This window comes from Dipteris shenzhenensis, chromosome 15 (assembly GCF_047967505.1).
Source record: "Dipteris shenzhenensis isolate YYH24624 ecotype China chromosome 15, Dip_SZ_1.0, whole genome shotgun sequence".
NCBI classification, from domain to species: domain Eukaryota; kingdom Viridiplantae; phylum Streptophyta; class Polypodiopsida; order Gleicheniales; family Dipteridaceae; genus Dipteris; species Dipteris shenzhenensis.
The window spans coordinates 5,233,282-5,517,651 of record NC_141610.1 but is presented as its reverse complement, the minus strand read 5'-3'; the positions used below and the strand labels follow the sequence as shown (position 1 = coordinate 5,517,651).

The 284,370-nt window shown below is 43.5% G+C and overlaps 2 protein-coding genes across 2 annotated transcripts; one reads left to right on the top strand and one right to left on the bottom strand.

Annotated features, from left to right (window-relative positions):
* Positions 1-45,140: 45,140 nt before the first annotated feature.
* LOC147893244 (polyamine oxidase 2-like) lies at positions 45,141-49,126 on the bottom strand. The gene is made up of 10 exons (XM_087385589.1): positions 48,321-49,126; positions 47,864-47,973; positions 47,688-47,776; positions 47,460-47,573; positions 47,086-47,173; positions 46,866-46,951; positions 46,651-46,753; positions 46,451-46,548; positions 45,902-46,331; positions 45,141-45,747 (listed from the first exon to the last, which is right to left on the bottom strand). The coding sequence occupies exons 1-10, from the start codon at positions 48,361-48,363 to the stop codon at positions 45,436-45,438; spliced, it is 1,473 nt and encodes a 490-aa protein (XP_087241715.1). The 5' UTR covers positions 48,364-49,126; the 3' UTR covers positions 45,141-45,435.
* Positions 49,127-101,732: 52,606 nt separating this feature from the next.
* On the top strand, positions 101,733-262,075 carry LOC147893243 (FAD/NAD(P)-binding oxidoreductase family protein). The gene is made up of 17 exons (XM_087385847.1): positions 101,733-101,866; positions 120,853-121,053; positions 121,246-121,407; positions 132,221-132,400; positions 189,655-189,712; positions 189,865-189,915; positions 204,660-204,742; positions 204,904-204,991; positions 220,394-220,444; positions 220,674-220,748; positions 220,959-221,027; positions 221,495-221,610; positions 242,961-243,073; positions 243,526-243,605; positions 258,530-258,650; positions 258,804-258,870; positions 261,509-262,075. Exons 1-17 carry the CDS (start codon positions 101,763-101,765, stop codon positions 261,645-261,647), a joined length of 1,758 nt encoding a protein of 585 aa, XP_087241973.1. The 5' UTR covers positions 101,733-101,762; the 3' UTR covers positions 261,648-262,075.
* The last annotated feature ends 22,295 nt before the right edge of the window (positions 262,076-284,370 follow it).

Below are 284,370 nucleotides of genomic sequence, written 5' to 3'. Positions count from 1 at the left end.
CTAGCTATCTACAAATTAGCTAGTTGTAAACTAGCTACCCACAAACTACATGTTGCATAGTAATTATAGGTGCATACTAGCTATCTTCAAACTAGCTAATTGCAAACTAGCTATCCATCTTACTTCATAGTATAGTTAGCTCGCTGCAACGTTGCTATCTATGAGCTAACTAGCTATTTGCAAATTGGCTAGCTGGAACCTAAGAGCTACAAATTACGTAGTTATAAACCAGGTATCTGGAAACAGGATGGGTGCAAACTATATTATTGCTTAGTAGTTACCTAACTGCAAAATAGATATCTGATCATTGACCAACTATGAACTAGCTAATGTGTACAAACTAGGTACGCTCATAATATGTTGCTAGCTATCTAACTACATATTTGTTAGTTATACACTAGATGGAGGGTTTTAGCAATTTTTATTTTTAGCTTGTTTAATTTACTCAATCACTAATGATGATATTATACTACATGCAACTTGACGGTTGAGCTATTCCTTTATTTTTCGATTATACACCTGAAGGTAAAAATGCAACCTCTATCTTTTGAGCACTTAAAGCCCTTTTTTATAAGTAAGCTCAAAGATAGATATAAATGTTGCATTCAACATGTTCAAATGTCATTTTGGGAGATTCAGTTCATCAAATGTGCCTTCAAAGCTTAGGTTTCATGCTCACTTATGCTCGTGCATTAGTGAAGATGGCAGATTTAATTGTTGTGCTATAGAAGTTTCAAATAAGAGTGTTACATCAATTTGGGAAGGTGTTCTATGTAGTAAGCCTGTGGAAAACACATACCACACTTTGAGTTTTTTGAATGGAGAGTGTCATAGTTATGGGAAATAAAAAATGCACTGGTGCCCCCGCAAGATGGCTAAAACTGTACAAACTACATGGGTGAAGGTATTCAAGGATGTTCAAGTTGGCCTTGAGCTAATGGGAAGAACAAGTAGAGGAAGGTTCTTATAATCAAGGACATGAGCTACAACACCTTATTGACCTTACTTAAGACTAACTGTTAGAAATTCATATGGCACATTCGTTTGCAAATGGTAGGCAGAACAATTCAAGCATTAAATGCTTATGTTCCCAAACGATGTTGTTGTATCTATAGTAGATTTTGCAAAGAAGTATACATTCCAAGAGAAAAATGAGATACAATCCATGGATTAGCATCATAATCAAGTCACAATATTTGTCCTTATTACAAACATTCATGTGGAAAAGTCTATCCATTTCTAAATCTCAAATCATAGGAACATGACAAGCTTTTTGTTTAGCACTATTCTATGCTACATCATGGCTAGTTGTGCAAGAGCAAGGATGTCATTACAACAACACTAGGTTTGGTCTGATGGTGTGGCATCACAATCTAAACTGGAAAAGCCACCATTTTACTTTGTGGCAAGGTGTGGAGGAATGACATGCATGAAGATGACATGGATGTTTTCTAGGTCTAGACATGGGAAAAGTGAGCATGATGGGGTGGGTGTTGTTCTAAAATGGGGATTGATACATGAGCAACTTAAGCTAGATGGAGCAACATGTTGTAAATGTTTTGAAGTTTATCAAAGCTAACAAGCAACCTACAAATCTAAAGAAAGGGACATAACAAGATTGTTTTGGGAGATCAAAGAAGGCAATATTCATAGATCTAAAAATTGGGATTCCAAAGCTGTCACTAGGTTTCTCTCTTGTTTAATGTCTATGGGTACTTTGATAGCACATTTCTTCAATCAAGAAAGCTATCATGCTATTGTGTTGCTTGTATGGAGAAGGTGCGAGGAACAAAGCACATGGTGCCAGGTGAAGTATCATATTCTTGTTTTCAGGAACCACCACCAGATTATAATGGAGCATGCGATGAACATTTCAAAACATCTAGAATGAATTGCATATGAGAGCATCATGACACTCTAAGTGATGCAATTTGCATTAGCGATAATTTTGCGGTCAATGCTAAGGCTGGCAATGATGATGGTGTGGACTTCTACATTATTACGTGTAGTGTAAGAAAGGAGCTGTAAGAAAGGAGCTCGAGGGGAAACAAAGGATGTATGGGTTAAATCTTATTGTAGCAAACTCTTATGTATGGGTAAATGTTATTTGAGGGGCAACAAAGGATGCATCGATAAATCTTATTTTAGCAAACTCTTATGTGGTGAAAGGATTGTTCTACAAAGAAACCAATGGCTTGTGTTATGGCCTCCTTGTTCATCCACCAGAAATTGTGATGTACTTGCTTTTGGTGCTAACCATAAAATTTCCCATATAAATAATGTCGATCAAGTCACTCCCTTAAAAAATTATTTACTACTGGTTGTTACCCATATTGTTTATATGTTTATTATTTTTCTCATTTATTATTTACAAGATGTTATATGAATGGGTCTTCTTTAAAAGACAATTGAAATGCCATGGCTACATAGAACAAGATTGTTTTTTTGCTTATTCGTTATTCATTGAATGCTATATGGATGAGTCTTCATCTAAAGGTAATTAAAATACAATGATTGTGTACAATGGCATTATTGGAATTGGCATTATTGGCATTTGTGTTATTGGAATATTTGAGACTCATTTCATCTTGTTGTCTAATGAGCACTTCCAGCCTAATTGTCACTTAAATATATGATGAATGAAGACAAATAAGCTTTGGATAGACAGTCCCACATCGTCACTTTTTGACAAATAAGTGTATGATCTATCATGTATATTTCCTATTATTTCTTTTTTACACCTATTTCTTTTTGAACTGATGGTCTTAGATAATTTCTTTTTGATACACAATTGCTTTTTGCCTCAAATGATTTTTATTTGAGTCCCAGCTATGATGTGATTTTTGTTTATCATCTATTACAAATCATTTCAACTAGAGCCACGACAATCAAAGATAACAATCTGGACCACAACAAACTTTGTAAGAAGGTAGATCCCATTTCAAAAACTATTGCAACAAGTTTCTTTTGGTGATCTAAGGTCGCTTGCTTCTCCAGTTTTGCACACAAACTTCATCAACATCATGCTTGTATCGTCAACATCTCCTTCAACATTATCTTTAAAAACAGTGACAAAAGCATTTTTCCATGTCACTATAGAAGCAACACTACTTGTGTTGATTGAAAGCCCTCCTAGTTGTGGTCTAGCTTGTAATTCTGGAGTAGTTGAAAGAAATCCTTGAACCAAATTCTCTACTTCTTTCAACTCAGGTTAAACCTGTTGTGGTTGGTGATCTTCTTTGGGCGAAGTCGGGCTAGCATTACTAGATATCACCATGCTGATGATTGTGTTGGCTATTTGCATCAATGCCTTTGGTCAAGTGAATATAGTGCAAGAAGTAAGCGCTATTTAACAAGAGCTGCATATAGACAAGACGATAAGACGACCCAAAGACTTCACATTGGAGCTTGCATGTAAGCTACAACCATGAGGGCTATGGCCAGAAAGGCAAACCTACATAAGTGCCCTGGTGGTGAGGTCTTTGGAGATGCAAGGGGAAGTTTGAGAGTGTGGCGACGATTATTTGAGAAGGCAACGTGAAACCTAACAAGCTAGTTGTATATAGAAACCACATCACCAACTTTGTGAAAATGCCACATCACGAAGGTTTTATACCCCTCTAAAGTCCCCTCTCTTTCCAAAGGTTCTAAAGCATCTTCATCCTTTCCTTCATTCCTCTCTCCAAGCTCGAAGCTCTCACCATTCATAATCTTTACCTCGCCAAATTCCAAGAAGAGGATCAAGGAGATTCAAAATATTTTTGGACTAGAGCCATAAATGGTGGATGAGCCTCAGAGAAAATGATAGGATCCCTAGGTATTGGGCTGAGTTTGAACAAGCTTTCTTAAAGGAGTTTTTAGTTGAAAATGAGCTAGAAAGAGCTTGGGAAGCTTGGGACAATTGTAGCATGGGTAAGAAACCTTTAGTCTAGTACATAGTGAATTTCATTTCTTGTATGTCTAAAAAGAATACTTTTTCTCTTAACGTGGTTAAAAAATATTAATCTTATTTTAATGATTCAATGGTTGAATTGAAAGAGGTTGATTTCCCTCCCAATAGAGATGTAGATCATAAAAAATAGAGATAATTCCTGGATCCCCCTGTTTGTAAACCACCCTATAGACTTAGTCAAATGGAAGAATGTGAGATCAAAAGACAACTAGCTGAATACCTTTGGAAGGTCTGAATTCAACCTAGTAATACACCTTGGTCATCACCAGTTTTATTAGTAAAGAAAAAAGATGGCACTATGCATTTATGCTTTACCAATCCTTAAATAAAATCACAATAAAAAATAAGTATCCTATGCCTTGCATTGATGAGCTCTTTGATCAATTGCAAGGGGAAAATAAATTTACCAAAATCGACTAAAGATCAAGATATCACCAAGTGTGAGTTAGAGAAGAGGATGTCCCTAAGACATCATTTCGTACTAGGTATGACCACTATCAGTTTAAAGTAATGCCATTTGGTTTAAGTAGTAAAACGCAACAAAAGCATTTGGAACATTTGAGGAAAGTGTTCCAATTGCTTAGAGATAATTTTGTTTTTGCAAAAGAAAAAAGAAGTGGTGTACTTGGGACATGAAGGGATTCGTATGGATCTTGAAAAGATAAGGGCCATATTGGAATGGCCACATCCTACAAACCTAGAAGAATTGCATACGTTCTTAGGTTTGTATGGGTTTTATAGGAGATTCATCTAAGATTATGCAAAGCTTGATGTTTTGATAATGGACCACTTTAGGGGAAGGGAAGACCTTCATATGTGGGGATGAACATCAAAAGGGTAGTTTTGAGAAGTTAAAGGTAGCTATAGCATCTACTCCTATCTTAAGGTAGTGGATCCCGATTCCCAATGAACCATTCGTGGTTGAAATAGATGCCAGCGATTTTGTTGTTGGGGTGGTACTTTTACAAAAGGGTCAGCAATGGCTTTTGAAAGCAAAAAGTTTGACTAGTACCCAACAAAATTACTTGGCATATGAGAACAGATTGTATGCTATAGCCTATGCTTTGAAGAAATGGGGGCACTATTTGTATGGTGCCAAATTTGTGATAATTTTTTATCAAGAAAGCAGTAAGTGGATTTGCAATGAGCCAGAACTTAAAGGAAGAGAAGATAGATGCTCTAAAATAATGCAAGAGTTTGATATCCCATTGACATATCAGAAGGGGAAGCTCAATGTGGTAACAGACTTGCAAAGCTAAATGCCCATTGTTAATAAATTGAGTTTTACTCAGTTCCAAAATGATTTCCTAGAGTACTTAAAAGGAAAGTATGCCTTTGATCCTCACTTTTCTGAAAAGAAATTAGGAGGAGGGATCTAATTAGTCGAGGAGCTTTCACTGAGGAGTCACATGGAAATGGTGGCATACCACAGGTAGATGATAAAGGAACAAAATGGAAAAAATATACTATTAAAGATGGCTACCTGCTCTACAAGGGTATAGTATGTGTCGTAGATAATAATAATGACATTAGGCGCCAAATTCTTTTCGAGTGTCATGATAGTCCGAGTGCTGGATAACCAAGTGGACAACCAAGGATTCAGAAGACATATGCACTTTTGAAGAGGCAATTCTTTTGGTTTGGAATAAATAAGGATGTCTAAGACTATGTATTAAAATGCCAAAAATGCCAGGTCAAGAAGGTTGAATGCCTTAAGGTAGGAGGTCTCCTTCACCCATTGGAGATTCCATCTAGCAAATGGGAAAGTATCTCCATGGATTTTATTATTGGATTACCTAGGATACAAGGGGGAAAACTCTGTGTGGGTAATTGTGGATCGGTGGACCAAGATAGTTCACGTTATTCCAACCAAATAAGAGGTTAAAACTATCGAATTAGCTAGGCTATTTGTGGAGCATATCTATAAATTGTATGGGCTATCAGCTACTTGTATTGTTAGTGACCAAGGTAGCAAATTTAAAAGCCATTTTTGGAGGATTGTGTTATGAGGTTGGAAACTTCTTCAAATATGAGCACAATAGATCATCCATAGAGTTATGGTCAAATTGAAAGGGTAAATTGGTCATTGAGGATATGCTTCAAGCATATGTAAGTAAACAACAAACTAATTGTGAACAATATTTGCCCATATTAAAATTTGCATAAAACAGTTCCAAAAATTGAGCTACAAGTTTTCGTCCATTCATGATCATGTATGGATTTCAACCTAGAGCCCTAGTTGCAGCAGCGGGACTCGAAAAAGAGAAGATTCAAGTGGCCAAAGACTTTCTCAAGGATATGAATCAAATGCTTAAATTAGCTAAATATAGTATCAAAAGGGCTTAAGATAGAGCTAGAAGTTATGCAAACCCCCACAATAGAAGGTTGGAGTTTGAAGAAATGAGAAAGTCTATCTCAAGGTACCTGAATCTTCATGATCCCTCAAGATGGATAAATGTCGAAAGTTGTCTCCTAGGTATTATGGACCATTCACAATGCTTAAGAGAATTGGAGAACTTGCTTATAAATTAGCCTTACTAAAGGGATGTAGAGTACATCTAATTTTTCATATGAGTAGGCTAGAAAGGAAGTTAGGATGTGGGCAATCTCATTGGAAATGAAGTCATGGTTGAACTCATTGAACTTGCTACTTTACCACATGAACCAAGAAAGATTTTAGATTGGTTGACAATAAAAAAGAGCACGACATACAATATGGCAAGAATGTATCCTTAAGTGGAAAGATAGACTTAAAGAGAGTTCAACATGAGAAAGGGTAAGCAATTTCTAGAGGAGGTTTCCAATTTTCATGGCAAGAACATAATGCATTATTAAGGGGAAGAGAATGTTATGTAAGCCATAATTGCATAAGTTATATCTTAGGAGAGAAACCAATAGTGCTTGCATTAATGGGAGATTAGAGGGTTAGGGTCTAGGGAAAATCCTAGGCCTAGGCAATAATATGGAGTGCAATGTTAAGGCCTAAAGGGGAAAAGAGGTACTAAGGTGCATTATGGACACGTGGCACTAAAATGAGTTCCAAGTCACAAGCACTAGGCATGGGCGAAGGCTCCAGAGAGAGATAGAGAGAGCTCCACAAAGAGAGAGAGAGAGAGAGAGAGAGAGAGAGAGAGAGAGAGAGAGAGAGAGAGAGATGAAGGAACCGAAAGGCGGTTCAAGCATTGGTATGTACAAGCTGTCAAGGAGTCGCATGATTGGGTGGAAAACTTGGCAATACACCTCTTTGTGAGAAACGTAATACTAGTGGTTAGATAGATGACATAACAATACAAAATTAGTGAAAAGGACTATTTAAACTTGAAGAATGAGGATATAAATTTAAGAAATAAAGAATATGTAGGAAAAACAATACAAAATGTGTGTATACTGTTCTAAAATAGCAACTCACCTTTGATCAATATAGCAGAGGGGAAAGGAATGTGGAAGTTCAAGATTTATACATACATCTCACTAGGGGTGGTGAGGAACAACAGGTCAAATCTAAATGGCAAGGTGGGGCAACCAAATATTGGTAGAGGAAGAATAGGGTTGATCCTCACATTTAGATTAGACAACTTAGGATAAGGGTAGACAAAAGGACCTTAATAGAGGTAGAATGAGGGAAAGATAAGGGAGGAAAGAAAACAATTGTTGCAAGATAGCTCTTTGTCAACTATATAGCAAGAATTTATCAACTATGTAGCAAGCATTTGTCAAGATGTACGTTGCTTCATGTGTTTACCAATAGTAAGATCAGATGGTAGGAAAGAAAAGATGAAACAAATATCCCTTATAAACTGACATGTCATAGATTGTGGCCGACTATGAACATACTTCTACTACATTTATGATGAGATGTTCTATCCTAACAACTGGGCCCAACTATTTTAGAGAAGGTTATGTTTTAAACATAGGTTCGAGGACTTTTTTGGCTTTTATTAATGGAATGTATACTACTAGCTAGACAAAGGTAGGAGGAGATTGCAAAAATTAGATTAATGAAGCCATTTTTATTGGGTGCTACTAATCAAGGTAGGTATTTTTATGGGGCCCTTAGCATTGTATGACAATTGCAAATTTCCAACACTTCTGCCTACATTTTTTACCTTTCATATTGTTTTTGTAATGGATGCTGCCACTTGGCCACTATCGTGTTCATGAAAACAACTCAATCCATACATCACAAAATAATTGATATCCATGTACTAATACTCCACATAAGTTTGTTTTTAGTCCATGTATACCCTCCATGTGAGGTGGGGTGTGCTTGTACCTTTGCAATATTGTTGTGTTGATCCATGCCATCAATGGCGATGAAGATGGACTTATTGATATTTGAAATACCTTCCTCCTGCATGTAATATCCTAGCATCATGTACATGATGTAAATGGATTGCTCCCATTTTTATATTCTCACATGATGTAAAGTTTCAACACTTCTCCTACATCTTCTCAATACCTATGACCATGTCACGTATGATAGTCTTCACTACTACTCGAATTTCTTGATATGTACTTCTCTTTTGATAATAAATTCCTATGTCATGTTCTATATTGTCCACCATATTAGAGGAAATTGGTTGACGTTAAGAAAGCTAATACGCATTTGATAGTATTATGGAATTGTAAATGTGATGTATCATCCATTGCATTTGTAATGACACCTTCACATGTCAACTTAATTGCCTCGACCATATAATGAAGAATATGAGACTAGCCCTTGACTCTTCTAATTGCTAATAATTCTCTGGAGCACGATAAGATCTCAAGTTTTGCCCCCTCAAAGTAAGTCTTCTTGATATCATGAAAGTTGTTTTTTGGTCTCATTCCTAAAGAGTTCTATGTGCTTGCATATCAAAAATGTCTCAGTGTAACAAATCACCCAATGTTTTGAAGTCTCCATATGAAATATTAATTTGCACTTGGAACAGATCACACTGGTGATTATCACTACACATCTTCTCTCATTACGACATTGAAAAATGATAGGATCAAGCTAAGTATTTATCCAAGGTCTACCATGACTTTTTTCTCATATAACATCACATTTAGATGCTCTGTTAAGGTGAATATCTATAGTAGAAAATTGATTAGAAAGTGAGAAAAAAAATCCAACCAGATCTTTAACTTGCAATGCTTAACCTAAAATCCTCCGATTTTGTATTAAATCAAGAAAAAATCCCTTCCAAACCTATACCCTAAATCCACTACATCTTAATTCTTAAACCTAAAACCTTAAACCTTAGAACCTAAAATTTAAACCCTAAACCTTAAACACTATACCATAAATCCTAAATCCTGATCCCTAAAGCGTATATCAAATCCTAGATCTTAAATCCTAAACCCTAAACCTTAAACCCTAAACCCTAGAGAGTAGAGCCAAAACCCTAAATCCTAATTCTTGAATCTTGAACCCTAAGCCAGCTTGTAGAGATTGCAACATGTTTTTAAAAACCCTAAGGTATTTACCATAATTTTGAAAATTATCAAATTTGAGAAAGAAGTTAGTCTGCATTCAACTTGTTGCTTGAGTAACAGGTTGGGTAATTATACCAATTTGTTGCTTGAGTAGCAGGTTGGGTAATTTTACCAATTTGTTTCTTGAGAAATAGGTTGGGTCTTTTCACCAACCTATTGCTCATCAAAATATTTGCTAAAACCTATTACTTGAGCAATAGGTTGGGGTGTAACACGTCTCTAGCTAGAATCAAGAGATTTTGTTGATTAAGAAACAAGTTTAATTTCACTCCAAGTTGTTGTTTAGCAATAGACACAACATAGAGACAAGCTATTATAACATATATAGGACTAGAATCAATAGATTTTTCTTGACAAGCAACAAGTTTAATTTCATGCGCAAAGGTTTCTTGAGCAACAGGTTGCATTCCAACACAACATAGAGATAACCTAGTTGCTCGAGCAATAGGTTGGTTCGCAACAGAACCACTTGCTCGACTCAAGAGATTTTGTGATTTAAGCAACAAGTTTAATTTCACTCCAAAGGTGTTGCTTGAGCACTAGGTTGCATGAAACACAACATATGAACAATTTTTTTCTTAAGCAATAAGTTGGGGTGCAACATAACCTCCTACTAGAATAAAGAGATTTGATTCATTTAGGCAACAAGTTGAGGTTTAGTCAAGGTATTGCTTGAGCAATAGGTTTTTGCTATACACAAAGTAGAGACAACGTGTTGCATGAGAAATAGGTTGGTATAATATAGCCTATTTCTTGAATCAATAAAATTTCTCGATTGGAGTAAGGCAATAGATTGGAGAAAGAACCAACTTGTTGCTAGTTTGCAACACAAACTCTTGCTAGAATTAAGAGATTTTTTGGATTTAAGCAACAAGTTTAATTTCACTCTAAGGTGTTTCTTGAGGTATATGTTGCATGAAACACAATGTACAAACAAATTATTGTTCAAGTAATAGGTTGGGGTGCAACACAGGCCCTTGCTAGAATCAAGATAATTGATGTAAGCAACAAGTTTAGTTTCAATTAAAGTATTACTTACGCAATAATTCTCATGAAACAAAACATAGGGATAAAACCTATTGCTTGAGCAATAGGTTGGGGTGCATCACCACCTCTTTCTTGAATCAAGAGATTTTTTTAGTTTAAGCAACAAGTAATGTTTCAATCCAAGGCATTGCTTGAGCAACAAGTTGCATGCTAAACAAAGTAAAGATAGCAAGTTGCATTAGCAATAGGTTGGTATAGTAATCAAATTATTGAATGAAAAAAATTCTTGATTTGCGAAAGAGGTTGTGTTGTGCCCCAATCTATCTTTCAATCAACAGGATGGGTGTAACAAAACCTTTTTCTCAAACCAAGCTATTTTGCAAATTATTGCAAATTAGGAGAATTCCCCTCTCTCTCCCTACTTCCTCTCCTAGACAATATATTGAAAAAAAGATAATGTTACTATAAAGAGAAAGAACTTCCCTCCCAAAGCACAATATATAAAATTAAGAAATAGAAAAGATAATTAGATTATATATATTTAAATTTTAAATTACATACATATACATATACATACTTTTTTTGTGTGGTAAAAATACACACACACACTTTTGGTGAAACCACTGTATTTATATTAGAAAATATTTTTAAAATGAGAATAGTCTACATAATAGACTATTAGAAGCAGTGGGAAAACACCCTTAAAGAAGATACATCCAAGTTATCCTCACGACAAGCATCATACAAAGATTGTCGTAATGAGGCTCTAAAGAACTCATAAGGTTAGAGCAATGGTTGCCCTAAGAAAATTTGATTCCTTTGTTTCCAAATAGTCCAGAGTGCCCAAAATCCAACCCAATGAAAAAAGAGAGAGTATTGAGCCTGCACTGAAGTCAACCTCCCAAAGATCCAAAAATATTTCCCAAATCGATGAGTAGGGAAACACAGATGAAGACAGTGTGAAATATGATCCAAGAGAGCTCTCGAGTGAGGACAGAACCATAAAAGATGTGGAGTAGTCTTAGAAGAAGTGGAACATCTCAAACAATGTGGAGCTGCAATCCTGCGCTTAGCCAAAGTGACCCCCACTGAAAAAATGCCCACCAAACATCTCCAAAAAAACAGTCATTGCTTTAAAGGTAGTGTATTTCTCGACAAGACTCTGAGATGACTTCCATGAGGAAAGAGGTTTGTGTAGATGCCAAAGAGCATTCCCATTCTGGACAATCCATGGAGGAGGCAAAAACAGCCCATAAGATCGCATAGAAGTAAGAGCCTGCAAAGTAAGCGAGCATAATCCTAGAGTATCAGACAACAGTTGCCAGAACCATGACATGGTGGAATTGGAAGGAAGGGCTGCAATAAATCACTTATGTTCCTCCATACAAGTCGATGATGCATACCAAGAGGAAAACGATGACATGCATCCGAAAATAATAAGATATTTCCCTGATCATTCACTGCATCTGGTAATGAATCCCAAGCTTCATAAGATTGTATTCCTGAACCAGTTCCTATAAAGCAATAGGGATGTCAAACAATGGACTCTAGTGTATGCTTTCTTGACGATGTGAGTTAGTTAGAGCTAAATTAACAGGAGACCATTTAACTTTACAAAGCACACACTTCCAATCTTGAAGTAATGAAGATGAGTAAGGACAACCAAAAATTTTCCCTTGAAACTTGCCAATGACCACCTCCCAATGATCCAGAATCCAATCCCCATAAGCCTCCTATGTCCTCATGTTCATACACATAATAGCTAGCATGATAGCCCATGGCTATTTCTGTTGAAAAAAGGTAGGAAGCATGGTAATTTTTCTGGCCAAGATATGAAAATGAATGTTAAGTATGTTGAGACTCCCATGCAGCTTGGGAGAACATACAAAAGGCATCCTTAATAGCCTCAAGCCCTTCTTGCAAGATTTTGTCTTCCAAAAAATCTCCATCGCATGCAACATGAAAGCATCTATGTCTTTGGAATTCCAATGTAAAAGTGGTAGATAGAATTGAACATGAGCTAAATAGCTCTGAGTCAAACATGCACAGGCCATGTGGATAATTTCCAATAATCCAATTTTTGATAAAGTTTGTCAAACATCCATACCATTTATTGTTTTATAGTGATATTCCAGTCCATAGGATAGCCCAAATGTCTGACAATCTAATCTGGCTGTAAAATCTGACTAGGTCAAATAAGCAAATGCCAATCGCATGTTTTCAATGGCAAAAGTTTGGATTTATCAAAATTAATATTCAAACCAGCTACCAATACATAATCAAAAAGAGTCCTCATGAGAAGTCTAAGTTCAGCAAGGCTATCATGCGGCATGAAAAAGGAATCATCAACGTGTGCCTGTGCTAAGAAAGATTGAGCTCCAAGGAGTTGAAGACCATGAAGCTATCCCAAACTAGTGAGATAATCCATATATAACAACAAGGGATGTGTAGCAATGGCATATAATAAAGCACTGAGAGGGCAACCCTACCACACTGATCTGAACAAAGTCCAAGGCCTAGACAATTGCCTGCCAATTAAGCATTGAGAAGTAAAAGCTAAATATAGAAGATAGACCACTTGGATCAATTTAGGTCCAAATCCCAACTTGCAAAAACCCTCCCCACCCTTCTTCTTTCTTTTCTTTAATTCTTATACTAATTTCCCTCCCTCATTACATCCTAGGTCCTCAATTTAATCCTCCCTACATTTTTATGTCCCTTCCCTTTCTCTAATTTTATATATATATATATACTTGTGATTGCTAGAAGGCCATATGAGACCTTTGCTTTAGAAACATATCCTTATAAAGTTATGGCCCAAGAAATGGAGAACATGCAAGCCAAAATAAAGAAGACAGCACAATAGGATACCCCAATGGATGAACTTGAAATCATACACACCCCACAAATAGAGTTTGTCAACTCTAAGGTCAACATTTTAGCTGATGTTGTAGTGGATGGTGGCAGGTAGGCGGATTCTCCTCTACAGTAAATAAAATGCTTGTCAGGAGTTTACCGGCGATACTTTTTGTTTGCAAATAGTTTTTTTCTTAACATTATTGGCATTCCTTGCCAAATAATACTTTAACATTCTCGTAAATGGACCTGGACCCCAGAGCTTGGACTACATGAAGGATTCAACACTTTTGTACCAACTTTTGTTTTATGAACACCCATCTAATATTTAATTTTTTATCCACCCTTATCTGAGCTTCATGTGCTGTGTTGTTAAAAGGTTTTATTTTTTTACACACACACACACACACATATAAAATCAATAAATTAAAAAATTCCTTATAGAGGAAGATAGGTCAGAGAGAATGATTTGAAGAGAACAAAGGTAGAGATTTGTTAGTAAACTCTTGTCTTATAGTTGTTACTTTTAAATTTGCAAGAAATGGTAATGTTTTAAGCAATTTCCCAATGTACGGTTGATGCAAGGTTTATTATAAAAATCATGGATGGTACATATTGAAGTGGAATGCAAATTCTATTGATCACCAAGTGAACTAGAAATGATTACCCAATCAAGGAGATAGCTCACAAGAATAATAAAAACATACATATAATTATGACTCAGTAAAGAAGAAGTATTTCTTGAACTAGTGCCAGTTTTAGCAACATTTCCATTAATACTTCATGGGACCTTGCACACTTTGAGGAATATATGGGAGTTGTTGGTAAGTTCTCATAAGTGTAAGGGAGTTATGGGTTGGGTATGGCAAGCCACTACCAACAATGTGCAAAAGACCTACACATGAATTTATATAAAAGAAAGGGCCATTTTATTACTACTATAAGGGTCTAGTGAATGATGTCCAAACATGTCCCTAAGATTTAAAGACCACCCTTGTGAGATACAAAGATTATACTCGCATTATGTTTCATGAGGAATCTATCTTTCAATAATTATGGAGGCATGTACAATGTACAAATCAGTTAAAAGATATCCTATGAGGCATTAGAGCATGTGGCAGTAAACAAAAAGTAATCATAAGGCAGATGTCTATCATTTAGTGGAGGCAATTAAGATTTATTCTAGATGAAATTGCAAAGAAGATATGCCGAAAGATCTTTAATGGTGAAAGTTCTAAAAAGGAAATTGAGCTCTCATTCTAGAAGAAAGGAAAGGCAAAGTTGAATGTAGCATGCATGGACTATCAACAACTAAAGCATCCCTCCTTAATAGAAGATAAGGTGAACATATATTTGATGGATGGATTGTAGCACTATATTGGATGGGTTTCATGGTTGAAACATTACAACAAAAGGATATTATTGTGAACATCATCAAAACTAAATACTAGGTGGAATTCTTTGACACATTCTTCAATTTGATAAAGTATCTTGAATTGAAATTCTAGAGGAAATTGACAAAAACGTTCAAGAGAAGGTACAGAAGTTCATTGATGAAAGATAAAGATGCTAGGATGAAAGATAGTGAACCAAATAGTGTTGACTCTAGCTCAAGTGATGAGGATGGTAGCTTTATATATGATGGATGCACCATTATTTCAAGCTTGCAACACTTGTGTCAATATATCCAGCCAATGCTTATTTTTCATGGTAAGGCATTTCGAGGGCATAGGTTCATTATTCAAGGCCCTAGCTAGCACATGTGTCTAGAGATTTGGAACCCTTATCCTTAACAAACTTTTATTTTTTAAGATTAAAATTAGAATTCCCCTCTGTCAATATAGTTTTATATCAACTTTCCAATTGCAAACCTACTTCCTAAAGGCCTTGGGGAGGACATTCACAAAATTAAGAGCACTTGTTGGTTGATATCACTTGCTATGTTGATTTGTGTGAAATGTCAACCTTGGTCCTTTCAGAACTTTTGAGTGTGGCATGGAGGGTAACAGTAGGTATGTTTTCCAAAATGCTATGTTAATTACCAAGCTTTAACAATAGTGACTCAAAGGATGGTATTATGTATACCAGATTAGAAGGGGAAGGATGGGGACACCCCTCAAGCTACCTATTTTCCTTGATTGCATTTGGATGGCATTTTCCTATTTGTAGAGGTTAGCAATTGGATGACCATCAATAGAATATGGTCAATCTACAGCTTGACATTAGTAGAAGGTGAGAGTTGAAACTTGCTATTGGCTTGAATAATCTATGTTGGGGACATATGGAATTCAATACATAAGAGTGGCTAATAAATTAAATATGACGCTTCCTCTAATAGTTGGAAATGGAAAGGCACATGATGTCATATGATTTAGCCCTTGTAACTAAGGAAGATGGGAGGCTCAAAGTTCCTTAATGCCAATTTAAATCTAGTGCTCGTTACTAGAAAGTGGTTACCCTATGGTTAGAAGTGATTTTGCATGGGTTAAGATTACAATATGGGTGATTCTTAGAGACTTTGGTGAGAATGCTATTTGACAAATCAAAACATTCTTGGCCTACTAGTACTAGCTTTGGCAATTTTAAGTCAAGCAAAACACATTAATAGCATATCAAATAGGAGGGATTGATTGCATCATCAAAAGGAAAAGAGCTCGTAGTATTTTAAATGGCACCTTAATTTCAATGTTTTCGGAGAATTATTCAACCAACACACTTTTGAGGGTTCATTAAAGAATATGATGTAAGATTGCTGAGAGAGAGAGAGAGAGAGAGAGAAAGAGAGATTGTAATATCCACTTTAGACCCTACAGGGTTTATGGGACATAAAACTGCTATCATAATGATAGTGGCTCTTTTACATGTGACTAATACATTTTCTCATAAATCCTATGTGGTTAGTATGTGCTTGGCCAACATATGTGGTTAGTATATACTTAGTCTAGAGCGGGCTGCACTTGAGCTAGGACCGATCACCTAGGGAGCCTTCTGTTGGTGCAGCATAGAGATGGGGCATCACCTAGCCTACGAGTTCTTGCCACAGGACCCGGTTTTCCTCATTACCCAGGGTACATGGGCACGCATGGAGAGCTTCCCCTGGCAACTGACAGAGATAGATGCAGGTGCAATGTCCCGACACCCAATTTGGGAGATCATTGGGAGCATTGTGGGCTAGCACATTTGGACCTCCTGATGCTCACAGATACTTGGAGGCCAGGCACCATCTGCAACACAGATCCTGGCTCTGACACCTGGAGCACGATCATTCATACGCTCGAGGGTCAGTGGGATCAGATCTAGGGAGACTCCCGGGCAGGGAAGGAAAAGAGACGTCGTTTCCTTCGAGATTGGGATGATCAGGAGCTCTTCTTCCAGCACATCGCTCAGAGTGTTCAGTGGCGATACTCGCCCCCACTATGGCTATTTGTCCACACCCAGCTGATTATGCCTTGAGAGGCTTGTACATCTGTTTTTGCGTTTCTCCAGGGCTGCATCCGTTTGGTGATAGCAGCCTACCAACCGTAAGGCCTTCTTGTATTCTTGTCTTTAAAGTAATATAATCAGCACTACTTTTTACCAAAAAAAAAAAGTATGTACTTAGTCTAGAATCGCAAAGTGGAACCACAGAGTACTGCCTTCTTGCTCAATGTGCAAAGGTTTGAGAGAAATCCACATGCATCTTTTTTGGCAGTGCCCAATGGCTAAAGGACTTTGGTCAGGCCTGGAAAATAAGCTAAATAGTTTGAATATCGGAATGAAGCTGAAGTGGAAGGTTGCATTGCTTGGGGACAAGGGTGGACAAAATGATCTCATATACAAAATAATGCAAGTTCTCAAAGCTCTAGTACTGATGCATTTATGGAATTTCAGAAATGATGTCTCCTTTCAAAGGATATCGGTTGAGAGCAAATTGGAAGAGATTCGAAGAGAAGTTAAGTTTTTTGGAATTCGGGATGAGGCTTGTAATGAGCTCAGTCGGTTACGCCACTAGTTTAGCTTTTCTTAAAGGCGCCTCTTTATTTTCTTGTAAAAATATTTCCCTTTCTCCCCCAAAAAAAAACATATGGCCCATTTGCAAAATTCTACTATGGTGTCCCGTAGTTTCCTTAAGTGATGCCGCCAGGTGGGGGTGTGTGTGTGTGTGTGCGTGGGTGTGTGTGTGTGTTGAGAGAGAGAGAGAGAGAGAGAGAGAATCAAGGAGGAATCAAGCGACTAGATTTGCAAATACAATCATAAGATAGCCTACAAGAGAACCTTGATGGTTCGTGACTTGGTGCCATCAGTAGTCACGGCGCAACAAGACAAGAACCCTTTGACCGCATGTGATCCTTCAAGCTCCATGTGGGCGGCGTTAAAAACTGTCGTGATCCCGATGTCAGTCTTGCGTGTGATGAACCGATAAGCATTATCGGTTACTTTAAGTTTGTACCGTTATATGCGTTTGCATTTGTCACTGGATCATGCACACAGCAATTCAAGCTCCCGTTTTGCTTAACTAGGACCAGCGAATGTGGACCGTGGTGATCGATTTCGGCTGAGCAAAGTCGCTTCATGAAAACATCGCATCGCTATAGTTGGTCTTGTGCATGCATATGTACGTTTCTATTGCTGGTGAAACCAGTTTTGTCATGTGCTTTGGAAGCGAGTGCTAATATTAAAGTGCTGCTGATGAGTCTGGTGTGTGGCATGTGCCCATGAAAACTTTGTGGAACGAGTCACTATACGTCTCTGTGAACGGACCGTTACAAGGACCGGTCACGCATTTTTGGTCGTCTGTTACCCTCTGGAGAAGCACCAAAGTTGTGAGACGTTCACATCGCCAGAAGCTGTGATTGACATGTCGTCACATGCACCTACTGAAAACATTCTTTTGTCACCTGTACTCCATACCAGAACCCAACAGCTAGCGGCAAGTGTGTTGCTCCCAGTGCACCTCGTGATCTGACAGCGAGACCCAACAGACCGACAACTACTTCACAAAAGTGAGCTAGAAGCACGGTTTGCATTAAGCATATTGACGGAAGGTGGTGATCTCAGTCTTCAAAGTTCAGGCTTCGTTGAACGTTCATGTATGAAAAGTCGCAATAGTCTCGGCCTAGACATTGGCTATTGCAAAACGACAGTTTCGAATGTAGGAAGTGGCGCCTTAGCTTCAATTCTAGAAAGAAGGCATTGAGTTATCCACCAATGCTCTCTTTCATGGTTTCAAATCTGGGTGTGAGTACCCTTCAATGCTTCCATAGCAGTTTCTAGCAAGAACCTATGGTTGTCCTTGGAATCCCATAAGAGGGGTATGCTTGCCTGTGTTAAGGGACCTACACTAGGGTTCAAGCTGATAAGTTATTTAAAAAAAGTGTATTTTTTAATGTAAATATGTTCGAAACTCGAGCAAGCCATGAGGGTGAGTTTCAAGATTTTTTCCTTTTTTCTAAGTTCTATTTTATGTATTGTAAATGATGTCAAACCTTATCAATTTTCAAGCATGACAAAATATAGGGGCTATTTTTTTTTTGTGGCATCTAATCTTTAGTTAATAAATGGTGACATTCTTCAATTGCTCTCCTCTATGTAAAAGCCTATGCATAGATTGACCACATGCTCTGACACTCAGTTTCCTTACGACTACATAGAAGTCCTAGATGAAAAGATGGAGCAAGGTCGAGTTCATGTAAATAGTTGGTGAGCTCCCAATGGAAGCTCATAATACCCCATTATATGTGTGTCGGAGTTTGTTTCTCCCACGGCATTGGGGACATACTTTTGCATATATGGTTATGGACATCTTTGCAAATCGTTGGCTAATTCTTTACCAATTACCTCTAAGCCCCGCTATCAACTTCAAAACTATTATTTGGGCATTATGCTTGTTTCCAAATTTATTTGAACTAATTATAGCTCTATCTCACCTACATGTAGGCAAAGTGGCCTCATTCCGATTCAAGATTGGTTTGATCCCAATATGTTCAAATTGCCTTGAGAGGGTTTCATTACACCATGGATCATTGGAGTATGGTAACAAGGGCACTTGGCATTTGATAAGGAAAACTAAGAATGCATGCACGAGCACACGCAGAGAGAGAGAGAGAGAGAGAGAGAGAGAGAGAGAGAGAGAGGGCATGTATGGTGGGGCAGGGGCATTTGGGGGGAGACAATGCAAGTCACATCACCAGGGCAACTAAATTGCAATGCCCATACTGGTGTCAAAGTGTATTCTAATAGACCCCTAATAGATTTTCATTCTCCCTTCTTTCTCCCTGGTAGATAGCCTATGAAAGCATGTGCTTAGACTCTGGTAGTTCATTCATAGTTAGCTATAAATTTACATGTCTATTGCTACTTCTATGCTATAGAAGTAACCATTCAAAGAGCTCCCTACTTTTCTGGCATAAGACTCCCAAGTCTTGGAATTTGGATGCCATACCCTTTCTATCCCTTCTTCTCTTACTTTGTTCTCCGATGCCTACCCATATGATACTCAACTAGGGGCTATATCTCAACTATTAAATGCTCTTGAGCACAATTCCCCACAACATGGATCAAAGTTTATATCTCTACACCTTTTTTTATGCTTCTTTTAACAAAAAATGACTTAATTTTATGGGGGGGAAATTGAAGTGTCAAAATAAGCATTGCATGTAAATACATAAAAATGAGTTTGATAGCAATGGCATCAAAATAACCATCAAATTAATAGTTGAAATTTGGATTACCATGCCTTTATTGATATGCACACTTGGAGCCCAATTGGGGTGACCCAATATCAATGCGCCCATATCAAGGGGACTTTATTCTTGATTGTCAAGAAGGTACACATGAAGTGCCCTCAATAGGCAACACCATCCCAACTAGCATACTCCATCTTCATCAATGTGAAGACATTTTACACCAAATCAAACATATATTCTTTGCCAAAGCATATGCCCAGTTGTTCTTCCTCTTCAAATGTGGAAAATGGAGAGGAATAGAGGAGGAAGAGGAGTGAAATCAAAGGAGGAGGATCTAGGCACAACAAGCAAGAAGAAAGAATATAGAGTCTTTATGGAGAGGAATGGAGAGAATTTCAATAATTGGCCATTCCATTAGCCCTTCTTATGTGGTACGACAGGTAGACAATGTTGTGGGCTAGAATACATAGCTCACACCACATAACCCTTTTTTCAAGTTCAAAACAACTCACAAATTTAGTCACATAACATTAGTTTTTAGAGAGAAAATCTCCTCGTTATCAAGCAAGCATAAGACCAATGCATTTAGTGATGCCAGTTAGAAATGTAGTCAACTACCTGATGAAGGACCATCTAGGAAGATGAGACGAAGATGAGCACATAGGTAGGGTGTTGGGACACAAAAATGTGTAGGATAAATTAGCTTTGTTAAAGTACATCACAACGTCTAGCCTCTTCTCCATGAAATTGGATGGGTGCACATTAAGGTGGACCACTTTTTTTACTAGTATAGTATTATAATAGCTCTTATAAGATGATCACTACTATTGACCTTCAATTGTCAATTTGCAAAAGAAAATATGCATGTTGGATCGATTGGGTATAATATTCCTAAAAGTCAAATCATTTGTGCCAACTTATGTTGTAGCTCCCTTGAATCTATATAATAAATTCTAAAAGTCACTAGTAGTGCACCACCATTTGGATCATCTGATCATACACCCACCCAATTGTCTCCTCAAGTTGGAAATGGCATCATATTCCACATGCATGATAACTCATCCTAATATTGCATGTCCTAGTTATTTATTTATTTTTTGGGTAGAAAAAAAGAGATATATTATATTATCTTGAGTAGCATTTATACATCATCAGAGTTCAAACAAAATTAGTGAGCTATCCCCAAACAAACTTATCCTCTTAAAAAAAGAGTAGTAGCAACAAAAAACATAAATGTCCTCACTAATTGTTAAGTGATGCATTAAGAACTTGAAATGAGAAACTGGTGTCTTCATTGAGGCCTGCTTTGAAATCAGTAGGGTTTGTAGCAGGAACTAAAACAGTAGGATTAGCAGTAGGAACACCCTAGGCAAGGTCAATAGACAACTCTTCAGTAGTATGTATCTGAGAGGAGAGAGCAGCATTATCAGATCTGTGGGTAGAGGGGATCTGAGGGACCAACAATAGCACGGTTGGGAGCAGCTGAGGTAGGTTTTCTCTGTAGAAATCAGCAATGCTTGTGTTTTGCCTTGGCCGTATGGAGGATATCTTTCATCTCTATTTTGCTAGGAGATGCATGCAAAACCAAGCATGAGCCTTGGTTCCAAATAAGGGCACATGCTCTTGCACACTAATAGAGAAATTTGGGAAATAATTTCCAAATAAGAGCTTATAATTATAAATTAAAAAATAATTAAATGAAAGTTTAAAAAAGGTGAGAACTTTACACACACTTTGGCCCAATTGGGGAAAGCCCACCTAGAGGGGACTTTATTCATGCAGGATTCATGCTTTTCATCTAGATGCACTTGAACCACCCTTAATAGAGAGCACCATTGTCACCATTATACACCATCTTTAGCAATATGAAGGATTTTTTTGTCAATTTAACAAAAGTTTCCAAAATGTATGCTCTTTCATTCCTGTGGGGGTTAAAGGTCACTGTGCCTTAACCCCGGTTATGTACAATACTCAAACACATATATAAATGAATGAAAAAGAAGATTAGGGTGGTTCTGCACCCACCAAAACTTGTGTGGCTCTCCGTCTCTCTCTCTCTCCTTCTTCCGTTCTTGCTTCCGTTGAGAGCACTCTCAACTGGTATCAGGATCTAGCTGAGTGTGCGTGAATGCTTTGAAGAGCTCAGCAGCTCTGTGGGAGGAAGGAGAAGCTCTGTGGGAAGCTTTGTGAGCGACTTTACTTGCATCCGAGTGTGCAGAGACCTTGGAGGAACCTTTGGAAAAGTCACTTTGGCTTTGCGAAGTGGTTTTGAGAGCCTGTTAAGTGGTTTCAAAGAAAAAGTCGTTTTTTGAGCTTTTCCCTGTTCCGTTCGATGACAGAGACTCCGTATTGACTTGTAGAGGCAACTATTGCTTGCTTTTGGTGTCCACATTACTTCAGGAGCTTGGAAACACCTTCATTCTTGAATCTGGGATCATTTCAGTGGATTTCTGACTCACTGTGTCAGTTCCTGCGTTTTTTGCCCGGGTGTTGGAACTCAAGTTTGGAGCAACCATTTGCAGATCTGTCAGTTCCGGTGGACTCAAGAGGTCCTAAAACTTCTATGTTGCTCATCATTCGCACTCCAGTGGAGTTTACAGATAGCTCTGTTTCCAAAAACGTTTTTCAGTTCGTGTGTTGGACCCAGTGATTGAGACCACGGTTTTCAAAACCGTCTGTCCCATTGCATTCCGGACGCCCAAAAACCCCTACCTATCAGTTCTTGCGTAATTCGGTGGAGGATTTTCAGAGTTATAGATCTCTGTGTATTCGATTTCGTCTCTCTATTATGCATTTTTCATTCTAAGGTTTTGAAACCTTAGATTTATGCCACATGGCAGTGGATAAGTGTTGACTCCCATTTCTCACTCATCGGTTGGGATTTTGGAGTTCTGGTAGAAGAGAGATATTTGCAGATTTTCTTGCTGATTCCGATTATGCAATGGCGCCCATGTTTTGAGGCATCTCAGGTTCTATTTTCAGTAGCGCTCATTACCGTGGGACTATGATTTCTTGAGCATACCTTATGCAGATCACTCTGGTTGCTGTGTGCGCTCATTCGTGGTATGCATTGGGTTGCAATGGATGATTTATAGGCCATTTGGATGCATTGCGGTCCTTGTTGGATGCGCTGATAGGCCCAAATTGCCTTATGGGATGCTATTTTTTATGGACGTTTTGCACATGGATGCTATTTTAAGCTGAGGGACAGCTTTGAAACATTGCAGGTGATGCACTGATAGTGCTATGCTCTCTTGGATGAGACATTATTGATGCATATGCCAGTGGACGGTGTTTATGCTTGAGTCATTTGGCACTTATTGGCATTTTCTTTTGGGCCAGATTTGCTCATATGGATGCATAGTATATGCACATGAGTCAGATGCATCTTTAGATGCTTTGAGCTTTGAGCTTTTGGTAATATTTCACTCTATTGTGGCATACACATTTGGGTGCACTTGGTATTTGGTGTGATTCTCTCTTGCAGGCACTAGCATTTGGAATTTTGCTTTATTTGCATCATGGCATCCTCTTCCATGCCTGAAAAGGAGTTTTTCAGCATTAAAAAGTTTGATGGGACAAACTTTTCTTTGTGGAAAGAGCAGATAAGGGATGTGCTTATTCAAAAGAAGCAGATTAAACCCTTGGCAGGGATTGAAGCTAAGCCTGCAAATATGTCTGAGGATGATTGGAATGAGTTGGATGCATTAGCAAAGTCTACTATTAGACTTCATCTTGCAGAGTCAGTTTATTTCACAGTAGTAAATGAGCAGACTACGGAAGATTTGTGGAAGAAACTGTGTGCCACTTATGAGAAGGAAACTGTCTCTAATAAAGTTTACCTCATGAAGACGTTGTTTGAGCTGCAAATGAAGGAAGGGGTCTCCATTGCTTCTCACTTGAATGAATTCAATATTATTTTCAGCCAGCTTCAGGCTCAGAAAATGAATTTTGATGCGGAGACTAAGGCAATATTTCTCTTATGTTCATTGCCATCCTCATGGGATACCTTCCGTACAGCTGTCAGTAACTCTGCACCTGGTGGAGTACTGAAATTTGATGATGTTGTGGGTAGCTTGTTGGCCGAGGAGATTAGACGGAAGTCTATGGATGGCAACAAGCAGGATGCAGCCTTAAATGTGCAAAGGAGTAGATCACAGTTCAGGGGGAAGTCCCAAGAAAGAGGGAAGTCTCGTAGCAAATCCAAGGCACGGAACATTGAGTGTTACCATTGTGGCAAGAAGGGCCATATGAAAAAGGATTGCTACAAGCTGAAAAGAGAGCAAAAGGATAAGAAAAAGAATGCAAATTGGGGTGCAAATCAAAAGGAAGAGAGTCCAAGGGAGGACAAAGGAAAAGTGAAGATCGAGGAGATCAATGCAGTCACACGTGATAGTGACAATGATGTTCTCTTCATGTCTAGTTTATCTGCAGAGTTGCTTACCACTTCAGATGATGCATATTCCTAGGATTGGATTTGGGATTCTGGTGCTTCATTCCATGTTACTCCCCATAGGGAATGGTTCTCCACTTATGACAGTGGAAAGATAGGTTGTGTGCATCTTGGAAATGACTATGCATGTGACATAGTGGGAGCAGGTGACATAAAGTTTTCTTTTGCAAATGGGTCTACATTTGTTTTGAAACATGTGAGACATGTACCTAAGCTGACCAAGAGTCTTATTTCAGTGGGTCAGCTAGATGATGCTGGTTTTCACCCTTTCAGAGTTGGAAAATTCAGAAGGGCTCTATGCTTTTGGCCAGGGGTGCCAAGTGTGGGACTTTGTATCCCTTACATGTATCAGGGGTATTTGATCATGTTGTTGCAATAACCGAGCAGCCAAGCACTTCTTTATGGCATTGCAAGTTGGGGCACATGAGCCAGAATGGAATGAAACTCTTATGCCGTTTGGGTTATGTACCGCATTTGAGTTTCTCTGATTTTGAATTTTGTGAGCACTGTCTCTATGGGAAGCAGACTAAATCAGCCCATAAAAGAAGGGGAAAGAAAGAGTTTGAAATGCTTGATTTGGTGCATTCAGACGTATGTGGTCCCATGCCTACACGGTCATTAGGCGGGGCTGAATACTATGTGACATTCATTGATGATGCAACTAGGAAAGTGTGGGCTTATGCTATAGCTCAGAAGAGTGATGTGTTCCAGGTATTTCAGAAATGGCTCGCCTTGGTTGAGAATCAGTCAGGTAGAACGCTTAAATGCCTACGGACTGTGACAATGGTGGAGAGTATCTCTCTCATGACTTTCAGCATTTCTGTGATACTCGTGGGATTAAGAGGGAGCTTACATCCCCTCGTACTCCAGAGCAAAATCCAGTTGCAGAAAAGATGAACCGTACCATTCAAGAAAGGTTGCAATGCATGCTTTCCAATGCAAGTCTTTCTGGTGGTTTTTGGGCTGAGGCAATGAAGACTGCAGTGCATGTGATCAATAGATCACCTAGTAAGAGTTTGGATGGTGGTATTCCTGAAGAGGCATGGAGTGGCAAGAAGCCCTCTTACTCTCATTTGCGTATATTTGGGTGTGAGGCATATGCACATGTGCCAAAAGAGCTTCGAAAGAAGCTAGATCCTAAGTCTAGGAAATGCATCTTTCTGGGTTATGGTGAAAGTGGAGAGATGGGCTATCGTCTCTGGGATCCAGAAGCAAAGAAGATCATATGTAGCCATGATGTGGTCTTCAATGAGAAGAAGATGCATAAGGCACCCATGAGGGATGTGGAAATGAGGAGAATCACTTTCCAGGATGTGAATCCACCTGCCTATGTTGATAGACAGCAAGCTGTCCATGCACCAAATGTGCAAGAAATGGTACCACCAAGTACTCCCACAGGTATACAATCAAGGGTAGATGATGGATCATCTATTAGTGGAAATGATGAGCCAAATGTGGCTGATATGCAAGTGGGACAGCAAGCTGAAATGCCCTTGAGAAGATCATCTAGAGTGTCTAGACCACCTGATAGGTTTGTTCCAGGGGTAGACTATGTGATGCTTACTGATTGCAGGGAGCCTTCTTGCTACAGAGAGGCTATGATGCATGAGGATCAACGCAAGTGGGAGTATGCTATGCAATCAGAGATGAGTTCACTTATGAAGAATAAGACTTGGGACTTGGTTTCTTTGCCACATGGAAAGAAAGCATTGCCATGTAAATGGGTCTACAAAATGAAGGTCACAGGTGATGATGTGCCTAGGTACAAGGCCCATTTGGTTGCTAAAGGGTTCAAGCAAGAGAAGGGTGTGGACTTTGATGAGATATTCTCTCCAGTTGTGAAAATGACCACACTTAGATGCATGCTTGGACTAGTGGCATCAGAGGATATGGAGCTTATGCAAATGGATGTCAAGACAGCTTTCTTGCATGGGGATTTGCATGAGGAAATTTACATGGTGCAGCCGGAAGGCTTTGAAGAAAAGGGCAAAGAGCATTTAGTTTGCAAGCTAAAGAAGAGTCTCTATGGTCTTAAGCAAGCACCTAGAGAATGGTATCAGAAGTTTGATGCTTTCATTCGGTCCCAGGGTTTTAGAAGGAGTGAAATCGATCACTGCCTCTACACTAAAAGGGCTAAGGATAGTGGCCTGATAATCCTGGCACTATATGTGGATGATATGCTATTGGCTAGCAAGAATACTTATGAGCTAGATGCATTAAAGGCCAAGTTGCATGAGGCCTTTGATATGAAGGATTTGGGATTTGCAGGTCATATTCTTGGTATGCGCATCACGCGTGATCGGAGTAGGAAACTCCTTTGGCTTTCACAAAAAGAGTATGTTACAAAAGTATTGCAGCGTTTCAATATGGAGGAGGGGAAGGCAGTGAGTACTCCATCGCCTCCATATGTGAAACTGAGTCATACAGATAGTCCCAAATCAGATGAGGAAAGGGCCATGATGGCCAAGGTTCCTTATGCATCAGCAGTTGGGAGTCTTATGTATGCTATGATAGCTACTAGACCAGACATTGCATTTGCAGTGGGAGTTGTTAGCCGATATATGGCTAATCTAGGAAAGAGGCATTGGGAGGCAGTTAAGTGCATCATGAGGTACATGAAGGGTACCAAGGAGATGTGCATTTGCTTTGGTAAAGGAGACATGCCTGTACTTGGGTACACAGATTCAGATTATGTAGGGCATGTGGATAGTAGGAGATCCACTTCTGGTTATGTGTTCACCTTTGCAGGTGGTGCAGTGTCGTGGATGTCTCACGCACAGAAGTGCGTTGCTTTGTCTACCACAGAGGCTGAGTATGTGTTGCAGCCACAGAGGGTTGCAAGGAGGCTATATGGCTTGATCGGCTAGTGGGAGATTTGGGGATTCATACAGGTGTACCGACATTGCATAGTGATTCCATGAGTGCTATTCAGCTAGCACGGAATCCGGTCTTTCATGCAAAGACCAAACACATTGAGGTCAGGTACCATTTCATCAGGGAGGTACTTGAGGACAAGCGCATAGAGCTTGTCAAGATTCATACAGATGATAATCCTGCAGATATGCTGACGAAGAGTCTACCTAGTCAGCGGTTTGAGTATTGTCGTGTATTGATGGGCATTGGATAGTATGCTCACTGGTTGTTCTCCCTTAAAGGCACATTGTCCTTTAAGTGAAAGGTTGTGGGGGTTAAAGGTCACTGTGCCTTAACCCCAGTTATGTACAATACTCAAACACATATATAAATGAATGAAAAAGAAGATTAGGGTGGTTCTGCACCCACCAAAACTTGTGTGGCTCTCCGTCTCTCTCTCTCTCCTTCTTCCGTTCTTGCTTCCGTTGAGAGCACTCTCAATTCCCACTCATTTGGAGGAGAAGGATCTAAGCACTTTCAAGTAGAATATTTGGAAAGAGAGAATGAAGAATTGAGTGCTTTCATGGAGAGAAGAGGATAGGTTCCAAGGGAAGCATGCATGGAGGGCATGTGGATTTGTAGCACATGGAGGAAATTACATAAGAAGGAGAACCCATAAGTAGGGAGGAGGGGCAACTTGGTAGGATTGGATCTTCTTTGCTCCTCAATTTATATCAACTATGCCTAGCTTCATATGAACTAAGTTTGTCATCTTGCTTCCTTTAGTTCCTATTCTCATGGTTTCTTGACATGTTTTTGGTCCATGGTATTGGGCGATAACTTATGGTTCTATGTCATGGCTTTGTGAAACACTGGCTTTGCTAGAACAAAACGATTTCTCATGTAAACAAACTAGCAAGGATCATCTCTCAATCCATCCATTAATGGGTGTCCTTTTGAGTCCTTTCAAATATCACATTTCCACCGTAATTAAGATCACTTGCTTCTTTTTCGATTTCAATACTATCTATTGATGATGGTCCCAATTATCCACCTATGTTTTGGCATCATAAAGGGTTTCTTGATTTTTGAGAAAATATCAATCACTTGGAAATTAAATTGGACCTTCAAGTATGAATTGATGTCCTTCTAGAAATGCTTCATTCAAGGATGATAGAGCTTAGCCAAAAAGTAGAGAGATGATGCTTGATTCTTAATTGTAGCTCTGATAAGAAGAATGTTTTGGGTTGAGATAAATTAACTAAAACAAGAGATTAGCCATTTTGTAGAAATTTCCCATCTAGGAAATGCTTGGAAACGAAGTCTAAGTCATGATTATTGGTAGCCTTTGAATGTGATTTTAAAATATTATGGATGCTAGAAGACAAAACAAAAGTTTTTTATTTCTCCAAATTTGCATCCTCATTATTGAATCATCTAGGAAAATAAGATATTGAGTATGGAAATTTTACTTTTTTGATGGATTTGCCTCATGCCTCTTACATTCTACATATACTTTATTTATGTTATTACCATTTAAAACCCCATTGTTTCTCATATCATCAACATTTTTATTCCCAAGAAGAGCTCTCCACAAAGTGGGAATACCAATGTTGAAAATATGAAAGTTTTCCCTTGCATTGTCAAAGCTTTTTGGGTGAGATTGATAATGGAATAAGGACAATATTTGTAGATTTTCTAAAATTTTCCCTTGCATCTTCAAACTCACCTAGGTGAGTTTGAAAACACATGCAAATTATGGAATTTCTAGAAATTTTCCTAATTGAAAATAAAGTTCTTTATAATTATATGGAATTAGAAATTTTCCTTTGCATTATTTCCCACTTCAAACAATATGTCTTAAAAGTACATAATTTCAATAATTTATTAGTTAAATATTTTTATCATAGTTAGTTAGATAAGTTCTCCCATGGACTTGTCCAAACTAATAATTCCATAATTTGGACCTTTCATTTCAAGCTCACATAGGCGAGTTTGAAGCTGCAATGCCCAAACATGCCCTTCCTTTTTCAAATTGTGTGGCCCATATTCTGTGCCATTTTACCTTTGCTATCTTATCCATTGTGAACCAAATTGAAAGAAAAAAAATCTTGCATTTTGGTCTGCAATGGCCTAGTATAGCATAGTAGTTGCAATTGCATGTAGGAGCATTCTACTATTGTAGCTTGCTTATCAGAATTACCTATTCCTCTAGATTCCATATCCCCCCCCTCCTGTGTATCGATGTAGATGAGGACTCGAAAAATGCTTTTTAGGTCTATAAAATACATATCCTATAGATGATTAGTTACAACATGTTTGTCTATATTGTGATGATTTCTACCTCTTTCCCTTTGTAAATTTTGACCTCTTGCTAAGAATATCTATTGATGAGAGTGCTTATAGATTCTTCTCATTTTCTCTTACGTCAACATATCTAACATGACCTCAAATGTAGAATTTGAAGCATCTTTAGTGATCATAGTTATCACAAATTTCTCATGATCATTTCCTAAACCATTAAATGCAATGTGAACTAGGCTTTTTGACCCAATCTATTGGTGAGTGAAATCAATCGATCTACAATGTCATTTATATTTACTAGGTATCTTTCTTAAAGATCTTTGCCATGAGTTTTCCATGTTTTTAACTAATTTTCAACAATAAGGTCCTTGACATATTTGAGACATATTCTCAGTATGGAATCTATTCTCTGATGCCTCGGATGTATCAGCTTTGTCCTTGATGATAGGAATCATGGAATATTTCATATTTAAAATGATTTAATTTAGGGAAAGCCTTGGTTTCTCATCCCATCCACTTTGCTATTGCATAATCACATCGATTTGGTCCTTTGTCAGTACAATTGTGCCAATTAGGGATTTCATATTCATGTAAACATCTGTAGTTTTGGAGGTAGTCTATGGCCCGAGCGATGAAAACCGAGCTAGCCTCATGAAGCGATCAATGAAAACCGAGCAAGAAAAATCAATATATGACATTTGACTTAACCCATCACATGCATCCAACAATTAGAAAGAAGAAATAGCCACAATTTGGCATAATGATTCAAGTGGTAGAATATCATGTGTAAGATGTCATAGTACTACCCATAGTCTTGCTTAATATCGATATTTAAAGTAATCAAAGACCAAGTTAAAATATTACATTGACCAATATGACAAACTAATTTTCAATTCAAAGTCTCTAAGTATTCATCATCAACAAATCAAGGATCATTTTCGTTCTGTTTGGTCATTTGATCACGCTTCTCACCACTAGCCTTTCCATTACTACTGCTTAGCCTAGTAGATCACTACAAACACAATCTACATTGTAAATAGATCTAAACGACCAAAAAAGTCAAAGGCATGATCAATGTATGGACATTCTTTAATAAGAATATATTTTTATCAAATGAATTTATGTCTATTATGCCAAAGTAGATGAAACAAATAACAAGAAGTGTATTCATTTTGTAATGCAAGAAATCTCTTGCTAGACTATATATATTAAGTGCAATATATTAAGTGCAATGTTTTATGCATATCCTATCAAAGATATATGATAGGGATCCCATCTCCACACATTTCAAAGCTAGGGGGAAATCCAAGTAGCACATTACTTGCATGTAAGCATCACAGTGAAAACATGGTAAGGTGGAAGGCTATTTTAGCTATGTAGCTATTTTAGCACATTACTTGCATGTAAGCATCAGGGTGAAAGCATGGTAAGGTGGAAGGCTATTTTAGCTATGTAGCATGAAAATAAAACAAAATATCTATAATTAGATATAAAATCTTTGACTTTATTGTGCATTTTATAAAGTAAAGAGACTATAGAGTCTAAAAAGCACCTCTAAGTACTGGAAATTTACAGAAGACTCTAAATATTAGTGCTTTACTACTCAAATAGCAAGTGTCTACCTAGGACATGCTATTTCTAGCCACCTTATAGTGTTTTCATCCAACAAACGTTTTTTCACTAGCAAAGTCCAATCATGATTGCAATGTAATCCCCAACTATCAATTGAAAAGAAATTTGTCTCCATGACACACGATGATATCCATAGGTGAAAAAGGATAAAATATATAAGTGATGATCTCTTCCACAACAACTCTCACTCCTATGATATTGGTAACAAAAATGTTATTTAATCTCACACAATTAGAAATAGAGAATCATCATTACTTTTAAATCATAAATATCCCAACAAAAAGGAGAAATTCCTTAAACCATGATCTTGATTGGTCCTCTCCTCATTTTCTTTATTAACATAAGGTGGACTCTCACCAAAAAATGATAAAATGAATCCCAACATTCAAACAATCAAGAGTACTAATTGGTTCAAATTTAAAAGTGAATCCTTTTTTTATTAATCATCACGTTTAGGGTTAAGGATGTTAAGAATGTAAGGTCCCTAAGCACAGCCAAAATACTATGATAATTTCCATCAAAGAGCATAAAACTTAATTTTTAAAAAAAATTCACATACCATTCCCACTTTATCTACATAATTGTTGTACCCTTATGCACAACCAAAAATATATGCTAATTATTAAAATTTTACCTTTGAAGGTGTAGAAGAGCTTGAGTACTACAATTTTTTTAAAACATCATCTTGCTCGAAGGTATGTAGCAAAAGTTATGGCCTTTGTAAGCAGAGATTCCATGTATTTTGGGACCATTTTGCACCGCATATTAATACTTGGTCTCTACCACCCCTCAATATTTATGATGAGATATGGATATGACCTTGGAATAGTGTATATGAGCTTGAGTACTACAATTTTGGTTTTTACATCATCTCGATCAGAGGTCTGTAGAAAAAGTTATGGCCTCTACAAGCAAGATTTTGGGCCTTCTAGGACGACCATTCTGCACCGCGTATTAATACGCGGTCTCTACCAACCCTCAAGCTTAATGTTGAAATATGAACTTCTAGTGGCATAGATGAGCTTGATTACTACAATTTTGGTTTTTAAATCATCTCGATCGGAGGTCTGTAGCAAGAGTTATGGCCTCTGTAAGCAGAGATTCCAAGCCTTCTAGGACCATCTTTGCACAACATATTAATATGCTATCTCTACCACCCATCAAGTTCCATGTTGAAATTTGACCTTGAAGTGGTGTAGAGGATAAGGTGTACATGACTATGGATTCTAAATAAATCTTTAAAAAATTGGATATCCTTAAAATAGTGACAAAATAATTCCCTCTAGTTTTTAATTTTATTTATGATGCAAAAGGCAAAGGAAAAATGTATTTTCAGAGTCATGCGAAGTGGGGTAAAAAGAGAAGAGGTTATGAGAAAAACATAAAGAATTGAGATCTTTTGGTGCTGCTACCATTTGTTCTAAATGAGGAATAGGTGTAAAGAAATAGAGATTCCACTCCTAGAGGCAAGAGGTAATAAAGAAAGGTAGCTACAATAGGCAATAGGAGGTCAGGAGGCAAGAGAGGCGCCAACAACTTTCAGTAAAGATTTTATATGTTTGAGCAAAGGAGGAGGAAAGTTAGGCTTTGGTTATATTGATTGAGCTTCAATTAAATTTATGAATTGATCATTAATGTCTCATATAATGGATGGTTTGCTCGTTTTCATCGCTCGGTTCAATTACTTTGCTTGGTTATTTCCGCTCGCTTTTTGGTAATCCTCGCAATTTTGGTGTGATTTCCGTACATAAACATGCTTTCCATGCAATGATGGATTCAATCACATATAGATGTTCTTGACATTAAAAAGACTAAAAATTCACAAGCTATCAGTAGTAGAATGCATAATACTATTAGTAAGCTACAATGATAAATGCACATCTACTGAGGGTACAAAGACTGCTATCACCATGAAACTTATAAGTATCAAATGATAGACTTTGTGAGAAAATGACCATTAATATGATATTATTATTGGAAATAATAGTGTTATTACCGATAGTAATGGTAAATCACTGTTGTGATAACAATAATGTTAACATCATTGGGTCCATCTCTTACACTATGGTTTGAGATGTTAATTTCCTCTCTTATCTTAATCCAACTTAGGGTCTAGCTTGATAGCGGTCTCACAGCGGTTCCTAGTTCCTAGTTTCATAAGGTAGGAGACTAGATTGGACTACTTCTTAGGTGCAATTTCCTAGAATGTCCATGCACTTTTGCATCTATGAGGCATGTCCAATATGATGCATGCACTTGTCATTCATAGCTTAATTCATTTAATACATTCATGCCGTTTCATATGTCCTCCATATTTCATGCATGCATGCATGTTATATTGCACTTCTACATTTGTAATTTAAATCATTTAATACATTCATATATGTTTCATATGTCATTGCATGAATAGTGCATTCATAACTTGAATCATTTCATAGAGGACACAAGGAGGTTGGTAGACGGAGGAGGCTAGAAGCTTGCTAGAAATATATTCCCAAATCAATAATCTTGTTAGCATTGTGTAGGAATTTGATGCATTGCGTTGGGCTGAATTGATTCATGGAAGAACGTATTGCAAGGCCGTTGTTTGCCAACAATGTTGGCACATCACAATGGAGTGATGGGATTCAACATGGGCTTTGCATACAAGTGGAGTCCTACAATCTGAAAAGAAGACCCTCATAATTGAGTGTAGGGAGAAAAAGTGAGCATTAATTAGAGGAGCAAGCCAAGATACAAGATGAGGAATGAGGTAGTGCCATCTTGAGAGGGAAGCTATAGGGAGTTGAATAAAAAAAGCTATAGCAATGAGTTGACCACATCATGAATGTGACTTTTGTGACATTTATGATGGAGGAAACCCATATTGATAAAAGATTTGATTTTGAACATATGGGACTATCCATTAGGTCCATTTAATAAGTTGTCCTAGCCTATTATGACACAAATGATATGTTGACAAGTGGTACAAGGGAAACATTGGGAGTCATAGACAAGAAGCACATAGATAGGTAGCCATGAAGACATCACACCCTATCCTTGTTCAAGTTATTTTTATATGAAATTAGAGGAGACCATTTGTACCATAAAGCCATTCTTTAATGGTGGGAGCCTACTTCAATGTTCTCTCATGATAAAATGCCCTTGAGGCATCATGCTAATGCTTCATTGAAGTGAGATGTAGCAATGAGGGCAAAGGCAGAATGCAAGCTAGAGGATGCAATGATAGGAGGAGACATGGTACAGATAATCAACGTCTTTTGTGCCAGTATGCACCATTTGATCCATGCTCTCCTCATTGGAATAGCACACTTGCATGAGGCTCAATGGTTCCATAGAGACGTGTACCTTGTTAACATCTTGCTTGATTTTACTTCAAATGGTGCATGTCAGTTGGAATCATTGCTTGGGGAATGGCACAAGATATTTAAGGAGTTGTAGAATGGCCTTTAGAAAATCAAAGCATGAGGAGACCAATCTAAATTGGGTAGAATCAATTGTGAGCAAGAATGTTGTTGCAAACAATGGCTTCTCAATGGCTTTCACTAGAGTTACAAGTTTTTGCATTGCAATGGAAATACAATATGCAAGATGATGTATTTGCACTTGGTTGAATTATTAACAAAATGGAGCAATTATTCTTTGCTACCCAATTCCCATATATGTTTTAGAGAAATGTTCACAGGCTTGCCCATTTGCTTATGAAGTCCATTATGATGCCTTTGTTGTGATGGTGAGTTGGTCTTATACTAAGTAAAACCTATTTGTCAACTACATAAATTTAGTGTATAAAAAATTATTTGGAATAACAAACAAGTTTGTCCATGCACTTGCAATGATGTAATAAATTCAAATTTTGGGTCTCATCTTTTAGCCTGTTGAGTCAACTTTCCTTAAAATTTCTTAAAATTGATTGTACAACTATCTTTTTAACTACATCCTATCATGCATCGTGCCATGTAGCATCATCATGTTGCAATGTCATGTTTCATCTTCATGTTGCAACATATCATGTAGCATCATCATGTTGCATCCTATCATACAGCACATCATGTTGTTGCATCCATGCTTATACACGATGTGTTGATAGTGTTTTAGTATGGTTGCATGTTTCAAACTTGTGCATATATTTAAATTTTAAACATACATGAGTAGGTAGTTAAAATGTGAAATTCTATATGCTCCATGCATTGAAAGTAATTTTGTCCATGTTCTTGAATATATGTATGTAGAATACCTTGCCTACATTGTGCAAGTCACACATGACCACGGATACACATGCCAACTAGGGCCTATCCTCACACAATTTCATAAAATATTAGAAGGAGGTGAGCCACCATAGGACAATAGTGCAAGCTCAGTACAAGAAGAGAAGGAAAGAGATCACTTACACAAGAAGAGTCCCAAAAAGAAGAGAGTCCATAATCATGCAATTCATGCACGCTATGACCGCCTCTAAAGGATTGTCAGTGCACTCCTAGAATGTTTGCCAAATAGTATCCAATGCATCTCATAGTGGGTAGATCCTAATCCGAGTGGCATACATAGGTGTAATTATTTGGCCACTAGAAGCAAAGGAGATATCCAACATAGCGAGAATCTAAAGAATATGAAAGTGCTTGGCCTTAGGTTCGTATAGCCAAACAAGAAGCATGGGAGATGAAAGATCATCAATTGTCAAAACCCACAGATCCAAGCTCGGGCATGTGAATACGTTGTTGCATATGGAAAAGACCTCCACCATTGGGACTTCCCCTTGCAATTCACAAAGATGTTATTTTTGCACTTTGTAAAGAGACTCTAAGAAAACTTTCTCTTATCATACATCAACAAACATATGAAATCTCAAATAGATGTTGCACTTATACAAGAGATGCTCTCAAATGCATTGACAGGAGCATGAGAGACATTGGAAGAGCAAGTTGAGAACCTATGTGAAAAAAATGTAGCTCATTTCAAGGAAATCTAGTGCTTACAAAGACGACTGAAAAATGAAAATGCATGAAACACACTCACAACTCTACAGGAACAATTGAGAATCTTGAACAACATGAACTCACACTTATCCAACAATAGTGCATGGATCAAAGAGAAGCATTGCATTCAAAGGATATTGTGAAATTTGTGTGTCTCCATTATACAAACCAACCCATTCTAGTGGAGGAACTTAAACAGTGGGTAGTGATGATGCACTCTGATGTCCTATTTGTCAAACAGGTTTTGATGCATCAACCAAATTTAATGCCACCTCTTATGGGCGTAGATTTCACTTTATTTGTTTGCTAAAAGCCATGGTTATGAGATACCCAAATTTTCCTTATGAGCTTTCACCATCATTGTATATGGTTTGGGGCTGAGTGATTTATTGCCATGCTAGATCATGAATCATGTAACTTGAACATCTCCAAACATTTGAATACATGTGCGCGTGCGTGTGCGTGCACATGTGTGTGAGTGTGCATGTGCGTGCATGCGAGCAAACGCATGCATGTGGTTGCGTGCGTGTGTGCATACATGTGCGCATGTGTCTGTGTGGGTACATGTGTGCATGTGTGTGCATGTAATGTGAATGTGCATGTGTAGGTGCCTACATGCACAAGTGTGCGCGTGCACATGTGTGTGTGTGGGGGGGGTGGAGACTCGACAAGACACTGTTTCATAGTGAAATGAAAACAATTTTGGTAATGGAAATGAAAGAGAGACTACAATATTTAATGAAAAAGCTTCAACATGTAGGTGAAACACTACTAAAATAGCAAAATCTACTATTAGACTTCATCTTGCAGAGTCAGTTTATTTCACAGTAGTAAATGAGCAGACTACAGAAGATTTGTGGAAAAAACTGTGTGCCACTTATGAAAAGGAATCTACCTCTAATAAAGTTTACATCATGAAGAGGTTGTTTGAGCTGCAGATGAAGGAAGGGGTCTCCATTGCTTCTCACTTGAATGAATTCAATATTATTTTCAGCCAGATTCAGGCTTAGAAGATGAATTTAGATGCGGAGACTAAGGCAATATTTCTCTTATGTTCATTGCCATCCTCATGGGATACCTTCCGTATAGCTGTCAGTAACTCTGCATCTGGTGGAGTACTAAAATTTGATGATGTTGTGGGTAGCTTGTTGGCCGAGGAGATTAGACAAAAGTCTATGGACGGCAACAAGTAGGAATGTGCAAAGGGGTAGACCACAGTTTAGGAGGAAGTCCCAAGAAAGAGGGAAGTCTCGTAGCAAATCCAAGGCATGGAACATTGAGTGTTACCACTGTGGTAAGAAGGGCCATATGAAAAAGGATTTCTACAAGCTGAAAAGAGAGCAAAAGGATAAGAAAAAGAATGCAAATTGGGGTGCAAATCAAAAGGAAGAGAGTCCAAGGGAGGACAAAGGAAAAGTGAAGATCGAGGAGATCAATGTAGTCACACATGATAGTGACAATGACATTCTCTTCATGTCTAGTTTATTTGCAGAGTTGCTTACCACTTCAGATGATGCATATTCCCAGGATTGGATTTTGGATTTTGGTGCTTTATTCCATGTTACTCCCCATAGGGAATGGTTCTCCACTTATGACAATGGAAAGACAGGTTGTGTGCATCTTGGAAATGACTATGCATGTGACATAGTGGGAGTAGGTGACATAAAGTTTTCTTTTGCAAATGGTTCTGCATTTATTTTGAAACATGTGAGACATGTGCCTAAGTTGACCAAGAGTCTTATTTCAGTGGGTCAGCTAGATGATGGTGGTTTTCACACCACTTTTGGCTTTCAGAGTTGGAAAATTCAGAAGGGCTCTATGCTTTTGGCCAGGGGTGCCAAGTGTGGGACTTTGTATCCCTTACATGTATCAGGGGTATTTGATCATGTTGTTGCAATAACCGAGGAGCCAAGCACTTCTTTGTGGCATTACAGGTTGGGGCACATGAGCCAGAATGGGATGAAACTCTTATGCCGTTTGGGTTATGTACCGCATTTGAGTTTCTCTGATTTTGAATTTTGTGAGCACTGTCTCTATGGGAATTCTCTATGGGAAGCAGACTAAATCAGCCCATAAAAGAAAGGGAAAGAAAGAGTTTGAAAAGCTTGATTTGGTGCATTCAGACGTATGTGGTCCCATGCCTACATGGTCATTAGGTGGGGCTGAATACTATGTGACATTCATTGATGATGCAACTAGGAAAGTGTGGGCTTATGCTATAGCTCGGAAGAGCGATGTGTTCCATGTATTTCAGAAATGGCTAGCCTTGGTTGAGAATCAGTCAAGTAGAATGCTTAAATGCCTACGAACTGACAATGGTGGAGAGTATCTCTCTCATGACTTTCATCATTTCTATGATACACGTGGGATTAAGAGAAAGCTCACATCCCCTCGTACTCCAGACAAAAATCCAGTTGTAGAAAAGATGAACCGTACCATTCAAGAAAGGTTACAATGCATGCTTTCCAATGCAAGTCTTTCTGGTGGTTTTTGGGCTGAGGCAATGAAGACTGCAGTGCATGTGATCAATAGATCACCTAGTAAGAGTTTGGATGGTGGTATTCCTGAAGAGGCATGGAGTGGCAAGGAGCCCTCTTACTCTCATTTGCATATGCTTGGGTGTGAGGCATATGCATATGTGCCAAAAGAGCTTCGAAAGAAGCTAGATCCTAAGTCTAGGAAATGCATCTTTCTAGGTTATGGTGAAAGTGGAGAGATGGGCTATCGTCTCTGGGATCCAGAAGCAAAGAAGATCATATGCAGCCATGATGTACTCTTCAATGAGAAGAAGATGCATTAGGCACCCATGAGGGATGTGGAAATGAGGAGAATCACTTTCCAGGATGTGAATCGACCTACATATGTTGATAGACAACAAGCTGTCCATGCATCAAATGTGCAAGAAATGGTACCACCAAGTACTCCCACAGGTATACAATCAAGGGTAGATGATGGATCATCTATTGGTGGAAATGATGAGCCAAATGTTGCTGATATGCAGGTGGGACAACAAGCTGAAATGGCCTTAAGAAGATCATCTAGAGTGTCTAGACCGCCTGATAGGTTTGTTCTAGGGGTAGACTATGTGATGCTTACTAATTGTGGGGCGCCTTCTTGCTACAGAGAGGCTATGATGTGCGAGGATCAATGCAAGTGGGAGTATGCTATGCAATCAAAGATGAGTTCCCTTATGAAGAATAAGACTTCGGACTTGGTTTCTTTGCCACATGAAAAGAAAGCATTGCCATGTAAATGGATCTACAAGATGAAGGTCACAGGTGATGATGTGCCTAGGTACAAGGCCCGTTTGGTTGCTAAAGGGTTCAAGCAAGAGAGGGGTGTGGACTTTGATGAGATATTCTCTTCGGTTGTGAAGATGACCACACTTAGATGCATGCTTGGACTAGTGTCAGCAGAGGATATGGAGCTTATGCAGATGGATGTCAAGACAGCTTTCTTGCATGGGGATTTGCATGAGGAAATTTACATGGTGCAGCCGGAAGGCTTTGAAGGAAAGGGCAAAGAGCATTTAGTTTGCAAGCTAAAGAAGAGTCTCTATGATCTTAAGCAAGCGCCTAGAGAATGGTATCAGAAGTTTGATGCTTTCATTCGGTCCCAGGATTTTAGGAGTGAAATTGATCACTGCCTCTACACTAAAAGGGCTAAGGATAATAGCCTGATAATCTTGGCACTATATGTGGATGACATGCTATTGGCTAGCAAGAATACTTATGAGCTAGATGCATTAAAGGCCAAGTTGCATGAGGCCTTTGATATGAAGGATTTGGGACTTGCAGGTCATATTCTTGGTATGCGCATCATGCATGATCGGAGTAGGAAACTCCTTTGGCTTTCACAAAAAGAGTATGTTACAAAAGTATTGTAGCGTTTCAATATGGAGGGGGGGAAGGCATTGAGTACTCCATTGCCTCCATATGTGAAACTGTCATACAGATAGTCCCAAATCAGATGAGGAAAGGGCCATGATGGCCAAGGTTCCTTATGCATCAGCAGTTAGGAGTCTTATGTATGCTATGATAGCTACTAGACCAGACATTGCATTTGCAGTGGGAGTTGTTAGCCAGTATATGGCTAATCCAAGAAAGAGGCATTGGGAGGCAGTTAAGTGCATCATGAGGTACATGAAGGGTACCAAGGAGATGTGCATCTGCTTTGGTAGAGGAGACATGCATGTACTTGGGTACACAGATTCAGACTATGCAGGGCATGTGGATAGTAGAAGATCCACTTCTGGTTATGTGTTCACCTTTGCAGGAGGTGCAGTGTCGTGGATGTCTCGCACACAGAAGTGTGTTGCTTTGTCTACCACAGAGGCTGAGTATGTTGCAGCCACAGAGGGCTGCAAGGAAGCTATATGGATTGATCGGCTAGTGGGAGATTTGGGGATTCATACAGGTGTACCGACATTGCATAGTGATTCCATGAGTGCTATTCAGCTAGCACGTAATCCGGTCTTTCATGCAAAGACCAAACACATTGAGGTCAGATACCATTTCATCAGGGAGGTACTTGAGGACAAGCGCATAGAGCTTGTCAGGGTTCATATAGATGATAACCCTGTAGATATGCTAACGAAGAGTCTACCTAGTCAGCGGTTTGAGTATTGTCGTGTATTGATGGGCATTGGATAGTATGCTCACTGGTTGTTCTGCCTTAAAGGCACATTGTCCTTTAAGTGGGAGGTTGTGGGGGTTAAAGGTCACTGTGCCTTTACCCCGGTTATGTACAATACTCAAACACATATATAAATAAATGAAAAAGAAGATTAGGGTGGTTCTACACCCACCAAAACTTGTGTGGCTCTCTGTTTCTCTCTCTCCCTCTTCCGTTCTTGCTTCCATTGAGAGCACTCTCAGAATGAAGAAGGTAAAGCTAGTGAAGAATTTAAAAAGGTTGAAAAAAAAAAGAGAATTTAGAAACGCTATAAAAATTCAGAGGGGTTGACGACTTAGGGGGCAAAATAAAAAGAAAATGAAGGGGAAGGGAGGGTAAAGGATTAGCAAGGGGTTTAGATCAGTAGAGAAGCAAGTTAGATAAGAAAGTTCGTTCAAGAGAGTAGTGGCAAACACATGTATCGTTAAAAATTTAGTAAAGAATGGAAAGGAAAAGGCGTAATTAAAGGAGTGGAATGGGAATGGTTCTATCATGATAGAAATTGTAAGAAGAGAAATAAGGGGGGGTAAGGAATCAAGGGTTGTGTAAACTCGAAAGGGTGGAAAAAGTATTAAAATTTTTCAAAAAGAACTAAGCAAAAATAAGTGGACGAAAAAGGTTTGTGAAAGGTAAGCACAGATAATGTCGTGAAATGTGAGGAAAGCATTTGGTTGACAAGACAAGAGAGGAGATACCTATGAATCTATGGTTTGTGAAGTAAAGGCTGTGAAGGAATAGACTGAAGAGCAGAGAGTACTATGTAGGGGTGGGCATAGTGATGTAGTTCCAGCAAGTAGAAGTGAGAGACGACGATCGAATTGAGATAGTTTAAGTTTTGGAGAGGCAAAAACGTGGGCAAGGCTGTGAGAGAAGAGTCAGTTTTGTAGAAAAGGAAGTAGTTGGTTCATTCAAAGTTGGAGAGTGGAAGGAAGGAGAGGTGGGGAGAAGAGTCGTTGGAGGGGAAACAAAGCAGCTAGTCAAGTGAGTATAGGCAGATTGGTAATAAAAGATGGGGCCAGGGCCGGGGCTGGTAGTCAGAGGGGAGTACTATGTAGTCGAGAAGAGAAGGCAGTGGATTTGAGTCCGTGGGCTTTGTGTGTGTAGTTTGGGATCGAAAGGCAAGTAGTCGGGGAAGGCGTGCAGTTGCTCTTGAAAGGGATGTAGTCAGGGAAGGGGGCGGGGGGGATGGAAGTTTACTTAGAGAGGGGTTGGTTAGAGAGAAAAAGTGAGATAATTAAAGACTAACAGGGGGTTAAAACTAGGGAGAGGTTTAAGAGTAGAGAAAATTAGGGAGAGGAGAAATTAGGTAAAATAGGAAAAATTAGAGTGAAAGAGGGGAGAAATTAGGGAGCAAGAAAATAGTGCAAAATAGGGAAAATAAGGAAAAATTAGAGAGAGAGAGAGAGAGAGAGAGAGAGAGAGAGAGAGAGAGAGAGAGAGAAGTGGGGGAGATTAGGGAGAGGAGGAATTAGGAAAAAATTAGAGAACATTAGAGGGATTTAGGGACAATTAGGTAAAGTAGGAAAGATTTGAGAAATTAGAGAAATTAGGAAAAATAATGAAAACTTATAGAATTTATTTAAAAAGGATAGAGAGGGATTGGGGGTGGGGAGGTAGTTAAAGTAAAAGGGGTCGCGGAGTGTAGTTAGAGCGGTTGAGAGAGAGGGGGGCAAAAATAGAGAAAACTAGGGACAATAGGGAAAATAAGGAAATTTTAGAAAAAATAGAGAAATTAGGGGGGAAATAAAGAAAATTTAGGGAAATTTTAGGAGAAATTTAAAAAAAATAGGGAAATTTAGGGAGCAATAGTGAAAATAGAGAGCTAGGGGAAAATTAGACAAAAATAGACAGGGGGCGAGGGGGTTACAAAGAGACAAAAAAAGGGATAGAGAGGAATTTAGAGAGAGAGGGGGCATAAAAGTAGAGAGAGGCAGTAAGTAGAGATGGAGTGAGAGGTGAAGAAAGAGGGGTTACATAGGGTATGGGGAGACAAGGTCCATATATAATATGCATGCATTTCCTTTAAAAAATTCAAATATGAAAGGGAAAAATATGAAAATTTCATGTCCCCCCTCCCATAAAATATAAGGTATGTACCTTGAAAAAAATGCAAGATTTTAAGATTTGTACATATTTTTCATAATATGTGAGGCCCAAGGGGGGGTCTTTCGGATGAGGGGGGTAATTCAAAAAATACACTAAAATATGAAAACCCATCTCCTTTCATATTAATGTAACTTTTTCATGTGTTACCCAAATTTCAAGGTGTAAAGACATATATGAATCTCTTTTAGTGTAGAACACAACCATGTTAATTTGAATAATTTCTACTCATGGCATATTGTTAAATTCATCTCATACTCAAGATTTTGATAGGTTTTATTACTAAAGGGAGTTGGCGCCCCAAGGGCCGTATAAGTGCTCTTCATCTAGCAAGGTTATAGTCCATGGCTCTTGTCACTAGCTTGTTAGGGTAAGGTAGACTGCAATTCATCCATGAGAAAAAAGGGTGAGGGATGGAGTTCTTGTTATGATTGCAAAAGTGGTCAACTGCTCCAATATCTAGCATATAGGGGTAAGGGTTTCCTATAGCTACAAGCCAATGAATGGGATTAAGATTATGGAGGAGAGTAAGCCGATAAAATTGCCAAGAAATTCTTTTTTCCTTCTTATCGGTAGGTATTTTAGGAGAAATCGTAAGGGAGATAGACTGAGACAAAGTTGTGCAAGTCATCATGGAAAATGCAAGAGTTGTAAAAATACTGGTAGACTCTTACAAAGAGAGTTTCAGTGAGGTTTCAGCATTTGTATGCATCAATGTGTTGTATTCACACCTTGAAATTGGTGTTGAAAGATTGGTACAAGCATGTTCTAAGGTTACGGAGATTAGACATGATGCTTGTGAAATTGTTAAGTTTGTATACTCCATCAGCACCTCTAGACAATATATGGTTCAAGTGTTGAGTCCACAATGTTACAATCGCGTGTATGAACAAGATTTTGCATCATGCACTTTTACACATTACAATCATTGATAAAAAGTAAGAAATTTTGATTGAGGCATTTCACTGTGACCTATTTTAAAGATGAATGTCTAGATTGGGTAACAAACTGATTAGGGATGAATGCAATGATATGAAAAAAAAAGCATCAATGGCATTATGGAAGTCTTTTGAGGCTGCTAGGAGGATAATGATGCTTATCATTATGGAAAAGCTTGGATGCAATTTTAGAGCATACATCAATCACTCATTTCTATAAATCTACAGATGAATAGAATTCACTAGGCAAAGTTAGAAACATTTAAAGAAAGCACCACCAAATAATTTTAGCTTTCAAAATCAACCTTCACTAAAGGGTAGGCCAAAAATAGCAAGGGGTTGTTAAGGGATCTTTTCTCAAGTGACTGAGTTTCATGATAGCATGGTCTGTGATCATTTTCCCTTGAGCATTGTTGTTTCCTTCTTGTGCATCGTTGTTGTCTTCCAACAGCACTGAACAGAGACCGAACAAAAAAGACTTACTAGGCAGTACTTAAAGAGAAGGTAAGGAAGAGACTACATTTAACATGGATGACATTTGTTCTCTCTCTTTTAAAATTGAAGGTTTAGTTTTTAAGATAGGACTAGTAGAGAATCATACTCAAGTTGCCATGGGAGGACAAAGAAGGCTGCATCTGTCATCGAAGATTAGTATTGCTATCAAAGGCCGTTTTGTTATTCGAGGATTTTAGCTGAATGCTTTTAGGAGGATTTTAGCCCTTTCCATATGCTCCTTTTTGCCAAAGAAAAAGAGTTGGGTGTTATTATGAGGACTCCCCTCTGATAGATAAATTCTTAACTTTCATCCCAGACCATGAAAAACTCCGCATGTTAGTTTTGATGTTGAAGACAACTAGCAATTGAATATAAATTGAATAGATGGAACCATTGGTAGGTCCTTAGTGTATAATCTTCCTCCTTGTTAGCTCCACATGTCATAACAATCACTTTCTAATGTGAGGGCTCTAACGTAGTAAGGTTAACACATCTTCCTATTATTGTACTTGATAGCCCTTTTGATGTCTTGACCCTCATTTTAGGCAGTGTCATTCCATGAAAGCATTTTTCCCAACAAAATGTATCAAATTGGCATAACAAGCAAATGAACAAAATGCTATTTGGAATTTTTGTTTACATCCCGTACAATGAAATTATTATTGTTTAACAAGTCATTTAGAATGTAAGCTATGCTTGTTGAGCAACACATTTAATCTTTAGAGCACACTACCTTCAAGGCATTAAAAAAACACAATACATAGATTACTCCTTTAAGAGAGAAATGAAAGTAGTCCCAATAATTTACAGTGTAATATTAAAAGAGGGTAAACAGTCTTACCCTTTGGACTAAAGTGTAAACTCTGATGGTGACTTGAACTACTAAAGTTGTCATTCTATGCTATTGGGAACAAAAACACAACTAGTGAAGGGGTTCCCTAGACCCCCCAGTTGCTCTAGACAAAAGGAACCAGATATTTCAATCCACAAAAATTCTACCCTTGTGAATATTATACATTGGGGCACACAAGCTGTAAGTAGCTTTCCTTACTGTTTGGTTGCAAGGGTCCTAGATTCGTGAGATTTGGAGGGGAATTGTTTCATTTGGTATCCCCTCTGCCATCACTGGTTGAAATAATGTCAAATCGTGATATTGTTCCACTAATCGTCTTCGACAATCTTCAGCTGCCATTAGGCCAGTGGAGAAGGCACCGTGGACTGTCCCTGGGTAATTTATACTTGTAGCTTCACCGGCAAAAAAAATGTTATCCACTGGACTGCGCATGCGCTCATACAAATCCTGCGGTTTCCCAACGGCGCAATAGCTATAACAGCCCAAGGAGTTCACATCTGATCCCCAGCGTGACACAAGATACTGCAACTGCAAAGCCCAAAGATCGCACAACCAAAAAGAAAGAAAGTTGAGAAAGCTAAAATTGATGCAAAGAAAGCTACCTAACCTAGCCATGTAAGCTCAAGAAATTGATGCAAAGAAAGCTACCTAACCTAACCATGTAAGCTTAGGAAACACTTACAGGTTCTAAAGCATTAGGCAAAATTTTTTTGAGTTGTGCCATGGCAAAGGAAACAACTGCCGCATCACCCATCTTTTCAATGTCATTAGCAAGCCGCCCAGCAGGCATATATACAAGGACAGGATAACCTGTGGCTTTGTGGAGATTGAGAAAGTAACTGCAACCATATGACGTGGGGGCTACAATGCCCAAAAACTCGACATTGGGCCAACAGACTTTCTTAAAATACAAGGCAATTTTATTTTCATTGCCAATGCCCATGTCTACTATTGCTGCTTCTTTCCACTCTGGAAGTCTTGGTTCAAACTTAATTAAGTTGGCCTTTAGAACACCTAGCGGCACAGTGATAACCGCCACATCTGCATTGAATATTTTCCCATCCTCTGTCGCTACTTGAATACCATGAAAATGTCGAGATACCTTTGTTACTCTGCTTCAAGCAAGGTCATAGCGGACATTATTTATATGTTCAATTTCCCTTCATACAAACATTTGGTCATTCCCTTAACTTACGACAAAACTAAACAAAGAATGTCATGTCATTAAAACCTGTGATTAAGGTGAATATCAAGGCCTTGTGCAAGAGCAAGCATGACAGGTGCGTATCCTTTAACCATCAGCACATGTCCACCCTCAAGAAGTTCCTCCTAGCAAGTATCAAAGGTGCATATCTTTTAACCATCAACCCATGTCCACCTTCAAGAAAGTGCTGGATGCAAATCTTTAAAACCATGTGATCACTAAAATACCTCATCCCAACCATGTGCAGATATGTTGTCTGCATCAGCAGCAAACCAGCCCTCCATCCTACACAAGTACCATTGCAAAACCTTCTGCCCAAGTCCTTTCAATCTGCCCATATATAAGTTTATACTCCACAAATAAGATTCTAAGGCATATAAAAACGTTTAAATATGGTGTAAGATGCTTAAATTCAAAAAGCCATTCATATACAATTGCTTACCTCAAATCGGGCCGTCTATCCAGTACAAGAGAGAATGCTTTCAATACAGAAATGTCTTGTTTGAATTCAGTCCGCAATTTCCTTGTCTGCACAACTAGCCAGTGAGTTCCAATTGGAAGGGGAAGAGTGTGGTGGTAATTTGTTAAGGCCTGAAAATAATTCTAGACCTCCTTAAGGAAAGCTTAATAAATCTCAAAGGGCTGAAAGACAGCTTTCATACCTCCTCCAAGAGAGCTTCAAATACTTCTCCAACCTCCGTGACGAGTCCGGGCGGCACTTGATTTCCTTCCATGTCAAATAAAGCATAGCTGAAAACAAACAACAAATGGCATGCTTAATCAACAATTTTTCGATAGAGGACTTTCCCCTATCAAAAGCCAAAAGCCATAGCACAATTCAAAGAAAACTTGGACAAATGCAAACGCCCACATCTTGATACTTGGCAGCATATCTCTCAAGAGGATGGAATACATGACTAGGAATCTGAAGCTCTCATACATGAACTAAATGGATGAAGAACTAATTGTACGGCTGTAAGCAAGAATTACAAAGAGCTTTTCTGTTCAATGTAGGAAAAAAAGAACATGTACGTGCCTCTCTAAGTCGTGATCATAGAGAACTGAGTTGTCACCACTCGTCTTGTACAATGGTAGACGCAATCGTCCGATTGTGGATGCCAACGGGTTCTTTTCGCCTGCTCCATGCAACCTGCATGAAATTTTCCCCATCAGCTATGCGAAAACGGTTCTGTGAACTCGCATTTTACAGATGAAAATAGGATAGTCCTCAGATTTGGGCCAGATTTGGTTGGAGACGTCCTACCATGACGCTCCTATATCGACGGGAAATCCAAAGGAGTAGTCAGTAAGAATACGCCCGCCAATTCGGTTCCGTGACTCAAGCACAGTAACCTGCGCAAGTGCCCCAAAGTCAATAGAGATGATAAAATGGCGAATGAGTTTTGTCCACCTTGCTTGTGCTATCTAAGAGATGGCAACCTTAAAAGAAGCATTCCGGAGTGCTCGTGCTGCAGCAAGGCCTGCGATCCCGCTGCCGATAACAATTGCTGAGGGAGAAGAACTTCTGTCACGCCTCAAAGTTCGGACGGCTGCCAGACGAGACGACAACCTCATCAGCATAATCCAACCAAAGGTCCAATAGATCAAAGTCACATCAAGCGCATTACTGTAGCCGCAGACAACCACAAGAAAGCTCGCCTTTGATAACTGGGGAACCGAACTATACTACACTACATACGGACATCGAAAAAAAATACTTTCACTTCCAAATCTTGTCACGAGACTACAGATTGCAACATTTCAAGACGTTCAAGGAACTGCAGAAATTGAACCTATGAACGGATCCTCGTCTAACATTTGTTAGTACATTTAACGAATTCCTTCGACGTTGCGAACTACGATAAATTCCGGGCAACATTTTCTCGAAGTCGCTCACCAGGCTCAAAAGAGAGAGATCGATTCTCTGTTGCCGGCGCCATAGCAAAAAACCTGCAAGCCTTGGTATAGATGGAATCCTGGGACAAATCTTGAGGTTGAAGTGGAGGGGTCTAACGGCCTGAAACTGCAGCGAGCAGACGATGAGAATGGATCGCAACAACTGGCCGGAGGTGAAGTAGAGCTTCCTACACTTGCAGTGGCTCATGCAGAGGTGAACGAGGCGCGAGACAAAAGGGAGGGATCGTGTCTTTGGCATGCGTATGGCTGGTCGCACAGGGAGCAAACTGCTGCAAAGCAGCGTGAATTTGACGCGGCCGGGCGAGTGATTGTTTGCTGCTACGACTGTTGCGGTTGCGGCCGATCGATGTAGATCTGGGATGCTTGCCAATACTGCGATTGTTGCTATTTCTACTACTGTTTCCTGAAAGCTGCGTTGATCTTGCTCGCTCGATTTCTATTGTTGCAGTTTGTCGCAAATTGCAAATATCTGCAAAACACAAATTGGCCAAGGAAATGCGAGAAATGGACACTCGCTCCGGGTCGATTCACGAGCGTGCTCCACGGGTCCAATCGCTCAAAATGTGAGAGTGCTTGCAGTCTCGAATCGTTGGATCGATCAAGACTCAAGCGCTTGTCCCACCCAAAAGCGAGAAAATGGACAAAATGTTGCGTCCAAAGGAGCTGCAATCAATTGGGAGCAGGAAAACGAGGATGAATTCTCCTGGGACGCAATCAATCTCTCAAGAGCAAGGATCTAACGGGGAAGAAAGGAATTAAGGTGGGCAAAAGAGCAAAAAGTTCAATCGAAAGATTTGTGGGCGAGTGGCTACAGAAATTCCAAGACGGAATCCGAGGAAAGAAGAAACGAGGGAGACGGAGATCTCGGACGGAGGAAGTGATCCAAAGATGGAATTTTGGGTGAGATGGGTGGGGAATTTATGCAGAAACAGAGGTGCCTGCTCTCGCAAAGGTCCTTCATGACAGAATGAATGACCCACTTTCGTAAACGAGGGCGGTCGGCTCGGCTGTCACTGCAGGCCGATTGGGCAGCCAAAATCGTGATGTGGGCAGCAAAAATGCGCAGCCATGACGCGGATTTTCCGATGCCAAAGCCGCGATTTTGAAAGACGACAACAGGCTCCGCTCCACCTGGCTATGGCGGCCGCCTCTCTCTAGGACCTGTCTTCTCTCTCTAGCCTCCCCCCTCAACTTTTTCTCCGCCGCCCGATCCTCGTTCGCTATCTACGATCCTTATTTCTCCACGTTTCCCCGTTCATCTCCCGCCACGTCATCTCTTCTTTTCCCATCAGCACTTTTTCTTTACGCCACCGCCAAATTGGACTTTGGCCTTATCCAACGATTAACTTCCTACCTTCCCTCTCGCTACACACTTTGAAATTCTGATTTGCTCTTAGCTTATCGGCTACACCAACTTCAAAAGTAAGAGCAAGTTCCCACGTTCGGCTAGGCTAGCAAAAATGTTGGGAGGGCTGGCAAATCCAAGCATAGCACTAAAATTGTTCTCATGAATTGTTGGCAGTATGTCAGCTTTAAATTTCGTAAAGCAACCATATATGTTTCAAACGTTGGGAAGGCAAACGGGGAATTGGGGAGCTTCAATTGACCTTTTGGCCCCGCTTTGCCCGGGTGGAGAGCCCTTTAATCCGTCTTCAATGGGGCCAAAGAATGCCTTGGTGGCAAATCCCAACATTCACGGGCTTGAGGGGGAGGATGTTTGCCTTGGTGGCAAATCCCAACAAATATGTTGAGTTTGCTATGCATGGGACGAGCTATAAGGTTCCTCTTCAAGTTTAGGCTCTAGATATTTTTCCCATCATGTACGCTAAAGGGGCTAGCACTATGCACCCGTAACTTTTTGCTAGTGGAAGGGCTTGCACCTATTGATTTTTTGAAGTTTTTCCAAATCTAAAGGCATCCCATGGATAAACATACAGGGAGTATAATTTTTCCAAAAAAAAAAAGAGAACAAAATTTAGCTCGGTGAAAAATGATAATACCCAATACCAAAGGCATTGATGGGCCAGTAATATGCCACATGTCGACCATCTCAACTTTTAAAGATAGCTTGACACGTAAGCATTTCCCCCCCCTTTTTCATGCCTCTTTAGTGGGTCTTCCCATGGAGAGATTAGGGGGGCTATTGACATTTGCAAACCCCTTTACTGTATTACTTTGGTTGATGGCCTTTCACATCACATCTTCACCTTGATTGATGGCCTTTCAATGTACTGAACTTCAAAGCAACATGTACATGGTAAGGGCCTTCACCATTGCTTCGCTTCCAATTGTGACACACCTTGCCTCTATTGTTTTGTTTGGCCCAAATCAGAGCACAACAGTGAGTGCTCACACTTTGGAGCATGTGTGTTTTGGTCCTTAGTGGTGGCTGATGCACACGCAACTGAGAATGTGCACTTGAAGTAGATGGTTGGTCTGCCTCTTTGGGTCAAGCAATAATTTAACTCAACACTCCATGCCACTGACAATTTTCATCCTTGCTATCAAAGGTACAACAAAGCCTTTATGAGATGCAATCAGGCCATAGCCAAGGTAATGTTTGTAAAAGAAGCATCATGTAGAACGAAGATGTGAGCCTAAAGCATCGTGTCGCATGGAAGGTGCTCACAAGTCAATGGAAGAGGTAAAAGCCAAGTGGCATCTTTCCATTAGCTCACATAGTTGTGGCACTATAGTGTAAGCAACCGTGGCTTTCAAAACGAAGATCAACTTCTAATGGTTATTCTTGCTCCAAGTTGGCTCCATTTGGGAAATTTTGATATTGTGCACTTTGTAAAACACAACTATTCCAGGGGACATCAAGGCCCAAACGCCTATGCACAATAAGATGAAAATATTACACCTATTGATCCTTGAAAATGTATGTGAGCTCTAAAATTCTACAAGTCTACCACTACATAGTCAGCTCTATTGGCATTGTCACTAAGAACTACTGTGAAAGCATAATGATCCCTTGTCTATGAACTCAAACCTTATAATAAATTTTGAATTTGTCCCCAGCAAAGCATCAGGAGACCAAGCTAGACCAAAACACTGGCTCATGTGCCTTCACACAGTGCCTACACCTCTCGGGCTAATGCTAAAGTCACATGTGCCCCTTATTGTAACATTGTACTTCAAGGACCATTTCTATCTCCTTATACATGTGAGCACTAATGTCTAACATAAGATTATTAGCTCTAGATAAGGCTTTGTTGTCTGCCCTCAATTTTTAGAAACAAGTCACAAATATAAGTTAAAGAGCCAATTTAATAATACAAATTAAAAGGGAACATCCTTGCAAGTGTGTTACGACAAAGTGCAGATGTATTATTGCACCAAAGTTTACTATCCACATCTGTGTGATACCGTTCTACGTCTCACTTCCCATGACCCTCGCATGTGCATTGCTCGTGCACATGCACATGTGTGCTCTTGCATGTGTCTTTGCAGTGCTCTCTCTCTCTCTCTCTCTCTCTCTCTCTCTCTCTCTCTCTCTCTCTCTCTCTCTCTCTCCCCCCCCTCTCTCCCTCTCTCCCTCCCTCTCTCTCTCTCTCTCTCTCTCTCTCTCTCTCTCTCTCCCTCTCTCCCTCTCTCCCTCCCTCTCTCTCTCTCTCTCTCTCTCTCTCTCTCTCTCTCTCTCTCTCTCTCGTTCTCTCACGAATGCACACATGTGTGTCTACATAGGCACATAGATGAATATTTTTGTGCATTCAAGCTCTATCTCATTTTCCTTTAATCAATTTACTTCTCAAATCCCTAGTTACCTTTATACTTTATGGGTCACATTCATGGGCACCCTCATAATCCATTTTGCATCAATGAGTGCCGCTCCTTCAAAATGAATGCATAAGTTGTGTCACTTTATCAATTGACCACTTGCCCTCCATTATCCATAAGCCTAATGGGAACAAATTCCACTCTCCCTTATGCACATCATGTTTACATTCCAAGGACACAACCATCTTGACATGTTGAAAACCTTTCTTCTTCCAAGTGCCTTTTTAGATAAGAACCAAGCTAGCCTTTCCCTAAAAGTCAGATGCCAATTATAATATTGCACCATATACATCCCTTAGGTAGTGGCCTATAGTTTTCACAAGTTGCAACTATTATTTTCATATTTTCATTCCAAATTACATGATTGCACTCACAATCCATCATTACATAGTTTTTAACACACACCTTGCATTTTGCAAACTTTGAAAGTTGTGCAAGTATTGGACGAGGCGTGCTAACTTATGATAGGCATATATTGAGTCTTTGGGGTCTGTGTGCCTTTTGTTTCTTCCAAGCCTTTAGGGATTTGTCAGCCTCTCATTCATTTGTTCTTTGAAGTGTTTCTCTTGCACTTGGAGAGCATTCTCTTTTGAAGTCTTGGTCCCTATTTTTGTCGACGGGGGTGTCACTTGGTTCTCTTGGACTACCTTCTTCACCATGAGGGGGGAGTGATCTTGTTTCATCAACTTCTCTTCCCGAATGGGAGATATCAAAGTTCTCTTCTGGGAAGGGAGTGTAATGAGGAAATAACCAAAAGGGAGAAGAACCCTCTTTGAGTAGTCTGAAGTAGGACTTAGCGCCACCTCTCCTACCTCTACTTGCTTGTTGCTAGCCTCCGTTCGGCAGGGCGTCTTTGCTCTTCTCTATTGTTTTCTAGTTACCTTTCACTTCTTAGAGTATTACCACCTCCACGTCCTCCTCTTCTTGCATGGGCATTGTATCCTCCTCTACAAAGGGGCGGGGGGAGTGGCCTGAGTTGTTGAAGTGGAATTCTCTACTATGTTCCATCAAAAAGCTAGCATCAAATATTTACAAACTACCACTAAAAAGGGCTTGAGCGCCTTTCTTGGAGGGATGAGTTGTTGAAGCGGTATTCTCTACCATGTTTTGTCACAAAGCTAGCATCAAACGCCTACAAACTGCCATGTTGTTAAATAGAACAATAGACACAAGTGATTTGGAGCCCTTTTGGTTTTGATGAAGTTCTTAAACATTGAACATCTACAGTAAGTATATAGAATTCCGCTCTTATGTTGTTAGATTATTTGTGAATTCTATTTTGTTAGAGCCATTTCAATTAAAAATTTTCAAGATCTTAATCATTGCTACATGCTTACTCGCAAATAGATTTGTGTGACTATTTTATAAAGAGAATCTTTAAACCATTTATGTTATTAGTTCATTAGCCCAAAGTTGGCTGCCATAATCTTGATAATATTTTGCTACTATATATGGAGGTGTTCATAGAAGCCTACCTGTTGCTTGTGAACAATATGTTAGCATAAGAGAAAACTTTTATCATGCCAATAACCCATATTGACACGTACAAGCTAGTCATAGATGTGGCTAGTGTCTTCTTTTCATTTTTGTTGGCTAGTTACCATTTTATTTATTTATTTATTTTTAAAAACCCAACTATTTTATTAGGGTAGTCTATCCCCAAAAAAAGAACCATAAAAAATTTGGCCATAGGCTAGATGGGCTATCATCTATGGCCTATGCTATTACAACTATAATACATCAGATTAGTTCTACTAGTCCTAGAAGAAAGTCAGAGACCAACAGGTTCTTTACATGTAGTGGCCATATCAAACTTGTGAGGTTCATCCTTAGGAGGTTCAAGATAATGTAAGGTCTCATCCCCACCCTACCATTTTTGCAAAACACTACTTGGTTTCTGCACTCCCGTATAAAAAGAAAGATTGTTGCTCTAATATGTGGCCAGCATGCTTTGAGAGTCGATGGGAGGCCAGCCGTCTCTTCTAGAAGCAAAAGATGCCAATTTGATCCCACTAAAAATTTGGCCATAAGGCCGATTTTATTCAGCTCCGCAAAGAAAGATCGACCCTGAATGAGCGTTCGATGCATCACTTTGACAGAGACTTTCTTGAGCATCATTCTACCCACCAGCCATGACCTTGATCTACTAATATCGGGGGTTACACAGTTCAACGCCCATGACTCAGGAATCCTATCTAGCACTGCATGCATCAAGTCCTCTTCCCCTTGCGACAACGTATATGTATCTCGAATTTCAACTATCAACAAGCAATCCGCTTTTGCGGGATCCCATATATCTTGCCAGGTGCGAATCCCTTTTTTGAACACCGCTCTCACCTTGGCCAGGTCATGTAGTGCTAGTTTCCATTTTTATCCTTGATCATTTTAACCAACCATGTGCAAGTACTTACTAAATTCATATGAGCATCTGAATAGGTAAAAAATGCCAAGGCAGCGAAAGAAACTTGCATACCTTAGAATTTTGGCTATATTCAACATATGTCACCGTGTTAGCTCCAAAATATGTGCTCTTTTGAAAATATATTGGTTATGAATCATCAAAAGACACGTATTAAGCTAAATTATCTTGTCAAAACATAATGAATTCTCTAGATGACTTTTGCAAGACAACCATCAATTGCATTAGGCTTAAAATGGTTTTACAAGGCATCAACTATGATGTTCCTTAAGCTATCTCAAATTGTCATATAGTACAATAGAAAACACTCGTGGAACCTGCAAATCCTCAAAAAACACAACAAATCCTATACGAAAATATGCACAAACTTTCAAAACTCACAAACAAGAGAGACAGAACAAGCATGCTGGGTGCAATCTCCCCCCACAGGAGTAGTGCTCTCCTTCTACCTCCTATGTATTGGTATTATCATTCAATAGCTTATGAGCAAAAATCATACAAGCTTCATGTACAAATTGGGAAAATTCCCCACAAGTCACTTCCAAAATAGCTTGCTTTTAATAAAAATAAAGTTGTCTTTTCCTACTACAGTCAATACGCTTAGGCTTTAAGCCTCTAATGTTCAAAAATTGAAATATGTACATGAGCATTTGTAATATAAAAGATTAGGCTTAGCCTAGTTCATCCTCGCATCACTGGAGTTGCGCCTATGTGCCAAAAATACGATGAACCATGCACGCCAAATGCCATCACCCGATCAATTACTCTTCCCCTCAATTCACAACAATCAATAATAATGAAATATCTTAATCTTAGAATAACCTTGGAATTAATCAACCTTTCAGTATTTTAGCGACACAAAATTAATAAATCATAGATGGATGGTTCACACATATGACACATGCCATCAGAGGGTGTACACATGCCACACATACATAAAATCACACAGATGGTGCAGACATGCTACACATACTATCATCTTAGCTATATATCCAGCCATGAGGATCACACATGCATCACTACAAATAGCAAGCACACGTGCATCAGTTGTGCAACAAAAATGTTGGATCTTGCTCAACTAAATAATGAAGGATTAAAGTGTCAATCATATTGCACATTTACATATCATGACTTTTCTTTTACCATTATCAAGTTACATAATTCTAAACATTGAGGCATCATAAGACTACCCATATTTTTGTATATATGTAGCTAGTTAAATGTCCTAAACATGTGTGCAGAGTTAATATATAACACCTCTTTTAAAATCTGAACCCTACATTCTTATCTCATGCTTTCTTGCTTTGCTATGCATGCATGCATGCATGTGTGTGTGTGTGTGTGTGTGTGTGTGTGTGTGTGTGTGTGAGTGAGAGCATGCATGCGTGTGCATGTATCATTTCCTGAAAGGAGATCTCTATTAATAGATGAAGAGAGAAGGTATATTGGGACACATAAAGAGACAATCATGGATTCTAGATAGAATGGCTTGCATCAATTAAGACTATTCGATACTATAATTCATTTTTGTTTTAATGATAAAAATATTTATGGCTACCAAAGATGAACACGAATGGATAGAAATTTTAAGGCCAAATCTATCTAATGTTAATCTTTGTTTAAAAAAGTGAGAATTTAGGCTAGACCTGACAAGATCTTCTTAAAGGTTCAACGCACATGCAATCATAAATGCAAAGAGATCTAGAATGTCAAACCTAGGATTGAGCAACACATAAGATTCTTCTACTAAAGACATGGCTTTCAAGAAAAATATATCCCCTTCCCATCATAAGGAACAAATTATATTCACTTATAGAGTGGCATTTTCCTATTTATGTGTGCTTTACGTATATGTAATGCTAATAATGTCAATAAATTTTATTCTTGGTTGAGCATATATGGACATTCCTTTTAATTGTATTTATGAATACTTAAGCATGATGAGAATTAATAATTGTTGCTCTTTTGAAAGAAAAAGGCTCAGTAAAGCTTTTTATTCTTTCTTTGTGGTAATTCAGTAGCTTTGGAAGGTCACATTTAGTATATAAGAGCATGGTTGGTCACTTTTGGACTTTTTCATATATCCCTATCCAACATTTATACTTTTAAGATCTCCAAAGATGTTTATCAAAGGATCAATATATCAATTAATTACACTTTTTAAAACCAAACATAAGCACCACCCTCTATTAAACACACAACACAAGCGTGTAAACAATGACGTAAGGTGAGACTCTAGAAGAATTACTCTTTAAGGAGTGTGTTTGATTTGTTCACTTAAAAGAAGGCAGACAAACAATAACTCATAAATGTTTTAAACCCAACTAGAACTACATTTAACTTTAAGATTTATGATGTTTTGACATTTTGGGAAACCATACTACATAATATTAATACTAACGGTCAAGCACGCATGCTCGTTAGACACATGCACGTGTGTGTGTGAGTGCACGTGGACACACGCACACACACATGTGTGTGCATGCATGTTCACACACACACTCACTCACACGTACACATACACACACACATATATGCACGCACACATGCACACACACATATATGCACGCACTCACACGCGCACACACACACACAAACATGCACACACTCATGCATGCATCCATATGCACATGCATGTGCCACACACACACACACACACACATGTGCATGCACGCATGCCTATATATACATGCATGCATGTGTGCACTTCCAAACTCACAAGCGTGTGCCAATGCTACATGCATGTATGCACACATACACATACACACACACATGCATGCATGCACACACACAACACACTTTTTATGGGTAATAGTGCACGTGCGCACACACACACAACCTTTGCCAAAGGAATAAGGGCACACACACTTGGTAAGGGATAGTATATGTTTTATTCTTGTATACGCATGTTAATTAAACATTCCCCTCTTATTTGTGCACGTAGAATGGCCCAAACTCTTTAATAGTAATAAAAACTATAGCCTTTTAGAAGAGGAAATACCACTTAAACCGTCTAATCGCCTACGTAGAGCTAAAGTGAAATTTGCTATGAGTTGACTTAATACATGAATGTATCAAAAGGGTAGTTAAGTATGAAGGTACTAACATTTGATTCCTTTACCTTGTAAAAAACCACTGTGGTAGAATTTCTGGTGAGATTAGAAGTGGCATTCTCATATCACCCAGTAATGCCACATGTAAAAGTATCTCATGCAATGATATTGGGTGATATTGGGATAGTAGTACTCTAAGTACAGCATCAATTGGTGATTGATCCCTGTCTAAATTCACTAAGAGGAAGGTGAAAGTTAGGACTTTGTTGCTTTACCATAGAATGTACTTGAGCTTGTATGAGTCTTTCTATGGTCACTTTGTAAACCGCCATACTCACTTTCCTCTATATAACATCTTAAGCAAAGAGAGAGTCCCTCAACTATTTCTTAAGGCAACGTATTGCACTTGCATTCATTTTTGTATAATTATAATCCCATTGGGTGTAGTGATTTGTATTTTTTGAATTCTACTCCTCTTGTGAGTAACCAAAATGATTGGATCTAGATGACTCCAACTACTATGGTAAACTAGCTTGTAGTGGGATCATTATTACACTATCCTCTCTTGTGTTGCAACTTTCTTGGTAATAATCTCATGAGTTAGAGGTCATATCTTTGCTTTTCACTGCACTACCTTATGTTAAGTAACACCATAATATTTTATTCATAGTCATTTGATTTACATATATTCCATTTAACTTGCTAGTGAAATTTTGGTATAGATAGTCGGAGATAGTCAAATATCATTTGACAATGTCCTTTTCATACAAACTTCTTTTAGCAAAATTGTATCTTTCATGTAAATTTTATAGTTATGAAGTTTATTTACACTTGAGTATAGTTAATGGGTTGGTTTGAGGTGTGTAGAGACCTAGCACATAAAAAGAACCAAAGAAAAGAAATTATTTGTTGTTCTTTCATCAATTGACAGTTGTCATGAGCTTGATTGCAATTAGATTCCTTAAACTTTTTGATTACCAACTCGCTAGTCTCTACTAAAGTTTTCAAATTATAGCATGGGAATATGAAATTCATCTTGCCATGAAAAGAGGGCCAATCATCAATGTTTTAGGCTCACATTTTGCATAGTGTGAGATTGTCTGGCTTTATTGCTTGGAAGGTCATGTTATTAGTGCATTGTTCTTGAATGACCGTGTGGTCAATTGATTCGTTAATTTTGATTTTTGACGTGTATTTTTGGGGAAAAAAACACGAGAGCTACATGGAACATGGAAACCAAAAAAAAAAAAAGTTTTTGGTAGTCCAAGTCGTGAGTCTCGAGAGAAGGGCTGCAATTACCAATGAACGCGTGCCGGATGGGATCCTGGAGCAGGGCACGGGGACAGGGCCTATTTAGTAGTGTCTATAGTAGCAGTGATACATAAGTATAAGTATGTGTTTAAATGAGCAACTCTCTCTAGAGTCTAGAGTCTAGTGTCTCCCTGGGAAAGCCGGCAAGTCGCTACTCAGCTTAGATCCCGGCGTGAAAGAGGCCGCCGGCGGCACGGCCTGCTCAGCTGACACCTGGAAATGCGGGCCCCGCATGCTCTGGCTACGTGTCAGTGTCGGCTCCTGGCCCGCACTGTGCGTGGGCCGCCGTTTCCCCCCACGTGGAGTACTTCTCTGCCTCCCTCGTAGGACCCGCTGCTTACCTTGGTCTACCCGCCAATCCCCATCTGCGTCCGGACTCCGGATTTGAGTTACGGGGTCACGCGTCTCATCACTTCACATCTCCAACGCTTTTTTTCACACCCCCTCCATCTCTCCTTCCACAAGTGCATGGGTCGTGCTCACCAAACCCAGTCCAGCATATAAATTCCCGGTTGAAACTGGTTGGAGTTGAAGGTTGCCTTTAATTTTAAGGGATGGGATTTACATAGTGTGGTTATAAATCCCGGTAATAGTATAATTTTTTATGGACTTTCATTTTAATTTTCAAGGCAGAGAAAAACATTTTTGTCTACCTCAAATCACCTGCCTCTTTGACTTTGTTACAAACAAGTATTGAATGATGCTTTTTCTTCCCTCAAATTCATGGTCCTCGGGATCCTTATCTAGCCCAAGCCTCCATCCTTATCTAGCCCAAGCCCTCCCCACTTTATCCCACTCCCCCCTCCCCCCTTGCACCCACAAACAAATTAATTAATTAATTCCCCCCAAATTCAATCGGGGTGCCTATTAAGCACGGCATTAATGTATTCATGAAGTGCTATCCAAGAAAGATGATAGTGACAATTAAAGCCCCCAAATGTGAGCAACCCACTTTTATTTATAAACCAAGTTCACCATTGTAGGTTAATTAATGTCTTATTGTGACGCATCCTAAACATAGTACCTTGACTATTATTACATGTTCAAATTTGAACTTACTACTCTCAAACAAACTAAGGAGTGCTATTATTGTGGGTCTCAAAATTCATAGCTCACACAAGATTGGGGGATCGAATTTAGATTTATTACATAAAGAAGCTATTTATTGGGAAAAAATGTACTAAATTCATGGCTTCATGAGAACTATTATAACCTCTTTTTGTTTATCTATTTCTAAAATTATTAACCCCAAAAGCAAGAATCTTTATGTGATCAGTACATACTCAAACTTTATAAAAGATGCTTGAGTAGCAAACTTTGCCTATGTTGGAGTCTGAAGCAATAATATGTATATCATAGAATATGTGAAGAACTAGTAACATTCAAGACATACTATTATCCTCGAACGTCAAACTTAGAAGTGTCACTCTTTTTATTAAAGAGTTTTTTAGGGAATGCATAGAATGGAGACAGCTTAAAGATGAAATATGAGAAGCTTGGAAAACTCAAAATAAAAAAACAAGAGCGAAAGGCAGTAGTAGCCTTTACTTATCCAAAAGGGGTTACTATCAACCCTTGGTGTTGAAGGATTACAAACTATTTACACTTAGGGATTGCCAAGGATAATGACAAGAAGTTAGTGTGACCCAACTTAGCAACGTGAGAGATCATTTGAAATTTATAACAAGATACACTGGAGGGAAGAATAGAAATAACCCATAAATTCCTTTACATTGAAGTTAAATGAAATTACTAGAAAAAAAGACTTATCGAAGACCCAAATGATAAAATTCGATTTCAAAGACAAGGAAAAGGTTTTGGTTGACATCTTGCTCAAGAAGACTTTGCCATTTCTCGATAGTAGCCATTTGGAACCCTTCTTCAATTGATGAGAGAAGACGGACCTATAAAGAGAGGAAATATTATCGTTAAAACTATCAAGCCCTTTTGGATTAAAGAAGATACAAGCTTGTGAGAAAAATAATGAGAAAGCAATCAAAATGCTTGATTGAGCCCTAAGACTGCAACCCCTAAAGCCTAAACCCTAAACTAGTTTGTTAAAACAATTTTACTGCAGCATGTTTTAAAGACCCTAAGTTTACTTTAAATAAAATTTGAATTTGAGCAAGAGGTTAGGTTGCATCCAAATTGTTGCTTGAGCAACAGCTTGGGTCTCTTTACCAAGGTACTACTCCAACCTATTGCTTGTATGCAACATAAGATGTTTCTTGAGAAATATGTTGGTTTGCAACATAGCCTGTGGTTGGAATCAATGAGATTTTTTTGATAAGAAACAAAACAAGATCCACTCCAAGGTGTTGTTTGAACAATAGATTGCATGCAAATACAACATAGAGACAAGTTGTTGCTTGAGCAACACAACCGCTTGTTCAAATCAAGAGATTTCATGGATTTAAGCAACAAGTTTAATTTCACTGTGAGGTGTCACTTGAGCAACAAGTTGCATGAGACACAACATACAAACATTTTGTTGCTTATGAAATAGGTTGGGATGCAACACAACTCTTGCTAAATTAAGAGACTTTATTAATTTAGGCAATAAGTTGAGTTTCAGTCAAGGTGCTACTTGATCAATAGGTTGCATGCTACATAAAGTAAAGATAACATGTTGCATGGGCTATAGGTTTGTATAATATAGACTATTTTTGGGATCAATAAATTTCTCAATTTGAGCAACAGTTTGTATTATAACTCAACCTGTGCCCAAGAAATAAATGGGAGAAAGAATGCAATAGGTTGGTTTGCAACACAACCCCTTGCCTGAATCAATAAATTTTGTTGATTTAAGCAACAAGTTCAATTTCATTCCAAGATGTTACTTGAGCAACAATTTGCATGAAACACAACACACAAACAATGTATCGCTCAAGGAAGATAAATAAGACAAACACGTGATCATTAGATCATATGCCATGGGAGTAACTCTATAGTAGTCATACTCTAGCTATGAGCAATGTTGTGCAAATAATATGTGATCATGAATAATGTCAACAATTAGTCATATCTACGAAATATCCATGGGTGAAGCCAAAGTTCTTATTTTATAGAGCAATAACTTTGAGCGATAGGCTTCTTGATGCCCAATATGAAGCTCATTTTTCTTTAAATTTTTTATTTATAATATTAATTAAATAGTTGTTTATAGTGAGAGAAGAGAAATTATTATTCATATAATTTACCAATTCCATATTTCATTTTTGATTTTGCACATACTTCTGATTTTATGTTTCATTAATTCTTCACTTAGTTTATATTTGCATATTGTTTGATTCCTATCTTTAAAAAAAATAACAATATATTTTTTATTGCATATTGTTATTTCTAATATTTTAAATTAAATTAATTTGTGCTTTATAAATATATTTTGATATTAATTTATTCTTATTTGTTTTTGAAATAAACTTCTATGAAAAATTATAGGAGAAGTGTATTAACCATTTACACAATTTAGTACTTTAATATATATATATATATATATAATATTTTTAAAAATATTGACTTTAATATCAATACTATATATATATGTAATTATATTGATATATTTTATTTAAATATACTATATCTACATATTTTATTTTTTATATTATGTTATTCATATATTTTGTATAAATGATATAATGTAGAACTTATTTATTTATATATATATGTCATATTTAAATAATATGCTTGATATATTTGTTTATATAGTGCTATATATATATAGAGAGAGAGAGATCAATAATATCATATGAAAGAGGTTGGGAAACAATTGACCTTTTTCAAACTCTTGAAATTTTCAAGGAATGCAAACGAAAGCTTTTTGAAGATGTTATATATGTAAAAGTTGGAAATATAATCACTTTTTACCGCATTCTAATTTTTTTCCAAAACAAGCAACAAGTTGAGATGCAAGGTGAACTAGCATGATGGTGGAATGAAGCATGAAGGAAGTGTCGAGTGAAGGGTTGTGCTACTATGCTAGAAGGGGGAGAGGAAGGGGTGGACAACTCCCCCTCCCCTGCCAACTTGTTTGCAAACACAAGCCTAGAGGGGGGGGGGAGGCTATTCCCCCATCTACTCCTTGACTCTTGAGTGACTCTCCCACCCTATTCACCCTCCTCTCCTCCCTCTTTCCACCCCTCTCCCCTTCTCTCTACCCCCTCCAACCTCCTCTCCTCTTCTGCTCATTGGCTACCCGATCCCAAACAAATTGTAATAAAAATAGGATAAAGTATATAAAATATATATATATATATATATATATATCACATTTAAAAAATCATTATAGAAGAAGATATATACTTCCCCACTCTCTTCCTCCTTCATTGTGATACTTGTTGATGGAATTGATGCAGATTGCTTCATGATGATGAGCATTGTTGTGTTCTTCTTTGATGAATTATAAGACCTTGCACTGTTAGAGATTGTTGATCTTGTACTATTTTTCACAAGATCCTTTGGAATAGCAATGAAGATCAACATTCCTCCTTATCATCACAAAAGCACTAAGCGATCCATTGTATGCCTACTTAACATTTGCACTTGAGGATCTACTTGCAAAAATGTTTCATGGCACAATTTTTTGAAATGACCTAAACTATCAACAAGGAGGGTTTGGCATTGAGGTCTTACAACCAATAATGGTTGGTTCCTTGCATAGAGGAAGTGCTCCTCCAATCAAAGTTCCAAAGAAGGTTCTTGAGCTCTCATTCCAAGAGAAAGGAAAAGCTAAATTGAATACATGTGTGGAATATTGAAAGCCAAGCATCCACCTGTGATAGAAGATATGAGGAAAGGAGATAATATTTAGGGAAACGTATTGTGATACATACCCATCTTGACATGCATACTGCACTTGTTTCATTGTGGATCATTGGCTAGACTAATGGATTGACATTCTTCAACTGCTCCACGGATGAAACATTAAGTATCCCTTCAAGATTGGAGACAAGTAGAAAAGAAGTGGGCAGAGTTTGGATGACATTTGTGTCTTGGATTTAGCTATGGAAGTTACCAAACCAATTATGATCACACCTACATCTCAAATCTCAATCCAAATTGAGTCAAATAGTAGGACGGTGAAAGCCCACAATGTAATTTATGGACTAATTGATCCCATCATATGAGGATCTTTCATAAGACTAACTCCAATGATAAATAATTATTTCATTCCTCATTCATCAATCACCTCTTCTCCTAGTTTTCTCCTAAAAGTTGATTAAAGATGTAGGTGAGGATTTGATACATAGCGAGTTTGCTAAAATGCTTGGCAATATTTGTTTTACTTGAGAATATTGTTCTAATCTTGAGCACTTCCTTATAAGTCATTTGAAATATTTTGTGATATTGTTGATTAGGAATGCTTTTATAATTATAGAAAACACAAATTCCTTTAAAAGGAAAATGGTTCACATGGCCTACATGTATGGATTACTGATTTGAAAATTGTCTCTAATCTAAGAGTAAGAAGACTTTTATCTTTAGGCCTTAATCATGTCCTCCGATTGTCAATGCAAACTTATTTGAGCTTATGAAAGGATGGGAGAATTGTTCTAACATTCTTGATATATCAAAACTTCAGAAGCAAATGTCGACCTAGCAAGATAGAAGGTTTAATTCAAGTAAGGTTAACTCTCTCAAGAAATTCTTTCCTAAATCACATCACTTATGGGTGGCTAATAAGATGCACTCCCTAATTAATGGATAGATTTGATATCTCTAATTTGGGATAAAGCTTGCTTCCCTTGAGATAATGCTAACAAGAGCCCTTGACTATACTATCTTGAACTTGGTGAAATTGGAATCACTCCATATGATAGGAAATTACTCTTCTTCTTCCCTCTTTATAAAACACATGAGATAACTTTAGATGTCCACAACAAGTACTTCCAAATGTTTTTCTCAGATCACTAATTTTAGCACAATGCTCCCCCAATGTTCCTTAATGTTATTTTGGCTCACTTTGGATGTCTATCCCAATAGGAAGAGGAGGAACATGCTATCCTTTCTTTTCTTGGTGTCATACCTTTGTTTTCTGGATATGTAAATCCTCCCATTAGGTTTAGCAAATAGAACAAACATCTTTATAGTCAATATAACCCTTTGTTATAAAAACATTATGTTATTATCCAAATGATTATTAAAGAATTCAAAAAGTCACCTTATGTCAACAACTTTTAGTGTAGATATAGTTTGAGATAGGCTCCTAGAAAGTGAGGATGAATTTGTATGGCTAAAACACATTAGTCGATAAATGGATGATATATGCTCAATATTATGGTTTATGAAAGGTTTGAGAATCTTAGCAACGATTTAGGTGGGAAATTATAGAAGACCCAAGGAGATATAAATAGGTTTACAAGTTTTGGAGATCTAAATAGATCTAGAGCACTCAAGCTAGCACTTTTGATTAGATTTGAAATTGCACAAATATTCATGCATGTCATGTAATATTCTCTCTATTACTAAATGTTTGAGACTCATGGTTGCAACTGTAACTTGATAAGGCTCCACTAATTTCATGTCACCAGAAATCCCAAAAAAAGGCTTGTGAACCATCTTCATGGTTGTGTTATTGAAAAGCAGTGCACAATGCTCCATTGTGCTCTAGTCATTCTTCCATAACTACCATGGTTGTCTCTCCTTTCCAAGTTTTTCATGTGCATTAGCTAGATGGGAGTTGGACAAGACCCCTAGTTTAGCTATGATTTCACACGGGACTACTACGTAATCGTCAAAAATGCACATTATGTGGTAATATGTAAGGAGTGATGGGAATAGAAAGAAACAAGGTGGCCTTCCGAGTCTAGTAATTGTCCAATGTTTTTTATGGGACCAAATTTATTCTACATGTGCACTAGGGTCTTGTCCTTAATGTTGTTTGGGACTATATGAATGAAAAGTTCGCTACAATTATTTATTAAAGGCTTGAAGTGGAAGGACCTTGTCCTCATGAGAGCTAGCATACGACACTTGGTAAGCCATGGTATTTGATTCTTTTTTTATCAAATATTTGGTCATTGTTTGCCATTGTGATAATAGATTCTAGATTGGGTAACACTGCTTAGACTCCCTATTATTCAGTGTTTTTTTAGTAGGGATGTCTTTCTTGAAGAAATGCCAATGGACATCACATGCCTTGGTCATGATCCAAGAGGTGAAGGGTAATCAAAAGACAATCTACATAGAGAGTTAAATCTACAACTAGATGATGCACTTCAATTCATGGGATAGGAAATCATTGAGATGCATGAGGAATAGATAACCTCAAATGTATCTTCAAGTCATCAAGAACCTAGGACATGAAGATCTAATAAAGGAACAATTTCTTCTCAATGGAGAATAGTTAATTAGCCTACATCAACCTCAAGGCTCCACCCAAATGGGTGAAAAAATAGGAGACTCTTGAATTGATGTGAATCATTGCTCTCCACTTTGGAGTAAATTAATATTTTATGGGGGAAAAATCACCTCCTTGAAGATTTTCTTGCACGATATCATTCTAAAAACTTGGTGCCTAAATATCGTATTATGAAGAGATTGTTTGCACAATTCCATTCTAAAATATTGGTGCCTAAATATCATGCTATGACAATATACCATAAACCTTAGGCAAGTAATGGAATAATGTGGTGAGACACTTACTTTTTTGTGTAAATTAGTAGATCTCATTGCTAAGAAAGTGCATGAATTAACAACTTTAATGTACACTTTAAGTAAAGATAATCGCACACCCTCATGCATATTTCAATACTAATCCAATTTTAAGAGCTTTAACTATTAATTTTACACGCTCTTGTCTATAGGTGAATTTAGGCTCAATTCAAGCTAGGGTAAGACTTTAATTGATATTGTACACCTGTGTATTGATTAGAATCCACGAGACCATATGGATCCTCCATCTATACAAAGCACTGAGTCGCCTTTTCTAGTTTATGCATTGTTGCATATGCTTCTAGTTGTAACTTAAAATGATAATCTTATCTAGTGCCAACTTAGACCTTCATTTTAAAGCAATGATTTGACTTCTTCTAAATGAAATCCAAAAATAGTTGGTAGCTCTATTTTCCATCAATGTTGATACCAAGCTTCAAAAATCATTGATAGCTCTAGTTTCTAGCAATGTCACTTCCAAACTCGACATAAGGGTACCAAGGCACTTTTTCTTTGCGGACCCAATGGAAAGCATAGTTATCCATCGAATTTCTTCCCACTTGTCTAAGTAAAATGCATGAGATAGAATTTGCATTCTTGTCTTTAGTATGCTTTGGATCCTAAGTCATCATCAAACTCATCTACAGTTTCTCGTAAGCTTGTCCTTTTTCTCATCATTTTTCACAAAGAAGATGTTTGAAGGTGGGTTGAAGATTGAGTCATTAGCGAGCATCTACTATTCTTGCCCATTTGGGCTAGGATATTGTGGACATCACTTAATTTGATATACGGACCCCTATATCTCTACCTCTAAAGTCTATCGATTCACTCAATCTCTTCTGATCCAACTTCAATGGTTGATAAAAGGTTTAACATTGCTTGGGGAGACAATCTTGAAGCTTACATGTTTGCATATGAGAGAGGTGACATTGAACTTGTATGCCTATGGATTATCAAATGACTATAGCAAAGCCACAAGCCTGCATGGAAGATTGTTGAATATTTGATGAAATCTTACAATGGGGTGCTTCACTCATAGAGAAATTACTAACTAGCACACTAATGAAGGCTCATATCTAGATAGAGTATGTCAAACCCTTGCAACAATGAAGAGAGAATACCTTATAACAGTGCAAAGTAGTTGTTTCAATGAAAGAGATGGATGATAACAATCAAGCGTTTATAGTAGATTTCAAATGATATTTGTCACATTCCACATAAGCAATCTTTATCTCAATATTAGCATTGAATGGCTATAAGACCAAATTCAGTCAAGAATTCTAAGTAGAATTTAGGTGATTTAAGTTAGATTCAGAATGACGCTTGGATAAAACAAATGGAAGTCTATATTGTATTCCCAAATATGGAGTTCAATCTCATAATTAGAGGGGTTCTTTCCACTATTCGACTTAGTCATGAGAAGTAGTATGTGAAGTATGGAAAGAGTGAGAGAACCTTCATGTGTTAGCCCACGTCACTACAACTATTAGGCCATAGGAAACAATAGTAAGGGTCCCGACATAGCAAGGAATAAGCCATCAATAAACAAGAGCTTGTGCATGTGGACCACTCAAAGGGGGAGAAAAGCACTATCAATAAACTTGATCATCCCGAAGGAGTCAATAATAAATTATATGTAAATTCAATGGAACTCTCCAATTAATGTAAGTTTGTCTTCCCATGAGAGGGGTTTGAAAAGCTCCCATTTTCGCGAATTGGTTAAACGATCCAATCACATTATCTGAGTCGAATTTGGTTGGTGCGAAGCTAGTCCAAAGAGAAGGTATGCATTTGTTGTACACATTTCATCTGTTTCGTACGTTTACATTGGCCGGATTTGTCGTTTGCATTGAACCCGATTTGTGTCAAATCGTGGTCACGTACACAGTCAGCGAATCTGGACCCTCGTGATCGATTTCGGTCGGGCAAACTCACTCTCCTGACTTACTGAGAATCGCAATGGCTAAAGGCACATGGGACGTTTCGACCGCAGGCCCTTATGCCGGTAGCCGACTGGTCTGCTGAATTACTAACACAGGACATGTTCTCCCTGATGATTGACATGCGAAGTCTACGAAAACTAGGCACAGGGCTGCTAATAGCTACTAGCTAGTACTTACCAGAGCCTTACAAGAAATACATGGAGCATGTTGGTAACTCGGTCGTCCAGACTCCATCCTCTGTGCAGAAGGAACACGTTGAGATGTCCAGGTCGCGGAACTGTATAATCGACATGTCACATGCACCTACTGAAAAGCATCCTTTTGTCCACGCGAGGCCAGCCGGTAGTGGCAAATTTTGCTCAGTGCAACTCCTGAGCTGACAGCGAAACCCAATTGACGTGTGTTCAGGCCTATAACTTGTTTGCAAATATGTTAATCAGTAAGCATGTCTTACATATACATAATATTGCTACCCTCGATCTTCATGCTCTTAAAATCTGCAACAACGTGCACGACTTGCCAGCTCGAGATCTTTTGAACAAGAAGTCGAGATTTTACATCTCAAATCGAGGGACTTATCCACTCTCGTAAGTAGCAACATGTTATGCTTTATTATAACAAGTTGCATCACCCGTCTACGACAAGTTAGAGACCTGCTCAGTTGGGTCTCATAAAATGTCAATAAAAAAATATTCAAGTTTCATGTAACCCAATTTACTCAACAAATGCAATTCAATTTATTAGGGGAGCTGTATGTTGATCTATTGTATCTTTTTGAATTTGTTGTCTTCGCTCTATATTCAGTAAACACAATTCAAAGTTATTAGGGGAGCTCTATGTGGATCTATTGGATCTTTTGGTATATGGCTTTGGAGGCTTTAATGATTTTTTTTGTATCATTGTGTTCTTTTGGACATCATTGCAGAAGAAAACAATTTGATTTCCATCTTCGGCACACAAGCACACATCCCTTTTATGGGCATGCATGCATACACACCCCAATTGATCCCTTCAAGTGGAGATATAAACTTTAGTTGTGAAGCCTCAACCATCTTGTCTATCATCCCAATCTGAATATAACAACTCATGTTACTGAATTCAACACTGTTATGGTGTTACCAATTGCAACATGACACATTATGTCCATTGATGTTCTTAGAAGAAAAAATTGACTTCATGAGCAAGAGTGGCGGGTGTGATATGAGTAGAAAGACTGAGAAGTAGTTGCTATAAGGAGCACCATTACATTGTTATTATTGTTATTATTATTGTTCTTATTATCGTGGGGGTAGTGGTTGGAGCTGTAGTTACTGCTACTGCTACTATTATTATTAGTACAAGAAGTTGTGGTATAGGCAGAGGGACCTATGAATGGCAAGCTTTGTATATATATAGTTGTAACTTTGCACACTTTCATATCAACATTGCCTTATGCCTCACAAGCACCATACTCCTTATCTTACATCAATGCCACATTCTAATATGTGTGAAGGTATTTGTATTTGGTAATTCCACCATCTTTTTTTCATATCAAGAAGGCCTATTCATTTTGCAACCTTGTTGCCATATTGGTTTAGCATCTGGCACTAAGGTATCTTATGTTGACACAACTCAGGATGACGAACTCTCCTCAAATTTGTATAACTCCATGAAAACATATCCTATACCTAACAAATAAATCTCTTATCATTCCAAGTTGTTTGATAAACAGATTGGCACTCACCACTACCATAGACGGGTGATCTTGTGTTCCAATATTCAATTCTTGTTTTGAGTCGAGTGATAGTCACTGGCATTTCAACAATCTCCCTTTCTCCTTCAATTGTTCAATGAAATTGCTTGGAAAGAGATCCTTCTCCCTTTTTCCTTCAGTGTGTTCAATGAAATTACTCGAAAAGAGATCCTTCTTTTTAGCAAAGTGCTCCTTCCTTTTGCTTGATGTCTGCAGAAACTTGAAAAATGTCTATTTCACCAAAAAGTAAGATGTGCAACTCCATTAACTGAGACTCAACACCCTACAAGAATGAATCTTTGACTTCCAAATTAAAAGATGATTGATTTCTAATAGTACATGCACGGTGGAGTCTTGATTTTCAATAGTACATGCACGGTGGAGTATTGATTTCTAATAGTACATGCACAGTGGAGCATTGATTTCTAATAGTACATGCACTTTCTACTTATGCAATGCAATAGGGGGTAAGAATAGTGTAAATAGCAATTTTCTAGAAAGGACTATAAGGGGCATATGGACAATCCCTAACCCTAATCAAAAGGGATAAACATGAAGTTTTCCCTTCCATGTATATATATATATATATTGGCCATTTGCAACACCTAAGTGTTAGCTTAAGAAATGGGGTAGAATGTTTCCTTTCCTCTTTCCATATCGGCCATTTTCAACATCTTAAGCTTTAGCTTAAGAGTTGGGACATAATTTTTTCTTTCCTCTTTCCCTCTTTTAATGCTCTCTTTCCATCCTTTCCCTTTCCCTTTCCCTCTTCCCTTTTCCATTTCCCTTTCCCTCTTTCACTTTTTCCTACAATACCACTTAGCCCTTTCCCTTCCCCATTCCCTTTCCTCTTGACCCTTTCTTTTTCCCATTCCCTCTTTCCTTTATTTTGACATGCATGCCACCGCTTTTGCTCTTTCCTCTTTTCCCCTTTCCCCTCTTTCCCTTTTTTCCTCTTCCCTTTCCCTCTTTCCCTTTTTCCCTCTTTTCCTCTTTCCCTCTTTTCCTCTTTGCCTCTTTTCCTCTTTTCCCTCTTTCCATGTTTTTCTTAGCGAGGTAGAATGGGATTGAAACAAGCCTTATTATGCTTCACAAATTATTTTTTTAAGAAAAAACACATAATTGACCTCGACACCTATACTAACATCTAAGAAAATGTAGATATCAACAATTATACCAACACCTATACTGACACTTGTATCAACACCTATACTGACTCCTTCAACCTTTCCCTCCTTCCCTCTTTGAGTCTTTCCCATTTCCAAAATTCAGCCCATCCCGTTCTAAAATTGAGTCCATCTACCATACCACTCAGCTCTTCACTTTCAATTTTTCCTTTCCCTCTTTCCAAAATTCAGCCCATCTCATTCTAAAATTTAGCCCATCTACCATACCACTTATCTCTTCCCTTCTAATTTTTCCTTTCCTCTTTGCCTCCGTCTACCATACCACTCAACCCTTCCCCTTCCCCATCCCCTTTTCTCTTTTCGTTTCCTCTTTCCACTTTCTTTTTCCTTTCCCCCTTTCCCTTCTTCCTACATGCATGCCATCCCTTTTTCTCTTTCCCTCTTTCCCCTTTTCTCATTTTCCCCTCTTTCCCTCTTTCCCTCTTCCCTTTCCCTCTTTCCCTTTTTGCCTCTTTCCCTCTTTCCATCTTTTCCCTAGTGGGGCAGAATGGGGCTAAAATAAGCCCCATTCTTCTCCATAATTTTTTTAAAAGAAAAAACACATCATCAGGCCTTTCTGCCTATAATGACATCTATACCACCATAGATACGGACAATTATCCCAACACCTATGCTGATAGCTATACCAATGCATATATCAACATAGAATAAATGTACCTTTTTAGCTAAACATTATGCTACAAAGTTGGTCGAGGCCAAAGCTCTAAAGGACAGCTCGTTTTAGACTATAGCCAAGTTCCTTTTTTATGATTATTTGCAAATACGGATGCCCAATTGATGTTTGTCTGTGATAAAGGCAATATTTTATGAATGAAGTATTTGAGTTACTAACAAAAGAGTTTATGGTCATACACCAAGTTGCTACAACTTATTACCCTTGGTGTAATGGACAATCCGAGTCAACCAATAAAACTCTTAAATTCGTTCTTACAAAGACCTGAGTACACATCAAAGAGACTAGGATACAAAAATTCATGCTATATTATGGGATTATTGAACATCTTACAAAGTCACAACAAATTTGACCCCATTTAGGATGGCTTTTAGATTAGAAGCTCTTGTTCCTCCCAAGTTTTTGGTCCCAAGTCTTTGCATTGATACTAATCATTATCTTGGTGAACCCAAAGCAATCAAGAGACAATTGCAATAGCTAGCCAAGTTAGGTGAGCTATGAATTAAAGGTACATGGTCATAGTAAGTAATACAAAGAAGGAGAAAAGCCTGGCATGAAAAAGAGAATGTTGGTGTTTGTTGTACCATGAAAAGGTTGGACCATTTTGAAAAAAAATCTCAAACTTGTCTGGTTGATGTTCACAATTAACTAGTCAATTTGTAAGGTCAGGTAATGCTCGAGTTGATCAATGGAAGTCAATTCAAGCCATATCGAGCTACCACAGTGAGCTTGGTAACTGTGACAGCTCATAGGTGCCTAGACAGTTGCCACATGGCATAGAGCTCCTTAAGCCCATCTTATCTAAGGATAATCATGAGAGTAATAGGGACTTTGTTCCAGTTGAGGTATCACATGGGACACTAAATCTGGCACTGCATCTTGTCCAACGAGCAATTGCTAATAGTCGCATTTTCACACCGGGCTCACACAAGCTCTTCAACTTAGACATCCCAAGCCGCCACAAGGACAACCCTAGACAACACATGCTCATCAACACATTGGAAGCTCTATGCAGGTCTTTTGCACCAATTTTGAAGAGAAACCCATGGGTACCTATGCCATAACAATATTTTTGGCCCCATAAGTACTAGAAGTACACCTCATCCCTTGTTTAATCAAAGGATGGAATGAGTCCAAGAAGAGCTATGAGAACACTTACCAAGCTAACCTAAGGCAATTGTTAACCCATAATCGACATGTGACTTGAGCTAGGTCACAAGGACTCGAGTTGCATCTACTCAGATTGAGACCATAAAGGCAAGCAACGATTAGGATTTGCCAATGCCAATGGTCTAGTGTTGCATATCCAAGTTCCACAAAGAGGCAAAGAGTCAGGAGCAATTATGGGTTAATCATTAAGAGTGGTCCAATAGATCGATGGAAATGAGTTAGGAAAGTAGTTTGCTCAACTACTTTAGTTCAAGTAAAGTATCTTAGTAATAGGAATAGAGTGTGAGTTGTAATGCAGTCTTTCCCCGTGTAGGATCTAGTGTGGTTGTGATAGGCTAGGTCAATTGAATTAGAGATACTGTGCTCATAGAGTCCTACATCTTAGTCGAGGCAACCAGGAGTGAGTGTGTCTGCTATTCTAGTTTTGTGGCCACAACCCATTTGTATTTACAAGAAGCTTCTTTGGATTTGTACAAGTACATTTGCATTTTGAATTGTATCTTTGCATCTTACTTCTAGTCCACTCAAATGATCAATCACCCATCCTCATACGGTTTTCTCACACATCACAGGACTTTCACTCTTAGTATTTTATGGTTTAACATCTATTTTTGCACCCCAACCAATGGCAAAGCAATTATTACTACAAGAGTAAGCAGCTTCCTATTGTTCTTTGTGTAAATCTACACTAATTTGGGCATAGGTATTATATTCAACCTCAGATGATAGAAAAAGGCTATCAACATCCACACACATCCACCTCTAGATTCTTCACAAATCCGATAGATTTTAATCTAGTATTTTTAGCCAATTTGATGCGATAAGGAGAGGTAGTACTACATCATTTTAAATAGACATATTTTATGGTCTTCTCATGACATTTATTGATGCAACCCCATTAATGTAAATATTAGAAATTATTACATCGACCACAAGCACATTGCCACCAACAAACATTGTATATTTACGTAGTTGTGCTAATTTTTGTGTGAATTATGTTTGTATATATCTTTTTTGCAAATCATGCATGAAATGATGACAAGACCTTTCTAGTATTAAAAAATGGAAAACCAACTATTTACCATTAGCACTCTATCATTTACTATTAATAACAACAAAATATACTAGTAAAAGAAGCAAATATGGTCAAGAATATCTCTTGGTGGTAAAATTGATAGTACTAGTGGCTAAGTTCATGTGATTTTAATCATCATTACTTATATGTTTACCATTAGTATAGGGGGTACTAGCATCAGCAACAACCCTTTTACTATTAGTAGGAGGCCAAGCAGTAGTGGTAGTATGCTATTTATCGGCTGTAATATTACTACCTCAACTATGTAAGAATGCCACTAGTTTATTACAAAGTGCCTTTGATTTGAGATTTACACTGTCCTCTCCTATCTTCTCCTATAGAGTATTTCCTAGCCCCTATGCTTGCAAGGCTCAATCACTAGATGTGACCATTCCTAGGGTGTAGGTACCTAGGCTCTCTGAAAGAGAGGTAGTTTGTGTTACTTTTTCATTTGCATGCATGTCGCTTTTTCTTTTGGCATGCATATATTCATGCTATTTTATGTTGCTTGTATGTAATCCAACTCTCAAAACAAACATGCATGCAATTTGCATCATATGGCATTGTAGATAGTATATGCATGTTATCATGTTGCATACATGCAAGCAATTCGGCTCTCAAACAAAATAAGACATGCACGCAATCTATATCATGTTGCATGCATGCATTCAACATCATGTTGCATGCAACATGAGTGGTAAAAGTTGCTTGTATATCTAATGTGTAGCATTGTCATGCATCATATTATGTGCCCTCATCATGTTGCATGCACTCATTAAATGTTACATGCCCCCATAAAATATTATATGCACTTGAACTATGAAATGTTGCATGCTCCATGTATTATATTAAATTTGTCTTTGTATATGGTCTTTTGGATTGACAATTTGATGCCCCATAGTAGCTCTAAGCTCATGAGTCTTATTAAATTGGAAATTCTTGTGTATGCCATTTATTTGAATATATGCCATCAACCTTTTTTTTGAAATTTTAAATTTTAAATTTCCACAATGTATTCCCAGTTTAATATAGGTTGTGACTTTCAAATTTTCTATTTTCAAGTTACATATATAGTTGTGCATCAAGCCAAACCATTGAAGCAACCCAGTGAAGCTAACCCATTATCATTGAAGTAAAACCATCAAAGAAACCCATTGTAATTGAAGAAAACCCATCAAAACAATCCATTGTGATTGAAGTAAGCCCATCAAAGCACCTCATTAAAGTAAGCATAAAATTAATCATGAACACGTATGTACCAGCATTAACCAATACACATGTGTGACACAATGCATATAGTTCCATTTCAAACACACTACATAATGTGACTATGCACGGCACTTAGATAAAGAATTTTTTAATTAAATGAATATAAACTTGATTGTGAGCATGACTTGAACTTCAAGTAGTGTTGGTGTCATTGGAATAGAATACAACATGATTCCTAGTTTTTTGATGATGAATTAAGTCGTAAGAATCTGACTCTATCTCACCACTACATCTCCTAAAAACAACTTGTTATTGATGTAAATTGACGTAGTGGTGAGATAGAATCTTATTGTATTTTCATCATCAAAAATTTCAAGAACCATCCACACCCATGACATGGCATTTCTTTTGTGAATCTATCTCATTTGTTAACACTCAAAAGAGCTTAAAAATTTACACCCTTGTCACAAAATCTAGTCATCAAGAATTCTAGGATCAAATGCATAATCATCCTCCTCATATTGTTGATCTTGCTCATCATCATTATGGTCTAGAAGGCCAATAATGTCATTCCCATCCTCCTCTTCCTCATCATCCTCATCACTAGTACCACCTTCTTCCTTCAGCTACTCCTCGTTTACTTAGACTACAATGGCACTTTCGCTATGGGAGGAGCCTCTTCAAGAAGAACATCATTTGTCCATTTTGGAGCATGCTCCTCATATCTCATATCTCCTAACATAGCTACCATTTTATGATTATAATTAATATATACAAGCTTCTCATCTTGATCTTCTAGGAGTTTAATTCCTCAAAGTGCTATGGATGTACTTGTAGTGAATCAAATTCCTTTCAACACCTAAGTTGGACCATGTTTGTGCCAAAAATCCTCATGGCAAGTGGATGTAGGATTTCACAAACAACTAGCAACATTCATCATCCATCAATTCCATGCAGGTGCAGTTTTGGTTAGTGCTTGTACATTAGTAGATGCAAATAAAGACTCCTTGCATTGATGGTTAACCAGATCATTTTAAAAGAACAAGTAAATGTGAACCACATTTTGGAAATCATTCATGACACTAGCAACCCTCTTCAAGTTTCATGTTCCACCACTCTGGATCAAAGAAGTACCCAACATTGTGTAGCATACTATGATCTTTCTCTCATCACTTTCCAAAGAAACTCCAACAGCTTTCTCCATCTAACTTCACTAAGAGTCTTCCAAAAATTTTCTCATTTGAATGCATTGATGGATTTCTAGCAATGAATGCTTGCTCTATTCTCCAAAAGTGCATCCAAATTTTTTGAATTGTTGGGGCCTTTGAGTCCAAAGCTTTCAATGCAACCATTATAGGCAATGTTATACTGATGGCATCCTCAAGAGAATTCCATAATTATGGTGTCAATACCTTTTCTTTAATCATTGCATTCATTTCTACTACTCTATTCCCCAGCTCAAACACCCATCTTTCAAAAATGTCATAATGCCAAGGTCTCAACCAAAAAGCTTTTATTTTTAATCAATGATTGCAATGTGTAAAAATACATGCAAAATCTTGTTCTTGTAGGTAATTGTAGCATTGTGGATCCATGCTATGAGTTTTGTATTGTCTCAAGCCATTGACATAATTTAAATTCTCCTTGGACTGTGATACATGCTTGTATCAATATTTCAAGCAAGTTCAAGGTGTGAGTGCAACATGCTAATGCATAGAATTAGGAAAACTCTCTTTGTAGCAATCTACCAACCTTTTCACAACAAATTGCATTGTTCATGATAATCTACACCTTCCCTAAAGGTTCTACCAAAATCCTTGCCATGTAAAGCCTAAACTTTCTTTCATTTTTTGAATCAATGGAATTATTAAATGCCTCTCCTCTTTGTGATGAAATCATCACATTCAATGGCAGGCATCTTTTTATATTTGTCCATCCATCTGAAACAATTGTGAATCCTCTATTATGAAAGAGTTGAAAGATATTGTGGTTGATGTAATCTTCTTGCTTGGAAGGATGGGTCAATGCAGTCAAGAAGGGTATTCCGCTTTGTGAAGAAGATGATCTTGTCAGGGAATTGGATTTTGAGGGTCAGCAAGACCCTAAGGCAATGGCAGAGGCCTAATGCCTCCCTTTCTTTTTTGAGGATTACTCATTTCTTGTACATATTTTCATGCCTGCTTCTCTTAAATGTGTTTCTTATAATATATAGGGCCTCTACAACCTGAATAAATGGAGGCTCCTTTGGCACTATATAAAATACAACTCATCCAGATGTTGTGTGTCTGCAAGAGCATAATCAGCATTCTTTTACTGGCCACATGGGTTCTTTTCAGGATATGATATATTTTATGCAGGCTCTGATCAATTCTCTGGGGTGTGCATTCTAGCCAGACATGATTTGCAGCCATGTGTAGCATATAATGATCTTTGTGGCTGATGGATAATTATCCAATGCATGATCAATGGAGAGATTCTTGAAATTTGTTCCTTGTATGCCTCTCAAACTTTAGCTTAGTAGAGCTCGGATGTGGGATTCCATAAAGCAATATCCTTGGTCTAATAATGCTATACTTTATGGTGATTTCAATAATTCTCCTCACTGGAAGGACAATACTACTCATAAATCCCATATGCTACCCTCTGAAATTCAGCAATGGGAAGATATGATTTCATCACTTCATATCATAGATTTATGGACAGCAACTCACCCCTCAGTTTTGGGCTTTACATATCATCATAAAGCTCTTACAGAGTATTGGGCAAGGCTTGATAGATTGTATCTTATTCATGCTCAGCAATATGATGATTATACATGTCAAATGTGGACTGACTATTCTCAACAATTGTCTGATCACACTCCTCTTTGGTTGAACCTTTCATTTGGTATGCCTCTGGATGATATGCAGCTCTCTCTAGTCAGACACTTACAGGTCAATCAATTATATCTTTCTCATGAAAAATTCTAGCAAATGATTCGATTGGCTTGCAGGCCATTGTTATCACATGCTTGGGAGGACATTGACTTTGCTTGGTACTCTTTTGTGCATCACATCCAAAATGTCATTAAGGAATATGGAAGATGGTACATGGCAAAAACCAGGCATCATATCTAGTGGGCAAAATCACAAAAGGAGTCCTTGGTACAGATTAGTCATCAAAGGTTCCTTTCTGCTTCTAAACAGAGTTCATTGTCTTTTGCTACTTCCATAATTGATGCCAATGATAAACGTAAGCTTTCCAAATGGCAGACAAGGGCTAAAGTTAAGCCATTGCTAGATAAGGGCTATTTCTCAAAATCTTTTTTTCGGAATTTACATGCATATAGACAAAGTCAATCTATCACGAGAGTCAGAAAATTAGATGGTACTTGGACCCAAACTTTATCTCAGCTAGAAAAACAATGTCTAGATCATTTTCAACTTCTCTTTTCTCAGCCATCGTCTTCTACTTCTCAGGTTAAATTGGCTTAGAGCAAATTTATTGATCTTGTCTCTCCTATTGTTTCTCTGTCAAAAGCTTCATTGTTGCTGGAAGTGTCTTTTTCAAATATTGAATTGGATGATGCTCTCAAACATTTGGGTAAACATAAATCCCCTGATTGGGATGGTTTGATGGCGGTTGAATTTTTTGTTGCCTTCTGGGCTGAATTAAAGGGTCCAGTCTTGCAGCTCATTAATGTAGCTTGGTAGCATCAACATCTTCCTTCAACTTGGAAGCATGGTCTGGTCAAGCTTGTGCCCAAAAAACTATTATTTGAGAATATGGCTGACTGGAGGCCCATCACTTTGATGCCTGTTATATATAAACTTATTGCCAAAATGTTGGTTCACCGGATAAAGGATATTCTTCATGATGGTCTTCATCCTAGACAATATCGTTTTGTTCCAAGAAGGCATATACATGATAATATCTCCAATACTCTCATTGCAATAGAATATGCTAAATATTCAGCACAAGATGTTTTGGTCATGCAAGTGGATGTGGCAAAGACATTTGATACTGTACAGTGGGATTATGTCTCTCAAATATCATTTGTCTGAGTCCTGGACTCTGGGACGGTTAGCTCAACAAGGATGCCCTCTCTGTGCTTTGCTCTATGCTATTGCTTCTCATCCTTTGCTTCTTTATATGGATCATCTGGTAGATAATGGATAGCTTGTGGGGCTTCAGATTCCTGGATCATGGCCTTTCATTGCACAGGCTTATGTAGATGATTCTTTCTTCATGCCAAAAAATTGTCCTCTGGAGCTTTACTTATTGATGGATACCCTTTCTGATTTCGGATTAGCAGCTGGTCTAAATATTAATTTTTAGAAATCAAAACTCTTGCCTCTCAAGCATTGTGACTGCCATGCTCTTCTTTGGCCATGTCAGATTATTCATCCTGAGAACATAGTAAGACATTTGGGTTACCCAATTGGCTGGAAAATCACCAATAAGCAACAAATGTCTTGGGTATTCAACAAAATTTAGGATAATTTAGAATTTTGGAAGATCTCCACTTGGCCTTTACATGTGCAGCTTCAAATGTCCAGTCCATTGTTTTAGCTTATGTCCAGTTTTACCTGCCTTTGCTACACTGGTCATCTCAAAATCTCTCTTCTTTTATGTCTCAAGTTATAGAGATTTTTTGGAAAACAAATCTTCATAAAAAAGCTTTGAGGTTGCTCAAAATGGACCTGCTTTGCTCTCCAAGGATGCATGGAGGTTTGAATATTATAAACATCAAATTTCATGTGTTGGCAAGAAAGGTCACTATGCTAAAGGGTTTTTTTCAGCAAGAGCAGCCATGGTCTATTATGTTGGCATTTTTGTATGGCCAGATGCGCACAAATGCTTATGGGCATTAGCTTGTTGATACATGGCAAGTAGTACTTGGCAAGTTTCAAGGTAAAATAACTGGTTGTCCATTTTCTACTGCCTTCATTCAGGATTGGGAGTAGGTGCTCTCTCGTATCAAATGGTCTCCCCATCCTGCTTCTATAGCTTCATCTCTTCGACTGGAAAGCCTTCACTAGAGTGCTATTTTTTGCTCTCCTCTTGCTGTACAACAACCAATCAGGGCCTACAATCTCATGAAGTTCGGCATCCGGATCATTGATGATGTGGTAGATATTCACGAGCATATTCTCTCTTTTCCGGTAGCTTGTCAACAATACAATCTTGGGATGCATCATAGGCCTATATGGAAAGTTATTGCAAATCTCTTACTCCCTCTTGTTCCGATTCCACCATTGGAAGTAAGAGACAGACTTCAAGATTGGCATCTTCAATCTTTAAGTCTAGGTTTATCCTCTCAACCTTTGCATTTATTGACTTCCATACAAGCTTATAGATTGATATTACCTCCTCCATGGATTGCTCATCATGCAAATTCTCTTTGGCATCTGAATAAGTCTTTATCTTGGTGGAAAGCAAAATTGAAATTGATATGGAAGTTGAAAATGCCATTAAAGTAGAGACTCTTTTTCTGGAGATGCATTGTTGGAAATTTTCCAATGGGAGTGAAATTGGCTCAAAGAAGGATTGCTTCTTCTCTTTGTCCAAGATGTCATCATGTTCCTAAGAGTATTCAGCACTTATTGTGGTTTTGTTCATATTCCAAAGACCTTCTAGACAAGATATCCTATTTCTTATCTCTCAGATTTCCAGCACATAGGTTCTTCAAGTTTTTCTGGATGTTTGGCACCTTATCAGCTTCTTTGTCCCAGTATTCTATTTTCTTCCATTGGATCAGATACTGGGCATTATGGACGCTATGGCTTCAGTGAAATCATGCATTTTTTAATTCATCTCTTTAGCACCCTTATGAGTTCTTCTTAGCCTCATTGCGCCAGTCCTTATATGATGCCCTGCATGAGGAGGATTTGGATGTCTCTTGTATTGAGCTTTTCTTTTACTGTTTCTGATGGATAGGGCATTGGCTCTTTTTTGGAGCACTGCCTTGTTGTAAAATGGATGTTTCATAATATAATGTTCTTAGTTTCACAAAAAAAAGTGTGTGTGTGTCTAAGTGATGATGTAAGCCAAATGCCCCCACATGGGAGGTTCCTTTGATTTAGGCTAGTCCCACTAATGTAGGGGCTGATTGCCACTGATATAGGGGAGGTGCCTACACCATCCTCTCTTTCTATAAAATGGAGGTCATTCCTTCATTCTAATACATGGATTTTGCCTCACTTGTGCTCTCACTCTTTGTGCCATGATGCATCTCTTCTATCCCACACTCTTATACATTTGGTATCAGAGCTAGTAGGCTTTGTAGAACTCATTTTGGTAGTGCCACCTCATCGTCTTCTCCAACACCTCTTTTTGAGCTTTCTTCCTCCTTCCTTCTCAAAAATGGCTTAGCTCTGTTCTCTCCATTCCTTGCATCTTTTGCCAAGACCTTCTAGCTGGAGTTTCTACACTATGGGGCACTCCTCTGGCCCAGAGCATTTCCCTAGAAATGGAGTATTCGACACGCGCTGATTCAAGCAATCTCTGACAAAAAAACATGCAATTCTACCCTTCTGCTCAACCATTGCCTGAGCCCTTCTAGTACAAGTTGGTCCATGCCTAGAGCCTATTGTTGATGAATTTTGAAGGCCAATGCTTGCTGGAGCAAGGAGAAATCAAAGAAAAGACAGTCAAAGAAGGCGCAACTCTCCCAGACAAAAAGGCGCACTATTTCAGCAATGCTCTGTGGTGAACTTACTTTGATATTCAAGCTTTAGTTTTACACAAAAATCCCTCTCAAACTCTTCTTCAGCTATGTGAATTTTGCCCTCCAAGTTGAGCTAGTCTACTGCAATCACTCTGAAAATTTGTCTGCTCATATTGTGGAAAGAATAATCACTCTGAAAAGTTTTGTAATGAGAAAAAGAGGTCAAAATGCAAAGCTGTGAAGGTTCTTCTAATGCTAATCACTTAAACAAGACTACAAGAAGGACAAAATTCAAAGTGAAGAAGACCCCAGCCAAGAAACTTTGGGCCAATAGGGTATGAATATGCTAAACAATTAGGATTCTCTGAATTTATCTCTAGCAATCTACATTTTAATGGTGAGGGAGATTTCTTTGTTCCACAAGATTAGTCATTTTGTAAGAGAGTAGACACTGCCTGACAAAGGTAAGACCCTCTCATGGCTACTTATAAAATTGACAAGTCCAATGGCCAAGGTTTCCATACTTGGCAGATGAAGATAAAGTTTATGCTTATGAAGGAAAATCTATGGGACTTAGTCAAGGAATGAACTCAAACCTCTCAGGAAGGTGAATCAACTACAACAAAAGGTAAAGGAAAGGCCACTTACTCTACTTCTACACCTACAGATGCAAAAAGAATTGAGAAATCCTATGCCATCATTGCACTAGGTTTGGGTGATGTCTATGTACACCACATTTCAGATTTGGAATCTCCTTTTGAAGCATGGCACAAATTAGACATATTGTTTGGTGCTAGCTCTCATACTTCCAAATTAAATCTGAAAATTAAGTTCTTTGAACTTCAAATGGAGGGAGGTAATGTTGCTGCCCATCAGGGATGTTTTTATCGAAGCTATGCTTATATATTAATATAAAATCTTGGCGAAAGTTTATCGAGATAGTTTTTTTAGTTTCACAATATTTGTATAATAGATTACACTTTTATATATTTTCTTTTGAATTTTAAAGAAAAAGTTGTAAATTATGGTGAAACTTTAAATTTTTTCTCATAAAAGTTTCAAATCTTGGGGAATTTTTCAAACCTTTATTTTTATCAAGGCATACAAACTTTCGACACCAATATAAAAGTTTCGCTTCTTAACGAAACTAATAGGAAAAAATCATTCATGCTGCCCATGTCAACAATATGAGAAGTATTATGACACAACTAGCTTCAATTAATTCCCCTGTCACTAGGATGATGCTATGGCAATGCTTTTAAAGAGCACGCCTCAGGATTTTGACAATGTGGTTACTACTTTGAAGAATCTTCCTCAACCCTCATTAGAAGGTATCTGCCTTACAAGAAGAGGAAAGAAAGAACACTTCAAGAATGGGCAAAATGCATACAGAGGCACTTGCAATGAAGTTTTGAAAGAGCAAGTATAAGGCTTGTAAACACTGTGGGAAAGACAATCACCTTGAGAAGGATTGTTATAGAATCAACCCTGCTCATATTGTGGAAAGAATGACAAATCTGGTTGAAGAGAGAACTCCATCAGCAAATGAAGCATCCAACTTTGTGGTAGAAGACTTTGCCTTTTGAGCAACTTGTCTTTGAATTTTTTGTTTATCATCACTTGGTAAAATTTTGAGGTTCTCTGCCTAGAGTAGTACTCCAAAAAGAATGCTATGTGTTTTGTCTTTTGTAAATCACCTCTGGTCACCATATGATGTAGGCCATGTGATATGTGTTTGGTCTATCCCATTTTTGTAAACCTTGACCCTTGGGCACCTTTGCTAGCATGAGATCCTAGACATAGATTTATCCTTGACCACCATGAGATGGCATGAGAAACTATGAGACTAGATGTATCCTTGACACTGCAAGAGGCAAACCCTTGAGGGGGGGTATGTTGGGATAAGTATGGTCAGGGGCTTGCTCTAAGGTGCATGTGTGCATCTAGGGGAGTCACATGTGTGTGTGTGTGTGTGGTTGTAGAGGCACATCTATTGCTATGATGTGTCTAGTGTGTGACCTAAGTGATGATATAAGCCAAAGGTCCCAACATGGGAGGTTCCTTTGATTTAGGCTAGTCCTGCTGATGTAGGGGCTAATTGCCATTGATATAGGGAGGTGCCTACACCATCCTCTCTTTCTATTAAATGGAGGTCATTCCTTCATTCTAATACATGGATTTTGCCTCACTTGTGCTCTCACTCTTTGTGCCATTATGCATCTCTTCTACCCCACACTCTTCTACACTCCCTGGTTTTTTTGAGCCTGCCCAACATTTGCATTAGCCTCTCCTGGTGGTCCTCCTCCTATTGGAGCTCCACCAGTGATGTCTTTAATACGACCTCATCCACTGGCTCCAGCATCACCACCTCTGGTAATCCCATCACTTGCACCTGAGTGGAGCCATTCGTCCTTTGAGGTTCCATCTTTATTAGCTCCTCCTTCATGTGGGATGATAGATGAACTAAAGTTCGTATCCCCAAGTACTAAAGTAGACATTCCTCAATTTTCCCTTTGCATGTTAGCTCCTCTTCTGAGTTGAGAGCCAATGGTTGCAGTTTGGTATAGAAATACTAAGGCCAGTACTTATCGGATGGGTGTGGCTCTTTGAGAACATTTCAATGTCCCATTTGGATAGAGAGAGCCAGAAAAAGCACGCAATCCCAAGGGGTGCTAAAGAAGCCACCCCATGGCTTATGACCTACATGCGCATAGGAAGGACGTACATGTCCTCCTCCTCTACCTCCTCGGCTCCCAGCAATTCTATATCCATAACACGAAGGTGGCAAAATGAAGTTTTCATAATCAAAAGACGACTAGGGAATGGAAGTCTCTATCTTGTGCCAACGAGGGGAAACTTGCCTCATCATCCAATACAATGATGTTGTCTCATAGCGAGGAAGGGAGTAGACCCTTGGACACCATGCCCTGTCCTATCCATAAGGCAACAAGAGCTCCATGTGGAATATCAAAATTCGAAAGATCACCATGTGCTCGGTACTGGTGGCTGAGCGTTGGATGGGGGGAGGGCAAATAGTGGATGTGCTCATGAAGGAGCCTTCCACCTTCTAGCTCGCTACTCTCTCCATCACTATCCTCCAACTCCAACCCTATTTTTGGGGTAGATCATTGTAGTTATCTTGTGCTTGGCTTTCCCTAGCTTGGGGTGGATCATTTTGTTATCTTGTGCTTGGCTTTCCCTAGCTTCTTTACAAGTTAGAGATGTATTGCTTGTCACGGCAAGTCTCTTGCTATTTTGGCTTTTGTGCTATAGCATATATTGCACCTTTCTTCCACATTGCTCATGTGATTGGGATTTTGAGATGCTCAATTTCTTACATCCCTTGGCACTCATGTGTTAGGCCTCAACTATGTTGCTTGGGTACCACTTGTTGGGCTTTCACTTGAGATCACACAACTCCTTTTGAAGTTGCTAAGGATATATAAGCCTCTTCGATGAGCATTATTCTATTACTTGCATACTTGCTCAATGACGCTTTGTTGCTGAATCAATAAGACTCAGATAATTCCCTCCACATAAATGCTTTGCCTTTATTTGATGCCTTATAAAGGGTAGATTCAAGTGCACCTTTGTGGGTGCTTCTTTCAACACATGATAAGTTCAAGAATTTCAAATCTTATTTCTCTCTTTTTTATGTATAAACAATCCAAAGGAGTGCTAGTGTGAATGGGTCTTGGTCTAGTCCACCCCATGTACATATGGTGTTCCTCCTTCTATTACATATTATTCTAGCTTGAATCCTCACTTTTCACCTCTAGACCTTGTTGAAATGAGGGCAACAACTCACACAATCATGGAAAAAGGAGAAACACTGATCATGCTATATAAAATGTACATCCACTCAATTACAAATCAAGAACTTAATACATTGTACATATCTTGAACCCTAAGATTGGGTTGCCCTTTGCCCATCATGACTATTCACATTGGCTTTGCTAACCCATGACCCATGTATACAAACATATTCAAACATAGGTAGAGTATGGTTGAGCTATAATTGATGGTGATGGGACCCCAAAAGTGCCAAAAGGGGAAGCTTAAATGGAGATTGAACTATGGAAATAGCACTACAAGACCAAAAGGGTGGATGAAGGGATGAGGGTAGCCCTAAATTCATACTATTGGACATGGCTATCATATCTTGACTATTTTCTACACATTTTGTAGCCAACACTATGACAAGTGAAGCAATCCTATTAGGAATTGCCAAATAATAAGAGATCCTAAGAGAGACTCTTGAGAAGCTTCAAGAGTAAGAGGAAGATTGATTGAGTCAGCTAAGTGACACAACCAAAAATACACCAAGGGCACATCACAAAATAGGACATAGGCCCTAGAGGGGGTCACAATTTAAAACCCATACATATATTTAAAGCCCCTTACATTTAAAACTTCAAACTTTCTAACATACTTGTTTACCCACTTTCATATCTATACATGTTTAAATGTTGAATTTGAATCTATTGCTTATATTTACACCCCTTCATGTATGTAAATCTCATGTCTATCCCCTAATTATAGTATTAGGATTCATTAAGGTGACCACCACATGGAAAATTAAGGTAAAATCACTAACTCTATCAGCTCGAAGAGGATGACCCCTTTAGCCACTTATGTATCTTCTATCAATTTTGTGTTATAAAAAATTGTGATATTGAGGAAATTAGATGATTTACCTAGCTTGTACTTGCATAAGGTAGCATAAAGGTGGTTTAACTAATACGTGTTGGGTTACTTCTAGTATTGGAATCCGATCTATGATGCTTTTTGAAGGGCTTTGAAAGAAAGGTAAATGAACTATATGTTAAAGAAAAAACTATATTTCGTAGCAAAGCATCTCGAGATGGTATAAGATTTTGGGATGAAGATGAGGGCAATAAACTTAGCATAGAACGAGATAACACAACAATCAGAACTTGGATTTTGAGAGGTTTCACTCGGATTTAAATTTGAGATCTTCAAGGCCACCAAGGCCTATGAGGATTTGTTGCAAAGGACACAGAGAATGGGACCATCATTGCCAATAAGAAAATGAGAAGAGATGAGCATAAGAGAGTAGTTAAATGAGGAAGATACCTTGCCAACTTCAGAAAGAGAGATTTTATAGTGATCGGGTAAGGTTAAGATGAGTTAGACATCAAATAACTCCTAGACTAAACAAGAAGTGGTGCACACAATGCACAAAATATTGTCATATAGCTAATGGATGCCACAACACTAAGTATTATTGGTACACGTATAAAATGAGCATAACAACTATAGAGAGAACCAAATTAACTTTTGTAAGGCAATACCAAGTTGAGATTACTAAAATAGTGGAGATCACTCCCCAGAGAGAGCACCAAAACCATGGAATTCCTTACACGAAAAGAAAGGGTATATCAAATTCTTATTCTATAAAGAAGAAGGACATTATAAATTAGAAGAGAGATTTCCTAGTGATTAGGTAAGTTAAGATGAGTTAGATATCAAATAACTCCTAGACTAAACAAGAAGTGGTGAACACAATGCACAAAATCTTGTCATATAGCTAATAGATGTCACAACACTAAGTATTATTGGTACGTATATAAAATGAGCATAACAGCTATGGAGAGTACCAAAATACATTTTGTAAGGCAATATGAAGTTGGGATAACATGGAGATCACTCCCAAGCGAGAGCACCAAAACCATGGAACTCCTTAGACCAAAAGAAAGAGTATATCAAAATCTTATTCTATGAAGAAGAAGGACAGTATAAATTAGATTGCAATCTACAATTAAATCATGAGGAGTGGCTTTTTAACAATTATGAATGCCATGAGGCTGACTTAGATGTCAAATGTGTATTGGTCCTATTGAGATGCTTTAACCAATTACTCAAGCCAATTCAAGTAAGAGGGACTTTACCATTGACATTGAGGAAGTCTTAGTATAAGAGAAGAGTTAGATGGAAAGACAAAAGGGAATGATTGAAAAGATTATAAGGAACTTATCGAGTAAGGCCTTAGCCATTGAGTTACTAAACCCAACAATAGGGATGAATAGCTCTCTCTAACAACTAGTAGGATCTTACAAGGTAAGGCCTCAACCATCGAGTTACTAAGCCCAAAAATAGGGAATGAATAGCCCTCTCTAACAACTAGGGGAGGTCAGGCCTCAACCATTGAGTTACTAAGACCAATAGAGCTCTCTAACAACTAGGGAAGTAAGAGCATGTTGGCTGTTTCCCACGGCTCCCGCGAGAAGAGTAGGGTATTCTCAGCATATGCAGGGTTCCGAGGCTTTTTTTCACCTACAGATATATTGGGGTTGTCGTTTGTAGTATACGTGTAGCTTAGGACCTCGAGTCGTGTTCCAGTGAGAGATGTAGGCTTAAGTGTGGTAAGCAAACATAGTGCATGCATGTGTAAAAGGAATGTGTATCATCATGGTTGAGGTAATAAAGGCTTTCGTCTTCATTGGGGGTTGCAGGGTTTAGGAGGATTTTAAGGGTTAGGAGGAGGTTCCAGGGTTTAGAAGAGGTTCCAAGGTTAGAAGGAGTTCCAAGGTTTAGAAGGAGGTTCCAAGGTTTAGAAGGAGGTTCCAGAGTTTAGAAGGAGGTTCCAAGGTTTAGAGTAGAGTACATGTTGGAGAACTCATCTCCCTTGTAGAAGATCATGGAGATTAAGGGTTGAGGAACTAAGGGTTTAGGGGGAGCATAGGAGTGGGAGAGCAAGAAGGTGTAAGAGCATGGGGGAAAGAAGAGAGAGGAGGGAGGAGGAGGAGGAGGAGGAGGAGGGAGGAGGAGAAGGGAGGAGGAGAGAGGAGGAGGAGGAAGAGGGAGGAGGAGGAGGGAGGAGGAGAGGGAGAGGATGGGTTGCAAGGTTGGAGGAGAGAGGAGGAGGAGTTGCAAGGTTAGAACATGCTTTTGGATGTGGAGTGCAAGGAAGCATGGACACTTGAGACAATTGCTTGGAATACCAAAGTAGAACTCAACACAATGCCCCAAAGAGTGTGGGCTTTATTCCATTATGGGGTATTTATACAAGTTGGAGAGCTTCTCTCTCTGCATGTAGGAATTGTAAGACATTCTCTCTCTACATGTAGAACTTACATACAGAAGTTGCATGTAGAACTCACATGTAGAACTCGTATATAGGAGTTACATGTAGAACTTGCATGTAGAACTCGCATGTAGAGCACGCATGTAAGAGTTGCATGTAGAACTCGCATGTAGGAGTTGCATGTAGAACTCGCATGTAGAACTCGCATGTAGGAGTTGCATGTAGAACTCGCATGTAGAACTCGCATGTAGGAGTTGCGTGTAGGAGTTGCATGTAGAACTCACATGTAGGAGTTGTATGTATGGTCTTTCCTTCTGTTGTGGTAAAGACATGCCCATGTTCTTCAATGTGGCAACTATCTGCTTATTCAAGTCAGTAGCTCCCTCCTTTTCTTTCTCTTTCTTTTTCTAGTCCCTCTTTTCCTTCTCCTTACTTTTTCTTTTCTCCTTCTTTACTTTCTTCTTCTTTTTATCCTCTGCATCTGAATCATCTGCTTTACTGTCTAAGTCTGAGTCAGATGAGCTATCATCACTCCCCTCTGAATCTGTATCAGAGTCTGACTTAAAATCTGATTCTGAGTCACTATCATGCCTGTGTTTGTGTTTCTTTCTTGAAGAGCTAGAGCCAGCTGTAGCAAGCCTCTTTTCTGCTCTTCTTGCTGCTGCCACAAAATCATTAAACCCTCCTGCACCTACAGGAATATCAGTGCTTGCCACAGCAGTCCTTAATGCCTTTCTCAAGCCTTTACAGAAATATTCACCCAACATTTCATTTGTGGGTCTTTCATTTATTGCCAGCCTCCTATTGAGATCCAGGAACTTCTGAGCAAAGTCCTCTACTAATAGGGATCTCTGCTTCCTTTTTTTGATCTTTTTCAAAATATCATTTGGGGTCTTCTCCTTTCTAAATCTAGAAAGGAAAGCTATCTGTAATGTTGCTGTATCTGGAAAATGTGCTGCTCCATAGTGTTAGTACCAATTCATAGCTTTTCCCTCTAGTGTGGCAGCAAATTGCTGCTTCTTCACATCCTCACCATACAGTCTTGCTAGGCCACTTGCCTCCCATTTTGTGCCAAACTGGGCTACATGGGCATCAGGGTCATCCTTTTTGGATTTGCCCTTGAATGTGGCAAATTTTACCTTCAGGTTTGCTGGATTTGGTGGGTTAGCCATTGGTCCTGGTTGTGGTATTGGTGGTTGTTGCTACAATGTTCCTGTCTGCTGCTGTGTTCCTGTTTGCTGCTGCCAAGCTACAAAATCTAGTTTCCTTTTTTATGGCTCTTGTAAGAAACTATCAATAGAATCAGGAGATCCTGGCTCCTCATTTCCTCTACTTGTGCCTGTCTCATCTGTCTGTGCTTCCTGATCACTCGAATTCCCTATTTCCAGACTGCCTACCTGTGTTGTACTATCCTTGCCTCTTTGCTCCTGTCTTTTCTTTCTTTCCTTTTCCTTCTTTGCTTCTAATCTTGTATAGTAGACGCCTAATCCTTCTCCTCTATACTCCCCAGACATGCATCATTCAATTTGGATGCACAATGTATTTGCATCTCACACAGGTTCTTTTGGTCTTGCACTTTTTGCACTTGTAAAATTGATAATAGTACCAGTTCTGGAGACACCCCTTAGATATAGCTGGAGCCTGATTAAAGCCAAATGGTAAGATAGGCTTAAATCTTTTTACCTATTTCTGCCACACTTTTTGTCTTATCACCCTGATAACATCCAAAGGTAATTCTTTAAAATAGGTCTCCAGAAACTTCTGTGCATATGCCTTCTGCTCTTCCTGTTTTGTTGTCCAATGTTTAAACTCTTCACAAAGAACAGAAGCAAATGCTTGATCTTCTTCTTCTTTTGTTGTCCAATTGGCAAATTCCTTGCAAAGTGTGATGTTTGCATGCATCATTTACATGCAATTGCAATGTTTCTCTTCATTTACATACAACCTATCCTTAGGGCCATCATGATTGGCTACATGTAGCATTGCTCTTGCAAACCCGAGACTTTTTAGAGAGTGATCATCTGAGGAACAAGACAAATTATGATGGAGATTATGCAGTCTACATCACATCCCTGATGAACTTCCCAAATGTATCCTTGTTCCATTGAATCTCTTTGGTAAAACCTTGCATACTATCAAGCCCACAAAAATTGATTGGAAGTCGATCCTGGAAGTAATGACTTAAAATCTATCACCTTCTATCTCCATGTTTACCAAAAAGACCTTCCATGGTATACATGGTTGTCAAACAAACAGCCAACTGTTTCTTTGTCTTTGACTGAAGCAGAATATAGAGCACTCACTACAGCTGTGTCAATTCCCACCAGAATCCTCCTACAAAATTGTCCCAATCTTTGGGAGAGTTTCAAAGGATGGATTGAACTCGCCCATGTACAACAGGAAGAATAACCAGATGGCTCCTCTTGCTTCAAGAATTCAACTTCAAAATAGTGGTCCGCAAAGGTGCCCAGCACTACATTGCCGATCACATGTCTTGTGTCAAGTCGAGAGAAGAAGCCACTAGAGTAGAAGACGACTTACTAGATGCCACACTATTTCACATGAACGTCAATCCACAAACTCCAATCTTCTGATTCCATAGAATTCCCAGAGGCTGGACCCTCCTCCACCTATGAACGACATCGAAGATATCCCTGTGCGGATGGGTGAGAGAGATGACATATGCAACATTACTGTGCCTTTGATCCACAAGGCATATAATGAAGTCCAAGGCATAGTGGATGGTGGAGCAGGTGTAAATGTCCTATCAAAGGAGCTCTACGAAGAATGGGATCTCCCACCAATGAAAAAGGCTAATTTCAACATACGCCTTGTCGATGATTCAAGGGCTAAACTCTTGGGAATAGTAAACGGCGTGTCCACAAAGATCGCAAGCGTCTGCTTTTTCCTTCAATTCACAATCTTGGATCTTCCAAAAAATCCTATCAAATCTTACTGGGACATCCTTGGTTATGGGAAGCATCAGTTTTCCATGACTAGGGAACTGATAGACTAACAATCTAGAATCGCGACACCGCAGTCAGGGTGAATGTGGGAACAGGAGCTATAAAACCAATTGTGCCTAGAGCATTGGATGACACATCTTCCATGACAATCTCAAGCAAATAAGCTCCCTTGCAACAGAATGCCATAGCGAGTGATTCACAAAGCAATGTCAATAACTGGATACAAACATTGGCAACCATCAACAACTGCCATTCATTAGACCCATCTTCTTGCAGATTGATGCTAAGGTGCTACAGGTAGATCCTCCACTCACACATGAAGAACCAATCAACCTAGAGGTGCCATTCTTCATGGCTAACCTCGAGTGGACAATGAACCTGAAGAAGGTACCCATACTAATGATGACTCAGATTTTCCTTGGGACCTTGAAACTGAGGCTGAGAATGCTGAAATTGAAGATCAAATCTTTGATAATGACTTAGACATTCTACATTCCCTAATGGTAGTCGAACTCCCAAAAGTTGAACCTCCAAAGTTAAATAACAGCAGAAGATCCTGCAAGAAAGCTGGAGAAAATCGCAAAAAAGCCAAGGCCGAACACTTCAATGAATTTGAATGAGTTCAAACAAGGATCATTGAATTGTACCTTGTAAAGCCAGCTCTCTCAAAATTAGAACCACCGCCTCTTGAATGGTCCCCTGAGAGACTGGAAGGAGTATGCATAGCAACTGAACCCTTACTTGGAAACACCTTACCAGTGGAAAAGTTACCCCATAGTTCCCAATGTAAGAAGTTTTGGAAATATAAGCCACATGTGCGGATGAAAGCTCAATCAAGAGACTTCAAAAAAAGAAAGTCAAGAAGAGCCTAACAAATTGGTAAATGCAACTATGCCACCCAATGCATATGGCACATGTCAGGCTAGTTCAACACCATTAGAGGCCGATCTTTGAGAAGTGCCGGAATACTTCAAGAATTACACAAGTGGCAGTGCACCAATAGCAATGCCAAGACCACTAAGAGAATCTGAAGTTCAAGAAATTGATAGCATTGGAGAAACTCCAATCTATGAGGGACCGACAAAAACATGCACAATAAACCTCGCCCTTGAAGGGGAGGAAGAAAAACTGGTTTTCATTGGGAAACAACTTCGATATGAAGATGAAACCAAACTCAAAGCACTCCTAATGGAATACCGTGACTACCTAGCATGGTCATACAAAGAGATGAAAGGAATTTCACCAGACGTGGCAGTACACACGATACCTATAAGGGAAGGTGCTCACCCTAAGTTATGTGGACCATATCACATAAATCCTAAATATGGCACCATGGTTTATGACGATTTGGAAAAACTCCTAGATGCCGGATTCATCTAGAGATAGAGCACACTGATTGGTTAAATGCAACAAGAAGCTCAGAATATGCATAAACTTAAAAAATGTGAATGCCACCACAATTAGGGATCACTATCCCCTACCCTTAACAGAAACAGTGTTGGAAAAGGTGGCAGGTTCATAAATATATAGCTTCTTGGATGGCTTCAGTGGATATAACCAAGTGCAAATTGCTCCTAAAGACCAATCAAAAATAGCATTTGCTACAGAATTGGGTATTTTTGCATATGAACTCATGCCATTCGGCCTTTGTAATGCCCCGACCACATTCCAACGAGTCATGTTCATAGCTTTCAAGTCATTTCTGAATACGTTTTTACAGGTGTTCTTGGATGATTTGTGCATCCATTCAGACAAAAAAAACCACTTTAAATGTCTTAAAGCAGTACTAATTAAATGCAGGGAGTATGGCATCTCCCTAAATCCAACAAAATGCTAGTTCATGGTCACCCACGGAGTTGTTTTGGGACACATTGTCTCTCAACATGGGATTGCAACTGACATGGACAAAATCAAAATCATCATGGAATTGCCTCCTCCTACAAATTCCAAAGGTGTACAGGTCTTCATGGGACATGCCGACTATTATAGAAGATTTATATTGTAGTATGCCATGATAGCTGGACCACTTTACAAATTATTAGTGGAATTCTTAAGGACCGAAGAGTGCGACCAAGCCTTTGAGCTATTAAAGTGGTGCCTAATCACAGCACCCATCCTTATATCTCCCAATTGGAATATTGATTTTCATGTTCATACTGATGGATCCAAGTATGCAATTGGGAGTGTGCTTTGTCAACCTGGTGAACATAAGAAAGACTACCCATTCTACTTCGCCAGTCGACAACATAATGATGTAGAGATCAACTATACCACCACAGAAAGAGAAGCCCTAGCAATGGTGTATAGTGTAAAGAAATTTTGGCACTATCTACTGGCAAATGATTTTGTCTTCTACACCAACCATCAAGCATTGCTTTATCTTGTGAATAGATGCTAGAGAGTGCGGCTCCTTCAAGTTGACGTGGCGGTACATTATGTTGTGGAGTCTGTTGTTGGAACGGAGGTTCAAGTACAGTATCAATACTCTATGGGGTCAACATGGATTGGGTCTTGAGCTTGTTTCTCACTCTCAAATTGAGCTTGTTTCTCACCCTCAAATTGAGCTTGTTCCTTTTGTACCCATTGTTGAAGTGCCTGAAAACGAGCCTTCTCCACCTCTGCATTTGGGTATGGAGCTTCTTTTATTTGAGGCTCGAGAGTTGATGTGGATGAGCTCGGTTGCTCATTGCTTGGCGGAGGTGGAGGCACTTGTGCTTTTTTTTAAAGAAGTCGCTTTGGTTGGATTGGAATGTTAGGGTCCTTGGTGGCCTCTTTCTATTAGCATGTAATTACACTTACACGTTGTGATATTACACTTGCCGAACCCAGACTTTGATGATCCACCCCAATGATGCCGATTGGGACGTCAGGCTTAACCTCTGTTTGTTGTGGGACTTTATTTTTCATGGGACAATCCATACAGGCATGTCCTATGCCACAATCTCTGCAGAGTGGTTGGAAAGTAGCGAGGCTACCACGATGAGGGCACTCTACGATCTGGTGATTTTCTCCACAACCGTAGCACTTGATTGGTGCTCGATATGTGTTAGGATGTACTTGATTTGCATAAACTGGTATTAGACCCTTTGCACCTTCTACATAGTACACTGGGTATTCTATTTCATACTCAAATTACGAGTCTACTTCCTCGGCTTGTAATTGATGTATTGGAACTACCTGAGGAGCTGGATTTGGTGCTCTTGGATATGGTCGTGGATTTGGATTCCTGAGTAGTTGTGGGACTTGTGTCCAAATGGGAACAGGATTTAGCCTCGGAGCTGGGTGCGCTTGTGCAAGTGCCGGTTGCCTGTTCACTAGCATGGGTGCTGCTTGGTATTGTTGAGGTCAAGGCAGGTTGTTGCACATGTTGAAGATGCAATTATTTTCATCGTGGCCGTCGACAATGCAAATATAGCACCACAACCTTGGCGGTGGATTTGCTTGTGCAGTGATCCTAGCTCTTAGGACTGGGCACTCATTTGCTGTATGATTGGCCATGTAGTGTGGACACCAGACATTTTCTCGCCATGGATATGTCTACGTTTGCGGTTGAGACAAGTGAAGTTTTTATTCCATGGCCTGCATCATGTCTTCTTTTAGCTTCATGGTCATGGCCTTTAGGCGATCTTCATTTGATGTTTCGGCAGTGGACTTGGATTTGCCTTTTTTCGAGCACTTATCTCTGTACTAGATCTACCATCATCACTGCTAGTGTCAGAGTCGGTCATACCATCCTTGATGTCAATGGCTGCCGCATGAGCAGCACTGAACGTTTGATAGCTGCTAATCTTTTTCATATCCTTTTGGATTTTCTTTCTTAGTCCTGCAATGAACTAGGCCGTGAGGTACTTTGCATCGGGGCGTGGGTCACATTTGGCGATTAATCTTTTCATCTTACCCAGGTACATGCGTATATCTTCTCGATGGCCTTGTTCGATCTTGCTTAGTTAGAGAGCAAGATCATCTTGTAGCCTCTCCATTTGAAAGCGTCGTTTAAATTCTATTTGAAGCAGGTCCCATGTGGCTCGCTCTTCCACTAGAAAGTCTAGGTACCATTCAGACGCTTCATTAGTTAAGGCCATGGGAAACCAAGCCACCTTGGTTTCATGGGATTGATCTCCACCTGCTCGACATGCAGCATCAAATGCCGGAGGAATCGGGCTAGATCTCCCCTACCATTATATTTGGGAAGTTCTAGTTTTCCCAAGGGGCACCTGCCTTGAGTGTTATTATTTCTTTAATTAAAGAAATTGTCAGCCTCTACATCGAGGTCAATATCCCCATCATTGTCGCGACGGCGTCCAGCCATGTTGTGGCGTGGAGGAGTTAAAGGGAGTGATTGAATCTCAGGAGGGGATTCGGGATAGAGGATTATTGAGGGCGGTGGTTGTAGCAGAGTTGTATACAGATATGGTGAGCGGTGGAGTTGGAGGCGTTGGCCGGAATGTAGCTGCATGTAGATTGGGCAAGATTTGCAAAGGGTGTCTCTGCCGCAAGTGCGGGTGTGGATGTAGTTTTGTTGGGAGGGTTAGAGTGGTGTTAGTTTGTGTAGGGACCGTTGTGTTAATAATGTGCCTAAGATTGTCCTACGTGTGTAGGGAATTGTGCCCGTGCAGACGGATCGTTAATCGGAGGTCACGGCGTGAAGATACGAGCGAATTTATGTGAAACGAGGCCCACACAGGGGTGCGAATGAGCGAGTGCTAGGGATGCTGAAATGGTGTGCAATGGGTCGAAAAAATAACCCCTAGCGTGGTGTTTTCGTGTGTGAAATCTTGGTTCAAACGGGCGTGATACAATGTGTTGAAGTAGGGGTAAAATTGGCCTTGGGGGGGGTCCTTAAGGTTGGTGTGAATGGACTTGAAGTTCAACTGAGGGGTTTGAACTAAGTTAATTCCATTTAGATTAACTAACCTATATCCTCCTCAGTTATTGGAACTGGGAGGTTAACCTAACTAGTTTTACTAACTACAGTTAGTTACTAATTGAAGGTTAGTTAAACAAACCTAGCTATTAGTAACTAACCTAAGTTAACCCTAACTAAGTTAGACTAACCTAAGCTAGGTCTAACTAACCTAACCTTGGTTAGACTTAGGGTTAGGTTAGGGATTTTTTTTTAATATAATAAATTTATTTATAAAAAATTTTCGTTAGGAGGGGGGGGGGGAATTTGGGGCGACGGTGGGGGGGGGGGGGGGGATTTCTGTGTGGTGGCGGGGGGTGGGTGGAAGGGAGGGTAGAGGGGAGGGGAGGGGGTTGAGGGTGCGGGGCGAAGGCAGAGGGTGGAGGGGAGGACACGGGGCGGAGGCAAAGGGTGGAGGGAGGGGGAGTGCGGAGGCCGAGGGTGGAGGGGAGGGGGAGCGCATGGGCGCGAGGCAGGCGGAGGGGGAAGGGGGTGGAGGGGAGGGGCTGAGGGCATCGCTGGCAGGGTGGGCACTGTGCACGAGCGCCGCTACCCCTTGCAATAGCAGCAAGGGCTTAGGCCCTTGCTTTAGTACTAGGATTAGAGGTTAGGGGAGGAGCGATTGGCCAAGGGGTAGAGAGAGAGAGAGAGAGAGAGAGAGAGAGAGAGAGAGAGAGAGAGAGAAGGGGGGGGGGTGGTGGTGGAGGAAGGGGGGGAAAAGGGTTGGGGTGGAGATGGGAGGGGGGGTGGTGGAAATGGAGGACGGGGGGGTGAAAGGGTGGTGGTGAGGGGGGAAGGTGGAGATGGAGGAGGGGGGGGGAAAGGGTGGTGGTGAGGGGGGAAGGTGGAGGAGGGGGAGGGGGAAAAAGGGGAGGTGGAGATGGAAGGGGTGGAGGGTGGAGGGGGAGGGAAGGGGGTGGTGGAGATGGAAGGGGTGGAGGGTAGAGGGGGAGATGGAGGAGGGGGAGGGGGAAAAAGGGGGGGTGGAGATGGAAGGGGTGAAGGGTGGAGGGGGAGATGGAGGATGGGGAGGGGGAAAAAAAAAAGGGGGGGTGGAGATGGAGGGGAGGTGGAAGGGGGGGGGGGGGAAATATAGGGAGGGAGGGGGGAAAAGGGGTGGTGGAGATGGAGGGGCGCGTGGAGGGGGAGATGGAGGAGGGGGAGGGGGCAAAAAGAAACAAGAAAAAACTTGACGGATGGAAAACTTTGACGAAAAACGAAAAACTTTGACGAAAATCCAAAGGGAGGAAGAGATGGTCACTTGAACGCTCTCCAAGTCTTTCTCAATGTAACAGGATTGTTGAGGACCAATGGATGGTGGGTGGATGGCTAGGTTATCGTGCGAGATGGGCTCGAAGTAACTTACCATGTGAGGATAGAAGTAGGGTGGTGGTCGATGGTGGAGAGGGAGGAGTGGACGGTGGGTGGATGGCTAGGTTATCGTTGCGAGATGGGCTCGAAGTAACTCACTGTGTGAGGATGGAAGTAGGGTGGTAGTCGATGGAGAGGGAGGAGTGTCTTGCGTAGGGCTCGAAATGGGGAAGAGGATGGAGGCAAGATGTGAAAGAAAAAGTATGAGAGGGATGGGTGCTCTTTTATAGGGAAGGAGAGGGAGGTGTGGATTTAGTCAAACACGTGTGCACCTTTGAATTTGTCCACGTTTGACTAGGGAGGTGGTTTTAATTTTTCTTTTCGATTATGGCATTTAGAACCTTTAATCATCGATCACCCATAACTTTTGGTAGTTGTGTCAGAATGTGCTTCCATAAAAAGGAGAAATGTTCAGAATTCAAGCTCTACACTCTGACAACCATCACATGTTCTGATTTATTCCTTAAGGTGCTGTTTTTCCAGAAAACATGCATTTTTCTAAACCAGTAATGAAGAGTTTCAGCTAGGATTTTTTTTAAAAAAAATTCACTTGAGTTGGAAAAATTTCAGCTCTCTTAGCTCTTGAGTGATATAGTCATGAAAGTTCGAAGTAGTTTGTTTTTTTACACATACCTGTGTATGTTTACTCTTTACTTGAAACGCTAGTCTCCCCGATAGCAGCGCCAAATCTTGGCTCTTTCCCACGGCTCCCTCGGGAAGAGTAGGGTATTCTCAGTATGTAGGGTTCCGAGGCTTTTTGTCACCTACAGATATATAAGGGTTGTCGTTTGTAGTATACGTGTAGCTTAAGACCTCGAGTCATGTTCCGGTGAGAGACGTAGGCTTAAGTGTGGCAAGCAAACATAGTGCATGCATGTGTAAAAGGAACATGGTAATGAAGGCTTTTATTTTCATTGGGGGTTGCAAGGTATAAGAGGAGTTTAAGGGTTAGGAGGAGGTTCTAGGGTTTAGAAGAGGTTCCAAGGTTAGAAGGAGTTCCAAGGTTTAGAAGGAGGTTCTAGAGTTTAGAAGGAGGTTCCAGATTTTAGAAGAGGTTCCAAGGTTTAGAGTAGAGTACATGGTGGAGAACTCATCTCCCTTGTAGATCATGGAGATTAAGGGTTGAGAAACTAAGGGTTTAGGGGGAGCATAGGAGTGGGAGAGGAAGAAGGTGTAAGAGCATGGCAGAAAGAAGAGAGAGGAGGGAGGAGGAGGAGGAGGAGGAGGAGGATGGAGGAGGAGGAGGAGGAGGAGGAGGAGGAGGAGGAGGGAGAAGGGAGGAGGAGGAGGGAGGAGGAGAGAGAGAGGATGGGTTGCAAGGTTGGAGGAGAGAGGAGGAGGAGTTGCAAGGTTAGGACATGGTTTTGGATGTGGAGTGCAAGGAAGCATGGACACTTGAGACAATTGCTTGAAATACCAAAGTAGAACTCAACACAATGCCCCAAAGAGTGTGGGCTTCATTCCATTATGGGGTATTTATACAGGTTGGAGAGCTTCTCTCTCTGCATGTAGGAATTGTAAGACATTCTCTCTCTACATGTAGAACTTGCATATAGAAGTTGCATGTAGGAGTTGCATGTAGAACTCGCATGTAGGAGTTGCATGTAGAACTCGCATGTAGGAGTTGCATGTAGAACTCGCATGTAAGAGTTGCATGTAGGAGTTGCATGTAGGAAGTATGTAGAACTTGCATGTAGAACATGCAAGTTGGATTTCTAAGAGGGATTATTTCTAGCCTTATGCAAGTACAAGTGAAGCTTTGCCGCTACTCTACACATACATTTTGTTCTACTTAAGTCCATGTTGGCACAGAGACAACAAAGCATTAGTAGTTAAGCAGGCACCCAAAAGTGAGCCAACTTTTTACCAAGCTTTAATTATGTCAAGACTAAGGTTTAATCATGTCTATAGTCAAGATCACTAAGAAGAGTGATGCAAAATTACCCTATATGGTGAATGTGGATGATAATGTAGGGTCACCTAGCATATGTGATGAGGAAATGGAAGGAATTATTGCCAAGGCTAAGGAGCTTGGAAATAATTATTAGAGATCATGGTAATTTAAGTATGAACAATTGTTATAGCTTAGGAAATTATTTTAAGGGATTAAGGTAAGCTTAAGCACGAACACTTGTTATAGCTAGTGCCTTACTACCACCTGAGTTTCTTCAATAGTAGCTACAACAATGAAAATAAGAAATGCAACAATCAATCAATACAAGATTAGGTAATAACATAATTTTAGAGTATAAATGAAAAAATGAAGGTTCAAAAACCTTAAACTTGTTAACAACCTTTTGAGCACAACTACTTGGTCCACACCAAATCATACCCAAAGGGATGCTAAAAGGTATGTGTGGGATGTGTGTGTGTGTTTTCCACCCCCCAAAAAAAAGTATGTGTGTGTGTGCACGCGCCCATGAATGGAATCGATTATACATTGAGCTTCATTGTTGTTACTATGATTGCTTGGGGGGTATGGTTGAAAATAGCATAGATGATCCATGATTGAAGATCTAAGGTCATAATGATCCAAATAAAGAACTATAAGGTAAACATACCCCATAGGCTTGCAAAGGAACAACAATTGAGGGATGTGTCAAGGTGTGTAGTCATAAAATTGCATTCTAATATGACAAAATTCTATAATAAAAGCTACCATGGCCTCTACATAAGAAAGCATCCAAAAAAGTTATGGTACCCTTGTGCCCATGACCAAAATTTAGACTACCTATATGTAAGAAGAAGACCACCATCCTAGAAGAAAAGCAAGTTAGAATATTCTCATATGAGCTGTTCGTAAAGAAGACACAAGTGAAGCTTAAAATAATGGTAAATCAAATTTTATTTTTAACTATAATTTTTTACTCTATAAATCTTAAGACGGAGTGATTAAATAATTTTTATAAATAGGGAGAACATTTTGAGAGACTTAAAGTAATTGGTTTTTTTCCTACTATTAATGTTGTGACACACAGAATTACCACTCGCTTTTTTTTTTTGGGAGAACTCACCCACCCATTTGGCCCCTATCAAGGGCACCCGTCTTGGGTCTACGCTGCATGTAGCGCGGCTTGAACGTGGGCCACTGCCCAAGTGCCCTACCACTGGGCTACTGCGGCTTTTGCAGAATTATCACTGGGGGCAATAGGGGAGGGTCACACGTCAAGGAAAGTCAACAGTAGTGTTTGACTAAGTTGACTAGAAGAGCTTCCATTTCATGGCATGTTATTTTGGATCTCACGGCAGCTGAATTTTTGGTTATTCAACTGGAGGAGATATGTTTGGGCTATCCGTTTGTCGCATAGAGCTTACTGTGTCTCGTTGCAGCCGCTCCATCCACACCGATGTCTTTGCAAACGGCACAAAGTTTCTGACTGAAAGGTTTTTCACACTTTTGCCACGAAAAACTTAATTTTATGAACTACCTTAATAATCTTCCTAGATACTTTCCAGGTGACTCCGGCCAACCTTTCATCGTGAAGTATCTGTCCTTGCAACTTTTTCCCCCTAGCTGATCTAGAGGATTTCCAATATAGCGGATGTTATCAATGGTATTATTGATAAATTTGATAACGGGTTCACCCGCTGGAAGTTCCAAAGTAATTAATATTGGATGCATACTCTTAATATTGGACGCGTGCTCTCTTTAGTGATAATGATTAATGCGGCCGTGCTTTTTGATCAAGGCCGTATTTCTCCTTTTAAATTTGTGTGTATTGCCAAGCCATGCATATTACAGCTCCAAATCAGCTCATACGTATGTTTTTTACCAAGGAGATGCTTGCATAGGAAAAATTTGCCCTTTGGTAAAGCCTTCATGAATATGTCTATTGGATTGTCCTTGCTAGAACAATAGATAATTCAAACCTGCTGATTTTCCACCTTTTCAAGACAGCAAGATTTTTGGCATAAGAAAACACCAAACATTAAAAGAAAAGCCATATACAAAAGTCAAGATATATCTCGTTCCATCGGATGACTCAATGCTCTTAGGCCCTACCAAGTCTGAGTGTAGAAGATGAAGAGCTTGTTCAATTTTTGGCTCGTTTGCAAAGGCAACCTTTGTATCTTCCTTACAAATGGAGAGATGTGGCTGTACCTAATTGCACCATAACAAGTCTTTTCAATGCGTAAAGGCTTTTGGGGTTGATTGAAAGCCATTCTTCCATGTCAACGAACTGTAGTGGGCTATCCTGATACGGAACATGCATGTTGTTTCTTCATCGCTTTGCCATCAAACATAGAAAGGCCCCCCTATCTGCTATCTGAGCCCACATCTGCCATGATGGATCCTTCTTATCACCTCAGTGCATCATTCCCATCATTAAATAAGGCTGACACACGAATCAAGCACATATCTAACCTTCACGGCATTTTGATACCGGAATTAATTGTCTCCATTCCCCTTAATATCAGTATTTGCAGCCTCTACAATGCTCTTGCCAATTCCATTCCCCTTAATATCAGTATTTGCAAATGCTCTTGTGGACAAAGCTAAGGACTGCAACCAATCCCTTCACTTGTGTGCTTGCTAGCACCCGAGTCTGGCAATCTTAAGTTGAAGTAGTGTTTGAGAGTAAGCAACTCTTATATGCTCGAGGAACACTCTTGTATACAATATAGTGTATCAAGGAGCATATGGAGCATTTAAAGACTACTATTTAATAACCCGATGGAAGCTTCCCTTTAATTGTTTATGGTTCGATTGAAATATTGGGTGGAAAAGGTTTGCCAAAAGATGTCTGCACTTTTAGTGTGGCCAGTCTCAAAGAATGTTACCGCTTTGTGGTCATAATTGCTTTATAGACAGCATATAAAAAGTTTTTTAGAGATAGCAGCACTGATGACCGAGCTAACATTTGCGAAAGTGCCTTTTGTATGGGAGAAAGATCAGCAAACAATCTTTAACACGGGAAAGAAGGCAGCCACTGGTGCACTAGTTTAAACGATAGTCGAACCGCAAAAGTTGTTTTTCCTAGAAATTGATGCAAGTGGGCATGTAGGATGAGCAATGCTAATAAAATAGGGAAGGTTTGTAGCATTCGAAAGTAATAAGCGTTTTGTCAAAGAAATTGGCCAACTCATAAATAGGAGGTGTATGCTTCTATCCATGCTTTGAAAACATGGAGGTATTATTTGTATGGTTCAGAGTTTTATGTGGATCTGGAACATGATATTCCAAAATGTTTTGCAAATAACTAGACTTTCATGGCAAGGATGCAAGAATATCCAATATCGAAGAGAAAATGAAAATGAAGTTGCAAATGCATTGCCACCTATCATGCATAATGGTGTTAGAGAATGTTGTAATGGTGGATGAATATGTCTAGAGCCTTTTGGCCAAGGATACTCTAACTAGACTTGGGGTAGAAGATGATCTTGTATCTGAAAAGGCCATAACTTTGTTAGATATACTATAGATGATGTATTGCTGAAAAGAAATGGCAAGCCCGTAGTACCTATTCTCAATGATCTCAGGCACAAGATCATTTGAGAGTGCAATGGTAGCTCGTTTGTAGAGTATCTTGAAGTCGAGAAGACATATGAGCCTGTAAATTGCGATTCTTTTGGCTAAAGATGAGAAATTATATTCATGAATATGTGGCATGGTGTTTCTCATGTCAAGTAAAGCAAGGCAGAGTGGATCAAGACACCTGGCCTTTTGTAGCCAATGGAAATACCATCAAGTAGATCTGAGAGCATTTCTAGAAATTTATAGAGATCTACCAAGGACACAAGGAGGATGTGATTCCATTCTTGTGGTGGTGGATCCTCTTAAGAAGATGGCTTGCTTCATTCCAATTAGAGACTCAAGGGATTCATTTCGTGCTGATGATACATTATTATCCTTTCCACAGGCAGCATGGTTTGGGGATGCTTTTATCGACCCCTTTGGCACTATCTTTCTCAGATGCTTCAATGTTTTTTACCAGTACCAAAGCTTGAGTGAGCTTATCATCTTATTGATTGAACTCTACACTGTCAGAGTTATGGCACTCATCCATTACGGTTGGCTGATGTCTCAGTGGCCAGTTTGTACAAAGTTTTAAGGCCTCCACCTTGGATTTCAGATCGGGGAAATCAGATTTGGTCTGAACCATAATGCCAAATAGTGGCGTAAAAGATTGCAGCAGCTTTGGTCTTGCAAACTTCCTCTTCATCAGCAGGTTTTTCTATGGCTGGTGATGCTTGGGGTTATTCCATTTGGCCAACTCCTAGCACGTAGACATATTGCTCCCGCTTGTCACAGATGTTTGGCTCCAAGGGAACCCTTGCTTCATCTTTCTAGCATTGCCCTATGACTCATGATTTTCTGCTTTTTACAAGTGTCTCTGAGCCCAGTCTACTACTGCCAGCTTTGGCAAGCTTTTTTGGCTATTCGAGATTGCGTTTGATCTTTTTTTCAATTGGGTTCGAATCTCGATATTGGGGACTTTGGACTTTGTGGAAAGACAAAAATCATGAGCCTTTGGAGATTCTACTTTTCCCAAGTTTCACTACTTCCGGATGTCACTCATGCAATCCTCCTACGATCGTCTGTGTGTTCATTTGATAGATTACTGTGTTTACTTGTCTTACATTGATTGCATGTCCCCCCTTTGGGGACTGCTTCTTATATAAACAGACATGGATTCCAGCAAAAGGGAAAAAAAAGAGTGCGTGCGTGTGTGTGGATTTGTTGCATATGATTAATTATGCCTAGCAAAATCAGCAAATGCCAGATGTTTGGAAGAAAGGTTTTGTTAAGCTGCTCCCAAAGAAGCATCTTTGTGAATCATTTGCTGATTGGCGACCTATGACACCCATGCTAGTCATATATAAGGTGGTTGCCAAAATGGTGGTCGATAGAGTTAAAGGTTTTTAGCATGATGGTCTACATTCCATACAATATGGCTTCATACCTGGCTGACATATCACCGATATTGGAACTTCGGATAGAATATGCAAATTACACTCAATAGGATGTAATTTTGTTGCAAGTAGACATCACCAAAAGCATTTGATAGTGAATAATGGGACTTTATCTCTCAAACCATGCAATCTTTAGGATTTGGGAATAGAATGCAGCATATTATTTTATTGGATGGACAGTGACAATTGGACATTTTGATTAGTGGACTTTGCATCGCTTAGTGAGACTGGGATGCCCTCTTAGTGCATTGCTCTATGAAATACTGCCCATCTGATGCTTCGATATATAATTGGTCGGGCCTCCCACTGGATCCAAGGAACACCCTTTGTATGCAAAGCGCTCATTGGAGTTATGTCTTTACTCCTCCCTTGGCCTTTCTTCAGGCTCAAAAGGCCAGAGTATGATCATTTTTTCTCCTTGTGTCATTATTGGGCGTTGTGGTCTTTATATCATGCTCATAACATTCGATTGTACGAGCATTCTTCCATCCATGTTTATCATTTATTTCGTTCCTCCTTGTATTGGTTTCTCCAAGATGCACATATTCTTGGCGACCTTTCTATCGCCCAATTGGAAAATTTTCATTTCTGCTTTTAGTTTGAGTAGTAGTCGCGCTGCTTTGCAGCAGCTATGAATGTACATTTTTATTGAATGAGAAATTGTTTTTACAAAAAAATGTGTGTGTGTGTGTGTGTATTGTGTGTGTGGTGGTGTGTGTGTGTGTGTGTGTGTGGAGCTCTGAGACGGTCATGAGAGAAGCGCAGAGAAGTGCGCGCTGATCAGCGTCGCTGTCCGGTCGTTGTACGGTTTCCGTACGAAGCTACCGTAAGGAATCCGTTCCATCTTGCACGACAGCTTGTACCGGCAGTCCTCCTCAAATTTCCGTACAGCTCGTCCGTACTTTCCCGTGCAGTCCTCCTTCTCAAATTTCGTACAGCTCGTCCGTACTGTTCCCGTGCAGCTCGTCCGTACTGTTCCCGTACAGTTGTTTGAATCTACCGTACACAGTCTATTTTCCCGTACAGCCTGTCAGCAGTCCCGTACAGTTTGACAGTTCTTTCCTGCAATCTCTCCTTCTGTCCGTACAATTCTGTCTTTTTCTTTGTGCCACCGTACAGTGCGTCAGTTCAGCCTCCGTACAGTCTGCCAGCCCTTCTTTGTGCTTAGTCCGATCTTCGCTGTTTGATATCTGTTGAATCCCTTAGCTGCCATGGCAGAATCAAACAAGTACTATGTCAAGAGAGCCCTCTCTCCAGAACCCAAAAGACAATTAAGGGAAACCTCTTCCCCCATAGCTCCTTCTTCTGAAGATGCTTCCTATGTGTTTGATATGCTGAATGATGATTTTCAACAAAGCCGAAGGGAATGGATTCAACCTGCTCCGGAACTCACTTACAAAATGAAGCTGCCATCTCTTGTGCAACCTTTGAAGAAGCTCTCTCAAACTGCAGTTATCATCTTTTTCTCAGGCAAAATTCCCTCTGCTAATGATGTGGGACAATGGGTGAATTCTCTCCTAGGTGGATGCTATGTAGAAGGAGTCTATTTTGCCTCCCGAGGATTTTATGAAGTTCATCTTTTGGATGCTTTGACAAAACAAAAGATGCTGGAAATGTCCCCTTTATTTTTTGGTCGCCAGATGGTGCATATCATGCCCTGGTCCCCTAATAAGGACTATCAGAACCTCATCAAGCATCATTGCCCCGTATGTGTTGAAGTGGTTGATTTTCCAGATTATATGAGAACAGAGCTTCCAGGTTTAGCTATGACATTGGGACAAGTGATCTGTCCCCCTCGTCCAACAGGTAATAAAAATCGTTTTTGCATCTTATGGGATACTGATAGACCGACCCCTTCCTCTATTGCAGTTGAGATTGAGGGTGTTAATTTGGGCAAGAAATATTTCACTTTAAAATGGGGCATTTTTGCTGGAGCTTGTTTTTCTTGTCACAAATTTGGGCATCTTGCTTCGGAGTGTCCTTCTATCCTTCATCCACCTCCTCCAGCTGCTATTCCTCTGCCATCTAATAAAGGAGGTCAGAAGACATAGGTGGAAAAGATTGAAGCTAAAGGAGCAAAGCCTTAAGTTCATACAGGGAGCCAGGCCAATTCAGCTCAAAATAAGGATAAAGGCAAAAGCAAGTTAGGAGAAAATATTTCATCATCTCATGAGGGATGGCAGACTGCAAAGAAGACGGTGCCTCTCAAACAAAGACCTCTCCAATCTCGTAATTGGGATGCCTCTGCTCCGTCTCCAGGACAATCTTCTACCTCTTCAAGCAGCCCCATCTCAAAGGCATGGGTCAATGCAGTCAAGAAGGGTCTTCCCCTTTGTGAAGAAGATGACATTATCAGGGAATTGGAAGCTGAGGGTCAGCAAGACCCTGTGGCAATGGCAGAGGCTTGAGGCCTCCCGTTCTTTTGGAGGACCGATCATTCTCTTGTATATATTTTCATGCGTGCTTCTCTTAAATGTTTTTCCTATAATATACAGGGCCTCTGCAACCAAAATAAATGGAGGCTTCTTTGGCATTATATAAATACAACTCATCCGGATGTTGTATGTCTGCAAGAGCATAATCAGCATTTTTTTGCTGGCTAGCATGGGTTTTTTTCAGGATATGATATATTTTATTCAGGATCGGAACAATTCTCTGGGCTGTGCATTTTAGCCAGACATGATCTGCAACCCTGGATAGCATATAATGATCTAGGTGGACGATGGATGATTATCCAATGTATGATCAATGGAGAGATTTTTGAAATAGGATCTTTGTATGCCTCTCAAAATTCAGCTTCCAGAGCTCAAATGTGGAACTCCATAAAGCAATATCCTTGGTCCTCTAATGCTCTACTTTGTGGTGATTTCAACAATTCTCCTCACTGGAAGGACAATACCACTCATAAATCAAATATGCTGCCCTTTGAAATCCAGCAATGGGAACACATGACATCATCACTTCGATTTGCAGATTTATGGACAGCAACTCATTCTTCAGTGATGGGATTTACATATCATCATAATGCTTTTACAGATTATTGGGCCAGGCTTGATAGATATTATCTCATTCATGCTCAGCAATATGATGAATATACATGTCAGATGTGGACTGATTATTCACAACAATTATCTGATCACACTCCACTTTGGCTCACCCTTTCTTTTGGTATGCCTCAGGATGACTTGCAGCTCTCTTCAGTCAGAAATTTACAGGTTAATCAATTCTATCTTTCTCACGAAAAATTTCAGTATATGATCAGACTGGCTTGCAGGCCATTGCTATTCCATGCTCAGGAGGATCTGGAATTTGCTTGGATCTCTTTCATACATCGTATTCAAAATGTCATTAAGGAATATGGAAGATGGTACATGGCAGAAACCAGACAGCATATCCAGTGGGCAAAATCATACGAGCAGTATTTGGTACAGATTAGTCATCAAAGATCTCTATCTGATTCTGAGCAGCATTTATTGTCTTGTGCTTCCTCCATAATTGATGCCAATGATAAACGCATGCTGTCCAAATGGCAGATTAGGGCCAAAGTTAAACCTATGCTAGATAAGGGATGTTCCTCTAAATCTTTTTTTCGGAACTTACATGCACACAGACAAAGCCAATCTATCATGAGGGTAAGGAAATCAGATGGTCTTTGGACCCAGTCTCTCTCTCAGCTAGAAAAACAATGTCTGGATCATTTTCAGCTCCTTTTTTCTCAGCCATCTTCTTCTACACCTCAGGTCGCATTGGCTCGTAACAGATTTACTGAGCTTGTTTCTCCCATTGTCTCCCCGCAAAAAGCCTCAATGCTGGAAATGTCTTTTTCAGATGATGAATTGGATGAAGCCCTTAAGCATTTGGGTAAACATAAATCCCCTGGCTGGGATGGTCTGACGGTTGAATTTTTTGAAGCCTTTTGGCCTGAAATGAAGGGTCCAATTCTGCAGTTTATTAATGCAGCATGGCAGCACCAACATCTTCCCTCAGCTTGGAAGCATGGTCTGGTTAAGCTTGTGCCCAAAAAGCTTCTTTGTGAGACTATGGATGACTGGAGGCCCATCACTTTGATGCCGGTGATATACAAACTGATTGCCAAAATGTTGGTACACTGGATAAAGGATATCCTTCATGATGGACTTCATCCCAGGCAATATGGTTTTGTTCCAAGACGGCACATACATGACAATATCACTAACACTCTTATCGCAATGGAATATGCTAAATATTCAGATCAAGATGTGTTGGTCATGCAGGTGGATGTGGCGAAGGCGTTTGATACAGTACAGTGGGATTATGTCTCTCAAATCATGCTAAAACTTGGTTTTGGGCCAAAGCTAGCTAATGTCATATATTCGCTTTACTCAAATTCCATTGCACAATGCTTTATAGGGAAACATTTGTCTGAGTCTTGGACTCTCGAACGTTCAGTTCGACAAGGATGTCCTCTCAGTGCCTTGCTTTATGCCATCGCTTCACATCCTTTGCTTCTTTATATGGATCACATGGTTGATACTGGACAGCTAGAGGGGCTTCATATTTCTGGTTCACGACCCTTCATAGCACAGGCCTATGCAGATGATTCATTCTTCATGCTAAAGAAGAGTCCATTGGAGATTCGCCTCTTGATGGATACCCTTTCAGATTTTGGGTTGGCAGCTGGTCTTAAAATGAATTTTCAGAAATCAAAACTCTTGCCTCTCAAGCATTGTGATTATGCTATTCTGTGGCCAGGCCAGATTATTCAACCGGAAAATATAGTAAGACATTTGGGCTATCCTATTGGCTGGAAAATCAGCAATAAGCAACAAATGTCGTGGGTGTTCAACAAAATTCAAGACAAATTAGAATATTGGAAGATCTCCACTTGGCCTCTGCATGTACGGCTTCGAATTGTCCAGTCTATTGTTCTAGCTTATGTCCAGTTCTACCTTCCTCTATTACATTGGTCATCTCGAGATCTCACATCTTTTATGTCTCAAGCCATGGAGATTTTTTGGAAAACCAAGCTTCATAAAAAAGCTTTACGGTTGCTCAAAATGGACTTGCTTTGCTCACCCAAAATGCATGGTGGTTTGAATATAATAAACATCAAATATCATGTGTTGGCAAGAAAGATCACTATGCTCAAAACATTCTTTCAACAAGAGCAGCCTTGGTCTATTATGCTAGCAATTTTGTGTGGTCAGATGCGCACACATGCTTATGGACATTGGCTAGTAGATCCATCGGAAGTAGTACTTGGAAAATTTCAAGGTAAAATCCCTGGTTGTCCATTTTCTAATTCCTTGATTCACTATTGGAAGCAAGTACTCTCTCACATCAAATGGTCTCCTCATCCTGCTTCTCTAGCATCTTCACTCAAATTGGAGAGTATTCATTGGAGTGCTGTGTTTTCCTCTCCCCTTGCTGTTCAACAACCCATCAGAGCTTACAATCTTATGAAAATGGGTATCCGGTTCATTGATGACGTTGTAGATATGCAAGGAAATATTCTCCCTTTTCCAGCAGCATGTCGACAATACAACCTGGCAATGCATCATAGACCTATTTGGAAAGCTATTGTTGATCTCCTACTTCCTCTGGTTCCGATTCCGACATTGAATGGCAGTGACAGGCTTCAAGATTGGCACCTTCAGCCTTCAAGTCCAAGCATTTCTTCTAAGCCTTTGCAGTTATTGACTTCTATACAGGCTTATAGATTGATATTACCTCCTCCTTGGATTGCCCATCATGCTAATTCTTTATGGCATCTGAACAAATCATTAGCCTGGTGGAAAGGAAGATTGCAAATGATATGGAAGTTGAAAATGCCATTGAAGCAAAGACTATTCCTATGGAGATGTATTGTTGGTATTCTTCCAGTGGGAGTGAAATTGGCTAAACGATGAATAGCTTCACCTCTTTGTCCAAGATGTCACCTTGCATCGGAGAGTATTCCGCATTTATTGTGGTTTTGTTCATATTCCAGAGACCTTCTAGATAGAATCTCCTATTTTTTATCTCTCAGATTTTCAGCACACAGGTTCTACAGGTTTTTCTGGATGTATGGCAAAGTATCAGCTTCTTTGTCACAGTATTCTCTCTTCTTCCACTGGATCAGATACTGGGCCTTATGGACCCTCTGGCTGCAGCGCAATCAAGCATTTCTAAATTCTCCTCTTCAGCATCCTTATGAGTTTTTCAGAGCCTCATTAAGGCAGTCATTATATGATGCCTTACATGAGGAAGATTTGGATGTTTCTTGTATTCAACTTTTCTTTTACTGTTTTTGATGGATAGGGCTGTAGCTCTATTTTGAGCACTGCCTGGATGTAAATGAATGTTTCATAATATAAGTATCTCGGTTTTACAAAAAAAAAGTGTGTGTGTGTGTACGTATGTATATATAATACTATGTCATAAACAGAGAGTCGCTTGTTGTAGCCAACTTCCGCAACGAAAGACTTATCCCAAGGTACACACAATGAATAAAAGTAAGCATTTGAGCTCAATCAACCTTATTCGTAGGAGGGGTGATCAGACATAGGAGAATTTAGAAGGTCCTCATAATATCCCTATATGAATGATAAATCAAAGGAATATGTGCTATGTATTGGTGTATCTCCCAATTGCATGAAACTAACTGTCCCTCGTGTATGTGCTATGTATTGGTGTATCTCCTAATTGCATGATTCTAACTGTTCCTCATGGTATGCATCTATCAATTTCTCTTCTTTGCATTGCGGTGACCAATCAGTGTTAATCTGCGTCCGAGCGAAGGAAAAAAAAGAGCTCTCAACTATGTAAACATATGGCAAAAATAGATTGAAGCAAAACATAGTTTCACTTAGAAATATTCAAAGTATTATAGAAATGTCTTTTTTATCCTCAAATCTTTACATGAATCTTTGGGAATGGTGCGTAACATAATGGGATGGCTTTTGAAGAAACCTACATGCAGAGTAGACTTCTCTATGAAAATTTCCTTATGATCCCTCTTACAACTTTTACTTAATAGGGGGTGACATTGAAAATCCTCTCTTAACCTAGCTTCACGAAAGGGTTTCTACAAAGAAACCTCATTGAAGCAAGCCATCAAGGTAGTTTCGCCAGCGAAACCCCTTTGAAGTAGGTCTTCCAAGGTAGTTTCGCTAGCGAAACTACCATGGACAACACTTTTAAAAGTGGCATAACTTTCACATCCAATGTCCAAATATAGTCATTCAACCACTCAAATTGATCGAAAATCCCATTTGAGCACATCTATGGGATTATATTTTGAAAAATATTGCATATATAGTATTAAATATTACATGTAGTTTATGAGAGTAATATATAAGCCCAAGTTAATACTTATTTATAGTACAATTTAAACTTCTTTAGAAACATATCCATAAATATCTTGTTATTCATGCTATTAAAACACTAGAAAGCACTTGTCATAGGATATAAATGTATTTAATAAGTAATTATATATGTATAATATTATTACATTGAGAGTGATTATGAGGGATGTTTCTTAAAGGAATTATTTTTCAACACCTTTCTTAGGTAATAACAGGGGTACAAGAAATACAAATTTTTAAATCTCTTGAAAAACACGCTCGGATAAACTTGCTCATAGGTTTTTGCTCATAAAATTGACGCATCCGAAAATACACGGTTATTGCTTGCCAACTCCCTCGCATGAATGCTAAATCAAAGGAATATGTGCTATGTATTGGTGTATCACCTAATTACATGAATCTAACTGTCTCTCTTGGTATGCATTTATCAATTCTCTTCTTTGCATTGTGGTGACCAATCAGTGTTAATCTGCATTGGCAGTATTAGTTATTAGTTGAGCATGTTGGAAAACACACGGTAATTGCTTGCCAACTACCTCGCAGCAGCAGAAGATTTGTCCTGAGATTACAAGACACTTCAAGAAAGACACAACTCAATTGTGTATGCTCACTAAACAATAAAGAGAGCAACATAGATCTGAAAGAGATCTCAGATGTACAGCCAAAACGGAATATATATAAAGGTAGATATCAGTACCAAAAACTTCCAGTACCTTCAGTAAACAACTACTGAGGTAAGGTACAAATCTGGCTCTGATTGCTGCACCCTCTGAAGTGAGGTTCTCCTCTTCTGCCACATGCGTCTGTGTAGGCTTCAGTCGCTGCTCAAAGGTAGAGCACTCTCTGCAAAAGTTCTACTCCTGAGTTCACTGCTGACAGAGGTTGCTCCTATGCACCTCCTTATGCTCTCCTACAAAGTGTAGGTCTGCACCCAGGCTCTTTATTTATGGACGATCTGCTCCAACAATAATTGACGCTCTGGTCTTCCTGCTTCTCTAGATGCAGGCTATTGTGAGGCACACTGGAGTACAAAGACCCCCAACAATGGTCCTTGTTGGAATATGAGGGTCACCTCCCCATCCATATGAGGAGGACATGGGGGAGGATGCCTTATTGTACTAGATGGGACAGATAGGGAGAGATTAGGGCTGCCATGTGGGCAGCCATGTGGGCAGCAAATAGATCCACTGTTAGGTCAAGTTTGTGCATGTACATAGGGTTGTATAGCAGCAAGTATAGAAGGTACTGAAGCAGGTACAGCAGACACAGTGGGAGCTCCTGTCATTCCTTGGGTGCTCAGCCTACGAATCACTGTGCAGCAGTGAAGAACAGTGGGAGCCTGCTAGAGATCATCATCTAGAGAGTACTTTGCAGGAGCAACAGTCCTTGATGTCTGCAGCAGACCTACATGCAGAGATACACTTGTAGGAGAGCGCAAGGGGTGCAGAGCTACACTTGTAGGAGAGCACAAGAGGTGCAGCAAATGGAGCTTTGTCTGCAGTACACTATCAGAGCATACTTTTGCAGGAGTGCTCAACCTAGAGCAGCTACTGAAGTCCATCCGAGACACGGTGATATAGGAGGGATTTACAGTAGAAGGATCAGCAAATAGAGTCTGTTCTTGTTGGCTTACCTCAGCGCTTATTTTCTGAAGGTGTTGTCACAGTTTTTGCACTATATTTTGTACTTGGACACTACCTCTATATATTTTGGCTGAATATCTGTATGTATTCTCTTCATATGTAAAGGGTTCTCTCTATAAGCAACAGAGTGACCTATGTTCTACATACATTGTCTTGTGATCTCGGGCTGTATCTGTGCTGCAGAGTAGTGTTGGCCTTAAGCGAGCAACCGACCTCTACGTTTTTTTCAACATGGTATAGAGCCAAAGGTTATCATCCAGGGATAGCCTTGCTCGTGGCACGAAGCCCAGGAGATTCAAGACCGGGAATCTTATTCAAACTACCCTTACCGAGGAGGAAGGAGCTCTCACATTCAGAAGTGCTTTTGTGGCTTGCAATTAGTGTAGGATAGATCAGCAGGCTTAAGGTCATCTTCAATGAGTCATGGGATGCCCACTCATTCTGAACTTAAGAGAGAGGGGAAGCTGGATGGGACCAACTATCCAATTGGAAAGGAACGCTTCAGAGCCATCCGGTGGCCAGGGAGATTTGGGAGATGACGGAAGGCATTCATGGCTTGGACTAGAGAGTGTGTCAATGTTCGAGACTTGATTCGATCATTTGAATATCTTGTGGATCAGGACTTGGAGATGCAGGTACATGGATCAGATATCGCTAACATCATTGACTTCTTCCAGAGAGCTTTTATAAGGGAGTTAATGGAGCATGTGCATTGACATGTGGTTTGCACCCACTGTGGGTCAGTGAGAGGGGGTGTGGGAATGTGAGGAGTCAGTGAGAGGGGGTGTTGGAATGTGAGGATTACCTCCACAGTTGTGAGCCCCAATATAAGTCTATCCATTTTGAGGCCTAGTCGCTCAAACCATCTCTCAGTGCGTGCATACCAACATCTCTGGTCCCCTCCTACTAAGAGCGCCATAGAGGAGGACAAAGCTAGCCAAGGTAGTTTGCTGCGCCCATAAGTGTAATCCCCGTACTCCCTGACTTGGTGCAGATACGTGATGACCTGAAATGTAGCATCTAGCTGTAATGGGGATGACCCAAACTCAGCCTGAATGATCTGGTGAGGAACAAATGGCTTACTGCGAATCATCCGCGATAGCATGAGAACCTGTAGCCGCTCCACACGAGCCCACTCTGTATTCGACAAGTCTGGCTCCCAACAAGGGCTTCCATACATCCCCGCTAGGCGGAAGGAGTCAAAAAGCAGCCCCTTGGTCCGTGGATCCTGAAAGTGCGAGCGGAAGCACTGACTCTCTAGTTTGGCTAATGAAGCGTATCCCCTACCCAAGCGGGCCTGCATTGCGGGTCTCATAGTGAAGATGTGTCTGGAGAAGACAACCCCAAATACGTGTATGATGAAACTATCTCAACAGGTGACCCATGAAATGTAAACCGCTCCTAGTGCATGACGGCTCGAGATGTATTGAAGATCATAACCTTGGCTTTACCAAGGTTGAACTTCAAATCATGAGACTCACAAAAAGACCGTAGTGCGTCAAGGTGTCTATGGAGCCCCTCCACTGAGGGAGACAAAAGTGCCACATCATCTGCATACAGCAATATCTGGATCAGAGTGCTAGCAAGAGAGCATCCATCCCCCCCTGTATTTGCATCACTATCTCAAGCTCGTTAATGTAGAGGCCAAATAGGGTAGGTGATAAAGGACACCCTTGTTTGACCCCAATAGTGCTCCTGATCTTGTCTGTCCACCTTGACCCTGCCCGGACTCTGCTTGAGACTCTCTCGTAAAGTGCCATGACAGCTTAAATGATCTCCTGGTCATAACCCAAATCCTATAGGTGTAAGAGGAGGCGGGCTCTCGGGACCGTGTCAAATGCTTTGCGGAAGTCTGCAAAGCAACAATAAACCCTCTGCTTCTGTGTCCTCGCCTCCTCGATGATATACACCCGAGCGTGAGAATGTGATCCATGGTCCCATGATCCCATCGGATCCAACCTGTCCTGCTGCTCTAAGTCCTCGACACTCTGCGAATTGACTGCTGACCTCGGAATCAAGCACTGATGCATAAATCTTGGACATGACATGTCCAATCATAATGGTCTTGTAGTTCTCTGGGCTCATGGGATCCCCTGCCTTGTGGATGGTTGAAATAGTGTTAATGCTCCAAGTGCATGGAAACCCCAAGCAAACCGCTTCATTAAAGAGCTTTGCTAAGATCGGGGCTAGGAGATTAATCCCGTATGCAATGAACTCAGTACAGGTGTAGTCTACACCTAGATTTGTTGCAGACATCAAGGACTATTGCTTTGGCAAAGTACTCCTTGGATGATAATCTCTTGAGGGCTCCCACTGCGCTTCACTGTTGCACCGTGATCTATAGGCTGAGCACCCAAGGAATGACCGGAGCTCCTACAATGGCTCCTTTTATAGGACTAAGTGCCCCTGGAACTGGTCGACTGGCAAGCTTGTAAACCTCTGCAGACTAGGTTTGCTACCCAACCTGACAGCCTACAGAGATCCCAAATCAGCCGGTCCCTGACCTCTCACATATACCATGCCCCACTTCTTGCACCCTCTTCACTCTCAACCTAGAGCAGCTACTGAAGTCCATCAAGGGCACGCGGTGATCTAGGAGGGGTCTACAGCAAAGGATCATGAAAGAGACCGTATTCTTGGTGGCTTACCTCTACACTTGTTTGCTAAAGGTGTTAATCACAGTTTTTGGGCTATATTTTGGACTTGAACATTACCTCTATTTATGAGATTTTGTTTGGCTGAATATTTGTGTGTATTCTCTCCATATCTTAAGTGTTCTCTCTATAAGCACACACAGAGTGAGTTGTGTTCCACATTGACTGTTGTGATCTTGGGGTGTATCTTCTGTTGCGGAGTAGTGTTGGCCTTTAGCAAGGAACCTACCTCTCCATTTTCTTAACAGTCCTTATATATAGGGGCTGGATGCCCCCCAATCTGGCCGACCAGATCCAAAAATTGGCAGTCTATGAGCTGACGCAATCTGTAGGCAGCTCTCTTCTTCGGACTCTGATGAGCTTGAAGACATCTACAAAGGTTACACATGATCATTAAAACACCATAATCCATACCCTAGACAGATAAATTGTGCACAGTCTGCAGGACTGGGAATAGCTGGAACAGGAGCTGGAACAGCCGCAATGACACGTGGCATGTCTGCATAGCACAGGCTGGAGAAACAACAGTATAAGTGACAAGTTGATCAACTACCACATTTATTGTAGTATTTGGTTCTATTGACTTGAAGTGGTCCTCCTTTCCTTGATCAGCGGTTTTCTTCCAGCAATCCTTGGCAAGGTGTCCTAGCTCATTGCAGTAAATATGTTTCTTAGCTTCTTTTTCATGCCTTCACCTTGTGTTGAGTCTCTGTTGTCCTTAGAAGCCTTTGTCTTTTGTTGTTACTTTCCTTTGCCCAAGTTGCTCTTGCCAATGAAAGCTCGATCATGAGCGCCCACTTTACCATACAACTTTTCATTTGAGCCTCCTCTTTAAGCAACAATGGGCCCAATTCTTCAAAAGTGATTGGCATCATTCATTCTCCAGCTGTGAGAGTTGTTACCAACCCTCAATATCTCCTTAGAAGCTTAATGATAATAGCCATCACCAATTGGTTATTGTCCACCTTTTGACCCACTAGTGGGCCACTAATTGATCCCTGAGGATCTTCACTTTAGCAAGTGTGTTGTGTGGTGACTCTCTTTCCATCATTGTCAGGCTGAACAATTGTGATGATGCTCCCTATGTTTTCGGCTTATAGAGATCCTTCCAGACCTGCCATGCTTCATGTGTTGTATCCGCCAATTGGATATGGGGTATCAAAATATCCGTAGTCGTTCTGATTATCATGGAAAGAGCGACTGATCACTCAATTTCCACTCCTTCATTTTATTTGGATTTGCCAAAATTGTGAATTTCTTGTTGCATCCAACAGTTCCATTCCTTCCATCACCTCCCATATCTCCCTCGCCACCAGATGGCTCCATTGGATAATTTGTTTCATCGAATTTGCAGCCTCACCAAAGTTTGGTATGAGTGAGTTGGTTGCCATGGAAAGAGTGTAGATGACCTGAAGTAGATTTCTGTGCTGATTGCAAGCCAAACAAATACTTCTCGGTAAGGCACCGCCCTTCCGTTTGGAGAATCATGGTCTTTGATCTCGTAGGCTTTGAATCACAAGCAAGTCTATCCCTCCTTGGCAACCTTGGGCTTTGATACCATGTTGGAAAACATAGGGTAGTTGCTTGCTATTCCTGCCAACTCCCTCACAACAGAAGATTTACTTGAGATTGCAAGACAGTTCAAGAAAGACAGCTCTCAAGTGTGTGTGCTTACTGAACAATAAATAGAGCAACACAAAGAGAAGTCAAAAGTTATAGAGGCAGATACGAAGTACAAAAGACTGCCAATAAATGTACCAACACCTTCAGCGAACAACCACTGAGGCAAGGTACCAAATCTGGTTCTGATTGCTGTACCCTCTGAAGTGGACTCCTCTTCTGCCATGTAGGGTTCAATAGCTTCTCAAAGGTAGAGCACTCTTGCAAAGTTCAGCTCTTCAGGTCACTGCTTACAGAGCTCCTTCTGTGCACCTCCTCATGCTCTCCTACAGAGTGTAGGTCTGCACCTAGGTGTGCTATAGACCTATGGACGATCTGCTCCAACAAGAACAGACTTTCCAGCCTCCCTGCTGCTCTGGATACAGCCTATTTTGAGGATCACTAGTAAAAAGACCCCTAACAATGAGGCCTATATACAGGGGCTGGATACCCCCCAATCTAGCCGATCGACATGCTGATCTGGCTGACAAGATCCAATAGACTGGCAGTCTGTCTGTCGATCCAGTCTGTAGGCAGCAAGGTGATCGGACATGTTACTCCTGCTCCCTTGCCTATGTAAGGCCTCCTGTTTGCCCAGCTCATCTGCCCAGCAAACAGGCTGTTCTCTGCTGGCCCTGCTCTCGCCTTGATACCCAGACTCTACCTGCTGCTGTTGCTGCCATACAGCCAACCAGTACTGTACCTGGTATACCAGCCTATGTACCTGGTGCTCCAGTCACTGTACCTCCTGCAGTACTTGCTGTTCCATTGTGCTGTCCTTTCCCAACCCTTTGACCCGTTCTGTGGTCTCTTGGCTGGGCTACATACAGCCCCTGACTTTACCCAAACAGTGGGCCTTATGTTAGTCTTGAATGCTGACCTTAGTGGCCCCATGGGCTGCCCTAAATCTAATCTAACAAGGAGATCTGTGTACTGCCCATGTGACAGCCAATCTACTGCCCACATGGCAGTCCTAAACAGGCCCCTTTTTCCCATCCTCTAGTGTACGTCAGTCATATGGGGGACTCACAAGGGGGGAGCTTCAGCCTCCCCTATGTCCTTCTCATATGAGGGACTCGCAAGGGGGAGGTGACCCTAATATTCCAACAGAGCATGCATCGGAAGTTAATAAACCTTTGCAGTAAGAGGGGTTTCCATAGCCAAGTTTACAGGTCCTTGAAATGGCCTCATACTAAGAAGAAATCAATTGACCTCACCCTTATGGTATACATTCTGTCATTCCTCTCTCGCTGCTCTCCCTTGGGTAGTCTTATAGCAAGAAGTTCCTCAATGTGAGCCCTATTCTGGCTATACAATGCTATTTTCAGTCAAGCTTCAGTCTGTCTTCAAGCCTTTTTTCCCCCTACCTATGACAGCAAATATATGCAACAGGAGTTGAAAGAAGAGGATAGCAGGGCTCAATGTCTTTGGAAGGCTAAATTCAGGTGGGTCGATTATATTCTTTGAGTGATATGATATTTAGCCTTGTTAGGGAGGCCCAATACTGGTGGAGTCCAAGCCAAATTTGTCGTTATTGCTTTGGAGATAAAATCATTGTTGATAGTGTGCAACTCTTATCTATGTCAAGCAATGATGGAATCAATAAAAAAATTGAAATAAAATCTATGCGTAGTGACTTATCTAAAATGCACTTGGAACTCCAATGAAGGTCAAAGTTTTTTTGTGGGGGGATGTGAGGGTTAGGTTATGATCTTGTAATAGTGCTATAAGCTTGTATCTCTAGGCTCAAGGGTGCTTTTGGAGGAGTAATGTGTATGTGGGTGTGGAGCAAGGTCTGTTATTCATGGACATGTTCTGATCTAATACTTGGATCTCAATGCTAAAAAGAGCTTTATAATGTATGGCTATTCAGCCAAAGTAAACACATTAAAAAAAAAAGTAAACAGATTTACTGCACTTGCTCTCTGAAACGTCAGTAGATTTGGGCAACTATAGTGCTGTACCTCATGAATCATCATATTGAATTGAGTGATAGGTAGAATGACTTGGAGTCACGTATCAAATGATTTTCTTTTTCTCACACTTGCTTAGGCACTTTCAATAATTAACCTTCCTGGTATGCCCTCATTGTCGTCAAAACATGAGCTAAAATGTTTCTCTTATGGGTGTAAGACTGCTCATACTCAGGATGCTGATATGCCTTCTGTAATCAGGATATGGGATGCAGTTATTGTTGGAGGGGGTCACAATGGCCTTACATGCGCGGCTTACCTTGCCAAATCAGGGCTACGAGTGGCCTTACTCGAGAAGCGAGGTATCCTTGGAGGTGCAGCTGTCACGGAGGAATTGGTACCAGGATTTAAGTTTTCAAGAGCTAGCTATCTACAATCTCTTCTTCGGCCTTGTATCATTCGGTTAGCAGATCTAGTCTTTCCAACTTTTTCTATCAGAAGAGATGTACATTATCTTATTTTCTGCAATATTTGCGAGCCTTAAATAGTTTTAAAATTTTTAATGTCGTAATTTCAGGTTCTGCTTGGTGGATGCCATCTTCATGTTTTGAATGATTGATATTTCCTTTTATAAAAATTTCCCCCAATTTACAGGGATCTTGAATTGCATAGACATGGTCTGAAGCTGCTGCCAAGGAATCCTTCTTCTTTTACTCCTACCATTGGTGGTCAGTACCTTCTAATGGGTCCTGATGCTCTTTTCAATCAGGCAGAAATTTCAAAATTCTCAAAACGAGATGCAACTTCTTATCCACTGTAAGGCTATTTCAGCATTGCTTCATATGCTTTGTGAAGAGAAAATAGGAACTGCCTCATGTGCCTATCATCTCTATATGTAAACCCCCCCAAAAAGAAAAAAGCTATCCCATTCTTTTAAAAAAAAAATTATTGTAGTTTTGCATCCACTTACTGTCATATGCTTGCATGCTAAGGCGAGGAGTTTGCTTTCGGATATCAGGTTGTTGATTACGTCAAAGGTTTTGCTGGAGGACATCCTTTTATCAGATTTATTGTCCAAGTAGCTAGAGACAATTGATTTAGATGATAACTTTCAGTACTTGATTCATCCTAAAAACGGTAATGCTTATGTGGCTTACAAATGTCCTACTGGATTCTCTTTTAGATTTGTTTACCTGCATTCCAGAGTCATAATTATGGATGTTAGCACTCTTAGGTTCTTATTTGGTCTTTGTGGTTGATGTTCTTTGAGGTTGTAGTAAGCATGCTGTACTATGTACTATTATTCATCATGATGAACATGTAAAAACTTCTTATTATGTTTTAGATGGAATCCATTTGGCCTAGACACTTTTGTGTAAGTGTGATGGTCTGCATACGTCCATGTATCAGGGTAGCATGATTGGCTATGTGCATGTATATCCTCATCTACCAGTGCACAACACCGCCACGGCTATCATACACGTGGGTGAGATCTCCTCCATCATGTAGGTCCGACTACTAAAGGGGTGCACATAGATGCATTTAGGAGACTGGTGACAGCCAAAGGCCCACGAGCATCTTTAGACTGGTGGCAGCTAGGTGCTTTTGAGCTTGCCATAGATAGAGGGTCACATACCCACAACAATGGTGTTGGAAAAGTCATTGCCCCACCTGTGAGCCCCTGATTTGAGGGGACAAGGGGGCAGGAGACTATAGGGGGGTAGGGGAAGAAAAGGGCAGAGAACCCACCTGTCTGGAGCCTGCGCAGGGAGGAAGAGTGGCACGGCTTTCTAGGCGACTCATGGAGCAGATGTTGGCGGGGCCTACGGACTGCATCAGCAGCCCATGTGCTGGGCACATGGGCCCAAGCCGGCCAGTTCAGCCTCCAAAGGCCGACCAGCCTGGTCGGTGGAGGGGCTCATAAAGTCGGTGCTGCAAGCAGGGGGCCGACCCCCTGCTGGTGCTGGTCGGTTTTCTTCAGCCCAGCAATGGGCCTATTAAAGGCCCCCTCTCCCCCCCTCATTTATCATCACCTGCACAGATAAGCCTTGCACAAGCAAGCGTGCAGGGAGAGGAGTAGGCTCAGCATTTTGGACAGCTTCTGTTGGCTGTTGTGCACGCTCATCTTTTGAGCTTTTGTCTGCCCAGTATTCTGGAGGAATATATCTGAGTTTTTGCTCTCTCTCTCTCTCTCCGTCTCTTTGAGTGTTGTATGAGCTGGATCGGGAGTGAGGTGCGAGTGATTCTATCCTCTATTTCCAACATGGTATCAGAGCAAGGTTTACAGCTCTAGAACGGAGTACCTCAGCAAGTAGGCGACTCCAATCGACACTCAGGTTTGCTGCGTGGTCAAGTTCTCCACTGCAAATTCAGTTTTCAGTTTGCTGTTCTCTATTACAGCAAGGATGGAGGACAAGGATTCTACTGTTTGCCTCTTCAGCCCCTTCTCTTCCTTCCTCCTCCTCTAGATTTCTCTCATTCACCATCCCGAACTTCGGGGAGTCAGGGAAGCTAGACGGGTCGAACTACCAGAGCCATTTAGTGGCTCGGAAGTTGTGGAAGTTGACAACGGGGGTGGAGGCAAAGCCGGAAGATATACTGGACAACAAGGGGAAGATTCTCATTCCAGTAGATGGAGAAGAGCTTGAGAATTGGGAAGAAAGAGATGCCCACTCCCTAGCATTAATCATTGGGACCACGGCGGAATCTGTTCTTCCGCACATCCAGATGGCCAAGACGTCTATAGAGACATGGGCTATTCTGAAGGATCTGTATGGAACAAACAACACATCTCGTATTCTGATGCTCCAACATCAACTGTACAATCTAGACATGAATGAGGTGGACAATGTTCATGACCATCTGACAAAAGTCAAGGTGGTAAGGGACCAACTCGTGGCAGTTGGTCAGAAGGTAGACTCAAGTCATCTAGCATTGCTAACATTACACAAGCTACCTCACAGTTTTAAGAGTCTTGTGACTACGGTCACGGTAGGACAGAGGACCAAGCCTCTCACCTTCGAGGAGCTTGGCTCTTTACTATTGCAGAAAGAGGCTCGGGAAAAACTATTTATTCAATCGGACAAGAAGGCTCTCGTTGCAAGGGACAAGCCCGGCAAGGGTAAGTTCAAAGACTTCAAGAACAAAAGCAAGACTGAGGATGCAGAGAAAAAGAGGCAGATGAAGTGCTTCTACTGTGAGAAGCTTGGTCATTCTGCTAAAGAGTGCCGCAAGAAGAAGGCGGATCTCAAGAAGGAGTCCAAGTCCAAGGAGGAGCCAAAGACCGAATCAGCAAACGTCACGACCGGCACTCTCTTCATCATCACTGAGTATTGCTCCGCTTATGCAGTCGGTGAAGGAGAGGAAGGTTGGTATGTGGACAGTGGAGCTTCAAAGCACATGTCCGACACGGAGTGGTTCAAAACCATGGAAGGTACACATCCCGATTCCAAGGTCACTGTGGGGGATAACCGGTCATGCCTTGTGAAGGGTGTTGGTAGTATTCCATTCATCATGACTGCAAGAAACGAGGAGGTGATTTCCGGTGTACTGACCTTGTGCAAGAACTTTTTGTTTATCAGTCAGATGGACAAGCACAATATGTCGGTCTTATTCGACAACGGCAAAGTCACTGTCACATCCAAGGCAAACGGACAGGTGGTGGCTCAAGGTGTCGAGGAGCATGGGCTATATCAACTCAACGCTTTGTTGGTGCACGGGGACCATGGCAGATCCAAATTGTGGTCACATCAACTATGGCACTCTCGTCAAGATATAGAAGACAAAGATGGTGGATGGACTTCCACCGATTGCAAGCAATGATTGTGTTTGTAAGGCTTGCGTGGAAGGGAGGCCTCATCATGGGCGAAGAAGCCGCTCGAGTTGGTTCACACCGACATTTGCGGCCCAATGTCGATAAATTCATTCGTAGGTTCGTGGTACTCTCTTTTATTTGTGCCAATTGTTGCAGGGTACAGAACCAAGAGGTGGTGGTCTAGTGGACCGTGTGGTGTGGGGAAAGATTTGAAGGGCAGCCTCGTGGAGTGTGCGACTAATCAGGTTAGCACGGTCCTCTATGAGTGGTATGTGATCGATGTAGGTTAGGAGTCTGTTTAGGCGTCCAGAGTAGGCCGGTGAGAGGTTGTGATCAAAGTGTATGTCGTGGTAGGTGTCGTGCTTCCTATGTGGTGTGTGTGGTGTGGCTAAGCGTGGGGTGGCGACAGTGAAGAATAGGTATGTGTGATGAGCTCCTAGAGGGAGTGGTGCTACAGTGAAGTCGGTGATACATGAAGTGAAGGTAGGGGATCCCATGATGTAATCTACTACACTAGTGCCCCCCCCGTGTGGGAAGCAAGTAAAACCACCTGAGGAGGGCCATAGGTCGAGCCCGTTGTAGATGATGAGATCATGCATCCTACCCAAATCAAGGAGCGCATGTCCATATGGTGTAACAGGCCCGTGTCGGTCCAGGACCTTGTCGGTCCGATGAGGTCCTGGTCATACCTGCTCCGTCTAGGTCCATGTCTGGCAGCATGATAGAGTCATCTCGGAAGTCCAGGAGTGGTGCCTGTCGTGTACTCGTCCTGGCATTGAAGTCCCCAACAAGGAGAACTTCCCCGTGGGCTGAAAGGTCTGGGATATCCTAATGTAAGGGTGCATATGGCGATGTCTCACCCTCTTCTCGTGCCACTCTGGCGAAGTGGGATGTGTTTGGCAGGAAGTAGCATATTGCTATGAAAAGGTCACGGGTGTCTGTGCGTCGGATCCAGATCCACATGAATCGGGAGTGTGCGTCCTTCCTCTCAATGGAGATGGCTCCAGCGAGGGAAGACCTGTACAATACTGCAACCCCGCCTGATCCTTGGACTCCTCTTGTATCCCTCGTCTCATCCCTGAAGGCTGACTCTCATGTGTCGCCACTGACTATCGGTAGTGGACGCTCTGGGCACTGGTGTGTCTTCGTGTAAAAGACTATGTCTTGTCCTGTATAAGACTCCGAGAAGTTCCCTGGGTGTGACCATAAGGTACCATTACAGTTCCAAATGGTGCAGTCTAGGGTCTCGGAAACCTGAGTCTCATAGCCCGTCCCCCTAGGGGGTACGGGTGGGAGCCGGTCCGGGTGCCGGTCAAGAACCTACCATCTCAGACCACGGCCCATTTCCCCTCCTTGTGGGCAACATCCCACTGCTGTAGAAGAACTCATCGCCCCTCAATCTGTAGTGGTGTCAAATCCTCGTCCATGGACAGGGTGGGATGCTCTCGTAGAGAGGCTCGGCGTCGGAGTGTCGCTAGTCGAGCATGTGAATCTCTGAAGCGAATGACTAGGGGCTGCTCTTGGTTGGGATCTCTCCCAACACGCCATGCTCCCTCTATGCCATGGTCAGGGATCCCCATGGTGGTGGTCACAAAGGTGATCGCCTCCTCCATGGGCGTCGTAGTGGTGTTGGTGCTGTCTCGCGTGATCCCTCGTATCCGGATGTTGAGGGCCTTCAAAGCCCTCTACTGCTGCTCCTGTATGGCGGCTGAAACGGTTGCCTTTGCGGGCTCCCGTTTTGCCACGTCCACCCATCAAGATTGGTGGTGAAAGGCTATGCACAGTCAAAAGGACTTGACTTTGACGAGACCTTCGCCCCCACAGCTAGGATGGTGACTATTCGGGCAGTCATTGCCTTGGCTGCTCATCACAATTGGCCTATTTTTCAGATGGACGTCAAGTCTGCATTTTTGAATGGTACCTTGGAGGAGGAGGTATATGTGGCACAGCCACTAGGATTTCAGATTCAAGGATCCCCATCAAAAGTCTGTAAACTGAAGAAGGCCTTATACGGGCTGAAACAGGTTCCAAGAGCTTGGTACTAGCAGATAGATGTTTTCTTTCAGAAGATCGGGCTTCAACGGAGTCCATCAGAGGCAAATCTTTATCTCGACACAGAGTTGGATTTGCGGTTGGTATTGATATTATATGTGGATGACCTCATCATTACTGGGGATCATACAAAGAAGATTGCTCAGGTCTAGAGACTTCTCATGGAGGAGTTCGAGATGACTGACTTAGGCATACTTCACTACTTTCTTGGGATTGAGGTGAAGCAGGGAAAGAGCAGTATCTTTATTTCATAGGAGAAATATTGCAGGGAACTGCTCAAATGCTTTCAGATGGAAAATTGCAAAGCAGCAGTGACTCCCATGGAAACTGGTTTGAAGCTGAGTGTGCGTGATCCATCTTAGTTGGTTGATTCATCACTGTATCGATGCTTGGCGGGGAGGAGGATCCCCATTTCACGAGCAACCGAAAACGAGCCAAAGTCTAGACCGAGTAATTGGGAAACAAAAATTCGTTTCATGATTACTAATAAAAGACAAAAAATAATCCCATGCATTGATGTGGTACCTTGATGCCTCTAATGAATCCATTGATATTTAAATAAGAAATTACTTAAAAAATCAATAAATGTCTAGTAATCGTCACATAAAACCATTGGAAGCTCTAATTTCTTTGAAAACACCACAAAATGTGATACATACATAATTTGTCATTTTTAACATCGGAAATGAGCTCAAAAGGCCCCAAAACCCTAAAAACGATTGTAAACAAAAGTACCTTCCGATGCGTTAAAAAAACCCTCATCTGGCAAAAAAGTACATCTTGCAGGGTCCCAAAGTAGGCCAAGCACATCTTGCAGGGGCACATCCTGCAAGGTCCCAAAGTAGGCCGCGCCGCCATACAAGTACCTTTCGATGCGTTAAAAAAAACCTCATCTGGCAAAAAGGCCTACTTTGGGACCCTGCAAGATGTGCTTTTTTGCCAGATGAGGTTTTTTTAAACGCCTTGGAAGGTACTTGTGTGGCGGTGCGGCCTACTTTGGGACCCTGCAGGATGTGCTTTTTTTACCCTAAAAACGACTGTAAACACAAGTACCTTCCAATGCATTAAAAAAAACCTCATCTGGCAAAAAAGCACATCCTGCACGGTCCCAAAGTAGGCTGCGGCGGCGCGGCCTACTTTGGCACCCTACGGGATGTGCTTTTTTGTCAGATGGGTTTTTTAAAAATGCATCAAAACGTAGTTGTGTTTACAGTTGTTTTTAGGGTTTTGGGCCCTTTTGAGCTCATATTCGGTGTCTAAAATGATAAATTATATATGTATCAAAAGTTTTGTTTTTTTTGAGAGGGAGTAAAATATCTCAAATGTTTAAAATGCATCGGCAGGTACTTGTGTTTACATTCGTTTTTAGGGTTTTGGGGCCTTTTGAGCTCATATTTGGTGTCTAAAATGACAAATTATATATGTATCAAAAGTTTTGTTTTTGTTGAAAGAGAGTAAAATCTCTTAAATGTGGTATATTGAGAAATTGATATATACACATAAAGGTGTTTGGAATTTATGTACATAAATTTAATGTCTTCACATAAACCGTAGATATGGCTAAGACCTAAGTATAAATCTCTTTTCCATGCAACTCAACTCACTCTCATTCGAATGTTGCTATTCTAGACTACAAAGTCTCTTTTCTATGTCATGCATTTTATGTCCATTGCAATGCATACATGTTTAAGTTAGAATGCATTTTGTGGTGGCCTTGTTTTGCATTTGAGAGGTTAGAATGTGTGATGCTAATTATGTTTCCCCTTGCTCGTTCTTGTTGTGGCTCGTTTCCCCTTGCTCGGTGCATGGGGTGCCTCAGTGGGGAGTTTGCTTTTCCTTACCAATACCTGACCGGATATTTCCTACGCAGTTGGATTGCTCTGTCAGTTCTCCGCCACACCCAAGAAGGCCCATTGGGACGCAGGTATGAAGGTGCTAAGGTACTTGAAGGGTACCTGCACCTACGGCATCACTTATACGAGAGGCATTGAGTTGGGAGGTTTCTGTGATAGTGATTGGGCAGGTGACATTGATACCCGGAGATCGACCTCTGGATATTGTTTCTTACTCTCATCAAAAGCTGTGTCATGGCTGAGTAAGAAACAACCTACTGTCGCTCTTTCATCTACAGAGACAGAGTATAGGGCTGCTTGTACTGCGGCATGTGAAGCATTGTTGCTCAAGTGGATCTTGGAGGACATGAATGTGGCCCAAGAAGATGCGACGGTGGTTATGTGCGACAACCAGAGTTGCATAGCGATCGCCAACAGCCCCGTGTTTCACGCACGGACGAAGCACATCGAGGTCCACTACCACTTTGTTCGAGAACTCATCGACAAAGAAGTCATAGAGTTGATGTACTGCCCGACCAATGACGACATCTCAGATGTCTTCACGAAGGTGCTTCCCAGGGAGCAAATGGAACACCTCATTCGACGCATGAGGATCATCCCACAGTTGTGTCATTGAGAGGCGGGGCCTACGGACTGCATCAGCAGCCCATGTGCTGGGCACATGGGCCTATTTATAGGCCTGGCCCAAGCTGGCCAGTTCAGCCTCCCGAAACTGTTACATGTGCAAACAACTCCTATATGTGCCTGGAATAAAGAAGAACCTGTTGTAAGTTTCAGCCATTGCCAAGGCAGGCATGGTTGTGAAATTTGTTGATGACACGTCATGGTTCATGATGTGAGTGATTGTGACACCAATTCTTACTTCAGGACACTAGGCCATGGCCTTTATATGCTGGACAAATATGAGATATTGGCACATAATGCATGCTTAATTACTACCACTCAGATGCTTGCTTTGATCATTTAAACTTTGGTAGTTCATCTGAAAAGGCAAGATAAAGTTACCACAAATATTAATGCGGAACACAACTCAAATACATGTGCTTCACCTACATGTCAGAGAGCAATTCAGATCTCAAATATATAGCCAAAAATACAGAAAATTGCAAACATATGTACCAACACCTCTAGAAACAAGGTATCAAAACAAGGCTCTGTTTTGCTGCACCCTCTGTAGGAAACTCCTCTCCGCCACACGCCTCTGTGATAGGCTTCAGTAGAGCATCCCCAAGAGAAACAAACAAGTCGTGCTGTGAAGGTATGTGCTTGCTAGCATGACTATCAAAATCCCCAGACAAATGAATCTGAAACTGAAAGGCTTAAATCATGAATAGAAGGACCATAGCTGCATTCCACGATGAAAGCCCAATCATCATGTGCTGCGTTTGTTGATTCCATCTTTTCACCACTAGATGCTGATGGGCTTCCTTCTTCTTCTCCTTCTCAAGCCTCTTCCTGCACTTACTGTTGTAGTGACTAGGCTTATGACAGTCATTGCATTTGCCTTTCGTTTTGGGTTTCTCACTCTTTTCTAGGCATCCTTGCTAGAGGAATGGGCTGCATGACTCTTGGGCTTGCTGCCCCCATGTGATGAGGCTCTACCCTTGCCTCTCGGATTGGCAGCAAATGCTTGATCCCCCACATGCAACGCTGACCTGGTTGCCTAGGCTGCTCTTCCTATAAGACCATGGAAACCAGCTCATCAAATGTAAGGTCATTTGGGTTACTCTCATCATGAGCTTGATGGTAGAGGCAAAGCTCTGACAATTGTCAGGCAAAGCTTAAGAACAGTGGGCACCAATGAACTGTCGGCATAAACTCCATCCACAATGGCTTACTGCTCCCTGAAATCTTTGTAAGGAACTCATCCATAGAATCTCCTTCCTGCATCTGTAAGGACTCAAGCTGCCTTTGTAGATATGCTACGCACGCTTAATTGTGCATATGCACCTCCAAGTGCATTCCATGCAGTTTGGCATGATCCAATGTGAGGGATACTTCCCTTTTTACTAACATTGTAATCAATGCATTTGCATCTGTGCCATCCCGATGAGCTTGCTTTGGTGTTGTAAGAGCTGCTGTTACAGCAGATGCAGCATCACTATCTGCTGTATCACTCTCCGAGGTACAGCTGTGGCGGGCTTAGTTGCTGGTGAGACAAGGCGTGTCTGGTCGCCAGAAACTATCGTCCAGAATTCCTCAGTGACCAGAAATGTTGCAAGCATTCCAAACGCATCATTTCCTGTGTTCTTAACTGTGAAATCATGCAATAGAACCCCAAATCTGGCTGAATCAAATGACTGCACAATGAATCTGAGTGTAAATGTCTGATTTCACACCTTATCACAACTCATGTCCTAATAGAGGATCAAACACTGGCAAGATTGGAGCGACATTGTTTCCAGTCCTTGAGACTCTCTAGTTTGATGAGCAACACAGGATCTTTTTTTGGGTGGTATAGCTCAGAGATGATGAATGGGCAGTCTTCAAGAGGTTACGGGTCATGGTCCTCTCCTACATGATCTAAGGGAAGAGGGGGTACTTTGAATGACATCTTACAAAGTTGCAGAAAGACTTTCACAGACAGATGCCTCTTTAACAATATGTCGTGACTGATGAGGTGGACAGAGGTTTCCTTGGAGATATCGATTTGAGGGGGGCGATACCATTATCTGTTTACTCATGGCTACTTGGATAGCTGGATCATTGAGTACTCTGACCAGCAAGGTGCTACAGTTTCTTCATGATGTCACCAGATTAGAATCTGGGCGCATGAGGCCTGATGTTTGGAGACGGATCCTGACAGCAAGAGATCACAAACTTCTTCTCGGGAAAGGAGCCTACATTGACTAGAAGTTGTTGAGCTTGGGACCTTGAGCCTACCCTTAAGGGATGGCAGGTCAGGAGATCGAAAACAGGCTCAATAAGCTCTTGGCCCATCCGTGGCCATGCCCACAACTACGCCCCATGGAGAGAGTAGGGCCCCAATGGGGCTGCATGGAGCTCAGATTACTCATGGACGACACATGACAAGAATAATTCCCTAAACATGGAGTATATTCCTACTTCTACTTTCAGTTCTAGTTTTGACTTTAGATTCTTAGAGGTGTGCTAGAAACTTCTAGGTACCTTAGAGGTGCTTTTCTGTATGATGTAGTTTGACTTGGTCTGATAGGCCTGTTTGGTCTTCTGCAGATGTTAATGAACATGTGTCTCTTGGTCTCTTTGTCTCTCCCCCTGCGAAACCCCCCCCCCCCCCCTCCGCCCTCCCAAACCCCTAAATTGGTTTGCCACTCCTATAGGAAGCCTCTTCGCTACTCCCATGTGTGGTATTCATCTCCATTTGGCTCTCGGGATCATATCCAATAATTGGAACAACCCGGAAGGGGCAGAAGGAGAAAACGCGCCTTATCCCCGTGATGAAGAAGAAAAGCTGAAAATTACTTGCAAACAACATTATCACAGTTGAATGAGACGGAGGAAAGTGTAATTACTGAGGTTCCACAGCATCACGAGGACTAATAGGAACAAAAAGCTACCAAAAAAGGGTTCTCGAAATCATTTGCATTTGGTTGCACACCCCGGGCCCCCGCCCCGCTCTCCCACCCCTTTTTTTTTTCCTCCCTATGTGCCCCTTTCTCATGTCTGTCTTCTTTGCGATTTGCTGTCGATTTGAATTTTGTTGCTTGGGTGCTGTGATAAGATAAACAGTTTTCCTTTTTGTAATAGGAATTTTTACCTTCCCATTTTCATAAATCGTGTTTTACTGGTGTAATTTTAATCCTGAACTTTTAGTTTTTTTTTTCTGTACTTTCTTCCTAACTTTTTATTTTGGCTGCCTCCACATGATTTTCAATTTGTGAGAGTGCTTTTATGGCAATATTTGCTAACCTGCGTTGATTTCATGCAGATATGAACAAAAGCTGGAACAGTTTTGTCAGCTCATGGAACCACTTATGGATGCAGTACCCCCAGAAGCTGGAAGGGATTTGGACTGTGTCATCGGCAAATTATATAATGGTTTTTCCAGAACATCATTTTGGAGCAAGCTGTTAAAGAAATCGGCTGTATTGGGCCAAAAGGAGATGGTGTGAGTTCTGCTTGGAGCCTGCAAATTTTGTTTATTTTGTTTTAGTGGGTGATTTTATTCAAGTGTTAAACATGTTTTTGAAGTCTCTTCTGACTCTCAAGCATGCAAAGCATGCATTAGAAGTCTGAACTAGGATGCCTCTTAGGTCAACAGGCTTCAGCTCTCTTGTGTAGCTATACAAAATGGAGACATAGAAAACTAATGTGGGCAACCTCTCCTTGTTAGCTTACTGATAGGGACAAAGGACAAAGGCGAAGGAGGAAGAGGTAAATAACTGGGACAAGAGGGATGGTTAGACATGGTCAATTGCACCATAGTACTGTTGAGCGAGGTTAAAGGATGAGGAAAGACAGAAAAAAGATAAATGTCAAACAGAAACAACAGGAATAAATGAACGCAGGGAAGAGGATTGGACAATGAAGAAACCTCTCTCAAAGGTGGGGGAAAAAGGGGGAGACTGCCAAAAGGGAGGAAGGGCAGAAAGAGTGAGATTTACTTGAATGCATAGAAATCTGTGACATGTCGCTGTGTTTGATCTATGTCCGTCTCTTGTGGCATTGTCACCACCTGCAGTCTAATCTACCACAATAGGCGCACCGCATCTCCATTAGATAGAGGCCAGTGCAAACCTGCTGTAGTCCCCGTGATGTAGCACGTTGTATGACAAGTGCTATCAACAACCTTGTAGAGTATGTCTGCATCCTCATGTAGTGTCCACGCGGTGATAGGACAAAATCTGTATCAAGTTTTTGAGCACTGTATATAGCTGTGGGTAGGCACATAGTTGTACACATCTAGGGTAGGTGTGGGCTTTTGGCATTTGTGGATTTTTCTTTCACAAGCATGATGGACTGATGTATAAAGTATGTTTTGCAGGACTTCATGGGAAATGATGAAATGCAATGTGGTTGTACCATACTTCCAAAGCAAGGGTGTCTAGTGTGTGATTAAGCGAAATGTTTTTGGGGTCATGTAAAGTCAAGTCATGAAGGGTTTTTTAATATTTTCTTGAGTCAATGTGCACTTGCATGTTACAGGACTTTGATACGTTATGGTGTCCATGTGAAAGGGCTTTTCATGTGTGTGTACGGGGTTGCATGCAAGCTTTAATGTGCATGCTAATGTGTGTGGGAATTGTGTGACTAAAGGTCCAAAATGTGCATTTAATGTGATTTTGGGGAAATGTCTTGAGAGTGGTAAAATGTCACTGATGGGGTGGCAGATTAGGCTGAGGTGGCTGGACTAATTGGGAAGGCATCCTGCTCATGCAAAGGTGGCTACGTGATGGATGAAGGGATGCTTCTCGACGACAAGCTGGCATGCTACGTAAAAGGAGGCTACTATATGATACGAGCTGGAGAGCTCTAGAAAGAGAGCGCGCATTGCGACTGTGTGGATGAGGAGGAGCTCAGAAGAGCTGGAGGAGGTTGCAGGCCAGAGATGCTGCTGCTTGTGTGGAGGATTCGTGACGAAGGGAAGCTATGAAGCAGCCGGGGAAGCTCACGACTACGAGGTAGGAGGTGACTCGATTGCAGGGCTGGGAGCTCTTCTGTCTGGGGGGAGGTGTCGCCACTACTGTGCGCTGGAGGATTTTGGATCACAGGCAATGGGAGCTCAGTGAAGGAGGAGCTGCTGGAGTATAAGGAGGTCGAGGATTGCGCAGGGAAAGGGAGGTCTGGGATCTTTTAGAAGAAGGGAGGAGTCAGGGGAGACGGTGGCCCGGTGGGAGTTTTTGCTGGTTGGGCGTCTCGGTTCATTGTGTGTAAGAAGTGAGTTTTGCGACGAGCAATGAAAGCTACGATGATATTATGTGTACGTGGCGGGTGTGGAGGTTCGTAGAGGCATAAGGTCTAGGAAGAAGCTTGCTCAGTAAACAGGAAACTAAGGGAAAGAGAGCTTCTTGGAAGGCCATCACGATTATGGAGCTTGGGTTTGCAGGAGAATTCCAGAAGAAGATCGTGGATAACCAAAGAAGATATTGGATGTCTTGTAGAAGACAAGATAATGTGTGTATTGTGGCTGATTGATATCGCAGCATGAGCACACAGGGGATTGAGAGGACATTTTGAAGGTTGCAGGCGGTTGGTACTTGGTTAAGAAGCCATCATTGTGTAGAGTATTGCTTTGGAGGGAGCTTTATGAAAGTACTTGATTGGTGACCACATGAGCTGGGAGATCCTAAGATGGGGATAGTGTCTTTGAGTGACTAGGAGAGTGACCTTTAGCCAGGCACTTGCTCGACTATAGCTATAGAGATTTAGCATGTACGTGATGAGTACGAGCTGTTGTTCTTGATGGAGGCTTACGAGTCTTGGCTGTGGGATCTTGACTGTGGGTTGATGTCTTGAAAAGTCCCAAAGATAACCTTCATGTGGGCTGTGGGTTTGTAGTATTCTGAGGCTGACTGTTCTCTGAGTTGTTGAGGAAAGTTCAATTCTAAAGTCTAGTTGTCTCGGGTTGTGTAGTCCTTTGGTTCTCTCTGAGTCTGTGTGAACTATGTTCAATCAGTTTTTATGGGGGTTTGTCTCGGTGCTTATTACAAAGACAGATACTCTGGAGTTTGGTTCATAAGCTCATCATGTACGAGCCCACATTGCAGCTGATCCCTATGAAGTCTCAGTTATCTGACGTGATGAAGTACATAATTCCTAGTTGTCTTTCCATTTTTTCCTTATCATCTTTTTTGGCAATCCTGCTGCGGATAGGAGGAGTTTTGAATTGAGATTGGGTACTCAAGACAAAATGGCCCAGAAGAATTGGCTGGGGAATGTTGCTTGAATTTCTGTGTGGTTAGGGATTGAAACTATGAAGACAAAGCCTCGCATGAGAGTGATTCATTGTGAGTTATGTGGGGAGTGTGGACACAGGAGAGATAGATGCCTTAATGTTGAACTTCGAGTGATATGTCTCCGTGCTAAGGTTCAAAAGGCTTTGAAAGTGATTGCTCTTAGGAAGAAGAATGCCAGTCAAATGCAGGGTAAGCTTTCTTCAGTAGAGTGATTATTTTTGCTTTCTTCCCAGAAGAGGTTGGGTGGTATTTCTGGTTGGAAGTGTGTTTGAGATAAGTTAGTTAAGAGGAGAGATGGCTCATGAATTTCCGCGATTTCACAGATTGCCCAATGAAGACCGAGAGAGATTTTTAGAGTGCTTGGAGTTCACAGCTCTTATTAAAGACAGGAATGCTCCATAAGTCCTTCTTCAGATTCTATCCTTTTGTCTGTTGGGAGAAGCGAGAACTTGGCTGCAGACTTTCTTTGCAAGGATGCGTGATGATCAGGGTGCTCACAGAAATCCGACTTATCCAGAGGTGAGGACAGCTTTCCTGGACAGGTTTATGTGTGTTAGAGATCCTGATGGCATTTGGAGAGAGCTATGTTTATTGCAGCAACAACCGACTCAGTTAGTGGATGAGTATGTCGGTAAGTTCACTGTGTTGTGGAATAAATGGTAGATGGCCTTATTACCTGAAGTTCCTCCCAGAGTTATAAAAAAGGATAGGTTTGTTGCTGGTCTGAAGCCGGAGATAAGGATAAAGATTGAATGTAAAGAGCTGGTCACTTATGAGGATGCTCTCAAGGTAGCAAAAGAGAAGGAGAGGAAGCATATAAGATTGTCACAAATGATGCAGGAGATGCCAATGGTTCAACATGTGCCTGAAATTCTCTCTCATGTGAAGCCAGAAATACAGAAGCCTGAAGTCAAGAAGGAGGAGAATATAAAAGAAGAAATTCATGAAATGTCGGAGCTTATGAAGAGTTTGAGTTTGAATTTGATGAACGGTAGGGGAAGAGGTAGATCATCGGGTGGTTATGGCAGAGGCAGCATGCCTTCTTCAAATAATTCAGGCCCGTGGCAGGCAGGACGAGGTCAAGGGTCATTTGCACCTTGTGTCCAGTGCTTTAATTGTGGAGAGTGGGGACATTACAGCACATGCTGGAGGTGATGGTTGCCAACAGGGTTAAATAATAGGGTGAATGATCATAGTGTAGAAGTAAAAGATGCAGGTCAACCTAGTATCTCTGGAATCTGTAAAGCCACTACAGAAGAGAAAGGGAAAGGTAAGGCAGTTACATTTGGCTTGTTGGAGTTGGAGGAAGTTAAAGATGTCATGCCATTAGGGAAGAGAGATAGAGAAGAGGAGGTTGGTCCGAGTGCAAAGAAGGGGAAGCAGTCTGAGGAGATGATGACCTACCAAAAGAAGAAGAGCAGGAAGCCCAGAAGGAAGTACAGAATTGCAGATTATCCCATGGGGAAGGAGCAGGGAGATAATGATTTGGTGGAAGATCTTTCAGCGAGGAAACCGGACATTACATTTGCTCAAATGATTGGTCTATGCCCAAAGCTTAAAAAGGAATGGAGGCGGGCTGTAAATCCAACAAAGAAGAACTCTCATAAAGGTACAATTAAGCTGATGTCTGTCTTAGAGTTGCCGGGTCTTTTACATGCTGTAGAAGCCTGGCATAAAGGAAAGGGTTTTGGAGAGGCCTATATAGATGGAGGTGCACAGATTTGTGTGATTACTCAGGCTTGTGTGGAGAGATTAGGATTGAAGATATCCCGCTCCTTTAGTTATCGCATCAGAATGGCAAACCACTCCAAGGTGAAGACTTTAGGGATAGTACCTGGTCTGGAGGTTGAGGCATTCAGTGTTTCATGTCGAGTGGATTGTCATGTGATGCCTGCGGGGTTGGGAGCCTATCCTTTGATTCTTGGAAGGCCGTGGTTGAGCAAGGTAGGTGCAATTCAGAATTGGCGGAAAGGAATCTTTTCTGTACATACGAATGGGAAGAAATTGAATTTCGATATGGAGGTGCACAGATTTGTGTGATTACTCAGGCTTGTGTGGAGAGATTAGGATTGAAGATATCCCGCTCCTTTAGTTATCGCATCAGAATGGCAAACCACTCCAAGGTAAAGACTTTAGGGATAGTACCTGGTCTGGAGGTTGAGGCATTCAGTGTTTCATGTCGAGTGGATTGTCATGTGATGCCTGCGGGGTTGGGAGCCTATCCTTTGATTCTTGGAAGGCCGTGGTTGAGGAAGGTAGGTGCAATTCAGAATTGGCGGAAAGGAATCTTTTCTGTACATACGAATGGGAAGAAATTGAATTTCGATATGGTAAGCAGGGCTGAAGTTTCAGATTCAGCAAGTGAAGAGGAAGAGAGAAGTGAAACCAGGAGTGAGGATGAGAGTTCGGTGACTTCAGAAAGTGATGAAGAAACAATAGCATTGGTGGATGGTAGATGAGGATTCACATGTGGATTTTGTGGGAGCAGCAGGATTCAATGAAGAAGAGGTGGATAGGTTTGAGGTTATCGAGGATTTAATGCAGCCCAAATGTTCTCAAGAATCAACCCAGGTGTTGATTGAGCAATCACTGAATCCTGATTTCAATGTTGAGGAGAAAGAAGAATATTTGAAGATGTTGCAGAAATACCCCAATTTGTTTATCACCTCTTATGAGGAGATTAGGGGATTTAAAGGGAAGCCTCTGAGGATTGAGCTGAAGGAAGGTGCCAAACCTGTTTTTGAAAATAAGGAGATTAAGCTCGGAACAGAGAGATGTGCTAGAGGAAAAGGTAGATAAGCTTCTCAAGGCAGGAATAATTTATCCTGTAGTTCACTCTGATTGGATAAGTCCTGTGGTCATAGTGCCAAAAGGTGTAGATAAATGGAGAGTCCGTGTTGATTACAAACCTCTTAATGCAGTGACAAAGAGAAACCACTATCCTCTGCCTTTTCTGGATGATATTCTTGATAAAGTGGTGGGTCATGAAATGTACAGCTTGTGTGACAGATATTCAGGGTACTTCCAGATAGCCATAGCCCAGGAAGATCAAATCAAGACTACTTTCATTACCCCCTGGGGCTGTTTTTGTTACAGGAAATGCCTTTTGGAGTTACCAACGGCCCCTCGCACTATCAGGAGAATTCAGATCTGATTTTATCACCCTTCCTAGATAAATTTTGGAAAGTGTTTATTGATGACATCTGTGTGTACAGTGGAAGAAGGGAGCACTGTGGAAAGCTGGATCGGGTATTCTATGAGATTGATAATAATGGTGGTCAATTAAATCCTAAGAAGACTCAGTTAGCTCGGACCAGCATTAAAATATTGGGGCATATTGTATCTGAGAATGGGATTGCACCAGATCCAGGTAAAGTAAAAGCTTTAGTTATGCTGTCCTCTCCTGAGAATACCAAGTAGTCTCCAGAAGGTGAAGTATCTGTCGAGATTTATTCATATGTTATCTCAGATTTTGTATCCTCTTCAGCAGGTGTTAAAATCTGAGCCTTTAAAATGGACGACAGAGAGTGAAGAGGTGTTTGAGACAGTTAAGGAATCCTTGACTCATATTTCAAGTGTAAAGCCACCAGATTATTCCAGGACTTTTTATGTGAATCCGTCTGTGGGACCAGATGCTATTGGTGCTATTCTTTTGCAACAGGGAGAGGGTTCCAGATATATGAGGCCAATCTATTATGCCAGTAGGGTGAAGAGTGAAGTAGAAAGGAAGTATTCAGCGGCTGAATTGGTCCTGGCTAGCCTCTTGTATACCTGTAGGAGATTTCGGTCTTATCTATTGTCCAGGCCTTTTGTGGTTCTCACCTCATGTTCACTACTGCCTCATATGTTGAATAGTACAAACATCTCCAGGAGCATGATTAAATGGATAGTAGAATTACAGGAGTACTCTTTTACCTTCTTGGTTGAGAACTCTACTAGAGCTTCCTTGGCTGATCTCCTCACCTATAAGGAAGGACCTATTTTAGTTGAAGATGTGGAGAAGAACACTGACATGAATGAAGAAAAAGTACTAGAGGATGCATTTGTTTTACACTTTGATGGATCTTATAAAAAAAGTTTAAATAAAAGTACAAGAGGAGTTGTCATTTATGGGAATTCAGCTTGAAGCCAGCAGTAATAATGAAGTTGAATATGCAGCCCTCTTCGAAGGTTTGAAAGTATGCATTAACTAGCAGTAATAATGAAGCTGAATATGCAGCCCTCTTCGAAGGTTTGAAAGTATGCATTAATCTGGGGATTAAGAGACTCATGATTAAGGGAGATGCTCTATTGGTTGTGAAGCAAATTTTAGGTGTCTGGAAGGTTAAGCATGTTCATTTGAAGAGATGGATAAGTGCAGTGAAGAAACTGTTAAATCAATTGGATGCCTGGACACTCCAGCATATTGAAAGAGGTAAGAATGCAAATGCACATGATGCTGCACAGGAAATTACAGCAGCCTATGTTGATGCAATAGGAGTGCAGGAACCCTTATACAAAGGAAGGGAGACATTAGCTTGTGAGGAAAGCTTCCTGTTAACTGGTAAAGTGCCTAAAGAAGTTCCGAAACAAAGAAAATACAGATTTATTAAAAGCTGTATTGTCTGATAGATGATGTTCTTTACATGAAAGGGGCTGATCTGGTGCTCAGAAGAATTCCCTGGCATGAGGAAGTTTTTTATATCCTACAAGCTAATCATGAGGGAGTACGTGGAGGACATTTTGCTTTCAAAATCATGCTGAGGAAAGTACTTACAGAAGGATATGTGTGGCCATCCCTCCAGAGAGACATAAGACATTGGTGCAGGTCATGCCTACAGTGTCAGCAGATGAGTAAGAGGATCCTACATCTATCATGCTTGCTTATAATATTTTCGAGAAATGGGAAATAGATGCCATCGGTCCTCTACCCATGACAGCCAGGGGAAATTGTTATATGTTGACAGCTGTGGATTATTTGACAAGATGGACTGAAGCACAAGCAGTACGGGCTGTCAATGCAAAATCTGTATGTAAATTTGTGTATGAGGATATTTGCTGTAGATTTGGTGTGCCATTGGAGTTGCTTTCTGATAGAGGTCCAGGTTTCAGGAGTGAACTGATGGATTTATTATGTGGAAAACTGGAGATTAAACATAGATATGCAAGTCCCTATTACCCTCAATGTAATGGGATGAACGAAAAATTTAATGGTGTGTGTACTAATATCATGGGAAAGATTATGAGAACCTATGAGAAGGAGTGGGATCTTGCTTTGCACTGGGCTTTATGGGCTTACAGAGTTGCAATAAAAGAAGGCACCCAGTTTTCACCATTTCATCTTGTTTACGGGAAAGAAGCTCTATTGCCCTTGGAAGTAGAAATTCCTGCATTACAGATGTTAATGAAGATAAACGAGGATTCAAATTCTACTTTCCAAAACCGGTTATTGGATTTGCAGGAAGCACAACTAGATAGACAAACGGCGGTGGAACATTATGCTTTAATTCAAGAGGGGAATCAGAAGAGAGCAAACAAGAAATTTAGGGATAAGAAAATCGGGGAGGGTGATCTAGTTTTGAGATACAACAGTAGTCTGGATTCTACCTTCAAGAAGAAATTTGTGACCAAATGGGATGGACCTTTTCGTGTGACGAAGAAATTCGAAAATGGATCATATCAACTTGAGGATTTGGATGGTCAGCAGCATAAGAATAGAGTCAATGGCTTCAGACTAAAGAAAAACTTTCATAGGATCATGAGTGTGGGCGGCTGTGGACCTACTATGATGAAACCAGACAAGTCGGAAGACCTCATGGATGAGGATATCTCTGAAGAAATGCAAATCTTATATAGCTCTATCTGCAAGACATGAATGTCTGTAGACTTGGGGATGGGCAAAATGATAGGAAAAAATCTGTATCAAGTTTTTGAGCACTGTATATAGCTGTGGGTAGGCACATAGTTGTACACATCTAGGGTAGGTGTGGGCTTTTGGCATTCGTGGATTTTTCTTTCACAAGCATGATGGACTGATGTATACTTTTTTTGAGATAATAAAGTATGTTTTGCAGGGACTTCATGGGACATGATGAAATGCAATGTGGTTGTACCAGACTTCCAGAGCAAGGGTGTCTAGTGTGTGATCAAGCGAAATGTTTTTGGGGTCATGTAAAGTCAAGTCATGAAGGGTTTTTTAATATTTTCCCGAGTCAATGTGCACTTGCATGTTACAGGAATTTGATATGTTATGGTGTCCATGTCAAAGGGCTTTTCATGTGTGTGTACGGGGTTGCATGCAAGCTTTAATGTGCATGCTAATGTGTGTGGGAATTGTGTGACTAAAGGTCCAAAATGTGCATTTAATGTGATTTGGGGGAAATGTCTTGAGAGTGGTAAAATGTCACTGATGAGGTGGCAGATTAGGCTGAGGTGGCTGGACTAATTGGGAAGGCATCCTGCTCATGCAAAGGTGGTTACGTGATGGATGAAGGGATGCTTCTCGACGACGAGCTGGCATGCTACGTGAAAGGAGGCTACTATATGATACAAGCTGGAGAACTCTAGAAAGAGAGCGCGCGTTGCGACTGTGTGGATGAGGAGGAGCTCAGAAGAGCTGGAGGAGGTTGCAGGCCAGAGGTGCTGCTGCTTGTGTGGAGGATTCGCGACGAAGGGAAGCTATGAAGCAGCCGGGGAAGCTCACGACTACGGGGTAGGAGGCGACTTGATTGCAGGGCTGGGAGCTCTTCTGTCTGGGGGGAGGTGTCGCCACTACTGTGCGCTGGAGGATTTTGGATCACAGGCAATGGGAGCTCAGTGAAGGAGGAGCTGCTGGAGTATAAGGAGGTCGAGGATTGCGCAGGGAAAGGGAGGTCTGGGATCTTTTAGAAGAAGGGAGGAGTCAGGGGAGATGGTGGCCCGGTGGGAGTTTTTGCTGGCTGGGCGTCTCGGTTCATTGTGTGTAAGAAAGTGAGTTTTGCGACGAGCAATGAAAGCTACGGTGATAGTTATGTGTACGTGACGGGTGTGGAGGTTCGTAGAGGCATAAGGTCTAGGAAGAAGCTTGCTCGGTAAACAGGAAACTAAGGGAAAGAGAGCTTCTTGGATGGCCATCACGACTATGGAGCTTGGGTTTGCAGGAGAATTCCAGAAGGAGATCGTGGACAACCAAAGAAGATATTCGATGTCTTGTAGAAGACAAGATAATGTGTGTATTGTGGCTGATTGATAATGCAGCATGAGCACACAGGGGATTGAGAGGACATTTTGAAGGTTGCAGGTAGTTGGTACTTGGTTAAGAAGCCATCATTGTGTAGAGTATTGCTTTGGAGGGAGCTTTATGAAAGTACTTGATTGGTGACCACATGAGCTGGGAGATCCTGAGATGGGGATAGTGTCTTTGAGTGAGTAGGAGAGTGACCTTTAGCCAGGCACTTGCTCGACTATAGCTATAGAGATTTAGCATGTACATGATGAGTACAAGCTGTTGCTCTTGATGGAGGCTTAGGAGTCTTGGCTGTGGGATCTTGATTGTGGGTTGATGTCTTGAAAAGTCCCAAAGATAACCTTCATGTGGGCTGTGGGTTTGTAGTATTCTGAGGCTGACTGTTCTCTGAGTTGTTGAGGAAAGTTCAGTTCTAAAGTCTAGTTGTCTCGGGTTGTGTAGTCCTTTGGTTCTCTCTGAGTCTGTGTGAACTATGTTCAGTCAGTTTTTATGGGGGTTTGTCTCGGTGCCTATTACAAAGACACATACTCTGGAGTCTGGTTCATAAGCTCATCATGTACGAGCCCACATTGCAGCTGATCCCTATGAAGTCTCAGCTATCTGACGTGATGAAGTACATAATTCCTGGTTGTCTTTCCATTTTTTCCTTATCAGCAGTGTCGGGTCTATCGAGTTGTGCACTCTGGCTCTTTGCTGCATCTGGTCCCATGCTGTCCTTGGCTTACGTCATCGGAAAAATATCCGTGATTGTACTGGCTGGGCTCAGCTGGTCCCTCATGCTGCTTGATCTCTCTATCCTTCATGTGGTGCAGTTTTGTGAGCAGCTGTTGTACCTGTTGCAAGATGTCCGAATGAACCATGGACTGTTGTGGAGGATATGCATACAGCATGCAGACAGCAGGCATTGTACATGCTGGCGAGAAACCAGTGAAGGGCTGGCATGGCATGGATATTTGGTAGGGTGTTACCAGGGAGGAGAGAGGAGACATTGTGTGAGTGGGAGAGGGGGCTGGATCACATTGGGGAGAATCAAGAAAGACTGTCTGAGTGGCCATAGGGCCCAAAGAGTCATTAGTGTGTGGGTGGGCAAAGTGCAGCCATCCCAATATGTAGTGGTACTTATTTATCTGATTCTTGCTGCTTGTGTTGATTTGGTCCTTAAATGTTGTCTAGAAATACGATTTACCCTTTTCCTTGTCTTTTTCTCTGGGCCTCTCCACTTTGCCTCGTTCTCTGAGGGGGGGGGGTTTTCCTAACACTTCCGGAAGTATTACCGGAGGCCTAGGGCCACTGGTGCGAGAAGCGAGTAAGACGTGCCATAAGTGTCACTGATGGTACGTAGGTGAGTGCTTGTCGATGGTGTCAACTATGTGCAAGCGGTAGATGGTGTCAACTATGTGCAAGCGGTACAAGTGCTGAAGTGATGTGAGCAAGAAGAAGACCAAAGCGGAACAACATCATGAAAGCCAACCCTCGACATGAACAGCAAAGAACTTCAACCACATGACACAGGTCCGTTGTACCAGGTGAAGGGAGAGGAGGGGAGGAGAACACAACGAAAAGAGATTTTAGAGTAGCGAGCAGAGATGGGAAGTGGCATAACTCATTAGAAAGCAAGATGATTGATACACTCCCAGAAGATACACACGAGGCGAGCTCTTGACTCTAGCCTCTCACTCCTTCACTCACGCCTCTCGCCCCTGCCAGAATAGTCCCCCTCCCCCTTTTCCCTTTCCCCCTCTTCACCTTCTCCTCCTCTGCTCCACCCCCCGCTACCAATCTCCACACCTTCTTCCTATTGGATGTCTTCTTGCACCCTTAGCCATCCTTAGCCATTCCACCGTTTGTGGCCCGCTCTGTCCTTGATGGCTTCCGCAACACTCCAGCCTGTCCTGGGTCAGTGAATCCCGTGCTCCATGTGTTCTCCTGCGCTCCTGACACTAGTTGGTTGAGAGGGTTGGTGCACCACCTATGCCTCTTAACTGTTGGACTGCTTCCCATGTGCACCAACAGGTGTATCCCGTGTACCATTGCGCCAATACTTCCCTCTGATTGACTTTGACCATGGTGAGTCGAGGTTGAGGTTTGGCACTCTTCAGTCATGTATTGCTTCCGTCATGTCCATGTCAAGTCCATGTCATGTCCAAGTCATGTCCATGTCAAGTCATGTCCATGTCAAGTCCAAGATGCGAACACATGTGAACACGCTGCGACTAGGTATGACCAAGGTCTAACAACTCTTGGTGGGTCGCCATAAACTTTGAGTACAACAGATCCCCCGCCACTATCATTCACCGTCCCGGTGAATGACCTAGGATCTTGTGAGAGAAAGTTAAGTGTAAATTACAAATAAGAAAGTGACCTTGGGGTTGACATCCCAAAACTGAAAAGAAAGGGCTCATGGCCTTACAACTGTAAAACTGAAAAAAAGAAACTGGCTCATGGCCATACAACTCCAAATTCCTTATTTACATGAGAATCCAAATGTACAGAGTTCGCAAAAAGAAATGCCGAACTAAAAGATCCAGGAGCTACTGCTTGCTGGATGAAAGTCAGGGAGGGGGAGGGGGTGGGTGTGGTGGGTGTGCTGATGTTCCGGGGCTGGTCCTTGCCTCTTCCTCGACTGTGTCCATGAGGTTGCGGATGTCCTCGTATTTGGATTTATACCTGTGGTAGCCAGACCTGTAATGTTCACATCGAGATTTGAGAGCAACATTTTCATCTTGCAGCCAATGGAAGTTGTCCTGCAACTTGGAATGTGAAACTTGGAGATTGTCTTCCGCCTCGCGAATCTGCTTCATTTGACTCTGTACCACCTCCACTTGTTGATCCACAGTAAGCTTATCCGCAGCCAGTGAGGTGTATCTGTCCTGTAGGGCGGCAAGCTCCCGCTGGATTTGAGCCTGTTGGGCTGAATGATGGTCCTCCAAAACTTTCTTGGTGGCTGTCCACTCTGCCTCCTTTGCTACAAGACTTTGCTGAAACTCGTCGTGCTGAGTTTTCCACGCAGCCTCCCTTGCCTGTAGAATTGCTCCCCACTCCGCTTTTTTCATTTGCAATGTTGTATCCCATTCTTTATGCATGCTGGCTACCTGCTTCTCATGTTCCAAGCGGAGGTGTTGCTTCTGTGACAGAAGCTTGCAGACCTGACCCGTAGTATTAAAGAGGGAGGCACCCATCTGAATGAAGCTGTCATCTATAATGCGCTGAGCCATATGAAGGGACCTTTTAACCCATGCATACCTGTCCCGATAGGTCATTCGGTCAGCCATGTCAATAAGTTCGCCATATTCCTCGAAGGCTGCTTTCATCCCCTCTTGCGCTGGGTCCTCGAGAGCTGCCACTGGAGCCAGTGTGTCGATGTCTAGGTAACAGCTTGGAGCTTGGGATACCTTCTTGTTGGAAGCGATTGTCTCTTGCAAGGGAAGTGTGAAAATTTGGTCCAGGTCCTCCTCCTCCATGCAAACAGGAGACCGCTTCCGCTTTAATGCATACAGCAGCCGTTTGTGTTCCTGGCTCTGTTTCTCTATCTGGGCCTCATGGGTGAATAGATCTCCTGAGGAGGTTGCGAAGAAGGTATCCAACATATCATTTTGAGGAAGTGGAGGACAATCTGCTTGAAAAGGTATCTTACCCCCAGTAAAAATAACCTCGCCAGGTCGAGTTTCCAGTAAGTCCTGTTCAGCAACCTCCATACTTGGTTCAGGGGTCAGTCGTCGAGACACCCGGGGTGGTGTCTTCGCATCACCAGTGGCTCCCAAAGTAAGATTCAAGTTCAATAACCTGTGTCGCTCTGATGCCTCTCCATCAAGAGATTCCAAGGCAGAGGTGCCTGTGCTGCCGTAACTTCTGTTGAGGGATCCCCCTGAGTTGGGGGGCCAATGTGCATATCTTTGCACCCTACTGACCCTGATGAGATGATCGGAGGGGGAATGGTCATGACTGCGGGGGAGGTAAGTGGTAATGTCTTGCCATGGTGGGTGAGACCTGAGGAGGGCAGGGGAGTGACCGGAAGAACATCATCAGGGAAATCAAAATCTGCCTCGAAGGGGATGGATGGAGAGGCGACTCCTGCATGAGCAACTGATGGCAAAGCTCCAGAGGCTGGCCCAAGAGGGGATGGCTCAGAAACCTGTGCTGCAGATGTGGGTGGAGTAAGAGTGGGAATGGGGACTGGAGAGGAAGAGAGGACAAAGACTGATGCAGCAGAGGCCGAGGATGCTGGGGCCGCACGAAGGGCCAGTGGAGCTGATCTCAAGTGGGGGATCATAGGAGCGGAGGGTGGGCGGTGAGGAGAAGATGAAGTATGTGAAGGTGGAGGAAAAAGTGCAGGCGTTGCAGCCCGCCACTGGTGCAAGAGGTAGGTGAGGTGAGGTCCACAAGTACAGGTGTGTGTGCTTCGGCGTGTGCGATTTCGAACAGTGGCCCAGAATGTTGAATAAAAGAGGGATGCAAAATCATACTGAGTGATGGTGAAGAGAGCATTGAGAGCAGGACGGATACCTTTCGTGATGTAGTAATGCCCGGGTGCTGAATAGAAGCGAGTGAAGAAGTAGCGTGTGATCACTACTTCTCTGCTTCCACCTTCCAAAACCTTTTTGCAATCATATCCCCTCCTGTTGGGTTTGCACTGTGAAAGGAATGAAAGGAGATGTGGTGAATTGTCGGAAGGAGGCTGAATAGGGAGAGCAGGGAGCCCCATGTACTGTGAGACCAAATTGGGTGTGAGAAGCTGCCTGGAGCCCATGAACTCAAAAGTGTCTGTGACAGAGTCATAAGATCTGATGAATTCTGTACACAGTTCCACATCCACAGGAGGGAAGATGACCTTGTCGAACTCAGTTAGACCCAGGGTTTGGATCTCGGAAGATGTCAATACCGAGGATAGTTTGAGGTTTGGATCAAGAAGAGGTTTAAACATAACCCGAACGTGGGAGAGAGGAGGGGTGGTTATCGAAGGGCTCTGTATCTCCGTTGGCCCACCCAACCCTTCTGAATGTGGTCTCCGTGCAGAGGGGGTGTAATCTGAGCCCCCATGGTCGGAAGAAGAGGCACTGGAGCTGTGAGAGTGGAAAAGAACCCCCCGCTGCTGTCTTGATTGCGGTGGCTCTCCATCCGAGATGATAGTGATGTCCGGACCAAGATGGGGATGCATCACTGATGAAGTCGGTCCTGCTAATGAAGTCGGCCCTACCGATGAAGTTGGCCTTGCTGATGAAGTTAGCTCTGCTGATGAAGTCGGCCTAGCTGATGTAGTCGGCCCTGCTGTAGAGGCTATAGGCATGGGTGAGGTCATGTGCACTGCAGAGGCTGCCTGAGACGTCATGGCGGCATAGAAAGGGATGAAGAGCTTATCTCTAGGCAACCGTGGCTTATACTTGGACTTCTTCTCGAGCATGAAGAAGAACAAGAGGTGAAGTAGAAGCTAATGACGAAGCAGGAAGGGAAGCTGATGACGAAGCAGGAAGGTGAGTGATGACAAGGCAAGAAAGGAAGCAGGAAGGGAAGGGGAGCTGATGATGAGGTAGGGGAGCTGCTGTCGAGATGTTGGCAAGCCCGCTGAGAGATAACGAGATAGTGGGGCAGGTGGTAACAAGAGGGGGAGCTGATGGCGATGAGAAGGGGAGCTGATGGAGAAGCACGGAGGCTAGAAAGGAAGTAGGAAAGGGAGGGGGAGCTGATGACGAGGTAGGGGAGCTGCTGTCGAGGTGTTGGCAAGCCTGCTGAGAGATAACGAGATAGTGGGGCAGGTGGTAACAAGAGGGGGAGCTGATGGCGATGAGAAGGGGAGCTGATGGAGAAGCACGGAGGCTAGAAAGGAAGCAGGAAAGGAAGGGGCGCTGATGACGAGGCAAGAAGGAAGTTCGTCAGGTGATAACGAGGAGGGGAGTCGATGACGAGGTCCAGAAAGGAAAGCTGGCGAGGTGATAGTGAGGAGGGGAGCTGATGATGAGGTCTGCTGAGAAGGGGATTAGCAACCAGAGTGATTGCAAGAGATGGAGTCAAGGAGAACGCAAGAGGAGAGAGATGGAGCTGGAAAAGATGGAACACAATGGAGAGGTGGCGCAAAGTGGAAGAAGAGAGGTGGCGTAGTGGGTTGGAGTTGGTCCAGGGTGGCGCAGAGAGTGGAGATGGCGCAGGGTGTGGAGGTGGGCAGGGAGCAGGAAGCTGGCACAATTCACTAGAAGAGGGGCTGCCAGGAGGTGGAGATGCGATCCAAGGCAAGATGGTGGAGCAGGGAGAGCTGTGGCAAGCAAGAGGGGCTGCTGAGATGGAGTTGCGATCCAAGGTCAGGGCTGCCAGGAGGTTGCGCTGCAGGTTTCGTTGATAGAGAAAGCTGCAGGAGAATTCACCGATGGAGGGAAGGGAGCTGGAGAATTCGCTGAAGGAGGGGGCTGCAGGAGAAATCGCTGATGGAGGCAAGGGAGCTGCGAGAGCTGCGTGCGAGAAGAGGGGCTGCTGAGATGGAGTTGCGATCCCAGGCCAGGGCTGCCAGGAGGTTGCGCTGCAGATTTCGTTGATGGAGAAAGCTGCAGGAGAATTCACCGATGGAGGGAAGGGAGCTGGAGAATTCGCTGAAGGAGGGGGCTGCAGGAGAAATCGCTGATGGAGGGAAGGGAGCTGCGAGAGCTGCGTGCGAGAAGAGGGGCTGCTGAGATGGAGTTGCGATCCAAGGTCAGGGCTGCCAGGAGGTTGCGCTGCAGAATTCGTAGAGAAAGCTGCAGGAGAATTCACCGATGGAGGAAGGGAGCTGGAGAATTCGTTGAAGGAGGGGGGCTGCAGGAGAAAACGCTGATGGAGGGGAGGCTACAGGAGAATTCGCTATGAAGAGAGAGGGGCCTGCTAGGAGAATTCGCTATGGAGAGAGAGGGGGGGCTGCTAGGAGAATTCACTATGGAGAGAGAGGGGCTGCTGTCGTTGAAGGGGGCTGCAGGAGAATTCACCAATGGAGGGAAGGAAGCTGCGTATGGTTTCGTTGGAGGGGGGGGACAGCCATAAATACACAAGCAAAGAGAGCCAAATTTAGGAAAGTAAGCCAAAAATAGCATGAGTGGGCTGTAAGATGCGATGGATGAGCTGATCCCAAGGATCCACGCTGAGTTTAGCCAAATGCTAAATATAGCACTGGTCGGAATTGGGAGGTGAGATGAAGGACCGACGCTGAATTTGGTGGCTAAATATAGCCTTGGTGGGAGGTGGTAGGTGAGAGAAAAAGCGGTGTGGGCAAGAGGAAATATTTGAATGAACACGGTGGGAAAATTGGAATTTGAATTTTACTTTCTCCTGTATAGGCCATTGGATGAGTGTGTCATAGGGGTGAATGAGGCTGAATGAGGCTGAAGGAGGGATGAACCAAGGGTGAACCAAGGATGAACAAGGGGTGACATTGGTGTGCCCATGGGTGACTGAGGGGTGAACAAGACGCGGCAAGAAGTGACCCAGGGTGAACAGGGGAGGAACAAGGGGTGACATAGGGAGGAGCATAGGTGACAGACAGTGAGCTTGGGGGGTGACATAGGAATGAACAAGGGTGAACTAGGAGTGCACAGGGGTGACCTAGGAGTGAACATGGGTGCAGGAGTGAACATGGGTGACAGAGAGGTGAACATGGGGAGTTGACATAGGAGTGAACAGGGGTGACCTAGGAGTGAACAGGGGTGACTTGGAGGTGAACGTACGTGACAGAGAGGTGAACATGGGGGTTGACATAGGAGTGAACAGGGGTGACCTAGGAGTGAACAGGGGTGACCTGGAGGTGAACATGGGTGACAGAGAGGTGAACATGGAGAGTTGACATAGAAGTGAACAGGGGTGACCTAGGAGTGAACAGGGGTGACCTAGGGGTGAACATGGGTGACAGAGAGGTGAACATGGGGAGTTGACATAGGAGTGAACAGGGGTGACCTAGGAGTGAACAGGGGTGACTTGGAGGTGAACATGGGTGACAGAGAGGTGAACATGGGGAGTTGACATAGGAGTGAACAGGGGTGATCTAGGATTGAACAGGGGTGACTTGGAGGTGAACATGGGTGACAGAGAGGTGAACATGGGGAGTTGACATAGGAGTGAACAGGGGTGACCTAGGAGTGAACAGGGGTGACCTAGAGGTGAACATGGGTGACAGAGAGGTGAACATGGGGAGTTGACCTAGGAGTGAACAGGGGTGACCTAGGAGTGAACAGGGGTGACCTGGAGGTGAACATAGGTGACAGAGAGGTGAACATGGGGAGTTGACATAGGAGTGAACAGGGGTGACCTAGGAGTGAACAGGGGTGACCTAGGAGTGAACATGGGTGACAGAGAGGTGAACATGGGGAGTTGACATAGGAGTGAACAGGGGTGACCTAGGAGTAAACAGGGGTGACCTGGAGGTGAACATGGCTGACAGAGAGGTGAACATGAGGAGTTGACATAGGAGTGAATAGGGGTGACCTAGGAGTGAACATGGATGACAGAGAGGTGAACATGGGGAGTTGACGTAGGAGTGAACAGGGGTGACCTAGGAGTGAACAGGGGTGACCTAGGAGTGAACAGGGGTGACCTGGAGGTAAACATGGGTGACAGAGAGTTGAACATGGGGAGTTGACATAGGAGTGAACAGGGGTGACCTAGGAGTGAACAGGGGTGACCTGGAGGTGAACATGGGTGACAGAGAGTTGAACATGGGGAGTTGACATAGGAGTGAACAGGGGTGACCTAGGAGTGAACAGGGGTGACCTGGAGGTGAACATGGGTGACAGAGAGGTGAACATGGGGAGTTGACATAGAAGTGAACAGGGGTGACCTAGGAGTGAACAGGGGTGACCTAGGGGTGAACATGGGTGACAGAGAGGTGAACATGGGGAGTTGACATAGGAGTGAACAGGGGTGACCTAGGAGTGAACAGGGGTGACCTGGAGGTGAACATGGGTGACAGAGAGGTGAACATGGGGAGTTGACATAGGAGTGAATAGGGGTGACCTAGGAGTGAACAGGGGTGACCTGGAGGTGAACATAGGTGACAGAGAGGTGAACATGGGGGGTTGACATAGGAGTGAACAGGGGTGACCTAGGAGTGAACAGGGGTGACCTGGAGGTGAACATGCGTGACAGAGAGGTGAACATGGGGAGTTGACATAGGAGTGAACAGGGTGACCTAGGAGTGAACAAGGGTGACCTGGAGGTGAACATAGGTGACAGAGAGGTGAACATGGGGGGTTGACATAGGAGTGAACATGGGTGACCTAGGAGTGAACAGGGGTGACCTGGAGGTGAACATGGGTGACAGAGAGGTGAACATGGGGAGTTGACATAGGAGTGAACAGGGGTGACCTAGGAGTGAACAAGGGTGACCTGGAGATGAACATGGGTGACAGAGAGGTGAACATGGGGAGTTGACATAGGAGTGAACAGGGGTGACCTAGGAGTGAACAGGGGTGACCTGGAGGTGAACATGGGTGACAGAGAGGTGAACATGGGGAGTTGACATAGGAGTGAACAGGGGTGACCTAGGAGTGGTCAGGGGTGACCTGGAGGTGAACATGGGTGACAGAGAGGTGAACATGAGGAGTTGACATAGGAGTGAACAGGGGTGACCTAGGAGTGAACAGGGGTGACCTGGAGGTCAACATGGATGACAGAGAGGTGAACATGGGGAGTTGACATAGGAGTGAACAGGGGTGACCTAGGAGTGAACAGGGGTGACCTAGTAGTGAACAGGGGTGACAGAGAGGTGAACATGGGGAGTTGACATAGGAGTGAACAGGGGTGACCTAGGTGACAGAGAGGTGAACATGGGGGGTTGACATAGGAGTGAACAGGGGTGACCTAGGAGTGAACAGGGGTGACCTGGAGGTGAACATGGATGACAGAGAGGTGAACATGGGGAGTTGACATAGGAGTGAACAGGGGTGACCTGGAGGTGAACATGGGTGACCTGGAGGTGAACATGGGTAACAGAGAGGTGAAGATGGGTGACAGAGAGGTGAACATGGGGATTTGACATAGGAGTGAACAGGGGTGACCTGGAGGTGAACATGGGTGACCTAGGAGTGAACATGGGTAACAGAGAGGTGAACATGGGGAGTTGACATAGGAGTGAACAGGGGTGACCTAGGAGTGAACAGGGGTGACCTGGAGGTGAACATGGGTGACAGAGAAGTGAACATGGGGAATTGACATAGGAGTGAACAGGGGTGACCTAGGAGTGAACAGGGGTGACCTGGAGGTGAACAGGGGTGACCTGGAGGTGAACATGGGTGACAGAGAAGTGAACATGGGAAATTGACATAGGAGTGAACACGGGTGACCTAGGAGTGAACAGGGGTGACCTGGAGGTGAACAGGGGTGGAGTGAACAGGGATGACCTGGAGGTGAACAGGGGTGGAGTGAACAGGGGTGACCTGGAGGTGAACAGGGGTGACCTGGAGGTGAACATGGGTGACAGAGAAGTGAACATGGGGAATTGACATAGGAGTGAACAGGGGTGACCTGGAGGTGAAGATGGGTGACAGAGAAGTGAACATGGGGAATTGACATAGGAGTGAACAGGGGTGACCTAGGAGTGAACAGGGGTGACCTGGAGGTGAACAGGGGTGACCTGGAGGTGAACTGGAGGTGAACAGAGGTGACAGAGAGGTGAACATGGGGGTTGACATAGGAGTGAACAGGGGTGACCTAGGAGTGAACAAGGGTGACCTGGAGATGAACATGGGTGACAGAGAGGTGAACATGGGGAGTTGACATAGGAGTGAACAGGGGTGACCTAGGAGTGAACATGGGTGACAGAGAGGTGAACATGGGGATTTGACATAGGAGTGAACAGGGGTGACCTAGGAGTGAACAGGGGTGACCTGAGGTTCAACCTGAGTGACAGAGAGGTGAAGAGGGATTAAGGAGAAGTGTGTGTCAGAGAAGGCAAGGGCTGTTTCCGTCTTGCCAGAGAAGGAAAAACTCAGTTTTTATTGGTCTCCCACCAAAGAGGGCAACGGGGTAGAGAGTAGAAGCTTGACAGGGTTAGGAAAGGGAATACATTGTTGTTGTTTGAACAAATAGAAATTCAACTAATAGGAATGGAAATCCTTATCCAAAGAGAGAGAGTCAATGTGGATGATACTTCTTTACCCGTGAGCCATTTACAGGTGCTGGTAACTTCTTGCCCTCCAAGGTGGCCAAATAAACCCCTCCACTGGGAATAATCCTTGTGATAAAGAAGGGCCCTGTCCAACCACTGACAAATTTGGGTTTATGCTTCAGGAACTTACTGGAATATAACAAGACCAAGCTGCCAACTTGGAATTCCCTCTTCCTGAGATTTCTGTCATGCCATGCCTTCTGCCTTCTTTGCCAGACTTCCTGAGCAAGGATCGCTTCACGACGATGTTCATCCAAGGCTTCAAGATCCCATAATCTCTCAAGTGTGCATGCCTCCAAGTTATCATCCATCTCTACCATGACCCTAGTGGTCTTCATGTGGAACTCATAGGGCATAACCGCCTCCAAGCCGTAAACTAGCTGGAAGGGTGAATATCCAGTGCTAGCCTTGTATGCGGTTCTGTAAGCAAAAAGAGCAGCTGGTAGTAGAATATCCCAATCTGCCAAGGAATGAAGGCATAACCGAGCCACAATATGAGACATGGTCCGATTGGAGCTCTCGGCCAAACCATTGGCTCAAGGGTAGTATGAACTAGAGGTCTTGTGAACAATTTGCAGTTGGGTGATGAGGTCAGCGATGACATCATTGAGAAAGTGGGTACCTCTGTCACTCATCAATTCCACAGGACAGCCAAACCTAGAAATGATTTGATCATACAAGAATGAGGCCACAACTTGAGCAGTGTAGGTCTTCGCGGCCTTAGCCTCCACCCATTTAGTGCCATAATCAGTAGCAATCAGAGCATACTTGTTCCCTCTTCGAGTTGCAGGAGAGATGGGTCCAACAAAATCCAATCCCCATCTATAGAAGGGTGGTACAGGGCTGGATGGCTGAAGGGGAAGGTACTCCCGTCGGGTAGGCTTCGGCCCCCCTCTTTGACATGAGTCACAGCGGCGCACATAAGCATAGCAGTCTTGGAATAGCTTTGGCCACCACAACCCAGAGCACATTATCTTTCTAGCAGTGGCCTCTAGTGCCATATGACCTCCCCCCATTCCTAAGTGAGCCTCCTGAAGGATGGCTTGTGTTTCATGAGGGAGCACACACCTCCTTAAAATGTGGTCCTTCCCCAACTTGTACAGCTGACCCGCGATCAGTTTGAAAGGAGCAGCCTGAAGAATCTGCCTCCGCTTTTGTGCTGGAGTTAACCCTTTGGAGAACTCCCCTGTAGACAACAAGTGTACAATGTTTGCATACCATGGGGGAAAGCAATCCACAGCAAACAGGCAGTCATCTTTTGGTACTGTGGCATCGACACGGAAGAGGCCCGTATCTGGAAGGTCATCATCAACTCCTATGGCTGCTTCACCTGAAGAGATCCTTGACAAGTGGTCTGCTGGTTGATGTAATCGGCCTGCTCTCACTAGGATGTCAAAGTCAAACTCTTGAAATAGAAGAATCCACCTACTCACTCTCCCCCCAAGCATTGGTTTGTTCAGTAAGTACTTGAGAGCTTGATGATCAGTAATGATGATAAACTTACTGCCCAAGAGATAGTGCCGATACTTTGTCATGGCATAGACCATGCCCAAGCCCTCGCGTTCAGTGGTGCTATAGTTTCTTTCTGCTCCATTGAGTTGTCTGCTTGCAAAGTACAGAGGTAGGTCGAGTTTGTGCTCTTCATCTGGTTGGGCCAATATTGCCCCAATCACCAGCCCACTTGCATCTACATGCACATGAAAAATGACATCCCATTGAGGTTGCCGCAAGATGGGTGCCTTTACTAGACGATCCTTGAGGTTGTCAAACGCCAGTTGTTGAGGTGCCGACCAGTTGAAGGACTGCTCCTGCCGAAGGAGTTCCGTCAACGCCACCGCTATGTCGGCATAGGACCTGATGAATCTTCTATAATAACCCACATGTCCCAAAAAAGACTTGACTTCTCTGGGTGTGCGAGGAATAGGCAAGGTCAATATCACTTCCACCTTTGCTGGGTCCGTGGTCATTCCCTTAGCTGAGACGATGTGGCCAAGGAGGACCCCTCGCAAGGCGAGGAAGAAGCATTTGTCCGGATTCAAGCACAACCTAGCTTCTCTGCACTTATAAAAAACCCACCTCAACTTACTCATGTGATCAGTCTGAATAGCAGGTTCGAGGTGAGAAGCATTCTTACCATTGAACACAGAGAAGTCATCCAAGAATACCTCAAGGAACTTTCCGATGTTCTCTTGGAAGAGTTTGGTGACAAGACGTTGAAACGTGGCCGGTGCATTGCATAAACCAAAAGGCATCATCCGGTAAGCATAAGTTCCCCATTGGGTAACGAAGGTAGTCTTTAACTGATCTTGCTCTCGCACCCGAACCTGGTTATACCCACTGTATCCATCCATGAAGGAGTAGAGAGCATGACCAGCTACGGTTTCTAGCACCCTGTCAGTGAAGGGGAGAGGAAACCTATCCCGACGTGTGGCGGTATTCAAACTCCTATAGTCGACACAAACTCGGAGTTTTCCAGTCTCTCTTTTGGGCACCACTACGATGCCACTAAGCCATTCGGAGTAGTCAATAGGGTAGATCAACCCTGCTTGCTCCATCTTTTGAATATCAGCATGGACAGCCTTGCCATAGTTAGGATTCATGCGATATGGTCCCCTGATCACCGGCTCTGCTTCCGGATATAGATCGATGCGATGTTCCATGAACTCAGTGGGTACTCCCTTTAAATCCTTATATGACCAGGCAAAGACATCAACATACTCTTGAAAAAAATTAGACAATGCAGCAAGGAGATAGTCATGTTCCCAGACCCAACTGGCTACCTTAAGATGTCGTGGTTGGTCTTCTGTCCCTATGTTCAGATACCTCCAATCCCTGGCATGGTCAACCTGAGGTATGCTTCCTGATGTGGAGTTGTTCGGTTCTTCTACTCCCACTGCTGGGTGCGCAGGAGAATCATCTAGAGAAAAATTCCCCACTACTTCTTCCATCCAAGAGCTCGGATAGGATAGTTGGGTGTGTTCTGGAAATGGTTGAAATGTAGAGGCAGCAGTTGGACCCATTCTCTTCTTTCCTTTTTGTGCTTGCTTGAGCATTCCTCTGTATGGTAGTCCAACCACCTCGTATGTAGTTTCATGAACCTCCTGTGTCGTTGGGGAGTCAGCTTCTGACATATATAAGTCGAGTAGAACAAGGTCTGCGACATCTTCTTCTCCCTGTATGCTGTGGGCTTGCCTTGAAGGTCTGAAGTTCCAGACTCCACTGTGAATGTGGACGGCTCCTTCAAATTGTCCGGCCTCTTGACCCCTCCTAGGTTGGTCAGGTTGCATAATGGATTCAATAACCCTTCCAAGAGTCATTTCCGGCCCCTCCTGCCTTTGAATGACATCAGTAAGTAGGTGGTCATCCTCTTCTTCTGCAGATCCATGAGTGTCTTCTCCAATACCATCATTGTGCTCAGCCAGCCCATGATCTATGTGGTCATCTTCTTCTTCCATAGATTCATGAGTGTTCTCTTCAGGACCATCATTATGCTCCGCTCGCTCATCATCTTCTTGCATAGCATCCTCTTCCTCCTCTGTTGTGACCCCATGGTCATTTTCTTGGTGTGAGGCATCCATGTCGTGTGCATCCATTGCTTCCATTGCTGCTTCATGGTCTTGTCTTTGAGTCACCCTGGTGGCCTCCCCACCACTTGGTCTGGTACTTGCGGACATCATTCGCTGATACATGTGGGGATTATTAAGAAGGCCAAAAGGCATCCGTTCATACATGAGATCAGCCAAACCAAGTGGTGAAGAGGCTTCCTGGCTCACCTCTTGCGCATTCCGTGAAGTACCAAAATGGGCTTCAGGATCCTCTTCTGGACACAACTCCACCATGTTGATGGCTAAGGATCCCGGGCCCCCATCCAATCCAAGATGACAGCTTCTTCCTCATCTGGTCTAGCATGTTCCAACAAGTACGTCAAGCTCTCACCATCATCTCGTGCTGCTGTTACATAGGTTTCACCTTGGAAGGGTGAGTCCTCCACATAGGCCAACTCTTCTTCCTGTAGGGGCCAATCCCCAAGTGCCCATCGCTCCTCTTCCACCCCTTCTTCTTCTTCCAAATGCTCTTCCCCAAGTTCCACAGGTCGGTGACGGGCCCTTCCAGTAACCATGTCTATTTCTAAGGATGTGGATCCCAAAGGTAGTCGAACTTCATCACTTGACCAATCTTGAATGGCCTTTGCTGAGCGTAACCATGGTCTACCAAGAAGTAGAGGATAAGTCTGCTCACCCTCCGTCATATTAAGTACAACAAAATTGGACAGGAATGTAACTCCCCCAATCTTCATGTGAACACCTTTTACAGCCCCCATAGGCTTCACCTTGCGTTGATCCGCCATGCGTACTTGAAAATGTACGTCAGTTGTCAATTTCAAACCCAGTTGTTGAAGAGTATCTCTTGGCATGATGTTTACTGCTGCCCCACCATCGAAGAAAACATCTTTCAGCTCCACCCCATTGATCTCCACTGGGAGCTTGGGACTTTGTTCACATGTGAGGGCAGCATAGGCTGAGCAATTGTCTAGTGTTACTCCATCTTGAACTGTTACTGTCTCTGGTGTGGGTCCGCCCTGAACAGATCCCCTTTGACACCCTCCTGGCATGCGATTCACAAATGCAATAGTCTGATGCTTGATATGTGGAGACAATTGACAGAGTTGTCGTAAGGTGATATTGGGCCTAAAATCCATCAAGTCATCCATCAAAGAATAGGGATGGACAGTAGCAGCAGCCTTTTGTGCCTTCATCCGCCGAGCTTCTGGCCGGGGGTCGAAGCTCACGCGAGGGAGAGGAGGTGCCTCTGGATTCTCAGTCAATATTTCCTGTGGTGACTCTTCCATCACCCATTTCCCCTTTTCTTGGGCGCTACTAGGCTTCACCCCTTTTTCCTTCTCTTGCTTCATTGTGCTTCCTGAGTGGAAGGTGGATGGGCCTGCCTGCGACTCCTCACGTTTTTGCCCTAAAGTTGTCACTTCTATTGCAAACCTCACTATTCTGGACTTGCGGGAAGGAAACTGAGGTGTGACGCCTTCATCTTCAAAACTAGATTGAAGATCTTTGGTGACTCTCCTAACCACCTCCTGATACCTTGTAGGCATAGATTGCTCACTTGGAGCTGAGGTAGTTTTAGAGCTATTGATAGGTCTTGATGGCTGTGGGGCCCTTCGGGTCCTTTCTAATCCAGTTACAGGAGAGGACAAGGGTGATGCAGTCCTGTGCCCACTGTCCACCTTGGAGGAAGGAGGTGGGGATGCTCCTCTAGTGACTGAGCTGGTATTAGTTGGTGATGAGGCCTCCGATATTGTTGTTGAGTCATCCTTACTACTGTCACCCTTCATTTGTGACCTAGTCACAGCTCCCAACACTGCACCAATCAAATGGGGTTTGTCACCCTCCCCCACCACTACTACATCAACCATGTTGACTTGCGATGTTGATTCCCTTCTGCCATTGGGACAATCTCTGGTGTAGTGGTCATTTGTATTGCACTGTGTACAAGAGGGTCCCCCAAATGGTTGTGTACAATCATCTTGGTAATGGCCGTACTCGCCACATCTATAGCACATGATGGGCCTGCGAAAGTTGGTACCTCTGCCTCCACGTCCACCTCGGAACCCACCCCGTTGACCGCAGATATAAGGGGGTCCATATCCACCCCCTGACATAGGTGGTTGATACTGTGCATAGTAGGGCAGAGGATAGAAGTATGGAGCCCCAAATTCACTAGGAGTAGGAGCTTGGAGCAAAGGAGGATTAGGAAGTAGTGGAGGTGGAATGATAGGATGGGTGGGTGGTTCAGGTGCCTTCACAGGGGCTGAAGCTAGGGGTACTGGCCCTGAAGTGGTCGGTGCAGCTTTGTTGATTGTAGCCACCAGTGGTTCTCCAATTGGATACTCCGGCAGAAGCTTCCTCAACCCCATAAGATACCTACACTCGGAGGCATCATGTCCATGAATTTCACAAAATGTGCAAAAGGAGGTCGGGGTGGGTACCTTACGCTTCGATGGACATTCCCAGTAGCCATGGCCAGAACCCTTGCAGTCGGTGCACCAGAGACCACTTCTTATCTGAGCTTCAAAGGGTGACGGTCCATCCACCTTTGTTCTGTCTTTCAAACCTTCTTTGATTTCTTCTAATTCCTTCTTGAGTTGCTGCCATGCCTATGAGCCCTCTTCTCTCGGAAGTTGGGCGGTCTAGGCGGGTGTTGAGGCGAAACTTAACTGGGACCGTTCCATCTTCACCGCTTCCCTCAGAAATTCTTGTAGTGAGGCATGCTCAGGAAGTTTGTCAACCAGCCTTATAGCAATGGTGGAGGGTAAAGCCTTCAAAAACCACCCCTTCATGACGGCGTCATTGGGTGGCACCGACATCTTTGCCGCCAAGACCCTCATCCTTGTGTACATCTCAGAGATGCTCTCTCCAGGCTTCATGGTGTCAGTGGATAACTCTTGGACAATCATGTGTTTGAATTTTTCCAACTTGAAAGTGCGTAAGAATTCCTCCCTTAGGTCTGTCCACGTCTGGAAGTGGTCCGGAGGAAATTGACTGTACCATACATCTGCGGCATCCTCCAATGACGAGGGAAAGATGTGAAGGAACGCATGCTCATTCTCCACACCTTTAGCTCTACATGCTGTGAGGAACTTCCTCACGTGAGCTTCCGCATCCTCATGGAGGTGGCCTTTGAACTTTTGAGTCTTCACGTGGACCTTGTTGAGTAGCTCGAGAAGTGTAGCTCTGTCTGGAGGACTGAGAACATCCATCCCCACCCGAGAGGTTGGAGAGGATGCAAGAGTTGGAGGGAGTCCCGATGGGGCTGTAATGAGTGTTGGTGCTCCCAAGGAGGAGACCACCCCGACAACTCCTTCTGTGGAGGACCACAATGGAGAAGTCACTACTGATGTAGTCATAGAGGAAGTGTACCCAGATGGTAGGGCGTAAGTGGGGGGTCTCGGTGTTGCAGAGGGAAAGGGTGAGAACATGGAAGATGTGGGGGTGAAAGAGGATGGGAGAGCATTTGGGAAAGAGAGGGACGGAGTTGAAGTCATGGATGAGTAAGCAGAAGGGAAGGAAGAAGGTGGTGGAAAAGGCAACACCGGTGTGGATGGAAAGGGAGATGAAACCATCATGGCAGGTAAAGGCATGGCCGGAGCAAAAGTACCCCCCAATGGAATAGATGTAGAAGAAGGATTAGCTAGGAGCCCGGAGCTATGCATAACAGATGAGGTAGCAGCTTGTTCACAAGAGGTTGAGGCGGGAGCAGATGGAGTCACCACTCCGGTAGAAGAGGTGGTTGATGAAGACATCGTTGCAGGAGGAGGAGAGGGGCTGCCTTGACCTTGATGAGTCCCTGAGGAGTCCTCGTCCTTAGTACCCTCTTCTTTCACCTGTTCTCCGCTTTGCACTTCTTCTCCGGAGTCCGGATCTGACCACCAGGGTTCCTGTTGGTCCAAGTCAATGAGAGTGTCGATGAAGTTACTTGCTCTGGCTACGGCTCCAATGGGCTCACTTTGTGCTCGAGTTGAGGACTTTGCAAACTTAGGTCGCACGTAATGCTTCTTGTACCTAGTTTGGTCTGCCGGAAGTCTTTTCTCCACTCTCCTCAAGTACCTCCTAGTTCTCTCACTAGCTCCTTCAAATGTTTCAGAACTACTCGGCATAAGACCTCTCTCTAGGACCCTAGATCACCACTTCACTCGTGCTACTCAACACCAGCAGTGTCCCACCGTGATCGCCATAAACTGTCTGAGGGGGGGGGGTTTCCTAACACTTCCGGAAGTATTACCGGAGGCCTAGGGCCACTGGTGCGAGAAGCGAGTAAGACGTGCCATAAGTGTCACTGATGGTACGTAGGTGAGTGCTTGTTGATGGTGTCAACTATGTGCAAGCGGTAGATGGTGTCAACTATGTGCAAGCGGTACAAGTGCTGAAGTGATGTGAGCAAGAAGAAGACCAAAGCGGAACAAGATCATGAAAGCCAACCCTCGACATGAACAGCAAAGAACTTCAACCACATGACACAGGTCCATTGTACCAGGTGAAGGGAGAGGAGGGGAGGAGAACACAACGAAAAGAGATTTTAGAGTAGCGAGCAGAGATGGGAAGTGGCATAACTCATTAGAAAGCAAGATGACTGATACACTCCCAGAAGATACACACGAGGCGAGCTCTTGACTCTAGCCTCTCACTCCTTCACTCACGCCTCTCGCCCCTGCCAGAATAGTCCCCCTCCCCCTTTTCCCTTTCCCCCTCTTCACCTTCTCCTCCTCTGCTCCACCCCCCGCTACCAATCTCCACACCTTCTTCCTATTGGATGTCTTCTTGCACCCTTAGCCATCCTTAGCCATTCCACCGTTTGTGGCCCGCTCTGTCCTTGATGGCTTCCGCAACACTCCAGCTTGTCCTGGGTCAGTGAATCCCGTGCTCCATGTGTTCTCCTGCGCTCCTGACACTAGTTGGTTGAGAGGGTTGGTGCACCACCTATGCCTCTTAACTGTTGGACTGCTTTCCATGTGCACCAACAGGTGTATCCCGTGTACCATTGCGCCAATACTTCCCTCTGATTGACTTTGACCATGGTGAGTCGAGGTTGAGGTTTGGCACTCTTCAGTCATGTATTGCTTCCGTCATGTCCATGTCAAGTCCATGTCATGTCCAAGTCATGTCCATGTCAAGTCATGTCCATGTCAAGTCCAAGATGTGAACACATGTGAACACGCTGCGACTAGGTATGACCAAGGTCTAACAACTTGGCATGTTGCTGAGGTGACCATGACGTGACCCAGGTGTGACTCTTGGTGGGTCGCCATAAACTTTGAGTACAACACTCGTCCTTATCCAACTTCCGAGCCATGAGGGGGTAGTTCAAGGGTCATAAGTGAGGACAAAGTGGGGGCAGTGAAGCCCAATTATCTGGACCATAGGATTCTGAGCTCACTATCTAAAGCTGTGGCAAGAAAGAGTTGTGGCAAGGTGTATGATGCAGTCTCAAAATTGGGCTAGATTTGTGGAGTGGTCTCGAGTCTTGGGTAGATGTTTGGAATCAAATGAGCAGGAACAAATGCCAGAACAAACAGTGGCGCAAGCTTTGAGGAGGGATTGGCAGAAACTTTGACAAGGAATGGTGCAGATTTGTGGGTTCTGAGGGCTGGCAGATGCATTGGCGAGTAAAATGGAGCAACTTTGTCTGGCAATGGTGCATTTGAGCAGATGGTTCATAGGACCTAATGGTGGAGAGCTGGAGCAATGGTTCTCTGAACAGCAGGTCAACCGTATGATATGGTTGATCTCATCTCGTGGGATCATCTTGGGTGGTGCATCCATGCTGTACTAAAAGGGGGGGAGTCTGCAGTCCATTTGAATGCCGTGACTACCAAACCATCTGGATACCCATGCGTACCATGCTGTATCAACACCGCTCTCTGCTAGTCGCTTGGAAGACTCCAATGCTAGTCTCGGTAATCTCCACTGGGGTAAGGCCTAGACTCTGTGGAGGAAAGTCACGGATTGAAAGATGGCATCAACCCGGAGAGGGGTCATGGCGAACTTTGCCTGTATAATCTGATGGGGGACTGAGGGCTTGCTCCGAATCATCCTGGATCCCATAATCACTTGTAGCCTCTCAAATCTCTTCCACTCTGTCGCTGAAAAATCACTTCCCCAGAAAGGTGCTGCATACATGGCAGTCGGTCTCACCAGCATGTCAAAAAGCCAACCCTTCATCGATGGGTCCTGGAAATGTGCGTGGAAGCAGTGCCTCTCTAGTCGGACCAGAGCACCTCATCCTCGTGTGAGTCGTGCCATACTTGTATGAATCATTGTGAAGCTTGGTCCGGTGAACACTACTCCCACGTATGTGTAGGACTGCACTATCTCCACTGGCTCGTCTTGGTATGTAAAACTATGGCGACGGGACACTGCTCACGAGATGTTGAAGATTATAACCTTGGTTTTTCCAAGGTTAACTGTCAAGTCTCTCTCTCTGCAGAACACCTCCAGAGCCTCTAGATGTTTTCTGCAATCCCTCAGCTGAGGATGATATGAGGACTATGTCATCTGCGTACAACAGTGTCTGCACCATGAGGTCAGCCAGAAGTGAACCCTGTCCGCCTAGGCAGTCTACAAAGGAAGTGATCTCATCGATGTAGAGCCCAAAGAGAGTCGGTGAGAGGGGGCAGCCTTGTTTCACTCCGATAGGGCTCTCAACCCCGTCTGTATGACAAGGCGTCTGCAACCACATTTTCCTTCCCTTTTCTGTATTGAATGTCAAAATCATTGGGTTGGACTGCAGCCAACCACCTCTTCTGCTTATATGACAAATTTGGATGGGTAAGGAAGAATCTGAGTGTCTTATGATCTGTTTTCACCTTAATTTTACTACCATACAGATAGTGGTGCTATTTCTTGAAAGCATGCTAGAGGGCCAACATCTCCTGATCATAAACATGGTAATTGAGTTCTTTGGCATCAAACTTCCTGCTTTCAAAGGCTATTACCCCGTGTTCCTGCCTCAGAACAGTCAGGGGGGACAGGTTTGAGATTACCAGATTAGTTCGTTAGGAATGCCCCTTAGCCCCCTTTCTATTCCTTTTTGTGGCTGAGGCTATGAGCTATTACATTAATGCTCAAGCTGGTATTGTAGGGCTTAGGCTTCCTCTGAGGCAAGAGGATGAGCTCTTAGACAATGAGTTGGCAGATGATACGGGTTTTTTTGGATGCCACTCCACAGACACTGGCTTCATTCAGGACGGCACTGGATTTGTTTTGCATTGTGGCAGGTGCACACATTAATTGGAACAAATCCAATGGCTTTTGGATAAGTGATGAGGACACTCCAGATTGGGGGAATGACTCACTTGGATTCAGAGGGGAGTCTCCATCAGATATCTGGGATGCCAGGTTGGGGTGGGCATCTCTCCAGCAGAGCAGTTCGCTTCCGTGTTGGAGAGTATAAGGAGGAAACTCATCTTTTGGAGTTCAACCAGACTTGACCTTGCATCCAGAGTTGTGGTTGTGAACTAGGTATTATTGGCCACTGTCTGGTTCGTTTGCTCATGTTGGTGCAGATCTAGAGGTTGTATCGCTCAGCTCATGAGACCTATCAAGGACTTCCTATGGATCGGTTTAGATGGCACCTCAGATGTTGTAGCCAGGGTGGCTTGGGAGACCCTCATTCTCCCCACAAGAGGAGGAGGTCTCAATATTATTGACCCGAACTTGCAGTGTATGGCCTTGCTCTGCAAGTTCGTAGTACGGGGATTGATGGCTAGACAGGAGCCTTGGAAAGATTTTTTCTCACGCAGCATTCAGTCTTGTACCCCTTCTCATGGGGGAGATTGGATGGATAGCAACAGATGGATCTTTACTTCAGCCCATCTCAAATCTCCCCCTTCCCCTCTCATGGCTGCTATTTTGAAAGCTTGGGGCTGCTTCAGAAACACTCTTCGCAGAGTTCCACCCACCTCTCGTGAAGAAATTCACAGACAGTCAGTCATGTGGAATGACTCGATTTTGGATGACCATGGCAGGCCACTTGGAGTGTCACATTATATGTAGTGGTCTAGATGGTAGAGGGGACGTGCTTCTACAGTAGGCGCTTGGCAGGCCTTTATGAGACTTCTAGAGGATCAGAGACTTATAGCAGTTGGCCACCTCAGAGGGAGTGTAGTCAGGATACAGCAGATACAGGCAGCCATTCCGCCAGAGTGGATTGACACAGATGACACGCCGATCATAGAGTCCACTTAGTGGGGAGCGTTTTCAGGGACGAGCATTCCGTTACAGATTATTGCACTGTAGGATGCACATGAGGATACCCTAGTCTTTAACGTTCAGTTGGGAGGCATACTTATGATGATATTCTTTTGGAGGTTGCATTTCAGTCTGTCAGGATTGCAGGTTTCATGGAGTGGGGCAGGGACTCACAGTGGTATCTTGGGCCCGATCCTATTCTCCTTGCGTTGGGGTCTTGGAGACTCTGGCTATATGGCGGTTCCCCTATTAGGTTCTTGCAGTGGGACTCAGGGGAGTGGGAATGGATTGATGAGGGGCATCAAGAGAAGAGCTTCCCCTTCTTTCGCTATACAGTTAGAAATGCCTGGAGGTTTTAGCTCAGTAGTAGAGGTTGGAAGCCCTCTAGAGCACCCCATTGGGATAGTTTTCAGATTTTCGCAATTGTGCGGAAAAACTTCTGGCGAAGGCTCTGGAAGTCCCTCAAGAATAGAAAGATCACTCTTTTCTTTTGGCTTTCTATTCATGGAGGGATTGCAGTGAACCTGTGGAGATCCAGGTTTGGGGCTGACCCTACTTGTCCTCGTTGTCACATTGCAGTTGAGTCAGTACAGCATTGCCTTTGGGAGTGCAGACAGGTGAGGATGATCTGGAAAGGTGTTGCTAAGATTTTTGGTATCTTTCATACAACACCTTTCTATATGACCTGGGGTTCAGTGGCTTGGTTATCTCTTATTGGCCCTCAGGTGTTTTTTGAGGGACATGATCCAGATCCAACTCTCATTGTACGGCGACACTCAGTGGAGTCTTGTTTCCTCCAGGATGTTCCCTTCACTTCTTTCAGAGCTGCTCATGCCTCAGTAGACACGTCTTGGGAGATTCTGGCTAGCATTGCAACTTGGCATATTTGGAGAGCCAGGTGTACAGAGGCGATGGTGGGTATCCATGTTCACCCTTCCCAGGCTATGACCAGTATTTGGACCGACATAGTACACACTTTGATGGCCATATGGGCGAGCATGCAGGGATCCTCCAGAGCAGCCACTGCCAGGAGAGTTACTTTTTTCAAAGTTTGGAGAGGATCTCCTTTCTTCTCTAAGTCTCCCTCAGGGTTGAGATGGCATTTTCAGCCTCCGCCTTGGTTTTTTATTAGCTCTTTTTGAGCTGTTTTTTTCCTCATGCATTGCATGATGTACTCCCGCATTTGAGCTTGCTCTCGTAGTTTTCATTCATACTTAATGAAGTAATTTTCTTGGAAAAAAAAGAACAGCCCCCAATACTTTGCCACTGGCATTTGCCTCCACAATGAAAGGACGTGAAAAATCAAGGCATACCAAGACAGGTGCATGAGTGAGAGTAAATTTCAGGTCTTCAAAGCTATGTTGTGCTTCCTTCGACCACCGAAAAGCATCCTTCTTCAAGAGGTCAGTAAGAGGAGCTGCCCTCTTGGCAAATTTGCGAATAAAGCGTCTATAGAAGGAAGCAAGACCTAAAACTCCTCTCAACTGGGTGGTGTTTTGTGGCTGTGGCCAATCTTTGATGTATTTCAATCCACCCGAATGCCATGTCCCAGGTACTCAACCTCCTCTGCCATAAAAGTGCATTTGCTAGATTTTACATAAAGCTGATGCATCCTTAAAATTTCCAGCACTTGCTTCACATGCTTAATGTGCTCTTGCCTATCCTTGTTGTAAATGAGGATATCATCAAAGAAAACCAGCACACATATGAAAAGAAGTGGCTGCAATATCTTGTTCATCAGCACCTGGAAGGTGGATGGTGCATTGTTCAATCCAAAAGGCATCACCTCAAATTCATACAAGCCCCGTTCTATGCAGAAGGCCGTCTTGTGCTCATCTCCTTCCACCCTGATTTGATGGTAACCAGACCTCAAATCTATCTTTGTGAAAAACTGAGCACACTTGAGTTCATCCAACAAGTCATCTATCTTGGGGATTGGAAACTTGTTCTTGATAGTGGCCCTGTTTAGATCCATGTAATCAGTGCACATGCGGTCAATCCATCTTTCTTCAAGAAGCACTGGGGAGGCAAAAGGAGAAGTGCTATGAGAGATGAAGTTCTTCTCAAGAGATATCTGCACCTGTATAGCCACTTCCTCCCGCTCAACCTTGGAAAGACGGTATGGGACTTTGTTTATGGGCTTATTGCCAGGCTCTATAACAATGGCATGATCCACATCCCTCTTGAGGCAATTGGGATGGCATACCAGCAAACACATCAGCAAACTCCGAGAGCAACTACTGCATATCACAATCCTCAACACGGGGAATACTACCCCCCTGAGATACTGACACATTCAATGCATAGAGGGCATGCTCATTCTTGAGCTCTTTCGTCAACTGCCTTGCTGAAATGACTTGCAATTGAGGAGTGGCAATGCTACAGTTCTACCCTTGTGGACAAAGCTGAGTGATAGGGCATTTAAATCCATGATGATTTCACCCAAATATTTTAACCAATCGCAACCCAAGACATCATGTATTGGGTCCATGTCCAGTGCTAAGAGATCCCCATCAAATTCATAATCCTCAAAGAGCTTGATCCTTGCATCTTGGCAACAAAATTTACTGATCAAATGCTGTCCATTTGCCACCTCTACTCTCAGCCCATGATCAATCTCAGCAGCAATCAGTCCCACCTTTTGTAAGGTCTTAGAATTGATGAAACTATGAGTGCTACTGCTGTCCACAAGCATGCGAACAGTCCTGCCATTAATTTTCCCTTTCAATCTGATAGTTTCAGCACTTTTGGCACCCATCAAGGCATGAAAAGAGATGGGATAAATTGTTTGCTGCACATCCCAATAGATCTCCTCCTCGTCCACAGGAGCATTTCCATTTGCATTTTGTCACGCATGAAAAGGCTTAGCAACTTGATGCTCCACATGAAAGACTGTAGGCCAATGGCCTCGCATGCCACAGGTGGGTCGAGTGTCATCTGATTGTATACCATGCATATTATGTTCAATAGCACCACCGGGATCAAAGGGAAAATCAACCCCCTTCGTGGCTCCAATATCTGGAGCTTCTTCCGCATCATGTGTACCCTCTGCATCATCATGAGTGGCATCCAAGGTCTCAGAAGCATCCATTAAATCCTCATCATCCGATATCTCAATAATCATGCTGAGTTTTGTAGTGCCACTGTTACGCATTTTGCAAACTTCACGATGCTCATGAGTCCATTTCTCACCACATTTAAAGCATAAGTTTGCTCGCTTTCTACTGTCCATAATAGCCCTAGTGTGTGGTTTAAATTCTGAATTTTCATTTCCAGCACTTGGCTTAGCATCAAATGACGTGTATGGCTTAGCATATGTCATCTTGCTGCCTGTAACAGTGGGAAACCTCGGAAGTGATGCTGCTTCTGATTTCCTACCATGCCAATCAGTCACCTTAGGCTTCTTCTTAGCCTCATTTGCAGTCCCGTATGCGCTGCCCGCTGCCATCTTATACTTGCTTGCATATTTGGGCTCAAACACCTCTACCAATTGGGCTGCATGCTCTATTGTTTGAGGGTTATGTGCCTTCAAATCTGCAGCCAGGGAAGGACTCAATCCCTGAATGAAATGCAGCAACTTCCCTTTCTCAGATGCGTCCTGTACAAACAAGGAAAGTCTCCATAAGTGCTGCCAATACTTGTGGATTGTACCAGTTTGCAAAAATGCATAGAATTCAGCCAAGTATTGATCCAAGATGAGTGGGGATATGAAGGTAGTAACCATCATTTCTTTAAAACCCCTCCATGTGGTTGGCCTTTGAGGTGAATCCCTCATATACCGCCACCAAGTATGTGCATATTCCTGCATGTGCATACCCGCAAAGATTATGCGGTCCTTATCTTGCTTTGGGTAGAAGCGGAAATAATCTTCCAGCTTCGTAAGCCACTCCTCCAGCTCATTAGGTGTGCGAGTGTCCCCTTTGAACTTATGCACTATGTTTGTCCTTGACATCCTTGGCTGTATAACTCCTGTGTGCGTAAACTCCAGAGGTGCGGGCATCATCACGCTTGAGGTTCACATAATCGGAGAAAGACGTCTCAAGTTTGATGGCCTTAGGTAGGGCCTCATATGAATGCAAGGAATCTGCTAGCATCTCATCAAAAGTGGCATGTTGCCCACCACTAACCCCCTGTTGTGTAGTAGCTGGTGCCACCTGATGCTTAGGCTGCGTCTAGCTGTATGTGCTCACTAGCAGAGCGATAGGTGCATGAACCCCTGGCTGGGTCTCTTTGCCAAATGCATCTCTCCGAAATGATGGCAAGCCAAAGGGATGAGAAGAGGACTGAACTTTCTCTCAGGGGTATGGGCTACCATATAAACCAAAACCAGCTCCAGGCATACTCGCTGGTGCTATGAAAGGGGCACTAACCGGATGCATACCAATGGGTCGACCCAAAAGAGACGGCTCGGCTTGCATAGATGCAGAAAATTGTGAGCCAAAAGATGGTCAGACCTCTTGCAAGAAGGTGCTCAGCGGCACAGAGAATGCATTATCCAAGTCCAAATAATCCCCATGTTGGGGTACATGCAACAATCCAAAAGACTGATGCCCATAGGCACGGCGGCATCTGCCATAAAATCCTTGCGTGGAGTAGAAAAAACATCCTGACTGTCTGAGTGGTCCCCTTGCTTTAGTGCAGGTTGCTTCCTGCATAGCTTGGCCGATCTGCTGCTCAAGCTACTGTCCATTTGGGCAAGAGCCGTGTCATGCATAGCCATGGTTGTGGTAAGCTGCTGGTTAAACTCCTGTCCCATCTGGCGAAAGCAAGGGCATCCAAAAACTATGTCTATGCTGCCTGCGCTTCTCGAGATGCATGAGAGAGAGGCTGAGTTGTAGGGATCTTTGTACCACCAGTGGGTGCACCCACTGTGGAAGACAATTGCTCATGCTGAGCAACCTCATCATTATCATGCAATGTATCCCGAGGGGCACGCTTGGGTGCCATGGTGGCTGTCCGAGAGAGAGAAGCTCAAATGTAGGCAAGGAAATGAAGTGGACAGAGAAGGAGCCAGCAAACCCTACTGTAATGAGCACCTGATATAGTGTGTATAACCACGAAAAAGGACCTATGGCGAAGCTCGGGGGGAAGATCGATTAAGAGGCTTCAAAATGGAACCAAAATGACTCCAAACGGGGTTGTGAAAGGCCCCTAAAAAGAGGTTGAAAATTTGACTTTTTACTCTTTTTTTAAAGGGGGGGGGGGGGTCACTAAGTCACCTAGGACAATTAGTACAACACTAACCTAATACCCCTAGGACTGTTAGGACATTGACTTAACCTAACCTAATCTGATTGTTTACCCTTGGTGAGCATTAACCTAACCTAGCCCAAACTAACTAAACCTAAACCTAACCCACTTACTAAACCCAACCTAACTAACCAACCTAACCAGATCTAACTAACCCAATCCAATCGGCTAACCTAACCCTAACCTAACTAACCCCTGTGAATCTAAAACCTTGTGGGCTAAGGTTTGCAGGGTGGGGCAAAAGCGGCACAGCGTCGGTGGCAGCGGCAATGACAGAGCGTATGGTGGAGTGTGGGGCAGGACGAGCTAATAGCAGAGGCAGCGCCAGAGGACAACGGTGAGGCAAGCAGGTTGGGTCGGGGTGAGCAGGCTGGCCATGATGTGAGCAACCGTGAGCAAAGAAGGGTGGGGTGACTTGGGCAACGAGATTAGCACGGGCGGCGAAAACAGAGGCTGTGGGTAGAAATCGCTCACGATGGCTTTTCCTGTATAGTGCCTATTGTAGCCGCTTCTGTTTGTCAGGCTAGTGTCGGGATACAGCTAGTTCGTCTAGCCATCAAGCAGCGTTTGGTCATCGGCTGAGTGGGTTGAGCGGATGAGATGGTTGTTGAATCTCGAGAACCAATTTATACGTCGTTGCTGTGAGGCTTGTCGTTAGGGGCTTTCGTTGAAGGACAGGTGTTGTCGCGTTTGTGTGTTGGAGTCGTTTGCTTTCTGCTTGCCTTCGGCTTTGTCTATGCGCTTGTGTCTTCTAGTGGCTGTCTTGTGTAGGACGTTGGGTAGAAATCGCTCACAACGGCTTTCCGTGTATAGTGCTTATTGTAGCCGCTTTTGTTTGTCAGGCTAGTGTTGGGATACAGCTAGTTCGTCTAGCCATCAAGCATCGTTTTGTCATCGGCTGATTGGGTTGAGCGGATGAGATGGTCGTTGAATCTCGAGAACCAATTTATACGTCATTGTTGTGAGGCTTGTCGTCAGGGTCTTTTGTTGAAGGATAGGTGTTGTCGCGTTTGTGTGCTAGAGTCGTTTGCTTTCTGCTTGCCTTCGGCTTTGTCTATGCGCTTGTGTCTTCTAGTGGCTATCTTGTGTAGGACGTGGGCATTCCACGTTGAAGAGTTGTCCAAGTAGGCCACCTCCAATTTCACGTTGGTGTTAGCTACAACGTTGCTTGCATTTGCATAGCAGGGAGGGCAAATCGAAAACAGAGGTACCAGGGTCGGAGCTCTAATACCAATGCAATGAAGGGGCTAGGGACAGATTTGGTGAAGGGTCAGAGATGGCAGAAAAGGGGAAGAGGATAGGGGAAAGGAAGGAGGAGAGAGAGAGAGATAGGAGGGCAGGTAGAGGGAGAGGAAGAGAGAGAAAAGGGGTGAGGGGAAGAGAAAGAAAGAAAGAAAGTTTGTCTTCGGAAGACCGATGGGTCTATGAGACTGTGAAAAAGCTGGTACAAATAAGCTGTGGGGGTGGAGCTACTAAACGACCATCCACGCCAATGTAGAATATAGAATGGAGAATGCAAAAATGCAAATTATAGTACTAAGTACAACATAGTCATGCCAATGGTCGACTATAGATGAACATCATCATCATCATCATCGCCATCAGGAAATCAGGGTGGATGAGGCAGCAATGGAGGCATGAAATTGGCAATAGAGTGGTGTCGGCTGCTCACGGGTGTGGTTCCGTGATGTCTCCTAGTCATAGCTCTGCGTCTAACAAGGGCCACAATAACCCCTATCGGTCGGGCTCCAACTCTGAACGAGAGGGGATGTCTCCAAGTGTGATCTGCGAGAGACTGAGAGAGATTGGGAGAGAGTGTAGGCAGCACGTAGGAGGAAGAGGGTGGGAGTAGATAGGATTAGATGTCACATCAAAAGTGTTATGATAAGGGGTGGATGGGGACTTACATAGTCCCTTCACATTTCCCACCTAAGAGGCCTTTGAAGGTCCTCTAAATTGGCCCGTTTCCCCCCCTTCATTACAAGAACACCTCTAGGGCCTCCAGATGTCTCTGCAGTCCCTCCGCTAAAGATGACATAAGGACTGTCATCAGCATATAGCAATATCTGTATCATGAGATTGGCCAATAACGATCCCTCTCCTCCTAGGCGGTTTATGAAGGAAGTGATCTCATCGATGTAGAGCTCGAAAAGAGCTGGTGAGAGGGGGCAACCCTGCATCACCTTGATCGTACTCTCGAATCTGATAAACCACCTGGGGCACGAACTTTGCCTTTGATTGACTCATATAGGCTCATCACCCCCTAGATCAGTGTCTCTGGAATATGCATCCCTAGTAGTCTCCTGATCATGCGGGATTGCGGGGCAGTGTCAAAGGCCTTCCGAAAGTCTACAAAGCATGTATATACTTTTTTATGTCTAGACCTCCCCTCCGATAGCCCTCAGAGTGAAGATGTGCTCTAGGGTGGAATGTTGTCTCCGGAATCCTGCTTCTTGTGAGAAACATGGTAGAGAGAGGGAGAGAGAAGGTTAGGGTGTGAGGAAATGAAACATAAATGAAGACATAATGAAAGACTATCTTATTTATAATTATGAGTAGTACAAGCCTTATAGGCTACACACACACACTTGCACCAAGTGCATATGGGATAAGTCCCATAGTGACACACACATGACACACACATGAACTAGTACTAGAACTCCTAGTACTACACACCAACACATCACATCACATAAATGAAACATGGCGGAGAGAGGGAGAGAGAAGGTTAGGGTGTGAGGAAATGAAACATAAATGAAGACATAATGAAATGCTATCTTATTCATAATCATGAGTAGTACAAGCCCTATAGGCTACACACTCACACACTTGCATATGGGATGAGTCCCATAGTAACATGTGAGTCCCATAGTAACACATGGCACTCACACATGATTCAGTACTTGAACTCCTAGTACTACACACCAACATATCACATCACCACACTCTTTGGCTATGATATCTCCAACACCCCCCTTCAGAACAAAGAGTGTGAGACCCAACATGCAAGGAGTAGACCGATCCCACCTCCACCGCAATACTGCAAAGAGCAAGTCCAACTATTCAACACCTCCCGTGTGATAGTGACTTCTCAGTCATCTTGCGACCGGCGAGGGCAAACCATCACTCGTCAATACCATCAAACCAAAGTAAAAGACAATACATTCAACAGCAGCAAGAATACACCTTGAAATGGAGAACTGAATGAACCCAAATCAAAAACCAACAAGTATATGCCCTGAAATGTAGAACTGAGTGTTGCAGTAGGTCTGGACTCCTTAGAACAGCTCACTAGAGCAGTTTGAAGTGCAAAAACAGGCTGTCAACATGGAAGGCGGCTCCTTAGAACAATTCAACATGAAGTAGCAGGCCTCCACAACGCAAACCAACTGTTGTAGATGAGCTGGAGGCTAAGAGCAGCTCGAAGGTGTCTGGAAACACAACTTCAAAGTGATTGGGGTTTAGAAATGCTAGAGTAGATAAGGAAAACACCCGAAATCACCTCTGATGTAGGCAGTTACGCTGCAGCAGCACCAAAACTGCTCGAAATTGCAGTAGCAACTTCAAACTAGGTCGAAAAGCCTCGAAAAGATCACGAAATTCTACAATCAAGGCCCATACGTGTTCGATTTCTGCTGTAGCAGCCTGGAAACCCTGATTTTTGGCGATGAGAAGCTCCAAAACGGCTTGTGTGCAGGCGTTTCTTGAAGAAAATGCCGACCACAACAAGCAAGGGAATACACCAACCAGCGAGGAATGGGGTCATCAATAAAAGTGACAAAATAATGACAGCCTCCAATAGATGCAGCGTTAGTAGTCCACACATCAGAGTGGATTAATTCCAATGGCCTCTTACTCTCTTGAACATGTCTAGAAAATGGTTTCGTTGCCTGTTTTCCAAATTGACAGGCTTCACATACCTTATGCATTTCTGCAACCTTGAACAACTTAGGCAATCCTGCAATAATGTTTTGGGCCTACATTAATTTAAGTCGCTGTACATTAACACGACCAATGCGTTTATGCCAGATATCAATATCTGCAACTACACCGGTCCCATGTGCAAACATTGCTGCACTCAATTCAGGCATTTCCGCATCCAACAGAAACATCATGCCCTTCTTCTTTCCTTGCTGTGGAGAAGTAAAATTGAAGCAAAAGGCTGCAGAAATGAGGCGGCTATGTTAGAAGACCTAAATGGGTAGAGGCACTTGAAAGGCAGAGGTGGAATGAGGCAAAACTAAGGCGGCTGAGCTTGAGCAAAATTAGGGTTAGGGCAGAGATGATGTGGCAGCTATGGCAAGGTTAACCTGCTCTGATATCATGTTAGAAACCTGGTGGAGAGAGGTAGAGAGAAGGTTAGGGTGTGAGGAAATGAAACATGAATGAAGACATAATGAAAGGTTATCTTATTCATAGTCATGAGTAGTACATTCCTTATAGGCTACACACTTACATACTTGCACCAAGTGCATATGGGATATGTCCCATATTGGCACATGGCACTCACACATGACTCACACACATGAACTAGTACTAGAATTTCTAGTACAACACATCGCATCACCACACTCTTTGGCTATGAAATCTCCAACACCTGTCCTAGTGCCCGCTGTCCCCGAGCCTCTGTATGACTGTTGAGCTTCCTCTCTAATATCGATTCATAAATCTTGGCCAGAGTGTGGCCAATCATGAGGGTACAGTTATTATCCAGTATCCATAGGGTCCCCGACTTTGTCTATTATCGGTATAATGGTGGTGGTCTAACGTGTCGATCCCATATGCGATAAACTCAGTGCATAGCCCCTCGTGATCCTTAGCTCGGCCATTGTGCAGTTTCAATGTCGCATCCTTGACTCCCCCTCTGGTGAACAACGAGCAAGTGGTGGGGCGACGTGTGTGTATGAGATCTGGAGTGGGCTGGTGTGGGACATCATAAAGATGGTGTGCATACGTGTGCCAGACTCTTGTGTCGGTGAGGGGTGATGGAGACCTACGCTCAAGGAATCTCCACGAAAAATCCTTAGAGTTGCTGCTGTACAAGATGTGCAGCATCCTCCAGCTTCGGAAGCTCAGCCTCCACACCCACCCTTGCAGCAACAGAGAGCCCCAGGAGTTCCAAATGCGGCAATGGCGGAAGCCGCAGACGCTAGCTCGACGAGGGCCGAGAAGAAGCCGATACAGAGCGCCGGCGAGCCTGATCAACAGGGCGGGCCTGTGGTCGCCCTTTTCCCTCCTCCCCCTCCCCCCTCCCCCTCCCCCTCCTCCTCTTCACTTCCCCCTCCCTCCCCAAGGTTCCCCCCGCCCCCTCCCCCCCCCTCAGCCCCCCCTTCTATGGTCACCCTCATGACCTGTCCCCCGTCCCCTGTCCCCGCTCCCTACCTCTCACTCTCCCGCCATCCCCCCCTCTCTGCTTCAGTAGCAGCCTCTTCCACTTCGACACTCCTGCCATCCGGCAAGGGAACGATGACGTCCCCTTTTGCTTCCTCATCGCAGCAGCAGGTCCACTCAGAGAGGGATCATGAGGGACAAGGCTTGTCTTCGTGGCCAGCAGCTCCCAACTTCCAGCTTGGGCGTCCCTTGGCGCGGGACTTCTGGAGGTTAGGACCCTGGAACTATCCAAAGATTTTGGACGCATACCCTTTACCATTGGAGGTCGCGCTTATGGTCCTCCAGTCCCGAAGGGGGGGTTTGATCGGTGCAGTGGGATCTCAGACACACCCTGTTTGGAGATTTTCGTTTGCCTCCACAGGGTTGGAGAAGTGGTCCCCGGAGATGTTTGACGCTATTTTGGGTAATCAGATTATGCTCATGATGGATGAGTGGATGGGACCATAGGGACTAGATCTTTGGTACGCCCATGGCACGGAGGTGAACTTTCAGCTGAGCTTCACGCGCGAGGAGCCGGCATGTGGTTTGGCGACAGGAGTTATCAGATTACTGATAGAGGCAAAGGTGGAGCAGGCACACTTATGGCCCCTCCAGACGTGCGCTGAGTTGCTCGGGGTGGAAGCCTCCTTCATGATGAAGTGGGCACGGAAGATCGGTATTGAGCCGGTGTCCACCCTAGTACGACGCCGCACAGACACTGACTACTCGCCCTCCAAACCCCCGGCAAAATCACACAAGGCAATCTTTCTAAGACAGACACCCACTCATAGGAGAGCCTTGTTCCCGACTCCCCCGTCCTCATGAGCTGGACCATAGTGAGCTGTGATGTACACGGGCTCCACGACCGTGTTCGTAGTTAGCCGCAATACCTGTTGCTCTGGTAGGAGTTGCAGAGGGTAGTGGTAGGGCGGGCAGTGGACATCCTTATGATTCAGGAGCACATGTTTTCAGCAGCAGACATTAGACGACGCCATCACCTTCTCCCAGGGAGAGGTCCAGAGGAGTGGTCTCTCACAGACTTTGGCTCTAGAGGTCTACGATCGAGCTCATTCCAGGACGGGCAGTTTGGATGGGAGTTCGGACGGGAGAGTCCAGAATTGGATTCCTGAACGTGTATGCCCAAGCATGTAGACAGCACCGGTCAGCTTTTTGGAGGAGGCTATCAGAGTGTCTTCCGGATGTTGATTATTGGATTGTTGGAGGAGACTTCAACAACCTGGAGTTTGGGGAGGACAAGCAGGGCGGCGCCTCGTTCTCAGAGATGCCAGCAGCAGAGCGTAGCACCTGGGAGCAGTTGATTTTCATGATTAGTGGCAGGACCTGTGGAGAGAGCCAGAGTTCAACAGGACTCTTGGCAGCCTTCTCTTCTCCTTTGGACAGAGGAGGCACGATGGATTGCGCGAGAGATTAGACTACTTCTATGTTGGGGACTGGGCATTACACAAAGGCGGTTCTACCGGGATTCTGGCAGGTACCACGATGTCCGATCACTCTCCAGTGGTACTCCACTTGGATCAGCCCTGCCGAGGTCTCCCCCAGAAGGGGGTTCGCATTCAAGAGGACCTCTTGCAGGACGAGGAGATTCATCAGGTTATGGCAGAGCTCTGGGAGCACTCAAAGATGGCACCAATTGGGCTGCGTGGGTGGCCGATGCGATTTAGAGGAGCAGTGTGGAGCTGCAGGCTCACGCCCTTAGGCAAAGGAGGATCCTTCAGGAGCAAGAGCGGGCTTTGAGGAGAGACCTCACCTCCATTGAGAGGCTTAGGGAGTAGGACTCAGTCTCTCAGTGGCTTAGTGACAGATTGGAGAGTGCTTGTCTTGAGCTTCAGGAGCTTCAGGACACAGAGCTACGGCAGGCTGAGTTCTCCTACCATTCCTCCCGGGCCCGATGGGTACAGCTGGGGGACAGGATGACGAAGTAGTTCTTTCAGACCACTGGGCCCTGATCGATCGGCACATAGCTACAGCGTCTTCGGGACTTGCAGGGCATCATGCACACTGACCCGTAGGAGATTCTTAACATGACCACATAATTTTATAGCCAGCTCTTTCAGACAGAGAGGATGACCCCTGCAGGTCTTGTGGGCCAAGAGCTAGTTTGGGATCATGGTCCGACAGTAGTCTCGCGGGACTTATGCAGCAGACTTAGGAGCCCTTCACAGATGAGGAGCTCTGGGAAGCCCTCAAGGCTCTCCCAACCCAGAAGTGCCCGGGGGAGGATGGCTTGACTCCGGCCTTCTTCCGGAACTTCTGGGAGATTATCTCTACCCCCTTCCGTTTAGCTTGCCAGGAGATTTTCGACACAGGCCTTCTTCCTCAGTCCTTGTGCAGGGGGTGGATTTGTTTGATCCCGAAAGGGGGAGATAGGTCAGATATTCGACAGTGGAGGCCGATCACTTTGCTTGATACTGCTTACAAGATCCTCGCCAAGGTCTTGAGTTTGCGGTTACGGCCTTATCTTACCGACATCATCCATGACACACAGACTGGGTTTGTCTAGGAGCACAGCATCTTGGACAACATCTTCACGTTCTGGGAGGCAGTGGATTGGTCTAGGGAGGAGTCACAGTCACTGGCCATCCTTCTCTTGGACTTTGAGAAGGCCTACGACAGGGTGGAGTGGTCTTTCCTGGAGGGCACTATGAGGAGATTGGGTTTCTCAGACAGATGGGTCAGAGGAGTTTCAGCGCTATACACAGGGAGCTCTAGTCATATGATTATCGAAGGACACATAGGCGAGGCCTTCTCTCTCTCTTGCTCGGTTTGCCAGGGCTGCCCACTAGCTCCCTTCCTATTCCTGTTTGTAGCGGAGGCTCTGGGCTACTTTTTGAGATCACAGGTGGCGGGTCTCACAGGGTTGAGGCTCCCAATCAGGCAGGAGGAGGAGCTCCTTGACTCGGAGTTTGCAAATGACACGGCCTTGTATGTTGAGGGCACCACAGTGAGTAAGAGAGTCAGAGGCGCCTTGGCTATCTATTGTGAGGCCTCGGGGGCACGGATCAACTGGACGAAATCCATAGGCTTCCTCAGGGGCTTTGAGGAGACACAGGAGATGCGTGAGTGGGGGAGTGACTTTGGTTTCAGATGGATACTGTGGGGCCAGACAACGAGATACCTCAGATGCCAGGTGGGTATTGACATTACAGCAGAGCAACAGATTGCCCCGGTTCTTGAGAGTGTTAGGCGCAAGCTTCTCTATTGGAGCTCGGCCAAACTCTCCCTCACAGGTCGCGCCTTAGTGGCAAACCAGGTCCTTCTTGCCACTTCCTGGTATATTGCCTCATGTTGGTGCTTTCACAGAGGATGCATTGGGCTGGTTCAGACGGCATGAGGAACACTAGGGCCCAAGTAGCTTGGCAGACGGTGATCATGCCGCAGGCACTGGGAGGCTTGGGTATCATTGATCCGGAGATGCAGAGTAGGGCCCTTCTGGGCAAGCTGGTGGTTCGTGGCCTCACCCCAGGTGCCGAGCCTTGGAAGCTCCTCTTACAGAGAGGGCTTCTGAGGAACACCCCACGCACTGGAGGACAGTGGCAGTCTTCACATAGATGGATCTTCTCAAAGGCCCCCCTTACGGGGAAGGGCTCCCCTTTGATGAGGAGTCTTCATAGGGTTTGGCAGAGACTAGCAGGGGGTCTCATCCGTGCCCAAATACAGAGAGGAGTTTGAGCGTTAGCCCCTTATGTGGCACCTAGAGGTTGGAGATCAGGAGGGACATATGCTTGGGCAGCGGACTCACATTGGTTGGGCATAGTGGGACAGTGGACTAGGAGGGTCTTTTGGTCGCTGGAGCAGACTACCTATGGAGGCAGAGACGAGGCTTGATGCCCTAGCGCATCTGAGAGGGGCAGGGCAGCGGATGGGCGATATCGACTTAGCCATTCCCGAGTCCTAGTGGGAAGGACTTCACATTTGGAGAGACAGCAGATGGCTTGGGCAGTTTTCTCGTACTGGTGTTCCCTTGAGGATTTTGATGCAGCGTGATAGCATGGACCCCGGCTTTTTCCGTGTAGGACCTGAGGCCTACTGCAGCCCCTCATTGGGAGTGACCCTAAGATGGATGGGAGTCTTGATGGGATACACTGGCAGATGATCAAAGTGGTAGGACGCTTGGGGAAGGAGTGGCACATCGATCCTCCCAGTATCTTAGAGCAGGACGCCTCTAGATGGCGCCTTTGGCTATGGGAGGGCAGACCCTTGAGCGAGGTCCAGTGGGACCTCGAGGAGTGGTTCTGGCCCTCCAGGGGCGGCCTTGTTGAGACGACAGGTGAGATGCCCTTCTTTTCCTACACCACATGGATTGGCAGGAGACTTCAGATGGACTCGTCGAGATGGACTCCCTTGAGGGAGAGATACTGGGAGACCTAGAGAGTGCCCTGGGATGTTTGCTCCAGGTTTTGGACGCGGTTGTGGTCCAGCTTGCAACCGAGGAAGATTTCTTACTTCTTCTGGTTGGCAGCCCACGGAGGCTTGCCCACGGAGATTTCTTACTTCTTCTGGTTGGCAGCCCACGGAGATTTCTTACTTCTTCTGGTTGGAGCAGATGCGAGTGGAGGGGCAGTGCCATTGCTGCTCAGATGGTGTCCTGGAGACTATCCCACACTGCCTATGGAGCTGTACTAGCACAGCAAGGATCTGGATGAGAGCCCTCAGGATCATGACACGCATACAGAGCCTTCACAGAGACTACACATGGGGGATGGTGGCTTGGTTGACAGAGGGAGGACACGTGTTCTAGATTGATGAGATCTTTCCAGCCTATCGGTATAGGGTCAGAGCATTCAGAGGATTGCACTCCACAAGGCAGCCCCCCCTAACGCCCTAGCTCCTCCTTCCCCTAGGGAAGACGGTGTTTGGGAGGTGGTAGCCAGCATCACGGCTTGGAACATTTGGGTGGCTCGCTGCAGTCTCGTGATGGGAGAGCACACAGTTCCACCCTTGGCTACCTTGGTTGCCATCTGGCAGGATATCATTTACACTCTACGGTCCACCTGGGAGCGTGGAACTCCAGGCTCCAGGGAGACTATTGAGAGGCGTGCTCGTTTCTACAAGGCTTGGCTTGCATGTGTTTTCTACATTTTCACTCCGCGAGGGATTGGCTGGCTGTATAGTCCCCCCACTTGGCTGTTAGCCCCAGTTCCCGAGATCCCCTAGGCAGTGAGCTGGGCTTCTCTGGAACAGGCCGGTTTTTCTTTCAGCCTTTTCTGGTTTTTTCATACTCAACACCTTCGGGGCTGTTGTCTTGTATGAAATCTTTTCAAGCATTAATAGAAGGTTCCTTTCTTTGAAAAAAAAAAAAGGTCCTAAGTACAACATAGTCATGTCGATGGTTGACTATATATGAATCTCATCATCATCATCATCATCGTCGTCGTCGTCGTCGTTGTCATCGTTGTCATCATCATCATCATCAGGACATCAGGGTGGATGAGGCAATGGAGGTATGAAATCGGCGATTGAGTGCTGTCTGCCACTCACGGGTGCGGCCCTCGCACGTCTCTAGGTCATAGCTTTGTGCCTAACCAGGTCTACCGTGACCCCTGTCGGTCGGGCTCCGACTCTAAACAAGGAGGGGATATCCCCAAGTGTAATCTGTGTGTCAACCCTCTATCTGAGCTCTCAGGTCATTGGCTCTGGGTCACGGTCATGTTGAGGCCTCGTCTCGTGGGGTCCATGTGATTTGGATGGAAAAACTTCGTGATAGAGCTATGAGACGAATCACCCAAGGAAAAAGTCTGCTCCTGTCTCCGTGCTCGAAGTATCCTCTCTCAGTGTCTGAGTACCTCATGAATGAAGCCTGCCAAACATCATTGGTCTGGGTAGGAGAGGAATCGGGTCAAAATCCCATAGTTATCTTTGAAGAGACAGAGACAGTAGAAACGCCCTCGGCTCTCATAGTAAACAAGACACCTGAAGATGAAGTGCTCCTTTGTCTCAACCTCCTGCATGTCACATAGTGTGCATATGCGCCTCTTCCTAGGTAGTTGCTCTGCTCTGTCGCTCTCGATATGAAGTCTATGTGAAGAGACCCGGAACTGCCTAATAGAGATCCTCAGTGAGTGGGGTAAGTAGATTTGTGTGTATCCTAGGGGGTCAATGAAACCCTCCTCTGTGATATGTAAGCAGTGATCTCTGTAGAAGCTAAGCTTCACTGGGAGTTAACTCGGTCCTAACCAGGTCCCGAATGTGTGTAGTTGTAAGAGATCCTCACAGATAAACTGGTTGACCTTGTGTGATAGGAGAGGAGAAAACGGAGCATCCATGTTGTACTAGAAGGGAGGTAGTCTGTCCATGTGGAGCCCCAGTCGCTCAAACTATCTCTCTATGCATGCATACCAGCACCTCTGGTCCCCTCCTGCTGAAAGTGCCATAGAAGTGGATAGTGCTAGTCATGGTAGCGTGCTATGCCCAGAGGTGTAATCCCCCTACTCCTTGACTCGGTACAGCAGATACATGATGACCTGAAATGCAGCATCTAGTTGTAATGGCGGTGACCCAAACTCAACCTGAATGATCTGGTGAGGAACGGATGGCTTATCACGAAACATCCGTGATAACATGAGAACCTGTAGCCGCTCCACACGGGCCCACTCTATATCCAACAAGTCTGGCCCGCAACATGGGCTGCCATACATCCCCACTGGATGGACCAAGGAGTCAAAAAGCAACCCCTTGGTTCGTGGATCCTGAAACTGCGAGCGGAAGGACTGCCTCTCTGGTTTGGCCAATGAAGCATATCCTCTGCCCAAGCGTGCTTGCATCGCAGGTCTCATAGTGAAGATGGCTCTGGAAAAGACAACCCCAAGATAAGTGTATGATGAAACTATCTCAACAGGTGACCCATCAAATGTGAACTGCTTCTGGCGCATGACGGCTCGAGATGTATTGCAGATCATAACCTTGGTTTTACCCAGGTTGACCTTCAAATCATGAGACTCACAAAAGGATTGTAGTGCGTCAAGGTGTCTCTGGAGCCCCTTTGTTGAGGAAGACAAAAGAGCCACATCGTCCGCGTAAAGCAATATCCGGATCAACGTGCCTGGAAGAGAGCAACCAACCCCCCTGTGTCTGCATCATTGTCTCAAGCTCGTCAATGTAGAGGCCAAACAAGGTAGGTGATAATGGACAACCTTGTTTGACCCCGATGGTGCTCATGATCTCGTTTGTCCACCCGGATCTTGCCTGGACTCTGCCTGAAACTCTCTCGTAAAGTGCCATGACAGCCCAAATGATCTCCTGGTCATAACCCAAATCCTATAGGCGCCATATGAGGTGGGCTCTCAAAACTGTGTCCAATGCCTTGCGAAAATCCACAAAGCAACATTAAACCCTCTACTTCCGTGCCCTCACGTTCTTGACACTCCGCAAATCTATTGACCTCGGAATCAAGCACTGATGCATAAATCTTGGACATAATATGTCCAATCATAATGGTCCTGTAGTTCTCCGGGCTCATGGGATCCCCTGCCTTGTGGATGGGTGAGATAGTGTTAATGGTCCAGGTGCATGGAAACTCCAAACAAACAGCTTCATTAAAGAGCTTTGCTAAGATTGGGGCTAGGAGGTTAATCCCATATGCAATGAATGCAGTGCATAGTCCCTCATGATCCTTCGGTCGGCCATTATGAAGTTTCATTACGGCATCCTTTACCCCCCCCCCCCTTCCCTTCCCCCCCCCCAGTGAAGAGGGTGCAAGATGTGGGGCGTGGCATATGTGAGAGGTTAGGGACTGCTGGCTGATTTGGGATGTCATAAAGTATGCGTGCATAATCATATCAGACCTGAGTGTCAGTGAGTGGTGAGGGGGACCGTCCCTCTAGAAATCTCCGCCAAAAGTCCTTAGAGTTGTTACTAAACAAAATGTTCAGTAGATCCTCCTCATTCCGGTGAACGAAGTCTAGTTTCTTTCTACGTACCTATCAACGATACTCGCGTAGCGTCTTTGGTCTCTTCGGAAGAGTGTTTTGATTTTGAATCTGAGCTGACAGCGTAAAGCCTTACACTCATCAAGGCTGATGTTTGAGATAAGAATATTAATAGAGATACACTCAGCTGTCATTGTTGGAGAGTACACAAATGCCTATCTGTATGAGAACCAAAAAAAGCACATCAAAGGAAAGAAGGGGAGGGAGATCCCCGTCATTGGGCCATCCAATCAGCTAACCATTTGAGTGACAAATTTCTATGGGACCAACTCCGCTAGACAGCTAAGGATTTGGTGAGGATTGGCACTGTGGAGGAACAAAATCAATTATACAGCGCTACTAGTGCTTAGCATGATCAGTCTGTCTAAGCCCCTTAGCACCTTGGATAACCACTCAGGCGTTGGTGGAGCAAAGCCTAGTTTACCTTGGATCTCATTTGGTTTTCGTCATCTCTTGGCACCACAGTTTCTTTCTTTGTGAAAACTTTGAGTGTTTTATATTACAAGAGAGCTATCCAGGAAAAAATTGGTAAGCTGATGTGATGCATCACTTATTGAGTACTCGAGACATGACGACAACAGTCTCAATACTCTCGGACGATGAAGTTTTGTATGTATTGTCGATTGTAGATGACCGGAATACCCTACCAAAGGAGGTACTTCTAGAGACCCAAGGAGGTACTTCTAGAGACCCTAGTGGGAGGTGTCTTCAAGGAGTGGGTCAACGTTTCAGGTCCACTAGGGCAGTGTCTGGCAGATAGATGGGCAATAGCGCTTGGGCTGCTCATGCTTCACAACTCTTACCTCCTTTCTCCTGTAGATGATCAACAAGAGGGCAAGGGAGTGAGAACCCACCCCACCTACTTGAGAGTCACAATTGCATCAGTTGTTGCAAACCTTTTGGGTAGCCTTAGGAAGGGGTTTGGACTAGAGTGGAGGGCAAGAAAGTCGGCAAGCATGTAGTCAAGAACCGGAGTAGAAAGGCCCACAAGCGGCAACAGGCAAGGATAGGGCTTCTCATCCCAAGTGACCATTTTCTCCAGATGTGAAGGGTTCTTTGATCTTTCATTAGAGGGCCATAGGGTAGGCTCTATCAATATACTTCTAGAAAATTTTAGGGCTAGCTCAAGAGGTCCCTCTATCTTCCAACCTACCTCCCAATCACCGCCCTCACCATTGCCATAGCCTCCGCTTCCTTCTTCACCCTCTTCGCCACTCATGGCTTGACCTTTGCTGCTCCCCTCTCGTCATTTGCTATTGCTCCCTTGCTCATCACCCTTGTCACCCCCACAATCACGGCCCCCCACCTCTTGATCCCATCCCATAGACTCAATTTCATTTGCGTTGCCCTGCCTCCCCTCCTCTGCCTAGGCTTATTTTAGATCTTCCTTGCTAGCTCTTGGCCCAATGTCTTCCCTAGACTTGGCCTCATTCTTTCATCCTCCAAGGCTTGCCTAGGCCAGCCACTCCTATGTGAAGTCTAGCACAAAGGGCCCTAGAACTACACGGAGATATGAAGGATTGCCCTTTCGTTATGGAGATCTTAGAACTAATCTTGTAGCCCTTGAAGGGGGCACCATTGGAGCAGTGGTAGCTCCACCCGCCTGTTCTGGGTTTCAACTATGCGGCTACAAGAGATGAGCAATGGACTTAGTTCTGTTTGACCTCAAGTTGAACGTTTAGATGATGGAGGATTAGCTAGGACGTACAAGTCAGGAATTGTGGCTAGCACATGGTTAGATTGCTTTCCCAAGTGACACGTGGTTGTGGTTGTGAGATGGCATTGATCCATTTAGAGAGTAGAAGCTAGGTGATGCATTGACCCTCAAACCAGTGTGTAGATAGGATGGAAGTCATAATCTCTTTTTTAATGTTTGGGCGCTCAAGGTGGGCTTGGAACTAGTGATGTCCCTTGCAGGGCGTTGCACGGATGTTCACTACTTGCCATCTAAGCCCTCAGTAAAATCCACTTGCTTAAGAGTGAGCCATACAGGCTTCTAGCCATCGGAAGGCCTTGTTCACCACCTCCCCATTGTCTCCATGAGTTAAAACACTAGTGAGTTGGAATGTGGATGGTTTCCATAATCGAGCATGTTAGCAGTAGTTGCAACACCTGATCTTATGGTAGGAGTTGCAGAGAGCCCTTGTGGGACGGTCAATGGATATTCTCATGCTCAAAAGCATACATGGAGGGGCCTTCTTTCAACAAGTGGATTTGATATTTGTTCCTGGTGGTGAGACATATCAGGGGGGTTTCCATCTCAGTGGGGCAAGCCTAGCCCTAGAGTTGTATAATGAGAGTAAGCTTATAGCGGGATGCACATTTTGAATGGGAGTGAGGATGAGGGATACACAAGTAGGGACCCTCAACGCTTATGTACCCACTTGCCGACAATAGAGAGCATTCTTTGGTAGCTGACAAATAGTCTTCTAGATATCGATTCTTGAATTTATCAACAACCTAGATTTTAAGGAGGATAAGTTGAAGGGGGATGCTTTCACGGCCATGCGAGCGGCATGTGGGAGTAAGTTAATCCTTACCATTAAGAGCCAGGATGCTTGGCAAGAGGATGAGTTCTCCAGAGTTCCAGGGAGCCTTGGTCTCTCTTTCAGCCAATGTCGACACCATGGGCTCTGAGGGAGATTGGATAGATAACTTACGTGTCTAGTCGGCATAAGGACCTAGCCTCCATTGAGTGACTCAAGGAGCACGAGACAGCCTCTTCATGGTCGACGGATAGGTACGAGAGTGCTAGGTTAGGCCTACAGGCAATAAACATCTAGTGCGTGGAGTACTCCTATCACTCCTCCAAAGTGAGATGGGTGCAACAGGGAGACAGTATGACATGGCAACCCTAAACCATTCAGAGTCTTCGCTTCAAGGGTTGTGAGACGATGGAGGCTAGATGCTCTCGAAGTTGCAGGATATCCTGCAGACGACTACCTCCTTTTATCGGCGTCTCTCTCAACCAAAGCAGGAGACCCCAACAGTGTTGGTATCACGGCTCCCCTCCATGTTCTCCCAGACATCATGGCACAACCAGAAGCCCCCTTCATGGATGAGGACCTCTTGGAAGCCCTCAAGGCTCACCCTATGCAGAAATGAAATGCCCAAGGGAGGATGGCTCGTCCCTGATGTTCTTTTGCTGCTTTTGGGAGCACATTAGCACTCCCTTGCACTTAGCTTTCCTGCTTTTCATTTCAAGCTGCTCCCCTAGTCACTAGCCCAGGCTTGACCTTAAAAGGAAAATCACCCTGTAAACATAGTCTACAAGCTCTTAGCCAAGGCTTGAGACGCCCGCTAGTGGCACGCAATCACCCTTTTGGACTTAGTCTACAAGATCTTAGCTATGATGACATCCGCTAGTGGCATGCAATCACACTTTTAGACATAGACTACAAGATCTTAGCCAAAGTCTCGAGCTAGAGGGTCCATCCGCATCTCCTCGTCATCATCCCTAACACCCAGATAGGTTTTGTTGAGGGTGGATTTGGAGAAGGGGTACAATAGGGTGAACTCAACTTGCTTGGAGAGCACCATGAGGTGTCTAGGCTCGGACTAGTGGGTGTGGGGGACTTTTGCCCTTTATGCAAGCAGCTCCAGCTAGGTTCTCATAGGGGACACACAAGGAAGGCTTTCTCACTTCCCAGACAGTGTGAAAAGGTTGCCCCCTAGCCCTTTCCTGTTTCTTTTCATGGTAGAGGTGCTAGGGTACTTCCTCTGCTCTTAGGATGGACTCAACTTTCTTGGAGAGCATCATGAGGAGTCTAGACTTCTTGGACTTGTGGGTGTGGGGGATTTTCGCCCTTTATGCAGCCAGCTCCAGCCAAGTTCTCATAGGGGGACACACGAGGAAGGCTTTCTCACTTCTCACACAATGTGACAAGGCTGCCCCCTAGCCCTTTCCTATTTCTTTTCATGGTAGAGGCCCTAGGGTACTTCCTCCGCTCTCAGGCGGTTGTCTTGGTGGGTATCAACCTCCTAATCCAACAGGAGCAGCTGCTAGACTAGAGTTCACAGATGACACAACCCTGCTCATAGAGGGCTCACCAGAGAGCCTAGAAAGGGTTTGGCTCCCTTGGAGCTTTATTGTCTGGCTTTGGGATCCATGATCAACTGGAAGAAGTCAATTGGTTTGGTCTTAGTAGAGGCTTTGAGGAGCTCCAGTCATGGGGAGTTGACCTTAGCTTCCATATTGGATTTCCTTGGGGTAGACGGCAAGATACTTGGGCTGTCAGGTGGGATTGGATGTTCAGTAGAGTCGCAGATTTCCCCGGTGCTAGAGAGTGCTCAAGCAAGCTCCTCTATTGAAGCTCGACTATGCTCTCTTTGGTAGGGAGAGGGTTGGTGATGAACCAGGCCTTGCTTGTGATGGCTTGGTTCATCACTTTCCGCTGGTGCTTCAAAGTTTGGCTCCAGGCTTTGAACTTTGGAAGCTCCTTCTCTAGTAGGCACTCCTAAGGAAAACACCCTGCATAGGAGGATAGTGGTAGTAGTCTCACTGATGAATCCTCATGGGGCCCCTCACGCAGAAGGGGTCGCCACGACTGATGCGTAGCTTGATGAGAGTGTGGTGGCATCTCTCAAACAGCCTCATCCGACCCCTCAGAGCAGAGATGAATTTGAGTCGCAGCCCCTGATTTGGCACCAGGACTTTCGAGACAAGAGGGTAGTATGTTGGAGCAGCACATGCACATTGGGTGGGCACAAGGGGACACCTGGCCGGCGACATCTCTCGGGGTATGGAGTCAGCTCCCCCATTAGCCCGAGGAGAGGCTGAGCACTCTTGCCCACCGAAGAGGGGCCAGCAGCAGGATGCAAGTTATCGAGGTGCCATCCCGGAGGCATGGGAGGAGGGGCTTGACCGGAACTAGATGTTACAGACCTTCCTGCACGAGTTTGATTCTTTCTTTGGGACAGTATTTCATCTGAGAGTCCTCTACCTACAACAATACCATGAGATGTTCTCTCCATTGAGATGGTTGTTTTCGCCATTGAGATGATCTCTCCAGCCTAGAGGATAGATGTTTTGAGCATCACTTGCTTGGATATCTAGGACTTGGTCCCTCCCTCTCACCAAAGACACGTATTCTGTCTGGAGGACGGCGTCTCGCAGATGTTGGCAAACATCACAGCCTGAAATATCTGGGTAGCACCCTGTGGTATTGTGATGTGGGGATAGCAGATTCGGCCTGCCCCATTGTGGTTGTTGAAGCCTGTTTGTAGTGAGCTGGGGTCCTGAGGAGGTAACTTAGGATCCATCTTCCCCTTTTGATTGGTCAAGAGTCCCATGGATGGCTGATCTTCATCGTTTTCTCAATTTTAAAATAAGAGGTTCCTTTCTTTGGGTAAAAAACAATCTCTGCTTCTGGAATGCATATATGCTGCTGTTCAGCTACCGACTGTGCCTTTATGAATGTTGATAGACTTCCTGCATCAGTTTTCAGTAGGTCAAAAGCAACTTGATCAGTCAATTAGCCTGTTATTTCGTTTGAGGATGTCCAAGTCACAAGTATCATTGAATCTTCTTGATGGAAGATACAAGACATTGGCTCCTAAGAGACCTGATAGAAGCATGGTATGATACAAGGGGTGCATTTAAACGAAGGGCTCCATTACATTTAGGTATGTTATTATATGGTTTGTAAATGTGAGATCACAGGAGCAACTCAATCTTGAAAATGCATAGAATTCATGCCAGATTGGTGAAAAGAGTTTAGTAAATGCAAAAGAAACATGAAGCTGCTCAACCCTCTGTCATTTTAATGAATCAGAAGCATGTATTTCCACCAGTTTTCTTCAAATTATTCATAATTGTGCTTAGGGACTTCATGGAATTTCTTGTTGCACCAGCATCGAAAGTGCTCGACTACTGGTTTGAGGTAAGACATTCATTTTGTTCAATGTTAGATATTTTGTGTCAAATGCCACATGAATATTTGAAAGACGTTCCAATTCTTTCTTTTTCCTGGTTGAAATCAAACTTTCAGGAGTCAGGAGTAACTCTGACACATGATCTGATTTGACTTTGCAGTCGGATATCTTGAAGGCTACTTTGGCAACTGATGCTGTTATAGGATCCATGGTAATAAAGTGGAAACTGAAGTGTCCTTTTTGGGTGTCCTGTGATTGTCTATTTTGTGAGAACATGCCGAATTGCTCATGCAATTAGGAACTTGTTCTAGAGAAAAGTCTTACTTGATGGGTGTTAGAAGCTGAATATTATCAATGATGTTACCATTGTACTGATGAAGACTGTTTTCTTGGTTATACAATCCTACAGCTAGTCTAAGCATGTCCATTGCATGGTTACACCACAACTTTTTGCTGTGTGACTCCAGCCCCCTACAATCCCTCCCTCCTTCAAAACACACACCCCCCTTCCTGACCAAGACCCTCCCAAAAAGAAGAATAAAATTTTCCTCTTAGTGGAACCATGCCAAACTTTTCAAGAGGAGATGGCAAGCAAGAGAAAGAAAGAAAGAAATAAAGTTTACTGAAAGTCTTCAAAAGACCGAAGGGGTCTATGAGACTAAAAATACCGATACATAGAGAGAACTCTCTGAACTCACGGACAGGAAGGGGGCTGGTGGCACTCTGGTGACCATCTAGAAGGGTGGAGATGCCAAGCCTAAGTGGGGGGATTGGCAACGTGTGAGGTTGCTGTGGTGGCATAAAACCTGTGATGGAGCGCTGACAATTGTCGATATGTGTGGTCCGTTGTGGTCTCCTAGCTATGCCCTTGCCGACGAACAAGGCCACTGTCACTCCCGTCAGCCGCACCTCTAATCTGGTAAGCATAGAGGGAAGGTCCCCTAGTATGATTGTGCCTTGACCCACTGGCGAGTCTGCAGTGTCTCTCGTTCTAGTCCTTGGATCCACCATCTCTCTTAGCCCTGATAGTTGGTGCTGTTTGGCTGGAAAAACTTAGAGATCATGCTCTGAGTGGAGTCTGGCTGTATGTCCTGATCTCGCCTATGTATCCTAAGTGTGTGCTCCATGTGTCGGATGGCCTCATGTATGAAAACTGCAATGCATCTCTAATCTGGGTAGGACAGGAGATTGGACAAACAGAGACAGACAAATAGGTAATAGGTAGGTAGTTAGGTAGATGGATTGATTGATTATTAAAAGTTTTCGAAAGTACGAAGGGTCTATGAGACTGAAAGAATCTGATACAATGAGCTACATGGGTGGAGCCTCTAAGTGGGCATCAACACCCAAGACAAATGCAACATAATCCTAGAAACACTAATACATATTAATGCCATATCCCATGGATAGGATGGAAACTATGGTGTGGCATCACTGCAATGACCCTCTAGAAGCTGGCAAAAGGGTCAAGCCCAAGGGGGAACCTGACAGTATACGAAGCTGCAGTGGCACAAAACTTGTGAAGGAACGTTGGCAACGGTTAGTATGTGTGGTCTGTTGTGGTCTCCCCTGCATCGGATAAGTGCAACTGTGGCCCTGCATCGGATAAGTGCAACTGTCACCCTCATCAGCCATGCTTGCAGTTTGGTGAACATGGATGGAAGGTCCTCAAGCCTGATCTTTGCATCAACCCACGGGCGAGTTTGTTGTGTCTCTCACTGTGGACCTTGGCTCCACCATTTCTTAGGGGCCTGTAGGTCCATGTTGTTTGGCTGGAAAAAACCGAGTGATCATGCTCTGAGTGGAGTCTAGTTGTGCATCTTGATCTCGCCTGTGTGTCCTGAGCAAATTCTCTCTGTATCGGACGGCATCTTGAATGAACATTGCCAAGTATCTTTGATACATATAAGATAGGAAACTGGATAGGGGCACGAAATCATCCTTGAATTGACAATGGTAACGGCCTTGGATCCCATAGTGCACGAGGCATTTCAAAAGCAAAGGACGACTCCTACTTGATCTTCTGCCTATCACATAGAGTACAAATGTGACCTTCTCTACATACGTCCTCCGCCCGCCCACTCTCAATGCGTAGTGCGGTGAGACACAGAACTACCCTCAATGCGTAGTGCGGTGAGACACGGAACTACCCGGTTGATATCCTCCAGGAATCAAGGAGGTGGATCCACGCATATCCTGGTGGGTCAGTGAGTCCCTCTAAAATTCACGAAGTAGTGGTCTCTATAAAAGCTGAGCTTCAAAAGAAGCTTGCTAGGTGAGTATGGTGGGTTTTTTTTCTTTCTTTCTTTCTTTCGCCATTTGCTCTCACAACTCACCACCCTTGCCTTTGGATATTGGCAGCCCACTCACTAGGGTTTTCTTTTGGGTTGTATTGATGGTAAGATCAAAGGCTGTCCACTGGTATCCAACAAGTTGATGGATTGGAAACACATCCTCTCGCATTTGGAAAGGCATTGCTAAGATTTCTTGCAGGGAAATTCTCTACGAGTGAGACCATACATTGGTAAAGGTTTTTTCGTCCCTCCGCTGGCTTTGCAAGAGCCTAGATGTTCATATTTCCTTAGTTTGAAAGGGATCCACTCAGTTGTAGATGCTATCCATGATGATGGAACCCTTCTTTCTTTTCCTTTGGCTGCTGCAAAATATGGTCTTGGACTCTTGGCATGCATTATCGCCCTATATGGCACACTATTACTCATATGCTTCAGTATTTTCAGCCAGTACCACCGCTAGAGATTGAAGACCGGCTTCAGGATTGGACTCTTCTTTTGCCAGGGTTGACATGCCGTCCTTTGAGGTTGTCTCACATTATTGTATCCACAAACATAGGCACACATCGATAGGTTGGGTACATATGCCATGCAGCCTAGGAGTTTGGGCCTACTTGTAAGAACGTGTGTGGAACTTTGGGGAGGGAGGGTTGCAAGCCAAAGTGGTGGATTACACAAGGGAGCATGTTATGAAGATGGCTTCACTTTTCAAGGTAGTGTAGAAACATGAGGAAATACTATGCATTGTTTGAAAATCAGGCGAGATTCTGTAAGTTTAGACATGACATTTTTTAACATGCTCTTCTCCTCTTCGTAGAACTGCCACTTTGTTGTTGTTTCAACGAATAAGAAGTGAGCTCCTTTGCTATTCATGACTTGGTACCGTTGAGCTCATGTGTTTGTCTGAGGATCTTTATCTTTCGTTATTTGGATATGAACCTAATCTACAATTGGAATCCCTCATGAGCATTGTGTGAAACCTCCAGTAAAACTGGTGAGCCTAGTTAATCTTGTGTTGCCATTTTAGCAGCACTAAATGGTATGAATGTCTGCATCAAGACACATGATACCCTTGGCATCCCTATCGCACTCCATAATAGCTTGTTTGATTTGACTTTAACACCTTTAGATCTCATAGATCTGTGAGGTCTTCTTAGATCTAATTTATCCCCTTGATTTCCGCCTGCCCCCCTCCCAGTCTCTTTATAGATGAACTGGAAGATTGGATGACAAAAAACAGCTGAGTCATCCAGGTGGCTGGTTATGCATTACTATTACTAATCTATGTGGATGATGTGGGTTTCTTAAGCATACTTCAATGCTTTGAGTAATTTCTGCCAATACTAAAAAATAACATATTGAAAACCAAAGTCATGGTGATTGCGTCCCGAAAAAAACAGATAAATTTCACACTTAAAGTAGGGAGTTTGGAAATAGTCACTTCATACAAATATCTAGGGATGGATTTTACAGAAAATTACAAATGGAACGCATGTGTGGGACTGAGAATTTTGGGCCATTTAAAGCATTGCACAGCTTCCAAAATAAATGTAGAAAGGCACATTTGTGGAATTGGGAGATGAGAAAATTCTTTTATAATGTGCTTGTGCAAACAGTGGTTCTCAATGGATGCCCAGCTTGGGCGCCCGGGCTGTCCAGAGCATATTGGGAAAAAATAGAAATGATCCACAAATGCTTTGTCATAGGAGAGTTGGGGAGAAAGGCACAGCCACCATACCCCATCTTACTAGCTGAAACATGTATGATCCCACTAGAGGGAGAAGCACTATGCCAATGTTTGGGATACCTCAACAAGGTTAAGAAGATGGATGCACACCGAATACCACACAATTCAATGGAGGCCACTAAAACCACGGGCTGGTTCAGAGATGGGAGGAATGGATGGAGCTATTGGGAGTAAAGGCTGCTGAAATACCAGGAAATCCAGATGAAATCAGAGACTTAGTAATGCAGAAACTGCTACAGAGGTTATGGCACAACCTAGGAACAAAAATGCAGCTTTACAAACGGGAAATCAACCCGATGTACAGCTATGCAACACAAAAATATCTTAGGGAATACATTTCAATATTTAAAAGGCAGTTGATCTGTAAACTACATGAGCTAGAAGTGGAGAGAGGCAGATGGATGAGGCCCAGAATGCCAAGAGAGGAAAGATTATGTGAAATACCAGGAAATCCAGATGTACACCCAGCAAACACACCAAATATTATGTACAATGGCCAGCAAATTGAAAGAGTGCAAACTTTCAAATACCTAGGGGTGGATATACCAGCAAATCACAGGTGGAGTGATTGTGTTCAAAGAAGGATTGATGCACGGTGGGGTAAGTACTATCAGTTTGAGAATGATTGCAGGAATAGTGACACTATAAGATGGGGTATTAGACAAATCCTTTTTGATGCATATGTTGTACAGACAGTATTATATGGGGTCGAAGTTTGGGGAGGAAGTATCTCAGCATCAAAATGGGATGATATTGAGAAGATGCAAAAATCATTCATCAGAAGGCACTTGGGAATCAAAATTACCACACCCTACTCAATCATGCTTCTAGAGACTGGCACCAAACCAATTGAAATAAGGGCATTGGAAAGAGTTTTCAAATACATCAAGAAGGTCAAGGCCATGGACATACACAGACTACCAAGAAAGGCATGGGAAGCAAGTAGAAGACTTCAAAAAACAAATAAGAGTAAGATATTATCCTCAGGATGGTGGCTAGATATTCATGGCTGGTTCCAAAGGTGGGAAGTTGCCTCATATTTAGATAGCCTCATATTTAGATAGCCCCTCAGACAAAATGGATGAGGAGGCACTGCAAAAAGCGCTCCTTGAAGCATTGCATCATAAATGGCAATCAGCTAAGAAAAGAGCTAAGTTTGAATACTATTGCCAACATATTAGTCCCAGCTATTGGAGCACATATGCTCAAGCAAAGGACAATGTTCAAAGATACATAAGCATGCCCATACCTATTAATGTCAGGCGTAATATTGCAAGTATGCATACCCGTTCTCATATGCTGGAGGTGGAGAGAGGAGCCTGGGGAGATACTTCAAGAGATCGACGAATTTGCCAAATGTGTGATTTGCAGGACGTGGAGACAGAAGCACATGTTTTATTGACATGCCCACAGTATGCCCACATAAGGAAAGATTTTCAGAATGTCGTAGAGAGGCACTCAAATCTTGTGAGCCTACTCATGCATGTACATCCTCCTATCTTGGGCACATATATTGGTAGGATTCTTAAGCACAGAGAACAATGCACGATGTCATAGGCTATAAAGCAGTGATACTGTGTTACTTTATCGCCCCTTCCTCTTTGGAGGACAGAGACTTCCTTTTTTGTATCTTCTCTGATCAGATGAGGTCCCATGGGTCATTTTTCGGCGAGGTCCCATGGGTCGTTTTTCGGCCCCCAGAGGACGATAATACAACATTCTATTCTATTCTATTCTCTCTCTCTCTCTCTCTCTCTCTCTCTCTCTCTCCCCCCTCGCAGCTCCCCCTGCAGCCCCTCGCAGCTCACCCCTCCCCCCCCTCGCAGCTCCCCCCCCTCGCAGCTCCTCGCCCCCCCCTCGCAGCCCCTCGCAGCCCCTCTCCCCCTCGCAGCTCACCTCACCCCCCCCTCGCAGCCCCCTCCCCCTCCCCCTCCCCCTCGCAGCCCCTCTCCCCCTCGCAGCTCACCTCACCCCCCCCTCGCAGCTCCCCTCTCCCCCTCGCAGCCCCTCACCCCCCCCTCGCAGCTCCCCTCACCCCCCCCTCGCAGCTCCCCCCTCTCCCCCTCGCAGCCCCTCCCCCCCCCTCGCAGCTCCCCTCTCCCCCTCGCAGCCCCTCACCCCCCCCTCGCAGCTCCCCTCACCCCCCCCTCGCAGCTCCCCTCACCCCCCCCTCGCAGCTCCCCTCTCCCCCTCGCAGCCCCTCGCAGCTCACCCCTCCCCCTCGCAGCCCCTCTCCCCCTCGCAGCTCACCTCACCCCCCCCTCGCAGCTCCCCTCTCCCCCTCGCAGCCCCTCGCAGCTCACCCCTCCCCCCCTCGCAGCCCCCTCTCCCCCTCGCAGCCCCCCTCTCCCCCTCGCAGCCCCTCGCAGCTCACCCCTCCCCCCCCTCGCAGCTCCCCCCCCTCGCAGCTCCTCCCCCCCCCCCTCACAGCTCCTCCCCCTCGCAGTGGCTCACCCCGCTCAGACCCTCCCCCTCGCAGCTCAGCCGCTCAGGCCCCCCACCCCGCTCACCCGCTCATCACGCATTGGCAGCGCTCGTCATCTCCTGCTTTTCAATGCCGCCGGTTTCCCGTTTCCCGTAATTAAACATGGCCGACATCGTCGAGCATATTACAGAAGGAGCAACAACAGCAACATCAATGGCCTCCACGACCGACATGCTGCACTATAGTAGAAGAGGACTTGCATCCTCTTCAAAGGACAGAGCAGTACCCGCACTTGCCGCACTCCCAGTCGCAGGTACACCGGTTTCAGCTCCACTATCTCATCTTCCGCCCAACGCAGTGCCCGCACTTGCCGCACTCCCAGTCACAGGTACACCGGTTTCAGCCCCATTATCTCATCTTCCACCCATAGCCACCTTGTACCCGCAGTTTTTTTCACCCCTCCCCTCTCAGGTCCCTTCTTCTCCTACCCCTTCTCCAACTTTAGCCTTCCCCTCCTCTCCATCCTCGGTACCCGCTTTCTCTCCCCCTCTCCAGCCTTCTCCCTCATCCCCGCTACCCACCTTACCGGTTTCCCCCCTTTCCCCCCTTTCTCCCTCTCTTTCTCCTTCCATGCCTTGCACTATTTGTCCTTGCCAACACATCCTACCAGAGCTTCAGCACTTTCAGACCCACCTCCGAGATGCCCTTCAGATGCTTCACAGGAAGGACGAGACCATTGCTCTCCTTACAGCTCAGGTTGCATCTCTTACTGATCGAGTGACACAGCAGGACCGGGAGATCTTGTCTATTAGAACAGATCTTCAGGTCTTACAGGCGACTCATAGGACTCTTGCTGGAGAGATTCATGGACACACAGAGCGAGTGCAACAGATCGAGACTCGCGTTCAGCACATAGACACATCTCCCACTACAGCAGTAGCAGCGGTTGAGGAGCGTTTGACCTCCCTTCAGACAGAGGTCCAGAGAGCCACAGAGTGGGTGGATGTCGTCCGCCGTCAGCCATCACAGCCTCAGAGATCGACTGTATCAGCTACATTGGCCGAGTCACAGCAGAGGGCCACAAAGGCCCTCAACATTCGCATTCGTGGTATCTTGCCCTCGGAGACAGAGTCCACGATGACACAGGCTGTGACCTTTGTCTCTCAGACATTGGGAGTACAGGATCATGGCATAGTAGGAGCATATAGAGTCGGGAGAGATCGTACTAGAGAGCAGCCCCTCATTATCAGATTCAGAGATGCCCAGGCACGTCTAGCTGCCCTCAGGAGGAGAGGGACACTCAGAGACCACCCACAGATTTCCATGGACGAGGATCTGACTCAGATACAGGTTGAGGAGCGCAAGGCGCTCATGCCTCAGAGAGACGCAGCCCGAGCTCAGGGCAAGTGGGCAGTGATCAGGGATGGCAGACTCATCACAGGCACCTTGAGGCGTGCTCCCACAGTGCCTAGGGATGACAGACCAGCAGATATGGCCCCACCTCCACCTCCTGCTCCGACCGCCTGACGGGACAGGGCTCATGGGACACACCACCTGTCAGATAGTCTACGCATCGCTGTATGGAACTGCAATGGTTCTTTTACAGCACAGCCAGGCAATCTACGGGGGGCTTTCTTTGGGAGAGATATCATCTTTTTCACAGAGACACACGAGAGTCCAGAGAGACCTTTGCCACGAGTGACAGGATATACATGGAGATCTGCCTTCAGACAGCACACTCGAGCATTTGGAGTGAGAGGATCTGGAGGAGTGGCCATTTTGTACAGAGAGCATCTCGATCGGATCATCACAGTGGAGAGAGCGGATTCACATGCCCGATTCTTGTGGGTACGCATCCACCGCAGAGCCTCTCAGCGAGATCTCTTTATTGCAGTTTGCTACTTCCCCCCGGCGCAGTCGTTTTATTCTTCCACTGGACCAGGCCAGTCCATATTTGAGGATCTCTCAGCGGACATTGCAGATTTTTCACATCGCGGAGAAGTCATCCTCTTAGGGGACTTCAACGCGAGGACCTCAAACAGACAGGCCCTCACTTATGACTTCATGGAGGATCCGGTCATACTTCCGGCATCTCACAATGATAGCCTCTGTCGGACTTCATCAGACTGCACAGTACAGCCCACAGATCAGGGACGTCAGTTACTGGAGCTCCTCACCTCGCACAGTATGGTCATTTATAACGGCTTGTCCAGGTGGCCACAGTCTTCCATGCCTACATTCTCTTCTGCTTCTGGGCGTGGCACTAGCGTGATCGACTACATCATAGGTCCCCCGACTCTAGTCCCTTCCATCCATAGCCTTACTGTTAGCCCCTTCATGCCCTCTGCCGACCATGCACTCATCCACTTTACTTTGACTCATGTCTCCCATGACCCACCCTCCCCTCGTCATCACGACCGCACATCCTATTATGAGGTTCATTTCGACCACCAGTTCGATGATGTATATAGCCAGAACCTCAGCCGCCTACTCCGTCCTCATCTATTAGATGCTCTACCATCCACGCAGGACCGGTGGGAACTTGTACATTCTTCACTCGTTTCTGCTGCCCACATGTCCTTCCCTGCCACGTGTCATTCGTCTAGTCCCCCACCGGTTGGTCTTGTTCCTTGCAACGGTTGGTATGACGAGGAGTGTAAGGAACTCCGCAGGAAACTTCACCTTGAGACCAAGGAGAAGTCTCCCCTCCTTACCGAAACCAAGAGAGACTACAAGTGGTTGGTTAGGCGCAAGAAACGCCAATTTCTAGCCCAGAATGAGGAGGAGCTGAGAAGCTTGCTTTTCAGCTGTGACTCCAAGGAATTCTGGAGAAAATTCCTCCGCTCGAAGTCTCAGAGCCCCCTTACAGATCCACGTGTCTGGTCTGCATATACTTCAGCTCTATACGATGTTCCAGATCAGCCAGCCATCGATTTATCCCATTCCCCTAGGCCAGCTTCATCTATTCTTTTCACACCAGAGAGTGTTCGTGCAGCAGTCCACCGATTGAAGAACGGGAGAGCTAAGGATCATGATGGATTGCAAGCGGAGTATGTAATCCATGGGATTGATGCCTTAGATTTTGTTCTTTCCCGTCTCTTCAATGAGTCTGTTTGTACAGGCCTACCACAGTCCTGGTTAGGCAATACCATAGTACCTATCCACAAGTCGGGGGACCCTATGGAGCCGTCGAATTACAGGACCATCATGATCGGCCACGTTATGGCCAAGATCTTTGCATCAGTTTTGGAAAGCCGTATAAATGACCATGCCGAGACGACAGGACTCAGAGCCAGAGGGCAGGCTGGATTTCGTAGGGATCATTCGACACTTGACCACATCCTCACACTTAGGGCACTGGTGGAGGAGGCGAAGTCACGAAGGCAACGGCTTTATTGTTGCTTCGTGGACTTCAGGAAGGCATTTGACACAGTTCCGCGATTCAGATTGTTTCAGAGGATTCGCCAGATGGGCTTTAGTGGAGAGATACAGTGGGCTATCATGGCTTTGTATGAGAGGGTCACTGGTCGGGCTCGGACACGTGAGGGGCTCTCAGAGGAGGTATGCAGCATGATTGGGGTAAAGCAGGGCTGCCCGCTCTCTCCCACTCTCTTTGGATTATACATTGATGAGCTAGAGATGTTTGTACAGATGACAGGTGGTGTGGGCTCTACTCTCTCAGGATCCTCCATTCCTATCCTCCTGTATGCGGACGATGTGGTTCTCATTTCCTCTACTGCTCAGGGCCTCCAGGCACATATTGAGGCACTCCACAGGTTTTGCCAGGACAGGGGGTTGACCGTAAACCTTGGCAAGACCAAGGTTATGGTTTTCAACACCTCTGATCGTATTTACAGCATGGATGAGTTTTACTTCACTTATGACGGACAGCCCATTGAGCTTGTTAGAGAGTACACTTATTTGGGGGCAGTTTTCAGGGGACCGGTCTTCACCATGACATATGCAGCACGAGATAGGATTAGTAAAGGGTATGCTTCGTTGGCTCATCTTGAGCGTCAGTGTTTTCAGTCCCACTTTCAGCATCCCGATACGAAATCCTTGCTTTTTGATACATTGATGAGACCAGCTGCGATGTATGCAGCTCCTTTCTGGGCAGGAGACCTCGGCGCTGCAGATTGGAGACGAGTAGAGAGGTTACAGATCATCATGTTCTCTCGGCTCATTAGGGCCAAGGCTACAGTTCCGCACGAGATCATGCTAGCAGAGTTTGGAGCTACTCCCCTTGCATTGGATGCAGCGTTTCAGTCGGTCATGTATCTGCACAGGGTCAGGGAGTTTGGAGACTCAGCAGCAGGCAGAGCTCGGTTGCCATGGTTAGCACTTGCATCTTCTATGGAGTTGGCACGATCAGGGACCCGATACTGCTGGTACTTCAGACTCACTAGGTGGCTCACATCCCTTGGACTAGACATGGATAGACTGCCTCCGTTCCGATACAGCATAGATGCCCCTCATCTCGAGTTGACTCGCCACGAGCTTAGCCAGGTCACGAGAGCAGACTTGCTGCAGCTTCATACGTATCGCACTTGGGTTTATCCCACGCAGCTTCCGGTGAAGATGGCCACATATCGTGACCACTTCCTTCGGATCTCAGAGGATGGATTTGTCATCCCACCAGGCTATACAGGTACCCACATGTCCCACTCACTGAGGATTGCCCTCGGCCAGCTTAGAGTCTCTTCGCATCAGCTCGAGATAGAGGCTGGTAGGATGCGACGCATGGAGGATGGACGGCGACCAGGCCGAGAGACCAGGATCTGCCCTTGTTGCACCATGGGAGAGGTGGAGTCAGAGGAGCACTTCATTTGCAGATGCCCACTATATTATGAGATCAGAGGTAGATTCCACTGTCTCTTCACGGATGGCTTTGGACCTCTCTCACGAGTGATGGACTACGAGGATCAGCATTGCCTAGCCCTTTATGTCAGGGAGGCCACTATGCTTCGGCGAGACTACCTCAGAGAGCACAGACCGGAGCGTGATAGAGCCCAGCCTCATAGAGCTCAGGCACACGCCATACCAGAGGACAGAGACCAGGAGGAGCACGAGGACCACACAGGACACATGCCTCCACCATGTGGATGTACATATGAGATGGTTTGTAGACGCCGCAGGATCTTGTTACATAGGGGACGTACTCGCCGCTTCATCTCCAGACGATCCAGGATGATGGCAGCATTTCGGAGGAGACTTACTCATGGAGATCTCGCCCCACCAGCCGCTCACCTCACCTTTGCCCAGATTTGTACTCTCATAGCAGGAGGCAGAGTCGATGGACAGGATTTCCAGTATTATTTTGGTTCTCAGACTCCGTGACACCTGGACTTGTATCTTTGCATTGGCATATTGTGCTCATCCCCCCCATTTTGCATCCGGGGGCGGTTTCCGTGCATCTAGTTTACTCTGTATTTAGGCTCAGATTTGACATTATGTACTTTCACTTGCGTTATATTGCGTAGCACTTAGATGATATTCGACGACGCCTCTTCTTTGGGGCACGTTGATTTTGTGCTATCTTGTATGCAGAGTTCTTGATGTCCCATGGGCCCATTTTGGCCTCTAGTGGACAATAATACACTTTCTTTCTTTCTTTCTTTCTCTCTCTCATATCATGATACGAGGAGAAATGCAGCCAGAGATGCAGGGGCCACACATGATGCAGAGATGGATCAGAGCACACACGATGGGGGTTCAGCCCATCATAACCCTCCTCGTAGGGGATCACCTGAGCAGAGTCGTCACTCTCGATATGGCTCACTTGTTATAGAGTTTATGGAGACTCCGCCCACCACCACAGTGAGAGATGACCTGGCAGACGCAGATACAATATATTTTTTCAGCTCATAGGAGGGCTACCATGGCACCTAGTTATGTGTTTTGATTCTGAGATTGAGTATTAGTTTTGAGCTTAGTTTAGTATAGTACTCAGCAAAGGGCCTTATTGAGCCCTTTGCCTCTGCCCAAAGAGGTTGTATGAGTACTCTGATTTTGTACTTTGTCTTATAGTCCCGTGAGGCCTCCCGAAGATGCTCTCTCTCTCTCTCTCTCTCTCTCTCTCTCTCTCTCTCTCTCTCTCTCTCAGATCTTCACACTCATGGCAGGAGGCATGGTCGATGGCCATGACTTCCGTCATTTCTTTGGATCACAGACCCCTTAGGGAAGACGATGTTCCTCATATTTCATATTTTACATTTTGTATCTAGGCATTTTTGGTACTCTATTTCATTTCATTTTGTATCTGGGATTTTTGTAGCCATTTTTGGCATCTTAGCTGTATTACGATGAGGCCACCTAGTTGGCGCATCGTTGATGATGTATTTTCCTTTCGGATGATTTTGTGTCCCATAGGCCATGTATGGCCTTCCGTAGACCTTCAATAAAATTTCTTTCTTTCTTCTTTCTCTCTCTCTCTCTCTCACTCGCTCTCTCACCCCTTCTGTACCACTTTTCTATCTCTATTCCAATGGCAACACGTTAATCTCAGTCATCAAGAAGAGACTGTAAGAAATATGAAAGAGGTGAAATATACTACATGCAGAATTCAATAGTACAGCCCTGTAAGGCAGCTCAATCCCCGACGCAACAAGAGAACAGGAACTATCCATTAGTTAAGCTAAAGGGAGAGCAGCAATGTCCTACTAACACTCCAGAAAGTCTCCTAAGATTGTTTAAAAGGACTCTAGTACAGAGCATCGTTCTGAGCCCGTAATCTACAGTCCCTGGATAAGATGGTGCTCCAAAACAAAGAGAGGCCATAGAAAAACACCGGACAGCCACCCCAAGCAAAAATGGGGGAGCTTCCATTGCCACCGTCATGTGGAGGAGAGTTTTAGGACTGAATTGGAGCCAGAGTGCACCAAACAGCTGGGGGCTGTCCTTGAAAGAGATGCAAAAAAGCCAACAAAATAAAGGAAGCAGGCCGGTGCAGTGACCTTCCCTCCAACATAGGTACTTTATGAGAGGATAAAGAAGGCTTAATAGGTGCCATTGAGCTGGAACAGCATATTAGATCTCCAGGCTGCTGTATTTAGTCAGGCAGGGTGTAAAGATTCTTCTGAGAGGGCCAACTGCATTGCACAGATGCAAGGGCTTTAGCCCCATAGAAGAAAGTGGCACGGTACTTAACTGCCCCAGCTGGTCACAACAACAGAAGGCCTCGGATTACATGTGTTTTAGATTGCAACAGCGAGGGTGAGCCTTGTGAGAGGCGTGAAGTTCAATCTTGAAGGTCACAGATGCAGAGACAAGCCTGAGCATGGGACTGCCAATGAGCTGCACAGATGCGAAGAGACAAAACACCAAGCACAGCATCTGGAAATCATCTTCACCAGGAGCTAAGTATTGGAACTCCCTGACATAGCTTTCTACCTGATCAAGAAGCTGGCAATGCCATCTTTGGAGCCATGCCCAATTATGCACACTGATGGATGATTAACGAACTACGGTATCAGAGTTTGTCCATTTTTGAACTAGCACACATCATGGAGAATTGCTTCTCCCATGTGGCACTACCAACATGTAATCAAAAATATATGTACACAATAATATGATGTGTACCATTTTAAGACTTACCAAACATCTTCACACAGAATCTGAAGTCGATTCACTCAACTGAGAGCTAAACAATTGCACAACTACTGAAATTCTGCTCCACACTACATCCGTCCCAGCCAATTTGAAAGCCACTGACAGAAATCTGAGATCAAGAAGGGGTAGCCTGAGGCACTAAATACAACAACATTAGAGGGCTACCACAATGAGGCAAGGGAAAGAGTAGCCTACCTACAACAAGTCAGAGGGCTGCCCACAATGTACCTCAATGGCAAAAGTGGCTTTAAAAACTACAAAACGCAACAAATCTCCACAAAAACTGTGGATTATTGTCAGTTTTTGACCCAAATCTTTTCTGAGCCCTCAAAAACAGCAAGGTACCTTGTTTTATTGGCTTATCTTTTGCACACAGGGCGGACTTGCTTGGGTGAGGCGTAGTGTCAGAAGAGAGATGGGAGGGGACTGAGGCGCTAATCAGTTTCTAAGATTTTATGTGTCTTTGCTTGCAGTCGGAATCTTGGTCCACCACTACTATTCGAAAGGATTTGAACTACAAACAATATTATTAGCATTCATAACCTGCTTTGTTATGTAAACAGACATTGCATAGCTTTTTTTGCTACTATGTTAATACTTCATTCTTGTCCTCTATATTGTTCAATAGTCATTTTTCAACATGTTTCTCTCATTATAAAGCATTTACATCAAGAGCCTATGCCATTGAGTGGTAGGACAGCTTCTGATTAAGGCAGTTGTGATGAGTTTGGCCTACCTGCATCATCCATGAGATGAATAGTTGCAAGAAAGCTGGTGTAAATGGTGAGGCTAACAATTCCTCCTGAGAGAGGTGAGAAAACAGTCTGGGGCTGGCTTGTAAAAGTTACATCTTTATTGACAATTTGTTAACACTGGAAATGCAGGCAAGCGTGCATACTCCTGGAAGTGGATACGTTCTCCTGCATCATGTCATGGGTGAGACAAATGGAGCTCGAGGAATTTGGTCGTAAGTGCCAAGGCTGTTATGATGTCATAATGAAAATGGAAATTGGATAGAAGGGAAAAGCAAAGCTCTATTCAGCTAATTTTAACATGCATTCAATTTGATCTTTTTTTCTGTCCAAAATTACCAATCTGGAAACAAGAAATGTGTCACTCGTGGTTTAGGTATGTAGAAGGAGGAATGGGAGCTGTTTCCAATGCAATAGGAAAAGCTGCAGTGGAAGCTGGAGCAGTGTTAGCTACAAATGCTGAGGTTGTCCTCTATGTCTGCAGCATCATCCCTTTTTATCTAATCTTCAGTAACTTAAACTTAAATAAGACTAGGTTTTCCAAATTTCTTGAATTGGAGTTTCTGTGTTTGTTTTTTGGCTGCTTGGGAAAATGTGAGTAGAAGATTGCATAGGCGTGCATTCGATGATACTATAAATGTTTTATGAAAAAAATGATGAACTAAATAGTGTCAGGAATAAACTCTTTCCAAGGGAATGCTGGCTTCAGCTGTTGTATGCCCTCCAAAAAATGGTAAATGTCGCAAACTCTGATTCAAACTTACGAAACTATTTCCTGCGTTAATACGAGTCACGTCTCTTCTCCTTTTTCTGTTAGCACAATCACGGGCGATGGCCTTCAAATTTTCCTCCCAGCCAATTCTCAGGAACCTGATGCGTCATATTACGTATATATTCTTCGTTATTTTCATTATCCTTATCCCTGAGACCCTCAATTCCCTAGATAGTTCTCCTTGCCAAATGTCAACATTTTGGCCTCTCCACTTGGTGCACCATTTTACCCCTCTCTTGGGGCACATTAAAATCCACTTGCCCCTTGGCATTGTTGCACATTTAGGTGCACCTAGGCCTTAGCACTCAGAACTATCTAGTCAATGCCATTTCGCCCTCACCTAGGACCTTGGCAGTTACTTCTCTTGACCATTTAATTACGCACATTAAGTATTACAAAAGTTGGTCATCTAAGAGAAAATGCCCACCGATCTATCCGAGGTCATGCTATCCTAGCTAGAGCATAACAGTAAAATATATTACAGTTCGAAAAGTAAAATTGTATACCAACTGGGAGTAACTTTCCATGCAAGACCCATGACGATTCAGGAATATGCAGCAGGGAGGAGGAAGTCTCATCCTGAGTAGTTCTTGCAACATAACAATTCCATCGAGAAATGAATCAGATGGTTGCAAAAATTGTTTCCAAAAAGACACATATAATGCTGGATGCACCTTGCAACCCTATGGTAATCCTAACTGATAGGCAACGTCACTTATTTTCTTTACAATTAACCATGGCCGACAATATCGGGGTAATACCTGACGCATTTTCTTGTAACTAAGGATTGAGCTTGTGAAGGAATCTTGAGAAAACTCTCTCCTCCTTCAAATTCTCTGAAAGATCTTTTCTCACCTGCATATGTCTTAGCTTTATCCATAACTTGGTGATGTTTGACTTAGCAAGTTTTAACATCGTCCGCATTTGGATTATATAATCTGCGACACTAGGTACAAAATGTGGACACTAGGTACTGTTTTTTGTGGAAAACTAGGATTATATAATCCGCGACACCAAGTACAATTTTGATGTTGGGTATGCACTGAGGAGCTTACATGGCACAGCTTCCTTGACTCCTAATACCAACTCGGTCACTCTTTCTCTTGACGACAAGTAGCAGGTTGAGCATGCACTGTAGGTACTTGAGGACAGCAGGCAAATTCTTACCTGCTTACAATGTCAGGTTTGTGATTGGATTTAGGCCAGCCTAGCATTGGAGGATGAGCACATACATGATGTATCGTCTATGGGAGCCTATCTTTTCAAGGATGACTCAGCTGCTGCTGCTGCTCAACAAAGTCGAGCCGTTTTGGGCTTCCAGGTGCTTTTCCTTCTACCTTGTTGCCATGGGTTTTTGGATTGATAACATGGAAAACAGAGCATCATGCATTGAGATTATTGGGCACTTTGTGTTTCCCTTGCCTGCCTAGGGAGTACGAGAGCATCCTTTTCTCCATTGGTGCTTGTTGTGGTCTAGTCTTGGAGTCCTCCACTCCGGCACCTTCGGTACTCATGGATGGAGTCTGAAGGTTTGCTTCGTAGTAGAGGACTCGGAGTCCCTCTCCTTAGAGATCCTTTTGGAGACCTAGGGAGGGGGAGATACGTGAGGTGTTGGAGGTTGCGAGTTTACCTAGGCATGTTTATGCTGCAAACATACCCTTTAGCGCCATTGGATGGATTACCTCTACAGATTCTTTGAGGATAGAGCCTAGGTTCGAGCCTCCTAGGGAAGCTGTAGTTAAACCATTTTAGAATCTTTCCCTTAGCCCTAAAGACATGTGCCCCCTTGTAGAGGACCCATGCATTGCTTCCTTTCCCTTGGATCCCCTAGCCTCAACTAGCCCTTTCACCCAATTAGCTCCCCTATCTTAATCACTAGACACCCTTAGCCCTTGCACAATGAGGCCCCTCCTATATTCACTTATCACCAAAAACCCATCCTTGCCCTTCAAAGCACGATCCAGGCCTCCAGCTCCGCCTCATCATCCAACTCTTTGATTTCCTCTCAAAGTCATGACTCCCAGGAGTTTTATGCCCAAGCCATCCTCTCTTAACAAAGTTTTGGCTTCTTAGCACCTAAAACTCTATGCAGTTTTCATGGGATTTCCCACACTCTCTGGCTGCCATGATTGTTCATCCTTAGGAAGTCCTTTCCATATGAAATACTCAATGTATACCTTGTTGTGGAGAACTAAGTCTCTTAAACCCACAATGTGCTCGGGGACGTAAAGGATATGACCCTCATCCATAGGTGGCAGCTCAGGAAGCATGTGCACATGTTGGCCTAAATATTGTTTCAGCAAAGACATGCAAATCACATTGTGGATCTTGGAGGTGCTCGATCGCTCCAATTCATATGCTATCTCCCCAATCTTGCATATGATCCTGTAAGGGCCATAATTTTGATGAGCAAGCTTTGCATTGGTATTATCCTTCAATGAAGCATAACGGTTTTTGTGGAGACGTAAATGCACACAATACCCTTCCTTGAAAACTAAGTATCTCTTATGTGTTTGCACTTGGCCTGGTATGGCCTTGTAGGCCATTTAGAATCAATCAACCCTCAGGTTGACTAAATTGGTCAATACTTTTGTCTGACTTTGGGGCCTATATTGACCACCACTTGTACTTTCTCATCATCCATTTTGTAAGTGTCTCCAGTTCCTTCAGTTGTTGTGTGCCTCCTTGCATTCCATCTCGATTTCATTACTCCTTGCACCCAACAGTGGTATCAGAGCAAGTTCTTGCTCCTGTCTGTATTTTCCCAACTCAGTTCCTACTCTCCTTGCCTGAACCTTCAGCTAATCTTAGCAAGCAATTTGATTTGCTCAAGCTCTGACCTGCGTTGTGCTTGACTTACTGCAACACTGCTATATCTGCTCATCATTAAATCGTCTATACAATCGAGTTCATCATCAAGTTGTTCGTACAACAACGCCTTACAGATTGTTTCAAGCACAATCATACAAGTGACTTACAATGCCGTACAACATCTACACTTTACCTCCATATAGTCAGGCATCACGTCCGTATACTTGCGTTGATTGCTCGTACAATGTGCGGAAATCGTATGTCAATCCTATGTCAAACATTCGTACCCGCCGTACATACTAGCTGCATCTACTGTACCGTTACAAGAACTGCCGTAATCATACGTGCGCTGTCCCTACAGCATCGTGAAGGTGTTTGTAAGACTTGCAGTACAATCATTAAATCTCCCGTACAATTGTCGTACCACCTACATACGTTGTCTGTACAAACTGCACATCTGCCATACAGATCAGCAAATCTGTTGTATAGATCAGCAAATCTACTGTACAACTGATCGTTATAGCTGCAAATCGTGAGTACATCACATATTTGATGCTTCTGGTTGACATTGGTTGAACTTTGCACTAGATTACTCAGACTTGCAGGCTTGGGTTAGGAATTGGAGCTTTTGTCACATCTTGTAGTGACATTTGCTCCTTTGGTCATTGTTTGCGGCTTTTGCAGTATTTGCTCTTATTCGGCTCAATTTCATCTCCCAAATCTGGGCTTTTGGGTCTATTGCAAGCAGATCACCGGTTACTTTCATATTTGGAGGTCATTTTGTCACATTTGGATGCTTTGATATGAAATTGAAGATTTTTCAGTGACATTGGCAAGAAATCGCAGCAGATTTGGTCACATTTGCAATCTTGCAGCTTATTTTGGGGCTTTTCCACATTTGCCCTCTTTTTGGCAATTTTCCCTTTTAGATTTTGGGGCTTCTGGCAAATTTGCTGATATTTACAGTGATCTTTGCTTGGTTCAGTTAGATTTGGGCTCTATTTGCATTTGCCCTTCGATTTGGGCTGGTCACTTTTCAATGCCAGTGTTCTTTTGGGGAGCCTTCTACAAGACATACTTTTGCAGGATAGCTCTTTGTAGGGGGGCTTGTTTTCATTGGACAGATATTTGCACTTTTGTGGGCAATGTTTTAGGCCAAGTGCAATTTATTGCAGACCTTGCATGCAAGAGCATTGACATTGGCTTGAAATTGCAGTCCATTGAGTCATATTTGCAGGTTTGCAGCACAATTTGGGGGTTTTCCTCTTTTTGGCATTTTTTCCCTCTCAAAATTTGGGGCTTTTGCCAGATGTGCCTTCACTTACAGTGATCTTTAACAGACACAGCCAAATTCGAGATTTATTTGCATTTGCCCTTTGATTTAAGCCATTCACGTTTGCAAGACAACCTTTTGTAGCCCAGTGTTTTCTTGGACAGATTCTTGCCACAGATTTTGGGGACAGCTTGTGCGTTTGCTCAGTGTTTGGGCAGCCACTTTTGGCATTCACATTTGCAGAGATTGGTATCATTTTTCACCTGACATTTGCAGAGATTGGTATCATTTTTTACCTTTGATTTGGGCCATTCACGTTTGCAAGACAACCTTTTGTAGGCCAGTGTTTTCTTGGACAAATTTTGGGGACAGCTTGTGCATTTGCTCAGTGTTTGGGCAGCCACTTTTGGCATTCACATTTGCAGAGATTGGTATCATTTTTTACCTGACATTTGCAGCTAGTAGTCAGATACTTTGAGCAGCCAGCTCTTTGCAGTGATACCCTTGAGGCTTGACATTGTAGGGCACTCTTCTTTTGGGAATTTTCTTTTGCAATGGCACACCATCAATCTCTTGGAATGCTTTCCCATGAAGACAAGCTTGATGGTACCAACTATCCCATGTGGTTGTACTTGGTGTGCCACCTGTTGGTATGCCAAAATTTTTGGGGTATTGTCAATGGATCAAAGACTAGGCCTATTTTTTGATCACGTGCACCTACAATCATTTAACAGTCTAGTATTTCTCTCTGAAATTTGTAGTTGATTGAATGTAGGAGTGGATTTCAAGCATGAATTTCACAGTTGGTATCAGAGCATTATTGATTGAAGGCTTGTGAGAGGTTTTGCGTGCATGTGTAAGGTCGTAGATTTCAAGCATGAATTTCACACGTGTTCACAACACTTGATGGGCTCCCTGACTCATACTAGGGATTTGCTACAACATTGAGGCTAGTAGCCATGGGTAACCCCAACCACTATAGCTTCAATTAGCTTGTTGCCCTCCTACTACTGCAGGAGGAGCAGAGTCATCAAAACAGGGATGCTTCTATTTATGCAGACTAGGACTTTGCCACCAATCACCTGGGCAAAGGCAAAGGGGGGGAAAGTTACAGCAAACCCCAACCTTCATCATCATTTGGTACCTCATGATCTTCTTCTCCTGCTGATGGGAAGAAGCGTTGTAATTATTGCAGGAAGCCCGGCCATGACATCTGTGAATGTCGCAAGCGCATTGCTCCAGAGAAGGGAAAACACAGCAATTTCTCGTAGTTGCAAATGCTCTTGCGGCCCATGATCATCCTCATGAGACTGCAAACTTTGCTCAAGTGAGTGGGCATTTGTTGTGATCTACCACTACGATCCGGAGATGCATGCTTCAGCGTTATCTATTTCAGATTTGAAGTCAGCGTGGTATTTTGACATCGGTGCTTCTAAGCACATTACCACCTACAAATCTCTATTTCAATCCTTGAGTGATGCTCCACATGGGGGCATTGTCACTTTTGCAAACAATGCATCTTATCCCGTGAAAGGGATTGGTGAGGTGCTGGTCACATTAGTGTCTATTTCAGCCACCTCTACAAATGGCTTCAGAGTTCTTTTTGACGGTCATCATTGTTCAGTATACGATAACCGTTACGGTAATGGTATTGTACTCACTGGGACAGTTGATAGCGGGCTGTATCACCTTGATACCTTTGAAAAACAGGCTGCTATAGAAGCTAATGCCATTGCTGAATCTGTGATTTCTTATACTCACTTATGGCATGAGAGACTGGGACATCTCAACTTTAGTAGTTTGGTGAAGATACATTCAAAGGACATGATGGTAGATCTCCCACCCATGCATGCAATTACAAAACATGTATGTGAGGGCTGCTTATTGGGTAAAATGCATCAATTTCCCTTTCCAAAAGATGGGACCCTTGGTGCATCTAGGAAGTTGATGTTCACTGCATCACTTGGAGGATACGACTACTTTGTTACTTTTGTGGATGACTTCACCAAGTTCACATGGATTTATCCCATGAAATTGAAGTCAACTGTCTTCTCTAGCTTCAAGCATTTTCTTGCCTTAGCAGATAATGAGAGTGGGGAAACACTCTTGACCCTTTGCACTGATCGGGGGGGGGGGGTACTTATCACATGAACTTTTAGATTTTTTAGAAGCCCAAGGTATCATGCATGAGGGCACAATGCTATACACTCTGCAACAAACTTGTAGAGTGAAAAAATCCAACAAAAATGGAAATGCAGCATTTCCAGGCAGTAAAGCCGGTCTTCCATTACTTAAGGGCCACATAGCATTTGGGACCGTTCTATTGTGATCAGTCTTCACCGGATTTGCATGCATTTACAAACAGTGATTGGGCAGGTTGTTATGATACCCGCGTATCACACAATGGCAACTGTTTCATGCTTGACTCTTCATGCATCTCTTGGTTCAGCAAGAAGCAGCCTATAGTTGCTACTTCTAGTTGTGAATCTGAGTACATGCCAGCCTTCATAGAGTGTGTTTGGCTCTGTAAGTTACTCTCAGATCTTCATGTCAGCTATGACACTTCTACGACCATCTACACTGACATCTAGAGCACTTTAGCTGTTTCTCGCATAATCCAGTGTTTCATGCGCGTATGAAGCACATCGAGGTGCACTATCTTATGTTCGAGGGTGCTTGTCAGCTCAGATTTTCAGTTGTCGTACGTTCCCACGGAAGATAACGAAGCAGATCTCTTCATGAAGGCTCTAGGCTTTTCGAATGCCTTACACTTGGCACCATTTATTACGCAATGTTGGTCTCCCTATACTATCATAGGTTGCTATATCAATCTTGGACGAATATGTGCAACCATGATAGTTTCCGAGTATACCTGAGATGTATCGAGGATACTTTAGCCATACCATGGAGGGGGGGTTTGTTAGCACTTAGCCCTAGTATGGCCTGGTAGGCCAGCTAGGATCAGTCAGTCCTCAGGTTGACTTCATTGGTCAACACTTTTGGTTGACTCTCTCATCCAAAAATTTGCAAGTACTTTCATTTCCTTCAGCTTTTGTCTGCCTCCTTGCAATTCATTGCTCTCCGCAACCAACATTACGTTCATCCACATCTTTCTTCTACTTGGCTTGGGCATCTTGCATATTCTTTTTAGCAATTGTAGAAGAGATTCCATCTTCTCCAAGTCATTTCGTGCTTGCTAATTTTTCACAGCCACGTCTGCAATCGAGGAAGGCATTCCCTCTTTGTACACAAACATTGCCTCAACTACTATAAATAATTCCTGCAAAAAATGAACCATAAAATTTGCATCTCTATCATTGACGATTTCCTTAGGGAATCGATGGTGCTTAAACACTTGATCAATGAACTACCAAGCAACTTGTGATGCTGAATATCGGGTCTTAATGGGTATGAAATGGGCTTGTTGTGTCATCCTATCCACCACTACATAGATGTTGTCCCATGAAATTCATTGCTATGTGTGTCCATTTGCCCTCTAGAATGGGTAATGACTTTAACAAACCAACTGGGAACTTCTTATCCATGTTGTTTTTATGGCATGGCAAACATTCAACAACATGTCTGCCTACATCTCTCCATAGACCTTCCCAGAAGAAACTTTGCCTTACCCCTTTTTTTAAAATTTGGATGGGGGTTCCTAGGACAATTAGGACACTAACCTAAGACCTCTACGGCAGTTAGGACACTTAGTTAGCCTAACCTAACCAACCTAGAACTTAACCTAGTCCTAGTTAACTTAATACAAATAACCTAACCAAACCTAACTAACTAAACTTTACCCAACTGAACTTAACCCCTAACCTAACCAAACCTTATGGATCACCTAACCCTGACTAACTTTATCAGATATTAAATCCCAATTCTAAGGTTTGCTTGCATGCACCGAAAAGGCGAGGTGGCACGGTGGAGATTTGGAATTGGTGGTGGAAATCAACGATGGTGGCGAGAATCCAAGACTTGTCGTAGCCGTGTGTTGGCATTGGTCGTTGGAAAGAGATATGGTCAATCATTTGTAGATGAAGCAGCTGATGAGAATCTAGTTTGTCAAGCAACTATCGTCCATCAGATTTGTGAGACTAGCAATTCAATTAGTGGTACTACAGAGAACCTAATGGACAAGAACTAGGCGGGTTTGTCTAGTGTCGTTAGATCCGGTTGGTGTTGCTTTGGTCGTGGGGCAGGTTTGGGTGGAGATGGTTTAGTTGGTTCATCGTCAACTCTGACTATGCAAAGCACAAAGGCAGTTGAAGGCAGCGAATAGCTACGCGCTAGTTGTTGCTATTGTGTGCTATTGTTGGTTGTTGTTGGGCTGAAGCATCTATTGATGCTATTCGAGACTTGTTTGTACGTTGCCTAGGTTGTTTGTCGTAGAAGTCCTTCGGTATGGCTTGCCTTTTGTGCTATTGTCACTTGTAGAGTTGCTGAGCCGTTGAGGGTTTGCTAGTCACCTCTAGTTAGCCTAGCTTGCTACCAAGTGTTACCAAGGCAGGCAAGAGGAAAGAAGGAACATGAAGGAAGGCGGATGAAGAGGAGGACACGAGGCTCTAATACCAACGTAGAAAAAGGGTAGGGGTAGATTAGGGAAAGAGAATAGAAGTGGTAGAAGTGAGAGAGGGGAAGGGGGATAAGGAGTGAGAATTGAGAGAGAGAGAGAGACTAAGAAGAAGGAAAGAGTAGAGGAGTTAGGATTAGATGTCACACCAAGAGGTGGTACAATGAGTGGTGGATGTGGACTTATATAGTCACACCAGAAGGTGGTACAATGAGTGGTGGTGGATGTGGACTTACATAGTCCCTCCACATTTCCCTCCCTCCGACCCCCACTAGAGTATTCTCCCTTCATTACACTAGGTTGGCATTGACATTTGAGATGTGCACCAATTGACACCTTCTTTAGACAATGTTGGCCACAAACTATTGTATTGGAGCTTAGCCAAGAACAAGGACTAGTTACTAAACATCTTGTTTAGCAACAACTCCAAGGACTTCGAGCGGAAGTTTCTTGAGTGACGAGCCCCCTCTCCTCTCACCAACACCACTTTGGCACTCTTACACATGCGGAGCTACTTCGCCCCATCTCATGTGCATTGTTCACTACTAGTGACCTCAGAGATGCAGCTCTAAAGCTACACAGTGGCCAAGCCAAAGATCACGAGGGGCTACATACCAAATGCATTGCATATGGACTGAGTACCTTGGCCTCGATCATGGCAAAGCTTTTTAATGAAGTGGTCTATACCGGTTTTCCCCGCACGTAGACCCTTACCACAACCATTAATATCCACAAGGCAAGGGATCTCGTGAGCTTGAAAAATTACAAGACCCTTATGATTGGTCATGTCATGTCCAAGATCTATGCCTCAGTGCTCAATCAAGTCAGCCAGTTTGCAGAGCGCCAAATACTCAAAGTTGATCAACAGGTAGGCTTCCGCGCAGATCATGTGACCATAGATCACATACTCACACTATGAGGTGTTGTTGAGGAGGTCAAAGCACGGAGACAGAGGGTTTATTGCTGCTTCGTGGATTTTTGCAAGGCCTTTGATATTGTGCCGAGAGCTCGTCTCATAAGAGGCGTGCATGATTTTGAATGCGGTCAAGAGATCATCTAGGCAATCATAGCACTTTATGAGAGAGTATCAGGCAGGGTCTATAGGATGGACAGAGGAGATCAGAGTAGGTCAAAGAGGGTTGTCCATAATCACCAACTCTGCTAAGCCTCTACATCGACAAGCTTGAGACCTTCATCAAGACACTAGGTGAGGTCCTCTTCAATTGAGGGCCTTCAACGACACCTGGCTGCACTACATATCTTCTGTGAGACAATGATTTGAAGGTCAATCTTGGTAAAACCAAGGTTATGATCTTTAACACATTCAGGGCAACAATGCTCAGAGAGCAGTTCACCTTCGACGTGTTATCGGTGGAGATATTGCGTCCTACACATATTCTTGGCTGAGCTTAGGGTCCCTCCACTCCAGCTTGAGGCAGCATTCCAAGTGACCACGCACATCCACCCAGTAAGAGATTTTGGTTCGTCGACCTCAGGCCAACATGGGTTACCATGGATAGCCTTATCCTCATCCATGACGTTAGTAGTTGAGGGTAATCAGAGGTGTTGTTACATCCGCACATCCAAATGGTTTGAGAGCCTAGGACTTCACATGGATAGACTCACTCCTTTTCAGTATAGCCTTGAGGCCCCCTCTATTGTGCTTATCATGAGGCTAACCATGTCATTCGAGAAGACCTTGCATAGCTACACAGACAGGACCTGGTTAGTAGCTAGCAAGCTGCCTGTGAAGCTCTGCTTCTATAGAGATCATTGCTTATAGATGTCAGATAGGGGATTCATGGATCCATGGATCTACCTGTCCCACTACCTGAGGATCTCGATCAACCAGTTTTGTGTTTCTTCACACCAACTACGTGTTGGACCGCATGGGCTAAGGGCACCTAGAGAGGGCCGCATCTACGCGGTATATGTGTTACATGATATTGTATCAAAGGAGCACTTCACTTTTAGATGTGTTGTGTACTATGAGATCCGAGGTTGCCTCCACAGCCCCTTCAGGGGTGGCTGTGTACTATGAGATCTGAGGTTACTACCACGGCCACTTCAGGGATGGCTGTGCACTATGAGATCCAAGGTTTCCACCACGGCCCCTTCAAGGATGGATTCGAACCCCTATACAGCCTCTTGGTCCATCTGGATCCGAGACATTTAAGGATCTTCATTTACGAGGCTATACAATAGAGAGACTAGCTACTCAGGGCATAGAGACGAGTCTGGGAGGCTTAGTCGAACTTCGAAAAGAGGGCAATCATTGAGTTTTTCTAGTCAAATAGCATGGAGCAGAAGTCCCTAGGGAGTCGGCGCAGCCAAGACCCGAAATGAGAGACATGACAGACTCACCAGCGTGCTGATGCATAGATGAGGATTGAGCGATCTTCCCTCCATGTTTGCCAGACCAAGGACACAGCTGATGTCGCCTATGGCCGTGGCGATTGTGCTACAGAGAGCTACCGCAAGGAGACAACAATGGACCACATAGGTTGACCAACCTTAGTGCTTTACCATGTTTTTGATTCGTTCACAACACGACCACCACCGAAGCCTTTGTCAGCCTAAGACCGTCTTATCCATTCTTAATAACTGCCCAGTGGAGTTGTCCTCAAACAGCATACATAGGATCGTCATCAATGATACCACATTGTAGATCCATCTCCATGGGTTCAAATGTTTAGTACTCTGTATTCATCATTAGACCCCAATATGTCGGGGATAGAGGAGTCTCACATGCACCGAGGATTGCCATTGAACAGATGCAGGTTTCGTCCCATCAGCTGAGGATTGAGACAGGGAGAGCCATTGGTATACCCGGAGAGCAGTGGATCTGCATGCTATGCACATTGGGAGCAGGTGAGATAGAGGAGCACTTTCTTTGTGTTTGCCCAACCTACTATGAGATCCGGGGACGCTGCCACTATCTCTACCTGAAGGGGAGCGGCTTCGGTCCGCTCTCACAACAACTAATCCATTTCCATGACTAGGTCTACATTGGGCTCTATTTGATGGAGATGCACCGGCATAGGGAGACACTACTACAACTAATCAGAGAGCAGAAGGAGACAGCTAGACCACATGCCATAGAAGTTGACTGGGCACAGCAACGCGTCACGGATTTTATACAATTGAGTCAGCTCTAGGACACAGCGGAGTAGAGGAGTTAGTTGATATGAGGGCAGCCTGGATCAGTAGAGAGAGCCGACACGGTATCGCTGAAAGAGGGACGCAGAGACCATGCACGAGACAGAGAGTGCCCAAAGCACACTCTATTGAGGTCCGACCTATCACAGCCTTCCTCAAGGGGGACCGACAGTCACTCTAGACATAGCTCAGAGGGTTTAGATATCAAGGAGGCCACGTCCCCCGCCATAGCATGAGACATCCCGATAGACGCAGATCCGAGATATCTTCACAGCTCACCAGAGAGCCATCATTGTGACGGGCTTCAGCTTCTGATTTCCAGCTCCGACATTGATTTGACTCACTTTGTATCTTATTTTTTGTGATTTTGTTATGAGCTCAGTAGAGCAGCATAGATTAGATTAGTACTCAGAAAGGGCCCTAGCATGTCCTTTTTTGAGACTTGTATGAGTCTTCCTTTTGTGCACTTTCTCCCATAGTCTCGCGAGGCCTCCTGCGGACATTAATACATCTTTCTTTCTTTCTTTTCTCTCTCATGAGCACAATTGGGATCAAACAAGGTTGCCCTTTGTCCCCAACTTTGTTTCGCCTATACATCGACGAGCTCGCATCCTTCATAACGCCATTGGAAGGAGCATGTTCCCCTTAGTTGGTTTAATGATCTCGATTCTACTGTACGCAAATGATGTGGTTCTACTCTCCTCATCAGCTGAGGGTCTCCAATGGCATTTGGATGCACTCCAGTCCTTCTATAAGATACATGATTTGAAGGTCAATGTGGTTAAAACTAGGTTATGATCTTGAACAGATCTCGAGTAGTTGCACATCGTGAGCAGTTTACCTTTGACGAAGATTGTTGCATCCATAATTTGTGGGTTCTCTTCTCGGGCCCGATCTTCACGATGCAACCAGCCATGCAGACTTGTTTGAGCAAAGGATATGCTGCATTAGCCAGAGTCGAGTGTCAGTGCTTTCACTTGCATTTTGCAGGCCCTAATACCAAGTCTCTCCTACGGCAGCCCCTTTTGGGAAACAGACCTACCAGAGACAGTTTGGTCCCACATAGAGAGACTTCACGTTCTACTTCTTGCTTAGATGATCCGCAGCAAGCCATTGGTCCCACATGGGACCGTACTGGTGAGCTGAATGTAGTCTTCCAGGTGGTCACTAATCTCCATAGACTCAAGGACTTTAGTACCATGACATCCGGACGGCATAGATTGCCATTGATACTGGAGCAAGAGGGGGACTAGAGGAGCTGGTATGCTCAACACGTAGATGGTTTGCAGGTTTGGGACTACAAATGTTTTGTTTTGAGAGCCGGCTTTGCTGTGTGAGGCACAACAAATGGATAGCCTGCCATTGTTTCAATAAAGCCCTCCATTCTGCTCACCTACCAAGAGGTGATTAGAGAGGATCTATTCCAGCTCCACACATACAGGACTTGGCAAGCACCTACTAAGCTTTTGGTTAATCTGAACTTCTATTGAGATCATTACTTACGGATCTGAGAGGACGGTTTTATCAAACCACTGGGCTACACACAGATACCTCTCCCACATGCATTGAGGATCTCGATTGGATAGTTCCGGGTATCTTCACACAGGCTACGAGTTGAGACAAGGCGGGCAGAGGGGCATTTGACATGAGAGATGGATCTGCACTTTATGTGATATGCAAGACATCATCTTACATTCAAATGCCTTGTGACTATGAGATCTGTAGACGGCATCACTGTCTTTCAGCAGTAGTTGGCCAACTCAGAGAATTTCTGGCATACCCTGATCAAAGACGCATATTATTTTCCTCCTCGAGGCTCAGAGATAGAGAGGTCAGCTTGTACGAGCTCAGAGAAGAGCACAAGAGGGATCGTTGGAGCCCAGTCAAAGGATGATCACAGACAAGGCATGCTTAGTGATCATCTCTCCCCATGCTAGTACTCCTTGATTCAGTCATCTAAGAAATTTCGGAATAGATTTAGTGAGCATGGGTCTCCCTATTACAACCACTTGCCATAAAAAATGTCATACAACAGCGTTAATTTCCTAAATTTGATTGAGGATGGCTTCATTCAAGCACCCTATTACCTACAAATTCAATACTAACAGGCAATATGGATAGCCATGGGCCAGTTCCAGACATCATTCTATCCATTTTAGGTAGGGCTAGCGGTTGGGGCCAAATGACATAAATGAGAGATAGGAGGCTATGCACATGCATGGGGTGGAGATAGAGGAGCATGTATTGAGGAGATGCGTAGGTGTTTTGAGATTTGCAGCTAGTATTGCTACTACTCCCTACAACTTGATGTAGTCTGTCAGATGGTCATGTACTTCCACAGAGTCAAGCACTTCGGCATCATGAGTTCAGAACCGACCAGGCTGCCTTGGCTGGATCTGAACTTCTCTATGGCACCAGCTGCGGAGGGAGACCAGAGGAATCGGTATGCTCAGAGATGCAGATGATTCCCAAGCCTGGGACTCCACATGGACAGATTGCCACCATTTCAGTATAGCCTTGAGACCCCACCCATCCCGCTTACCTATTATGAGGGGGACTGGGCAGATCTGCACCTTATGCAATATATAGGAGTCTGAGTTAGAGGAGCACTTGCATTTAAGATATGGGATGCTACCATTGCCTATTTAGTAGTGGATTTGGAACACGGTCAGTTTTCATGGCCCATCTTGATCAGTGATGCGTGGCGACATTCCTACTCGAGGCCCAATGACATAGAGATTTGACTTCTTTGAGCACAGAGGCAAGAACAAGAGGGCCTGTTGGAGCCTAATCAAAGGACAATCACAGATTTCTTCCACTCAGTAGACCTTGGTCAGAGGCCATAGGGGACACAACATAGTCGGGATCCAAAGAGCATGACATGCCAGACTGGTCATTGTGTTGATCCAGACGAGGACCACAGATATCTTCTCCTTACTCTTTGACTTGGAGAGGCAGATGGTGGGAGTGATGGTGACGCTTTCCAGACAGCAAGGTACCTCTAGATACCACATGAGGAGTCCAGGCCGGCTTCATGGCTTGTGGTAGATGTTGATTTGTGTTTCTTTCTTGTTCCACATGGCAGTCTTGAGGTATATCTTCCATATAGCTTTTGGGTCTTGAAAGTTTTGTGTCATACGTGGTCTAGCTTGGTCTGGAAATTCCTGGTTGAGCATGAGATAGATGAGTTTTTCTTAATTGGAAATAAGACTGATGCCAAAGCAATGTTTGACGTAGTGGATATGCTTGCTGATCATACATGTACTTGCCTGCTGCAGGTGAAGCAAGTGTCCTTGAGGGGCGGTGAGTCTGGTCAATGTGTAACAGGGGTAAGCATTAACTACTTTCCCAAAAGGATTCAACACAAGTATATGCTCTCCCGACATGATCACATTGGATCCGTTTTTTTCTTTAGTGGGCACACAAATATGTCTATTTTATTATCCAATCGAACTTCTGTCCTAATCATCGGAAAAACTCTTGGTAATATCCTAGCCCTGTGATTTGTCCATGCAATGGTTCATTAGTTAAATTTCAATTCCGTTTGTTTTTGTGCAGGTTGTTTTGGCTGATGGTGTTGAAGTGAGGGCAAAAGCAGTTTTATCAAATGCTACACCAGCAATAACTTTCCTTGTAAATAAAAATTCTTACTTTCATAATAAGGATATAGTGTTAGCAGGCATAGCCAATCTAACTTCTTTGTAACCAGAAAAAGGAAAATTTTCACCAATCTGGGATACTCATCGTAAGAGGAGTTTTCTGCAGAACTGATTAAGCCTTTGCTATTCCATCGTGGAAAGTGAAGCATGTGCTTTTTGATGGACCTGTAACTGTTTTGTGCAGGATTTGGTCCCAGACGGTGTTCTCCCTGAAACGTTTCTAAAAAAGATAAAGCTGATTGACTATAAATCTGTAAGTGTTCTTCTGCGCCATCATTTGTGAAGACCTTAGTTTGTGGAAAGCTTTATTACATATTTGTCCATCTGTAGGACAGAAGATTCCAGCTCTTTGGGCTTTACAGTTCTATATCTGACACCATGAGTATTGACTGCTTCTTCTTTGGCCAGTACCATGTGCCTCTACACTCCTGATTAGGCTCAATCCTCAGTCTCTTTGAATCACCTGCAAACTATCAAGTGTTTAGATCCCGTCTCTATTCAAGATCCACCTGCTGGCATTTGTATAGACCCACTTTTAACCCTTTCATGGTCTGAATCTCTTGTTGAGATCCTTTACTATTTAAGCAATTAATGTCTCCATCTGAAAACCAATTGTTGCATGTAAAACTTTGCTTGAATGTTCTGAAAAGTTGTTACACTGCATTCTGACAATGGCTCAAGTTCATCGTTAATGCACTTTCGGCTAGCAAAACCTGGCAGGGAACAACAAAGTTCAATGTTGCTGTGGACAAGCTGCCAAGCTTCTCAGTATGTCCAAACCGAGGCAATGAACCTGGGCCTGAGCATTGTGGAACCATCCACCTTGGTGCTGAGAGGTATATTTCTGCAATTGACGTGAAGAGATAGGAAATTTGATTATAATGTTATACCATGGAATATTGACCTATCGACTTCAAAGCATGCTCTATGGCTAAGGACATTCAGTTATTGAAATTTGTTAATGGAGGCTTAATGTATAGTTTCTGATTGTGCAGCTCCCCTTTCCTCTGCCTCCCCTGTATATCTAGCTGCATTTCACTGTTTGGGAACGTTGTTGGCCAATTTTATGATTCTTGTTTGCCACTGACATTGCTCCAAAGACAGCCTTTATTCCAAGGTGGATCATTACCTTCGTGCCACTTTGAGTACCACTCCTGGACTTCCGAGACGACTCTATCATGCTACCAAACATGGACCTAGATGAAGCAGGTATGACTAGGACCTCATCGGATCGACACGGGCCTGTTACACCATATGGACACGCGCTCCTTGATCTGGGCAGGATGCATGATCTCATCATCTACAATGGGCTTGACCTATGGCCCTCCTCAGGTGGTTTTACTTGCTTCCCACACGGGGGGGCACTAGTGTAGTAGATTACATCATGGGATCCCCTACCTTCACTTCATGTATCACCGACTTCACCGTAGCACCACTCCCTCCAAGAGCTGATCACACATACCTATTCTTCACTATTGCCACCCCACACTTAAGCCACACCACACACACCACATAGGAAGCACGACACCTACCACGACATACACTTTGATCACAGCCTCTCACCGGCCTACTCTGGACGCCTAAACAGACTCCTAACCTACATCAATCACATACCACTCATAGAGGACCATGCTGCCCTGATTAGTCACACACTCCACGAGGCTTCCCTCCAAATCTTTCCCCACACCACACGGTCCACTAGACCACCACCTCTTGGTTTTGTACCCTGCAACAATTGGTACGATACGGAGTGCAAGGCTTATCGCCGACAGCTCCGACTTGAAACCAAATGTCACCTCCCGAACACATCAGACACGGTACGCAAGTATCGACGTCTCGTACGTCGGAAGAAGCATGCATTTCTTCGTCGAAATGAGGAGGAGCTGTTGCACATCTTGTACAGCAGCAACTCTAAGGATTTTTTGCGGAGATTCCTTGAGCGTATGTTCGGAGGGACCGGTTGCTCACTTGCCGGGATCATCATCAGGATTCTTCTTTATGCAGATGACGTGGCACTCTTGTCGTCCACACCCGAGGGGCTCTAGCGACACCTGGATGCACTACAGGCTTTTTGTTTATCCCATGACTTGGAGGTCAACCTTGGCAAGACCAAGGTCATGATCTTTAACACCTCTCGAGCAAGCATGCAACGGAAGCAGTGTACTTTTACTTTCGGTGGGTCACCGGTTGAGATCGTATCCTCATACACTTACGTGGGGGTCATCTTCTCCGGCCCGATCTTCACGATGAGACCAGCAATGTAGGCCAGACTGAGCAGGGGATACGCCTCACTGGCTCGGCTAGAGAGACAATGCTTCCACTCCCACTTCGAGGACCCTCGGACCAAGGCTCTTCTCTTCGACTCCTTGGTCCGACCAGCCGGTATGTATGGCAGCCCTTATTGGGGGCCTGACATGTCAGAGATAGAGTGGACACGGGTGGAGCGCATGTAGATCCTCATGCTCTCACGGTGATTCGGGGGAAACCATCATTCAGGCCGAGTTTGGTGCTTCTCCACTCCAGCTAGATGCAGCCTTTCAGACCATTATATATCTACACCAGGTTAGATCATATGGGGACTGCACATCAGGGAGACAGAGGTTGCCATGGTTGGCTCTCGATTCCTCCATGAGGTTGGCAGCAGAGGGAGACGAGCGATGTTGGTATGCATGGACTCACAGATGGTTTGTGAGACTAGGGTTTCACATCGATATGATACCTCCTTTTCAGTAGAGTTTAGATGCCCCTCCGGTACTCCCACCCACCATCCCAATCGGGCCACACACCAACGAAGTCATTCGAGAGGATCTCCTGCAGCTACACACCTTTAGGGCCTGGTAGGGAGCTTCCAGTGAAGCTGAGTTTCTACAGAGATTACTGTCTTCGTATTTCGGAGGAGGGATTCATCACACCACCGGGGCACACTGAGCTTCATATGCCTCACTCACTACGGATCTCCATCGTACAGTTTCTGGTATCATCACACCGCCTCCGCATAGAGAGCGGCAGAGCAGAGGGGATTCCTAGGGAGCATCGCTTGTGCATATTGTGTGATTGTCAGGAGGTCGAGTCGGAGGAGCATTTTATTTTCAGGTGCCCAGTGTACTACGAGATCCGCGGTCGCTACCACTGCCTCTTCAGAGACAGCTCCGGTCTCCTTTCCAGATTCCTCGCCTACCCAGATCAGAGATGCCTCGCGGCCTTCATTCACGAGGGGGTCCGACACAGAGAGCACTTACTCAGGGGACGGGGCTTGGCCACATCATCAGACATCTCTCAGAGCAGGATCACAGAGTTCTTCCCATTGAGTGACATTGATCGTCCAGTCTCTAGCCGCAGACATGACAGAGACCCCGACCCACCGATCGCAGCACGACACACGAGACATCGAGGGGAGACACAGATCACTCTGGAGGACCTCCCATCATTGTTTAGACCTGGGATACGTCCCACGGGAGTCACGGTGGCTCTGGTCTTGCGTCGAGCCTCGTATAGGAGACCGATATGCACAACACCCCTTGACGGGCGCCAGCGTCCCATCACCGGCTATGGACTGGCCAGGGCGACATGACATACGAAGGATTCCGCTCCGCTCCAGTCCTTTTCTTTTCATTGTTACATCTAGATGTATATGATTATGTATGATCAGACTTGAGATTCAGCATGGGTGATGATGCTTGTTTCAGTAGCTCCACCCTTACTGTGATTTGTATCAGGTTTTCTTTCAGTCTCATAGACCCATCGGTCTTCGGAAGACTCTAATAAAATTTCTTTCTTTCTTTCTTCCTCCCCCTTGGCCTCCTTGCAACCATAAGTCATTCCATGGGTGCACAAATCTTGGCTATGTAAAGGGGAAAAAAGCTAAGGAAATATACAATGCTTGGGTACCAAACAGCCAAACCTTAGAAGGTAATGCCAATCGATACATTACGCATGTGGAGGAAAAGAAGTTGTCCTCAAGTCCACAAAATATCTTAGTTGGTCTTGAGCTGCTCTAGCGCCACTCTAGCTAATGAGGTCCAATCAAATGTTGTCAAAGTATCAAAAGCGTGAACTGGTGATGCTCTAGAATGTAAGAGCATTTAGTCTTCACCAATGCAGGCTGTCAAACTCTCAAGCATCTGCCAAATAATATCATCACCCTGAGGTGATGATGAGCATGATGGGGCAAGATGCTTATTCCTTTGTGGACGTACCAGGTGTCATGGGCAAGATTGTCTTGGGGAGATCCATGCTACAGACGTCCAAGGCAGAATAAATGAAGCTCATGTGAGGAGACTTAGAAGTCGAACTGACCAGGGGGCAGTCCGTGAGGCAATGTCAAGGACTGTCTTGTGTCTGCAGTGGTAGTATTAGTCCCCCCGAATCTTGTAGCCAATTGACTGTCGGCTATGGCATAGCCATAGGAACAAAGAATCGCTACTGTTTTTTTATGTTTACTGTAGAACAAAGAATTTGCTACCGTTTACTGTAGAACTGACATCCAAAATATGTGGAGATGTTCCTGTGAGGAAATGGCAATAGATGGCAATGTATCGGTCGCTTACTAGTGAGTGTCCGTCTAAACTAGCACATTCTCCTGAATCCTGCAGTACTTGTGGTAGTGATCAACCCTCCCATAGTTGCTGGTGGTTGAGCAAAATCCAGACTCTTGTAATGTGGACAGAAGGCCCTATCAACCTCCAAATATCAGTGCCATTTTGGAATTACGATATTGAAAGAGTGTGTTTGGCAACATTTGTATTGATTTTGCAGGAAGTGGAATGAGAGATGGGTCAAGAAATTGCATAAAGGGAAGGTTACCATTCTTCTCTGGATCCTTCCTTTCATAAAAATAGTGTCAGCAGTAAACTATTTTATCTCCAACTTTAAGAGAGCTTTTGTATAAATAATACTATACAAATGTACCAGAGGGACTAGGGCAATCAAAATTCTTATATTAACACTTATTAAAGGTTCTTATGTTAGCTGATGATTATCTATCCATTGTGAAGTCAAACTTGAAAATTAGACTGATCCTCACCAAGGTTCTTTGAATTGAATATATAAGTTAGACCCATGTGGGGTTACTTAGTTTGCCATTGAATACCTTTTGAGATATCTAGGGATAGGGAAATGTAATGGGATTGGTCTATGAGCTTCCTTTTTTAAATAGCTTAGACTATAATGTGTCTATCCATGGGTGGGGGCAGGGGTGGGTATTGACCGTGTGGGGGGATATTTGTGCATGTGAGAGAATGTGTTTATACAACTGACTACACACACTATTGGGTGATGATGACTACGTGGGGATGCCATAATAGCCAATCCCCGCTATGCATGATGGGTCTGTAGTTTTTGTATTTTGGGTAACTATGAGGACATTGAAACTTCGTTGTTTGTTTTAGTTTCACAGGATGAGATTGGGCACAATTCTGCAAATTCATCTATTTTTTATTTTTAGCAGTTGCGATCTATTAATATATTGATAAATCTTTCAATTTTTGATAGTTTCCCTCATGTCCCACGTATTCTTAGCTTTTTTGCCTTGAGAACTATTTGTTCAGTAGAAACTTAAATGAAATAGGAATGAAATGTCTTTTTCTTTGTAGCTTGGACAAACGAGATGTGATTGTTCTTGTATTAGCCTTCTCTTTAAGTGCTGGCCTCTGTCATGATTGAATGTGCCCTTCATCTTGGGAGTTTTGATAGAAACTGAGGATGAATATTGATGTTTCAATGAATGCTCACGTGTTTTTTAGCATTTAAACATGTTTGCATGAGAGCATGTGTTTATACCATGGTCTACAGACACTGTTGGTGAACTTTCACAATTGGAGAGAGATAACATAAACATGTTGTGTAAACGATAACACACACGGGAGACAACAAGTCTAAACCTATGTTGTCCAAAGTTAGGGTTTCCAGTAGATGACGTGAGAGTGCCAAAATTGTTTATAGGACCATTACATAGACAAGCGGCCCTGGATGAGCATAAATAAGGTCAGACTTTAAAAACAATCATGAGTTGGTTCAAAGATGGCTTCAGAATTATGTATTTGCACTATTCAAACTATTTGCCACCCAATGGCTTTGTGAACATATCCACACCTTGCTGATTGTGGTGCAGAAGATGCAATCCACTTCCTACGTTGCCACCTTCTCGTGGCATTGCACTTCAATGTGCTTTGTTCTAGCATAAAACTAAAAATTTTTGTTATGTATTTTTACTTAGTGGCTTTCATATTGCCTGATTATGTGGCTTCACATGTTGCCATGCCAGCTGCCCTGTATTTTGCTTTAGTAGATGGCAATGCAATTGACTGTTGCTTTTTGCTACTGTTATGGATAATGATACATGATACTTGACTGAGTTGCTTTATGGCAAGAAGGCCATAGGTACCAAATGGGTGTGCAAGCTAAAGCGGAAAGCTAATGGCTCAGTTGATGATTTCAAGGCCAGGCTTGTAGCAAAGGGATATGCTCAGCTGAAGGGGATTGACTTCAACGAGACCTTTGCTCCCACTTCTAGGATGACAGCTTATCAAATGCATGATTGCTTTAGCAGTGCATCATGGGTGCCAAGTACATTAGTTGGATATTACGACTGCTTTCTTGCATGGAGACTTGCATGAGGAGGTTTATTCATCTCAGCCTTGTGGTTTTTTGCAGAAGGGACAGGAACATATCGCGTGTAGATTGCAAAAGGCTCTGTATGGCCTTAAGCAAGCATCTAAAGCTTGGTATGAGAAGATACACACATATTTGGTTGCACAAGGGTTTTGCAACAGTCCTATTGAGAGTACCTCATAAAGAGATATGCTGATAGTGTCTAAGTTTGACTTGAAGGAGGTAATGGCTTGGATTTGCCCAAAGAAACACTTTGATTTGCACTCCACGTCTTCCCACCTAAGATTTTATAGAAGGCATTGACCTCAAGCAATATTTCAACCATCATAGTATCATAGCTTTGAAGTAAGTCATTCTTAGATCAATTACTTACAAAAACAATCGTCTTCCTCTTAGTATAACTTGGGACTCTCTCATGGTGAATCCTCCATTAAATGCATCGGAAAATGAGGATATGAGCATAGAAAAGAATGCACGGGGGATCCCTCGCACCTCCACCACTACAGTCAATGATGCAGCCAGCTGTGTGGCTTCCACCCTGTGAGTCTCCGAGCATGGGATTGAGGGCGCATGTCGCATAGGACGGGAACCCACTCGGGAACAACCTCTTGTCATCTGATTTAGGGACACTCAGGCTAGTATCGCATCACTACGCAGGCGGACAATTCTGCGGGACGACCCCGAGATCCATTTGGATGAGGACCTCACATCTTGCAAGTAGAGGACCACCCTACAATAGTGGGACATAGCCTGCAAACTCAAGAGACAAGTGGAGATTGGAATTGGGAGGGCTGGTGGTACTATACAGAACATCTATCACTGGGATGATCTCTGTTGAGAGGAGTGGCATACACTCCGGATTTCTTTGGATTCGGCACACCTCTCGATAGGACCTCTTTGTCGCAATATCTCCAAATCTCCCCCCCCCCCCCCCCCTCTGAGACCTCACACTTTGCTAGAGATCTACGTGAGGAGGCTGAGACTTCACTAGATGCAGCCCTACATCCGGACATCATGGATTCTTGAGCAGGGGGGAAGTCCTCCTTGTTGGGGACTTCAAAGCAAGGATGGGCACACATCAAGCATCAGTTCTGGATTTTTGAGATGACTCTATTTTATTGCTGGATATTGATCTAGATAAGGTAGGGATATCCTGAGTATCTGCAGACAGGTGAGCTCTGATCACATCTTACGGGCATGCTTCCTTGGGCATGGCTAGGATACATGACCTTGTCATTTACAATAGTCTAGACAATACTTTCTAAGGTGGATTTACTACTTTCCACATGCGAGAGGAGGGGGGGGGGGGTTCCAGCATAGTTGACGACCTCATGGGACCCTTGCCGTCGCCCCACATATCTTGGACTTCTCCGTCTTTCCACCACCACCAAAAGATGACCACACCTATCTTCTCTTTCGCATTTCCATTCCCCCCCACACGATGCGCACCACGAGACTGTCATACACACTATAACTTTGTTCATAGCCTCTCCCTAAGTGCTCTGCACGTCTTTCTACCTTACTCATAGATGCCGAGGATATCCCCCTCTTGGAAGATCGAGTCTGTTTGATCACCTGCTCCATGAGGCTGCTCTACACTCTTTCGCAAAGACCACCCGTTCCACTCGCCGGCTGCCTCTTAGCTCAGTACCTTGCAATAGCTAATACGATAATGAGTGTAAGGCTCTACACAATGTCAACTCAGATTCAAGACTAGGCATCACCTTCCAAGGGAGGCAAAGAATATATGTGAGTATTGCTGCTTAGTCCATCGGAAAACTTGGTGATCATGTACCTCTATCGAGGCAGGGTTTATAGTTCCTCAACCTCAGGCCGACACTAGTTACCATGGATGTCCTTATCCTTATCCATGACATTAGCAGCTGAGGGTGATCAGTTGGTATGCCAATACACGTAGATGGTTTAAGAGCCTAGCACTTAATATGTCCCCCCTTTAGTATAGCCTTGAGGCCCCCTATGTTTCGCTCACTTACCACGAGGCTAACGAAATTATCCTAGAAGATCTCATACAACTACATGCATTCAAAACCTATTACCAGGTGTCCGATGCAGTAGGAGACCCAGTGAACCACGCAGGCTGATCAACGTCAACGCAGGCTGATTAACGTCAGCGCCCTATCATGGACTTGGCTCCTGTGCCAGCGTACAGAGGACAACCACACAGTGACACCGCGCTGCAGCTTGCATCCTCTCCATGGGCTTAGACACTTTGTATTAGTGTTTTATGTTTATGTTGTACTTGTCTTGTGTCCAAATACCCACTTAGAGGCTCCACCCATTCAGCTCATAGACCCTTCCGTCTTTCAAAGACTTTAGTAAACTTCTTTCTTTCTTTCTTTCTCCCACAGAAGCTACATTGGAATAGCTTGACTACTTCTCAATGAGGTTCTTCACTCTTTGAGACTGACTTGGTCCCTGAATGCTTCACTTTGGAAAAATTTTAACTTAAGATTCTTTCATAGGTCCAACTAGCACTTGTGGCTAGCTTCCTTTCTGAAGCAAAAGTAGAGTATTCCCTTCCACAGCATTTTCCTCTTTTTTCCTCGGGCAGGACCATTCATCCTTATCATCTGGCTGTCCTGCTTCATCCATATCAAGCATTAATGGCCATTTTTTCTTGTATTATCTACACTTTGTCACATCAGTATCATCCTGAAGTTTTTCTGTTTACCAGCTTCATTTTCTGCACATCATACAGCCTACATGCCTTGTGTCCCACCTCAGAACCAACAAAAAATGCCTGTGTCAGATTTTGCATCAAGTTTTTTTCTCTTCACATCTGGCATATGCATGACTGACTTTTTGTCTCTAATTGAAGCCATTTTTGCTTAATACCTGGTCAAAGTGTATCAAATATGAAGCTCAAACCAGCAAATTTTAATACATAGCCTAAGGGGACAAACTATTTCTGCGATTAAGTGCAATATCATGCATAAATGCAAAAGAAAAACAATTGACTGTAACTCTCTACAAATTTGACGAAATTTTGTCCTCTTCCCAGGGCATGGAAAATTGATTGTTTACAGCACAATTTGCCACAAAAACGTTACTGTAGTTAGCCAGTCTATAAACACTAATTTTTTTCCAAATTTCAACGTAGCTGTGAGTTTTTGCAACATCTGAACTGTCCGAACATACATAGGCTGTCCTTTTCAGAAAATTTCAGACTTGTGAAGTCAAATAAAATTATTGTGTTCTTGCGAATGCTCCCACCCCTCCCCTGCTTCCCGCGTCTACCCCCCCCTCGCGCTGCGCGGCCCCCTCCCCCCTCCCCCTCCTCTCTCTCCGCCGCCTCCGGCCGGGCCCCTCCATCCCCCTCTCTTCCTTCTCCGCCCGCCATCCCCCCCTCCCCCCTCTCCTTCCTTCTCCGCCCCTCCGTCCTCTCCCCGCCTCCCCCCCCTCGCATTGCGCTACCACCCCCCCCGCCCCTTCCTCCCCCTCCCCACTGTTGCGCAATGCTGCCACCCCCCCCCTTCCCCTCCCTCCTCGCCTTTCTTCCCCGCCCCCTCTTGCGCTGCGCTGCCACACCCCCCCCCTCCTTCCTCCTCTTCCCCGCCCTGTGCTGCGCTGCCCCCCCCCTCCCTCCTCCTTTCCTTCCCCCTCCGCCATTCGCTCCCTCTCCACCACCTCTCCTCCCCCGCTTCCCTATACTTCTCCATCCCTCCCTCTTTCCTCCCCCGCCTTTGTCCCACTCCCCCCTCCCTCGCCTCTGCCATTTCCTTCCCCCGCCTTTTGGAGCGTTCGCAGTTTGTCGGTGCGGTATGGCAGCCGTGAGCCCGGAACCCGGTGGCCCAGACGGACCCCCCCCCTCCATCAGCCCACCGCATAACACTGACAAAGCATCAGGTCTCCTTGGTGAAGCAGGCCGCCACGGACTTCTCCCAGACGTTCGTTTATGGGAGAGTCATTGGCTACGCCCCTTCACAAGCAGACATCAGGGACCGGTTGCAGTCCACCCTCTACCTTGAGGACAGCCACATTGAGGAGGTCGCACTCATGGGACATGGTATCTTCTGGCTCAAGCTCTCCTCAGCACTGGCTGCAAGCGATATGGTCAGACGGTCCCCTACTTCTGTGGGTGGGAAGATCATCCTTATGGTCCCCTGGTATAGGGGTTTCAGTGTAGCGGACTTCGTTGCCCGCTTCCGCATTCCTCGCCATCTAGTTACCCTCATTTTCCCAGGCCTCGCAACAGAGCTTTGCCCGATCATCAAGGACCTGGGGGCGCACTTTGGCTGGTTCATGCAGAATACCTTCGTTGATGCGGCGGCAACCCAAGGGGTGCCACGTGTCAAAGTGGCAGTCCTAGATCCGCAGAGTATCCCCTCGGAGTTCGAGATTGAGACGGGCAGAGGTGTGGTGACGCAGCGCATTATGGTCACTGGTCGCCCAGATCAGTGTCTGAGATGCCACGGCTTCGGGCACTAGGCGCGCTCCTGCCCTCGCTTCACGAGGACAGAACCTCAGATGGCCCCCATCCAGGCAACTCAGGATCCCCCCCACCAGGCATCGACACCCCCTCCCGAAGGGAAAGGCTGGACTGAGGTCAAAAGAAAACGGAAAGGAAACAAAACAGGACCAAAAAAGCCTTCCCATCTAGAGCAAGAGACCCTTGTGGTCACCAGTCAGCAGCAGCCCGGTAAGGGGAAGGAGAAAGGGAAGGAGAAGATCAGCCAGCCTCCCCCTCATCCTTCACCCCGCCCCCCCCCCTCCCCCCTCCTCCTCGGTCCCCCTACCTCCCCCCCCTCCAAGATCCCCCCTAGCACCTTTGGTTTCAGCCCCCCTCTCCCTTGAGCATGATCCCGAGGAAACCCCCCCTTCCGCCTGCGGCCCCGAAGCCAGCACAGACCTCCTCCGCGCCTATCCCTCCTGGCCCGGTGGAGGAGAGAGGCCCTTCCCCGCAGATGGCCAGCACCACTCCATCTTGTTCGACAGCCAGCACCCCTCTTTCTGGTTTAGACTCCTCATCCTCGTCCCCACACCCAAGGGCAGCTCCTAGAGCTCTACCTTTGGAGTTTTACCGAGCAGGACCTTGGGATTATTTGGATGCAGTGGGTATTGGCTCCTTCCCTGCATGCCTAGACATCAGCATCTTCTTCCTCCGAAAGGGGACGGAGGGTAAGGTGTCCGTCCTTGCCTCCCATGATGGTCCTAGCTATTCCTTCACTATCATCAGTGACGGGAATGAGCAATGGACGAATGAAAATGTTTGGGAGATGATTCGAGATCAGTCCCAGGAGCAGGTGCAGGATTGGATCGGTAGCAGAGCAGCGGAGCTTCTTCAGCAACAGTGGAAGGAGGGTGACGTTCGTCTGAGATGGCGCCACATCGCGAAACGATTCCGCCTTTTGGTCATTTTTTGACTGCCTCTGGAGTGGATCTACGCGGAAGGGCTCCGCCCGTGGAGGACCTCAGAGGTAGCAGGCTTCTACAGTATTTCCCAGGTGGAGGCTTCAAGTTGGTTAGAGAGAGATTACCACCATGGGACGAAGGGCCTCTCCCCTCTGTTGAAGGTTTTAGAGGATGGGTCCGATGATCCGGCCTCTCCTTTGAAACCCTCACAGAAGCGCTTTCATCTGCACACTGGACATCCTCCGACCACCTCGACATCGACCGCAAGCAGACAGCTGTTTGTGGCCCATCTCCCCTCTTCATGAGTATACGCATTATCTCTTGGAATGTCAACGGGTTCCACTCATCAGGAACCCGCGGCCCCAGGAAGATGGTGCTCAGACAGGAGCTCCAGCCAGCCTTGGTGGGAAGGGTAGATGTGCTCCTATTGCAGGAACACAAGCTTTCGGCTTCTCAGACCAGAAGTGTGAAAAGGTCCTCACAGGACGCTCCCACACCTACTGGGAACCTTTGATTGGCGAGCAGGGGAGGAGCGGGGGTGTCTGTACCTCCATTGACGCTTCTCTAGTTCAGCATGTGTGTGGTTTTGGCACCCTGATCCCAGGACGAGCGCTTTGGGTGGGCTTGAATATTGAGGGATCCCGCATCGGCATCCTCAATATCTATGCCCCGACCGACCTCAGACGGAGAGCCGCTTTCTGGAGCTCTTTGACAGACTTATTGCCAGAGATGGATTCTTGGATTGTAGGAGGGAACTTCAACAACCTTGAGACTTTAGAGGATCAGCAGGGACGGGGCCCAGAGTTCCTCGGTATAGCTCAGGCGGAGCAAGCAGATTGGGACTCCTCCTTGTTCGTTGTGGGAGGTCGGGACAGCTGGAGGGAGCCTTCCTTTTGCAGATGGACAGGGAGTTTGAACTTCTCTTGGGGTTACAGGAGGGAGAGAGGCAGACTTCTAGAGCGGTTGGACCGTTTCTATGTCAGCGATTGGGCGCTAGGCAGAGGTGGAGAGTCAGGAGTGGTTCCAGGGACGACCCTCTCTGACCATGCCCCAGTCATCCTAGCCCTGGACTCAGCCTCTCACTCCTTACCTCCATGCTCGTGCCGGATCCCAGACTCCATCTACTCCAGAGCAACGGTTCGCAGCAGAATAGTGGACCTGTGGGAGTAGGATTGGGACCCCATGGGGGATATGGCAGCTCAGGTAGCTCAGGTTCTTGCCGAGTCTAGTCTCATCTGTCAGCAGGAGGCGATTCAGGTCAGGCAGCAGTGGTGGGCGAAGGAGAGGGGTCTCAGACGAGATCTTGCCTCGATACAGCGGATGCAGCAGTCTTCTCCAGGCTCTGAGGAGCTCAGACGACAGGAGGTTAGAGCCCGAGCCATGCTAGAGGAGATCACCCAGCGACGCTCAGAGTTCTTGTTTCATGCTTCCAAGTCCTTTTGGGCTAGGAAAGGCGACAGGATGTGCAGAGAGTTCTTCAGGACTCATGGCCAGAGGTCAGCAGGGGAACAGCTACGATCTCTTAGAGTGCAGGATGGTAGTGTCAGGACAGATCCAGACGAGGTCCGGGACTTGGCGACAGATTTCTACAGATCCCTGTTCCAGCAGGAGCCCCCAAACCCTCGTGCCCGCCGTTGCAAGGAGGAGGTGTGGAGGTATGCACCGTTGCTCGTGCAGCCTAGCATGAGTGAAACCCTTCTCGCCCCTTTCACCGTGGCAGAGATGCAAGATGCGGTGAGCGCTATTGATGGGCAGAAATGCCCAGGTGAGGATGGGCTCTCTAGAGCTTTCTTCACCACCTTCTGGGAGCAGGTCCACCAGCCCTTGCTCGCAACCTTCCAGCATTATCTTCTCCAGCGGACAGATACGAGAGAGCCTTGCGATAGGCTTGATTTGCCTCATCCCCAAAGGGGGGGACCGTCAGGAGATCAGACAGTGGTGCCCTATCACCCTCCTCCCGACTGCCTACAAAATCCTTGCCAAGATGATCAGTAGCCGCATCCGCCCCCTGCTACATGACTTGATCCATGACACCCAGACTGGTTTTGTCCAAGATCGCAGCATTTTGGACAACATTTTCAGATTCTCAGAGGCGATGGAGTGGGCCCAGCACAGTGGCCAGCACCTTGCCATACTCCTTGACTTTGAGAAGGCATACGACAGGGTAGACTGGTCCTTCTTGGAAGGTACACTCTCTCGGTTTGGTTTTCCAGACGAGTGGATCAGAGGTATTGCTAGTCTCTACAAGTCGGCCTCCAGCCGGGTTATCATCAGCGGCAGGATGGGGGAGAGATTCATCCTCGAGCGCTCGGTGCGTCAGGGCTGCCCGCTTGCGTCCTACCTCTTCCCATTTTTTGCGGAGGCCATGACTTACTTCCCACGAGCCCGTACCACTGGTCTTTGAGGGATGCGCCTCCCTATTCGGGATGATGCAGAACTTTTGGACTCCGAGTATGCAGACGACACGGCCCTGTATGTGCAGGATGATATCGAGTCAGTGGAGCGAGTGAGACTGTCTTTAGAGGTTTTTTGCCTAGCCGCTGGGGCGAAAATCAACTGGCATAAGTCAGTTGGTTTTCTTACGGATCTGGGAGCCAGCTCACAGTGGGGTATTTTCTTGGGGTTTCGCTGGATCCCTAGAGGACAGACGACACGTCACTTGGGATTCCAGGTACTCAGCAGTTCTTACCGGTCCTAGTCTCCATACGACGGAAGCTAGCCTTCTGGAGCATGGCTCAGCTATCTTTGGCAGGCAGGGCCCTTGTGGTCAACCAGGTCCTTCTTGCCACCGCTTGGTACGTGGCATCTTGCTGGTGCTTCTCGAGATGGTGTGTAGCCCAGCTGAGGAGACTGGTGCGGAACTTCCTTTGGTCTGGCTCAGATGGTTCTGGCACCACCAGAGCCCGGGTCGCCTGGCAGACAGTCATTCTTTCCCAGACAGAGGGCGATCTTGGCATCATAGATCCAGAACTGCAGAGTTAGGCATTACTTGGCAAGTTAGTCATCCGCGGTCTGACCCCAGGAGGGCAGACATGGAAGCTCTTGCTTCAGCATGGTCTCAGCTCGTGTACCTCCCAGAGAGGGGGTGATTGGCAGCCGTCTATCCGGTGGATTTTCACTTCTGCCCCACTGACTCAGCCCCGTTCCCCCTTCCTTCGTAGCCTCGTCTCGGTCTGGAGGAAGTTGCGGCACAGCCTCTCTCAGGTTCCCCCCAGCTGCCGAGAGGAGATAGACAGACAGCCCCTGATCTGGAGCAGCTAGGTGACAGATGATATAGGTCGCCAGCCCGGAGAGAGATCCCATATCCCATGGGCGCTCTGGGCACGTGGGCCTGCGCGCTCGCTCCGGGTTTGGAGGGATGTCTATAGCCAGTTGAGCCCAGGCGAGCTGGCAACAGCAGTAGGTACGGCACGTGGGATCTAGGCTCGACGAGCGGAGATCGATGCTGCCATTCCTGCAGGTTGGAGGATTCCCATGATCACCAGACAGCTCCTCCCGGGAGATGAGACGTGGCTAGGGCAGTTCACACCCCGTGGCATTCCTTTGGTGGTTGTAGGCCTTTTCTCGGACTCCTCGATTCACTTCTTCTCCGTCGCCGATGATAGCCGTCTCCAGAGCAGAGAGGCCGTGATCGACCCCCAGCTTCCCTGGCAGCGCCTTCGCATCATAGGGCTGCAAGGGAAAACGTGGCATATAGACCCCCTGATTATGCAGGACCAGGACTGTAGACTCTGGATTTGGGAGGGCCGCTCCTTGACAGAGGTGGAGTGGGACCCAGGGGAGTGGCGGTGGCCACCACTGGAGACCTCAGAGAACCCTACCCCCTTCTTCTCATACAGTGCGCATACTAGTAGGCGTGCTCTTGGGGCTCTCCAGCGCAGGCTACCCACACAAGCACATAGTTGGTATGCCCAAGGGATATCTCTGGTTTTTCTTCGCACATTCTGGAAGACTCTTTGGGCAAGCTGGCGGCCGAGGAAGATCTCTTACTTTCTTTGGATGGTGGCCCACAAGGGGCTACCAGTTGGCAGCTGGCTGAGGCAGATGGGGCAGGAGGGGCATTGCCAGATGTGTTTTCAGGAGAAGTCCCTGAAGCATTGCCTTTGGAGTTGCTCGCATGCTCAGATAGTGTGGAAGGGAGTCATGGGGATCTTAGCGAGGGCTGCACCCGAGCTAGGACCGGTCACTTGGGGAGCCGTTTGCTAGTGCAGCACCGAGATGGGACATCACTTGGCTTATGAGTTCTCTAGGCAGGATCCAGTTTTCTTCATCACGCAGGCCACGTGGGCATACATGGATAGCTTCCCTTGGCATCTGACAGAGACAGATGCAGGAGCGATGACTCGGCACCCAGTTTGGGAGATCATAGGGAGTATTGTAGGCTGGCATGTCTGGACTTCCAGATGTGCGCAGACCTTAGGAGATCAGGCTTCTTCTGCTACCCAGACCCTAGCGGACATTTGGAGCACGATCATTCACACGCTCAAGGGTCAGTGGGATCAAATTCAGGGGGAGTCCCGGGTAGGGAAGGAGAAGAGACGGCGCTTCCTTCACGACTGGGACCATCGAGAGCTGTTCTTCCAGCACTCTGCTCAGAGTCTTCAGTGGCATTACTCCCCCCCACCGTGGCTGTTTGTCCACACTCCGATGATTATGCCCTGAGAGGCTTGTAATTAGTATTTTGTTACCACGGGCTGTATCCGTTTTGTGATTGCAGCCCGCTGGCCTTTAGGCCCTCTTGTACTCTCGTTTTCAAGCAATATAACTAGCACTACTTTTTGCGCAAAAAAATAAAATAAAATTCTTGTGTGTTTCCACTATTTCATCATAGCATGCTCAATTTTCAACCCACAAGCCGTTTGCACAATCAAGGACCTTACAAGTGCATTATTTTTCCCACCCATGAAAATGATTTCTATCAAATATGAAAGAAACGGCCAAGAGCCAAGAACTCAAAGCTTAGATACATGATGCAGAGCATGAAAAAAGTGGTAAAGTGCCACTGAAAATATCTGAGAATATGCAAATGTTGGAAGAAACCAAGGATGTGGCTGAAGAGTGCCACACCATGCCAATAAGAGACACGTAGAAGAAAGGACACCTTGCAAGGGCAATTCTTTTTTTTAGGGGCAAAAAAGAGACTTCTATTAAGTATTAAAGAAAACCATTAGAGCAAGCTCCATACGGGAATACGGAATACACCATGCAATGCATGAAAAGCTCGAGAGCCAAAAAGAAAGAATTGGGGCTGATAGTGCCATCTCAATCCGGTAGCAACCTCCTAGAAAAAGGGAGAACCCCTCCAAACTCGAAGAAATACAGTCCTCCTAGAAGAGGCTGCTTGTAAAGGGCCCTGCATGCTAGCCCATATGGCTATCAAAGTGTGAACCGTGTCACTCCAAATACCCATGAACACCTGTGATGGGTGTATCTGGGTGTCATCCAAGGCCTCTATGCATCTAGCTCTCCAAATGTGCCAAGAGGAAATGCTAGCCAAAATCTCCCAAGAGGTGCCCACTAAAACATGTGAAGCTCTGAAAGGAATATGTGGTACATCCTGAAGAGAGCAGGGCTCTATCACCTGTCGGCGGATCGAGAGTGCCCAAGAAGAAGGCTCGCCCTCATAAAACACCTGGGGCCCAGTAAGAGATAACCATGCGACCGAGCCCCAAGTCATGAAGAAAGGGGAAGTATGAAAAATGCTGAGTATCCGAGCAACTCCTTTCCAAACAATTCTCACTTGATTGCAGTCCCAAAGGCAATGTCGCACTGGCTCCTTCGTAGAATGACAGCGAGGGCAAGTGGGATCAGCCCCAAATCGTGATCTCCACAAGTTAACTGCAATCCCTCCATGAATAGAAAGCCAAAAGAAAAGAGTGATCTTTCTATTTCTGAGGGATTTCCAGAGCCTCCTCCAGAAATTCCTACGCAAATCTGCGGTGATGAAGAAGCTATCCCAATGGGGGACTCTGGAGGGAATCCAACCTCTACTGCTCAGCTGAAATCTCCTGGCATTACCAACCGTGAAACAAAAGAAGTGAATCCCTCTCTCTCGGTGCCCATGATCTATCCACTCCCACTCTCCTGGGTCCCACTGCAAGCACCTGATAGATGCACCTCCATATAACCACAACCTCCAGGATCCCAGGGCCAAGAGCAGAGAGTCAGGGTTTAAGTACCACTGCAAGCCCGCTCCATGGTCCACAAAACCAGCAATCCTGACAGGCTGAAAGGCAACCTCTAGAAGAATATCATCCGTGGATCTAGAGAGTATACCTCCATCCCCAACGTCAAAGACCAGTGCATCTCCCCCGAAACCTCGAAGAGCGATCACCTGTAGAGGAACTGTTGTCCTCGAAAAAGCTCCCATCCAAGTGGTGGAAGTAATAGGCATCTCAACTGTCCAATCCACCGGGATGGCTGCATCTATCTGTTGAATCCTGCATGCTACCCCTCTGAGGTGACTCACGGACTCTAGCCTCTGATCCTCAGGTAGCTTGATAAAATCCTTCCAAGTGCCTAATGTGTAGGTGGGGCCTCTCTCCCATCCAGACCATTGCATATAATGGGAAGTGCCCAGAGGTCTGCCATGCTCATCAAGTATACTATCGTTCCAAATGATTGGCTGCCTATCAATCTCTTCAAGGGTAGAGGGCGGAACCCTTCGAAGAGTGTTCCTGAAGCTCCCCCAAGCTTTGAGGATGGCAGTCATGAGAGGAGAGATAGGAGACCTGAGAGAGGCAGAAGTAAAAACCCAGCGAGGGCTGTCCACCCAGTCATCTCCTAAGGTAGGTGTGCAAGCCTGAATGTGTCCAAAAAAGAAATCCTTCCAAGGTTCCTGCCCATGCATGAGTCCCCTCACCACCACCTTACAAAGCAATGCCCTGCACTGCAAGTCCGGGTCAATGATATTAAGGCCCCCTTCCCAAGTAGGGAGAATAATGGTCTCCCAGGCCACCCTCGCTGCAACATCTGCCGTGTCATCAAGTCCACTTCATAAAAAATTCATGACTGGTCTAATGAGTTGAGTGATGCAATCCCTAGACCGGCACCAGCAAGAACACACAAGCCAGGCGGTGGCCAAGAGAACCTGGTTCACTACCACAACTCTAGAGGCAAGGGAGGCAGTCAATAGAGCGAGCGAGCCCAAAAAAGCGAGCGACAATTAGTTGAAGTGGTTGGAAAATCAAGCAAGAAAAGAAAGAATCTAAGTTTTTTATAAAATAATTGCTTGAAGTACAAAGTATTCAAAAAGGTGGTTATGTGTCACAAAATTTATATTCTGATGCACACAAGTTTTTTAGATGGTGTAAAAAGGCATGATAGTCATCTAAATCATGCCTTGTCATTTGATTTGATATGTAACATTATGCCATTTATATTTGATAATCAAAGGATGCAGGGATGTTAAAAACTCATCTTTTGGGCCAAAACAATCAAATGTTGACATCTAGCCAAAATATAGGGATGTGAAAATGTCCTCTTTTGGGCCAAAACAGGGAGCGCGTTAACGCGCTCCCTGTTTTGGCCCAAAAGAGGACATTTTCACATTAACGCGCTCCCTGTTTTGGCCCAAAAGAGGACATTTTCACATCCCTATATTTTGGCTTAACGCGCTCCCTGTTTTGGCCCAAAAGAGGACATTTTCACATCCTTGTATCTTTTGATTTACAAGTCCAAACGGAGTCATGTTACATATCAAATCAAATGGAAAGGCATACTTTAGATGATTATCATGTCTTTGTGCACCATCTAGTAAACTTTAATGCACCAAAATATGAATTTGTGGTCAATTTGCTGCATTGGTAAGATTAGTGGGAGGTAAGAATAAATCATTAGGGAAGGATATTTTTGCAGTAACAAAGAAACATGGGTTTTGTTCCAAGAGTGAACAGAGTTAAAAAAGTGAAGCATTTACATATGCATAGAATCTAGACAGAGTTAAAAAAGCGAAGCATTTACATATGCATGGAATCTAGACTAATCCATGCAAGGAGTCCTTGGAAAGATGATCTCAATTACTCTAGTGGAAAGAGAGAACTTGATTGCAGTAGGGTTTGTCTTTGATACAAACAATGACTTGGAAATTAAACATACAAACTGTCTCATGGATGATGTGAAATTAGTGTTAATGGCTTTAAAGTTATATGCATGTTTAACCTTCTAGCATTGAGGGAACATATGCACTTTTGAATAAGTTATTATTTTTTGCTACTAAAATGGGGGATTTATAAATCTTTTATTGTTTTTGATCGCTCACTTTTTTTGGCTCGCTCGCTTTTTGTCGCTCGCTTTTTGGTAATCCTCGAGGCAAGGTCGAGTTTGGCTAACCTCCAAAAAAGGAGCTTTTTCCTTATACTTTCTAGTACTGGGGCAAACTGCTGTGCTGGAGAGATGCCCAATCCTACCTGGCATCCCAAATATCTGACAGGAACACCTCTCTGAATCCAAGAAAAGCCAAAGTCAACTCCTCAGCCTGGAGTGTCCTCATCACTGATCCAAAAGCCAAAGGATTTATGCCAATTAATGTGTGCCCCTACAGCTGAGCAAAAAAAATCCAAGGCTGTCCAGAAAGAATTAAGTGACTGCGAAGAGGCCTCAATAAAAATAGCAGTGTCATCAGCCAACTCATAGTCAAAAAGCTCCTGCTCCTGTCTCAAGGGCAATCTCAACCCATAAAGCTCAGCCTGAGATCTAAGGAAGATACTCATAGCTTCTGCCACAAAGAGAAAGAGAAAGGGGGCTAAAGGGCATCCTTGACGAACTGATCTGGAAATCTGAAACTTGTCACCCCTTACCCCTCCAATCAAAACCTGGCTGTGGGCTGATCTGTAAAGGGAGGCCACCCCTCTAATCCATGCATCTGAAAATCCAAACCGTAGAAGAGTGCCCTCAAGAAAACCTGTGTTGGTAAAGCGTGCATCAAGTCAGCATATCATCTCTGGTATGACCAACACATGTGTTCCTGAAGAAAAAGCATGTCTAGGGAACCACCTGAAACACCTAGATGGAGCTGATTCCTGATCAGCTGTCTACGACAATGATGAGGGATGCCGTCCAATCCCTGTATATTCCAATTGGCTATCCTCATTGGCGGGAGGATTAGATGCTCAAAACTATAAAATTGTTAGCACAATATGTGTGAGACACATGTAAATTGATGTGAAACTACTCGAAGATACCACATATATGGAAAATGCTTGCACTTTTTTGTTGCAAGTCAATTTCAGATGCCTCTACGTTTAACATGAACAAAAAGGCCTCTTTAGGAGCTCCAAACTGGAGAATACATGCTGAGGATTTTACCTATGTGCAGCTTTAGGGTCCATACATGTGGATTTGGCCTCTTCTAGGTGACTTTCCCTGCTTCTGTAGCTGCAAAAGGCCTCAGCTATGCAAAAATGCAACAAAACAATGAGGAATTCAAGGTATGGGCCAAAACCTGTGATAAACATTTCTAATTTTGCAGGAGGAGTCTTGGAACGCTGGAATTTCACAAGCCCTTGATGCATGCAAGCTCCATTTGTTGGCCGCTCCACTCAAAGATAGAAAAATGAGCTGTATGCTAGCTTTCTTCTTAGCCATAGCTCGAGAATGCCTCCTATGCATTTTGATACCAATGGAGTGGATAAATGAAAAGCGGAAAAAAACCATTCTTCATTGATTGAACTTTTATAATTGGAGAGTCAACATATCCATGTGTGTGTGAAAGCTACACAAAAGACACACGCCATAATTTATGTTGTGCAAAATAGGGTTTCCACAACCCTAGATGATATTGTGAGCCAAAAAAAGTTATAGTCCCATTACTTAGACAAGCTGAAATATCATCCTTATGAACCTTGTGTGTACACATAGCTTTTCCATCTCAGATATGATTTGAAGGTGCCCCCAATAAATCGGACACTTGTGACATGGTAAGGGGTTTTTTGGAGGGTTATTACAGGACAATTGTCTAATATGAGGCTCGAATGTGGTTTAATCCTGTGCAAGAAGGTCTGATCAGCCTTGAAGTCAATTTTTTTCATTCTTTAAGAAGAAATATAAAAAAACCATCACCTTTGTACTTAAAATGTCTTTTTTCTTTTCTTGATCTATGTTTGTAAACTCAAAAGTGAAGAAATGCTAGAGTTCCAATAATGTTTCTGCTGAGTTTCCTATAGTGTACCTCTTTAACCTGTGTTTTTTTTCCGCATGTGCGCAGTATGGATGAGATAGATGCAGCATGTAGGGATGCATGGAATGGGTTGCCATCTCAAAGACCCTTGATCGAAATGACAATACCATCTGCTCTTGACATAACAATATCTCCTCCAGGCATTTCCTTACACTTTTGTCCTCTCCATTCCTTTTGCCAACTCATGGTTTTATAACTTAATACTCAGCCATGTTCAGCTCTTGGGAAGGAATCACATCTCTTTTATTACATTGGGGACCTACGTGGCACATGGATGAGAAAAAGACCTACACATACAAATCAGATTGTGACTTATGTATTAGACTGTTCTGTGAGTAAAGCATGCAAGCTAAAACATAAAGCTTTTTCCATATGAGAAAAGGAACTGCCAAGTTGGGGAAATAAAATATTCACTTGCTTACGATATACAAATCAGTAGGCCTCCAAGAATTCTACATGTAGAATGTTCAGACCTTGTTGTTTATCATCATAGCAAGATCTCTTCAATGAGGTTGATTTAGGCCTTGAATTTTGAATTTTGAAAGCATGACCAAAGATTAAATCTGTTTAAGAGTGAAGATTGTCAATGCAGGACAGCATGTCATTAATCTGTTTGTTCAGTACTCGCCTTATGAACTGAAGACGGGAAGCTGGCAAGATTCATGTATCAGGGTAAGCATATGCTAGCTCTTTCAATTTATCGTAGTCAGTCCTTATTTTTATATTTACAGTGCAAGGTATGCATGTGAGCTTTGGGCCTGTCTATTTCTTTATGTCAAGCAATCCCTTTTCTTTTCCCCCAAAAAAAAGGACTTCTATTAATAAAACAGCCTATAAGGGTCTAAGAAATATCTTCTCTGAGCAAACAAGAGATAAACCAAGGCAGAAGGTGCCAGTTCCAATGCATAAAAGGCATCCGGAATCCTGATACTGGCAAAGCGTCCTCTCAATTGGGGCTTAGAAACTGTCAAAACCACCGGAAAATGATTAGAGATGGAAACACCTTGTGCATACCGAGCCACCTATATCCAATACCCAATCATCAACATAAAATCTATCAAAATGCATGCATGAATAGGCGTGCGCATTCTCCTATTTGACCACGATATAAAAGTGTTTGAGCGGGAATGTGAAAGGCATCATCAAACCACACATCTATGCCCTTGAATTGAAAAAGGAAGGCATCCTAGGCTACTCTCTCTAGAGAGTGAATGCCAGCCTCTCTACCTCCCTTATTAGAAGGCAACTCCAACAAGTTGAAGTCCCCTCCAATGACCCATGAATCTGCAATGGGGGCCCATGAGAGAAGCTCATTTCATAAAAGGACACGATCCTCTCTATTGTTGGGAGCATAAAGATTGAGAAAACCAACCTTACATCCCCCAATCAAAAGAATGATCCACTATGCTCTAGAGGGTATGATGATACCATGTCCAACTACCAAGGAAAGTAAGAATCTGAAACTGAAATACAAGTTTCTTCCCTAGTGCCTAAAGTAGACGACCAAAAGGTGTAACCAGAAAGTAGTGTACCTGACTTTGCATAATCTCTGGCATCCAACTTGTGTTCCATGATAAAAAGAATGTCAATAGATCCACCAAAGACACCTGGATGAAGCTAATTACGAATCACTTGCTTGCAGTATTGATGAGGCGCACTACCTAGGCCATGTATGTTCGAGCTGACAATTCTCATTGGTAGCTCCCACACATCATTTCTTACTTTCCTATTCCTTCTAAGCCTCTTATACATTTTATGGTGAATGAGTGGAAATCTCTCAAAGGCGATATTTCATTTGTATACATCGTTTCTGAAACCACAGCAAGAAAAAATGCCATAGCATATATATATATCTGAAATACCTCTATTGCAAGACTCCATGATGATGCTAAGTTGCCAATAGCTAAACCATCTAGCTATCACAATGTCTCTGTAGTGGTGCTGAGCATAGCAACCTGTGGTAGCTCTAGCTTTGAAGTCACTGCATGTGAGTATGATCCGTGCTGTGAAGTTGTCCATAAGTGGGTGTAGGCCATTCTATGGGCTATCCATAGGTGCCACTCATTCCTTGTAAAGTGCCTTGTAGGCCTAGTTACAATCAATTAGGTCGGTTGGTACGGTTAGTACATGTACCACTTAGGATAGTTAGGACACTTAGTCCAGTCAGGGCATTTAGCCCTATTGTGAGCCTCCACTCTCAGTTTTGCAGCAATTCATTACAACATCTCGTTTTTTGTCTTCTCACCTCCATTTTTGAGCTTCCATTGCTTCCCATAGCCTACAATGATATCAGAGCAGGTTAGGATTTCACCCTCTAGCCATTTCTAGCCACCCGGAGTCCTCTTGGAGCTGTTTGGCAGCCCATTCTTCTACTGGTCGGCTCATTTCCCTAAACATCTTCACACGTGTGAACATTGGAGGCTTCTCCAACCACACATCCCCTAAAGAATTATCGAATAAAAGTCGAGTTGTTTTTACCTAGTTGTTCAATTGAAAACACTTCCCGTGGTAGAGCTTACCGGCTGGGCTTACCAGCTTTAGGAGGATCTAGACCTTTGCTCTTTGTAAAAGGTGCTACCCCGGCAACTGACAAACGGGAAAGACTGCTACAGCTATTGATACCATTCCGAACTAGAAACCAATCCATGCACAGGGCACAAACTCCCAGCATTTCAAAGTTTATTAACTGCCAAAACAACGGCTGAGGAAAAAGCCCCTTGCGAGAGGCCAACCACAGTTAGTGGGTTAGTGTGGTTTTGTCACTTGGACAAAACCACCTCCACTCTTGTATCTTTCCATCTTATCTATTGCACACTCTACGTTTTTCTCACCAGCTCTTTTGCTTCCTGCTTGTCTATTCATCCTTCGCATCTCTATGGGAATTTTCGGTCATAATAACATGAAAAATATGGATTGCAAACTCAGCAAGCTGCTGCTCCTCCCCGCTCCCTTGCTGCACCCTCTCCCTCAGCCTGTCCCTCCCTCTCTCCCTTGCCCTCAGCCCCTCCCTCTCCCTCAGCCCCTCCCTCCCTTCTCCTCCTCTCCTTCAGCCGACCCCCTTCCAGCCCGCTCCCTCTCCTCCCCCTCTCAGCCTGCTCCTCCGCCCCCTTCCTGCCTGCTTCCCCACCCCCTCCCTGCCTGCTCCCCTGCCCCCTCCCTGCCTCTCTGCCCCCTCCCTGCCTCTCAGCCCGCCCCCTGCTCCCCCACCCCCTCCCTGCCTCTCCGCCCCCTCCCTGCCTGCTCCCCCGCCCCCTCCCTGCATCTCCGCCCCCTCTCTGCCTCTCAGCCCGCCCCCTCCTCTCCCTCTCTTCCCCCTTCCCTTCACACCCCGCTCCCTCTCCTCCCCCTCTCAGCCTGCTCCTCTGCCCCCTCCCTGCCTGCTTCTCCGCCCCCTCCCTGCCTCTCAGCCTGCCCCTTCCTCTCCCTCTCCTCTCCCTCTCAGCCTACACCGCCCCTTCCCTGCCCCTCCCTGCCCCTCCCTCTCCTTCCTCTCCCTCTCCTCTCCCTATCAGCCTGCCCCCTCCTTGCCCCTCAGCCCGCCCCCTTCCTGCCTCTCCTTCCTCTCCCTTTCCTCTCCCTAGCCTGCCCCCTCCCCTTCAGCCTCTCAGCCTCTCCCCTTTACCCCTCCCCTCCTCGCCCCTTCCCCCCGCTCCCTCCTCACCTCCTTTCCCTGTTTTCTACCCCCCTATCTCCCGCAGCTTTTTTTTGGAGCGGAAGGAGCCTTCAAATTGTCAGAGTCGGCCTCCTCACCTCGATTGGCGATGGATCTCCGTCAGCCAATCCTACTCCACCTCCACCGGCTGCAAAAACTATTACCTTTTCTAAAGACAAGTTGCAGCAGCTCAAGAAGGATGTAGGGATTGAATGCTCTACCACGTTGCTAGCACGCATCTTCGGGTCTCACCCCTCCAGATCCCAAGCCAGAGATTGGATGCTTGCGGCTCTCCCCCCAGACCTCACTCCACGATTGTTAGATGTTCGTCTTCTGGGACGAGGTTTTTTCCAGGTTGTTTTTGACACTCCAGAGGCTGCGAGCACTGTGCTCAAGGTTGAGTTTTTACACCTAGGACACAGGAAGATCTTCTTTGAAGCCTTTCATATTGGTTTCGACCCAGTGGAGGCAGATAAGGAAATCTTTTCGCTCTTCATCAGATTCCCCGGGCTTTCCCAAGTTTACCATCGACTTCTTTCTGTTATTGGGGAGCATTTTGGCGCAGTTGCTGAGATCCCACCTCTCCCTAGGTTGCCATTGACTGCAGCAGAGGCAACCAAGGCTGATGGGGTACCTAGAGTTAGGGTCCTCTCTAAGGATCCTAACCTCAAGAAGGATCATGTTATGATCCAGCGCCCGGATGGTTCCTTTTTTCGCTAGAGAGTAGAGATTTCAGGCAGACAGGACCAGTGCAGGATATGCAGGACCATTGGACACTTTGCCAGGGATTGGCCCAGGAAGAAGAAAAGGCCCAAGAAGCCCTTTGGTACAGCTACCGCCCCATGGCCTCGACAGGGAGGTGGTATAGGTCCAGCACTTGCTCCTCGGCCTCGACAGAGGGGTGGTACAGGTCCAGCACCTGCTCCTCGACCTTCGCATGGCGGTCCTCCTCAGGATGGTGGTGGTACAGGTCCAGCACCTGCTCCTCGGCCTCGACACGGGGTGGTACATGTCCATCACCTGCTCCTCAACCCCCACCTACCTCAGGGGCACACGACGCTCTCTAATGGGTTCCGGCACGTGTGCAGATCCCTCCTTTAGTTCACGAAGATACATTAGTGGACTCTGCTTCACCTCGAGTTGTCCCTCCAATCTCACCTCGCATAGTCCGAGACACTGAAGCTTCGACCTCCTCCCCGGTTGCAACTTCTTCCCTAGATCCAGCGGTGCCAAACGCTCTTCTTGAGGCAGTAGAGGTCTCCGCCGCTGGGCAGACACAGGATAGAGAGCGGTCCTCACTTTCTCCCTTGGATAGGGGGAAGGGGATGGTTTACACTATTGATCCTCTTCCCTCAGAAGGGATCCTTCGCACTCCGGTGTCTGGCTTGCTTCACAGGAACTCGTTTTCAGCCCTGGCAGATGGTTCAGATTTCCCAGAGGAGGAGTTTGTGCCCGCTACTTTTGGGGAGCCAGTGATTGGGTTTCCTGTTGACAGGGCTTCTTCTTCAGGTGGCAGGGTTCTTTCCCCTGTTGATTTTCCGCCACTTGGTTCCATTCCTCCCTCCTCGAGCAGGAGGTCTTCCCCTGTTGAGGGGTTTGTTTCCGCCACTAGGTCGGGTAAGGTATTCCACTCTACATCCTCTGGTCGATGAGGATTATTAGTTGGAACATACAGGGCCTAGGTGGCATCCCACATCGCCGCCGTAGACAGCTGATCCAGGATCAACTTCATCCAGATGTTACTGGGGGTTCCATTGATATCTTATTTATTCAAGAGCACAAGCTGGATTCTAGAGATTGTGCCAAGTCAGGCAAGTTGCTTTCTAGCCATACTTTTTGGTCGCCTGCCTTGGGCACCAGGGGGGGCACTTCCATTTCAGTTTCACAGTCGGTTCTCCCCTTAGTTGTTGGACACGGAGTCATTATTCCCTCTAGAGCTCAGTGGATTATTCTTTTGATTGGAGGGTGTAAGGTTGGTTTCCTTAACCTGTATGCCTCCAACATTAGAGGGGAACGTGTCCTTATGTGGAAGAGTTTGCTCTCCTGGGCCCCCATTGTGGATTCATGGGTGATTGGAGGTGACTTTAACATGGTCGAGTTACTGTCAGACGAAAAAGGGGGTAGAGAAGGCGGACTTCACTCTTTGGAGAGAGCAGCTTGGGATGCCTTCTTTTTTCACTTCTGTGGCAGAGATACTTGGTGGGATGATGCCTTTCTTATTCAGCCACAGTCTCTTCTGTTCTCTTGGTCGAACAGAAGGCAGCAGATGCCTAATCATGCATACAATGACAGATTCTATGTAGATGACTGGGCACTAGACAGAGGTGGATCGGTATGCATTGCTGTTGGGGTTTCCACTTCAGACCACTTTCCTGTTGTGCTGGCTATCTCAGAGCCTCACTTGAGAGGCCAGTCTGCCAGCATCAGGATTCCAGATGCCTTTTACACAGAGGAGGACCTTACAGAGGCAGCCCTGCAGATTTGGGTTTCTCATGTCCAGGGTGGGTAGCCATATCCATCACATGTAGCCGCTGCCCTTTCTGGTATTAGCGACTTCTCAGGAGACGAGATCTTCTCAGACGTGAGATTGGTGTTCGCTAGCAGTTGGCAGCTTTGCAGAGGGAAGAGCAGAAATGGCCTTCAGATGCTTGGATTCAGGAGCGCCTTGCTACAGCAAGGGCTCATCAGCAGTTATTGGTTGATCAGAGAGCAGAGTATGCCTTTCATGCACGGGAGTCCTTCTGGATTCAGATGGGTGGTAGAGTCAATAAACACTTTTTCTCTACTCTTGGCCCTAGACATAGTAGAGAGAGTGTATCCTAGCTTATTGACTCACATGGGGTTTTACAGACAGAGCTTGATGATGTCTTACGCATAGCTTGAGATTTCTATGCCACCCTTCTTACTGCTGATCCTGAGACACATGATAGAGAGGATCCTAGACATGCTATTTGGCAGAGCATCCCTGTGTTGGTGAATCCGGGTATGCATGTTCTACTCGATGCACCTTTCACCAACACAGTGTTCAGGACTGCACTTTCAGCCCTTCACAAGGGCAAGTGCCCAGGTTCAGATGGCCTCACCCCGTCTTTTTTCATTGCATTTTGGGATATGATTGGAGACTATATTACTTCAGCCCTGCAGGCCATTTGGGACTCTGGCGAGATGCCTGGGTCGCTTACAAAGGGTCTCATCCACCTTATCCCAAAAGGAGGTTGCAGAAATTTAGTGTCCCAGTGGAGGCCTATCACACTTCTGGGGACTTGCTACAAGATTCTGGCCAAGGCTATCAGCCTCCGATTGTAGCCCCTTCTCCCTGATCTTATTCATGACACTCAGACGGGATTTGTGCATGGCAGAAGCATTTTTTATAACATTTTCTCTTTCTGGGAAGCTTCAGAGTGGGCCATGCAGAGTGGCCAAAATCTTGCCATTCTACTTTTGGATTTTGAGAAAGCTTATGACAGAGTAGATTGGGGTTTTTTGGAGGGCACCCTTCTACGCTTTGGCTTTACTGATGCTTGGATCAGAGGTGTTTCCTCTTTGTACAGATCAGCCCACAGCCAGGTACTTATTGGTGGGGTAAGGGGTGAGAGATTTCAGATTTTGAGATCAGTCCGTCAGGGATGCCCCCTTGCTCCTTTCCTTTTTTTGTTCGTGGCCGAAGCTATGAGTATCTATGTTAGATCTCAAGCTGACATCTTTGGGCTGAGACTTCCCATCAGAAGGAAAGAGGAGCTACTTAAAAGTTGACAGTGAGTTGGCAGATGACACAGCAGTTTACTTGGATGCCACTCCACAGACGCTCACTTCTTTCAGGATAGCATTGGATTTATTTTTCTTGGCGGCAAGGGCGTAGATAAATTGGCATAAATCCAATGGCTTTTGGATCAGTGATGAGGACACTCCAGTTTGGGGGCTTGACATAGGATTCACTTGGGTTCAGAGGGGTGAGCCTATTAGGTATTTGGGCTGCCAGGTCGGCTTGGATATTTCTACCACGCAACAGTTTGCTCTTGTTTTGGAGAGCATCAGAAGGAAGCTACTTTTTTGGAGCTCAGCCAAGCTGGATCTTGCCTCTAGAGTTGTGGTGGTCAACCAGGTCCTCTTGGCCACGGCCTGGTTTGTTTGTTCATGCTGGTGCCGTTCTAGGGACTGCATCATTCAGCTCAGAAGACCGATCATAAACTTTCTCTAGAGTAGGCTTGATGGCACAGCAGATGCCTTAGCCAGGGTGGCTTGGGAGACCCTCATCCTCCCTACTTAGGAAGGGGGTCTCAATATTATTGATCTAGATTTACAGTGCAGAGCTTTACTTTGCAAGATGGTGGTGCGGGGACTTATGCCAGGGCAGGAACCGTGGAAGGACTTTCTTATCAGCAGCATACAGAGGTGCACACCTTCTTCAGGAGGAGACTGGATGAGCAGTGTTAGGTGTATCTTCACCATAGCACACCTCAGATCACCTTCGTCCCCTCTCATGGTTGCCATTCTGAAAGCTTGAGCCAGTTTCAGAAGCACTCTTGGGAGGATTCCTCCTTCCTCTCGGGAAGAGATTGATAGGCAACCCATCATGTGGAATGACAGTATTTTAGATGATCTTGGCAGACCACTGGGTGCCTCACTGTACATGCAGTGGTCCAGGTGGGAGAGGGGACCTGCATCATCTATGGGGTCTTGGAAAGCTTTCCGCAGGCTTCCAGAGGAGACCAAATCAAGGTTGACATGACATCTCAGAGGGAGTGCAGGGAGGATCTTGCAGATTGAGGCAGCCCTTCCAGAGGTTTGGGTAGACACAGATGATATGCCACTCACTTCCTCCACTTGGGCAGGTACTTTTACGAGAGGCGGTATTCCGCTTCAAGTTTTGGCCTTTCGAGATGCACAGGAGGATGCTTTGGTTTTTAGTGTCCAGGATGGTGTCAGATTGCTCATGTCCACAGAGGACATCTTGCTTGAGTTTGCTTTTCAGCCTATCAGGGTTGTAGGTCTTTTGGTGCAGGGATCAGATTCAGAGTGGTTCCTAGACCCAGACCCCCGGCTACTCTCCACCGAGTCTTGGAGGCTCTGGCTCTATGGGGGAGTTCCCATCAGGTATTTGCAGTGGGACCCCAGAGAGTGGGAGTGGATTGACGCAAGGCATCGAGAGAAGAGCATCCCCTTCTTTCGTTACACGGTCAGTAATGCCAGGAGATATCAGCTCAGTAGTAGAGGTTGGAGATCTTCTAGAGTTCCTCATTGGGAGACTTTTGATATCACTGCGGATCTACAGAGGTGCTTCTGGAAGAGACTCTGGAAATCCCACAGGAATAGAAAGATCACTATCTTCTTTTGGCTTTCTATCCATGGTGGGATTGCAGTGAACCTTTGGAGGTCCAGGTTCGGAGCCGACCCTACTTACCCTCGATGCCTCTCTGCTTCAGAGACTATTCAACATTGCTTATGGGATTGCAGACAGGCGAGGATGATTTGGATGGGGGTAGCCAGGATTTTCAGTCACTTTGCCCACTCCCCATTTTTTATGACATGGGGCTGAGTGGCTTGGCTTTCTCTTACAGGACCTCAAGTTTTCTATGAGAGATTTGACTCCTCTCGGGCCATTTCGGTTCGACGTCATCGGACTGAGTCCTGTTCATTGGATGTGCTACCACACCTTCCTTTTACAGCTGTACATGCCTCTGTGGAGATTCTAGCGAGCATAGCATCCTGGCATATCTGGAGAGCCAGATGCACAGAGGCTTTGGAGGGTACTCAGGTTCATCCTTCGCACACATTGGCTAGTATCTGGACAGACACCGTACATACTTCGATGGCCGTATGGACGGGTATGCAGGGAGACTCCCGTGCAGCCTCAGCTAGGAGGGCTTCTTTCTTCAGGGAATGGAAGGATTCTCCTTTCTTCTGTGAGACTACTACAGGGTTGAGATGGCACTTTCAGCCTCAGCCTTGGTTGTTTTCCACCTCACTATGAGGGGGTTTTTTATTTATCCTCATGATTTCATGATGTATTCCGCTTTGAGCTTGCTCTCGCGGGTTTTTTCTCTTACTTAATAGAAGTCTCTTTCTTTAAAAAATATGGATTGCGACTGTGTGGCATCCTCCCAAGCGAAAACTTGTTGTATGCATCCAGCTCTGAAAATGATCGTGAGAACAAAGCCACCACTATAGACTCGAGCTGCTGCTCCTCCCCGCTCCCTTGCTGCACCCTCTCCCTCAGCCCGTCCCTCCCTCTCTCACTTGCCCTCAGCCCCTCCCTCCCTCCTCCTCCTCCCCTTCAGCCCGCCCCCTTCCAGCCCTTCAGCCCGCTCCCTCTCCTCCCCCTCTCAGCCTGCTCCTCCCCCTCCTTGCCTGCTCCCGCGCCCCCTCCCTGCCTCTCCGCCCCCTCCCTGCCTTTCAGCCTGCCCCCTCCTCTCCCTCTCCTCCCCCTTCCCTTCACCCCCCGCTCCCTCTCCTCCCCCTCTCAGCCTGCTCCTCCGCCCCCTCCCTGCCTACTCCTCCGCCCTCTCCCTGCCTCTCAGCCCGCCCCTTCCTCTCCCTCTCCTCTCCCTCTCAGCCTGCTCAGCCCCCTCCCTGCCCCTCCGTGCCCCTCCCTCTCCTTCCTCTCCCTCTCCTCTCCCTCTCAGCCCACCCTCTCCTTGCCCCTCACCTCTCCTTCCTCTCCCTCTCCTCTCCCTAGCCTGCCTCCTCCCTCCCTCTCAGCCTGCCCCCTCCCCTTCAGCCTCTCAGCCTCTCCCCTTTACCCCTCCCCTCCTCGCCCCTTCCCCCGCTCCCTTCTCACCTCCCTTCCCTGTTTTCTACCCCCCTATCCCCCGCAGCTTGTTTTGGAGCGGAAGGAGCCTCCAAATTGTCAGAGTCGTCCTCCTCACCTCGATTGGCGATGGATACTCCGTCAGCCAATCCTACTCCACCTCCACCGGCCGCGAAAACTATTACCTTTTCTAAAGACGAGTTGCATCAGCTCAAGGAGGATGTAGAGATTGAATGCTCTACCACGTTGCTAGCATGCATCTTCGGGTCTCACCCCTCCAGATCCCAAGCCAGAGATTGGATGCTTGCGGCTCTCCCCCCAGACCTCACTCCACGATTGTTAGATGTTCGTCTTCTGGGACGAGGTTTTTTCCAGGTTGTTTTTGACACTCCAGAGGCTGCGAGCACTGTGCTCAAGGCTGAGTTTTTACACGTGGGACACAAGAACATCTTCTTTGAAGCCTTTCATATTGGTTTCGACCCAGTGGAGGCAGATAAGGAAATCTTTTCGCTTTTTATCAGATTCCCCGGGCTTCCCCAGGTTTACCATAGAGTTCTTTCTGTTATTGGGGAGCATTTTGGCACAGTTGCTGAGATCCCACCCCTCCCTGGGTTGCCATTGACTGTAGCAGAGGCAACCAAGGCTGATGGTGTACCTAGAGTTAGGGTCCTCTGTAAGGATCCTAACCTCAAGATGGATCATGTTATGATCCAGCACCCGGATGGTTCCTTTTTTCGCCAGAGAGTAGAGATTTCAGGCAGGCAAGACCAGTGCAGGATATGCAGGACCATTGGACACTTTGCCAGGGATTGCCCCAGGAAGAAGAAAAGGCCCAAGAAGCCCTCTGGTACAGCTACCGTCCCATGGCCTCGTCAGGGGGGACAGGGGGGTGGTATAGATCTAGCACTTGCTCCTCGGTCTCGACAGACGGGTGGTACAGGCCCAGCACCTGCTCCTCGTCCTTTGCTTGGCGGTCCTCCTCAGGATGGTGGTGGTACAGGTCCAGCATCTGCTCCTCGGCCTCGACAGGGGGGTGGTACAGGTCCAGCTCCTGCTCCTCGACCCCCACCTACCTCAGGGGCACACGACGCTCTCCAGTGGGTTTCGGCACGTGTGGAGATCCCTCCTTCAGTTCACGAGGATACATTAGTGGACTCTGCTTCACCTCGAGCTGTCCCTCTAGTCTCACCTCGCACAGTCCGAGACCCTGAAGCTTCGACCTCCTCCCCAGTTGCAGCTTCTTCCCTAGATCCAGCGGTGCCAGACGCTCTTCTTGAGGCAGTAGAGGTCTCCGCGGCTGGGCAGACACAGGATAGAGAGCAGTCCTCACTTCCTCCCTTGGATAGGGGGAAGGGGATGGTTTACACTATTGATCCTCTTCCCTCAGAAGGGATCCTTCGCACTTCGGTGTCTGGCTTGCTTCACAGGAACTCGTTTTCAGCCCTGGCAGATGGTTCAGATTTCCCAGAGGAGGAGTTTGTGCCCGCTACTTTTGGGGAGCCAGTGATTGGGTTTCTGTTGACAGGGCTTCTTCTTCATGTGGCAGGGTTCTTTCCCCTGCTGATTTTCCACCACTTGGTTCCATTCCTCCCTCCTCGAGCAGGAGGTCTTCCCCTGTTGAGGGGTTTGTTTCTGCCACTAGGTCAGGTAAGGTGTTCCACTCTACATCAACCTGTCGATGAGGACTATTAGTTGGAACATACAGGGCCTAGGCGGCGTCCCACATCGCCGCCATAGACAGCTGATCTGGGATCAGCTTCATCCAGGTGTTACTGGGGGTTCCATTGATATCTTATTTATTCAAGAGCACAAACTGGATTCTAGAGATTGTGCCAAGTCAGGCAAGTTGCTTTCTGGCCATACTTTTTGGTCGCCTGCCTTGGGCACCAAGGGGGGGCACTTCTATTTCAGTTTCACAGTCGGTTCTCCCCTTAGTTGTTGGACACGGAGTTATTATTCCCTCTAGAGCTCAGTGGATTATTCCTTTAATTGGAGGGCGTAAGGTTGGTTTCCTTAACCTGTATGCCGCCAACATTAGAGGGGAACATGTCCTTATGTGGAAGACTTTGCTCTCCTGGGCCCCCATTGTGGACTCATGGGTGATTGGAGATGACTTTAACATGGTCGAGTTACTATCAGACAAAAAAGGGGGTAGAGAAGGCGGACTTCACTCTTTGGAGAGAGCAGCTTGGGATGCATTCCTTTTTCACTTCTGTGGCAGAGATACTTGGTGGGATGATGCCTTTCTTATTCAGCCACAGTCCCTCCTATTTTCTTGGTCGAACAGGAAGGCAGCAGATGCCTATTCATGCACGCATTGATAGATTCTATGTAGATGATTGGGCACTAGACAGAGGTGGATCGGTATGCATTGCTGCTGGGGTTTCCACTTCAGACCACTTTCCTGTTGTGCTGGCTATCTCAGAGCCTCACTTGAGAGGCCGGTCTGCCAGCATCAGGATTCCAGATGCCTTTTACACAGAGGAGAACCTTACAGAGGCAGCCCTGCAGATATGGGTTTCTTATGTCCAGCGTGGGCAGCCATATCCATCACATGTAGCCGCTGCCCTTTTTGGTATTAGCGACTTCTACCACTCAGTTGCTTGTACTAGGAGACGAGATATTCTCATACGTGAGATTGTGTTCGCAAGCAGTTGGCAGCTTTGCAGACGGGAGAGCAGAAACGGCCTTCAGATGCTTGGATTCAAGAGCGCCTTGCTACAGCAAGGGCTCATCAGCAGTTATTGCTTGATCAGAGAGCAGAGTATGCCTTTCATGCACGGGAGTCCTTCTGGATTCAGATGGGTGGTAGAGTCAATAAACACTTTTTCTCTACTCTTGGCCCTAGATCCTTTTGGATTCGACCGAGTAGAGGACATGCAGATGACATCTCTCTTCATCAAATTTCTGGGTCTGCCCCAAGTGTAACATCAGCTCCTTGCCATGATTAGAGCTACTTTTGGAGTGGTCACTTAGATCCCCCTCTCCCTAGATTACCCTCTTCAAGAGCAAAGGCGATCAGATTGGATGGGGTTCCTAGAGTTAGGGTCATTGTCTCTAATCCTAACATTTCTAATGATCATGTCATGCTCCAGAGCCCGGATGGCTCTCTGTTTTGGTAGAGAGTTTAGATCGCAAGTAGGCAGGACTAGTGTCGGATATGCGGGGTATTGGGGAATTCTTCTAGAGACTGCCCAAAAAAGAAGAAAACACATACGAAAGAAACCGGTGCAGCCCCCTCTCATACTTGAGAAAGTGTCTCTGCAGCACCGCCTTGTCGTCCGACTCCAATTATCTATTTCGCGCCAGGTGCCCCTCGCTAGGTTCAGGTTAGTGTCAGGACCCTACCACACTCTGATCAGGAGAGGCCCTCTCACATACCAAACCCTGCACCTATGGGGGCCTCGGACATTGTAGTTCTAATCGCGACCTCTCAGCTTGTGGCCAGTGCATGTCTATCAAACAGACACACGTCAGGTTCCGGTTACAACTCCTGCTCTTCTACCACCTATAGATCAAGAGGGGCCCTCCCTAGCCCCAAACCTCTCCCCTGTTGGGGCTTCTTCGGTCTTCGTCGTGAGTAGTGATGCTCTTGTCTCCTCTGAGGTTGCGGCCAATGTTTCTCCATGTTTCAGCCCTAGATAAGGCCAGTGTTGGGGTCCTTGCAGATCTTCCTCTTGGTCTTGGTTCTCATTCAAGCAGACCCCCTCCTCGGTTACTTCTCCATTCATTGATAGAGGAAAGGGAGTTGCTATTGCCTCTTCACCCTTCTTGAGTGAGGGGATTTTACGCACTCCAGAGCCAAGCTTGTTTCAAAGGAACTCATTTTTTGCTTGGAGGATTTTGGTGATGAGAAGTCTGTGCCCTCTAGTTTTGGTGAGCCAGTCATTAGTAATCCTTTTGATAGGCGTCTCCTTTGGAATTTTCTCCTCTTTCTACTTATGGCAGGAGGTCTCTTTCCCAGGAGAGGGTTTCCACCACTAGCTTGGGAAGGTGTTCCACCCTGCTTCAAATCGCATCGGCGGATCATGCCAATAGGAGTCAGACCAATGGTGCATCAAAGCTACCAGTTGGTTGGAGAAGGAGAGACATTCAAGTTGATGGAGAAACATGAACAGGTGTCAAAGAGTGCATGTGCAATCGTGCAGAAGAATAAGCTGAAAGATGGCTCCGACAAGAAAACTGCAATTCCATGAGAGGTTGTATAAAGTGGCAGAAAGAAAGAAAGATATTTAACGTCCTCGAAAGACCGTGGGTCTATGGGACAAAATACACAAACCAAAAAACTACAGCATCAGTTAGAGACTGAGAGTCTATGGGGGAGTACAACAACTCAGCCCCAGATTATTATAATAGCATAACATAACTACATTCAGGTATTAAATAAGAGTGATCTAAATAACATCAGTTTAAGACTGAGAGTCCTTGGGTTTAGGTTTGAAATCTCTTATCACTGCTTGCCCATCTCGGTAGACCACCCATTTACCTTCCTTCCTTGCTTCTTTCACTTTGATGAGTTCATTTGTCCGTTGTTTGAGTTGAGTCATAGTGAGCTCTTCAGATATCCAAATCCTAGTACCTTTCAGCTTGTTGGTTTGTCTAAGGATCTTGACCCTTGAGCTTTTTTCCTTTGAAGTAAATCTGTGCCTGGTTACCCTTTCGAGTGATGAAGCTTATGTCAAAGTTACTTCCTGATTGGCAGAGAAGCGGAGCTTATTCTGAGCCATCTCGGGTCAGAACCACTGTGCCAATAGGGAAGCAGCCCGCTTTAACAGAGTAGAGATACATTCAAGGAGGAACATCATGCAGGATCATTTTGATACAAAGACAGGGAGATAGAATGAGACACGGGGAGAGTGAGAGGCCACACCAAGTAGAGGTTGAGGTGCAAGATTGAGCTATGAGCTAAGAAAAGTTGTAACAGAGCCATACTTCACAGGCCTTGCATCTTCTTGTCCAACCCTGCATTCAATTGTACTCTCTTGTCTTGTCATTGTTTGTCTACAATGTTCTATTAATTGTCTTTTTTGGTTTACTTAAAGTGTGCTTGCACGGTACTTGTATAAGTGCAAGGTTCTCCTCCTCAAAAAGCACCATAGCCGCTGGTTCAATATTAGTTTGTGCGCATTCCATGGTATATGCATTTTACCTACTATTGCCCCAAGTTTCAAGTATTTTTCAATTCTACTTTTGCAGAAAGCCTTTGCGGATGTGTGTTTCAACACAATAGAAGACTATGCTCCAGGTTTCACATCCTCAATAATTGACTATGAAATGTTGGCCCCTCCGGACCTTGAAAGGGTATTTGGTCTTACAGGTTTGTGAAAGCAGCAGTGGAACATAAAATGTAGCCTAGTTTGTCGCTTACATTTCCTTTTTGCAAAAAATGCAGCTGCAATAAATTGTGTTGCTTAAAATACAAGGACAACGTTTTGTATATTTTCCTCAGTTTTGTAATGTGTATCCATAGGTGGCAATATTTTTCATGGTGCAATGGGTACTGATGGTATATTTCTCTTGCGACCAGTCAAGGGCTGGTATGAATTTTCTATGCAACCTCTTATACCTTCATAAAATTTGTTATTATTCAAGGGTATCATTATCTTTCTTTCCTCCTTTTTAGCTTATTGCTGACATAGCCACCCAAGAAGAGGATGGGCTAACCTACATTCTTGAGTAATGGTTGAGAATTGACGCTTCAAGACTTGGAGATCAACCATATCCTATGCAAATACAATGCACTTGATTACGAGTACATCGAAGGTCATCAGAGTGTCAACACAGTCTACAATGCAAAAAGGAATGCACTTGACTTCAAGTAAATCAAAGGTCATCAGAGTGTCAACACAGTCTACAATGCAAAAAGCAATGCACTTGACCACAAGTACATTGAAGGTCATCAGAGTGTCAACAATACGTGACCAAGTCAAATTTCAATGCAACACCCACAGCCATCCCCATTTCTTTTCCGTTCATCCAATTTCCCCTTTGTCCCTTCAATAGCAAGTCTGTTTGGAGATAACTAAGAGCCTAGCATCTTGCCACACAAAGAAGGCTCTGTCTCTTAAGGTTAGGAGCAGCACATGTTGCTGCAAAGTAATTGGCTGCTCGATAGACCTCATACACCTGCTCAGAGGACAAAAAGGTGATATAGTATTCTAGGCTTAATTCAGGCAAAAATAACCTACTGTATTATACAACACTCCTCCAATGCCTGGACATTAAATTTTACTGGAACTGGAAGCATCAATCAGCCTTTAGACAAATTGCATGATCCATGGTGTTTCCATGCTAGTAGAGTCAACTCTCATCTGTAGATACACAAGAGAGACCTTCCTATTATGAGTCTGTCAGGGATGTCTTCTTGCCCCTTTTTTTGGTTTGTAGCTAAGGCCATGGACTAATACCTCAACTCCAGTCTTGTTGATCCCTAGCTCTTGCTTTGGTAAGACTCTAGGCTCATGGATGATACTACTTTGCATATAGAGGGGAGCCTCTTTAATTCAATGTGAGTTCACAAGCTTCAGTCTATTATCTTTAACCTATTAACCACAGACATGAGGGGGGAGAAGAGCTTGCCACGTGGCACAAAGAAGGAGCTCTTGGATGGAGTCTTAGAGAGGGGAGGAGGTGGAAAGACAAGAGGCATGCTTTGAGTGGGGAGGAGGTGGAAAAACAAGAGGTAGCTTTGGGTGGAAGGAGGAGATAGAAGGTCAATGGAATGGAGGAGATGGAAGTTAATCTTTGGGAGGAAGGAGGAGATGGAAGGTCAATGGAATGAAAGGAGAAGATGGAAGGTCTCAGAGCCATGGGTTAAGACTTAGCCAAAATTTCAAAAGACAATCCAGGTTTTTGACGATCGACAGCAACGCATCATGACTAAATGAAATCTTGAAGAGGACGTAAAGTGAATTGATTAGCAATTTAAGAACCAATCAATGCATGTGCCAAAAGGAGCTTTGAGTGTTTAAAGTTTTGGCCTTGGCCATTTCTCAATTACTTTTTGGTTGATCTATTTCCTTGATTCTAGCAAATCTTTGCCCATGCAAAGCACGGGTTCAATACTCGTTCCTTAGTATTAGGAGGACAGGTCAACTAGCACAAGTCCTTTGGTTTCTGTCACAGCCTTGGATGGATGCCTGGCATAGGGAACTGATCATAAAGGACAGATCTTGATGTCTTTCCTATGTGAGGCAGAAATTGAAAGTTCGACACAATTGTAGGTCCCCGATGTATTGGAAAGCATCACAAACCACTTGAAGGGAGCACCGCAAAGCTTTCTAGCTATCCATCTTTGGTGATGAATTCTGTCATTTTAGCTAAAGCATGGTATGTGGCTTCTTGTTGGTGCTTTACAAAAGATGCACAGTTGAAACCTCCTACAAGAGGTTTTGATGCGACCCTATGATTGTTTCCATAGGCAGAAAGGGGTTGGGATCATTGACCCAAGGATAGCCGCATTCCTGTTGAGCAAGCTTATTGTTCTAGACATTAGGATGGGAGTCATGGAAGCAGTTTCTACAGCATGGAGACCTCAACAATACTTTTGAGGTGTGGAGGAACATGCACGAAACCCCATAGGTGCATCATGCTTAGAGGCTTCCGACCTATAATAAAGCATCCTCTACAAGACTACTTCTGGTACATAAGACATTGTGATTCAGGCGAATACCTGTATCTAGTTTTGCTCACAATGGAACAGGTCAAGCCATCCATGGAGACTCTATAGTTATGGATTTAAGCTTTTGTTTTGGTATACTATTCCTAGGACTTGGTGATTTGGAGCTGTCACAGTGTACCATTTTTAATTCCTATCAAAATGAATAGACAGCATGTCAGTGTGCTTCCTTGTGAAATCTTATAAGACATATATCCTCTCAGGTCCTTATATTGTTCTGATTTAGTGCGAAAGATCTCTACAGCCCGAAATGAGAAACTTAAAATCGATGATTGAACAATCCTCTACACGTGTGATTTAGGCTATACCTGTTCATAGTTTTGCTCACAACTGAACAGGCTTAGACATCTACTGAGACTTTATGGTAATGGATTTCAACTTTCTAGCTTGGTGATACTATTTCAAGGATTTGTTGATGTGGAGCTGTTACAATGCACATCTTTTATTCTCATTAAATTATTTCTTAATAATGTTCTGATAAGGTTAATACTGTGCAGGTCTGGGTATCGAACTCCTATAAAGGGTCTCTACATGTGTGGAGCAGGTTCTCACCCAGGAGGGGGCGTAACTGGAGCTCCAGGGCGGAATGCTGCATGTGTGGTGGTGCAAGACATTGCTGCTCTTGATTCTACTTGAAGCACCTAATAAATCTGGCATCCCATCCATTCATTGAAGGTGGCAGTATTTTCTTTAAGTATCTTGTAGTGGTGGATCCCATTTAGGTCAAATTAACTACCAAATATAGTAAAGAACAATAAATCTTTCACAGATGTCAGCGCCTAACAAACTTTTAGACAAATATGTCAACCCTGACTTCCTTTAAATCTTTGTAGCTTGGGTGCTGAATAGTATAAAGATATTTCAAGAGGTTGTTTGGCTGCAATGGATATTTCCCTTAATGATGATGTTTCAGTTAGTTGAGCTGTAAAAATCATATGGTTAATGTAATAATAGAGATAGTAGTATATGAAGGGAAGGATGGGTGTGCAGAAAGCAGAGCAGTTAGAGGTATATGAACCAAACAGAAAGGCGAGGACAGTTGTTGTCTCATTTTGTTAAGGATACCAGAAAACTTCTAATTTAAAGACCAGATACTTGCTGTTGAATTTTCTAAAAGTTCCTCTGGTGAAGGAAAACTTTGTAGATATGGTTTGTCGGCAACATATGATCTAAAACCCATACAATGTCCAATTTTATACTGCATCATTATGACTCTCAAACGTGAAAAGCTTGAATGCTAAATTGATAAGCAAGTCTGATCACTGTAACTGCTCAGAATATTTAGAAAGCCTCTAATTAATATGAATCAGAAACTCAGATGAGAGGTTTTTTTTGCTTTTGACCGACTAACATCGTAACATAATCCTGTGCCTTAGCATGCCTCCAACCTCATCCAGGAGATGTGGCCTCAGTTTTGGACGTGTTATCCTATCATCTGCCATAGTTTGAGGTTCTTGTCGTGCTACTATACCGTCACTTTGGAGTCAATATTTGTATCAATTACCCCCCCCCCCCCAAAAAAAAAAAAGTTTGCAACTCTCTCAGAACCTTGTCCTTAACACTTTTTTATTAATTTAGCCCTTACTCATTGCCTAAAAAGTGCTTACTTCTTATACATGATCCTATTTACTCTTCTTGGCAATGTTACCTCTCCACTTTCGACCAATTAAAATCATAACATAATCCCCATGTCTTTGCAGAAGTTCAACCTCATTTCTCAGGAATTTTGCTATGTTGTCAAGGTAGGAAAAGAGACATAGCTACATAACAATTTTGTATGATTGATATTAATTGATACAAAATTCCATGTCTTTTTAAATCATATAACTTATGGCTTCATACAACATACCTTTATTTTCCTCGTGAGTCATTAACATGTACTGTATCTACAGCATTTCTTTGCAAGCATTCCATGTAAACTAGCTAGACCTCGTGACAGAGAGAGAAACCACTCGATTGTCTTGCCCCCTCTCCGAACATAATTAGATGACTATAGACATGGTAATCTACCTATTAAAATAGGTATAGGATCGTGGGTTTACTTTTCCCATGTCCCTTTCTCTCTTGACTAAGTAATATCTACACCATGATCATTTGCAACATCATGCTTTGCTAATAAATGTCAGCATCTCTCAAACACACTAGTGTAGTAGCTAAGGATACTTTTGACATTTGCACTTATCGTCATTTGTTATTCTCAAATTCTTTTTTATATTTATGACACTAATACAATTTTAAGTTTCGAGCATCATGCACTGAACTTGGAAGATCTATTGATACCCACTTTGCCATATCTCCATCACTATGTGCTCCCAGCTCCCTTGACATCATCCAATGCTCTACCATTTAGGTACACATACACCAGTTTCTCTGCCCTATCTGATGTCAAGCAATTTCTTGTGATGGAATGTACAAATTTGTAGCTCCTCCAATCTTGTTTACAAGAGGAGTTGCTACAAGACTGGGACAATACTTTCATGGCAAGGACCTACAAATGAGTGTTGATGCTCCACACTCTTCCCACCATCCCCAATCTTTTATTATTGGATATGCAAACAATCCTTCCTTGTTTCAAAAGTGGACGATTTCTTGACAGTAGAATCATATTTATTGTTATCCTCAAAGAATGATCCTATGATCTCATGCCAAAGCTACATAATTTGTACATTGGTTTTGGGTCAATATTCCCACCTTGTAGGATCTAATATATATATTGGCTAGCATAGTGAAGGAGTTATGGGCTTGATTTCGTACCACTTTTTGCAATAGTGCATGGTGACTCACTATGTAGGGACCCTCACAGGCCTCTTCAGCACATCCGGCTCAGCAATCCACCAAGCCATATAGGCAATTCCCATGCTTGGCCCTTTCACATCCAACTTGCGAACGGCGAGCCAAATGGGTCTCATTGCTTACTACATCCAATAGCCTCTTCCAAAAGCTAGCATTGTTACAGAGCATCTTTAGTTTAGTGAATTTTGCTTAAAATCCACTTGAGTATGGCTCAGATACTAAACAATGTTTTGGTTACAACTCCTTGTAGCTTAAGAAAACACTCAAGCATTATGTAGTTTGTTTCGAAATGTGTTTCGTTAGGCCTTAGAAACTCTAGTGGGTTGGACGCAAGTTGATACTTTTTTAATATGCCTAGTAATCTTTTCATGATTAAGAATGTACAACACCACTTTTTGACCCTTATCCACATCTACTTTGAAGAATTGGGTCTTCAGTGTTTTGTATCAATCTTCAAGAACAAGGTCGAGACAATGGCAATAGCATGGCAAGGCCCCAATAGTGGAATATTTTTTATTTAATAAATTTTTAAGTTTTGGGGAGTTCTTTTCGTCAATAATTACTTGGATGATATTCTTAGGACCCACGCCATTAATCATTTTTTCTAGTTGTTTAGCAATGTATTCTCTAGTCTTATTATGACCACTTATGTCGATAGATTGAAGAAAGGCCTCACATTTAAATGTGACAACCATGATATCAATTAGATGCCTCTTGGAAGTATTCTTCTACCATCATTGACAATGGTACAAGATGCTTTCTCAATACCATCATAAAGAACTTGTTGCATCTCTTCTTTTGTCTTATTATAATAGGCATCCAACATGTTGTTATGGATGGCATTGTAACTTAGAATTTTAAATCTAGGACCAGAGCTTGCTACAAAGTCTATGGTCTTTTTCTAATGTGGGCTTTGCACCATGCTCAAAGGGTAAACGGTGTAACAAATAGCCTTGAAAACATCTCGTGCATTTTCTATGTGCCGTTCATTAAAGACACTTATAATGATTGTTGTACCAATGCATGTGCATATGGACGAGACACATTATTGCATTGTCCAATTTTCACGTATACATTCGTGCAACTTGTTTGTGTCATCAAATCTATAGCACTGCTATGAGCTAGGATATTTTGTGAAAAGCCCTCTACAGTCACAGATTGCTCACCCTAGCATTCTAGAAATGCACTTCTTTCACCAATTGGAGCCTTTGACGTGCAACTATTTAATCGACCTAGCTATCTACATTCTACGTATATCTTGTCCCCAAATGGCTTCAACTCTCTCAACTCCTAGCCTTTTATACTTTCCAATTTGCTTCTAAGTATCACCTAAGAATTGCTTATGCATTTTTGTGGTTAACCCTGTGGACTCTTCTTGGAAAATGTTACATCTCTACTTTTGAGTATCTGTAACCGTAACATAATCTCATGCCTTTGTTGGATTCTATCCTTGTTTCTCTAGAGCCATGATTCTTGTCAAGATAGTAAGAATAACATAAACAACTTTGTATAATTAATATCCATTCATTGAATTTCCATGTCTACATTTATATCATGTCACTTATGACACTTAAAAAAAGCAGCTTTAATTTTTATTGTTAAACTCTACATTGAGGATCAACCTCAATATTTATAATATTAATCTTATAATATGTAATATACTTGGATTTTATTGTAATACATGTCCTCAAAGGCATATTATTGAAATTTCATTGCAAATCAAATATATTACAAGTCTAGACTTAAAAGTACATTGTCAAAGTTTCATTACAAATTGAAATATATTTTGACGAAGATAATGGTCTATTTCATTCTATTTTAAGGACAATCCAACCTAGCCTACCATAGTAGCTACATGATGCCCGACTCAAAAGACTCCCGGAGGTAACATATCATCCTTGCTTCTCATTATCAGAACCACCTTCCTAGGAGTCCTTGTTGTGGAGTTGTCTCCCCTTCCTTAGAGGTCCCTCTAGAGTAATTTGGTAGGTCCTTCCCCTTCAAGCTACATGCAGGTCTCGTTATCCTCTAATGCACCATCCTCTTTGCCATTATCACCATTGCCCATTGCACTGGTCCTCTCCATGTCTATCAACCATCATTTACGGATGTGAATATTGACCTCATAAGTATACATATCAAAGACACAAATAGAGTTTGCATGTTTGCATAATTAAGTTTGAAGTAAATGTTCAAGGATTTCTTACATCAAAGAAGCACCCCTAAAATTCCCATCGCTCTTAGTCAACATTGTTGTGAGAGCTTCAGCACCATTATGGTATGTATACTTATATTCTTCGGGGATGTAGTCTCACTAGCCACACGTTTCTATACACATGTTACATACATTACATGGTAAGTTTCATGAGATACATTTACAAGGTAGAGAAAGATGTGCAAAAAGGATGTACAAAAAGAAAGATATACAAAGTAGAGAAAGATATACAAAGTAGAATAAGATGTCTAAAAAGAAAGAAAAGACACACTTATAAATTAAGACATAAATCGTGCTTTGCCCCAATAGGGCCAAGTGGGATTGGCCCTTTTATTTAATGCAAGCTTTTGTTGCTCTTCCACATTGAGTATGCTTGGTGGTGTTGTCCTTTAATTCCTTCCTAAACTTCTTCTAGTCATTTATATGAACACAAGCAAGCTTGACTAGACATGGTTGTCTTGTGGCCTTTTGAATCGCCTCCTTCTGAAGTTTCAAGAAATTTGCCATTTTGTTTAGCACCTGCCCGAGTCAAAGGTAAAATGCTTAGGAATCAAAAACTCCTCATGCAATTGTTTGAGGACATTATTCTTCTTTTTCATCAATTGTGTTCTACATTCCATCACGACTTCTTTTAATTTGGTGTAACATAATTGTCACATTCATGAGAATAAGGCATTCCTGTGTATCCATAATGTTGTCCCCCATCATCATCAATGCAATAGTGAATAGGAACATCATTATCACATGGGCCATCTGCATCATCATGTGAGTGCCAGCTAGCATCCAAGCCATGTGAATAATAGGTGCCGGTCTGACATGAGGGATGTTGGCTAGCATCCAAGCCATGTGAATGATAGGTGCAAGTCTGACAAGAGAGATGTTGACTAGCATCCGAGCCATGCAAATGGGAGGTGCTAGTGCAACGTGAGAAATGGTTCCTATGCCTTATGCTTGTGATGGCTCTAGTGTGGCATGAGATTGAGGTTTCCTACTCTCAAACCTCTCATATTGTTTGCCCATATCCAACATGATTTGCATATGCTCACAGGGAAGAGCTTGCAAAGAAGGTTTCACAATTTATCTTGCACTAAAAACTTATTTTCTTCACCTCCTCTACCTTTCATGGGCATTTTTTCATGTGGATCATTCTTAGTAGAGCAATCACTCCCATTGGAAGCCATGTAGAACATATCATCAACCAAAACTGAAACCGCAAACACCCCTAGTGGATCCATAATTGAACAAGGAGAGAAAGGGATGGAAAAGTTACACCAAAACTATTGAAAACTGTGTAGACCTTAAAACTGTAAAATTGTGTTAAACCTGGGTAAAAGGAGAAACTATGAAAAGTAAAAACTATATGGAAACTTATGAAAACTATGTGAAATCTTGTGAAAATTGTGTAAAAATCTATAAAAACTATGAAATCCATGGAAAACTATGTAAAATTGTGCAAAAACTATGTAGGGTTATGCAAAGCTCTAGAATTGTGTAAAAATTGTGTAGGGTTATCTAAAACTATGTAAGAATTCATTGAAAAAAAAAGTGAAAAACTATGTAAAAACTATGAAAATTGTGTAAAAGCTATGTAAAAGGAGGAGAGCAAGAGGGAAACGGAGAGGATGGAGAGGGATGGGGAGAAAGAGGAGAAATGGGGACACCATTAAAATCCCTTATCCAAAACAACAAAATTATGCATAAACATAACATACCACTAGATACTTAAAATAAGAACCCTACAAGCTGAATATATGATCCAAAATCTAGGGAGATAGCTTTCTTTTATGAAATATTACTCAAATATGTAAATATCCATGCCACCTTAACCACTTATCTCCTTCCTAAAGAAAAGCCTAAGATCTCAACTCACCAAATGAAGCTTTCATCCCTCTTGTAATCTACTCTTTTCCATGAAACTTGCCTACAAAGAAACTTAATGCTATTAAACATTTTGAAATATATATTGAATCACTTTCATTATGAAATAAGAGAAAGTTAGAGTGTATAAGTTCATCCAAATCTTTTCTATCTAAAAAGATATTATAACTTTGTACAAATGTGACTCTAAAAGGGAGGTTTTGCATCATAAGGACTTCAAATCTAATTAATCTTACTATACTTCAGTATTGTATGGCAAAGGAGACTAAGATTTGAGGTTCAACAAAAAAATACATACTAGACCTTTAGTATAATTGAGAAGCTTTTCTTCCACAATGTACTTTGCTCTTCGCCTTAAACTTCCCTACCAACAAATCTACTACTACATAACATTTTAAAATCTATTTTGAATAATTCTTCATCGCAAAAAAGAGAACGTGAGGGAGAATGTGTTTGAAATTCATTCAAATCCCTAGCAAACTAAAAATATATTATAATATGTGTACAAAGTAGACATTGAAAGTGAGGGTTCACTCTAAAGATCGTTCTTCTAATAAGTACCATCACTGTTACTATCACTATTACTATCATTGTCAACTTGAAGGGTCACTCTCGACACACGGAATTCATTTTCATGAATATATATGAGCTCTTCTTGGATAATGTATCCTTGATCCATGAAGTCATGAACACATATCATGATGAGATCTAAGTAGGTTGACTTTGCATATTCTAGCTCACGTTTCCTTCATAGCTTCCTACATTGTTTGAAGCTATCTTTTCCATGTTGCAAAGCATTTCTCTAATTTTTGCATATGTGGGGCCGATTACATGCCACCACATTGAACTCTATCTAGGTCCTATCATGTTTGAGTTTCTCTCTAACATGAGTTAATAAAGAATCCATGTCCCATATTCTTGAGATATTGGCCAACAAAGGTCAAATTCAAGGAAGAGATCTGAGGATTTGGATGCTAACTCTATCTCACCACATATAAGTCTATCACTTGAAAGGGGGAGAAAGAGGGGAAAGGGAAAAGGGCTATGACTAAATGAGATGCAACAACATGTAACTCTATCACATTCCATCTAACAAGAGGATGGTGTGGATGTAGAGACGGCATGAAGGTGCGGTCAAGTTGGGATGCAAGGAGGCCCCGCAATTAAAAGGGGGAAGAAAGTAGGGGAGGGACAAGGGAAAGTGGGAGGGCTTCATGAGGGAAAGAGAGAAGAAAGGGGGAAGAATTAAAAGAGGGGAGCAAGAGGAAAAGGCAGAAGATGGAGAGGATGGAGAGGGAAAAGGAGGATGGAGAAGAGTTAAAGGAGGGGAGCAAGAGGAAAGGGAGAGGATGGAGAGGATGGAGAGGGAAAGGGAGAGAGAGGGGAAAGGGGAATGGAGAAAATCATAAACTAACAATGCACATTGAATTTGAGGGAGCTGAAAGGGAGAAGAAGGGGGAAGAACCAAAGGAGTGAAAAGGGAAATGGAGAGGATGAAGAGAGAAAGGGAGATATAAAAAGAAGAGAAAGGAAGATGGAGAAAGAGGGCAAAGGGGAATGGAGAGGGAAAATGGGAAAGAAGGGAAAGGGTAATGGAGAGAATGGGAAAGGAAAGGGGAATGGAGATTGATACTTAGAAATATTTGTATAAGAGTGCATTACTGCCTTCAAATACCCACTGACCTTGGTGGAGAGATTGGATGCCTATAAAAAAAGAACGTACAATTTTTATGAGAACCACAGGAAGCCATAGGAAACGACTAAAGCAACAAGCAAAATCATGCAACTAGACCAAGGATGAGCAAGAATTACATTATTCCCCTGAACTACAGTCTACATCATAATCCACTCATTTTTCCTTCCATTCATGCTACAAAAGACCGTGGAATGAATAAAACATACAAGTGAAGAAAAAAGAGAGTGGGACAAATAAAACAATACAAGGGAGAGGGAGAGCTTATTGACCCCATGAATCATAATTGGATCAAAACTACCAATGTTTGCTAAAAGAAGCACAAGGAAAGCATAGAAGAGGCATGAGGGAATACCAAGAATGTGAACGTGCTTATGAACCCTCATCGATTCACCTCATTACACATGCTCATCCCAAGTCTTTGCCATTTCCTAGATCTAGTTCAAGGATTCATTCGATGGAAAAACTTGTCGGATAGTCCCCAATAAAAGTCAAAATATGTCTACCAAACAAGAGTAATCATGAGCATGATGATGTAATGCATGACATGATACATTCATATTTTGATCCTAATCTAAGGAATGAACATGAGGAAGATGATCTTCCAAGAGATGGAGAGTAGTTAGATCTTCACCCCATGATGCTTGAGGAGATTAATAAAGCGATGAGGTGATATTTCTTTATACCAAGGATCTAACACATCTGGTTTGGAACAAATCTTCTTGTATTGAATCATAGGATACCTATGCATGGTCTCACATAAATTTTACCTCTCTTTTTTTATAAGAGACCTTGTGGATTTGTAATAAGGGATTCATTCAAACACATACATTTATTTGACATTTGCAGTTTTGCATAGGTTGCTCTATACATTGCTTCCAAAGAGTAAAACTATCCCAAAGTCCAAGAAAGTGGCAAAGCAAGTTCTCATAGCATTGGATATGGACTATAGCTCCATTCCTGCTCGCCCATGTGATTTTATTCTTTATAGGGATGCATATGAGCATGTTATACCTTTGTTTAAAATGTGTAGTGCCATGAAATAGGCAAGATACACAAGGGTATAAGATAGTAAACAAGGTGTTGTGACATATTCCTATTATACCTATGCTAAAAGACATGTTTTGTTGTGCTTTATTGGCCCAATTTATTGGGTTGGCATGCTCAACATTACTCAACACTTGGCATATTAAGAATCCCAAATAATGGGAAAGCATGTTGTCATATATAGATCAAGTGGTTAGAGTTTAAAGATGAGCCTCATCATTTATGTCTTGGATTGGCTATGGATGGTTTTAATCCCTTTGGAGACCATGCACATCTTGGTCTACATGGTGAGTGATAGTTGCAAACAACAATATTCCTTTGTGGCTAACTATAACAAAAGGATATGTCATGCTAGCCCTGATAGCTCCAACAGGCACAAGGTGATGAACATGGACATGTATTTTGCACCATTGGTGGATGAGCTTTGAGCTTTGTGGCCTAGCACTCAAGAGTATGAGCTTTGAGCTTTGTGGCCTAGCACTTAGGTGTATGATATCCATTGACGTAAGAGACCGAATGTTATAAGGGATTTTAATGTGGAACATGCATGACTATCTCGGGCTACATGATGGTGTAGGCCTAAAAGTATAAAGGCTATAATGTTTGCCCATTTTGTGAAGATAATTTGTAAAGTTTCCACTACATATATTGGAAGTTTGTGTATGAAAATCATCACAAGTATCTTTAAAAAAATCATCCCTATCATACTCATGCCTCTTTTGGTGGGCGTGATATGAGAGAAGAATTTGCAATGATAAAGGCAAGGAATCAGTTCGTGGATCCTAAGATACTTACACCTCCCCACGGCATGGAAAGGCTTTCTATTTTCTAGAACCTTCCTTATTGGAAACATCTAAAGTCACCTATCTTTTGGATTCAATGCACGTATTCAAAATATAGTAAGAGATAAAGACAATTGGAAGCAATGAGAGGACTTGAGGAATAGGGGGATAAAAACATATGGCTAGTACATAAATGGAAAGGTGAATTGACCAAAGGCACTATGGTTCTTACCTCCAATGGAAGATAGGTATGTGAAAAGTATGATTGCAAGTGTGAAAACCCCAACAAGATACATGCATTCTGTGAAGGGTACTTTTATCGATTGATGAAAGAATAAGTGGTTTAAAGTCACACAATTGGCACAAAATGTTACAAGTAATTATAACCTAATTGGTGCATTCCATATTTTCATGCCATAAGCATGTCTAAACAATTTGCATTGCACATATATTAATACATTTTCTTTACAATAGTATGTTCTTGCAGTAGCACATTGAGGTTGTTTAACAAATGAGGTCAGGAGTGCCTCCAAAATGCTATGATCTCTTGTAAGGGGTGCATCTCAAAGTCATGATCCTCCCTTTACGTGTGTCCATGCTTTTGACAGGCACACTTCAAATCGCCTTATTATTTCCCCTCATCTTGATGATTTTACCAGGGACAACTCATGAAAATCAGCAAAACTCTTCATTCTTGGAATTGCGATTCCATTTCATCATTTCCTCCATATAATAATAATGTTCCTCAATATCTTGAGGATCTTTTGGCTGAATATTCTCAAGAAGATTGCAAAGTCATCAATTAATCCCATGACAATTTAGGCCATCAAAGCAATATGTTTGATTGAGAAATAATTTCCAACAAGTATTTTAGATATTCAACTACATTTAATTGTCCATCTAGTGGATCAATTGGCATATGAAAGAATTGTGCCTAGTTGATGGAGATTCCTCTTGGAGAATTTCATGAAAGTGTTGAAAGGGCTTGTGAGAAAAAAGGTGGAGCTGAGTTAGGATGGTGGAAGGTATTTCATAGAGTTTCTCATGCAATGGAATCCCACAGTACCTTGACTTTGGTATGATAGGGATGATCCAATAGTTGAAGGAAATGTGGCATAAGGGAAAGGCAAGAAAATAAATATGAGTGTTGCATTGGTGTTAAAGTTGAACAAATATTGTCTCTACAATTATGAGGGAATGGAGAAATAGATTGAAAGATATTAAAAGGCAAAAAGGAAATGAGAGGAATATTAAAGAACTTTTAGAAAAATCATTAAGGGACTAGGTCTCTAGATGACTTATGTCTATTGCCAAGTAAATGCGATACTAGAATTGTTTCAAAATGCAATTACAAAAAGCATTATCAAAGGGGAAAGATTTTGAGTAGTAGAGAACGAGAAATTTCCATAATTAGTGGCCTCATCCATTTATGGTATATGCATCACTTTCATGTAGAGAAGGTCAATGTGTAGTGTAACACATCTGATCATGGAGTCATGGCATACTTCTCCCAAGGGAGCCGACTAGTGCCAGTTATACTAAAACAATGGAATGTGAGCTGAATTATGTTGGAACCATACAAACAATCATGACATGAGCTTTCAACAATTTGACATGTTTATATTGGATATGAAATGCTTCAAAGTTGTGTGTAGAGGGGCTGAAGCAACTATGAGAAAAGATTCAAACGGTCCTTTTTCATTAACTCGACCAAATTTTGGGATGCAAATGTATCTCATCAATATGAATATGTACATTTCCATACTATTATTATTTGATATTTTGGGTCTGATTGTTGATGCACCTAATAAGTTATTCTCAAGTCACTTTTTGACCGGCACTTGGATGCAAAATGGTGGTATGTGATTCAAGATGTTGATGTCAAGGAAGGCTTGCCCTCTATAAATAGATGACATGGTGCTAACCCTTGGTTAACAAGTGACTTGTGTCAAGTCAACATGACTCAAGATGAGCCAGCTCGATTGAGACTACTAGGTGAGTAGCAAAGGAATTTGGTCAACAACAATAGACAAGTAATGCACTTTTGAGCTCCTAGGAAAGGCAAAGGGTTAGGAGCCATCATGGGCCAATCATCAAGAGTAGCCTTATAGATCAATGGAAATGAGTTCAAAAGGTGGTTTAGCTTGACCACCTAAATCCAAGTAGAGTTTCTTGGCATATAAATAATGAATGTGAGTTGTAATAGGCTCTTTTCCTGCATAGTAGCTCTAATCTACTTGTGCAGAGGCTAGGAGAATTGAGTTAGAGCTATTGTGCTCATAGATTCTTATGTCTCAAGCTGAGGCCAACAAGAGCAAGCGTGTGTCTGGTATTATGGTTCTATGGCCATGATTCGTTTGTATTACAGACAAAGTACTTTGGATTAATACAAGTATATTAGCCTATTGAATTGTTATCCCTACTCTTTCTTGTATTCGACTCGAGTGAAAAAGCATCCATCCTCATATGGTTTGCCCACATAGCACAAACCTCGATTGTTAATGTTTTACTTTTGGCTTATACTTTTGCACCTAAGCAAGTAGGAAGCCTGGCCAAGCAATGTTGGGAAGACAAGAGAGATCATCTTTCTATAGAGCCAAGCACTCACCTACACTAAGTTAGGCACAGAGCTGTAGTCAACCTTGAGTGAGATAAAAAGACCATCAACACATGGAGGCAAGCACTTCCAATGCTACTCCCCTACCTCATGAGCTAATGGCTATGCAAACTTCAAAAGATAATGATAGTTTAAGCTCTTTGAATCATCATTCAAACCTAGATGTGGGAGATCAAGTCTTTGATGTGGAATACATATAAGAGTTAGCACATGCTGAACATGATGGTGCCAATGTGTTATCAGAGGAGATTCATCCAATGATTTAGACAATTGACTAAGCAACACAAATTCATTATGCTATACTCATATTTTCTTCTATTCATGGATTATATTATGGTTTAGATCTAATTTTTACATACAATTTCCATGCAATAGACTATGAAAAATCAGAATGTGTTTTTATTAAAATGAGATGGAAATTTTTGCAAGGTTGCAATTTCAGAGTTTGTCATAAGAATTATCGATACTTATTTTTTCACTTATGTGCACAAAATTCCAACAGGTGCTTTGATGCTTTTGTCAACCCCATCAATTTTGTTAAAAATTTGTTCAATACAAAGTGTTAAAAATAGTCCCATATTACACTAGTGTTAGGGGCACCAATCCCAACAATGTCATACACATCAGATCAAGTAAATGATGCAATTATGTGGGATCATGATAGAGGGAAACAACAAAATGGGTCACAAACTCCCAAAAAAGTACAATATCAAATGGTCATGATTTCATGAGTGAGGACCTAATTATGGTAAAGCAAAGGCAAAAAGAGGGTGGTGATCTGACATTTGATAGAACATTGGGGTGGTGAACCCTAAATGCCCATAGATATGAACCCTTTGAGGAAGAGGAGCTCATTTTTGTCATTCAAGATCTAAGGAGCTAGAACTCCCTTGTTACCTCCACAACTCCCAAATCCTCCAGTTCCTAACCCTCTTACCAAATGGCCTCAAATTAGCCTCCAAGCAAAAGCGCAAGAAGATCAAAGGGACCAACCCCAAAAAATATGAAGCAAAAATAGCCAAAGGGACCCAAACACCACATTCCCCCATTTGCCAATGGCCTACCTTATTGTTCAACTAGCTCCACCTAACTTTCACAATAAGTTCCACAAGTTATTGTTCAACTAGCCTCAATAACTTCCACAAGTTGCCCTAGAACAAGGCCTTTGACTGAAGCATCACAATCAAGTCCATAAACTCGTACAATGCTTCAATGAAGACATTTAAAGCAAAGAGATGCACGATTACCATCAACTAAGTAGATGTGGACAAAGTGTTCAAATACCAAATGCTGGCACTAACTCTGTAAAAACTACCATGCATCCAATTGTGATGCACTCTTCAATGAAGACACATGGCTACAAGGACAAGAATATGTAATGAGCAAGGTGACAAAACATGCGTGCCTCAGGATCTATGGAGCACTCTAAGGTGGATGGAACCTATGTGGAAACATGATGAAGAGAGTGCTCATGACATGTACCTTAAGTCAATTAGGTTCCAAGATAGATTAGCTTGGACTCATAAAGAGAATCTTGAGATAGTGCAAAGTGCTTGATTGACATTACTTCAAATGAACCTCCCTCTTATAGGTGAGGGTACTTACATCCATTTGCTTGCTCACATGTGGGATATCTCCTCCATGCCATGTGGCAGCTTTCCCTTTACTCATACCTTTGCTCTACAAGTGCTCATGGCACCACAACTCTCAACAACTCCCCTTGGTGCCATGATCCTTTGGCTACTGCAAGGTGGTCAGATGTGAGGCTACAAGATCAAATCCTCCCCTGGGTGCTTACATAGCTACTCTCAGGTGGTCAGGCTTGATTTACAAAATATAGGCAAGGTTGGCAAGGATTTTGTTTCTCAATACATTTTGTTCATGTCATTCTGCTCATGGCTTGATGATGACTCCACGTAGTTGACTTGTTGATTCTTTAATCTACAATCTTCTTCCTTGTGTAGCTTCATGAATGATGCTTTGTTCTTCCATGTGCCTTGATGCTTTATGTGTGGATGCCATGCTTCATGCTATGGTCATCTCATGCACTTGTGCTTTTGGCATGCTTATGACAATGATGTGTGCATTCATGCTTTGCTTTTCCATTTGTTGCAAAGGTCTTACCAATTGATTTCTTTCAATATTGGCAATGTTTAATTGCATACAATGATTCTGACTTGATAGAGTTAAAAAGATGATCACTTTTCCTTTTTGGAGCATGTGCAAATTGCTCTTGGATTGCAAGTTATGGCTTGTCGAAGATTTTGTGAAGAAGAGAGCCTTTGATGATGTGGCACAAGGATTCACATGTAGAATTCCATATTGTGCTTAGTAGGGGCTCTGCGCTTAGGTGGCACTATGCCATGTGGCAATCTTTAAACCCACTGGTTAACCCAAGGTTTACACAAATCTTACCATGGTTCAACTAACCCAAGTAGTTGAACCTAACCACAGTTAGCTTTGACACCTTATCTGCCATGTGGCCCTTTGTAGACTAACCCAAGGTGAGTGGCTTATCTACCACGTGTCTCTACCTTAGGCTGCCACGTGTCCTAAGGTTAGGCCTTAGAACTTTTCTTGGCTGCAAAGAACTACGTTGGAGAAGAGCGTGAGGCCAGGGAACGTGGCTCTCTGTTGATCTTCGTATCGTGTCTACAAATCCTCTGCAGTGAGCCATATGAGAAACCAATTGATGAAGACTTGATGCTAGAGACGGAGCCATCAGTGGTCTGGTAGCTCTGTGGAGTCTTGCTGAAGAGTTACATGCTAGAGGCGTTGCAGCAGGTTCTACCGTTGAAGTGAGGAGGTTGATAGTTTCTTGAGGGAGGCATTGCCTTGCGTGCAGAAGGCGCACTAGTTGTCAGGAGTCTGTGAAGCAGTGAACCTATTGCTACTTCTGGCTCATGAATGGTGGGTGACTGATCTGCTTGGCGGCTAGCTCATCAATGGACGGCCGTGGGCATTGAAGGGAAGCTTGGAGCAGGAGCAGCCACCGCTAGGTGCGCTGTTTGAAGGAGCAGGTCAGTGAGCCATGCGGCTGGCTATTTGCTTCTGTGTCATGGCTGCTCATCGTGTGTCATGGTTGCTCGTCGTGTAGGTGGCTTACAGCATCTGTAGAGGCTTGTCGAGGGTTCTTGGATGGCATTGAAGCTGTGGTTGTTGAGGGAGGCTATGGAGGTCGTAGCTGGTCATTAGGAGATAGGAGCACCTCTCTAGAGCTATCGAATGGAAGCACTGCGAGCCTATTGATAAGGCTACGATGGCAGATAGGGTTGCACTATAGATAGGAGCTTGAGAAGGCGTTTGATCGTTGGGAGTTGCAGGTACAGCTCTTTGATGGAGAAGTAGTCGTTGAAGGGAGCTTGTTTGCAAAGCTTGGCTGAGGCACAGTGCTTTCGAGCTGCTTTGGGCCGCTCCATGATCTCCTTACTGCTTGCTTGGCCTTGCTTATTTTTTGCTTGCAAGTCTCTCTTTTTCTCTCTCACACAATGCTCTATTCATGGTGTAGAATTCCTCCAAATGAACTCTCTCTCGTAGACAAGACTCTATCTCAAAAGAAAGAATGACACTCTCTTTCTCTCAAATCTCTCTCAAAAAAAAACACAGAACTACTTTGCACTCTTCAAATTTCTCTCCTTGGAGAATTGAATCCCTCACAATGGATCTCTCTTACTCTCTCAATGACGGAATTCCCTCAATGCAATGGAAGGAATCAATGGACGGAAATTTTCTCTCTCTAGGGATGGAAATTTGTTTTCAATCTAAAACTAAAACTAACCTAGGAGAACTCATGAGTTCCTAAAGCATGCCTACAACTAATTTAGGAATGGGAGCAATCCTAGTGAACTACTAATGAGCTAAACCTAAGCTCTGATACCATGACAAAACATGCGTGCCTCAGGATCTATGGAGCACTCTAAGGTGGATGGAACCTATGTGGAAACATGATGAAGAGAGTGCTCATGACATGTACCTCAATTCAATTAGGTTCCAAGATAGATTAGCTTGGACTCATAAAGAGAATCTTGAGAGAGTGCAAAGTGCTTGATTGATATTACTTCAAATGAACCTCCCTTTTATAGGTGAGGGTACTTACATCCATTTGCTTGCTCACATGTGGGATATCTCCTCCATGCCATGTGGCAGCTTTCCCTTTACTCATACCTTTGCTCTACAAGTGCTCATGGCACCACAACTCTCAACACAAGGTGAAGGATCTAGTACCAATGAGCTTCTTTAGGTTTTTGTCTAGTCAAATCCAATTGAAAACAATGGATGCATACATACTAGGAACATTGGTACAAAAGGCACTAAAGGCGAGGGGAGCACCTGTCAAGTGAGTGAAGTTAATGACTTTACAAATCCATGAGCAAGTTTTGAAGCTCAACTTTGGAGGCAAGTCTAGACAATCAAGTGTGCATCTATGCTTGTTGGCACGCAAAATATTAGAAGCCACCTACCATCCTCACCAATGAATGCTATCATAAACTTGTTTGACGAGATACCAAAGAAAGGAGTGGCTACACCACAAGCCAACTAAAGACTTGACAAGGACATAACAAAGAGGCCACTCACAAAACAATCACCCTAGCCAACTAAGACAGCCACCCTAGCATGATAACAAAGGAAGGGGCTAGTGGACCCTAAACAACCAAACCACCCTACTAAAGTTGGCCCATCAAAGCAACGATTAGTCATTGAAGCACAACCCATCAAAGCAATGACTAGTCATTGAAGCACAACCCATCATGATGTTCCAAATGGTGGAGGATTGGTTAGCATAGAAAGTCTTGATGGACCCTCTACCTTAGATCAATGTCTCTTCCCAAAGCAAGATTTTTTCCTAGATGATGGGGTGATCGATCTGAAGAGCCAAAGCTTTCACGCTTGACTTTGTTGTGGCACCCCAAAGAATTGCTAATCCTATCTCTTGAGATGAGGAAAGAAACCAGCAAGCCTTAATATTGTTTTTCACCTCGGGATCTATTGCTACTCCAGAGAGCTGATAACAATGCGGTTGGGACTCGAAAGCATGAGATGCCAGTTCTCCCTCAGTGGTGCACCTATCAACGTTAATCACTAGATAAGGTACGTACGTACGGCCCACTTCCAAAACAAAAACATGAATCACAGCTACCTAATCAAACAATTCATGTGTTCTGCATCATCATCTATTGCTATCCCCATCATTCACCGATAGCCATGCCTGCACACTGCTCTAGTTGCCCGAGCCCCAGCCCCTCAAGTGAGGGTGGAAAACACCTACGCTACCACTTGCACACAAGGGGAGCTCAACCAATGTCCTTATGCTTTCAATCTTGCAAACAAGGCAAGACCTTATGTTTCATGTAGTGGAATTTTTCATGCTAGCAGGATTCCACCAAGTATAGGACTTAAAAACTAGAATAAGAAAACAAGGGTCTACAAGAACATGTGTTTTCTTCAAAGAGGACAAAAAATAATGGCAAACTGAAGTAGCAGAGGCCAGAAAAGCAATGAGAAGTAGCCTTCCATGAATCCAATCAAGCAAACACAATGACTACCATATAATGTACATTTAGTGGACATAGAGAGCTATATGTTTTCATATCAAAAAAATATTTCTTATTGCATTTACATAAACTTCATACTCAAACCAAGGTGATGTTTTTAGGTTTTTCACAAACATTTCATTTTTTGTCTCTTGTGACAAGGAGAATGTTACACAAGATCTTTTTAATATGGAGAAATGTTATGATACAAACCATAAGAAGTGCTATGATTTATGTGACAGTATGCATTTGGGGTTTCACACTTTTTAATGCTTGTTTTTCATGGTTAGAGTAGTCATAAGTCATGGATTGAATCTATAGCTCTTTTGAAAGTTGTTTCTATGGTGTTTCAAGCATTACTTAAATCTTCCTTTCTCTATTTTTAAAAAAAATCATAGCCATGTGACAAGGCTTAGCACTATTTTGGTAGGCAAAGGTTCACCTTCTTTATTTTTTAAGGTATCTAAAACACAAATCAAATATATTAAAAATTCATATACACTTAGGTCAAGCTTATAGATCTTCTCCTTAGTATGTTATATAAGATACTAAATACTTTTAATAATTTTTGCAAATAATATCCCATAGATTCGTTGAGCTCAATATGACAATGTTTACCAAGAATGAAGAAAACTTAGAAACTTAGCATAAAAATATGTTTGAAATTTTTTTTCTCTTAATAAATTCATGAGAAATACATCATTAATGATAAATACAAAAAGAAATAGGCTGCTAGCTATATGAAATTTAGCATATTTCTAGATCTCATGGCTCACTGCCTAGAGAGATTCTAAAATAGGAGCTAGCATTCATGGTGATGGTCTATACATCTAGCGAATACCCCTTGTAGAAAGTGTGTAAAAATTCCTGCAAGCTACACCTTGCAAAAGCGCTCCTATCTTTTGGTGGTTTCTCTTAAACCTGGAGTACCACACTCCTAAATGGCATGCAAAGTGAAGATAATGTCCTGATGGATGGCTACTAGGGTAGCTGTTGGGGAGACTAGCTGGCCTTCCATCACCCGACTACAGCGAGCAACCCAAATGTTCTAGATAGTAATGTTGGACACTGTCTCCCAAATGCTATCCTCTAGTAGAGGCAAGTAAGCAATCTCCAAAAGAGATCTCTCAATATTGTTTGGAGGAGGTTAACATTTATTGAGGGGAAGGGCATATCAAGGCCATGATACAAGGAAACCTTAGGTGGGTCGCTAATTTAAAACCCTATATATCATGTACATTTGAGGGATATTATCAAGACCCCTTATCTATAAATCATAAGGCTTTAAAATTAACCCAGTACTAGTTTTTTCAATACTCCAACTTTAAAACCTGTTTTGTAAGTATATCTCTTAAAAATCTTGAAATTTTTCACTATTTAAAACCCCCTTCTATTGAACCCACATGCTATATTTACACACGATGAGTGACCCCCATTAGAAAAATATCCTCTTGAATTTTGTTAGATGGTATAAAGTCTGGTAAGGTATTATCACCCTTCCTACCAAAAAATCTTTGAGGTAAAATCTTGTTGGTCTCCATCCAAAACTGGCTTGGACAGATTTATTAGGCTATGTAGATCTTTTTTATGAGGGGGGTCTAACAAAATCTCTAAGGTTAGATGGGAATATTGTATCAAACCCAAATAAGAAGGGGGGTTAGGGGTGATTGACATCTCCTCTACTGCCAAAAAACTTTCTGCCACCTAGATCATCAAAGCTGCTCTCCATCCAAAGGAGGATTGGGCCCAAATATGCTATTGAGAAACATGAATTATATCAGACCATGCAGGGCACCTAACTGGGAAAAATATCCCTTTATTTATGTTCTTTTTAACCCTGAACCTTGTAAATCCAAGGGGAGTCCCCTATGGAAGTCTATTTGGGGAGCTTTTGAAGAGATAAAAGGTTATATCCTCTTCCCTGGCAAAGGTAACTTCATGTTAATCGATTCTATTTGGGTGTCTTCTATATTTAGATCTGCCACTTTGTCAGATGATCAGTTCACAGTTGCAGCTAGGTCATTCAAGAAAGGGCTTCAAACTTGGGGGCAGCTTTGGCATAGAGAACATATTAGATGGAAATCTTGGCTTGAAATTAGAAGAGAGTTCTCTTTAACCAATCAACATCGGAGATTGATTATGGAAAGACTGGAATTATGGCAAGGGGATGTGACTTTGAAGGGAGGATTAGTACTGTGCATGCACAAGGAGTTTAGCTAGGTGGGGTGCTCCTCTTTATTACCCATCCCAACTCTTACTATCGATATGGAGGATCTATTTAGAACTCTTAACAAAAGGTGGAAATTGAACAATGGACAAAGCCATATGGTACTACAGATTCCACAGAATGTGGACAGGAAGTGTGTCTAAGAAAATGTCTTGTCTTGCCTGGCTAATACTCATAAGTCTATTTGGTCTAATTCAAGAGGACTCAGCATTGGCAAAGGGGATGGCAAGTGTATGAGATGTTTAAACTCTATTGAGGATGCCTTCCATCTTTTTGTTGCTTGCCCTCATGCCAAAAAAGTATGGAAGATTATTCACATGGAATGTCATGAGGTATTAATTAGAAAGCTATTCTTCTAGGAGATGCTTGTAGGATAACGCATGAGCCTTGGTTTCTCATCAGGGCCCATGTACTTTGGTTCATTTAGATATCTAGAAATAACTTCCAATTTAATCATAAAGATCTTTCTACTGATGTTATGTTTGCTGCATGGTGGAAAACAAGAAAAAAGTTGACTTGACTTCTTTATTAGTGCATATAACCTTGAACATCAAAGGTTAAGTGCTGATATTTCTAGACACAAGCGCTCTTTTTTTATTTCAGATGATCATGCAAAGCTACCCCCTTTTCTTCAAATAAGATCTACCATAACTGGGGACCCCCTACCCTCTTCCCCAGGCTCAACTCCTCATCATCCTCATGCCTCTTCAAGAAAATCTCCCTCTACTTTTGTTGTTGCTGGTCCCATCCACTCTACCTCTACCATCAATTCCCCCTTTGTGGATGTGGATCCATCCAAATAGCCTCAAGATACCTCTCTTGGAGCCAACACTCAGATCCATGGTTCTGGCCCTTCTGCTCAGCTCACTCCTATCCTTGCTAATCTCACACAGTTGTCATTTTGGAATTCCATCCCTATAATATAAAAAAAATATGCAATTTTTCATATTTAGTGAACTATATGGAGATGAAGAAACATTAGCCAATAGATAACATACACTTTCCTATTGTAAGTAGATGTGTGAGAGCAAGCATATGCAAGCATGTGTGTTTCAAGTTCTAGTATATACACCCTGCATACATGTGGTACTATTGTAACTCATATAAAAAAGAAATCTACAAGCATAAAGGACTCCAGTGTAATTTTTTAAAGGAGATTTCCATCAATTGGCATTAATGCTATAAAAGATACATTATGCTATGAAAATTCATAAAATTAAAGTAATTAAAAAAGGGGGGTTGATTTATATGCTCTGGCAGCCGCCACAAGCATACTTTAAAGTCAGGATCTGTTACTTGCATCCATCCACATATAAGGTAATTTTAGAACATGAATAATTTTAGGGACTATGCTAAGGGGTACACCAAAAAAGATCTAAACTTTGGTTTAGTTAAAATATATATGTAACAAGATTGATTGCAACTTATACAAGTAGTCTTGCTACCATCTTGTTGCTAGCAATGAATTAAGCATAGCCTGTGTTTAAAAAAAAAAAGATTACAGGTTGCAACATCACTAAAGGAAGTAGCCTATGTAAAAATGATTACCAATATAGCTTAAGTATCTGCAATCACTTTCCTTTTCTTAAAAAACTAGGTGGATGAACCAATGTAATGTAAACAAAACACTTATCACAAAGTTCGAAACTTATGTAGACTGATCTTAGGTTCACAATGCTTAATGACTCCCAACAATATAACTAGAAAATGTATGACACTATCATATTATGTGATAGTCCATTGAGGAACTTTCACCGATTTCAATACCCTAAAAAGAGCTCATAATCAGTACATAATTTATGTTCAACAAACTCCAAATAATTGTGATGTAAAACTAGATTTTCTGCCATTAGACACTAAGCCTAAGATATCATCTTTAGAGCTTAATTATCAGGGAATCATTTTGGCAATCGTTTTGGCCTAAGAATTTATTTAAGCATGATAAAATTGTTTACTTGACAACTATTAAGGTGCAAGACTTGATGCTAGACCTCTAGGATAGCCAAAATTGAAACCAAATGGACAAACAATAGCCGAAATATATTCTGTCAATGCATTTTATTTGTAATCCCATCCTATCTTTTAGTACTTGGCATCTTAATATCAATGTGGGTTGAGTACATTTCACAAGTGAAATCTTATTGAATGTGTATTAAGAGGGCCAGAGAACCACACACATCTCCTAGGTAAAAAGAGCTAGCCAACAACTAGCCCCAAATTTCCAAGAAAGGAGGGAAGAAAGCCTTCATGCCATTTCTTATTTCTTCATCACTACCATGAGTAATAGCAAATAATTTATTCCCATAATTGCTACTATAGTAGACTATTAACTTACCATCATAATTCCAAATACGAGCCAATCCTAAATTTCCAAGAAGAGAGAAAAATAACCTTCCATGCCACTCTTTCTTTCTTCATGACTTCCATGAGTAATATCAGAGAATCCATTCCCATAACTAGCCATTGCATTACACTATTAAATGACCAGCCTAAAGACAAAAACCATTTTTTCAGTGATGAAACTAGAGGTATAGCTAAAGATGAAAGCTTCACAATCTAATCTGGGCTTATTAAAG

Excerpts from the sequence above, each read along its gene's own strand:
- LOC147893244 (XM_087385589.1), bottom strand. The coding sequence starts at position 48,363 with ATGGCGCCGGCAACAGAGAATCGATCTCTCTCTTTTGAGCCTG. Across the intron at positions 46,549-46,650 it reads CTGCACATGGTTGGGATGAG|GAGGAACTTCTTGAGGGTGG; the intron begins GTATTTTAGTGA and ends GATACTTGCTAG. Across the intron at positions 45,748-45,901 it reads TGCCTAATGCTTTAGAACCT|TTGCAGTATCTTGTGTCACG; the intron begins GTAAGTGTTTCC and ends TGGGCTTTGCAG.
- LOC147893243 (XM_087385847.1), top strand. The coding sequence starts at position 101,763 with ATGTTTGGGCTATCCGTTTGTCGCATAGAGCTTACTGTGTCTCGTTGC. Across the intron at positions 189,916-204,659 it reads ATGCTGTTATAGGATCCATG|GCAAGCGTGCATACTCCTGG; the intron begins GTAATAAAGTGG and ends CTGGAAATGCAG. Across the intron at positions 258,651-258,803 it reads AAGGGTATTTGGTCTTACAG|GTGGCAATATTTTTCATGGT; the intron begins GTTTGTGAAAGC and ends GTGTATCCATAG.